This window comes from Haliotis rufescens, unplaced genomic scaffold (genome assembly GCF_023055435.1).
Source record: "Haliotis rufescens isolate VD_foot unplaced genomic scaffold, xgHalRufe1.0.p SCAF_2, whole genome shotgun sequence".
NCBI classification, from domain to species: domain Eukaryota; kingdom Metazoa; phylum Mollusca; class Gastropoda; order Lepetellida; family Haliotidae; genus Haliotis; species Haliotis rufescens.
Window position 1 is genome coordinate 63,142,619 of NW_025963890.1, and position 288,358 is coordinate 63,430,976.

At 40.3% G+C, this 288,358-nt stretch overlaps 15 protein-coding genes and 1 long non-coding RNA gene across 20 annotated transcripts; 11 read left to right on the forward strand and 5 right to left on the reverse strand.

The window, feature by feature from the left end:
• The first annotated feature begins 798 nt into the window (after positions 1-798).
• LOC124142839 (E3 ubiquitin-protein ligase RNF14-like) lies at positions 799-20,585 on the forward strand. Its single transcript, XM_048400304.1, has 11 exons — positions 799-1,086; positions 2,639-2,737; positions 3,319-3,460; positions 4,182-4,416; positions 5,447-5,566; positions 7,779-7,961; positions 9,397-9,496; positions 13,608-13,754; positions 16,478-16,671; positions 17,914-18,061; positions 19,608-20,585. Exons 1-11 carry the CDS (start codon positions 1,012-1,014, stop codon positions 19,824-19,826), a joined length of 1,662 nt encoding a protein of 553 aa, XP_048256261.1. The 5' UTR covers positions 799-1,011; the 3' UTR covers positions 19,827-20,585.
• Positions 20,586-22,933: 2,348 nt separating this feature from the next.
• LOC124142864 (deoxyhypusine hydroxylase-like) lies at positions 22,934-27,979 on the reverse strand. Its single transcript, XM_046511552.2, has 4 exons — positions 27,584-27,979; positions 25,905-25,981; positions 24,310-24,550; positions 22,934-23,319 (listed from the first exon to the last, which is right to left on the reverse strand). Exons 1-4 carry the CDS (start codon positions 27,855-27,857, stop codon positions 22,982-22,984), a joined length of 930 nt encoding a protein of 309 aa, XP_046367508.1. The 5' UTR covers positions 27,858-27,979; the 3' UTR covers positions 22,934-22,981.
• A 148-nt stretch (positions 27,980-28,127) lies between these two features.
• On the forward strand, positions 28,128-61,007 carry LOC124142854 (nardilysin-like). Of its 2 annotated transcripts, none has more exons than XM_048400305.1 (33): positions 28,128-28,475; positions 29,597-29,680; positions 30,391-30,592; positions 31,879-31,960; positions 33,387-33,487; positions 35,240-35,366; positions 35,998-36,093; positions 37,178-37,300; positions 38,164-38,221; positions 38,692-38,725; positions 39,723-39,762; positions 40,409-40,478; positions 40,730-40,807; positions 41,502-41,622; positions 42,974-43,087; positions 43,896-44,000; positions 44,341-44,470; positions 45,041-45,073; positions 45,265-45,315; positions 46,266-46,309; positions 47,212-47,287; positions 49,696-49,747; positions 50,990-51,073; positions 51,640-51,706; positions 51,894-52,021; positions 52,508-52,667; positions 53,343-53,417; positions 54,687-54,830; positions 55,604-55,740; positions 56,413-56,503; positions 56,932-57,048; positions 58,301-58,390; positions 60,200-61,007. In XM_048400305.1, the coding sequence occupies exons 2-33, from the start codon at positions 29,625-29,627 to the stop codon at positions 60,398-60,400; spliced, it is 3,087 nt and encodes a 1,028-aa protein (XP_048256262.1). In that variant the 5' UTR covers positions 28,128-28,475; positions 29,597-29,624; the 3' UTR covers positions 60,401-61,007. The 2 variants fall into 2 exon arrangements, with proteins under 2 accessions (XP_048256262.1, XP_048256264.1); XM_048400307.1 differs by lacking the exon at positions 28,128-28,475 and adding an exon at positions 28,799-28,896.
• Positions 61,008-64,278: 3,271 nt separating this feature from the next.
• On the reverse strand, positions 64,279-72,436 carry LOC124142874 (RNA 3'-terminal phosphate cyclase-like protein). The gene is made up of 9 exons (XM_046511564.2): positions 72,254-72,436; positions 71,918-71,989; positions 71,184-71,359; positions 70,043-70,117; positions 68,873-68,997; positions 68,109-68,234; positions 66,987-67,146; positions 65,710-65,813; positions 64,279-64,465 (listed from the first exon to the last, which is right to left on the reverse strand). Exons 1-9 carry the CDS (start codon positions 72,381-72,383, stop codon positions 64,294-64,296), a joined length of 1,140 nt encoding a protein of 379 aa, XP_046367520.2. The 5' UTR covers positions 72,384-72,436; the 3' UTR covers positions 64,279-64,293.
• Positions 72,437-72,788: 352 nt separating this feature from the next.
• LOC124142883 (DNA excision repair protein ERCC-8-like) lies at positions 72,789-78,994 on the forward strand. Its single transcript, XM_046511576.2, has 5 exons — positions 72,789-73,067; positions 73,515-73,740; positions 75,260-75,477; positions 76,812-76,912; positions 78,306-78,994. The coding sequence occupies exons 1-5, from the start codon at positions 72,895-72,897 to the stop codon at positions 78,794-78,796; spliced, it is 1,209 nt and encodes a 402-aa protein (XP_046367532.1). The 5' UTR covers positions 72,789-72,894; the 3' UTR covers positions 78,797-78,994.
• Positions 78,995-82,686: 3,692 nt separating this feature from the next.
• Positions 82,687-87,064, reverse strand: LOC125382120. The gene is made up of 2 exons (XR_007222334.1): positions 86,167-87,064; positions 82,687-86,133 (listed from the first exon to the last, which is right to left on the reverse strand). It is a non-coding gene; the product is annotated as an uncharacterized LOC125382120 (long non-coding RNA).
• Positions 87,065-87,447: 383 nt separating this feature from the next.
• On the reverse strand, positions 87,448-102,020 carry LOC124142891 (histone deacetylase 3-like). Its single transcript, XM_048400308.1, has 14 exons — positions 101,860-102,020; positions 101,218-101,300; positions 100,393-100,535; positions 99,799-99,880; positions 99,086-99,142; positions 98,576-98,631; positions 96,591-96,724; positions 95,685-95,765; positions 94,689-94,762; positions 93,836-93,900; positions 92,113-92,261; positions 91,653-91,732; positions 90,085-90,245; positions 87,448-89,473 (listed from the first exon to the last, which is right to left on the reverse strand). The coding sequence occupies exons 1-14, from the start codon at positions 101,915-101,917 to the stop codon at positions 89,398-89,400; spliced, it is 1,299 nt and encodes a 432-aa protein (XP_048256265.1). The 5' UTR covers positions 101,918-102,020; the 3' UTR covers positions 87,448-89,397.
• Positions 102,021-102,072: 52 nt separating this feature from the next.
• On the forward strand, positions 102,073-110,660 carry LOC124142901 (F-box only protein 4-like). The gene is made up of 6 exons (XM_046511599.2): positions 102,073-102,648; positions 103,799-104,010; positions 104,802-105,025; positions 105,978-106,238; positions 107,374-107,540; positions 109,792-110,660. Exons 1-6 carry the CDS (start codon positions 102,283-102,285, stop codon positions 109,885-109,887), a joined length of 1,326 nt encoding a protein of 441 aa, XP_046367555.2. The 5' UTR covers positions 102,073-102,282; the 3' UTR covers positions 109,888-110,660.
• Positions 110,661-136,286: 25,626 nt separating this feature from the next.
• On the reverse strand, positions 136,287-138,271 carry LOC124143473. Its single transcript, XM_046512471.2, has 2 exons — positions 137,714-138,271; positions 136,287-136,922 (listed from the first exon to the last, which is right to left on the reverse strand). The coding sequence occupies exons 1-2, from the start codon at positions 138,189-138,191 to the stop codon at positions 136,366-136,368; spliced, it is 1,035 nt and encodes a 344-aa protein (XP_046368427.2). The 5' UTR covers positions 138,192-138,271; the 3' UTR covers positions 136,287-136,365.
• Positions 138,272-142,320: 4,049 nt separating this feature from the next.
• On the forward strand, positions 142,321-151,991 carry LOC124142904 (neuroligin-2-like). The gene is made up of 10 exons (XM_046511613.2): positions 142,321-142,521; positions 144,096-144,247; positions 144,658-144,808; positions 145,661-145,846; positions 146,539-146,738; positions 147,335-147,485; positions 148,011-148,189; positions 149,285-149,417; positions 150,845-150,974; positions 151,771-151,991. The coding sequence occupies exons 1-10, from the start codon at positions 142,359-142,361 to the stop codon at positions 151,940-151,942; spliced, it is 1,617 nt and encodes a 538-aa protein (XP_046367569.2). The 5' UTR covers positions 142,321-142,358; the 3' UTR covers positions 151,943-151,991.
• A 9,827-nt stretch (positions 151,992-161,818) lies between these two features.
• Positions 161,819-178,708, forward strand: LOC124142909. 3 transcript variants are annotated; one of them, XM_046511682.2, is made up of 3 exons: positions 161,819-161,962; positions 176,730-177,629; positions 178,014-178,708. In XM_046511682.2, exons 2-3 carry the CDS (start codon positions 176,954-176,956, stop codon positions 178,565-178,567), a joined length of 1,230 nt encoding a protein of 409 aa, XP_046367638.2. In that variant the 5' UTR covers positions 161,819-161,962; positions 176,730-176,953; the 3' UTR covers positions 178,568-178,708. The 3 variants fall into 3 exon arrangements, with proteins under 3 accessions (XP_046367638.2, XP_046367649.2, XP_046367627.2); XM_046511693.2 differs by lacking the exon at positions 161,819-161,962 and adding an exon at positions 162,436-162,457; XM_046511671.2 differs by lacking the exon at positions 161,819-161,962 and adding an exon at positions 163,626-163,751.
• LOC124142940 lies at positions 168,567-192,309 on the forward strand. The gene is made up of 4 exons (XM_048400309.1): positions 168,567-169,440; positions 183,129-184,046; positions 184,946-190,771; positions 191,026-192,309. Exons 3-4 carry the CDS (start codon positions 190,084-190,086, stop codon positions 191,577-191,579), a joined length of 1,242 nt encoding a protein of 413 aa, XP_048256266.1. The 5' UTR covers positions 168,567-169,440; positions 183,129-184,046; positions 184,946-190,083; the 3' UTR covers positions 191,580-192,309.
• A 12,641-nt stretch (positions 192,310-204,950) lies between these two features.
• LOC124142946 lies at positions 204,951-207,938 on the forward strand. The gene is made up of 2 exons (XM_046511717.2): positions 204,951-206,459; positions 207,213-207,938. The coding sequence occupies exons 1-2, from the start codon at positions 205,727-205,729 to the stop codon at positions 207,482-207,484; spliced, it is 1,005 nt and encodes a 334-aa protein (XP_046367673.2). The 5' UTR covers positions 204,951-205,726; the 3' UTR covers positions 207,485-207,938.
• A 9,585-nt stretch (positions 207,939-217,523) lies between these two features.
• Positions 217,524-220,329, forward strand: LOC125381900. Its single transcript, XM_048399258.1, has 2 exons — positions 217,524-218,725; positions 219,567-220,329. Exons 1-2 carry the CDS (start codon positions 218,038-218,040, stop codon positions 220,118-220,120), a joined length of 1,242 nt encoding a protein of 413 aa, XP_048255215.1. The 5' UTR covers positions 217,524-218,037; the 3' UTR covers positions 220,121-220,329.
• Positions 220,330-224,439: 4,110 nt separating this feature from the next.
• Positions 224,440-237,792, forward strand: LOC124142956. 2 transcript variants are annotated; one of them, XM_046511738.2, is made up of 4 exons: positions 224,448-224,567; positions 227,283-227,299; positions 231,463-232,320; positions 236,308-237,792. In XM_046511738.2, exons 3-4 carry the CDS (start codon positions 231,606-231,608, stop codon positions 236,856-236,858), a joined length of 1,266 nt encoding a protein of 421 aa, XP_046367694.2. In that variant the 5' UTR covers positions 224,448-224,567; positions 227,283-227,299; positions 231,463-231,605; the 3' UTR covers positions 236,859-237,792. The 2 variants fall into 2 exon arrangements, with proteins under 2 accessions (XP_046367685.2, XP_046367694.2); XM_046511729.2 differs by lacking the exon at positions 227,283-227,299 and having other exon boundaries at positions 224,440-224,567.
• Positions 237,793-249,206: 11,414 nt separating this feature from the next.
• LOC124142968 (ctenidin-3-like) lies at positions 249,207-253,637 on the forward strand. The gene is made up of 4 exons (XM_046511748.2): positions 249,207-249,582; positions 251,659-251,714; positions 252,863-252,983; positions 253,206-253,637. The coding sequence occupies exons 1-4, from the start codon at positions 249,303-249,305 to the stop codon at positions 253,286-253,288; spliced, it is 540 nt and encodes a 179-aa protein (XP_046367704.1). The 5' UTR covers positions 249,207-249,302; the 3' UTR covers positions 253,289-253,637.
• Positions 253,638-288,358: the final 34,721 nt, after the last annotated feature.

A 288,358-nucleotide genomic window follows, 5' to 3' on the forward strand; every position in this document is an offset into this window, starting at 1 on the left:
CATACAGTATGGAATAGATTAGTGTCAATAAGTTAAACTGAACCAATGCAACAGTAATCGTTTGAAGGTGTTTTATATTCCACTACTTTAAATTAGACTGTTTATTGCAGACAATATGGCAAAATTGTTTAGATTTGAAATTTACGTCAGGGTACTGTTTGAACGACTGTCTAAATGCGAGAACCAAGTGTATTTTCATATTACTACCTTGTTTGACTTCCCAGTGACATTTATCAAAATATTTTTATGTATAAAGACTTGCCTTCACGGGATCCGTAATGAGGCTTATATGTTGTCCTAAGGTTTAATTTCTTGCATATGCAAATAAAGGAGAAAAACTATTAGTATAAAGTAGACATCTTCAAAAGTTATTGTGCGTGAAATATCTAGTTTTCTTTCAGTATTTAAAATATGCTGCATTGTCCATCAAAGGATCTTTAGGAATTGCGGTAGAATCTGTAATGTTTAACCAGGTTTTGTTATATAAATTACACTGTAATATCAGAGTAGGTCACTTTGTATTACTTAGGTCACGACACTATTTGTACTTCAGTGCTGAAATTTTGGTTATAGTATTGTTGAAGTTTCTACTTTATGAAAAAAAACACGTTTTCATGAAAAATCACAACTTATTTTTTCTATAATTTGCTCAGCTAATTGTTCGAATGACTGAAAATCAGTATGACCCACATACTCCTATAATAATCTCTATCGCTTTTGAGGGTGTATTATTACCCTTTTGGTGAGGTACATGTTTTTTTATAGTACGATTTTAACACGAGTTGGGTTTTACATACAACCATCACAACACACCTTCACCGAACTGTCAAACGAGAAAGCTGCTTGCACGCCGTTGTGCAAGACCTGGTTCGATGTTGCTTAAGATAGCATTGTCTAATATAATAAGATAATCAGAACCGCCATCTATTATGATACACTTTTACGAAACTATTTAGAGTAGTGATAGAGCATCTGATCGACAAATCAACAGTTGCTTCCGTGTTGAAAGCGATGGCCGAGGGGGGTGCCACGCCCACGTTTAAGGAGGAGTGTTTCAACAGCAATTTGGAGGAACAGAATGACGAGGTTTGTTAACGTGAAGATTTAATATGATCTGTCAAAGGTCTCTACGAAAACTAGGAATTACAATGACACATGCATGTGTAAACAAGTGATAAAGGGAGGTAACTCGTCGACGCTTGCCAACCGTGCAGTTTGCAAATAATTAGTAATTTTATATCAAATAGCACCGTCATGTCATGAGTATATGGCGGAAAGACTTCCGCCCGTATGCCCCTCCAAAAGTTGTATATGTATGCATTGCCGCTCAATTCATTTAGTTATATAGTTATTTAGTGCCTATATATATAGAGAATCCACTTGTATCATGGAGATCTTGACAGATACAACTGTTGATGTTTGTACTCATACCTTAGACAGATATATTTTTATATCCCGTATCATTGATCTAACTAAATGTTGAGGCCATTACATTTCCGAGTCCCGTGATGGGATTCGAACCACGGACCTTCTGATCCGAGGTCAGACGCCTTGTCCACATGACCAAAGGGGTTAACCCCGTCAGCAAGCTGACAAGGTAAGGATGTCATCTGTGGGATGACTCCACGTCCTGCTACATAAACATGATCATATTCGCCTTAAGGCGGTTAGAAATTTGACAGATGTGTATTTGGGGGAGAGACTGTTAAAACTGTATGCTAAAGGTGACATTTGTTTTCAGTGATCTAGTGAATACTGTTAGTCTGAATGTCCATGAAACTAAAACCTTATCGGTAAGAGTTACTGGGCAATATATAATATTGTAGTGTCTCTCTGTGCTCCTGTTTTCTGTCAAACAACTCGGTAGTATACACAAGGTGTGTGTCAGAGTGGGGTATCCATGTTAAACTGCAGCATGGTATCTCAGTGGGATAGTATTATAAAACTGGCATTAGTCCGGACTAGTATAAGCAGCCAATCACACACACACACATGTGTGCATGCATGTCGCTATATAAGTCAAAAAGTCTTGAATGTGACATTAAAACCTATTAAAACCTATTTTACCTCCCCTCACCTTAAATTATTGAATCTGGACCAGGGAAACCAGTGGTTGACAGCATGAGCATCAACCTATGTCACAGGGGCACGACGCAATCAGGTCACACAATTTAGCCACGAGCTGGAGGTATAATACCTAATGAGGGATGCATAAAACCCCATGTATCCCTCGTGATCCTGGTACAATGAATTTATCTTTTGGACATGTTTTAATGTGACATTGTAAAAGAATTAACACAAATTCAAAAATGATAGAAAACAGCTGTTTGATTGAGCTGAGGTTAGCTTGTGCTATGTCATGTGACTTCCACTGACTGGAAAAAGCGTGAATCTTTTAACTTTGAAGCGGGGTATAAGGGATATATTCTGCCTCTTAGAACCCATGTGCAGCCTGTATTGCTCGTAGTGGGGTAGAAGAGATTTATTCCCCCGCTGAGAAATTTATTACCCTCCAAGGTGGGTTACACAGTATTTTATCAAGATCAGGTGGACCAGTCAGATCTGGTCATTCTGACATGGAGGTATGATAATGTGTGTTTGTATGTCGTGAATAATACTTACCTTATTATATACACAGGTGCTTGCTCTCCAGTCTATCTATGAAGGAGGAGAATTTGAAAGACTTAAAGTTTTAAGTTCACCATCCGAAGAGAAAGAAGGTTTCTACACCCTGCATGTGAGGCATATCTACATAATCAGCAAGAAATATCTTAGGGACCTACCATTTGATATTCTGGGGTGGTGGGCTGGGATTTTGTATCAAGACTAGATATTATTTCAGCTACAAATACAAAACAAGAGCATGAATTTTTTCCTGACTACCTGAAGTATAATTATTTTTATCAAGAATTTTCAGGGACAATTTATTTTTCCATATATTACAAAATATAAAATATATATGTCATTATTAAAAAGACTCATTAATGTGTTTTTATGATTGTATAAATATTTATTCATTGGGATGCTACGAAAGGCCCTGTGTTTTAATGCATCTTCTTCCTCCAGATTTATAGGGCGGTCGGGTAGCCTAGTGGTTAAAGCGTTCGCTCGTCACGCCGACGACCCGGGTTCGATTCCCGACATGGGTACAATGTGTGAAGCCCTTTTCCGGTGTCCCCCGCCGTGATATTGCTGGAATATTGCTAAAAGCGGCGTAAAACCATACTCACTCACTCACTCACTCCAGATTTATAGAATTATGAAATCATATGACAACTGAGTCAACATTTGTAACTCCTACAATGCTTATTGTTCCAGGTTTCGATTCCCATCGCGACAGATGGCCAGAAACTTAAAGTAGACATTCTCATGCCTGTCAAGCTCAAGGAAACAGCAAGTTCGGGACAAGCTTCTCCTCCTGAAGTGGGAAAATGTGTTAATTTCATGCGCTCAGATTCCGGTAAACAGAATTAATCAATCTCCCGGTTAATGGTAAAAAAATAGCTTTTTAACAATTTTGTTTATCTGAGTTTTTTGGCAATGGAAAAAAACATTCCCCAAACAACATTCGTGACCAAGCACTGTGCACTAGTTTCAGGCTTAGGTATCAGTTGAGATTGATCCATAAGAATAATATGAGAAAAACGTATCTGTCCTTACATACAAGATCACTTTACAGTATTTCACAGGACACACTTTGGGAAGTAAATGATTGAACTGACTTTCTGATTGTTGGCTTGAATAGAATCATTCATAATGCTGGATGAGTTGTGTCTCAAATAGTACATGCCATGCTGTTTGAAAACAATCTTACCAAAAATATAGAATAAACAAAGCATATTTTCATCAGCGTCTCAAAAAAGAACACGTACCTCAAATAGTGTAGTGCTAAACCAGAAGATTGTGTCTCATGAAGGCCAGGGGTTCGTTCCACAAAGCAATCTTAGCGTGAAGGTGATTGTAACTCCCATACCTTAACATTGACTTATGACAGTCATAGCGATAAGGTTGTTTTGTACAATGGTGCAGGAGGACAAAAGTTTGAGATTATGTATTTATGCGTTTATTTTAGTTTCCCTATGGGAATGAACAAGAAAAAAGGTCAGAAAGCTGTTTAATCATGTTATTATTACGTTGATGTTATTTGATGATTAATGACGATGAAATCCCTCTGACTGCAGGTCAGAGATGGGCTGGATCCTTCAACGTGAAGTACTTACCTCCCCTTAGTCTGCAAGTGGTACTTCCTGCTACCTACCCTTCCCAGAGTTCCCCTGTGTTCACTCTGTCATGTGTGTGGCTGACAGCCAATCAGCTTGCAGCTCTGTGTGGCCAGCTGGATGTGTTGTGGCAGGAGACTGAGAATCTCCCTGTCATCTTCACCTGGGTTGACTGGCTGGAGAATAACATCTTCAGGTACTATTTTGTCTCCCTTGGGGAGTTTGTTGCAAACTAGGTCCCAGTCATTGTCCCGAGGCAAGCGTGTCCACTAGCCTATATCAAAGCCTAGGTTCTACCCTTGCCACATCAAGGCCACTTTTCATGGCTTGACCCTGGTGCCACCTCGCGTAGAGTTGTTCCCCTTGTAATGAAAATTTGCTTCACAAAGATGGCGACTACCATAGGCAACGACCAAGTCGATCAAACAACAAAAACATTCATCCCCGACACAAAAACATAGGCAATTGTTCGGATGGGGTTTAATAGATGAAAAAGACATATTCCAGTAGTAATCACTTTCATACGGAGGTAAACCAGTTGTAGATGTTGATTTTATGAAATTGTCTCTGATTGGAATATCGATATGTGCGATAGTCCAATCGTATTTAGCACAGTGATGTGGCAAGGGTGGAAACAAGACTTTGATAAAAAGGCCAGTGGATGCTCTTGCCCCTGAAAGATGGGTTCCAGTACACTGATGAAGATTGGGTGGTTGCAATGTGGGACCTGGCTGATGTAGTGTGTTGTCGTGACCTGATATGGACTGCAGATTTGTAAAGCCCTGACTCAATGATTTACAGCATATGATTCATAATTTTTCTGTCAGTGCCTTTTCCCTGCTTGTGGAATCTCATTCAATCCACATGGAAGAGCCAGTGTTATAACTGGTGGGTGAAACCTGCCTGCTTTACTTCCTCCAACATTAAGCTGACATGCCATGATATAAATTGAATGCTGTTCAAAGTGGCATTAAACCCAACTCACTCACCCATTATAACAAGTGGAAGCGATGTCTACAACAGTTTTTTCAAAACATGCCACTATCTGCAGAACATGTCAGCTTTAATGATGAAGTAATGGAATACCCAGTAATTGTATGGTCAGCAGATTGATCTGAACAGGGAGTGACTGACAGGTCACGCTTATCTGCATGCCTTAGAAATGCTCATATTATCAGTCTAAATAAACTGACCGACGGCAGGTAATTGCTTACAAACATTTGCAGCCATCTGGGTATCCATGACACTGTGCTGCTGATGCCTGTGGGAGAGGAGGAGGATCAACAGGACCACAGAGCACTGCCTGATTGTACAGACCTGGGACAGGCAGTGTCCACATTGTTACAGTGAGTATAACACAGAGCACTGCCTGATTGTACAGACCTGGGACAGGCAGTGTCCACATTGTTACAGTGAGTATAACAGTGTCCAGATTGTTACAGGGAGTATAACCCAGAGCACTGCCTATTTTTACAGACCTGGGACAGGCAGTGTCCACATTATTACAGTGAGTATAACAGTGTCCACATTGTTACAGTGAGTATAACACAGAGCACTGCCTGATTGTACAGACCTGGGACAGGCAGTGTCCACATTGTTACAGTGAGTATAACAGTGTCCACATTGTTACAGTGAGTATAACACAGAGCACTGCCTGATTGTACAGACCTGGGACAGGCAGTGTCCACATTGTTACAGTGAGTATAACAGTGTCCACATTGTTACAGTGAGTATAACACAGAGCACTGCCTGATTGTACAGACCTGGGACAGGCAGTGTCCACATTGTTACAGTGAGTATAACAGTGTCAACATTGTTACAGTGAGTATAACACAGAGCACTGCCTGATTGTACAGACCTGGGACAGGCAGTGTCCACATTGTTACAGTGAGTATAACAGTGTCCACATTGTTACAGTGAGTATAACACAGAGCACTGCCTGATTGTACAGACCTGGGACAGGCAGTGTCCACATTGTTACAGTGAGTATAACAGTGTCCACATTGTTACAGTGAGTATAACACAGAGCACTGCCTGATTGTACAGACCTGGGACAGGCAGTGTCCACATTGTTACAGTGAGTATAACAGTGTCCACATTGTTACAGTGAGTATAACACAGAGCACTGCCTGATTGTACAGACCTGGGACAGGCAGTGTCCACATTGTTACAGTGAGTATAACAGTGTCCACATTGTTACAGTGAGTATAACACAGAACACTGCCTGATTGTACAGACCTGGGACAGGCAGTGTCCACATTGTTACAGTGAGTATAACAGTGTCCACATTGTTACAGTGAGTATAACACAGAGCACTGCCTGATTGTACAGACCTGGGACAGGCAGTGTCCACATTGTTACAGTGAGTATAACAGTGTCCACATTGTTACAGTGAGTATAACACAGAGCACTGCCTGATTGTACAGACCTGGGACAGGCAGTGTCCACATTGTTACAGTGAGTATAACAGTGTCCACATTGTTACAGTGAGTATAACACAGAGCACTGCCTGATTGTACAGACCTGGGACAGGCAGTGTCCACATTGTTACAGTGAGTATAACAGTGTCCACATTGTTACAGTGAGTATAACACAGAACACTGCCTGATTGTACAGACCTGGGACAGGCAGTGTCCACATTGTTACAGTGAGTACAACAGTGTCCACATTGTTCCAGTGAGTATAACACAGAGCACTGCCTGATTGTACAGACCTGGGACAGGCAGTGTCCACATTGTTACAGTGAGTATAACAGTGTCCACATTGTTACAGTGAGTATAACCCAGAGCACTGCCTGTTTTTACAGACCTGGGACAGGCAGTGTCCACATTATTACAGTGAGTATAACAGTGTCCAGATTGTTACAGTGAGTATAACACACAGCACTGCCTGTTTGTACAGACCTGGGACAGGCAGTGTCCACATTGTTACGGTGACTATAACAGACAGTGTCCACATTGTTACAGTGACTATAATAGACAATGTCCACATCGTTACAGTGACTATAACAGACAATGTCCACATTGTTACAGTGAATCTTTTGAACAGAACTCCTGCTGTTTTGCTGTGTTGTAGTGAGACTAGTGGTAGTTCAAAACAAATTAGGCCTTGTATACCCAGTCTGAACTAAAGGGTTTTACCAAAGTGGTAAAAGTCACAGACCTGCATCACCTCGGTGTCTCCTTCCACATCAAGCTGACATACTGGGATAATCCTGAAATCCACTGACTCACACATGAACCCGTGGGTTTCACCGAAGTGGTAAACGTCTGAGACCTGCATCACTTCAGGCTTTCCTCCAACATTAAGTTGACATGCCGTGATATTACTGGAATACTGTTAAAAGCGAAGTCTCACTCACTCACTCACTCACTCACTCACTCACTCACTCACTCACTCACTCACTCACTCACTCTCACTCACTCACTCACTCTCACTCTCACTCACTCACTCACTCACTCACTCACTCACTCACTCACTCACTCACTCACTCACTCACTCACTCACTCACTCACATATGACCCATTATTACCTAAGGTATATATTGTATATTTTCAGATTCAGTCAAGTTCAGACAGACGTAGAGTTTTACCGTTCCAACCACGAGTGCCATGTTTGTTATGAAGAACTACCGGGTAATCAGTTCTACCGAATGAAGGACTGTGAGCATCACTACTGCCGCGAGTGCATCACAGCCTACTGTGAACATCACGTTACCATGGGAACCGTAGAGAATCTCAGGTCAGAGCAGACATGACATAAACGAGGTTCATGGCTCCCTCTTTCCATTGTATGTCCCCAGCAACCTATGCTGGTCGTAAGAGGCAACCAAATGGACTGGGTGGTCAGGTTTGGTGACTTAGTTAAATGTGTGTCACCGTACCACAACAGCATGACACCCATGGGGATTCTTTGTAGGAATATAGGTCCCCATCCACCTATTGTGATCGTAAAAGGCGAATAAATACATCTGGCAGTCAAGCTTGGTGACTTGGTGGATGTCGTGTCATTATACTCCGATGACGTGGATCTTTGTTGACAATATAGATCACTGGATTGTCTGGTCTGGACTCTATTAACAGGATGCTGTCATATAGCTGGAATATTGCTGAGTGCAGCGTCAAACAAACAAACAAACAAACAAACAAACATTGCATGTTGTCGCTCACATATCAATAATGATCTAGCTAAAGATGGCAATGCACATTGAACCTATACTGTACGCCTTTCCATGAATAAAGTAATGTTGAGCAGGAAATTGATACGTACATAATTAAATTATGAAATCAGTAAATGACCACACAAGATCAATAAATAATTTGCAAATTATATTAAAACACACACTGTTAGATTTACGATCACAAAAGGCATTACAATGGGCCAAGTAAGAGTCTGTTCACTCACAAATGTCCAGAATTTGTCTCTGTCGATCGACTTAGAAGAGGCGTGTGCTGTTCTCGAATCCCAAATAGTGTTGGAATCTGTATCCCATCTACAATTACTGTCCATCCCGAAGTCCTGGTGAGTGGGCGTCCTGTTTGTCAACAACCCCAGTACTCAACAACTAGGGGCCATAACTCAAATTGACTTGCTGACGATGATGCCACTTAAATCTGGCCATGCCAGCATTTGACATTTTATTGGTTTGTCAGTCATTTCCTGTCAGTGACAGTCACTACAGATGAGCTCTCTACAGAACAGTCTCTACTGCCACATAACACTAACACCAGGGCCCCATTCCACAAAATGATCTTTAGTGTAACTCCCATACTTTAACATTGGCTAAAGACAATCGCACCACTAAGATCACTTTGTGGAACAGACCCGTGAAGATCCGGTGTAGAATAGGTCTTCAGCAACCCATGCTTGCTGTAAAAAGCGACTACCTGGTATGCTTTGTGAAGAGGCGACTAATGGGATTGGATGGTCAGGCTCGCTGACTTGGTTGATGCATGTCAATTGCGTGGATCGATGCTCGTGATATCAATCACTGGATTGTCTGGTCCAGACTTGATTATTTACAGACCGCCATCATATAGCTGGAATATTGCTGAGTGTAGCGTTAAACAAACAAACAAACAAAACTTTGTGGAACAGGGTGCAGGTACTCCCACACACCGCCAGGTAGTTCCCTGTGCGAGGGCAGTCATTATCAGGCCCACTTCTCTAATTACAGGTGTCCTGACACAGACTGTGATGCTTTTGTTCCTCCCAACATTGTACAGAGTGTCCTACCTGCTGACGAGTTTGACAGGTGGGAGAGACTGATGCTGCAGGTACGTCCGATCAAACTACACCTATCATATCATCAATTCCATCATATGGTATTCAGGTTGCTTCTTTGCTGCAACTGGCTGTGAAATTGCTGATAAGGCAAAAGCATTTGTCACCCACTGGTGTAATCTAAAGCATTTTTTAATCACTGCGCAAATTGTCGTGTTTGGAATGTTCTTATGGTATAATGTATGTCAGTCTATCCCGATATACATAAATTGCAGTGATTCCATGGTGTTTGATTGGTTAACCAAGAAAACTATTTTGCATTAATATTTCAATACATCCCAAAAAATTAGGCCATGTCCACTAATGGACATCTGTTTCCTGATTGGCTGATAATTATACCCCCGTTTACGAAGTAAATCGTGGGTATAAAGCGTTTCGTCTGTCCGTCCTTCTGTCCCTCCTTCCGTCCGAGCTTTTGTACGGCCCATAACTTTTTAACCATGCACCCTAGCTTCACCAAACTTGCTACACACATTAACCACAATGAGTACTTGTGCCTTTTGCTAGTTTGAAGATTCTGAATTTTTTTATTTTTTTCCGTTTCCATGGACACATTAAGAAACATCAAGAATGTATGTTGTGCTAAGCATTGATTATCCCACACTAGATTGAAATATATTTGCAAAAACATGTGTTCATTTCAAACATAATGCATCCTCATGTGGTTACAAAGGAAAGGGCAGTTCCTCTGACTTAGAGCAACAGGTATAGTTCATTAATTAACAAACTATTTACTATTTGTTGTTGACCAGCGATAAGGGGGGTATGTGAGCTTTGCTCACTTCTGTCTTGTTATTTCACTGCACTGAACGATGGCACTGATTTCGTACTGTTGTCTAATAGTATGTGTGTTAGTGAATAAATAAGAAGTCTGTGAAGTTATCATCATTGACATATTTATTCAGATTTACACTGTATGCACACGGTTTGTTTTACGTTTATTCCTCTGTAAACGTAAAACATATTGAAGTCAATTCTTAACTGAAGTGTTGAAGCTGAGAATTAGATTTAAAGTCAAATCATCGAAGATGTTAGGCTGAGAAAAATAATAGTCTTGGTTCTCAGGCGCCGCCCGCATCATCATATAGTCCGCCTCACATTTCGTTTTTATTTCCATTTTAAAATTTAAAAAAAATATCCTAATACTTGAAAACAATCCAATCCAATATAGCACGCAGTTACTTCCCTTTACATGTGCACTGCTTTACTGCACATCTTGTGTTATGGTCATGGCGGCAATATGAGTTTGTATTCATCTTTATGTAGGGAGGTTCTTTCCCAGGTTGATGGTACACAAATGTTTATTTGGTTACATACTAGTTTGAGTTAGCAAAAAACAAAACAACAATGAAGGCCCGCCCGCCTGCACTATATTTTCAAAAGTCTTTGCCTGAGAACCAATTCTTTTATTTTTTTAAGCCTTATATGTCAGACAAAAAGGGAATTAATTCTCATGTTGATATTAGGGGATTTCCAAGTTGAAATTGATACGTACATTACTAAAATGTGAATGAATCAATGGTCACACAAGATCAATGAATGATCAATGAATAACATAAAAACAGTTTTAGGTTTACAATCAATACAGGCAATACAGTGGTTCAAATAAGTAGCAGTGACAGTAAGTAAGAGGCCCTGTAATTATTGTAACGGCACTCACGAACATCAAGGATTTTGTCACTGTTGAAATCTAGATTAGTGTTGAAAGCTGGCGGTATTTTCAACTGGGCCTCGAGTTGCCCTCTTCTCACTTTTCAGGAAACTGTTTTTCAACGACAATCAGGTTGAGATAACTCTAATCACTCACTGTTAAATAATGCTATGACAGCATTCGATAGTTTACTAGCGTTTTAGTTATCTGCTGCCTCTGACAGTTACAATGAACACATCTACAGCAGTCTCTACTGCATAATAACAGTGTCACACATTGCTAGTGATCAAGGCGAATGGCAGTAGTGTCGAACAGAAACAGAGGAAATTTACGTAAATTATTTTGTTATCTCTACTGCATAATAACAGTGTCACACATTGCTAGTGATCAAGGCGAATGGCAGTAGTGTCGAACAGAAACAGAGGAAATTACGTAAATTATTTTGTTATCTCTACTGCATAATAACTATGTCACACATTGCTAATGATCAAGGCGAATGGCAGTAGTGTCGAACAGAAACAGAGGAAATTTACGTAAATTATTTTGTTATCTCTACTGCATAATAACAGTGTCACACATTGCTAATGATCAAGGCGAATGGCAGTAGTGTCGAACAGAAACAGAGGAAATTTACGTAAATTATTTTGTTATCTCTACTGCATAATAACAGTGTCACACATTGCTAATGATCAAGGCGAATGGCAGTAGTGTCGAACAGAAACAGAGGAAATTTAGGTAAATTATTTTGTTATCTCTACTGCATAATAACAGTGTCACACATTGCTAATGATCAAGGCGAATGGCAGTAGTGTCGAACAGAAACAGAGGAAATTTACGTAAATTATTTTGTTATCTCTACTGCATAATAACTATGTCACACATTGCTAATGATCAAGGCGAATGGCAGTAGTGTCGAACAGAAACAGAGGAAATTTAGGTAAATTATTTTGTTATCTCTACTGCATAATAACTATGTCACACATTGCTAGTGATCAAGGCGAATGGGAGTAGTGTCGAACAGAAACGGAGGAAATTTAGGTAAATTATTTTGTTATCTCTACTGCATAATAACTATGTCACACATTGCTAGTGATCAAGGCGAATGGGAGTAGTGTCGAACAGAAACAGAGGAAATTTAGGTAAATTATTTTGTTATCTCTACTGCATAATAACTATGTCACACATTGCTAATGATCAAGGCGAATGGCAGTAGTGTCGAACAGAAACAGAGGAAATTTACGTAAATTATTTTGTTATCTCTACTGCATAATAACTATGTCACACATTGCTAGTGATCAAGGCGAATGGGAGTAGTGTCGAACAGAAACGGAGGAAATTTACGTAAATTATTTTGTTATCTCTACTGCATAATAACTATGTCACACATTGCTAGTGATCAAGGCGAATGGGAGTAGTGTCGAACAGAAACAGAGGAAATTTAGGTAAATTATTTTGTTATCTCTACTGCATAATAACTATGTCACACATTGCTAATGATCAAGGCGAATGGGAGTAGTGTCGAACAGAAACAGAGGAAATTTAGGTAAATTATTTTGTTATCTCTACTGCATAATAACTATGTCACACATTGCTATCGACCAAGGCGAATGGGAGTAGTGTCGAACAGAAACAGGAAATTTAGGTAAATTATTTTGTTATCTCTACTGCATAATAACTACGTCACACATTGCTAGTGATCAAGGCGAATGGGAGTAGTGTCGAACAGAAACAGAGGAAATTTAGGTAAATTATTTTGTTATCTCTACTGCATAATAACAATGTCACACATTGCTAATGATCAAGGCGAATGGGAGTAGTGTCGAACAGAAACAGAGGAAATTACGTAAATTATTTTGTTATTTTGTATTACCGTATATTTTTTTGCAAATACTAACCAGGACTTTTCACAAAGCACTTGATCAAAAAGCCTGGCCTTGCATTATTTGTTTCTCACTTGTGCATTGGAGAAGACTGTATCTTTCCCAAGCTAAAAAGAGAATGACCTGTTCCAATATGATTGTGATCTGGTGGTAACCATTTAAACAAGTAACAGCTCTCCTTTAGAAATGACTCAAACATTCTGGGTTTCGTATCTATGCCAGATTTGTAAAATAAAAATAATGGGTATGCTTATTGATTAAAAGATAATCATCATAATAATTTCGGTTTGTGGGTTGGAATCCTGATTCAATTTCGAGGTTTGTCAGCTCTGTACCCATGTACTCATATTTTATTGTAAACAGTTATTTTTTCAGGAGTGTTGAGGTCACTACCTAAATAAAGTTTAGTTCTCAGCATCTGAATAACTTTAAAATTGTTACTAAAGATGCTATTTACACATGAAGTAACACATACCTTACGAGAATGGACGATGGTATCGGGTGTGCTAGTCTTGTCCAAATATCATCATCTTCAAGCACAGTATGAGTTGACTGTCAACGTTATATTTTCAGAAAACTTTGGAAAGGATGAGTGATGTGGAATGGTGCCCTCGCTGCAACAACCCCGTGATTCGGGAAGAGGAGGACCACTTGAATCTAGGTCACTGCACCACCTGTTTCTTCTCCTTCTGTACTCTGTGCAGGGACCCCTGGCATCAGGTGAGTGGGTGTGGCTGTGTGTGGGTGTGGCATCAGGTGAGAGGGTGTGGCTGTGTGTGGGTGTGGCATCAGGTGAGTGGGTGTGGCTGTGTGTGGGTGTGGCATCAGGTGAGTGGGTGTGGCTGTGTGTGGCTGTGGCCTCAGGTGAGTGGGTGTGGCTGTGTGTGGGTGTGGCATCAGGTGAGTGGGTGTGGCTGTGACTGGATGTGGCATCAGGTGAGTGGGTGTGGCTGTGTGTGGGTGTGGCATCAGGTGAGTGGGTGTGGCTGTGACTGGGTGTGGCATCAGGTGAGTGGGTGTGGCTGTGTGTGTGTGTGGCATCAGGTGAGTGGGTGTGGCTGTGTGTGGGTGTGGCATCAGGTGAGTGGGTGTGGCTGTGTGTTGGTGTGGCATCAGGTGAGTGGGTGTGGCTGTGTGTGGGTGTGGCATCAGGTGAGTTGGTGTGACTGTGTGTTGGTGTGGCATCAGGTGAGTGTGGCTGTGTGTGGCATCAGGTGAGTGTGGCTGTGTGTGGCATCAGGTGAGTGGGTGTGGCTGTGTGTGTGTGTGGCATCAGGTGAGTGGGTGTGGCTGTGTGTGGGTGTGGCATCAGGTGAGTGGGTGTGGCTGTGTGTGGGTGTGGCATCAGGTGAATGGGTGTGGCTGTGTGTTGGTGTGGCATCAGGTGAGTGTGGCTGTGTGTGGCATCAGGTGAGTGTGGCTGTGTGTGGCATCAGGTGAGTGGGTGTGGCTGTGTGTGTGTGTGGCATCAGGTGAGTGGGTGTGGCTGTGTGTGTGTGTGGCATCAGGTGAGTGGGTGTGGCTGTGTGTTGGTGTGGCATCAGGTGAGTGTGGCTGTGTGTGGCATCAGGTGAGTGTGGCTGTGTGTTGCATCAGGTGAGTGGGTGTGGCTGTGTGTGTGTGTGGCATCAGGTGAGTGGGTGTGGCTGTGTGTGGGTGTGGCATCAGGTGAGTGTGGCTGTGTGTGGCATCAGGTGAGTGTGTGTGGCTGTGTGTGTGTGTGGCATCAGGTGAGTGTGGCTGTGTGTGGGTGTGGCATCAGGTGAGTGGGTGTGGCTGTGTGTGTGTGTGGCATCAGGTGAGTGTGGCTGTGTGTGGCATCAGATGAGTTGGTGTGGCTGTGACTGGGTGTTGCTGTGTGTGTGTGTGTGTGGCATCAGGTGAGTGGATGTGGCTGTGTGTGGGTGTGGCATCAGGTGAGTGGGTGTGGCTGTGTGTGTGTGTGGCATCAGGTGAGTGTGGCTGTGTGTGGCATCAGATGAGTTGGTGTGGCTGTGACTGGGTGTTGCTGTGTGTGTGTGTGTGGCATCAGGTGAGTGGGTGTGGCTGTGTGTGGGTGTGGCATCAGGTGAGTGGGTGAGAGTAACTGTGGGTGTGACTTGTGTGTGGGTGTAGCATCAGGTGAGTTGGTGTCCCTGTGTGTGGGTGTGGTATCAGGTGTGGATAGGTGTGGGTGTGGCATCATGTGATTGGGTGTGGGTGTGGCATCAAGTGTGGGTGTGGCATCACGTGAATGGGTGTGGGTAGGTGTGGGTGTGACATCAGGTGAGTGGTTGTGGGTAGGTGTGGGCACGTGTGAGTGTGACTGTGTGTAGGCGTGGCATCAGGTGAGAGGGTGTGGGTGTCACTGTGTGTGGGTGTGGGTGTCACTGTGTGTGGGTGTGGTATCAGGTTAGGATAGGTGTGGGTGTGGTATCACGTGAGTGGGTGTGGGCGTGTGGTGAGTGGGTGTGGCTGAGTCTGTGTGTGGCATCAGGTGAGTGGGTGTGACTGTGTGGGGGTAGGTGTGGGTGTGGCATCAGGTGAGTGGGTGTGGGTTGGTGTGGTTGTGTGGTAAGTTGGTGTGGCTGTGTGTGGATGTGGTATTAGGTGAGTGGGTGTGACTGTGTGTGGGTAGGTGTGGGTGTGGCATCAGGTGAGTGGGTGTGGGTTGGTGTGGTTGTGTGGTAAGTTGGTGTGGCTGTGTGTGGATGTGGTATTAGGTGAGTGGGTGTGACTGTGTGTGGGAGTGGCATCAGGTGAGTGGGTGTGACTGTGTGTGGGTAGGTGTGGGTGTGGCATCAGGTGAGTGGGTGTGGGTTGGTGTGGTTGTGTGGTAAGTTGGTGTGGCTGTGTGTGGATGTGGTATTAGGTGAGTGGGTGTGACTGTGTGTGGGAGTGGCATCAGGTGAGTGGGTGTGACTGTGTGTGGGTGTGGATAGGTATGGGTCTGGCATCAGGTGAGTGGGTGTGGCATCAGGTGAGTAGGTGTGACTGTGTCTTGGTGTGGCATCAGGTGGGTGGATGTGACTGTGTGGGCGTGTGGGTGGATGTGGTATCAGGTGACTGGGTGTGGGTAGGTGTGGGTCTGGCATCAGGTGAGTTGGTGTGACTGTGGCATCAGGTGTATGAATGTGGCTGTGTATGGGTGTGGCATCAGGTGAGTGGGTGTCACTACTATGGCATGGGTGGGTGTAGCATCAGGTGTGTGTATGTGTGTGGCATCAGGTGAGTTGGTGTGACTGAGCATGGATGAGTGAAGCATCAGATGAGTGGCTGTGAGTGGGCATGGGTGGGTGTAGCATCAGGGAGACAGTTAATGTGTGAGAGAGTGTTTGTCATAATTCCATTCAACAGCTGACATTTCTGACCATACTGGGTAAGAGATAACCTAAGGTATAGAATGTGGAATGGTTTTCAGGAATCAACATTTCAATGTGAATCTATCATGTTGATTATTCTAGGGGGAACCCTGTCAAACTGCAGAGGACAAGCTTAATGCAGCAGAGAAAAAGGCCCCGAACGCTAGTGAAGCTGATCGCAAGAGGCTGGAGGCAATCAAAAAGAAGCTGGCCGAAGAAATGAAGACGAAATTAGAGATGAGCAAAAAATCAAGACAATGTCCAGTATGCAAGGTGCCCATTGAGAAGATAGCTGGGTGAGAACATTTATTGTTAATCCAAATTTGTAACTTAAGACACGTTAGGGACAATTAATTGTTGGTAGATGTACAAACTTTGTTAGCCCTGAAATAGTCCAGATTGATGACTTCCTGGATAAGTGCATCTTCCCCAGGCAAGAGTTAACTGACTTTAAAAGTCCAGTTTCCACCCTTGCCGAAATAGGCTGGAATTACTGGGCTCGATCGTAGCGCCACCAGTGGCTATTACCAGTTATGTCCCTTCTAAGCCTCTCCTACGGACCAATCAGATACCACCTCGCATATCACTTGCGTTTGCTTCACACAAAATGGTGGCGCCCAGTCAGGACAATCTGATCGATAATCAGTATCTATATTGTGATAAAACGCGTCTTACATCGCGAAATGCATCAAATCACGTGAGCACCTTGATTAAAAACATGAGAAGATTTGGAGTTGGTGGTGCACATGCTTTGAAAATCCTGCAATCGATCGAAATCTGCACGAAGTTTACTAGCCGGATTTCAATTTCGGTGCGCGATTTTGATTAGACTATGCATAGACCCATTAGTTCAGCCAAAATGTAACTCCATAATACCAGCCTAGTTTGGCAAGGGTGGAAACTGGACTTTTATAGTCAGTTAACTCTCTTGCCGCGTGAAGATGGGATTAGTGCATCATGGGTATGGAGTTATGTCCCTTGGATTATTAATAGACTTTTTGACAAAATAGTCATTTGGAAGAGTGTTGTGGACTAACAGGACTCACACACGTAACTCGATTGCCTTCATGCAGTTTTACATCACAACCCACACCACCACACCAGTTCTATACAGGAGCTGAATTTGTATGCTTTTGATATCCTAAGTCTATGCAAAATTTAATTAAAAATGCTATGTAGAGGTGACCTCCACCACGGTCCAGTAGATAGAGCGTCTGCCAGGAGACCAGACGGTTGGTGGTTTGATCCCTGTCCGTGTCATACCAAACAACTTATAGAAATAGTACTTGTTTCTACCCTGCCTGGCACTCAGCATTAAGGGGATATATCAAGGACTGGTCGGCTCGGAGTCGGTAAACTGTATCTGAGTTTGGTCTCCCTTTTAAACTGCGGCATGGGCTAGCACTATAAAACTGGCATTAGTCCTGACAAGTACAAGCAGCCACACACATACACATGCATGCATGTCTGAATGCTTGTTTGTATTGTTAATTCAAGTGGTTTCCTATCCTACAATGATGAATCTTTCCCTGTTGAAGATGTAACAAGATGACGTGTCGCTGTGGGAAGTCATTCTGCTGGTTGTGTGGGAAATTAATAGCAGGATACGACCACTTCTACAGTGGCAGGTGTGGACTGTCTGACACACAGATGATGCCCCTAGCGCCAGCGAGGGAACTACCAGATGTGAGTTCCACAGGTTCTAGCTTCTTGATTGTCTGCGTGCCCCTATCCCATGACATGGATGTTGTTTCCCATAAAGATCCGGGGAAGAATAGGTCTTCAGCAACCCATGCTGGCTGTAAAAGGCGACTATGCTTGTCGTAAGAGGTGACTATGCCTGTCGTAGGAGGGGACTAACGGGATCGGGTTGTCCGGCTCGCTGACTTGGTTGATGCGTGTCATCGTATTCCAATTGCGTGGATCTATGCTCATGGTGTCAATCACTCGACTGTCCGGTCCAGACTCAATTATTTATAGACCGCTGTTATATACCTGGAATATTGCTGAGTGTGGCATTAAACAACAAACAAACAAACAACATGGATGTTGTCTCTGCTCCTGTATACTCTAAACCTCAAAATTGCAAAAGGGTTAACAGTAACCTATCCAGGGCTTACCTTGGTTAAAACAGGGATGTTTATTACCCCCCGTTAAGAAGGGTTAGAATTGTTTTTCAGAAACCCATTCTTTAGAGGCGACTAATGGGATCAGGTTGTCAGGCCTGCTGACTTGGTTTATGCATGTCATTGTATCCCCCTTGAGTAAATTGCTGCTCACTGGATTGTCTGTCCAGACTAATTACTGACCACCATCATGAGCCTGGAGGGGGCACGGCTGTTCAGAGTTGTGTCCCTTGGGTATGTCAGAAACTATGATCGAGGGTTCAAATCCTGGTTCGCCCTGATTATATTTTTAGGTTTGTCAGCACCATAGCTTATTGGTTTCACCATCTGAGACCAGCATCACTTTGGGCTTTTCTCCCACATTGAGCTGATGCCTAGATATAACTGGAATACTGTTCAAAGCGGTGTTAAACCTAACTCACTCACTCACTCATACATACAGCTGGTATTTGGCTGAGTGCATTATTAAACAACAAACAAAATAAAGGAATAATGCAGCAAATGGATTGCCTGCTTTGTACTAGATTACCTTATTGTCAGGCTATAGCAACGATGACTCTTGTGTGTAATTCCTTCCATTTATTTGTCATGAAAAGTGAGTGAGACTTGAACTGTCTATTTTCGTATTCTATAGACCTCAACAAAAAGTTACATCTTAATTTTTTTGTGAAAGACATTAAAACATACAAATATCACGAAAGGTTGAAACATTTTATTCACACGTAAATAAGTAACTTTTATAGAAATAAATACAGGATACAGATTAAGAAGCATTGTTGAAATGTTATATTTTATCAGCGAGTCCCAATAACTAACGCAGAAGATACTGTTGACAGCATGTTTTGTTAAGTGTGTTTTTTCACAATTTCAACTGTTGACTACACACCCAGGTGAGCTACAATGGCACTATGTTTGAAAGGGGTACTGAACTCTATACACTAAATATATATATATATATATGTTTATTGCCATGGTTATGATTAACATGAATAATTAGTTTGATGTATCATGAATAAAGAAATAATATCCCTATCCAAAAGTTAAGTAATATATCTATATTTATGAGCAAAAACTTGAAACGAAATGTTATTTTCTTATACTTCCAGGCTGTCTTGCTGATAGAGGCAACATTGCAAGTAGATCCAGATGCCCGGAAACGTGTCTGCGCTTGTCCAACTTGTGGTCAAAGGAATTTGAAAAACAACAGAAATAATCACATCAAATGTTGGGGTTGTAAATCAAATTTCTGCTTTCTGTGCAGGAAAAGAATTGTGGGGTCAGTAACCTCCCACTTTACCTCCAGTGTGTGTGAGCAACACTCCTAGCAGAACGTCCTCCCCCAGCTGGGCTGTGAGAGTGAGTGGCAGCTTAATGTGGGAGGCAAGTCCAAAGTGATGAAGGTCATGGACATTCACCATCTTAATGAAACCCGCGAGCACAGGTATTGGGATAAATAGAATCGTAAGGAATCTTCGATGAAACCCACGAGCACAGGAATGGTGATAAACAGAATCATAATGAATCGTTTGATGAAACCCACGAGCACAGGTATGGATAAACAGAATCGTAATGAATCTTTTGATGAAACCCACGAGCGCAGGAATGGTGATAAACAGAATCGTAATGAATCTTTTGATGAAACCCACGAGCACAGGTATGGATAAACAGAATCGTAATGAATCTTTTGATGAAACCGACGAGCATAGGAATGCTGATAAACAGAATCGTAATGAATCTTTTGATGAAACCCACGAGCACAGGAATGGTGCTGACAGACTAACCGAACAGAGTTTATTCAGCCTATCCTGGTCTCATTGAGGGATACTACTCTGCACAGCGAATGCCACTGGGATTTGAGAGTGGGTTATGAAAATACAATGTTGCTGAAAACAGGAACATTTTCAAAACTATCAATGATAGGCAGAAACGTGTACTATTATCAGTATGCTGTCTTTTATTATTAGAAAGTATTCAAAACCATGTGGACAAACATAGGATCTTCATTGTGCCGGACAGTTTCCTCAGGAGGACACTGAAGTGTATGAATCATGTAACCTGTTACTAATAAATGTTTTACACAGAAATGGGTTGTTTGGAAACTTTTATTGCACTTATTCTACTGTATATTCCTGATATATTGATTCCTCATAACTGTGATAATTAAACATTGATGACTTGTACATGTTGATAAGGGGTGATAGGGTAGCCTAGTGGTTAAAGTGTTCCCTCATCACAACAAAAACCCTGGTTCGATTCCCCACATGGGTACAATGTGTGAAGCCCATTTCTGGTGACCCGGTCATGATTTTGCTTGAACATAGCTGAAAGTGACGTTAAACATCACTCACTCACTCACAGTTGATCACTAAGAGACTTCTAAGATTGGCCAAAGAAAATAAACAAATGTTGCTCCATCGTTGGATGAAAATTATACTGTATGTAATTAATTAATGTTTGAACATCCTGGAGGTTATTGTCACATGATTTGGATTGGTTTGTTGTTTTACGCCGCGCTCAGCAATATTCCAGCTATATGACGGCGGTCTGTAAATAAACGAGTCTGGACCAGACAATCCAGTGATTGACATCAAGAGCATCGATCTACGGAATTGGGATGCAATAACATTCATCAACCAATTCAGTGAGCCTGACCACCCGATCCTTTTAGCCGCCTCTTATGACAGCATAGTCGCCTTTTACAGCAAGCATGGGTTGCTGAAGATCTATTCTACCCCGGGTCAAATATCCTTATGCCTATACCATGTATACAAGGAGTACAGGTAGCCAGGTTGTATAAAGTGTTGCAATTTCCTTTGCAGAGTTGCTTCCGTAACAATGTGAACCACGCCAGAATCCCAGATTCGCTTTGATAATGATTCTGATTCTTTGATTATGACATGTATCAACCAAGTCAGCGAGCCTGACCGCCCGATCCCGTTGGTCGCCTTTCACGACAAGCATAGGTCACATGAGGTTTACTGCACCTTCTTGAGAGATACGTCTCATTACTAAGTCTCAAATAAACGTGTTTCTCACTGGGTTCCATGTCAAATCTGGTCATGATTTGTTTATGCAAATTCATCGAGCATTTACGACAGCCGCCAACCTTGTATGACTATATCATTGTTCTTGACAATCTTGTCAAATACTGCTCTCCCTAAAGGCAAACACTACTCATCCATGTGGTTCAACATTCAGAACAGGAACAGATGTTGTGATGCTTAGTGAATACTTAACACTGATTATTTACATTCAGAAGAGATTTGTGGTGACCCTCGCCATGACATAGCAGGAATATTGATGAAAGTGGCGTAAAACCATAGTCACTCTCTATCGTGTCACTAATTGCTACATTAACATACATAATAATGTTTGAGTTAATTTTGAGAGCTTAGAATTAAACATGCTGGTATTAGCTGGAGCTTAGTAACTCTTTAAGCATGAAACATGTAATATGTAACACGTTGTCACATTCTTGTTCGACATACTGAACAGTTTGTTATGCACGTCTTCATATGTATCTACTTGTGATATTTATAAATACATTGTTGTGATATCATTATCATGAATACAATCACTGGACTATCTGGCCCAGGTTCGATTATTTACAGGCCGCTGTGCTATGGCTAGAATATTGATGAGATGTTTATTACTTGAAATAGTTTGTTGGCAATTGTGGAAATAATGAATAGTTTGTTTTGTGAAATTGGATACATTGTTTGATGGTGCTCAGTAAATATATAGTTCGTTGGATACAGCTGGGAAAACAATAGATTCTTCTCAAAAATAATTCCCACCCACCCCTACACGGATGCTCCCTAAATGAAACACTGCTGATTTGCTCTTGCCATCCATATTTAACTGAACTGATATGATATCTAATTGTATACATGTAGATAATTTATAAAAAATAAATTGCCAGTGATTTCGTGACATTTCGTTGTCTAACCAAGCATTTTAATTTGTTTATGTTTAAAAAAATAAAAAAATAATGAGGCCCCACCAACTAACAGAGTGTTTCCTGATTGGCTAATAATAGAATTGGCAGGGCTTGTGTCATCACAGTTCATTTTCCTGATGCAGGTGTGGTCTGAGTGTGTCAGTTGTGTGTATTGCCGCTTTAAACTGTATTCCAGTTACTGGTACATGTATATCATGGCGTATCAGCTTAATGTAGTAGGAAAACCTGCAGTGATGCACGTCCCAGACAGTTACCACATTGGTGAAACCTACAAGCACTGGTATGGTGCATAATCGGGAAAAAAAGGGATTTGAACCAATTATCATAGGTTTCTGGCATGCCCAAGGGATGCAACTCTGCACAGCAAATTTAGGCGCCTTAAATGACTAGGCCACCCATTCCTCCACGTGTGGTCAGAAAGCAAGACTATTTTTCCTGTTAGCAGAAGGAAAATAAACAATAATACCCAAAAAGATTTACAGTTTTATTTACAGTTGATGTATTAAAATCAATGAAAGTTCATTTGTTCAAAGGTTTAGCTGTGTTGGCCATTTGAAGTTTAGTTAGACCATCAGCATACTGAAACTGGTCACTGTTCTCGTACTCGCTCATATCAAGAGCAACTACACAGCTCTCTTTCACAACCCGCTCTTCATCCTGTAGGTACTTCTTTAAGATATCCATACACTCCTCCGTTGCTATGGCACCCAAAGCCTCAGCACACTCATGTCTCACCATGGGGTTCTCATCAGTATCCTCCAAGTTCTCAACCAGTTGTTGAGTGCATGCAGCATTCTGCATTTGTCCCAGAACATAGGCAATCTCATGGCGAAAAAGTGCACTCTTGCACTTCAAACCTGCAATAATATGTGTATCATAAAAAAAGTACAAAATGTGTTTTCCTTTCCTAGACATGTTACAAGTACCATTACATGAAACAGAAAACAAAAACATGTTATTTATTGAAAATGCACATTTTCAGGATCACCATGATTTTTATTGTGTTTAGGTTAGTGGAAATGAAATGATCATTAAACTAAGGGTGGTGGCGTAGCCTAGTGATTAATGCGTTTGCTTGTCACTCCAAAAGCTTGTGTTCGATTCCCCAGAAGGGCACAATGTGTGAAGCCCGTGTCTGATGTTCCCCGCCTTGATATTGCTGGAATATTGCTAAAAGCGGTTTCACATCATACTCACTCATAAAACTAAAACCTAAAGGGTGATCATGATGAACTGACAACACAGTGAACTATGTTTAACATGAACACGCTTATAACAAACTAAAACAAGAGTTTGACACTAACGTGGCTATATCCCCCGCCCCTGTTGCAGGATTTATGACATAATTAAATCTAAACAAACCCTAACCTTTTTTAACCGAGGTGGAACTTGTCATGGAAATTGTAAAAAAAAGAGAGAGTTTGGAACCTAAGTTCATCTTGTCGCCATGAAAACGTAAAAAAATAAGAATTTCTAAAATTTCTAAATAGCAAAAGGCACCAGTTCAGCATGTACCTGACAAACCTGCAAAGTTACATGAAAAAATATTGAACGGTTTCTGAGTTATGCTCCGGAAACGAAATGTGACAGACAGACGTAAGGACAGAGTCCGTTTCTATATCCCCCGCCAACTTTGTTGGGCGGGGGATATTTAGTGGTCCCTTTGTGTTTGTAGACTGTAGTCTACTGCAGTCAATCACAAGATGATGTGATGCCAATTTGTCTGTCCTCTCTTCAATTTTCTAAAGAAAATATTTGAATCTATTCAGAGATAAATCTGAGATATCAAAAAACTAATTTAGAACAAAAGTCCTCCCTAAAAAGTACAAATCTCTATAAATATCTACCTTCAGCGAGTGCAAGCACAGATTGGTTACTTCCATCATTGCGGAGTGAGAACATAGCTCGGTATCTGTCAAACAGAGGCCTGGTCTCGTCCAGCAAGACTGTCCGTAAACTGGGGACATCGCTGTCAGGGTTGGGAGGTGCTGGGTCGACAGATGCATAGGGGTTGTTGGAGAGCTTCTCTCTGTCTGTGCTGAGGAGCCACTCAATCCTCTGAACTGCCAGCTGACACGTTTCAGCAACCTGGGGGATATCATGTTTGTATGCATGTTTGTTTGTTTAACACTGCACTCAGCAATATTCAAGCTATAGGATGGTGATCTGTAAATAATCGAGTCTGGACCAGACAATGCAGTGACATCATGAGCATCGATCCACGCAATTGGGATACGAGTGAGTGAGTGAGTGAGTGAGTGAGTGAGTATGGTTTTACGCCTCTTTTAGCAATATTCCAGCAATATCACGGCGGGGGACACCAGAAATGGGCTTCACACATTGTACCCATGTCGGGAATCAACCCGGGTCTTCGGCGTGACGAGCAAAAATTGGGATACGATGACAATCAGACATGCATCAACCAAGTCAGCGAGCCTGACCACCCAATCCCATTAGTTGCCTCTTACGACAAGCATAGTCGCCTTTAATGGCAAGCATGGGTTGGTGAAGACCTATTTTACCCTGGATCTTCAAGGGTCGGGGGATATCATGATTAAGCAGGGATTTATCTAGGATTCCAAGCTAAGTACCCTTGAGAAGTAACTTGAAAAAAACCCTGGTATTTTGTTAAAAAATTGGATCTGTTTTCTCAAGTCCTTACTTTCTTAAATTCAAAGGTATTTTGATATTGCCTTCAAAGCAATAATGTAAATCTACATGATCTAAGCAGTAAAGTTTCTCTATTGGTCTTCTTATCAATGAAATATATGTCACCTCTGCAAAGCCATAATGTTACTTATAACATTAACAACATCAATTGGGAAATCATTAAATCCAATTTGTACGGATATTAGCTGCCTCTGAGCAGATCTAGATAAAGCCCTGTTAAGTTTGAGAACATGCGGGCAACTGGATATGTCTGCATAGATGTGATTTAGGTAGGACTACCCTTCCATGACTTTTGTTTCCCAGTACATTTTATGGCAGATGTAAAACATCCTTGGCTAACTTGACGCAAACTGGTCCTTAATTGATGTGCATGTCTTCAGAAATTATCCTGTGCTTTTTGCACATTAACTAAAATGAGAATCACATGGATGCACTGTGTGACCTGATCGACTTTGTGTCATCAGATCCTAACAGTAGTTCTATCCTGGATTGTTGTTCATGCTGTCGACCATTGGTTTGCCAGCCCAGATTTTATTATTTACAAGCATCATGATATAGACGCAATAATGCGGACAATAAATACCATGCTCTCACTAATTATAAATATTGATCATTGGATTGTCTGGTCCACACTTGTTTACAGACTGCCATCATATAGCTGGAATACTGCTAAGTGGTGTTAAACAAGAAAGAAACACTAATCATAATGTCTAGAGCATGACTGGAAGTGGAAATGCTGACTTGACCTAGCTCACCCATTAAATGTACACACCTCTATCACAGGATCTTCAGCATACTGTTTCAGAAGAGGCAGGACACTCTCACATCCAATAGCTCCCAGTGCTTCACCTGATGAAAACAAGCATTTGTCCTCAAGGTTTACCACGATTACCCAGAAACATAATTGTTGTTGGACATGCTGGATGTCTTGAAAAAAGATGTGTTATGAACAACATTAAATTGATCAGCTACTTCTTTCACACAAAAGGATAGCATATTTTTAAGCAGTTGTCAAAAATATGTTCTGTCTCAAACAAAAATACTAAGCCCCTCCCCTACAATAATAAAGCTGGATCCCTAAGCCCAATGAAAAAATAGAGCCACAAGGTTGTGAAGCTTAGCTGAATTTTGAAGCATTAATGGAATCAATCTATAAAATCAGATTGGAAATGTAGAAGCATTTTTTAAAGATGCCATTACTGGAATGATTCATACAATGTTTCAACTCCATAGGCTTTCTAGAGATGTCAAAAATGCAGTAACACTTGTAAAACAGGGAATGTGAAGGTCGAAGGCTGTAATTGATCAGAAATGAAATATATGCGCCCACCCCCACCCAATTATTATATGTTATACCACATACTGCATGCATGCTTGCTGCATATCAAATTTGCATGTCGAAATGGAATCAGTATTACGTGAGCACTGTTTTTAAGACACCAGGGCTGGGATCATTCATACAAAGTTTCTGCATCACAGATGTAAAAAAATACAAAAGTTAAAGAAAAAACCCCCCCCGGATGTATAACCAGCTGGATCATGTGGATGGTGGACAATACGCCACAACTTAAGCTCACTTTGTTTTAGTCGGATGAATTATAAATGGACCAGCATAAGAAGCATTTGGAAATGTTGCTGGTGTAATATCAGCGCTCCTATGTCTGAGCACTCACTGGTTTCCCATTCACTGGAGCCAGGCACGCTTGAATAGTTGGCTAAAAATAGTGACAACACAGCAAACCAGATATATGTGTTCATGGTGATGGAGGATCATTGTATACAAACCCATTAAGTAATGACAATAATCCATCATCAACTTATTTTTCAACATGGTTAATGGAAATTGCTGCATGTTGTGTCATTGTCATTGATTTGGGGTTATCAACTGGTCGTATCTAAACCATGTTATGATGTAATAGCACCATGCCAAACATTGGTAGCAGCATGTTGTGACATTGTCATAGATGTATTGATGTTGGATTGGCAAGCATAACATTAGGAGTTTATCTGTTGGATGATGCTAATCTTTAAGAATACGCTGGGTCAATAAACAATACTTGATAGGTGTTTATTGAGTTGTAAAGTGTAACAAAAGACGCGCATCTAAACGAGCTGTGTACATTACAATAATCCCAGGTGTTGTTGTGAAGGAATGGTTGATATTATGAATGTGAATGCAATGGTTGCATGGTTAAAAGATAAAAATATAATATAAAATCTCAGCGTGTTTTGTACCGTCATCCCTACATGCCAAGTGGACTGGTCCACAAGCGCCAACTACTCGACTGACACTTTTATATTCATGTCTTATGAACGAACTGTTAGAATAAAGAAATAGGACAACGGAGCTTCTTATTAAGGGGGTTATGAAACTACCCGGGGAACGAACTCGTTTGGGTTACGAAATTGCAACGGCCTTAGCCACTACCATGATTACCTAACCAACCTTACCAGCTTCATGTCTGACCATTGGCTCTTGACTTTCATCTTCTAGTACTCTTTTCAGAGTTGGAATCGCATATTTGTCCTGCATCTGTCCTAGACAATACGCCAACTCATGCTTCAGTAAAGCTGATGGGTCGGTAAAACACCGGGCTATACTGTCAATCGCATCCTTACCACCAAGATTTCTTAACGTAAACAGTGCTCGAAATCTGTCATTTAGTGGCTTCCCGCTGTTTTCTAGGATTGATCCGATTTCTGTAACGGATTTGGAATCAACCATTGTATCGCTGATCTTTAAAAAACACAACTGCAACCTCTCGGATAAATTTAACCAGCAGTATTTCACAATTCACATGTGAAAGTCGGCCATGTTAGGGATCAATCATTGTACATGTTCGCCGTTCTAAAATGTTATTTAAAATTCATTGATATTCTATCAAACAACATTTCATAACGTTTAAAGAGATCTATTCACTACATACCAAGCTAATAAAAGGCACGTGTAGTTTGTTCCGCGAGCAGAAATATTTTATATACAACACACATAAACAGTGCCTCCCCCTAAGCTCCTTGCACTGTTAAAAAAACCCAGACGATATCACAAAGTTTATGCTGAACGCTCCGTAGCTGAAAGTACAGTGCTACAACACTGAAAAGAGAATTGCAGTTTCATTTAATTTGTCATTGAAGCGTTCATGTAAATACTAAAGAGTCAGGACACCATCACAATGAGAAAACCCTGCTTATGATATTGGATTGCTAGCTCCCTATATCCGGTTGACCTACACAGTTCATTTCCGCAACGAGCACACGTGTAATATGTGCTGGTGTCATTAGTGCACAACAGAGACTTAGTCACTAGTTTTCACAAAACTAGAGTTAAAGAAGGTGCTGAAAAGTATGTATAATCAAAATGAAAAAGACACCACGGGCTTTGATAATGGCCTGAGAAGCTGTCACCCTGTCTATTCTGTCAGTTGACTCGGCTGATACATTGTAACCCCTGTCACCATGTCATCAACCCATCTCCATAAACACAACTGCGCTATTGTTTCAGTCATAGTGAGAGACCATAATGTCTCTGATAATGATAATGATAAAAATCCAAACAATTTACGAAACACACTTATAGTGTGATCAGAATCAATATTCCAACAGAGTGGCTACATATATTGATATGTGTTAAGCCGAGTGCAACATCCTGTTACACTAGTTCTCCAGCTGTGTCCACAGGGAAGTGTGTCTTGGTCCATGTTCGGAATAACTCGATGAATATGTTTCAGTATCAAATAGTCCTATTTATTTGAGGTGTTTCTGAGGTAGGTTGTTATACAATCAGTTCTAGATCTAATGTTTTAGTTTTAATGATGGATAATAATATTATGATCCCATACTTTGAATAATACATTATTATTATCTAATGAGTGGTATGTAATGTGGATTGCTAACAATATGTTACATTACAATTTCTCAAAGGAAACATGCACATAAGTATGTTCTTGCCAACTTGTTCCAGAGGTTTTATATTATTTGTATGTGACATATATTTGGTATGCATGTGGCCTCTGTTCAAATAATTCTGATCACAGGTTGTTGCCAAATTCTGAAATAATATGCACAGGCCCTCTTCCCATGATATTTGATATGATTCGTTTATAAAGAACGACTCAAACAGACCACTACAAGCCATTGCTGAATTGATTCATGATACATCATGTGGGATGTAACTTCATATAACATTTAGCGATCTATCCATGAATTGATTTGTTGTGTCCATACTAACCAGGGTGGTGGGATAGCTTAGTGGTTAATGCGTTTGATCGTCATGCTGAAAACTCAGGTTTGATTTCCCACATGGGTAGAATGTGTGAAACCCATTTCTGGTGTCCCCCACCGTGGTATTCACGGAATATATGCTAAAAGCGGTGTGAAACCATACTCACTCACCATATTGACCACTGTCTACACAGCTACGATTTCATGCATGTGTTATTCATTTTCACCTCTTTTTTGATGCAGTTGCTATTTCTTGGAGGATCTGGGCATCATGGAAGTGCTGAACGTGGATCCGGTCAAGTCAGCAAATGACAAGAAGAACTACAGGTAGTCACGTGTTCATCTTTTGCCTGATCAACATTTGGCATAGGTTACCATATGAAATTGTTGTCACACTCTCAAGTGTTTGTTTATGTTCATGTTGTACAAGGTTTAACTTGTGGCCCAGTTAACTAAGGCGTTGCAAGTCCCCATGCAGAGTTGAGTCTGTTATACATGCATGGGTTTGAATCCCAGATTCACCATGATTATATTTTTACATTTGTCAGCACCACACCTGTGTATGTGGGTTTCACCGAGGTGGTAAACATACCAGTGCTTGTGGTTTTCACTGAGGTGGTGAACATACATGATGTGGTTGTGGGTTTCATTATCAAAGCGAGTCTGGGATTCTGGTGTGCCTTGCATTGTTACGGAAGCAACTCGGCAAAGGAAATTGACCCATGCTTGCTGTAAAAGGTGACTATGCTGTCATAAGAGGCCACTAACAGGATCTGGTGGTCAGGCTCACTGATTTGGTTGAGGCATGTCATCATATCCCAATTGCGTAGATCGATGCTCATGATGTCAATCACTGGATTGTCTGTTCCAGACTTGATTATTTACAGACCACCGTTATGTAGCTGGAATAATGCTGAGGACAGTGTTAAACAACAAACAAACAAACGTAGGGATATTTGTTATAAATTGCGTATTAACCTGATCATTGGTTCATTTAAATTCTCGTCCCAGGATCTGACTTGAATGTTCTTTTTCAGAATAATCCGTCTCAAGAATGGCTTAAGAGTGTTGTTGGTGTCCCACCCTACACCAGAGGGGTTTTCGATGGACATGGGAGAGTCTAGCAGTGAGAGCGAGAGTGAAGGGGACAGTAGTGACGGCAGTGACGGCAGTGGTGAGGAGGAGGAGATGGAGATTGACATGCCGGACACGAAGAGGAAAGAGGGAAATGAGAAAAAGGTGCATCAATCATGTGTTTTCCTGCATTCACCATTCTCACCCATGTCAAAAAATACTTTTTTCATTTCTGCTTTATATGCTAATCAATTATCTTATGTAGGCCAGAAAAAAGGCTGGTTAGTTTATAAAAGAAGTGAATGCTAATTCTGTTTAAATTATAGTGTAGGATTTACAACATCTTGTACAATGTATATGGTTTACATTTGTTTTAGTTTAAACATATTTTATTCTCATGAAAAGGATTGGGCACAAGTTATCACAACTTAGCACACCCTCTCCCATAGATTTACATGATTGCTTATTTACAGTTAATAAATCAAATGACAGAAAGGAAAGGAAAGAGATAGAGAATGTATGTACATTCACACTGCTCACTCAAACCTTTTTGTTTTCTTTATATACGTATGTACATTCCTAAAAATGCTTTCGTTCACATGATTAGGTAAACTTACATTTGTTATCTATTTACATCTGTCAATTTAGGCTTGTTTGTATTTATAAGGTGTTAGCAGTGGACAGAGACCTTTCACAGAGTGCATTTGATTGCTTAAAACATTATGGGTTACTTGTTAGATTTTGTAGTTGTTATCTAGTCATTTTCCAATCCAACAGACATACCATATACTTAAGTATTTTCCTTATGTTTTCTTGTCACTTTGATTCCCGTCAGTTTAATCCACAAATCAAAAACATATGACAGTGTCGCCGAATAGTTCTGTGATGATTTCTAACTATATAAATGATTGCATTGTCAGATAAGGAATTGTCAAGCTAAGAGTTACAGTGATCACATTTCTGTGTGCAGATAATGAGAATGAATACTAAAGATTTCTGATTGCCTAGCAATGACAACTGACAGACAAATAATGAATGTTGGTTATGTATGTGGTATAATAAACTTGTACATTGAATCTGACTACTTGTCAGAGTGGGTGAGTGTGGTTTTACGCCGCTTTTAGCAATATTCCAGCAATATCACGGCGGGGGGCACCAGTAATGGGCTTCACACATTGTACCCATGTCGGGAATCGACCCGGGTTTTCGGCGTGACGAGGGAACGCTTTAACCACTAGGCTACCCGACCGCCCCCTTGTCAGAGTGGTTCATTGAGAGTGATGCAGTGTTCAAAATGAAGGGAGTCCTTGAGGCCTTCTATGTTATTTGAATCTAGGGGTTCCCTAAATCATGTCTCTTCACATAAGGGTTATGACAAGGACCCATTTTGTTAAAAAACTAGTGATGTCATGTTTTGTGGCACTAAAGTGGTCTGTCTCTCCTGTTCCCAGTCAGCAGCGGCGCTGTGTGTTGGTGCAGGCAGCTTCTGTGATCCTGATGACATTCCAGGCTTTGCTCACTTCCTGGAACACAGTGAGTTAAACCTGATGCATTGTTACACTATGAAATTACAGTGAAACTGACCTGAGCACATTGCTGCTGTTATACTACAGCCTGGAAAGAATGTATATTATTATCCACGGGGGGATATAGCGATCAGCCAGTCTGTCTGTCCGTCTGTCTGTCTGTCTGTCCGTAATCATTTCCTTTTCCGGGGCAGAATTTGAAAACCATTCAGTGTATTTGATCGAAACTGGGCAAATCTATCAGGCACATACTGAAGTGGTGCCTTTTGATATTTTGGGATTTTTCTAATTTTAATTTTTTTAAATTTTTATGGAATGAAGTTGGACATAGACTCAATTGGGGATGGGGGTTCGTTTCTGGGGCAGAATTCGAAAACCATTCAGTGTATTTGATCGAAACTTGGCAAAGCTATCAGGCACATACTGAAGTGGTGCCTTTTGATATTTTGGGATTTTTCTAATTTTTATTTTTTTAAATTTTTATGGAATGAAGTTGGACATAGACTCCATTGGGGAACGGGTTCATTTCCGGGCCAGAATTTGAAAACCATTCAGTAGGTTAAACAATGTATGCTTCTAAAAGAACATTCAACTGTTGACTCATTACATAGAGAATTGCACATTTACTAGTGGTTACTTTACAGACAGCTGCCGGGGGGATATGTCATCTTTCTGATGACTCTTGTTCAAGTGTGTGACAGGGCACTCATTTAGGTGTTTAGGTGTGCCATTTGGAATTTAAGTGAACAAGAACAATACTTTCATTATGAGCTAGCAAATATGCAGGTTTAATTTTGAAAGTTGCAACCTTCCTTTCAATTGAGATTGTTAATTCCCTTTTAAATATCAAAATCCTAAGGTTTGCTTGTGAATCATACAGTGCAATAAGCACATCGACACCAGTTTTCATGTGATTGTCAAGTTTTCTTGGTGACATCTCCTTAGCACTGGCTTTTATGATAAACAGCACTGCAAAGTATTTGATGTAACCACATCATTAAAGTGTTAACTGTGCCATTGGTACTGGTAATACTCACACAAAGAATTTTAGACCATGAAGGCTGTTTACAAGCTGTTTACAAGCTTGATTGACCCGTGAAGATCCGGGGTAGAATAGGTCTTCAGCAACCCATGCTTGCCATAAAAGTCGAATATGCTTGTCGTAAAAGGCGACTAACGGGATCGGGTGGTCAGGCTCGCTGACTTGGTTGATGCATGTCATCGATCCCAATTGCGTGGGTCGATGCTCATGATATCAATCACTGGATTGTCTGGTCCAGACTCCATTATTTTACAGACCGCCGTCATATAGCTGGAATATTGCTGAGTGCGGCGTAAAACAACAAGCCAAACCAAACCAAAATACAAGCTTGACTGCAAATTCATACTGCAGTTTCCTGCAATGTCAAGACAATTTTCTTTACTCATTTCAGTGGTGTTTATGGGCAGCAGTGTCTACCCAGAAGAGAATGATTTTGACGATTACCTCGGCAAACATGGTGGAGACTCGAACGCTTGTACCGACTGTGAAATGGTAACTCTCACTTTTTCAAGTGCCAGGTTCACTGCCAGTCAGGTTCTTACACTGACCCGTGTTTTCTGTAACATTGAACATATTAGGTATGGGATACAGGTTGGGAGTGTCATTAAACCAAATGTTTATACTAGTCTTATAACACTTATGCATGATTTGTTTTAATAATTGTTAACTGAGATGATGAAAGTAATGGATGCCTTGGACTTGTCTGTTTGGCAAACCCATCTCCATTCTCATTAAAATCAGATCTTAGTTCTCCCTGCCCCAAAACAAAGATCTGAGAACACCCCATTACGGATCACGTCAGACGGACCTTGCGCGAACTTTGACCGTCCAATGGAATGACTGACGAAAAGTTGACATTAGCCAATCAGAGGGTAGCTTTCTCATGCTTTATGGCACTAATTTCAAATTGGCAACTACGCTTCGAAATATTTTGAGAAATTCTTGATTATAAATTTGAAACCTGAACAAAAGAACATTCTGGAATGGCTAAAAGATGTTCTGGATTATATGGATTCAGTTGTTAAAACCGTAGCTATTGTTTGGAATACCCCGTTTTTAAGTTTTTGAGGTTGCATGATTAGAAATCACATTCCGACTATCACTTTCATGATCTGGTAAGCGATGCTCTGATTGGTCAGATGAAAGGTTGTTCTGACGTGACTGCTAATGGGATGTCCTCAGATCTTTTTTAGCGCTAGCGAGAACTAAGATCTGATTATAATGAGATTAACCCATCTCAGAATGGGTCTTATTTTTCATGGGAGATTACCCTTCATACTTTGTCAACATTGGCACATAATCCTAACTAAACTACATGAAGCATCATAAAATCCCTTGCCTTGCCCCTGCCATACTTCAGTCATCTTGGAGGGATGCATGTGGTGAGACGGAGAGATGCAGTAGTGTTAAAAAGTGCATTATATGATACAGACCAAGTAGAATTGGGCAAACAAGTAAAACTGGACATTGCAGAAATACAGTGGTATTTGAACTCACATAATATACTTAAGTGTGAAAGAATGAGATTTCTGAAGTTCAGAAAAGTGATCTTTTCACAGCAGTGACAGAAAAGTGATATGTTCATTGCAGTGAAAATAACACTGGTAACGAAGTTAGCCGCCCATGTGCCTGTCACATGCAGCAGATGTGAGATGAGGTGAAATAGGTTTTAATGTTGCATCCAAGATTATTGCACTTATATAGCATCGTGCATGCACGTTTGTGTGTGGCTGCTTGTACTGTTCCGGACTGATGCCGAATTATAGTGCTAGACCACCAAGATACCATGCCCCAGTTTAACATGAATACCCAACTCAGACACAGTATACTGACTCCGACCTGACCAGTCCTTGTTTTATCCGCCTAATGCGGAGCACCAGACAGGGTACCATCTTTTAAGGTCTTTTGGTATGACATGGCCGGGGATCGAACTCCGGACCTTCCACTCTCCGGGTTTGATTTGGCTGATTGCCTGTCATCGTGCCCTGATAGCATGGATTGTTGCTCATGCTATCAACCACTGGTTTGGGGGGCTCAGATTTGATTATTTCCAGGCTGCTTTAATGTAGCTGGAATATTGCTGACAGAGGCTTTGGTCAAATCCCCACCCTGACCCCTATAACAAGGTTACCGAGTGATACAGCATATGGTACTAGTAGTATCAGAAAAACTGCTTTTTACGTTATGGTAAGGCTCCATTGGACAACGCTCTGAATACATGTGGTTTCTTGGTTTCTCTTTCAGACAACATTCTATTTTGAAATTCAGCGTAAATATTTCCGGAAGTGCCTGGACAAACTTGCCCATTTCTTCATCTCGCCACTGCTGAAGAAGGATTGTGTGGACAGAGAGATAGAGGCAGTTGATAGTGGTATGTGGCAGGAAGTAATGCATGTTTGGGGCACAATGGGATAGTAGTATGCCTAGTCATAAGTATAAGTGGGAAATGGTTTTGAGTCTGTTATGTTGGGATCACTTGTTACCATATCATGTTATTGAATTCAATCATTCAGAACAAAATTCACTCTTTTGTGGCTAAAAATACTCTTTGATCTTATTTTTTTTGTATTGTTACCTTGTTCTTTTGATGTAGGTAAATTCATCCTCAATGTGCAACCAGTCAGATAATTTTTATTTATGACATAACATTGTGAAAACTTTTGAAATGCATTTTTGGAAAATAATGATTAAAAAAAGACAACCAATTTATGATTGATGAATGAATTGTTTTTTTTGTTGTTGTTGTTTTTTTTTTAAATTTTTTTATTCCATCACATTTTACATTTCAATATCATACATAGAGTGTGCATGGATTTATTGTGACATTATTGGCATGTATTTAGCATGGACAGAGTGAATGATCTGTTGAAACAAACTACTTTTGACCAATGATTCACGATGAGATCCTGCCTGTTTCCGAGCACTATGACCACCACGAGTGAGTCTAACCTGTTATATACGATTCATACAATTAACCTACTTTAAAGTGTGTTTATCTTCAGAGTTTCAGATGACAACATCCAGTGATAATGACCGAGTGAATGAAATGATATCCAAGACTGCCAAGAAAGGCCATCCGATGTCAAGGTTCATGGGAGGTGAGAAGGATACTTAATATGGTAACCAATGTACAATTAAAAATTCAATGGATCTATGTTTATGAAAACATTTTTGAAACCATTGCTGTTATTGTTATTCTTTGATTATGATTTGAAAGGAAAACAATTGTATATAATCATATCTGCAGGAATATTTGCTAAAATCAATCAAAGGTTGGAGCACAGGTATATTTATCATCCAAAACTGGCTCCCACAGGAGATATCGCTTGGATTAGATCAAGCGATATCTACACTCTAGATATCGCTGCAATGAAATTATATCACAATGCTTTGCAGACAATTGTGACGTCACTGGTTACCATGACATCACAATCAAATGACATCACTAATGGCTCTGCTACTGAAGCTGTTAGCAGTACTTTTTACACTGAAGTCACTGCTAATTACTGTCTACAAATTGAAAAAGTTGAAAGAATGATGTTGGATGATAAATGAAATCTCACCCGAGTGTCTTTTGATATCAAATATATCAACACTCGTTGATAAAAGTGGCAAATATCCTCGGCAAGCCTCAGAATTTTTCCACTTTTATCAACTCGTGTTGATATATTTGATATCAAAAGACACTCGGGTGAGATTCTCTATTTATCTACTTCATATAATTACTATGGGGATACAAAGTTAGAATAGGTCCCAGCAACATATTCTGGTCGAAAGTGGCGGTTTAATGAATCAGGTGATCAGGGTTGGTGAATCGGTTGATTGCGTTCATCGTACCCTGATGCTTATTATATGAATCAGGGCGATCGAATAGCCTAGTGGTTAAAGCATTTGCTCGTCATGCTGAAGAACCGGGTTTGATTCCTGATATGGGTACAATGTATGAAGCCCATTTCTGGTGTACCCCTGCCGTGATATTGCTGGAATATCGCTTAAAGAGGCGTAAAACCATACTCACTCACTCACTCATTATTTGATTCACCGGATTGCCATGCAACTGAAATAGTGCTGAGTGAGCAACACAAGTGGTAGACTTGCTCCAACTTGCTCAACATACTTCAAAGTTTGTATTCAGATGCTCTGTTCGACCTATATCATATTTCCACATGTATACCTTAACAGGTAATGCCAAGTCTTTGAAGACTGACCCTGAAAAGAATGGCCTGAACATCTACGGTCGACTGAGAGACTTCTATGAGAGCATGTACTGTGCCAACTACATGACCCTTGTGCTTCAGTCAATGGGTAGGTGTCCATTGGGGTGGCCCAGTGGGTGAAGCCAAGACCTATGTTAGATTCCCTTTGTGGGTACAATGTCAGAGGCTTTTTTCATTAACCAGTCTTGATATGCTGGTTTTAAGAGGCGGCCAAATGGATAAGGCAGTGAGACTCCAGTGATGTAGCCCATGGTGTGGATAGTTGTTCACAATATTGATCACTGGATTGTCTGGTCCAGACTCAATTATTTACAGAACGCAATCATATAGCTGGAATATTGTTGAACAACAAATAAATGATACGACTGGAATATTAATACAAGTATAAAACTATGTTCACGTACATGCATAGTAAATCAGAAAAAAAAGACAATGCTGTCAAAATAACACTCGTAAATAAGGATGCAAATTGGGGAAATGAAGCTGACAGTGCAAATTCAGTAATATCTGGTATGAACCCCACAGGACATTGTTTCATGTGATTCTGTGGAATGGATACAATGTACTCCACTGTGAAACTGTTGGTAATACATTCAGGCGTCAACTGTTTACTCTGCTGGTTTGGCGTCCGCCCGGAGAGCGGAAGGTCCGTTGAAAGACGTTAAAAGATGGTACTTGTTGTTACCCTGTCTGGCGCTCGACATTAAGGGGCTAAAACAAGGACTGGTCAGCTCGGAGTCAGTATACTGTGTCTGAGTGGGGTATTCATGTTAAACTGCGGCATGGTATTTCAGTGAGCTAGCACTATAAATTGGCATCAGTCCGGACTAGTACAAGCAGCCACACACACACACGTGCATGCACGTCGCTATATAAGTGCAATAATCTTGGACGCGACGTTAAACCCCATTTCACCTCACCTCACCTCTCCTGGTTTGTTCTTGTTGGCAGACAGCCTTGACACATTACAAGAATGGGCGGTAGACATTTTCTCAGACATTCCTTCCAAGTGAGTATTAAGACTTTGAGATGCTTCATGACTTGTGCATAGTATTTTGATAATGATGAGTAAGTCTTCTGGTTGTCCCATGTTAATTTGACCAATATAATAGGTGTAAAGTGAATCAAACTTGAAGATTAAGAATTGCTCATTGTTGCTGCATCTCATAATCAATGTAATAATGTAAAATCTGAAGGTCCATTGTTTCATGAACATATCCATCAAACAATGACAGGCTGGTCCTATTATTACTGAAATGATTAGAAACTACCGGGTACATTGCATGATCTCTTGAACATGACATATAGTATTTATGAAATTTGATATAGATATAGATTTAGATTGATTAAACTTGTGTTATTTTTAAAGTGTGAGTAATAAAGTAATATTTGATCCTAACTGAAGAGAATAAGGTACAATTGCTGGTTCCAGCAGAAGATACTGTAATTGTTTTACCAGCTGCTGTCTGTCTTCTTCAGCAACATACCCCGACCATCATTCAGCCATTTGAAGGTAAGTTAGGTTTAGGATTTGTTTGGTTTATGGTCAAGATATATTTTGCTAATAAATATGGCGACATGAAGTGTTTACACTGTCTGGGGTCACGGGGCACGGATGCCTAAGTTGTCTAAGGTGCCGCAATTTGGCATACAGTTGCTTCCCTTGGTCATGCTAGAAATCTATGATCGTGGGTTCAAATCCTGGTTTGCTCCAATTCTGTTTGTAGGTTTGTCAGCACAATACCTGTTCTCATGGGTTTCACCAAAGCGGTTAATGTCTGAGATCTGCATCATTTTGGGCTTTCCAACTACATGAAGCTGACACGCCTTGATATAACAGAAGACTGTTCAAAGTGCCGTTAAACCAAACTTACTCACTCACTCATTTAATGTCTGTCCTGTTCTGCCCGAAGCAATTCATGAGGAGAAAAGGTCCCTTGTGCCTCAGGCTTGTCATCAGAGCTGACGAAAAATCGGAATGGCGTACTTAAAACTTATGACCTTGATGATTGTGTTTCATTGTACCCAGATGGTTTGGATGACCTACTAGCTTGCCTGGTCCAATCAGAATAAGTGTCATATAACTAATATGTGGAACTGCAGTGTGAAACACCATTCACGCACCTATTGTTTCCTTCTCTGAAACAACCCGTGAAGATTCCGGGGTAGAATAGGTCTTCAGCAACTCATGCTTGCCGTAAAAGGTGACTATGCTTGTTGTAAAAGGCGACTAACTGGATCAGGTGGTCAGGCTAGCTGACTTGGTTGATGAATGTCATAGATCCCAATTGCATGGATCGATGCTCATGATATAAATCACTGGATTGTCTGCTCCAGACTTGATTATTTACAGACTGCCGTCATATAGCTGGAATATTGCTGAGTGCGGTGTTAAACAACAAACCAACCAGCCAACCTTCTCTGAAACTGAGTGTTTTTAGTCTTGTGTCTACATTGTAGTCAGTCGCGTACAGTTTCCTTTGTAGTAAATTATTCTGTTTTTATTACAGGATCCCTTTGATACTGCTGATTTCAAGAGGTTTTACAGAGGTGAGACTACATGGATATGGTAAATGAGACTCCTGAACAAGACACTGTACAATGTAACTTACCTTTAACTTCTCAAATATACAAATGAGGCTTACTAAAGGAATCTGCCAACTCTCTGTACAAGACTGAATGTGAAGGATATCATGAACCAGACCTTTTTAATTATCAAAACATCTTTTATCATGTTGATATAGACTTGACTTAGAAAACAAACAAAGATCATATTGCCTTCCATGTGTGACAAATTTGTACAAAGAACAATCTTGTTTACAAGTCATCTTCATTGCTGGAAATGGTGTCACAGAGAACACATAGTCGATATTGTTCCTTGTCTTTTCACAGCCCTTCCATTAAGTTTGCAGCTTCCTGGGTTAAGTTATGTGCAACCTTGTGGACATTATGGCGCCAAATAGCTGGTGCTCTGTGCCCCGTGCTCACTAATGAGTTGTCCTGCAGCATGACTCTGGAGTAGCTGCTTTTGTTTTTATCAAACCAATCTGTAGACTTTTTGTGTTTCTTTAGTTAAAACAGACATTCATTGCCATACTTATTTAGTATGTTATATGTTAGTCTGACTGATGAGTACAAATAAGGTATAACATAACCAGTCCTATATTTTGAAAATAACCAATTTTCTTCTTTTAAGTTGTACCTATGGAGAACAATCACAAACTGGAGATTTCTTGGTCTTTGCCATCTTTAGTAGACAAATACAGGTGAGTTGATGTCAATAGTAGGTGTCTATTAGTTACCTTTTCTAATATCATTGTCAGATATCAATACATTTCTGATCATAATTGGATCAGTCTAATTTACCAGGTGGAGTTGTTTTGTTTCTTAGGAACGAAGCAGGTTTCTTTCAAATTCGTTGAGTTATAATTCATGTAGTTTTTGGGTAATTTAATGGTAACCTTGTAAATGAGTTTGTCCTCCTCTTTTATGCTCATATTATTAATTTCTTTTACAGGGAGAAGCCACAAGAATATTTGTCAATGTTGATTTTACACGAAGGAAAGGGAAGCATACTGTCATATCTCAAGAACAAGTAGGTAGCCATGAGAATGGTATTTGAAGTGTGTGATCACGTTTGCTATGTGATGTATTTTGGTAACACACAACACACAACACACAACACACAACACACACACACAGAGTGTAATAACTGCAGTGTCTCTGTAGGCCAAAAAACACATGTATTTCAGCCCAGCCCAGGGTAAGGTTTTGCTTTGTTTTTTTGTTTTTTCTTAAAATGACTAGTCATCTGTAGTGAAGCACAACTTGATACTAGTGGCATTCAGTATATACGATAAAAGCGGTAGTTAACTTAAGAAAAACAAAAAATGTTTAGGGTCAGAGGCTCCAGGTTAGGGACCCATGAAGATCCGGGTGAAAAAAGGTCATCAGCAGCCCATGCTTGCCATAAAAGGCGACGTTGCTTGTTGTGAGAGGCAATGAACGGGATCGGGTAGTGGTCAGGCTTGCTGACTTTGTTGATGCATGCCATCATATCCTAATTGCATGGATCGATGCTCATGATGTTGATCACTGGATTGTCTGGTCAAGACTTGATTGTTTACAGACTGCTGTCATAGATGGAATATTGCTGAGTGTGGTTTTAAACAAACAAACAAACAAACAAACAAACAAACAAACAGAGGGTCAGTCAGGAAACAGAAACACACGTGTTGAAATATGTTGAAGCCAAACACAGTTAGTAATACTGGTACACTGTGCTTCAGGTTGTACGCCCTGGCCATGACGGGGGGCAGTGACAGTGATGGGTTCGGCCACAACTCTACCTGGTCTCTCTTCTATGTCAGCATCACACTCACTGCCAAGGGCCTGCAGAATATACTACAGGTGAGATGCAAGTATTGATTCATCATCAGTTTCATCTCGAAAATGTTTTCCCTTCACATTCTCCTTGGTGTTTCTGGGACAGAAGTCCCCAGTACCTCTTGCTTGTAGAAGGTAAGTGACCCGTGAAGATCCGGGGTGGAATAGGTCTTCAGCAACCCATGCTTGCCGTAAAAGGCGATTATGCTTGTCATAAGAGGTGACTAACGGGATCAGGTGGTCAGCCCCGCTGATTTTGTTGATGCATGTCACTGTATACCAATTGTTGAGTGCGGTGTTAAACAACAAACAAACAAAAGAAAGTAAGTGCAAGGAGAAGCAGTGACTGCTGAGTAGTCATATTGGTGGGGATGCACTCCATGCTTGTGATAAGCTCATCTAAAATATGAGCCGAATGATATGTCACCTGACTCATTGTATATCATCCTGCTCTGACGATGTGGATGCTGCTCATGCTATTGGCCAATGGGATGCTTGACCCAGACTTGATAATGACAGGCTGCCATGATAGAACTTGAATAATGCAGTATAAACTTCCACTCATTCACTCCCTTTGTCAGATTAGTGATCCTACCTTTGACAATTCAGAAAACCATAACATGTTCTCCTCATCTGCTAGTTGGCCACTGGCTGTGTCATACCAAAAGACGTTAAAAGATGGTACTTGCTGGTACCCTCTATGGTATTCAGCATTAAGGGGATACAACAAACACTGGTTGGCTCGGTGTTTGTCTACTGTGTTTGAGTGGGATATCCATGTTAAACTGTGGCATGGTATCTATGGTGGCTAGCACTATAAAACCAGCATAAGTTCGGACAAGTACAAGCAGCCACTTGAAGCCCGTTTCACTTCACTTCCAATACTTTGTCTTGCTGCGACATCGCAGACCTATGTGGCCATTAGAAGCACTTTTTACTTGAAGGAACCCAGCCTTCTGGCCAACCATGGAAGGGAACCAGTTGTTTTGTTTATTAACTAATTTAGTAATCATGTAAATCGAGTAGATGTGTATAAAATAAACACAAACTTCCCAAAACCAGATTCGGCATGCATATCCAGGCAACAGTTGTTGACTACAGACACTCATAGTGGTAAAAGTGACTTTGTAATTCAGGAGATCTGGTTATATCGTCTAGTTCTCCAGTCAACTCCACTCTACTCATCTCCACTCTACACTGACTAGAATACTTCCAGAGAATGTTTTCTGCAGCATTTTATAGTTATGTTTGACCTTAAATATGGCAGTGTAATGAGATTCAGTAGATCTAGTTGTATTGTCTCATTCTCCAGTTATATGGATTCAAGATTTTATAGTCACACAGAGTAGGCTGAAGATACTGTATTTGGTTTCAGGTGTGCAATGCTGTCTTTGAGTACATCCTCATGCTGCAGAACCAAGGCCCCCAGCACAGATTGTTCCTGGAGCTGCAGCAGATTGAGGACTGCAAGTTTAGATGGAAGGAAGAGGTATGTGTTTACTGACCACAGGGCCTGGGGTGTTAGGAGCTGAGGGAGGGGAGGCGTTGATTCAGATTGTTCCTGGAGCTGCAGCAGATTGAGGACTGCAAGTTTAGATGGAAGGAAGAGGTGTGTGTTTACTGACCACAGGGCCTGGGGTGTTAGGAGCTGAGGGAGGGGAGGCGTTGATTCAGATTGTTCCTGAGCTGCAGCAGATTGAGGACTGCAAGTTTAGATGGAAGGAAGAGGTGTGTGTTTACTGACCACAGGGCCTGGGGTGTTAGGGGCAGAGGGAGGGGAGGCGTTGATTCAGATTGTTCCTGGAGCTGCAGCAGATTGAGGACTGCAAGTTTAGATGGAAGGAAGAGGTATGTGTTTACTGACCACAGGGCCTGGGGTGTTAGGAGCAGAGGGAGGGGAGGCGTTGATTCAGATTGTTCCCTGAACTTCAGCAGATTGAGGACTGCAAGTTTAGATGGAAGGAAGAGATGTGTGTTTACTGACCACAGGGCCTGGGGTTACGATAAGATGAAGGAACGGGCAGGAGGGGTAACTGTCAGAAAATACAGCCAGTATCTGTGCAGAAACATGGAGTAAAATGTTGCATCATCAGCAAGATTTACTGCTGACATATACTGCTCAAAATAAGTTTAAGTTCATCGATTCTTTCGTATTACTATGGTAATAGTCATGACACAGGTTTACAAGAATCAGGTGTTCTTTAACTTCTTTTGTGTAGAATAGTTGACTCTTATAAAGGAGATTGTCCAGACAGCTACTTTGTCTTGATGAAACTGATACTGGTGCATGTTTGTAGGGGGAACCCATGGAAGATGTTCAGGAGGTAGCTGAGAACATGCAGACATACACCCCACAACACTACCTCACTGGCAGGGACCTGCTGTTTGAGTACAACCCACAGGTGGGTGACATATGACAGTCAGTCGATGGTAGAGGCAGATTTTGTAGGTTGATTTATTGTTTTATGTGTGAAGAAGTTTTTTGTTTGTTTTGTTTGTTGTTTAACACCGCACTCAGCAATATTTCAGCTATATGATGGCGGTCAGTAAATAATCGAGTATGAACCAGACAATCCAGTGATTGACATCATATGCATCGATCTTCACAGGGCGTGTTAAGAAGTAGATTGCTTCAGATGGTATATGGATACCTTTATGAAATGAAATTTATTGGGTAGATACATCGTGAAATTGAAAATGACTGACAGCATTTTCTTTTACTTAAATATATCTTTGTTTCAGTTGATTAGTGACTGCACAAAATATCTTGGACCAGACAAGGCAAACTTTGTTCTGTTGTCTACAGAAAAGTCTGTCATAGGAGAAACAGACCAAGAGGAGGCTTGGTACAACACCAAGTACAATGTAGCAGGTGTGTGTACAATGTAGAAGGTGTATGTACAATGTAGAAGGTGTGTGTACAATGTAGCAGGTGTGTGTACAATGTAGCAGGTGTGTGTACAATGTAGCAGGTGTCTGTAGCAGGTGTATGTACAAAGGAGCAGGTGTATGTAGCTGGTGTGTGTACAATGTAGCGGTGTGTGTACAATGTAGCAGGTGTGTGTACAATGTTGCAGGTGTGTGTACAATGTAGCTGGTGGGTGTACAATGTTGAATGTGTGTGTACAATGTAGCAGGTGTGTGTACAATGTAGCAAGTGTGTGTACAATGTAGAAGGTGTGTGTACAATGTAGCCAGTGTGTGTACAATGTAGCAGGTGTGTGTACAATGTAGCAGGTGTGTGTACAATGTAGCAGGTGTGTACAATGTAGCAGGTGTGTGTACAATGTAGCAGGTGTGTGTACAATATAGAAGGTGTCTGTACAATGTTGAATGTGTGTGTACAATGTAGCAGGTGTGTGTACAATGTAGCATGTAGGTATACAATGTCTGGTTGTGTTTCAAAGGGTCAACAAGAATCTCATATTTATTGTTTTTCCAGATGTTGATGCTGAATGGAGAAAGACTTGGGAAAGTAAGTATTCTCACGGGTAAAGTAACATCTATTTTTAAGCTAAAGAATTTGATGATGTCTGCTCAACCAAAGTGTATATCTAGCTAATTAACATGTGGAGTAGCAAACAATATTTCACAATCTTAAACAGTATCTAGAGATTGTCACCTGTGTGGTTGTATCTTGTTTAAAGGAGGTCATTATGTTTGCAGATCTGAAAGAAAACCCAGATTTGTTTTTCCCTGAACCAAATATTTACATAGGTATGTATTTCTGTGTTTTATGTTATTTACACCACTCATGCTTTATGTCTCAAGTAACCCACATACAGTTGAACCCTGTTCTTGAACCTAGCGGGACCGTGTTGTAACTTCAAATATTAGAGATAACGATGCATGAACATTATATAGTAAGGTCGAGACCAGAGAATAGGTTCGAGATATTGGTACACTCGAGATAACGGGGTTCGAGATAACAAGGTTTGATTGTACATGTGTATTACTTTCAGTGCATAAGAGGGTACATTTTAGTATGGAAGATAGCTGCACAATAAATCCAGAGAACAATGAAAAATGAAGCGTGATTTATTTCATGATAAAACATTGTTCTATCATGATGTCATTTCTTGAGATTCGAACATTCCCTCGCAACTTGATTGATGTCAAAAATTGGACAACGTTATCTTTGAGAGGGAGTTGTCTTGTGAGTTGTTCCCATTAAATGTAACTGGGCATTGCAGATGAACACAATGGGCGAACAATCGTATTCAAAAGATGGGAGAGATATTACAATCGGTACTGGGATAATCAATTTGAAAATAGTGAGAAAATCTGGAAAATACCAGATGTAACCCCCTTGTTCATAAAATCAATTTGTCCAACATTGCAGAGGTCAGTTTGTAATCAGGGAGTCATCATTATTTAATGGCAGGTAAATAGTTTTGAAAGCTTGTACATTTTATTAACATCCTTAAAGAGACTGTACAAAATGTTGATATCTCATATGAGAAATAAACGACTCGTAGGCGTTGTTTATTGTACAATAAAATACTGCCGGAAGAATAAACTACTCGCTACTGCGCCCCGCATGGTTTGTTGTGCCAGCAGGGTTTCACCCTGCAGTGTTTTATTGTTTGATAAACAACACCCAATTGTTTGTTTCTTAAATACAGTTTTGTTCTGAAGATGTATGTGTGTGTCGTATTTATTTGTAGCCACTGACTTCACCCTGCATCCATCAAGTGAAGATACTCCCAAGGTACAGAGATACTGATGTGTAGGGACTAGATGGAATGTATTGTGTTAACGCTCTAAATTGACACTGGAAAATAAGTCATTTGATAAAATATTTGAACTAATTAAAAATTTGAGTTGCAGACTTAATAAATCAGAATGCATCAATACTTAATATTAATACATGTATTAATCATTGTATACTTGAGCAAATTGGGGGGCACAGGAGGCCCAGTCGTCTAAGAGGCTGCAATTTGCTGTGCAGAGTTGCGTCCTTTAGGTACGCCAGAAACCTATGATTGTGGGTTCGAATCCTGGTCACCCCGATTATGTTTCCAAACCCGTTTGTCAGCACCACCGAAGTGGTAAGAGTCTGAGACCTGTATCACTTTGGGCTTTCCTCCCACATTAAGCTGACACGCCGTGATATAACTGGAATACTGTTGAAAGCGGCGTTAAACCCAACTCACTCACTCACTCACTGTATATTTTTAGAAACACTATTTGGAAGACTTTTATTTAAACTATAGGAATCTTTTTCCATAAATCATGTAAGTGAACATACTTGATTGGTTGAATGTATGTTTAGAATATATTTTGTGTGTAGTTATTTACAGATCAAAGAAGTGATTGACCATTTTGTATAAATACGAAGGGAGATAACTCTGTCAGTGTGGCACTGGCAGCCTATGATCTGACAACATTGAAGATTTGGTAAATTAATGAATCCGAATGCATCAATACTTGATATTAATACATGTGTTAATCATTGTAAACTTGAACAAATTATACATTTAGTGACTTAATGAATCAGAATCCACCAATACTTAGTGTTGATTCCTGAGAAGCAGATAGATAATGCCTATATGAGACTACCAGTAAGTCTGTGTGACGATCGTCTGACCGAGAGTTTCATGTCATATACAGCTACCTTACCCTGTAGTGGACAATGAGTTTTGCAAGATGTGGTTCAAGAAAGACAGCAAGTTCAATGTTCCTAAAGGTAAGAATGTGTTGACTCCTGATCTTGTGCATACAGAAAGTTAGGGCGATGTTTGAGTCATGTGGAAGTAAACTGTAATGTACAATCCTATGTTATACCAGAGGGGACATTACACTAAGGAAGATATTTCCAATACATGTGCTGTAGGGGTGTAGTAGGGAAAGTGGTCTAAAGTGCCATAACTCACTGTGCATTGCGTCCCTTAGCCATGCCAGGATCTGCTGATCAAGTGGTTAAATCAAATGTTAGCGCTGATTATGATTCTGGGTCTGTCAGCACCACACCAGTGCATGTGGACAGCCTGATTTGTTTCTTTTTAAGGCTAGTCCCACTTGCACAAAGCGATCCAAGCGCTATGACTATTGTAAGCCTATGTTAAAGTATGGGAGTTTTGATCATCTTAGCGCTAAGATCACTTTGTGCAAGTGGGCCCAGAGGACCTGACACAAAGTCCTCAGAGTCCTCGCGCTTGAAGAAGACAAAAATGTTTACTATGCTTACATTTTCTGTCAGTTTTATTCAGTTCCAATTTGTAGCAAAATTGATTCATTGAGAACTGGTTCAGAATTATAGTCATCAAATGCTACGAGTCAATGAGGACTACCATCATTGGATGTTTGCTAATCCTCAGAACAATTTAGTAGTCCCAAGGTACAGATACTGATGTGTGGGGACTAGATGGAATGTAGTGTGTCAACACTCTAAATTCACACCAGAAAATAAGTCATCATTTAAAATATTTGACCTAATTAAAGATTTAGCGACTTAATGAATTCAACTTAGTAGTCTCAGTCTTGTCAAGGTAGCAAACATCTGTGACAATGGCCACTTTGGGCTTCTTCCCACGTTAGCTGACAGTGACATGACTGAAAGTGTAATTAAAGGAGCGTTTAAGCCACGTCAGTCTGACTCCATATGATGTTTTGTTATAGGCAACACATATCTCCACCTGATGAGTTATGTTTTGTTATAGGCTACACATATCTCCACCTGATGAGTTATGTTTTGTTATAGGCTACACATATCTCCACCTGATGAGTTATGTTTTGTTATAGGCTACACATATCTCCACCTGATGAGTTATGTTTTGTTATAGGCTACACATATCTCCACCTGATGAGTTATGTTTTGTTATAGGCTACACATATCTCCACCTGATGAGTTATGTTTTGTTATAGGCTACACATATCTCCACCTGATGAGTTATGTTTTGTTATAGGCTACACGTATCTCCACCTGATGAGTTATGTTTTGTTATAGGCTACACATATCTCCCCCTGATGAGTTATGTTTTGTTATAGGCTACACATATCTCCACCTGATGAGTTATGTTTTGTTATAGTCTACACATATCTCCACCTGATGAGTCATGTTTTGTTATAGGCTACACATATATCCACCTGATGAGTTATGTTTTGTTATAGGCTACACGTATCTCCACCTGATGAGTTATGTTTTGTTATAGGCTACACATATCTCCACCTGATGAGTTATGTTTTGTTCTAGGCTACACATATCTCCACCTGATGAGTTATGTTTTGTTATTGGCTACACATATCTCCACCTGATGAGTTATGTTTTGTTATAGGCTACACATATCTCCACCTGATGAGTTATGTTTTGTTATAGGCTACACATATCTCCACCTGATGAGTTATGTTTTGTTATAGGCTACACATATCTCCCCCTGATGAGTTATGTTTAGTTATAGGCTACACATATCTCCACCTGATGAGTTATGTTTTGTTATTGGCTACACATATCTCCACCTGATGAGTTATGTTTTGTTATAGGCTACACATATCTCCACCTGATGAGTTATGTTTTGTTATAGGCTACACATATCTCCACCTGATGAGTTATGTTTTGTTATAGGCTACACATATCTCCCCCTGATGAGTTATGTTTTGTTATAGGCTACACATATCTCCACCTGATGAGTTATGTTTTGTTATAGGCTACACATATCTCCACCTGATGAGTTATGTTTTGTTATAGGCTACACGTATCTCCACCTGATGAGTTATGTTTTGTTATAGTCTACACATATCTCCACCTGATGAGTTATGTTTTGTTCTAGGCTACACATATCTCCACCTGATGAGTTATGTTTTGTTATAGTCTACACATATCTCCACCTGATGAGTTATGTTTTGTTATAGGCTACACATATCTCCACCTGATGAGTTATGTTTTGTTATAGGCTACACATATCTCCACCTGATGAGTTATGTTTTGTTATAGGCTACACATATCTCCACCTGATGAGTTATGTTTTGTTATTGGCTACACATATCTACACCTGATGAGTTATGTTTTGTTATAGGCTACACATATCTCCACCTGATGAGTTATGTTTTGTTATAGGCTACACATATCTCCACCTGATGAGTTATGTTTTGTTATAGGCTACACTTATCTCCACCTGATGAGTCCAGCGGTGTCCGAGTCCCCAGAGAAGTAAGTGGCAAAGTACCTCTGTGCTGTTTCCTGTTTATTACATGACAAGGAATTTAACTTTTGTGAACTTTGTTCCTTTTGTGATGAAGTGAACATTGTTGACTTGTTGTAGTTATATTTGTTTTTGATTCTGTATTCTCACAGTTTGATTATAAGGATAATTATCCCCCAACACAAAGTGGAAGGGAGATATAGGAATGGGTGCTTCCATCTTTCTGTCCTGCCGCCCGTCTGCCCATCCATCACGTTTTGTTTCATGAGCAGAACTCAATAACCATGAGAGATATCTCAATCAAACTTGGCACATAGATATGTCTGGTGGTGAACTGGTGCCTTTTGATAGTTAGGAATTTTTGAAAACTTTATTATTTGAGTTACCAAAGCATGACTTTTACATAGACTAAAAATGGCGGTAGTGCTTGTTTCCGAAGGGCTAATGCCTTGCACACAACCGGACATGTCATTTGGGCGGGGGATATGAGTATTTCATGCTTGTTTCACTAGGAATGATATCCTTGGGATTAAAAAGCATGTTTTCAGACAGTGACTATTTTAGAATTGACTTCAATATATTTTTTCAGGTAAAATGTAAAAACCACTGTATAGCGGATTTACACAAAGTGTGCACACCGTTTTTTACAATTATTCCTCAAAACATAAAGATGTATTGCAGCCAATTCTGATAAATAAATATGTCAACAATATGAACTTCACAGACTACTTAATCTATCATTAACACAAAAAGAGATGTTGCCCACCAATCAGTGACATTGTTCAGCTGCCCCTAATTCAACACAAGCCCCACCCATTCTGTTATCAGCCAATTAGAAAACAGTAGTCCATAAGTGGGCGCGGCCCATTTTTTCACCGGCAAAACAAATTGCTTGGTTAGCCAATCAAATGCCATGGAGTCACTTGCAATTTATTTAATTAAATGCAACATTGTGTTTGACTGCGGTGTACAACTCAGTCACACCTTGTTTATATCTGTGTTATGGGTTTTCGGACGGTTGAGAAACATTCATAGTTTTCTCTCTAATCGTATGAACAACTGTAAAACATCACATTCAACTTATATAACACAACTTTCTTTTAAAAACAAGCCATCATCTGAGTATTTACAATGTCTCTGTGACGCTACACACCCTGTTATGGCATGAGTAATATCGATAGACATGGCCGTCTGAAAATGTATGATTCCGAAAACCAATAACCCGACGATACTTGCATTTACTGTTACAGTGCCACCTTGAATGACCTGTTCATCAACATCCTCCTGAACATCCTCACAGAGGCAGCCTACCCCGCCGTCCTGGCTGGATACGAGTAGGTCACCAGGCTTCTCCCAATTACTGACATTGAACACTCCGCACAGAATGCCTCCCTCTCACACATGTACAGTCCTCTACCTTGATCTCCCTGAAGTCAATTGGGGTGGAAACACATTAAATATTTCTGTGAATCATATTCCATGAGTTACTTCCTATCCTGGAGCGGTCGGGTAGCAAAGTGGTTAAAGCGTTCGCTCGTCACGCCGAAGACCCAGGTTCGATTCCTGACATGGGTACAATGTGTGTCACCAACCGTGATATTGCTGGAATAGTGTTAAAAGCGGCGTAAAACCACCTCACTCACTCACTCACACACTCACTCACTCACTCACTCACTCACTCACTCACTCACTCACTCACTCACTCACTCACTCACTCATCCTATATTGATTAACTTTGGTTGTTTAATAGGTTCAGATGTAGGATTTTCTAAACACAATATGTTTGTATTTTCCTATCATATTGTGATAAGTATTCATGAGTATTTCAGATCATGGTGTATTGGTAATACTGGTCACACACCTCTAGTCAGTGACATGCTTTTGTTCTTATGTATTGCAGATACTGGGTGGAGGGCTTTCCTACTGGCATCGTCATCAGCATGGAAGGATTTAGTCACAAGATGCCTGTAGGTGTTAGTTCTCAGGATCTGCATCTATGAATACATGTCTTGCAGTACTCTAGAGGAACTCAATGATTAACTGGAACAATTGGAAGAGTTACTGATCCCAGGACTAAACGTTAATTATACATTGATAAATTTCCCTATGTTTCTGAATTTGACATTGAAACTAATGCTCATGCTACACTTGCAGCTGTTGTTCCGATGCATGGTCGACCATATAGCGGACTTCATGTGTAGCCCAGAACTGTTTGCGGCCATCAAGACGCAGTTACAAAAGGCATTCTACAATGAGATGATCAAGCCTTTTGAATTGGCAAGGTTTGTCAGTGAATTTGAATACAGCTTTACCCCCATCAGACCCGTGAAGACCCGGGGTAGAATAGGTCTTCAGCAACCCATGCTTGCCGTAAAAGGCGACTATGCTTGTCGTAAGAGGCTTACTGGATTAGGTGGTCAGGCTCGCTGACTTGGTTGAATGCATGTCATCGTATCCCAGTTGCATGGATCGATGCTCATGATGTCAATCACTGGATAGACTCGATTATTTACAGACCACCGTAAAAAAGCTGAAATATTGCTGAGTGCGGCGTTAAACAACAAACAAACATAACAAATATACCTAATACCTCTTGTACTTGTACTCATATTTCTGCAGTGATGATTTAAGATTGTAGTTTCATATGATTTAATGGGCTTGGAAAGACAAACATCTTACCAGTTGATGGAATCACAATCTACCCTACTTAATATTTTGATTTCATGCCCCTGCTTTTGAATATAGCACCAGTCACTGATGAATTTCAGAATGTTGCGGTTTGCGATGTTAGATCCCAGTACCCAGGCGCTACCCGACCGGTACCGTCTGATTTCAGGCCTGACTCTCACCCAGCTCACAGACTTCCTCAGCAAATTCAAGAGTCAACTTTTCATTGAAGGATTTGTCATAGGGAATTTCCAACCTGAGGTATTATGGCTGTTTATTCTGACAATCCATATTGGTGTATTTAGATATGAACTTTTACCTACATGTTATAAATTTTGTTTCAATTTCCTCTGACTGAATAATAATACGTTGATATGTTGATAACCCATTGTAATCTGGCTAGGAAATGCTAGATACAGGGATGTAGACGAAGATAGATTTAGCCAAGGCACTGTTCCATAAAGCAACATTAGCGCTGTAACTACCAATGACTACCATAAGTCTATGTTAGGAATGGGAGTTGCTATTAGTTGCTGCGTGACACAGGTCCCAAGTCATTATTTGCAACAGCATTTAAGCATATCTGCAAGCATCAAGTTATAAGATCTACTAACAGATTTTACCTTGACTTACGAAAGTGGGAGTCATAATTAATTTTAAGGGTCCTTGCAGCAATATGAGGGTCCTGTAAAGAAAATGTCTTACACATTGGTACTGATAACAATTTCTTGTCTTGCTTGTCCATGAGATTACCTACATGACAAACTGCTTGATTTGGATGTTTAATTGAATGTTGCATCATTTGACTTCCTTACTTCAGTTTGAATCCATACAAGTCAGGGTCCATTATTGCTTTCTTCTGAATCATCTGTCCCATCATCGTCACACATGGCTGCACACAGTTATTTCTGTGCTTGTTTTCCTCCCTCTGTGCAGGAGGTGACCGAGATGGCCGACTACATTCAGAAGAGACTCTGCTCGCAACCACTTCCACCAGAACGTATCCCGAAGGTCAGTAGCTTACACATCGGCTACAGCCTGCTTTAACTGACTAAACAACTCAGGGGAATGGCTCAGCTTCTCTGAGTAATGTCTGCCAATTATCTTAAGAAAATTTGTCATATAATGGCTGATATTATTGATGCGATACACCAATACGACAATCTGATAAATATGCAAATGAGGTCATCCAGCAGGAACTACTTTTATGCTCTAAAGATTGATGCAATGTCTGCCTGATGAATACATTATTATACCCCCGACAAAATGTCGAGGATATATTGTTATACCAAGGTTCCGTCAGTCCGTCCGTCCGTCCAAAAACTTTGTCCGTGCGATTTCTCTTAAACTATTCAGTGGATTCATCTCAAAGTTAGTACATATAATCTGTGTCATATGGAGGGGTGCAGTCAAAAGAAAAAAATTGTTTTTATGAATTTTCCATTTTTTTATGAATTTTTCAAACCCTAACCCTATCCTAGCTATTTAAGTTGTAACTACTGACACACTAGGCGGGTCGGGGGTATTAGTGAGCCACGCTCACTTTTGCACTTGTTGTTAGATGTTTCCAATGAATTTAGATAGGTGCTTCCTGGTGTTTATTGTGACAAACATGTAAATCGTTTGGCACTATATGATAAATGCTGTGTTTAACTCACACATTGTGTTCATACGCAGTTTCAAAAGTTACTTCCTTGAGTTAACATATCATATAGTTGGAGTAACATTTGTGTATTATGCTCACCAAAGGCTTGCATAATACAATTATTATTCCTAAAATATTATATTTACGTTGCGGGATTAAATAGCCGCTAATGATCCCTCTTTTTTCAAGCTGAGTCTTATGTACATAAGAAAGTTAAACTTTACTTTGAACAACATCTGTAGGTCAGAGGAAATTGGGGGCGGGCCGTAACAAAAACATGACAGTGTTTGTGTGGGAGGGGGGTGGAGTTGGGATTTGGAGTGTCTTTGGGAAGGGTCATGATAAAACTTTACAGTTATTTCTTTATTGAACCTTCTTTTTTCATGAAAATGAACTTATTCTATATGTACAACTCTACAACTTGAAGGTGAGAGTCATGAAACAATGGAAAAGAATTGCAGGTGGGTCTGCAAGCAATGAACCCACTTTGAAGAGGGTAATTAATTGGTGTACATTTCTTCACAAAATATCTCTGGTCCACCCACCAGTAATAAATTACCGGTCACTTAGTATTGTATGTGCCAGTGGGTCTTGAGTCTTTTGTTATTCCTAACAGTTATGTTTGGATGTTTCAGAAACTGCTGCTACAATTACCTACAAGCCAGCTGACCTGTCGTGTGGAGAGCGTCAACAGGGACGACTGCAACTCCTGCATCACTGACTACTACCAGGCTGGGCCAGGCAACATCAGGATGTCCTGTGTCAATGAACTGCTACTGGTTAGTGCTACAGCTGAATGAACTATATCGCTGACTTTGTGTGCTGGCGATTAGGTGCCTCACTCTGTCGTAAAATGCGACTAACAGGATCGGGTGGTCAGGCTCGCTGACTTGGTTGATGCATGTCATCAATCCCAAATGCGTGGATTGATGCTCATGATATTAATCACTGGATTGTCTGGTCCAGCCTCGATTATTTACAGACCGCCATCATATAGCTGGAATATTGCTGAGTGCGGCGTTAAACAACAAACAAACAAACCAATTAGAACCTGTGCTTTACTAAGAGAGTGTTATCCCAAATATAACATTTGTTACATTCGACCACTTTCTAAATGGCATTGTACTGTCGTCATGTAGCTGCAATATTTGCTGAGTGCAGCAGAAAACAACAAACATAATTGGCATTGTGTGTTCATAGCTTTTGGCCATAGGAGCTGTGCCAATTTATGCTTGTTAGAGGGTTATACAAAGTATGTGATCTAGACTACCAGTTGTCGGACTTTCATTTTTGTGAAAGGCTTGGTGGCTGAGTGGGTTAGATTGCTGACTTTGTGTGCTGGCGATTAGGTGCCTCACTCTGGCGGTGTGGGTTTCAATCCAGATGGGACTCAACTCACAACATACTAGAATCTGTACTTTACTAAGAAAGTGTTATCCCAAATATGACATTTGTTACATGTCTTGATAAAGTCTGAATATTGCCGTCTGCAGTGCTTAACCCACTATCACCATTCTGCTTTAGTGCATTTTCTTGGTGGGGATGATTTCAGACACGGATGAAAGAACCCTGTTTTGACTTCCTACGAACCAAGCACCAACTGGGCTACAGTGTCTTCTGCTACTCGATGATGACCAATGGCATTCTGGGATTGTCTGTTACCGTGGAGAGCCAGACCAGCAAACACAGGTGACCGAGGCAGTGAGACAGACCTAGTGGAGGATATTCATCAACACATGTGTTACTTTTGTGTCAGATTTACACATTTATGACCTACTATAGCAATACTATCATCCAGAGGGATGCCAACTGTATATCACGGAGATGGGTAGCTCAGTCGTCAAAACGCTGGAATTTGCCATGTGGTGTTGCTCAGCTTGCTTGCGTCAGGATCTGCTGATCATGGGTTTGAATCCTAGGTTCATACTGTTTCTAATCTTTGGTTTGTCAGCACCATACTCATGGTTTTGCATTTCAGCAAAGAGGTAAACATGTACAAGTAACTTCCTCAAGCATTAAGCTGACGGGGCAGTGGGTAGCCTGATGGTTAAGGTGTTTGCCTGTCATGCCGAAGACCTGGTATCGATTCCCCACATGGGTATAATGTGTAAAGCCCATTTATGGTGTCCCCCGCCGTGATATTGCTGGAATATTGCTAAAAACGGTGTAAAACCATGCTTACTCACTCACTACTTAGCTCACACGCAGTGATACAACTGGAATGCTCTTTGATTTGAGTAGAGTCAAATCCAGCTCACGCATGTTCTGTGTGGTACTTTAATCCCGAGATAGACTTGGATTCATGTGTTAATAAAAAAAATAGTTCAAGATTTACATCAGTTATTTCTTGATTTATTGCAGCATGAATGATGTGCAGAAGTTGATGGCAGACTTTCTGGGGGAGTTCCGAGGAATTCTTCATGCAATGACTGAGGAGGAATTTGACAGCTTGGTGAGGCTTGACCATATATCAATATTAAAGTGGGGTAACTGCTTATCTGCTGGATCGTGTCATGTTCAATGTGGTGTAAGGGGGCCCAGTCGTCTGAGGCATCATAAATCGCTGTTGTCCCTTAGAAATGCTGGATCCTATTATCTGGGTTGGAATCCTCATTCAAGCTGACAGGCTGTGATGTGAATAAAATACTGTTAAACCAACTAAACCCCCTCAAATTATGTTTTTATATGGAAATGCCTGCATATGAAAGTTGATTCCAAAAGATTCTTATGTTGATCTTGCGATGCTGTTATTGATAACACCTGTCATCATTAAGCTGATTTGTAAACCTGACGGAAATAACTCTGATTTTAAACAAGAAACACATTGGAGTCACTGGATAGTTTGGTGTACCAATCTAAGCAGGTGTTTGTGTGTATCAGGTTGATTCCCTCATCACCAACAAGCAGCTGGAGGACACTCATCTCGGGGAGGAGGCATCTCGACTGTGGAGGGAGATCCATGACAACTCATATGTGTTTGATTTGCTGGAGAAGGAGGTAGGTCTGTCAACATGGAAGGCATGGTCTGTAACTGTCCAAACAGTGATTGACCCGTGAAGATTCCGGGGTAGAATAGGTCTTCAGCAACCCATACTTGCCGTAAAAAGGCGACTATGCTTGTCATAAAAGGCGACTAATGGGATCGGGTGGTCAGGCTCACTGACTTGGTTGATCCATGTCATCGATCCCAATTGCGTGGATCGATTCTCATGATATTAATCACTGGATTGTCTCGTCCAGACTCGATTATTTACAGACCGCAATCATATAGCTGGAATATTGCTGAGTGCAGCGTTAAACAACAAACCAACCAACCAACCAACCAAAGAATGATTCATTGATGGTTGTTCCTGAATAAATAAGTTATCTCCCCTTTGAAATGTGTTTAAGGTTACACACTACCAAATGTTTTCCCATAGGCTTCTGTAGTAATGTTATATGTTTTTTTTTAAATAACTAAGCATTCAACAGCTATTACATGTGCATGTGTGCACAGTCTGGCCTTAAAGCAGCAAGAAAAACAAAAGAATTAGAAGAAGTTTAGCCAGCTCCTCTTTTCCGAGTACAGGAAGCTAAACACACCACCCCCAGTTCCACACCAAATGTCTCTTGCTTGAAAATATCTGAAGTCACATTCAGCACAAGTCATGATGTTAAAAAAGACAGCACTAAATATAGAAAAAAACATTGTCAGTTGTAATTTCTGGATGGATGTACATTTAAAAAACATACATATACCCAGTATTACACATAATCATCCAATCATAGCTGCCTGATGATTTAATCTGCACTGAAGGCTCTCAATGAATACTGCTTGTCGAATGACTGATTCTGATTTGGAATAGCAGAACCTTAAGGCTAAGGCGTCATTGCTATAGAATTTTAAGAGAACATTTTCTTACCTATGAGAATCTCACTTTTATCGGAAAATAAATTGGTCAATTCACTGTCTGAGGACCCTTTTCTGCTAGCTGTTTTCTCATAAATAGAAACAAATATCTTTGATGTTTGCACCATGTGTTTCATAATGTGGCCTTGTCCTAAGATGGAACATGAAACAATATCATACCTGCACCCCATCCTAAAGTCAATGTATATCCTGTGTGGTCAATATCTTGTAAAGAATCAAGAAGCATTTGTGGTAAAGAGTAAGCTTGACCATCAGCATCAGGCATTAATAACGCCTCACTGTATGAGATGACCAGAATGTACGACGTCCTTGAGTTGAGCCATGCCGGTATGTTCACAGATTGCGATACTGCAGACTCTGACTATGGATGAACTGAAGGAGTGGTATAATCAGTACATTGACAAGAGACAGAGGAAACTCAGCTTGCAGGTAGGTCATACAGTTTCTGACCTGCGAAGATCCGACTATGCTTGTCGTAAGAGGCGACTAACGGGATCGGGTTGTCAGGCTCGCTGACTTGGTTGATGCATGTCATTGAATCCGAATTGTGTGGATTGATGCTCATGATGTCAATCACTGGATTGCCTGATCCAGACTTGATTATTTACGGACTGCCATCATATAGCTGGAATATTGCTGAGGACAGCGTAAACAACAAACAAACAAATCATGCAGTTTCTCATTCCAAGGTAATATTCACAAGAAAAGGTTCTGGGAATAGGAGAAGAAACCAAATTGTAATAAATGCCAAATCTAGGGATCATGGGAACAGACCTGTGGGAGAGTTACTTTTGGTTTAGAACCACCCAGTTGCTTTAGTGCTGCCATGTAGTGGTCATCTTCCCAAGGAAAGGAGTTAACTGACTATAAAAGTCCAGTTTCCACTCTTGCCGAACTAGGCTGGAATTCCTGGGCTCGATCGTAGCGCCACCAGTGGCTATTTACCAGTTATGTCCCTTCTAAGCTTCTCCTATGGACCAATCAGATTCCACCTCTCGTATCACTTCCGTTTGCTTCAAACAAAATGGTGGCGCCATGTCAGGGCGATCTGATCGATAATCAAGATCTATATTGTGAAAAAATGGGTCTCACATCGCGAAATGCATCAAATCACGGAGCACCTTGATTCAATCTCATTAAAATCAGACCTTAGTTCTCGCTACCACTAAACAAAGATCTGAAGACATCCCATTATGGGTCACGTCAGAACGACCTTTCATCCGACCAATCAGTGCGTCGCTTACCAGATTATGAAAGTGACAGTCGGAATGTGATTTCTAATCATGCAATCTCAAAAACTTTAACATGGTGTATTCCGAACAATAGTTACGGGTTTAACGACTGAATCCTTACAATCTAGACCATCTATTAGCCATTCCACAATGTTTTTTTGTTAGGTTTCAAATTTGTAATCGAGAATTTGTCAAAATGTTTCGAAGCGTAGTCGCCAATTTGAAATTTGTGCCGTAAAGCATGAGAAAGCTGCCTTCTGATTGGTCATTCCATTGGTCGGTCAAAGTTTGCGCAAGGTCGGTCTGACGTGACCCGTAATGGGATGTCCTCAGATCTTTGTTTAGCGGTAGCGAGAACTAAGATCTGGTTTTAATGAGATTGCACCTTGATTAAAAACATGAAAAGATTTGGAAAATATCTGCTGACGAGTTGGTGGTGCACATGCTTGGCAAATCCTGCAATCGACCGAAATTGCATGACAGTTTACGAACTGGATTTCGATTTTGGTGCACGATTTTGATTGGCCTATGAATAGACTATGTTAGTCGAGTCAAACTGTAACTCCATAATACCAGCCTAGTTCGGCAAGGGTGGAAACTGGACTTTTATAGTCAGTTAACTCTCTTGCCTCGGGAAGATGTGTAGTGGTCCGCTAGGGTACATTTCTGAATGAACATGGATGGACACCATCCCCCAGATGTGACATGTCTGCACTAGATGTGACTACCAGTTGCATGTTTGTCTGTCGGGACCGAATCACACACAGACTCATTTCTGTAACTTCAGCCACTAGTCGAAGCCAGAGTCTAGAAATTTTATGTTCAGTCTAATAAGCTCAGTAATAAGATCTATATGATACCACTCAAATGTTGCAAAGGGCCAAGATCAGGCTAGTAGTCTAGAGTGTTGTCAGTACAGCCAGTACTTTGATGCCTTACATTTGCTATAAATGGTTACAAAAGTGCTGATGCAGCAGAAATCACTATTCCTCAATTACTGTTTCAGGTTGAAGGGAAGACGAGCGCAGACAGCAGTGATGTCAACACAGAAAACAAGGGAGGAGAGGGTGAACCGGATGTGCCTGAGAAAGAAGCCCAAGCTCTGGTGTTCCTGCAGCCAGAGGTGAACGGGACCACCTTCATCACAGACATACCTCACGTGAAGCAGGGACTGGCTCAGTTCCCCTACACAACAATCTCTTTGTGACAGAACGTGTCATGTAGGCCGTTTTAAAGCATCTGTGATCCTATTTTACCTTTTAACTGTCAAGAATTATAGAGATCTCTACATTAGGAAGAGGGAATATTTTTCACTTGACATGAAACTGAACAACTGCATGGTCACATGATCGTTATATTTCAAGATGGAAGTAAAGAATATTTGCAGTTTCATCATGCTTCAGTATCACCCACTTGTTGAGATTTACACTTGTTGGAGAGGCTCTGGGGTAGCCCAGTGGTTAAGGTTTTGGCTTTGCATGTCCCAGGGTTCAATTCCCCACTATGTTCATTGCCATTCTTGGTTTCCCAAGTAGTGATATGGGTATAATAGTGCTAAAAGTGGTCCAAATCTCCCACACCGTGCTCACTACATGGGTTGGACCTGGTGCTGGGTTCTTACAACATTCCCCCTTATGATGGTGGTGAAGCAGTGATACGGTGTCACTGTGAGGTGATGTAGTTCTAACCCCCCTCAGACCCCCAACCCCCACCCGTCACTGTTATCCAGTGTATTTTATTTATCTTCATTCTATTATGATAAATGCCAATCTCATTTAAATCAGATCTTAGATCAAAGATCTGAGGACATCCCATTATGGGTCATGTCAGAATAACCTTTCGTGAACTTTGACCTACCAAGGAAATGAGTGACAAGAAATCGACATTAGCCAGCCAGAAGGCAGCTTTCTCGAGCTCTACGACACTAGTTTCAAACGTATCTTGATTAGAAAATTTAAAACTGAACAAAAGAACATTCTGGAATGGCTTATAGATGGCCTAGATTGTATGGATATAATCATAATACCCGTTACTCTCGTTTCGGGCTACCCTCTGTTCTATATTTCGAGGTTGCGTAATTAGAAAACACATTCCGACTGTCACTTTCATGATCTGGTAAGTGACGCTCTGATTGGTTGGATAAAAGGTCGTTCTGTTGTGACCCATAATGGGATGCCCTCAGATCTTTGTTTAGCGGTAGCGAGAACTAAGAGATTTGATTTTAATGAGATTGGATAAATACTGGACTCATTTTCAACCATAGCTTCAGTTTGTGTGTGGTTTGAATGACACAATGCTGAGAATAAACATTGAATAGAATTACACTTTTCTTTCATGATTGAACAAATGGCGATACGGAAAGTACGGGCCTCGCCTTACTGTGTGTAAGTACAGCTGGAACGATCCAGTGGCATGAAACTGTTGTCCCTGTGTCTCACCATCATATACAGGAAAACATCATCTGTTTGTCAGTCTTTTGGATTTGACTAAATGTGTCGGGGGTTGGCTCACCTTTTAATGTAGTTCTCTGCCAGAAGAATCATTTTGATTGGTTGCTGATTTCGTATTGATAAGCAAGAGATTCTGTTTTGGGTTCGTGATAATATATGTGGAGGTCATGCAAAATGCAGTTATGGTGGCAAATGGGTTCAGGGTATTTATCGTAACTGAATTAAACACACTTTATAATGTGGGACAGATTTTACTTTGTCTGTCAACCATTAATGCAGGATGCTTGTTTTGATTTTTCAATATTTAGGAATAAGTTCAGAATGAAAATTCAGAAGGCTTACTACAAGAAACATTAATGTGTACTGAAGAGAAAATATTTGTTTCCATCAACATGTGTCCATCCTCAGGGTGAGATCTGCAGCTGTAACTAGGCATTGATCTCTGTCAGGCACTCCTCAGGGTGCGATCTGCAGCTGTAACTAGGCATTGATCTCTGTCAGGCACTCATCAGGGTGAGACCTGCAGCTGTAACTAGGCATTGATCTCTGTCAGGCACTCCTCAGGTCGAGATCTGCAGCTGTACACTAGGCATTGATCTCTGTCAGGCACTCCTCAGGGTGCGATCTGCAGCTGTAACTAGGCATTGATCTCTGTCAGGCACTCATCAGGGTGCGATCTGCAGCTGTAACTAGGCATTGATCTCTGTCAAGCACTCCTCAGGGTGCGATCTGCAGCTGTAACTAGGCATTGATCTCTGTCAGGCACTCATCAGGGTGAGACCTGCAGCTGTAACTAGGCATTGATCTCTGTCAGGCACTCCTCAGGGTGAGATCTGCAGCTGTAACTAGGCATTGATCTCTGTCAGGCACTCCTCAGGGTGAGATCTCCAGCTGTAACCAGACATTGATCTCCATCTTCTTTATACAAACTGAACAAAGTTTATGTTGTTGACCACAAAAGGGAAGTCAGTTGCAGAAAATAAACACCCATTTTATGATAAAACATACAAAAGAAGAAATGAAATGAAGTAGTTTTACATTAAAGCTCTCCTCCACACCATGTTTGTGGCAACATTATTTCATTTTCTTAAATTAAAACAAAGTAAGAGCTCACTTAATTCAACTTTCAGAGTGTCAGTGTTTGACATGACAGTTGATGAGTAGTGCCACTGTGGTAAGGCAACTGCTTGGGTCTAGTCAAGCAACACCAGATCAAATATGGGGTCTACAGTTCCATGAGTTGGCATCTGAAGTTGGTCAGGATCTATTAAAACCAGTCAGTTTTCAAGCAGTGAATTAATCTCTTTATGTAATGAAATGAATACTCAAATTATTGGTGCCTTCTGTTGAGACTTATCTTGCTTCATCTTGGAAGGAAAGAATGCTTACATGTGAAACACTATTTTATTTTGTTATTGTTCAATCCATACACATGATGAATTAAAGCAATAAATACTTACCTTGTTTTGTAGTTCTTCACACCGTGCAAGACACTCTCCTTGTTGCACACATACAGTGCATCGCAGTGAATTAGGTCAACGTCGTTTCTCACACTTTTTTAGTGGACACATAGGGTGCACTTTGTCATCACTGATCCATTACCCACCTTGCATGGTCGTAGGTCAATAGTAGGGCATTACACACCTTGCATAATTGCCATACTAACGAGCACCTCAATTTGATTGAGAAACAAAATCTGATTCAAAGCCTGGAAATCTTGACTTTCCACTGCAACCAAACACCTGTCTGGGGATGCATCGTGTCACAAATGAAATAACCTGGCATTCAACATGGCAACACGAATATTGCATTATATTGCATTTGATAATTTATAGAGTATTTATCAGAAACATTCGTTGTTTTTTCTCTGCATTTTTTCACCAGGCAGCATCCATTGTACCATGACATCACATCATTCAAGAGCGACGTCATGTATGTCTCGCACGTAGAAAGCAAGTGTTCCTGTAAATTACTGACAACCTTTTTGTCGATATACAAAGTGATGTACAATGCATGGAAATTATTGACGTTTGAAGCCTCTAGATGAGGCAATCTGTACCCAATGTCTGGCCACCAGATACCCAACAACTTCCCCAAATCAGAACACTACCTCACAATATGTTTATCTCCCATACAGGAATGTGTTTGTTGTTTAACGCTGCAGCTATATGACAGCGGTCTGTAAATAATCGAGACTGGACCCTGACAATCCAATGATTGATTGTTGTTTGACGCCGCACTGTGCATTATTCCAGCTATATGACGGCGGTCTGTAAATAATCGAGGCTGGAACAGACAATACAGTGATTGACATCATGAGCATCAATCCACACAATTGGGACACAATGACATGCATCAACCAATTCAGCGAGTCTGACCACCTGATCCCGTTAATCGCCGTAAAACGACAAGCATAGTCCCCTTTTACAGCAAGCATGTGTTGCTGAAGACCTATTCTAACCCGACAATCCCTGGGTTCGATTGAATGTTGATCCACACAATCGGGGTATTATGATACACCATCAACTTAGTAGCCAAGCCTGACCATCAGGTTCATTAAGTCACCTCTTACGACCAGCAGAGGGCCTCATCTGACCCGGAATCCCCTCAGGGAATATCCATGAAGCAAAACACAAGCCAGGTTTGTATGTTATAAAACAGGTTTACTGACATTTGTAAAACCAACCCCTACACAGGTCAAGAGAAGCTTGTCGGCCCCCTCCTGCAGCCCCTCCCCCTCCCCCTCCTCCACGCCATGCTTCTGAACATCTACCTTGAACTGAACCTGGAAGAAGTCACGGATGTCTCGCAGAAACTGGATCCTGAAACACGCATAACTACTTGTTAATCCTCGGTTATCATATGGTATCTCCATTCAGTACTACTCAAAGAAGTTAAAGATCACCAAGTTCTTTCAAATTACTATAGTTAATCTGTCATGGAATGACATTTGTAGTAACATGAAAGAATCGGTGATCCTTAATTTTTTTAAAGTGATATTACGATAAAAATCGTGGCTCTGATGGCGAACATACATCTTCTAAGCTTTTGTAGCGACTCCATCTCCCTGTCTCGCACACAAGGGTAATTTATCTGGAGGACTATTTTTGGTGTTGTGTCATTCAAATCAGATTCCTAATGAATTCCTTAAGCTATGGTAGTAAGGTCACATCCAATACACTTGATGTAGTCTTTGATAGGCATTAGAAATTGAACATGAAGTTGGTTGGTTGGTTGTTGTTTAACGCCGCACTCAGCAATATTCCAGCTGTATGACGGCGGTCTGTAAATAATCGAGTCTGGACCAGACAATCCAGTGATTGACATCATGCGCATCAATCCACGCAATTGGGACCAAAGACATGCATCAACCAAGTCAGTGAGCCTGACCACCTGATCCCGTTAGTCACCTTTTACGACAAGCATAGTCGCCTTTTACGGCAAGCATGGGTTGCTGAAGACCTATTCTACCCCGGATCTTCATGGGTCCTGACATGAAGACATGAAAGGATAACGTCCTTGTAACAACTTGTCAGACTACTTTCCCCTTCATCAGGTGAATACTAAGTAGATGAGTGTAACAATGATTAACATTAATCAACATAATTACAGTAAGGAAGAGAATTTATGGAAGTCGACTTCTTTATCATGAGGAACACAATGTGTTCCTCATAATAAGGAAGTTGACATCCATAAAGTTTTAATCTGACTTCCATAAATTCTCTTCCTCATGGGTATCACTTCTAAATGCCTTTCAAAGACAATAATTACATTGTTTATAAAGAATAAAGAAGTTATCCACAAAATGTATCTTGTCTTAATATCCTGGGTATCTGTGAATGCATAAAGCTATGCCGTTAGTGGAAAAACGAGTTTAAGCATATGGAAGACTGCAAATGTATAAATGCTCCCCAGTCTGGACATAATCTCCATAAAGCCCTAGATGAATACATATTCTTGAGTTTATTACAATCATGATGCAATCAGTTAAAGTACAGGGCTGCAAAGATGTAACTGTAACAGAATGTAGCTGTATCTTGGTAATGTTGACGAAGTGTTTACATACGTGTAAGACGAGAGGGTTCCGGTCTGTATCTTGGAGACATCCTGCTGTCCCAGCACCATGAAGAGGGCCGCCATACTCTGATTACTGGAGTCAACACAGCCGCCCTGAAACAGTCAGGAGTAGCAGAACACTGCACAGGTGTTGTGTGACGCCACACTCAGCAATATTCCACCTACATGATGGATGTCTGTAAATAATTGAGTCTGAACCAGACAATGATTGATATTGTGTACAACTATCCAATGAGTGAGTGGTTTAATGCCGTTTTTAGCAATATTCCAGCAATATCACGAGTGAGCGCTTTAGAACCACTAGGCCACCAACTATCCTACTAGGCCCTACAACTATCCAAGTCATCAGGGTATGATGACATGATGACATGTCATCAACCAAGTCCCCAAACCTGACCACCCAACCCATTAAGTCGCCTCTTACGACCAGCACAGGTTGCTAGGAACCAATTCTAATCCCCGTGGGGATAGAGTGGATGTCACCACATTAATGGTAGGCTGATGACAGGGAAGAAAGTACAGACTTGGAGCAGACAAACCACATTTAAAGGCCCTCCCTGGTAAAGTGGATAGAGCACCTGCCTAGTGAGTGGGAGGTCTGCGGTTCCATCCCTGGATGTGTCATACCAATAGATGTTAAAAGATGGTAATGCACTTGGCATTAAGAGGAGAAAACAAGGACTGGTTAGCTTGGAGTCAGTATACTGTGTCTGAGTGGGGTATCCATGCAAAACTGTGGCATGATATCTTTGTGGGCTAGCACTATAAACCAACATTAGTTTGTGCTATTATCAGTATTACCGTATTCGACGTAATAAGTGCCCCGCTCTAATAAGCGCCCACGGCGATATTTGTTAATATATTGGCTCGTGAACAATCCCAATTAGCACCCCTTCCGATTGATCAATGTACACAATACTTATTTATTCGTGTATAATACGCACTCGTGTGTTATATGCACCCTTAATTATTGGCAATTAAATTCTGGAAAAATATATCTGTCGTATAGTAACATTTCAGGCTGTCAGCATAAACCACAAAATTTATCTTTCAACTCTGTTTTTTCTCACCAAAATACCATTCTAATAAGAGCCCCCTATGTCTAATTTTGAGAGAGCCCTGGGCGCTTATTATGTCGAATACGGTACATCCATTGGGTTACCCCTTAGGACCAGCATTGCTGGGACTTCTATGTCGGCAACCCCGCAGGGTGAGGGAGGGTCCCTGTCACAACACCATCAACAACAGAGAGATCTATCAGCTTACCCTGTATATTTCTTCCAGGAGAAGTTTAGCTGTGTCTCTACCAAGGTCCTCGGACACTGTTGGACCATCTGCTGAACCTTTCTCATTGGACGCCGACTCTGCACACAGGAACGCCCCATTCAGAGTCTCTGCTACTAGAGTCAATCCAAAGCCTGGCGATCTGGAAGTGTGTGAGTGAGTGAAACGGGATTAACACTGAGTTGAGTATGATTTTGTGCCACGTAGCAATATTCTAGCAATATCACTGCAAGAGACACACGAAATAGGCTTCACACATTGTACTCATGAGAGGAATCAACACGGGTCTTCGGCGTGACAAGTGAATGTTTTAGCCGCTAGGCTACCCACCGCCCTAACACCGCTTTGAGCAGTATTTAAGATTTTCTCAGTGGACTCATTGCAATCTGGCACACGGCACTACGTCTGGTCATCCGTAAACAGGGCTACTCCCCAGTTTCCTCAGGTAGAATGGTGAAATACATATGGTATATGGTACCGTATATCATTCTTCAACTGAACTTAGTTCATTTGAAATCTGCAGATTTTCATAGTTATCCTTCTTCAATGCGTCGTCAGACCATGATACATAGTCTGATATATACTGTTCATTTCTACTGAGCAGGAAAGACCTAAATAGTACAATGATGGCACAGGTACATGATGTGTCTGTCTGTCGCTTAATAACACTTAGTAATAGTCCAGCAGCCTGTAACTAATAATCAATTCTAAACCAGACAATCCAGTGATTGATATTGTGAACAACGACTATCGAGTCTGACGACCTGTTCCATTGTTTTACTGCTTACGACTAGCATAACCTGCTGGAGACCAATTCTAACCAGGAATACCCAAGGGGTCAGTGTTACATGCTGGGGATGTAATTGTATGTTGATGCATTGTTCATGTACCCAACACAAAACACGCTGCTTGTAGTGAAAATATGTGAGATTACGTAAAGAAGACCTAATGATTACCAGTGATTGCCAGGTGTGACCTAATTTCACAGTAATGATTCCCAGCAATTGCCAGGTGTGACCTACTTTCCTGATGATTCCCAGTGATTTCTAGGTGTGACCTATTTTTCCCAATAATGACTACCAGCGATTGCCAGGTGTGACCTACTTTCCTGATTGTCCGCCCTTCCTGTGGTCTGTGTAGATGTAGATGTCTGGCAGGAACTGGTTGAGCACCCCACGTGTCGCCTCCACTATTCTGTTGGTGATGGACGGTGACACCCTCGTCGCCCACCTGATGGTAGTTAAGTACCTCAAACTTGTATCTTAGCAATACTGGCCACTAACAATGACCTGGTAAGCACAGTTTTTCAACTTTGAAAAATCTTTACCTCAAGAGATACTACTGATTGAAAGAGAAATTATATATATGTTCTCAGTGTTTTTTCAATGATTATCCCTCTGCTATAGGTTTACTGGCCATCTTCCCAAGGCAAGGAAGTTAACTGACTACTAAAGTCCAGTTTCCACCCTTGTCGAACTAGGCTGGAATTCTGGAGTTACAGTTTGGCTGGACTAATGAGTCTATGACATCCGGTTCATAACATGGATTTCAATGTGCAGAAATCGTTCGACTACAGGATTTCCAAAGCATGTGTACCATGACATTATTGATTATTGATCAGATCGTGTTGAATGGGTGGCGCCAAGCAAACGCAAGTGATATGAGAGATGGCATCTGATTGGTCAATAAGAGAGACATACAAGGGGCATAACTCCACTGGTCGCGACGTTCGAGCCACGAAATTCCAGCCTAGTTCAGCAAGGGTGGAAACTGGACATTTGTAGTCAGTTAACGCCTTTGCCCGTGAAAATACGAGACAACAGACCAGCAGCTATTGGCAACGATGTTATTCTCCATGTCAAGGATACGCAACGCCTCTGATCCGCTTGACCTTGCCTGCCTCAGTGAACTGTATGGGACGGAGCTTCTGTCGGCATGGACAGCAGAACACAACCTCCCCTCCACCATCAGGGGCGGCACCGCGCCGAGTCACCTGGCAACAATGTGAACATGTTACAATATCTCCATCATTGGGGGTGCACAGTGACAGGTCGCCTGGCAACAATGTGAACATGTTACAATATCTCCATCATTGAGGGTGCACTGTGACAGGTTGCCTGGCAACAATGTGAACATGTTACAATATCTCCATCATTGAGGGTGCACTGTGACAGGTTGCCTGGCAACAATGTGAACATGTTACAATATCTCCATCATTGAGGATGCACTGTGACAGGTTGCCTGGCAACAATGTGAACATGTTACAATATCTCCATCATTGAGGGTGCACAGTGACAGGTTGCCTGGCAACAATGTGAACATGTTACAATATCTCCATCATTGAGGGTGCACTGTGACAGGTCGCCTGGCAACAATGTGAACATGTTACAATATCTCCATCATTGAGGGTGCACAGTGACAGGTCGCCTGGCAACAATGTGAACATGTTACAATATCTCCATCATTGAGGGTGCACTGTGACAGGTTGCCTGGCAACAATGTGAACATGTTACAATATCTCCATCATTGAGGGTGCACTGTGACAGGTTGCCTGGCAACAATGTGAACATGTTACAATATCTCAATCATTGAGGGTGCACTGTGACAGGTCGCCTGGCAACAATGTGAACATGTTACAATATCTCCATCATTGAGGGTGCACTGTGACAGGTCGCCTGGCAACAATGTGAACATGTTACAATATCTCGATGATCAGCGGCAGCTCCACTATGGGTCACTTATTTGTATCGTTGTCTACAGAATTTTATGCTAATGATCACATAAGCATTCTGTGAAGCTATTATTCTTGATTTTATTTATTCATAAGAATATTATTTTGCATTTATGTATATATAAACATAAAAATCGGTTTCACACTGCGTAAAACCTCCATAAACACAAAACATATTGAAGTCAACTTTCTAATATCTCCACCATCAAGGGTTCAACATAACAAGCCAACACTTTAAGCACCAGGCTTGACTGCCACTTAAATCAAGCAACACTATGCCACATCCACAGAGATGTCACTGACCTACCTTCAGTTCAAGGCCCTCATCTGTACCTAGAAACCTCTTCAACACAGGAAATGTTGACAGTTTGATTGAATCAACCTGAAATATGAAACAAACTCTCCATACTGATATCCTGTGTATAGTCTTACTGATGCATCTGTGTACAGAATGTTTTCACATATACCGGGTATACTTATTCTTACTCATGGATCAGTACAACAGGGATTTACCTGGACCTGACTTTGCCCGAAGACTGCAGCAAATGTCATTAATATTCCCAAATTGGAATTAAAACTATCCCCATTCATTATGTTCATGTAAATAATTAATTACTAATGTTTTACCTTTGTAGCGGTTAACCTGTTTTTCACTGATAGCAGGACCAATGAAGAACCTAAGGTTTCAATGCTTAGTTTCATATTATTTCATTGAATGCAATCTCAAAATACAATGTTAATACCTCTGGGTATAGGAAAATAAAAACCATTATAAAAAGCCCAATTTTGAACATAATAATAATTTTTTTCCCAATTTCCTGACTGGGGCACTAAGGTTAGAATCATAGATCAATACCTGCATACTGATTGTTTCTGTGTATATGTAATCTTACTACATCTTCCCGAGCCAAGGGCGTGACTGACTATAAAAGTCCAGTTTCCACCCTTGCCGAACTAGGCTGGAATTATGGAGTTATATTATGGCTGGACTATCGAGTCTATGCATAGTCTAATCAAAATCGCGTATCGAACTAGACATCCCATTCGTAAGCAACATGGATTTCAACTTGCAGATTTCAATTGACTGCAGGTTTTGCAAAACGTGTATTGTCAACTGGGTATCGTCATATAATTTAAAAATGTTTTCATGTTTTTATTCAAGGTGATCAAGGGATGTGATGCACTTAGTGGGGTAAGACCCACTTTATTACATATAGATCTTGATTAACGATCAAGTGATATGAGAATCTGATTGGTCAATAGAAGGGACATGGAAGGGACATAACTCGAACAGCCACTGGAGGCATTACGATCGAGCCCCGAAATTCCAGCCTAGTGTGGCAAGGGTGGAAACTGGACTTTTATAGTCAGTTAACTCTCTTGCCACGGGAAGATGATCTTACTGAAGCATCTGTATGCTGAATGTTCCTGTGTATGCTAAATCTTACCGATGGATCTATCTTGTCATTGGTGACACCGCGGAGGATGGCTTTGATTGGTCGTTTTGTGAAGGGAGCTAGCAGGAGCAGCCCCTCGATGTAGTATCCCAGGGATCTCTGTGTGCTGCAGTCATGCTCGATACTCCCCCCTGTCAGCAACCCAGGCTGATACAACACACTGGTTCCTGAATAAACCCACAGGTTTCCATCTGGTTAATATACATCCTAGTGCTAGTTCAGTCCCATGAGATTGAGAGAGGGTGTTGGGACTAATGCCACTTATACAGTATTCCAGTTATACTACGGCGTGTCAGCTTGATGGAGTAGGAAAATCCGAAGTGATGCAGGTCTCAGACGTTTACCACTGTGGTGAAACCCACGATTATGGGTACGGTACTGATATCTTAAGTGGTTTGTTCAGATGATTAATTCAAGTATGTACTAATTGTTTATAAGTTAATAATCATTTGAACGTTAATAATATGGTAGGCTATATAGTGTACGTAATAACAAACAGACGTTTTGACTTTTTGGTTATATATTCTTTTGTCCTTTGTTTACTTGCATTTCAACGACCATTTTCACATGTGGCTATTTTTTCTTGCTCCTTCAACAAAAAGCTTTCATAATCTCATGTGAGGGTCAGAAACTAGCAATTCAACTAATTTTCAGTTATTATATCAACCTATCAATACAATATATAGCTATATGATAAAGTCCAAGTGTAAGACAAAATGACGTACCTGTTTCACTCACAATAATCTTCGATCCGTTGGTAAGTTTATCAAGAAGCCTGATGAAACTGGCTTCAAAATCTGTAGGAAAAAAAAAGAGGAAAAATAATGGAATTCATAATATCAGTATGTCAGTTTCATTATGAAAAGCTATCCCCAGAGTCAGAGGATACAGGCACAAGATGACCTGACATACTTGGCCTATATGTCTCAGTACGATCATTGGCACCCTAATCTGATGTGGATTATAAAACCTAATATGTGTGTCTATGACTAAAACAGGATTGATTTCATGACAGCATAATCATGTCCACATCTTTTCCATATTCGATCACCATCAAATACCTCTAAGACCAGGGTTGTCATCTGTAGATCTTATTTTTCTTATTTTAACAGTCTTTCCACTCAATGTTGACAAAACAAGCCGTTGGCGAAAGAAATTACACCCTTCGAATGTAAGTGTGTTTGTTGACATGATTCTCGATGGTCTCGATCCTCGTGGCCAGCACTGTGTTCCGTCTAATGGGAACAGATAGCGCAGAGTTCCAAATTGACAATACTGGTTTAAAGTGAATTGCCTTAGCCGGATAAAGCCAGCGCATGGTATTATTGTGATGATTTAGATTTTGACATTTATACACCTTAATTTAATTTATATAAAATAATAAACAATGCAACAATATATATTACACATACTCTTATATTTTATTGTAATTTAAATTAAACATATACGATTTGGTAAGATGGTCGTTTTGTTTACATCTTCCGGATTATATCATTTCGTGAGCTCCTTGCACGCACTAAAGTGCTAGTAAATCACTTGAAAGGGTCTGTACTCGTGCTGTTGCGAGCTTCAAAACAAAGAGTAACCTCCCTTCAATATTGAAATTTACAATGCATATTGCAATGTTTGCAACTTCGTGATGATGTTATGAACCTCAATGACAGTCCGACGTTTCCTGTTTGTATTTTAATACTGGATTAAAATGCTGAGACTTTTTACGGACAGAGAATACGGCATTGATAGCCCGATGATATTGTCCAGAGCGGAGACAACCAGGAGAATATTTAGTTTAGAACTTAGTAAACACAGAGATGTTGACCGAGTCCATGATGGTGGCATCAATAGCTTGGACATAGATCTGATAGAATCGAGATAGTATGCATTATTTTTACAAAAGTTAATGATTTTATGTTTCATGTCACAGAAAGCTGACTTTAGATCATGAATAGGTTATTATCATACATGTTCTAGTTTCAGAGAAATTTTTTAACACCCTGTGTTTATAGGGCCTATTGCTATTGCCTGGATCAGATTCTATTATCTACAGGCTGCCATAGATATCTGGATCTTGACACTGTGGCGTTGAACTACATTAACTTACTCATTCATCTCATCCTTCACTTTCCATCGCCAACATTTGCATGGTCAAATGATTGAAATCTTTCTGAACGATTTCATCTGAAATATTTCCGAAACGTCAGAGAAATTGAGGATTTATATCCATAAGAGTCTTTTGCTTCTTTTTCTGTTTTGTGTTATCTTGTATCGATGCATACGATTGTAATTATTACTCTTGACGTGACGTGTTACATTTGTTTTCAGTTTGTTATCGGGAGGGTCGACTGGAGGAATATCTATTCATGATCTGGAGAATTTCAGTGGGAATGTGAAGCACTCCTATAAGCATGTCTGTGGAGTGGACCGATCCAACAGATACATGCACAAACACAGCATCCAGACTGTTCAGTGGTACCCGTTAGACACGGGCATATTCACCTCCAGTGGAACTGATAAACTATTGAAAGTGTGGGACACCAACAGGCTTGTGGTGAGCAGTTTCATTGTGGAGTGGTGATTACTATGACATGCATCTGGAATACTCAAATCATTTGTCATGTTTGTTGAATGCATTTTGTCTGATACTACAATCTACCCGATAAGATGAGATGGCAATGTGGTTGTTAACCTTCTAGAACCTAGCAGGCAGTTTGGGTTGTATACTCCCCAGGGAGTTGAGAATGATTCTTGACTGCACATTGATCCAGTGACTGGGGTAATAATAGCGCTTTGAGTGGTTTGAAAATATGCACGATATGAATAGCCTATTGTTATTAATATTATTATGATCTTGCTGAATTTATTTCAAATCGACCGCCTCCATGGTCTAGTGGTAGAGCGTCTGCCTGGAGAGCGGAAGGTCCGGGGTTCAATTGTTGTTATCCTGTCTGGCGCTCGGCATTGAGGGGCTAAAACAAGAACTGGTCGGCTCGGAGTCAGTATACTGTGTCTGAGTGGGGTATTCATGTTAAACTGCGGCATGGTATCTCAGTGAGCTAGCACTATAAATCGGCATCAGTCCGGACTAGTACAAGCAGCCACACAAACACACACACCTACATGCACGTCGCTATATAAGTGCAATAATCTTGGATGCGACGTTAAACCCCATTTCACCTCACCTCACCTCATTTCAAATCAAATTTTTTTTAAATATCATACATGCCATAACAATGTTTCAACATGTTTGATGGATCATGATGATGATGATGCATAGAATGTAGACTACAAAGAAGGTAAGAAAAGGTAATACTAACACATCACAAAAAACACAACAGTACTGAGTATGTCACCTGATAAGATCAGTCAAAACAAATAATACTGGTAGTACTAGCTTTGGTTATATTTACGTAACTAAAATATTGAAACATATTCTCTGAATTACATCCCTTTCTAAGATCTGTTGTCATGTTTCCTGTATGTATCATGTGTATTGACACACATCACAGAAAAACCCTCCTTGTAAAAATGGATCTTGATACAATTTTAAATGGCAACACTCATCACAAATTGATAACAATTTTCGTTATTAGAATACTATGATTTCGCAGAATGATTCCTGGAAGTTCCGAATCTGCATTCCAAAGTTGTTATGTCAAATGACCATTGCATCTAATGAAAAAGGGGGCACGGGTGGCCCAGTCGTCTAGGGCGCTGCGATTCACTGTGCAGAGTTGCGTCCCTTGGGCACGCCAGGAACCTATGATTGTGGGTTCGAATCCCGGTTCGCCCCGATTATGTTTCTAGGTTCGTCAGCACCATACCCGTGCTCGTGGGTTTCACCGAAGTGGTAAACATCTGAGACCTGCATCACTCAGGGCTTTCCTCCCACATTAAGCTGACACGCCGCGATATAACTGGCATACTGTTAAAAGTGGCGTTAAACCCAACTCACTCACTCACTCTAATGAAAAAAGAAAACACCACACAATAAAAAAAAAATGGCTGACAACCCAGAACAGAAAATGTGTCAAAATGATGGTATTCATGTTTTTGTTTTCTATCCGCAGCCTGCAGATACCTTCGAGTTCAGCACCATTGTATACAGTCATCACATGTCTCCCATCGCCACCAAACACAACCTGCTTGCTGTCGGATGTCAAGGATCAACTGTGAAGCTGGTAGATCTGAAAGCTGGGTCAGCGACCCACATGCTGAAGGGACACAAGTCTTGTGTCATGTCAGTCAAGTGGTCTACAAGGGATGAGTTTATTTTGGCAACTGGCAGGTTAGTATTTGAAATAAATTTTGAAAGTAAAAAGTCATTGTCATGCTTGATTATCCTTTGCATTAAAGCAGATGGGTCTATGATAACACCAGAGGACCCAGTGAAGATTCGGGGTAGAACAGGTCTCCAGCAACCCATGTTTGCCATCAAAGGCGACTGTGCTTGGTGTAAGAGGCAACTAATGGGATCGTATGGTCAGGCTCACTGACTTGAATGATACTTGTCATTGTATCTCAGTTGTATGGATCAATGTTCATGTCACTCACAGGATTGTCTGGTCCAGACTTGATTATTTACAGACTGTCGTCATATAGCTGAAATGTTGCTGAGTGCATTAAACAACAAACAAACAAATCTTGCCAGAGGTGCATCGGGATTGTGAAAAAGTGGGAATGCGAACGATATCCAAGTCACAAAGTGTTCCTAAAGAAAATATTGGATGATGTGTTCAGCGTCTTGAAAAGAGGGTGTGTGTGCACCCCGTTCACTCCCCACCGGATCTGCCAGTGATAGCTTTATGATGTTGGAGATTTCAGTTGAACAGATCTCCATGGGGATTCCCATCTTCCCGAGGCAAGGGAGTTAACTGACTATAAAAGTCCAGTTTCCACCCTTGCCGAACTAGGCTGGTATTATGGAGTTACATTTTGGCTGTTACAAAATCGCGCTACGAAATCGAAATCCGGTTTGTAAACTGTCGTGCTGATTTCGGTCGATTGGAGGATTTGCAAAGCATGTGCACTGCCAACTACTTGTCAACAGATATTTTCCAAATCTTTTCATGATTTTAATCAAGGTGCTCACGTGATTTGATGCACTTTGCGATGTAGGACCCGTTATAACACAATATAGATCTTGATTATCGTCTCGACTGGGCGCCGCAAATTTGTTTCAAGCAAATGCCAGTGATACGAGAGTAGGAATCTGATTGGTCCATAGGAGAGGTTTAAAAGGGACATAACTCGTAGTAACCACTGGTGGCGCTACGATCGAGCCCAGGAATTCCAGCCTAGTTTGGCAAGGGTGGAAACTGGACTTTTAAAGTCATTTAACTCCCTTGCCTCGAGAAGATGGGGGATTCCAGGTTAGAATACGTCCCCAGCTAACTATGCTGGTCGTAAGAAGCAACCAAGTAGATCGGATGGTCAGGCTCGGTGACTTGTTTGATAGCATGTCCTCGTACCCTGATGGGGTGGAATGCTGCGGACAAAATCGATCACTGAATTGTCTGGCCCAGTCACAATTATCTGCACGCCACCGTCATGTAGCTGAAATACAGCTGAGTGCAATGTTAACCACCTAGCAATCATAGCAATACACACCACTGTTTTTAGCACTGACAATCGGGTCCTGCTGTGGGATGTTCGTGCTGCCAAGGGGCATCTGATGTCGCTAGATCAACATAATGGAGAAGCAGCATCCTCGGTCGCCAATTGTAAGTCTTGAGCCAATTCTTGAAATATCACTGAGTGAGTTGGGTTTAACACCGCTTTTAACAGTATTCCAGTTACATCACGGCGTGTCAGCTTAATGTGGGAGGAAAGCCCGAAGTGATGCAGGTCTCAGACGTTTACCACTTTGGTGAAACCCACGAGCACGGGTATGGTGCTGACAAACCTAGAAACATAATCGGGGCAAACCTGGATTCGAACCCACAATCATAGGTTTCTGGCGTGCCCAGAGGATGCAACTCTGCACAGCGAATCACGGCGCCTGAGGCGACTTGGCCACCCGTGCCCCCGCAAAATATCACCGAAGAAAACATTGTCATGAAATTGTTAAATAACTAGCAAGGTTTTAAAATTCGCCATAACCTGCAAGTTTTTGTTATATCCTATTGTAATGTCAATCATTTTGGGTTTTAAAACTATTCAGGTAGTAAACTAGTTCATTAGTAAACTAGTTCATTAGTAAACTAACTCTTCTTTTGTATAAAGGATCTTTTGGGCAAAATACTTCTGAAAATCTTTAAGAATATCAGTGAATAAAATGCTGTATATATGTAATTATCCTTATAATGTTACTGGTGTATGTAGGATTGAATTATGCAACTGAATTTAATAGAAGAAATTAGAAATTTCATTGTTTCCACACATGTTTCCATGTGAGGTGTGATCTCCGTGAAGCCATTAGAGATTAAATGATGGACAAATACCATAATTTCAGGCTAAGTTCATTTGTTTATGAGTCTACTAGAATCTGGAATTGCCTCTGGAATGGCTTTTGAAAGGCTAAATCACATTGAGATTGATGCATTCTTCTTTAAAACTGATAAGGCCCCATATGAAAGTGCTCAATGTAAATATGATACATGATTCTTGCCCATGATCATTGTAAATATGTTTTAGCTTTCCATGTACATTTTATAACCTGATTTGAATATATTTTTATCTAACCTGTTCGCGTCCAAGATTATTGCACTTATATAGCGACGTGCATGCACGTGTATGTGTGTGGCTGCTTGTACTAGTCAAGACTGATGCCAATTTATAGTGCTAGCACACTGAGATACCATGCCGCAGTTTAACATGAATACCCCACTCAGACACAGTATACTTATTCCGAGCCGACCAGTCCTTGTTTAAGCCCCTTAATGCCGAGCGCCAGACAGGGTAACAACAAGTACTATCTTTTAAGGTCTTTTGGAATGATGTAGCTGGGGATCGAACCCCGGGCCTTCCGCTCTCCGGGCGGACGCTCTACCATTAGACCACAGAGGCGGTCACAATGTTAGGTGTAAAGATCTAATATTATAATTGTTACGTGTCATAACCAGCATAAATAATGAAATAATTTTAAAAATTGTATCTTGTACACCTTTTCTTCAGCCACAACTGCCCATGGTGGACGAGTGAATGGTTTGAGTTTTACCCACGATGGCTTGTTCCTGGTGACATTTGGAACAGACAACAGGCTACGTTTGTGGAACACGTATACTGGAAAAAACTGTATGGTGAATTACGGCTCTATAGAAAATGACAGTAAGAAAAACATCCAGATTGGTCTCTCCCAAGGTGGCTGCCCGGATGTGATCTTTGTGCCAAATGATGGTAACATTGACATTTTAGATCTCCATAAAGGCGGCTACATCAACACATTACGAGGGCATTATAACGTTGTCAACTGCTGTCTGTTTAACACAAACAGTCATGAACTGTTCAGCGGAGGAAGTGATCGCAACATTCTGGTCTGGGTTCCCCACACAGACAGTGCTTATGATGAGCATCTCAAGGATGACTCTAAGAGCATACAAAATCCGAGTTTTGTGAAGAGAATAGCCGCGACGGCTGACACCTGGAGCAGTGATGAAGATGAATGATGAACGTGCGTACACAGCTTGTCTTGTTATATATTGTGAAGATATTTGGACTTCTTCCATGTCAATGCTTACGCCCCATTTCTCGTGTCCGCCGCCGTGATATTGCTGGAATATTGCTAATAGTGGCATAAAACAACACTCACTCATGAGTGCTAACATACAAAGTCGGTTGGTTGGTTGGTTTGTTATTTAACGTTGCACTCAGCAATATTCCAGTTATACAGTCGGTCTGTAAAATAATCGAGTCTGGACCAGACAGTCCAGTGATTGATATCATGAGCATCGATCCACGCAATTGGGATTGATGATATGCACCAACCAAGTCAGCGAGCCTGACCACCCGATCCCGTTAGTTGCCTCTTACGACAAGCACAGTAGCCTTTTGCGGCAAGCATGGGTTGGTGAAGACCTACTCTACCCCGGATCTTCACAGGTCCTTACACACAAAGATCCCAAGGTCAGCAATATGATCAAATACAGTGACAGAGTCATTTTGTTATATACATCTAAAAAACACTTACAGATACTTTACCTTTTGACATTTTATGGTCATATCCTGTATTATTTTCTGACGAAGCACTTGTGTTTTTGTTTTGTTTACAAAGTGGCACACTTATCAAAAATAAAGAAACCAAAATTGATTACCTAAGGATTGACATGATTTGTAGCTGTTCCATGACAGTTATATTTGACTGCAGCCGTCTCATGTACACTTTAAGTCTGTGACTGTTTGACTATTCTTTCAGTTGCATCCGTTTCTTTGTGTTATATGACCATGATGACTCGGTTCTTGCGACCATCTGCGGAAACATAGTGTTCTTGAACAAACCTTTCAGCAGATACTGGTCATTTCAAAGACAATGTATCAAATGAGATCAATATCATTTGTAGATATTTCTGAAAGATACATGAACTATATATACTACTCCACTTTTGATAAGGATGTTTTTTATATCTTTCCATGGTACACAAAAATGATATGTCAAATGTATATTTAAATAGAAAGACATGTCTGATTATTCCTATCAAAAGTTGAGTAGCATATGGGGCTTATCCTTTTCCCAGGTGCTCATGCTATCGAAGGTCTACTGATGGATACAGGACATTGGATCAAAGTGGCAAAATCAGATTCCATTTTAAATTTTATTTGTTTATTTTTTAAGGAAGAGAATATATGGATGTCAACTTCTTTATAATAAAGAAGTTGACATCCATTTTTTCTCTTCTTTATGTGAATCACTTCTAAATGCCTTTCAAAGACCTGATATTTATTTTTTATTATATTTATTCTAAATATATTTATTTTACTGCCCTTTTCAAAGGACAAAAGGGAAATCTCAATGAGTCAAGTTTGCGATTGAGAGTAGATTGCAACAATTGTGTCTTTGTACGAGATGCTCAGCAAGTACAGCCTGTAACCAGTATTCTGGTAAAAATCTTTATTGCAGTATGGCACATTCATTACCTGGTGTACACCTCTGAAGTTGTTCAGTGATCTTTTGTACACACATATTGATGATGTCATGATTGATCGAGCACATCAGTGAGCTAATGGTGAATGAGGCTGGATATTATAAGTGTTAAGAAAGTTCATAAAAAAGCTTTAGTGTGTAGAATGAAACACATGTATTTCACCTTCGGAGTACCTGTAATTAAAAGATGAAGGTCAAAGACACACAATGCAAAATCTGATTATCTTTCCTTTTACCATTTTCATCATTTTTAGTGGATCTGGTTCTTGATAATTCTGAATATATTCATACATGTGAACATTTACCCGGTATATCACTTTGCCATGGCAATCGTAACTTAAAAAACAAAAGGAAGATAGGGTTACCATGGCAACTGCTACTTAATAGGTAATCTTCAGTTATGGTTATTGAAGGTATGAAAATTATTAAGTAACCATGGAAACTGTTTGATGCAAAGTGTATAAGAAAACTGACAATACCGAAAACTGTTGCGAAGAATGGCAAATATCATGATTATTGTGAGAAAGGTAATCAGATCCGTGAATGATTGGTAAGTACCGGGGGGCACGGGTGTCCCAGTCGTCTAAGGCGCCGCGATTCGCTACGCAGAGTTGCGTCCCTAGGGCATGCCAGAAATCTATGATTGTGGGTTTCTAGGTTTGTCAGCACCATACCCGTGCTCTAGGGTTTCACCGAAGTGGTAAACGTCTGAGGCCTGCATCACTTCAGGCTTTCCTCCCACATTAAGCTGACACGCCGAATATAACTGGAATACTGTTAAAAGCGGCGTTAAACCCAACTCACTCACTCACTCACTGGTAAGTACCGAACATTTTCTATGAAACTGGCATTTGATACATCTCAGGATATTTTTCTATGTTAAAGGTATGAGTGTTTCTCTGGGTGCCCATGTTGGGGGTTGTTGTATAGTATGTATGTTCACGTGTATGTACAGGCATTCCAGTCCGCTGTATTTATTTGTACTCTGGATTAAGAAACAGTATTGTGAATAAATATGATTTTGAAGAAGATATTTTGAATTTTGTCGTTTGTGTAAGCATTTTACGTTAATACCTGTCTCGAATGAAGATGGTCCTTTCTTTATTGTTAAAATCATCAAAGAACCCCATCTATTCACTCACTCGCTCTTTTACACACTCCAAACTCCCGAACTTAATTATATCTGCATGTCTTCTACTTAGGGAAAAAACCTAAAACCCAACGTGTGTAAACCTCAAGGTACTTGCAGACTGTTGTATAATGTGTATTTGTAGAAGTACGTTATTGGGGGATGCTATTGTACTCCATATGATCAAAGCCGCCAATAATGCTCCAAGTATTACCATTTGTGTTGCCATGGATACGTGACTCTGTAGTGATTCCAGGGTAGAACTGACTCCTTGCATGTGATGTTTTTGGTTTGTTTTACCATGTGGAAAATATCCAGTACACCTGCGTGAAAGTGTGCTTTGCCTTTACATAATGCTGTCATGCAGTAATATACATAAAAACTGAAATACTGCTTCAATCCAACTCTTAGATCCGGGTGGTCCCAACCTCGCTTGCAGGTTGTCACTGCTCCATCAAACTATCAACTGCTAACCCCATGTCGATTCTGGGTTAGAGAAGGTCCACAGCAACCTATGCTGGTCATAAAAGGCAGCCAAAAATCATGAGGTGGTCCGTTTTTTGTTTGTTGTTTAACGCCACACACAGCAATATTCCAGTCATATGATGGCAGTCTGTATTCGAGCCTGAGCCAAACAATCCAGTGATTGATATCATGAGCATCGACCCACCAAATTGGGATACAATGACATGCATGAACCAAGTCAGCGAGCCTGACGACCCAACCCCATTAATCGCCTCTTATGACAAATGTGGGTTGCTGTGGACCTGTTCTAACCAAGGTCAGGCTCGGTGACTTGGTTGAGAGCGTGTCATCGTACTCTGATGATGTGGATTGCTTTTCACAATGTTGATCACTGGATTGTCTAGTCCAGACGATTACAGGCTGCTATCATATAGCTAGAATGTTGCTGAGTATCTCAGTAAACAACAAACAAACATCCACTGCTAAACCTGCATGGATTCCAAGCTAGAGCATGTATGCATGTCACTGTATGTTCCTGATCAAGCTAACTTGTCCCCTGTAGCATTATGTAAAAGGCGACTATACTTCTTGTGAGAGGCAACTAACGGGATCGGGTGGTCAGGCTCACTGACTTTGTTGATGCATGTCATCGATCCCAATTGCATTGATCGATGCTCATGATATCAATCCCTGGATTGTCCCGTCATGACTTGATAATTTACAGACCGCCGTCATATACCTGGAATATTGCTGAGTGCGGCGTTAAACAACAAACCAACCAACCAACCAATCACGTACAAAGTTCAAGAGAAAAACAACTGAAATATATTACAACATTTTATTGAAAACAACATGATTAACATTAATGTTATGAATGAGTGCTGTAAACCATGACATTTCCATTTCAAAAACCTATCCCCCAAAAGCTCTCATAAGTATTACATACACTGCTGAATCTCTGTCATCAACAAGCAGATACGACCATGGTGACTATGGCAACAAATTTAATTTTTTAAATGCAATATTTTTCTAATAGTTGGTTAATTAAGAATAACATACAGTGGTATAGAAGGCAGAAATAATTCTATTGATGAATCAGAATAATTAATAAAAGCTAAAAGAAACATGGTAAAAGAGCATGGTTTACAGTTGTGAAGTGAGGTGTCATGAGTATGATGATGATGATGATGATGATGATGATTTGTGAATCATGTGGTAACTAAACAATGGGAACAAATGCGATATACACATGAACATAAATATGATTTGTGGGAATATGTCCAAACAACAATACAAGAGTCATAAAAAAGATACACAACTTGGATTTTGTAAAAACAAGTAACTTAAGAGTAATTCCAATACGAATTGTCCTGATGTACACAAATTGTAATCCAGGTATAACTTCATAATCAAGGCATGACAAGACCCAAGAGTAGAGAAGTGGCTTCCTTTCAAACATGTACTTTATAATACATAGAAGGAAATGTTCATAAACTCATGACATACAGGAATTAGTAATTCTTGTTAAAGTCTGATCTAGTTAAAGGTTAGCAGTAATGTAACAGGTAAATTATATGATCATAATCCTTTTTTCCCCCAACTGAAATTCCAGGATGACCGACAGAATATTATTAATCAGCCTTTTCAAAGCCGGCTGTTTTACAAATTCCCGAATTTGCCCTCCGCCGCCATGTGCTCCTGTTCGGTTTCTAGCATGTGATAAACTGACACTGAACGTCAAAATCAGTGAATACCTAATACAACATGTAATAGACAGGAAAAGTTTGTGACCACAGCGACTCAAGTCTTGACAGGATTCTGACCAAACTTTACTCCCTTCATCTCTAAGTTTGGCTTTCAAATTGAGAGATATCAGTTTACAGCAGTCGAAGGTCAAGTTCAGGAAAGGCACAGCAATCTGTGCGAAAGCGTTTTGAGATTACTAGCCGAGCATGGATCTTAGCATCACGTTAAGTACATTTTAATGTTATCACATGGACTATTATTAGCTGACCTTAAACCGAATTTTATTGGACTTTGGACAAGTGGCGTAAGTCACAGACTGGCAAACACCACACAAACCTTAGTGTATCCAAAAAACATTGTTTGTTATCAGATAGAAAGAATCCCTGATGTCTTTGTCTAAACCATGTCAAGGTCACGGTCAAGGTCATTCACTCAATGATTCCAAATGTATTTTCAGGTAAGAGATTTAATATCTGATACAAATGTTGATATGTTATTCAAATTTGTGCAACATCATTGGTTTACCTGAAGGTCAAGGTCACTCAACATGAACAAAGCTAGAAGAATGCCTGGCATGGCTTCACAAAATAAAACAAGGAGTAGCATAGTAATTTTGATTTATCTGATTATGAGGTAATTTCTGATTTTTTATCTTAATATATCAATGTTCTGTTTGCATAGGTATTGGAAATATATTGAAACTAATGAGGTCAGGTGTCGTCTGAATGCCTGAAAAGCTGTAGTTCATGAAACTTATATACATGCTGGCAGGGAGTGATTGAGGAGGTGATTACTTCATCAAAAACAGTTTTATTCAGGTTTGGGGGCAGTCAGGTGAAGGTGCTGACAGGACGCCTTTCGTTTACACATGTGAGAATGGTTTTATGCCGCTTTTAGCAATATTTCAGCAATATCACGTCAACACCAGAAATGGGCTTCACAGATTGTTACCATGTGGGGACCGAACTCAGGCCTTTGGCTTGATGAGCAAATGCTTTAACCACTAGGCTACCCCACTGCCCATTTTTACATGTCATGTGAACACCTTTTACAATGTAATAAGATACAAGATGATAAATGGTCGTCACAATGGTCTGCAAAGCATTGTGATTCAATTTCATTGCAGCGATATCTACAGTGTAGATATCGCTTGATCTCACCCAAGTGATATCTCCTGTGGGAGCCAGTTTTGGATGATAAAAGTGTGGTTTATTGCCACTTTGAACATTACTCAGTCACATCATGGCATGTCAGCTTGACATGGGAGGAATAGTTGATGCAGGTCTAGACATGTACCACTTGAAACGTGAAACCCATGTGCTCGAGTATGCTGCTGACAAACCGAGTGAGTGAGTATTGTTTTACGCCGCTTTAGGCAATATTCAAGCAATATCCCAGTGGGAGACACCAGAAATGGGCTTCACACATTGTACCAATGTCGGGAATCGAACCCAGGGCCTTCGGCGTGACGAACGCTTTAATCACGAGGCTACCCCGCCTGACAAATCAAGATACATTATCAGGGTGAACATGGGATTCAACCAGCGATCACAGGTTTCTGTCATGCCTAAGGTGGTCTAAGGCCTCCATGGTCTAGTGGTAGAGTGTCCGCCTGGAGAGCGGAAGGTCCGGGGTTCAATCCCCAGCCACATCATACCAAAAGACGTTAAAAGATGGTACTTGTTGTTACCCTGTGTGGCGCTCGGCATTAAGGGGCTAAAACAAGGACTGGTCGGCTCGGAGTCAGTATACTGTGTCTGAGTGGGGTATTCATGTTAAACTGCGGCATGGTATCTCAGTGAGCTAGCACTATAAATCGGCATCAGTCCGGACTAGTACAAGCAGCCACACAAACACACACACGTACATGCACGTCGCGATATAAGTGCAACAATCTTGGATGCGATGTTAAACCCCATTTCACCTCACCTTAGGCGACTCGGCCACCCATACCACCACATTGTATAAATAAGGGAGGTGGTGTATTTCCAGTGTTCATCAACATATCAGTGGAGACATGTACCTTGTTGTCATTTCAATTCATTTACAGATGTGGTTGAAAGAAAAATGAAGACATTCGTAAATTCTTAATTTGAAAAATTTGGGTCCCTTCATCCTAAATTAAGTTAAACGCATGGATATTAAATGACAAACATATATCTCTGCCAAGGCTCAAAGAATCCACTGATTTAAGAATTTCGGGGGCACAGTGCCACTACCTTCTAGACCTGGACCAGGCACAGTGCCACTACCTTCTAGACCTGGACCAGGCACAGTGCCACTACCTTCTAGACCTGGACCAGGCACAGTGCCACTACCTTCTAGACCTGGACCAGGCACAGTGCCACTACCTTCTAGACCTGGACCAGGCACAGTGCCACTACCTTCTAGACCTGGACCAGGCACAGTGCCACTACCTTCTAGACCTGGACCAGGCACAGTGCCACTACCTTCTAGACCTGGACCAGGCACAGTGCCACTACCTTCTAGACCTGGACCAGGCACAGTGCCACTACCTTCTAGACCTGGACCAGGCACAGTGCCACTACCTTCTAGACCTGGACCAGGCACTGCCCACATGGGAGCATCTTCAGGGCCTGGACCTGGTCCAGGAAGGGCGTGTTGACCTGCCCCCATTCCCTAAGCTACTTCAGTGCATTTAGACAGAGAATTGCAATGTACATTCCACTTATTATTCGTGTCTATATCCTGAGATGGAAAATCGATGTCGACTCTTGTTTGGGTAAGATGAATAAAGGTGATAATCACTACTTGGGTTACTATGCAAGCCTTGTTAGCCAATCAGACTGTGGTGTACCATATATTGAATACCTGTTATTCTCTCTAACAAAAAACACATTTACCCACAAGAAAACGACTCTACTGTGAGATTAAAACAGTGAAAATTATAAGTTCTTGCTGACAGATGCAATACACCGTTGAAAAAGAAGCATCCAATTGATTTAATGACATAATTGGTAGTGGTGGGACGATACACTGATGCATTGGTGGATCGTGATATTTTACTTCCCGATACAAGTATCGATCACAGCTGCACACTAAATATAGAATACTAAACGAGCTTCCGTGTAATACCAATTTTATGAAACGAGTGAATAGTTGTGGTATCTGACGAGCGAAAGCGAGTCAGATACCACAACTATTCACGAGTTTCATAAAATTGGTTTTACACAGGAGCGAGTTTAGTATTTTATTTATTACTTGCCATTTATAACGTTTTTAGAATTATCCTCTCGAGTGTGAATAAGCTGACACCTACACAATCCACGGCATAATCCAATTGAGTTGGATTGAGTTGAGTAGTACTTCAGACACGTCAAAAGTTGAAACGTATGAATTTAATACCACACAACGGTCCACCTTTAGAATTCAGGCGTCCGTTCCACGGAATTATCGTTGCGTTAAGGTTATCGCAACTCACATACTTTAACTTAGACCAACGACTGTCGTTGCGCTACAGTACGACTGCCTTGTGGAACGGGGCCTTGCACCTCAAAGTTTACAATCACGTCACAATACCCGATGACGTAATTTGTGGAATTTTGTTGCAAGATCCTTCGGCGAAACAATGCCATGTGACGTCAGCCTAGCAACAAGGTTGCTGGGGTCATCGAGTGTGCATAAGCTCCTCTCAGAGATCTATTATCTCCACACATAATGTTGAATAAGCCAAGGGATGTTGAGAGCTTTTAATATTTGTTCGTGAAACGTGTTCCGAGAGTACATAAGCACGTGTTTTGGTATTACACAATGTATAATACAGCTGTATGTTTATTAAACGGCAGATCTCTTCACAGTCAAGTAATAAATAAAAAAATATCTATTCATGCCTTAAATGTTTACTTTAATGGCTGTGACACCAAACACTAATTAGTAGTGAAAAAGTAAATATTTTCATCCATTGCGCCATACTTGTCACTGCCAACTGTAAATCATCAGTGTGACAGGTATCTGACTATCCTGTCTATGAACAATATGGGTTATGTTCCACAGCTAAGAGCACATACAAGTATCGTGATACGTATTGGATCGTGAGCAAGGTATCGTGATACGTATCGGATCGCACAATTGGTGTATCGTCCCAGCCCTAACAATTGGTGGGACTTATAGCACCTTTGAATTAACTTCATAATCAGGTGTGAAGGAATCGTCTCCCTCTCACAATATTTACACATTCTATCATGACTATATGAACGTTGAACAAGCCTGTCTGATGTTGATGATGACCTGTTTCAACTAATGACTGTTAAGCTGCCAATGTTATTCCTCAGATTGAAAAAGTCTTAAAATATGAACACAGAATGTTGCAGAGGATGGTGAGGGAGATCTGTCACAGTGGGAGGGACCGCTCTTCAAACTCATATTCAGTCATGATGATGTTAATTATTAAATGTTATTTAATAAATCTTTGATGTTTCTTCCATGTTGAGCTTAAAATATAACTAACCAGTGACAATATGAATATTCCTTTCAATATCTTGTAAGTGTTACCATGAACAGTTCATAGACAATAACCGCCAGAGATGAGTTTGTACCTGCAATATTAAAAGTATACACACATGGTATAGCACGATCTAGTATAACAAATATCCACTGGAATAATCCAGTTTCCTATATTCCTTTCTCCGACAAACATTTGTCAGATCAAGTTTTTTTCTCTTAATTTGGGTGACTTTAACAGAATTCTTTTAGTTTTATCATTACTTATTGACAAACATAGCTAGAAATATTTAACTGATTTTCAGTAGTCAAACATAACTTTTTTTGGTCTTATAGCATCATTGATACAAACATAAGACCTCCATGGGATTATTTGAAGGTCGTGGACCTTGTTTAGGGCGGGGAGGTCCAGAGCCCCCTAAAGATGGCATACATGGGAGATTCTGACTGGAAGTACTGGTTATCAAACAGCATGAACACCATCACATGCCTTCATAAAATGAAAGAATGGTAATTCACATAATTTGGTGTTTACAAATTTTGGCTCATGTGATCTGGCCTTTCTAAGTTTAATCATAAGCCTCCTTAGCCCTTAGCGTGTCGTGTTATATACTGACATTATTTACCTGAAATTATAGGACAACATCTATACAACTCTGCATACAACATACAATTGGGTCAGAATTTACAGGTACCGACAAACACTTGCTTAAAAAACATGATACATGTTCAATAATTGCTCAAAGTGGGACTACACTCAACAGTCCAGTGCCCTCTACTGGTCTTAGTCTAGACACTGTAATTTTTTGTTGTAATTATCTGCATGTGAACATGGTGATTGGGGTAATCAGTTTGTTTGTTTGTTGTTAAAGCAGCACTCGGCAATACTCCAGCTTTATATCAGTAACTGCAAGATTGATAAAATTTGAATTTAGTAAAAGGTGTCTTTCAACAACTTCAATCCAACTTGCTGGGCCTGGCCATTAGCTTGAGTCTAGTCCCCTTTTGAGTAAACAGGTTCTTGCCTTGCCATTTTATAATAAGATGAAGATGAAGTTAGGGAGAAATGGTTCTCACCATCGTTGTGTGTGATTGCCCTCTGTGTTACAAGAATGACGCCAAAACAATGACGTGGCCACGAATTTACCAAGCTGCCATGTTCTGGCAGTGATGTTTTAAATGGCAGCCTGTTTTATGAGAAATTCTCCCTTCATTTGGTATGCCGTCACTATGAAATGAGAGTGATCTCCCTTAGATGAACATGAATGGATGGGACGGTAGCCTGCTACTGTCTGCTGGCAATGTCATTGGTGCCACAAGTGCCTGGGTCACACATCCAGGAAGCCGTCGTTCTCTTTGTCATTGTCTTTGTCACCATCATAGAACTCATTGGCTGGCTCAACCCTGGAGGAGAGAAACACATTCCTGTTTGATTGTGTGGATTAAACATATTCAGGAAGACATGTGAAAAAATGAAACACATGAACAGGTTTACAGCAGTAACACCAGGAAGCAGAATGTGAGATTTAACAGAGCATCCTACAGGGACCTCACAGCAACAAGCAAGGGGTAGTCTCAGTATATTATATCACCTCCAGATGTCGGGGTCATCCCCCTTGTCAACACTACAAGTATCACAGGTAACACTGCCTCACCTCTTGTCTACATTGTCCTGGTGGTTCCTGATGTCGGGGTCATCCCCCTTCCTACCCCCACTACAAGTATCACAGGTAACACTGCCTCACCTCTTGTCGACGTCATCCTGGTGGTTCCTGATGTCGGGGTCATCCCCCATCCTACCCCCACTACAAGTATCACAGGTAACACTGCCTCACCTCTTGTCGACGTCGTCTTGGTGGTTCCTGATGTCGGGGTCATCCCCCTTCCTACCCCCACTACAAGTATCACAGGTAACACTGCCTCACCTCTTGTCGACGTCGTCTTGGTGGTTCCTGATGTCGGGGTCATCCCCCTTCCTACCCCCACTACAAGTATCACAGGTAACACTGCCTCACCTCTTGTCGACGTCGTCTTGGTGGTTTCTTATGTCGGGGTCCTGTTCCTCGATGTTCTCCAGGTTGAGAAGGTCTGGGGGGATGTCCTGCATCTGGACACTGGGGGCGTGAATCAGGTTCTTCAGGTTCTCATGAATTGTCTGGCGTATGTGGTCCAGGTACTGAAAACAAAACATCATGACATAATGCTGCTCCAAAAGCACAGTTAGTTGGTGTACCAAAGGAAGTGTAAAGTTTGAAATACACCAAAAAATCACAGCAAACCATTTACAATGAACATTTTATGAAGTAATTTGAAGACTGTAGTTCAAAGACAAGGAAAAGTCCACACTGCTCAATGCCTTAAATATTATACAACACTCCCTTATGTTCTTGATAGAGTGAGGAACTATCTCACTGCTCAATGCCTCAAATAATATACTACTACACTCGCCTATGTTCTTGATAGAGTGAGGAACTGTCTGACAGCTCAATGCCTCAAATAATATACTACTACACTCGCCTATGTTCTTGATAGAGTGAGGAACTGTCTGACAGCTCAATGCCTCAAATAATATACTACTACACTCGCATATGTTCTTGATAGAGTGAGGAACTATCTCACTGCTCAATGCCTCAAATATTATAATACTACACTCGCCTATGTTCTTGATAGATTGAGGAACTGTCTGACTGCTCAATGCCTCAAATAATATACTACTACACTCGCCTATGTTCTTGATAGAGTGAGGAACTATCTCACTGCTCAATGCCTCAAATAATATACTACTACACTCGCCTATGTTCTTGATAGAGTGAGGAACTGTCTGACAGCTCAATGCCTCAAATAATATACTACTACACTCGCATATGTTCTTGATAGAGTGAGGAACTATCTCACTGCTCAATGCCTCAAATATTATACTACTACACTCGGCTATGTTCTTGATAGATTGAGGAACTGTCTGACTGCTCAATGCCTCAAATAATATACTACTACACTCGCCTATGTTCTTGATAGAGTGAGGAACTATCTCACTGCTCAATGCCTCAAATAATATACTACTACACTCGCCTATGTTCTTGATAGAGTGAGGAACTGTCTGACAGCTCAATGCCTCAAATAATATACTACTACACTCGCATACGTTCTTGATAGAGTGAGGAACTATCTCACTGCTCAATGCCTCAAATATTATACTACTACACTCGGCTATGTTCTTGATAGATTGAGGAACTGTCTGACTGCTCAATGCCTCAAATAATATACTACTACACTCGCCTATGTTCTTGATAGAGTGAGGAACTATCTCACTGCTCAATGCCTCAAATAATATACTACTACACTCGCCTATGTTCTTGATAGAGTGAGGAACTATCTCACTGCTCAATGCCTCAAATAATATACTACTACACTCGCCTATGTTCTTGATAGAGTGAGGAACTGTCTGACTGCTCAATGCCTCAAATAATATACTACTACACTCGCCTATGTTCTTGATAGAGTGAGGAACTGTCTGACTGGACTTCGCTCCAGACAATGCTGTTAAACATAGTACAGATACTGTTGTAGAGACACTCTACACTACCTGTTTTGTGTTGAGGTTTTCCTGTTTTGTAGAAATGTCTGGATGGAGTGAGAAATCTGGAGCAAAGTATTCCAGGTATTCTGTAAGGCAAGATCATACAGTCATTATTACATGACATACATTCTATATTCAGTTTAAACCTACATGGTAATATCATCTCAAGGCATCCACTTGGACACATGATGATGAAATGGTGCCAAAAATGTTTGTTTTTGGTACATTCAGCAATATTCCATCTATATGAAAGTGGTCTGTAAATAATCGAATCTCAACCAGACAGCTGTGCAATCCATATGAGTCACAAGCCTTCCTGATGATATGCAATAAACCAAGTCACTGAGTCTGGCCATGTGATCCATTCAGTCGCCTCTTACAACAAGCATAGGTTGCTGGGGACCTATTTTTACCAGGAATACCCACAAATTTGGTGTGCAAAAGATAATCATCCTTTAATTCTTACCATTGTAAGGCAGTTCATTAGAAATCTGGTCGTCCAGTAAGACAGCTGTTTCGTGAGTCCAGCATCGGGCCACGTTCCTCTTTGTGTAGCCCCCTCCTCCCAGGACCATCATGGGCAGCCCATACTCCTTCACCACCTTCACACACTCACTGAAACATGTACAGTGTCACACACTCACTGAAACATATACAGTGTCACACACTCACTGAAACATGTACCGTGTCACACACTCACTGAAACATGTACAGTGTCACACACTCACTGAAATAGACAGTGTCACACACTCACTGAAACATATACAGTGTCACAAACTCACTGAAACATATACAGTGTCACACACTCACTGAAACATATACAGTGTCACACACTCACTGAAATAGACAGTGTCACACACTCACTGAAACATATACAGTGTCACAAACTCACTGAAACATATAGTGTCACACACTCACTGAAACATATAGTGTCCCACACTCACTGAAACATATACAGTGTCCCACACTCACTGAAACATGTACAGTGTCACACACTCACTGAAACATGTACCGTGTCACACACTCACTGAAACATATAGTGTCACACACTCACTGAAACATATACAGTGTCACACAATCACTGAGACATGTACAGTGTCACACACTCACTGAAACATATACAGTGTCACACACTCACTGAAACATATACAGTGTCCCACACTCACTGAAACATGTACCGTGTCACACACTCACTGAAACATATACAGTGTCACACACTCACTGAAATAGACAGTGTCCCACACTCACTGAAACATGTACAGTGTCACACACTCACTGAAACATGTACCGTGTCACACACTCACTGAAACATATAGTGTCACAAACTCACTGAAACATATACAGTGTCACACAATCACTGAAACATATACAGTGTCACACACTCACTGAAACATATACAGTGTCACACACTCACTGAAACATATACAGTGTCACACAATCACTGAAACATATACAGTGTCACACACTCACTGAAACATATACAGTGTCACACACTCACTGAAACATATACAGTGTCACACACTCACTGAAACATGTACAGTGTCATACACTCACTGAAACATGTACCGTGTCACACACTCACTGAAACATATAGTGTCACAAACTCACTGAAACATATACAGTTTCACACAATCACTGAAACATATACAGTGTCACACACTCACTGAAACATATACAGTGTCACACACTCACTGAAACATATACAGTGTCCCACACTCACTGAAACATGTACAGTGTCACACACTCACTGAAACATGTACCGTGTCACAAACTCACTGAAACATATGCAGTGTCACACAATCACTGAAACATATACAGTGTCACACACTCACTGAAACATATACAGTGTCCCACACTCACTGAAACATGTACAGTGTCACACACTCACTGAAACATGTACATAGGTTCACACACTCACTGAAACATCAACATAGTGTCACACTCTCACCGAAACATGTTCATAGTGTCACACACACTGAAACATGTACATAATGTCCCACACTGATTGAAACATATACAGTGTCACACACCTACTGAAACAGGTACAAAGAGCCACACACTCACTGAAACATAGACACACTGAAACATGTATATAGTTGTACACACAGTGTCACATTATCACATTCTCAAAGCATCCAGTGGAACCAATCAGATAGTTCTGTCACACTGAATAATGAGCTGCATCTCACCCATGTCCCTTGATACTGAGGTTGAAGCATCCAAGTCTGTCACTACCGAGGGAGTCAGCTCCACACTGAAACAGTCCACAATGATAAATACACCAAAACGGCAAATCATGGAGACTAAACTGAACAGATACTTGAAAGAACAGTATGAAAATATTCAAACAGCAGATAACACATTACCAAGTTGCAGCTAGGCATGGCTCTCACTTTAACTACAGGTGAGGTGAAATGGGGTTTAACGTCGCATCCAAGATTATTGCACTTATATAGCGGTGTGTGTGTGCTGTGCGGCTGCATGTACAAGACCGAACTGATGTCGATTTATAATGCTAGCCCACTGAGATACCATGCCGCAATTTAACATGAATACCCCCCTCAGAAACAGTATACTGACTCCAAGCCGACCAGTCCTTGTTTTAACCCCTTAATGCCGAGCACCAGACAGGGTAACAACAAGTACCATCTTATAACGTCTTTTGGTATGGTGCGACCAGGGATCGAACCCCAGACCTTCAGCTCTCCGGGCAGACGCGCTACCACTAGACCACGTGGGGCGTTCACATCAACTACAGGACTAGATGTAGGCCATTCTGTCCCAGTGATGTACCCTGACATGGGGCACCTGTTGTGGTTGCAGTGATTTAACTGACAATCCTCTTAGTAACTAACATAACAGGCTTTGGACAGTAACAGGCACATATCTCCAATCCCTACTAATTTGAAGGACAGAAGTGTGCAGTAACCTAATTTGTATCAAACAGTAACATACTGCATCAGCACCTACAGAGCCATTATTCTTTATGTCTATTCACTGCACAACAGTGCTGTCTGACTATGGAGTCTTGCATTAACTAACCTGTAAGACAACACACGTTGGTTGATAAAACTCCATCACAGATGCAATGACAGGCTTGAACACCTGCATGTAGGCTGAAATTGGAAGCAAGAAAACTCATTACCAATGAACAATCAGTGTTGATATGTTTTGCTCACATGCATGAAATCTCCATCTGATAACAGAAACCTCATTATGTTTATACCTCACATGATGCGTTTTTCAATCTGATGCCAAAACCTCATAATGTTGGACTGGCATGTATTTTGCATTCGATACAAACACCTCATTATTATTTCACATGTGGTTTTATAATTTGGAACAGAAAACAAATATACAACACTTGTGGGTGGTATCTGTAATATAACATGTCAATATACAACACTCATGGGTGGTATCTGTAATATAACATGTCAATATACAACACTCGTGGGTGGTATCTGTAATATAACATGTCAATATACAACACTCATGGGTGTTATCTGTAATATAACATGTCAATATACAACACTCGTGGGTGTTATCTGTAATATAACATGTCAATATACAACACTCGTGGGTGGTATCTGTAATATAACACGTCAATATACAACACTCGTGGGTGGTATCTGTAATTAACACATGTCAATATACAACACTCGTGGGTGTTATCTGTAATATAACATGTCAATATACAACACTCGTGGGTGGTATCTGTAATATAACATGTCAATATAAAACACTCATGGGTGGTATCTGTAATTAACACATGTTTGACCAACATACATTTATTTTATAATCTGATATATTTCCAAGCGTACAATTTATAATTACAAATGACTAACGTATCCATTAGTTCGGTTTGTTTGTTGTTTAGCGCTGTACTCAGCAATATTCCAGCTATATGACGGCCTATCCACTTGTGAATGTAGTGGCATTGGTCCATTATAATGGAAACTTAAAGTGTAGATACCTCCATGGAAATATATACTCCTTCAACCTGTTTGTGTAAAGGCAACCACATAGAGCAGAACTTACTTGCATCATCTATTCCTTCTTTGAGAGGAACATTGACCGAGTACTGCCTCCCACTCTCCGCACCAAGCTCGTACATATCACCTGAAGTCCACAAATAATCATGACGATCGCGACAACTGATGAAAATATGTCTCGTTTGAAATCAGTAACTATCAGTGTACATGTTGCATGAAAAACTAGTCCTACTTTCCATAGTGTAATCATACGATCGCTTTGCACTGCAAACAAATAAAACATTCAAACATATTCCTTTAAATCAGAACAGTGTTTCCAGTATGCAATGTGTTGCTGGTACATGATAAACAACAGTTATTTCCTCTGTAGTCATGGTAGTATGCTCTACACTACCTACACACGTTTCATAGATATTAGTAAAATCAAATTTCTTTTACATTTGTATACTTATCCTGCATTACTCCTTAATGCATTCACTGCTTACCTTACGACAACTAGAAGGACAGCGCAACAGCGATGTTCCCGGGTGAAGAAATAAAGTTGTTGTTGTTCTGAAGTCAAAACTGTAAAAACTGACCCTCGCCTCTGTCCTGTGACCTTGATGACACTTAAGGTCACCTTCAACGCCTTCTAGTTGGCATAAGGTAATCAGTGAATGCATTAGGGAGTAATGCAGGATAAGTAAAAAATCTTACTTGGTCTCGACGCCAATCCCTATCATGAGGTTTACCTTAACCTACAAAATGATGTGATACTTTGGACAGCCAATCCCTATCATGAGGTTTACCTTAACCTACAAAATGATGTGATACTTTGGACAGCCAATCCCTATCTTGAGGTTTACCTTAACCTACAAAATGATGTGATACTTTGGACAGTTAATTTGACACCAGAAGGAACCAGTTGAATTCCATTGATGTGAACAGTTAAATCTTGAAGTGCTGTACTGACCTGTTCCTGGGAAGAAGAAGTTGCCATATTTATGGAAGGAAACTGTCATCACTCTGTCTGTGAGGTAGAATGCTTCTTGGACTCCATCACCATGATGGATGTCAATGTCAATATACAACACTCGTGGGTGGTATCTGTAATATAACATGTCAATATACAACACTCGTGGGTGGTATCTGTAGTATAACATGTCAATATACAACACTCCTGGGTGGTATCTGTAGTATAACATGTCAATATACAACACTCGTGTGTGGTATCTGTAATATAACATGTCAATATACAACACTTGTGGGTGGTATCTGTAGTATAACATGTCAATATACAACACTCGTGGGTGGTATCTGTAATATAACATGTCAATATACAACACTCGTGGGTGGCATCTGTAGTATAACATGTCAATATACAACACTCGTGAGTGGTATCTGTAATTAACACATGTCAATATACAACACTCATGGGTGGTATCTGTAATTAACACATGTCAATATACAACACTCATGGATGGTATCTGTAATTAACACATGTCAATATACAACACTCGTGGGTGGTATCTATAATTAACACATGTCAATATACAACACTCGTGGGTGGTATCTGTAGTATAACACATGTCAATATACAACACTCATGGGTGGTATCTGTAGTATAACACATGTCAATATACAACACCCATGGGTGGTATCTGTAATATAACATGTCAATATACAACACTTGTGGGTAGTCTATAATTAACACATGTCAATATACAACACTCATGGGTGGTATCTGTAGTATAACACATGTCAATATACAACACTCATGGGTGGTATCTGTAGTATAACACATGTCAATATACAACACTCATGGGTGGTATCTGTAATATAACATGTCAATATACAACACTCATGGGTGGTATCTGTAATATAACATGTCAATATACAACACTCATGGGTGGTATCTATAATTAACACATGTCAATATACAACACTCGTGGGTGGTATCTGTAGTATAACATGTCAATATACAACACTCGTGAGTGGTATCTGTAATTAACACATGTCAATATACAACACTCGTGGGTGGTATCTGTAGTATAACACATGTCAATATACAACACTCATGGGTGGTATCTGTAATTAACACATGTCAATATACAACACTTGTGAGTGGTATCTGTAATTAACACATGTCAATATACAACACTCATGGGTGGTATCTATAATGAACACATGTCAATATACAACACTTGTGGGTGGTATCTGTAATATAACACATGCCAATATACAACATTCGTGGGTGGTATCTGTAATATAACACATGTCAATATACAACACTTGTGGGTGGTATCTGTACTATAACATGTCAATATACAACACTCATGGGTGGTATCTGTAATTAACACATGTCAATATACAACACCTGTGAGTAGTATCTGTAATTATTATCCATAGGGTTATAAATAACAGAGTTCATAAGAATTTATGTGCACAAGTGCAAAAATCACTTCATGTGGACCAGTGTTTTTTTACATTGAGTGGACGGCATTGTTGACGTTATACAAATCTCATTGTGACGGATGGAATGATGTCACACAAGAATTGCTGTCATAGCTGAAGATTGTTGACATCATTGGGCAACATGGTCTTTGAGGACGGCAGTCTTGATCAGTGTATTTTTCTAAAGGGGGAGCTCAAATAGATCAAGACATAATATGTGATAAAGGTAATTATTACAACCGTGCGTGGTCTTACTGATTTTACAAAATTTGTCTAAGACTTCATGTATGATACAAGAAATACAAGAATTTTGACACTCATCTCGTAAAATCAGTATGACAACTGTGCTCACATAATAATCTCTATTCAACACATGTCACTTGTGGAATGTCACTTGTGGAATGTCACTGCTGACTTTTTCTAATAACCAATAACCGTGATGACAAAAGTGTTACACTAACAGTGTTAGTATTATTCAAATCAAGGTGCACAGATAGTACTTACTTCAACAGTTCGAGGATTGCAATGACAATGTCATTCACGTAACAGAAGCCAGATGCCTAGAAAAGACATAAAACTGTTAGCCACATGTTATATATCCGATACTACAATCACTGCTTATTATCAACATTATTATTAAACAAGGAATAGAACGTGCAACATATTGCATGATTATCTGGGCATGCTACACGGCGGATTCACAGCTATGTACCGCCCGGCTTTCACTATCCGACCTCTACTGGTCGCTAACACACAGATACAACTCCCTCATTTAGTAAGATACTTATAGACTGATACTGATCCTGCAATACCTGTCAGATATGCCCAGTAAACATCTTGAAGAATATCACGCAAATTTGTATACCAACTAGTTTCCAAACCATTTTCTAAGTATACCATATAGTTTCATTGACGTTTTTATTTGAACTGGAAATTATGACCAAGTTGAGTCTTTCCTCCAATTAACATCATGCGTTATAGGGAGCAGGTATATCCTGGATATGGTCAGTTTACCTCATACTTCTTGGCATGATGCAGACCCCCAGACCAGTTGACAGCAATATCACAGTGCTGCAGGAGGAGAGGAGAAACTATCAGGGTATAAAGTCAGTTCTTCCAATTCATCATGATACATGTCAACAACATTTATTTGTTTGTTTGTTGTTTAATGTCACACTCAGCAATATTCGAGATATATGACTGTGGTTGGTAAATAATCAAGTCTGGAACATCAATCCAGTGATCGACATCACGAGCATCGATCTACTGAATTGGGATATGATGACATGCATCAACCAAGTCAGCGAGCCTGGCCAGTTGATCCTGTTAGTCGCCTCTTACGACAAGCATAGTCGCCTTTTACGGAAAGCTTGGGTTGATGAAGACCTATTCTACCCTGGACCTTCGCCGGTCACGACATGGCAGATCGGGCAGTTTGATTGGCTTCCCAGAGGTCTCGGTGATTGTCAGTTGACTCAACTCATTTTACATGCTTCTTCATATGGTCATAAACTTTCCAGGTTTGGGCTACTAGAATCAAACATTTTTGGTACAGACTGTGTATGCCCATGACGTATGGGATCTCCTTGACTTCCTTTATAACTTCTAACACTGTCTAACATGCATAAACATGCTAAGTTGCAATAAGGTTAACCATTTAGCATAATCTACTCTTGTGATCTTACAACTACTTAAAAAATACCCCATCTTATCCTGTTTGTACTTACATTGTTGTTTAGTTTGACTGCCCCTTCTAATGAGGCTCCAGTGTACATTGCACAGAAGTCAAACAATCCATCAAACACAGGACTGAAAAGAGACATTCACATACATGTCATCACAGATTCTTAACATGTTTAAAAATAATCAGGATGTGCTCAGTATCTGCATCACAGGACCATTATGGTTGCAACATTTTTCAGAATGATTTCCATCAATTCATAACAGTAAAACATTTATCAAATACTGGATAAGACATACATAATATATGGTCAAAATTTGGTGTTTTTAACGAAACACACTCATTGCAAATCAAGGAATTTATCTGCTTAAGCATAATAAGGGAACTTATGAGAACAGTATGAAAAATCACTTCACATGTTTAAGACTATTTATGCCATTCTAGATCTTTGACACATAAGAAAGTAACAAAGCATCATTTATCATATTTATTGTGTCTGTCCTCGTGAAAATTGATCCACAGACCTTCAGCATATTTAACACATTCAAGAGGTTAATACTGACATCTTTAAAACATGTCTATATCGAACACCATGTACAGAATTGACATGCTCTGTAGTAAACCTAGCACACAATCTCACCAGTCTTCCCCCACGTTGAACATACTAAGTGACTTTGTGAAGCTCTGGACATTGTTTGGTGTCACTCTTCGGAGGAAATCAATGTAATCTTCAGAGTGAAATCTACACATGTCATGGAAGGTAGCTCTGTACGGTCTGTACACCTGTAGCGAAAAAATATAGAGTATGCATCTGATTATGTCATAACAATGAAAAAGACCATAGGCATGATGAACAGTGATATGTGTCATCATTTATCGTAACTGATGGGATATATTGTCATGATTAAATGGAGTTTTAATCATGTTAATATGAAGTCCATAAGGCACACCAATGGCTTTCTACAACATACTCCACATCAACCATAAGCATGCATAGCAGACATACTGGCTTAAATATGATAAAGGTAGCATCAAACACTCAGTCCATGAATTGCCCAAATTGCAAAACCAGCCTTATATTAAATTGTGAAGTTATATTACGTAAGTTTAAGGTGCTTCTTTCTACACTTGTGCTGGTAATGGTAGATGACAAATCTTTGAGGTGTATTTGCAGAAAGGACATTTTTCATGTTTTTTAGGTCAAATGTTTCTTTCCATCTTCCAGCCTTTGGATATCGCTCAATAGCTTCCTTAAGTTGCTGCTGAATCACCATCAACATGATAAGGATGTTCTAATTTGGGAGTCGACCAGTCTAGTAACCATGGTAATACAATGATAATTATCACATTCAAGGGTCCCAGACAGGTAAATCATTTCAATATAAAAACATATTTAAGGCCAGATTTGAACTGTTAACTACAAGTGACAGTGGTGAATGTATCTGCACCCTGCTGCTCTCTTTACCTTCATTTTCTTGTAGAGTCCATAATGTAACACAAGGCAGTGTGTCAGTGATATTCTGTGTGGTTTCATAGGATGACCTGGCCCTAGAGAACATAACAAAATATCAGGCTTGGTGATCCTGGCTTTATTCACGACCATGATGATACTATGCACTCATGGTACATTGATACAGGCAGAAACATAATAACAGGTACTTGAAACATTAATATCTGTTAGACATACATGTACCTACAGCATGTTCAGAGGGGCTTCACTTCAAGGGTTATTCCGCACAATGTTTCCATGATAATCGATGAGTGCAGTACTGACAGCAGTCAGTATGAGCTTTCCCACAAATACACAATCCATGACAGTGAAAGTCAAATTTTTACAAATTCTTATTTCCTTTTTTGATCATTCTTTTTACACGGGTAACCTATTGCAAACTTTGTCATGTTTGAACAAAAAACAAAAGTTCAAAGCATATAACAATGACACCATACATATCATATATCATAAAAACAAAACATTAACACGGGGCTGATAAGGTTACTTTCATTATTTGTGTAAATGAAAACAATGGCTGTCCTCCTTTGGCTTTTTCATAGGTATTTCCCCTGTTTGTATGCGATGTTTAGTGCGCTACGTGCTTGTCATACAAACCATAATGAAAGTTGCCAACATCCTGGTCATAGAAGTAAGCAACTGTTGGAGTAGGCATTGTTAATTAGGTTTTATTGGCGCAAATTATGGATCACATAACTCAGAATATGAGGAAATCCCAAGGCTGTAGCCTTTCTGTACCGGAAGCTGCTCTGCGGCGCCCTCTGCAGCCAAGGGAGTTAATTCGACACAGTCGAAAATCATGTGACGTCATATAGCAACGTGACAGCATGTAAACATTGACGTGGACTTCCGCGTTTAGTCATCTGTCAGTACGTGACACGTGGAGGTTTTCTATATCACGCCCGTGACGTAAATAATTTAAACCTATATATAAAATGAAGCCTCTTACAATTGTATCAGAATTTCAACTGACGTTGACAGATAAAGTGAGTTTAATAGCCAGTGAGCAAAACTACCACGATGATGTCAGTCGCACACATGCCATGTACCGTTACCTCTCAGCCAAGTCAGGAACCGATTTTTAGCCACCAGTATCAAGACGAAACAGTTCTTGATGCTGAAATAAGTAATGTGTTAAACTCAGTGAAGGATTTACTGAAGAAATACAGAATGTACAGCAAGGCGGCGGAGTCCAGTGTTGTTTCGGGCGGACTGCAACAGTATCTAATCAGACAATTAAAGCGGAAAAATGTTACCCCGGACAAGTCAACACTAGAGCGTCTACAAGCTCTTTACCTCAAAGATTCGTCAACTGTTCACATGCTGCCAGATAGTGTGTACAACAATGAAAATGAAAACAATACTCCGCGATTTAACCGTCTTCCAGTAAGTATATTATGCGAAACGTCATATATCGTTTGTTTGTTGTTTAACGCTGCACTCAGCAATATTCCAGCTATATGACGATGGTCTCTTAATATTCGAGCCTGGACCAGGCAATCCAGTGATTGACATTATGAGCATCGATCCACACAAGTAGAATACAATGACATGCATCAACCAAGTCGGAGAACCAGATCACCCGATCCGTTAGTCGCCTCTTATGACAAGCACAATTACCTTTTAAGGCAAGCATGGGTTGCTGAAGACCTATTATTCAGATCTTCGCAGGTTTGTTAAATATCGATAACGAACAGCTATTTATTGTTGATATCAACAAATTTTGACGAAAGTGATGATATTATTATCAAATTTTATAGCTAAAATGGATAGAACTATCATTAAACCGCCCGCATGTTATCAGAAATGAGCATGCCACTATAACTTGATAATGCCCTCATACTGCTTGACGACGGGCCATTATCATGCCTGTTTTGGGGTGAGGTCATATTGATGTTCAATAGTGACGTCATCTGGTTTGTTCTATGATGTTCCCATATTTGTAAAAGTGGGTCAGTGACATTTGTTGTGTGTTGATTGGAGTAAATGTTTCAAAACCGATATTTTTTTATATTATTATTTGATTATAAATTCGATCCATTTGAGCTATAATAATGGTAATGCTATTTTTCAGGGCATTATCATTTGCAGAAGCCCTTGGTCTTTTCAACTGCACTTCTTTGTCGGGCAGTAATGGAAGACCTTTGGCTTCTGCAAATGATGATGCCCTGAAAAATAGTGTTACCCTTTTGATGAAGTCATAATTTCTGTATACTGTCTTTAGACAATAAAAGGTGCAATTTCAGATCTCTGTTTCTTTCACATTATAAAAAATTTTTAAAAATTGTTAATTACATCTGAGTAGATGTAATTAAGATATATATTTTTTATCAACACAAAATATTTCTAAAACATCCATGCTCATTCACTGTCACACAGCAATGCCCAATGAGCAAGGTTAGCACGTACAGATCTGACAGGGTGAAATATTACCATTTTTATTTAATTAGATATGATTATGTCTGGTTTATGTCATTATTATCATCAACCATTGATTATTTATTAGTCCATATTAATCATGTCTTTAAAATTTCAGGTAAATTTGAAGCTGCACATTTTTTCCTTTCTGGATGCACAAGGATTGTGTCAAGCCAGTCGAGTGTGCCGTGGCTGGTGTCAGCTGACCTCTGATGCATTGTTATGGCAAAGGAGACTCAAGGCAGATTTACCGAGATGGGATGTTCTGTCTCACACAGCCAATCCTAAACTGTATCAGGAAACAGAGTCAGAACTGACGGATAAGGAAGTGTAAGTATTTCTTTGTACTAGTAGTAATTGTAACAAATCATGATTCTTTTTTTTGAGTTTCTTTACTTTACACCATTTCAGTTATTTCTGATGGAATATGATTTAATTATCATTGTCACTGTCTGGTTATTATTATCTGATTATATTTATTAATAATTTCAACTTGTTCGGCATTAATTTTTATATGGTAAATATCAGACAGCAACAGCAAGTTAAGACATGGACAAGGTTGTAGGGCTGGGATGGGTAACTCAGGTCCTTGTGCCAGGTAGGTACTGAGTAGGACCCCTGTACCCACATGACTACCCGAAGCCTTGGTTAGTCACGTGATATATTGTTAAATGATGAAAATTATCTTGAATTCCATAGTTACACAACAAATCGCTTATATTGGCATTTCTTTCTGACAATGCATGCAAACCTTGTGACCTTTATATGTTTTACGGGGTGGTCGGGTAGTCTCGTGGTTAACCCGTTCGCTCGTCACGCCAAAGACCCTGGTTTGATTCCTGACATGGGTTCAATGTGTGAAGCCCATTTCTGGTGTCCCCCGCCGTGATATTGCTGGAATATTGCTAAAAGCGGCGTAAAACATCCCTCAGTCAGTCAATCAGTCAGTTAGGAAAGGCTCGGTAATAGGGAGTTGGGTACCGGGGTAGTAAATTTGGACTCGTCCCAGCCCTACAAGGTTGCATTAGTATTTAAGGCATAGGTACAACTCTTTATCAATGATAATAATTCATATGTTTTAAAAAAAAATGATGATGCTTAATCAATCCTTTTATTTTCAGTTACTTTAAATGTTCCCCTGAAGTTCAGCAGTGTCAGAGGCAGGAGTTGTCCACATTCCACCAAGTATCACAAGTGCTCAAGTCATTCCTCCCAAAGAAAGCCCCTCGAGTAGCCATGTTTGGACCAGGCCTTGAAACCAACACCAGCGGCATTGTCAGGAAGATGCTGTATGAAGACAATGAAACATTCCAAAGAATAGCGATGTTTCCTGGACAGTTTGAAGGTGGGTCACATATACCTGGAAATAGAAAATAAGTACTGAGGAAATAAGGTGGGGTGAGGTAAAATGGGGTTTAATGTTTTGTCCAAGATTATTGCACTTATTTAGCGACGTGCATGCACGTTAGTGGGTGGCTGCTTGTACTAGTCTGGACTGTTGCCGAATTATAGTGCTATCCCACTGAGATACCATGCCGCAGTTTAACATTAATACCCCACTCAGACACAGTATACTGAGCCGACCAATCCTTCTTTTACCCCCTTAATGTCGAACGCCAGACAGGATAACAACAAGTACCATCTTTTAATGCCTTCGGTATGACACAGCCGGGGATTGAATGGTGAACGGCGGACGCTCTACCACTAGACCACGGAGGTGGTCCCTGAGGAAATAATGACCCATCCCTATGTTGTTTATGATTCCTTTGAATATCCTACCTCTATTACGCCATCAATTCCTGCTTTGGCTGTCATCACACAGAAAAGAAGTATGGCATTTATGGCTGTGATGTAATTGCGGTGGTAATGTTAGAATTATACTCAATGATAACTGTTGTTTGATTTTGTTTGACAACTCTCAAAACCCCCTCTCACTCACTCTTGAGATCCGGAGTAGAATAGGTCTTCAGCAAACGATTGGCCGTAAAAGGCGACTATGCTTTTCGTAAGGGGCAATAAATGGGATCGGGTCGTCAGGCTCACTGACTTGGTTGATGCATGTCATCGTATCCCATTTGCGTGAATCGATGCTCATGACATCAATCACCAGACTCGATTATTTACAGACCACCGTCATGTGTCAGGAATATTGCTGAGTACAGCGTTAAACAACAAACAAACAAACAAACAAACACTCTTGAGTCAGCATTAGAGCCTGTTTATTTGTACAGGTGACACAGTCAGTGGGTTGATTCAGTGACAGTGTATTCATGTTGTAATTTCTCTCTGCTCTACAGGAATGGGGGCTGGTATGACGATGAAGCTGCCCAAAGGGAACAGCTTCCACCTGACTGTTCTGTACACAGCGACAAAGAGGGAGCGAGAGATGACACAAAACCGAGATAGACTGGCTACAAATAAACTGCTGAGTAAGCAGAAACAGAGTCAGGATGGCAGTGATAGTGAAACCTACGAGCTCCAGCAGTCAATCAAAGATCTGTGTCACACTCTAGATGCCTTTGTGTTTGTAGTGGATGCTTCCTGCTCAGTGGAAACAGGTGAGTCTGCCTTTCATGTTAATCTAGGGGCGGTCGGGTAGCCTAGTGGTTAAAGCGTTCGCTCGTCACACCAAAGACCCGGGTTTGATACCCGACATGGGTACAATGTGTGAAGCCCATTTCTGGTGTCCCCCACCGTGATATTGCTGGGATATTGCTAACAGTGGCGTAAAACCATACTCACTCACTCACTCACTCGTAATCTTGTCGGTCCTGCCCCGACAAGGAGTTTCATTGTCACTTTGGTCTGCCTCTGATCATGTCATACATAGATTGTCGATATTTTAAGAGTGAGTGAGTGAGTATGGTTTTACGACGCTTTTAGCAATATTCCAGCAATATCACGGCAGGGGACACCAGAAATGGGCTTCACACATTGTACCCATGTCGGGAATCGAACCCGGGTCTTCGGCGTTAAGAGCCAACGCTTTAACCACTAGGCTACCCGACCGCCCCGATATTTCAAGAGGAATGGATGGTGTGGTGTCTGGTTTCTGGGCAGACTCTCAACACAGACATCATGTTTCATTCAATAGAGGCACACCTCGACATGGAAATGAAGTCCTAACAAATCTGATACAGTTCATTCAAACACCCCTTTTGTGCGAACTCAAATTTTATGAAGTATTTAAGTCTCACAGTTAAAGCTTGTTGTACTTACACAGCGACATTGTCTCACACAAGTCACGATTATAAAGTCTAGACATACAGACCACCCATAACATTGATACAAACCCATTCCACGAATATCTCTATTCTCATTTACGGCTAGTTCAATGACAGATAAGGCGACTATGCTTGTCGTAAGAGGTGACTAACGGGATCGGGTGGTCAGGCTCACCGACTTGTTTGATGGATGTCATCATATCCCAGTTGTTTAGATCGATGCTCATGATGTCAATCACTGGATTGTCTGGTCCAGACTCGATTATTTACAGACCGCCGTCATATAGCTGGAATATTGCTGAGTGCAGCGTTAAACAACGAACAAACAATCTCAGATATCAATTTCTCTAATTCCTCACTCACATATGTTATCTTTTATTTCTTTATTAACATTCTCGTTTATCATGATTACATGTATTGACTTGCAAATATTGCAAATAAACATTATTTTTCACTATTTTTATTTCAGTGGAGAGCGGTAAAAGAGAGCTATTTGCCATGATCAATGAGAGATGGTTAGCTCCGTATGTTCCAGTTCTGGTGCTCTCGTGTATCCCAGAATCCTCTTCTCACAGACTTTCTGCTAGCGATGTTGTGCTGGCACTAGATCTCTGTGAGCTGAACAGGCCGTGGCTGGTAGGTAGCCCTATTGGGGACAACTGTCACGCCAGTGTCCACCCTCGATAGTCCTTTCCTTTATTATTATTACCCTGGACTTATTCATCACCTTAGCTTTGTTTAGCAAGTGACATCACCATCTCTCAGATCCCTAACTTGGTGTAGCGGCCATGAAATGTACGAGTCCCGTGATAGGATTCAAAGCACGGACCTTCTGATCCGAGGTCGGACGCCTTGTCCACATGACCAAAGAGGTTAACCCCGTCAGCAAGCTGACAAGGTAAGGATGTCATCTGTGGGATGACTCCACGCCCTGCTACATACTTCCTCGTCAACAGAAGGCACATCCCGGGCTGCATAGTAGGGTACCGAGGCTTATTTTGCTCAAATTTAATATGAACATGCTCCGCCCCACGTTGGGTGCCAATGTAGCGGGCATAAAATTTCCGAGTCCCGTGATGGGATTCGAACCACTGACCTTCTGACCCGAGGTCGGACGCCTTGTCCACATGACCATAGGGTTAACCCCGTCAGCAAGCTGACAAGGTAAGGATGTCATCTGTGGGATGACTCCATGACCTGCTACATAGGCAAAGAATTTATCCCCCTTATCATGCTCATGAGCTGGAAATATAACAACCAATCCCAACGACTCTTTGCGATAAGAGTTTTGCATCAATTGACATTCAAAATTGATGGCATTGTATGAGCAAGCCCTCAATATATTTTATAGAATCAGAAGATTGTTATGGATAAACTTTCATCTGTAAAAGATGATTTCGTGACTATTAAAACAGAACAAGGGGGGGTCATAATGTGTCCAGGCATGTTTAGATCTATCTGAGACAGTATTGAACAAGATTTTGTTTGTTTGTTGTTTAACGCCACACTCAGCAATATTCCAGCTATATGATGGCGGTCTGTAAAAAATCGAGTCTGGAGCAGACAATCCAGTGGTTAATATCATGAGCATCGATCCACGCAATTGGGATCGATGACTTGCATCAACCAAGTCAACGAGCCTGACCACCCAATTCTGTTAGTCGCCTTTTACAACAAGCATAGTCACCTTTTACGGCAAGCATGGGTTGCTGAAGGCCTATTCTACCCCGGAATCTTCACGGGTCGTATTGAACAAGAGAAACGTCTCCGTGGTCTGGGGGTAGAGCATCTGCCAGGAGAACGGAAGGTTTGGACTAAGATCCCCGGCCGCGTCATACTAAAAGATGGTTCTTTTTGTTGCTTTGCCTGGCGCTAGGCATTAAGGGGCTAAAACAAGGACTGGTAGGCTCGGAGTCAGTATACTGTGTCTGAATGGGGTATTCATGTGCATGCACGTTGCTATATAAGTGCAATAAACTTTGACGTAACATTAAACCTCACCTCACCATTGAACAAGAAAAATCAAACATCACTACTTGATTTAATCATGAAGTGTAATTTGATTGGACAGCTGTTTTAGCAACTTGTTGTTTGAACCGGAGTCAAAGAGAACGTATGGTGGCGAAGAGGTCCAGGGTATATATCAGAATAGAATGGAATATGAATACACTGGATAATCGAGCATGGTTCATGTCATGTGATTATGTCTGTCAATCCATACTCTAAAGCAACTTAACATGTTTTTTTAGATTGTGAGAGGCGCTTAAACAGTTCTGACATATAATGAAGAAGTGCATCATTTTTGTAGTTTTCACAATGGTTGACGTAGCTGAATTAAAACACAAAAACCCACTACAAATATTGAATGAAGCATACATAATATATTTGAACATCTAAAGTTCTCCTTATTAAAAGCTCTATGTCTTAAATTCTTAAAAATATGAAAACATTTTTTAAAATATTTTGTTTACTAATTACATGTTCCAAAATTGTCACACAAGAGTTAAAAATCTTTCAATTAAAGTCTGTTTCCACCTGTGGCAGAGGTAGAAAGTATTATGGTCACTAGTCTTTATGAGGATCTGGGGTAGAAAAGGTCTTCAGCAACCCATGCTTGCTGTAAAAGGCGACTGTGCTTGTCGTAAGAGGTGACTTACGGGATCAGGTGGTCAGGCTCGCTGACTTGGTTGAAGCATCTCATCGTATCCCAATTGCGTGGATCGATCTCATGAAGTCCATCACTGGATTGTCTGGCCCGGACTTCATTATGTACAGACCACTGTCATTAGCTGGAATATTGCTGACTGCACGTTAAACAACAAACAAACAAACAAACAAAAGTCCTTATGATGACATACTCATAGATGTATTTCATTGTGGTTTGCAGGTGAGAGATGCTGTGGTTGACAGTTTGTCAGGTGTGGAGAAAGGAATACAATGGATTGTTGATCAGTCTCAGCACAAGTACACAACAACAAACTGACAAGGAAGATTAGCAAGGGATGTTCTGGTGCAGCAGCATAATTGCAGGAGGCTGCATGCTGACTGCACACTGACTGCACACTGACTGCACACTGACTGCATGCTAACTGCACTCTGACATGAAAGTCTCTGCAAACTGATTTGGAATCAAGCAATATTTCATCACCGACTTACATGCAGACATGGGTCATTGTGATGTAGACAATTATGTGGACAATTGCATCATAGTGTACATCACTGAGTATCTGAGAGGGCCATATGTGATATTGTCATATATACTCTGGTTCATGTTTGATATTTGTTTTTTTATCTATTTTCATATTGTTAAAATATTGTTTTTGAAATCAATCAAATAAAAATGACACTTTTGAAATCAATAAGTGTGTATTGTTCATGTATGTGTGATCTCGACCATGACAAGCACCAATTATAAAATGGCGATACTGTTTTGAAATCAATTAGTGTGTAATATTCAAGTACTGGTATGTGTGATCTCATTTTGTTTGTTTGTAGTTTAACGCCGCATTCAGCAAAAGACCACCTATATGACAGCGGTCTGTAAATAATTGAGTCTGGACCAGATTATCCAGTGATTGACATCATGAGCATCGATCCACGCAATTGGGATACGATGACATGCATCAACATGTGTCTGTATCTATCTATATATCCTGGACCATAGTCCTCTCTAGTCCTTCAGAGTTCATATATGCAATATGTATTATACTGACGTGTTGTAGTCAGCAGAGTCGTGAAAGAGTGAGTGAGTGAGTAAGTTGGGTTGAACGCTGCTGTTAACAGTATTCCAGTTATATCACGGCATGTCAGCTTAATGTGGGAGGAAAGCCCGAAGTGATGCAGGTCTCAGACGTTTACCACTTCGGTGAAACCCAGGAGCACGGGTATGGTGCTGAGAAACCTTATAACATAATCAGGGCGAACCGGGATTCAAACTCACAAGCATAGGTTTCTGGCGTGCCCAAGGGACGCAACTCTGCACAGCGAATCGCATACGACTCGTGGTGAAAGAAGCCAACTCTACTCTAGTCCTGGAAATTACACCGAGTGAGGAAGGTGATCAAGACTACTTCAGGCCTGAGTTCCCATACCTCCACGAGGAAGGAAGTTCATAACAACGACTCCAATATGGTCGTTGCGAGTTCGTATACATACATTTAGGGAGGTAGGGAACATGGCCTTGAAACTTGGAGAAAATGGGTTTTCGACCAATTATCCTTTATATGAAATCAGATGAAGAATGCTTGAAAATACTTATCGAGACCAGATATTTTTCACCCACAACTGCAAAACCAGATATTCTTTAGTTTAAAACTAAGAGCCAAAAATCTTATAGTTTGTGTCTATTCATTTGTAAGCAGATCTTATTTCATATCCACCAGGAACATTCATTAAGAACAGAATAGCATAGATCAAAGGAATGTTCTGGAAAAGAAAATACAGTTAGTGCCCTGTATCTACGAATAGACAGTAGATACTACTATAACAATGCGAAAATCATTATATTTTTCTTCAAGTTTTATCAAAATCAAATATATTCTACCACTTTAAGTTTCACATTCCCGAGCCAGTAAACGCTACATAGTTTACAGGACGTCTATCATAATACGTAACGCTTGGAGCTTATGGACGCTTATGTCCATATTTTAACTGAATTTATGAATGATGTACACTATGAACATGATTGACATTCACTGAGCACAATGTTGTAAGAGACCATGGCGTTTATACTATGGTACCTTAATGAGTCCACTTTTATGTAACTCATTATCATTTCTTAACTATTGATTTCAATATCTTAATGTTTTACTAGTTAATTGCTCATCGTGATGTCTTAACTATGAAATAGAATACTGAGATGCTGTTGAATGTATGTTGTTGCCTTTTGACGTCACATAATAAACATTCCTGCATTTCGCCTGAGAACCTCTCTGTCTGTTTTTGAAGGCGTGGAGATCCCGGAGTTAATTCCCCGTAACAATTCTAGGCATAAACGGTCCCTTAAAACGGACTGTTTCAATTGGTGGAGCTTATCCTAGATGACCGGTGCCACGCCTACCAACTACAAACAGAAGTTTCGACGGCCTGAGCCAAGGTTGAACTTAACCAGTTTGCTCAAGACGCAGGAATCATCCCTTCCAGTCCCCCCTCCCTAACAATCCCCGCAACAACGTCATCAACGGCATCAACATCAAAAGCATCAACGTCCAGGACAAGATCATTACCAGCGCCATCTCCATCCTCCTCATCTGTATCAACAGCCTCTTCATCAGCAGCTGAACCTCCATCTCATACAATGGACACACCAAATGTCAGGCTGAGGCCATACACGGGACAAGAGAAATCATCAAGAAATCAACAAAGAGTGCACTGGCCTCAAAAGCTAAAGATCCCAAATTCTCAGTAGGTGATCTAGTCCTGATGCAAAATTCCCATGTTCTCCCTGGTAGGTCCCCGGAACTGTCAGTTAAATGGGTAGGTCCCTACACCATACTTGAGCTTGGTCCCAATCATACGTTCAAGCTACAACATGTTCAAACGAACAAGACCCACAAGGCACTTATCCATGCCAATCGCCTCAAGCCCCACAATGTTCGCACTTCCAACGAACGCCTTCCAGATCACACTCCCAACCATGGTCGTCATTCTCCTCTTCCCAGCACGTCTGCTGATGCTGACACATCCTCAGACACACAGGTGGTTCTTCCAGAGCCACACATCAGTGATACAGGCTCTGCACCACCCATTGCCCGCCAACAGGTTGACAAATCTCAAGATAATCAAACGTATCCTGTTGACAAAATTATCAGATGTAAAATGGCAAACGGTACCAAACAGTACCAAATCAAGTGGTTAGGCTACTCAGAAACGACCTGGGAGCCCGCCTCCAATCTTGATCCATCACTGATCAAGCACTTCCATAGGTCTAGAACAATGTCTGGTAAGAAGCGCAAACACGGACATAAGTACTTCCAATGATTCATTTGCATAGGTGTTATCAAGCTACCCCCTATCTTTTGTGACGTGAATTGCATGACCATAAGATATGAGTGACCACCCCTTTGCAGTTACCAAGTGTTCTGTGTCCCATAGTGCTAGGTTGTTTATTACGTTTGCTTGTTTGTTGTTTAACACACACACACACACACACACACACACACACACACACACACACACACACACACACACACACACACACATTATATACTCGTACCCGTTGTTGTTCTGTTGACATGTTGGTTTTACTTACAGAGCTGTTCGCCAAAACGCACAAGATGCATTATAGATCGCGTAAACGCACCATCGAATAGCTATGACTGCACGTGAATTGAGAGGGTTTGGTCAGGCTTGCTGAGTTGGTTGATACAGTCATCGTATCCTAATTGCGTGGATCGATGCTCATGATATCTATCTGGTCCAGAATCGATTATTTACAGCCCGCCGTCATATAGCTGTAATATTGCTGAGTGCGGCGTTAAATCAATCAAACAAGTTCCGAGAACGGATTCCAAAACATCTGGTGGCTACAGTAACAGTCTCAAAATAGCGGTTGAAGACGTCGTTACATCCTGGTACTGACAGGATATGTATCCCCGTCGCTGTATCCACGACTTGTGCCTACGACCAAGGTGACGCTATACCTAAAACTCATTCACTGTTTGACTTACATTTCCTTTCAGTCGCAGGGTCGGTCGGGTAGCCTAGTGGTTAAAGCGTTCGCTCGTCACGCCGAAGACACGGGTTCGATTCCCGACATGGGTACAATGTGTGAAGCCCATTTCTGGTGTCCCCCGCCGTGATATTGCTGGAATATTGCTAAAAGCGGCGTAAAACCATACTCACTCACTCACTCCTTTCAGTCGCCTGTTTTCTTCTTTAAGTGCCCTGTTTTCCTTTCGTAATTGCCGGTTTTTCTCTCGGAGTGCCAACAATTCCGCCGATTCAGAAACTTGTCAAACAAATGAATGTCCGATATTGCAACAATAATTAACCCGCACATACTGCCCGGGAAAAGAAAGTAGACAACCATTCGTGATGGTGGCTAAAATGTCGGCGGTTTTCGTCACGTAATAGACCGCCTCCGTGGTCTAGTGGTAGCGCGTCCACCCGGAGAGCGGAAGGTCCGGGGTTCGAACCTCGGCCGCGTCATACCAAAAGACGTTAAAAGATGGTACTTGTTGTTACCCTGTCTGGCGCTAAAAGGCCTAAAACAAGGACTGGTCGGCTCGGAGTCATACTATACTATACTGTGTCTGTGTGGGGTATTCATGTTACACTGTGGCATGGTATCTCAGTGGGCTAGCACTATAAAATCGGCATCAGTCCGCGCGCACACACGCACACACACACACACACACGTACGTGTGCATGCACGTGGCTATGTAAGTGCAATAATTTTGAACGCGACGTTAAACCCCATTTCACCCCACCTCGTCACGTAATCTCAACAGTTCGGCCGCATCAGACGTCTATCGCATATAAATAAATGTCAAATATTGCAATGTTTATAATGATTTACAGCAAAATATAACATAATAAATAATTCACTTTCATTTACTGATTTATTTTCCCAATACTCTATGTAGGAAGGTAGTGTCATCTCATCCCGTATCAATGAACGTCAGTCTCGTTATTTGGTCAGAAATCCCCGTGCTGAGACAGTACATCAAACTTCCATTTCAGTGTCAATGAGACGTTTTGGTTTAGATTTTTTACAAGCAGGTTAAAATATAACTGGGTAATACGCCATGGCGGATGCCGTGGCCTTGTCTGTGTGTGGCCAGGGGCCTTGACTGCTGAGACCGAAGAGCCTGCGCTGAATACTGTACAAAAGTACGGAGAAAGTTGAACATTATGACAAACTATGAAATCTGGTGAAGGGAACGATGCGATGAACGACGACCGTGATATATCTGGAGCCTGGAGAGTTTGCTGTGGAGCCTTGAGAGTTTGCTGTGGAGCCTGGAGTATTGGTTGTGGAGCCTGGAGACTTGGCTGTGGAGCCTGGAGACTTGGCTGTGGAGGCTGGAGACTTGGCTGTGGAGCCTGAGGACTTGGCTGTGGAGCCTGGAGAGTTGGCTGCGGAGCCTGGAGACTTGGCTGTGGAGCCTGAGGACTTGGCTGTGGAGCCTGGAGTGTTGGCTGTGGAGCCTGGAGACTTGGCTGTGGAGCCTGGAGTGTTGGCTGTGGAGCCTGGAGTGTTGGCTGTGGAGCCTGGAGAGTTGGCTGTGGAGCCTGGAGACTTGGCTGTGGAGCCTGGAGAGTTGGCTGTGGAGCCTGGAGAGTTGGCTGTGGAGCCTGGAGTGTTGGCTGTGGAGCCTGGAGTGTTGGCTGTGGAGCCTGGAGTGTTGGCTGTGGAGCCTGGAGACTTGGCTGTGGAGCCTGAGGACTTGGCTGTGGAGCCTGGAGTGTTGGCTGTGGAGCCTGGAGTGTTGGCTGTGGAGCCTGGAGTGTTGGCTGTGGAGCCTGGAGTGTTGGCTGTGTGCGGAATGATTGTGAGGAATGATGGCGATATGTGACGGAAAACCGTGATGCACACGTGGAAGTGTCCGTGTTTTATACCGCGAGTTACCGCCGATCACACCAACAGGCCTCCTTTGGTATTCAGGAACAGAGTAAATACATTGGTTACATCCTTTTGAACATCCTTGAAAATCCTTGAAAATGGAGTCTGCTTGAGATGTGTTGTGTGAGAAAAGGCTGTGAATGAACTTGTCAGTCCCGGACTTTTCATGGAACACGCCATGCTCTTTATATGAAACACCCTCAGACACATTTCTAGTCACTGGAAATCAACATCGTGTCTGAAATTAAACACCAGCGCAAAACAATAACGAAGGGTCCTATTTCGAGCATATGTTCCTTAATTTGATGATGTCTTCTTTTCTATAAACATTCATTGTCCACACGGTGATCCTTCAATATTTACTGAAGCCATTATCTCGCTGTTCGTGTGGTATGATTGCCCTTCCTTTACGTACATTATGGGACCCGTGAAGATCCGGGGTGGAATAGGTCTTCAGCAACCCATGCTTGCGGTCTGAAGCGACTATGCTTGTCGTAAGAGGCTACTAAAGGGATCGGGTGGTCAGACTCGCTGACTTGGTTGATGCATGTCATCGTATCCCAATTGCGTGGATCGATGCCCGTGATGTCGATCACTGGCGACAAGGGTGACACTTAATTCAACAAGGATTTTTCTAGAGATGAATTCTTTTCCACTCTAATTGATAATCTTGATGTTCAAATGTATGTTAAAATAGAGATGATGCAAGATCATATGCTAGCATTCGTTCTTGGTGCAGATAACAACATTGATGAAATAACGTGGCATGTAGAGCGGAATGTCCGAGTAACTCTCCATTCCTTTAAAATAATGGAGCAGAGGCCCATTATTTTTAAGGAATGGAGAATAACGAGGAGATTCCCATACTTAAAACTCATCCATGCTTTAACACTTTGACAAAATATTATGTTGTGCAAAATATTTTTACTTTATTGTTTGTATTTTTACTGCGCGAGTCGCCATTGCGTGATGCACGAGGAATGCGTTCTCTGCAGCTTTGCACGTGCCCCAAGCTCCGTCGGGAGATGACATTTACAATGCATGGTTCACGGCTCTTCAGTTTCGTTGGGTCCTAAACTATACTGAACCACAAAAGTTCCTGTGACATTGAATAAGATTTAATGCAAAGTTATGTTTTTTACCAAATCTGAAACAATTTCGGTTTGCAACAGATAAAGGACTCCTGTAAGTGTTCAAATGGTTTAATTTGCCATACTGACTTCAGAAAATGCGTGATTTCATTAAAAAAACAAACCATGAAAATGCCAAAATGTCAATTTACAAATCAATAGCGTGTGTCCACCTCTGGTTGCGATGCAAGCAACACATCTTCGTCTCATGGAATGGACCAGGCGTCGCGCAAAGTCCTGTGTGATATCTGTCCATATCTGCTGAAGCATGTTTCGAAGTTCATGGAGTGTCTGTGGAACACGTGGTTGACGTCGAAGGCGCCGATCCATCTCATCCCTCATGTGCTCGATTGGTGAGAGATGAGGGGAGCGAGCCGGCCAGGGGATGACATTTACGTGGTTTTGTTGAAGGGAATCCTGAACATGTCGAGTAATGGGAGGCCGGGCGTTGTCATGTTGAAAGGTAATGCCTGGGTCATGACGACGCAAAAACGGTAGAACAGGGCCGATGATCTCGTCGCGGTAGCGCTGTCCATTGAGATTTCCCCCTGCCACCATCAAACGGGTCCTCGGTCTTGCTGTAATCCCACCCATTCCATAACGCTGCCGCCCCCGAACCGATCTTCTTCCATGATTGACACAATGATTGACGTAACGTTCACCTCGACGTCGGTACCCTCGAATCCGTCCATCGCTGTGGCTGAGGTGAAAACGACTCGTCAGTGAATAGAACTTGTCCCCACTGCATGGCCGTCCAACGTAGACGCTGTCTGCACGACTGTAGACGTGCTTGACGGTGGTTTCCAAAATGGGACGTAAGCGGGTCTTCTGGCGACAATCCCTGCACAGCTGAGGCGACGACATACGGTTTGTGAAGATATTCGTCGAAGGCCAGGGATGCTTCTTGCAGTCACTGTTGCTGGCTGGAATCGATTTCGTAGGTGTGTTGTTCGAATCCAGTTGTCTTGTCGATTATTGGTTACGCGTGGCCTGCCACTCCGAGGATGGTCTCTGGCCGCATTCGTCTGTTGCCAACGTTGCCATAAACACCAAATGGTGTTTCTGTGGACGTTAAATTGTCTTGCAACATCACATTGACTCGATCCTGCTTCAAGCATACTGTTATAAGGTTTAAAATGCATCTCAGAAACTAATGATAATAAATAGAACCCATTAGATATAGTTCGTGACAGAACTTGTAATTGGAAAGGAATCAATAGAGAAAAGACATTTCACATTTATCATTGGATTGGTCTCTGGCTATTATCAATGAGTTAATGAAACAAATGGGGAATTACAAGGTATAATTCATTTGGAGCTTCTGAGCGAGTCACAAAATCAATAGAGAGATGAGCAAGCTGGCACGTAGGCTTTAGTATTTTTCCGATGGCGACACACATGAGTTCATGGTCAGATCTAAACTTGTAACGAATCAAATGGAGGTATTGAGACATGTGACAAGGACAGGCCAGGCTCGAACACTATAAAATGATACCCTCAACATTAGGAGAGGAGAGCGCGGTTTGCAATCGATCGAGTCGTATCCCGATCGTTCTAAGTTTCCCCCAGCTAGTGACGAGCCTGGCCAGTCTGATCCTGTCCTGTATTGATAGATGGGCTGAGAGTAAGTAAAACTATGTGAGTATAGACTGGTGTTGCGTTTCTTTATTATGCGTGTGTGAATGCTGATAGAGACAACTTGGAGTAAGGGTCATTAGACCAATCACTCCTTGACGGAGCCGAGCCGTGGTGGACAAGGCGAGGGCAATGTCCTGGCTTAATTGACCACAAGGACCAGGAACGGCAATACATTTAGTAACTGTAGCAGGGTCGCACTGGACGCCCGAAAGCAGTTACGACATGGTGGAGTATGCGGGTTTTCTCTTGAACAAAATGTTTAAGACGATCCCATTCTTTGTTTTTCCTATTGTCGTTCCGTGAGTAAAGTCCATGTGTCGGACTTCCCTTCTACCGAGGACAACTTTCTCCGCCCCTCATCCCCTCCCCCGCCCTCATCACCACCGCTCTCACAGAGATTACGGACGTCCATATGGCAATCGATACTCTGAGCGAACAGTTGGCTATCCTTTTGGCGACACTTGTTTTTTTCGCCGTCCGAGATCAATAATTTTCACGAGAGTCAGAATCAGTATCCCCAATCCCTCGGACCATATCCTCCCTACCTAACTCGGCCGTGTAAACAGACAGGACAAAAGTTTCAGCACCAGCAGGACCAACAGCATCTTTGACGACGGCAATCAACTTCGCAACGGGCTAACCTCACCAGTGGTGGTAAGTATGCTTTTCTTTTACTCTGATAGGTGTCCCCCGTGTAATGCAAAATCTCATTTTTGTCTGCCAATTTGACATGTCACAGGAGTATGTAGAACTAGGTACATGTATCACTCCGTTCCCCACCCAGCCATGAACAATTATAGTCACTATCCTTCAGGTAACTTTCCCACTGTGCTGAGCAAACCATACTTATTGACTTTTGACAATACTTATTTGACGTCACGTGACCCACCGGTTTCTAATTTTCCATGTTGTAAGCAGCCTTAATCTCCTCACTGGCAAGTCACTTTAAACAAAATGACAACAGGCATAGGATTCATGTTATTTAGGGAGAAAGTTAGTTTCTACAATTGTGGATTCAGGAGATGCTACTAGATTTTTAAGTCTTGAAGTTTTCAATGACTCATGTCTGTGGAATGACATCATTTTGCAAAAGTCAGGTATTTTACCTCAAATTATTGGTGATCTTTAAATAGACCGACGCTTTCAAGTTGTAGCCAATTTACCTTCTATGATTTTAGGCTCAGATTTTCTGATACAACGCTGTCATGAATTTTCAATATCATACTTTGACCGTTCAAAATGGTTCAACAAATGTTCCTATCTGGGTAAATTGTATTTTGTTACCACCTGTTGCTGGTCAACAAACAGTGACCACAGAACGAGAACAAATTACTGTTCTCTAGCTCTCAAATATTATAACCCCCCCCCCCCCCCCCCCCAATAAAAAAAACCCAATAAGTTACTTCACTTTCGCAGTTCAGTATCGATCGGGCAAAAACATGTTACTGATAAGAACGGTGCAGGCAATGATTTCGCCAAGTCAGCTGACGACGACAAGATATCTATTTTGACTGTACCAGACATAGTATCAGATTTGTATGATAGACAGTACAGTTCCTTTACCTCTTAGTGTAATCTCAGACCCCATAGAGATTAGTCGATAGCATAAAGGCAATATGACGGTTCAAGTGAAATGTAATATTGTACTTACAACCTATCTTGGTATAATGATCACAGAGTATTTAAGTTTTGTCCACGCGAACCGGCTTAAACGGTTTGTCAACCCGAAAAATAGACCAACTAACCCAATTCCAGTTGTTGCTACGGACAACCAAACGATTCTGTCTTAGTCTGACAACAATCATACGGAGATGACCGCCCCGACGCCTCAGACATTAACTCCCAAGCAGGCACAGAATCCAGACTTTGATTTACAGGAGGATGACGTTTTCATAGTAAAACGAATCTTGGCGCATAAAATAGTGAATGGAGAAAAGTACTACAAGATTCACTGGGAAAACGTCACGTTACAGGAGGCTACATGGGAACCCGAATCTAATATCCCTCAAGGATTGATTCGTGATTACATGATCCAGAAGTCATTAACAAAGAAGCGAAAACGTTAGGGTATATCTGAATATATTTGTCGAATAGTGTTTCAGATTAATTGTTATATTTCGTTTCCTTTTTAGTTCAGACACTGCAGACTTCGTGTTGGAGACGGGCCCCTCTGATATTGATTTTTGCATGTGTTTTATTTCAGGTTTAGAATTACATGATGCTATATGCATGGAGCTAGCACATGCTATATATCGTTATTACATTGTTAGATGATTCAATTGTCACAAGGTTATAGGAAAATACAAGCGTGCATATATGTTGAGAATGTGTATTGTTATCGTTAGATATTGTGTTTTGAATACTCCGAATACTCGGATTATTTACAGTGATGTGTTGGTTGACATTGAAGAAAACAAATCATGTTCATGGGTTATGGCCGCACATGTATTTCGCGGGCCAAGAGAATACAAATGAGTTACAAAATATGAGAAATGACGACTACGGGTCGCATGGTTATATACTACTTCTACGAGATGATTCTGGCTGCACATGTATTTCGCAGGCCACTATAAAGCGAGTTCGCTTTGTGTGTATATACGAGAAAACAAATGAGTTACAATATACGTGAAATGACGACTACGGGTCGCATGGTTATACACTACGGTTACAATTACAGTGAAGTGATATACGATGATGAGAATTGAGATACAGTCATGTGAACTGAATACCGTCATATGACGTGGAATACAAAAACGAGACAATAAATAATGTTGTGATGATATATGTTGATACTGTAAAAGAAGTTCACTATTGTTGGATGTTGCTTACTCGCACGGTTCCCAGTGTGAGATTATATATTACCTACTTGTGACAATTGTTATCATACTTCTAAGATACAGTCAGCGAGGTGTAGATTCGAGATGAATACAGTCAGACAGTTACTAGGTTTCACAAGACATGGAAACCTTTTTCTTACGAAACATGAGTGATATATGATATTTAGTTTGAAGTTAATAATTATTTTGATGCACTTATTTCTTTGAATTTTAGAATCCAGAGGCCTCCTCCGACCAGTATGGGTCTTATTGATTGTCATCGCGTTGGTTAGCATCCAGAATCGGGTTAATTCCGTGCATACGGAACTCCGACTTCCATGGGGAGTTGTCTTCGTACATATGTCACGAATCGACATTTCCCAGAATAAATGGATTCATATCTTTCAATATAATTGCCTGATTTAGATGGAATGGGCAATAGATCAAGATATCGAGACTTTTGTTCCACATATACTTTGGCCTGTTATACCGTTTCGGCGATGGATGGATATATAGAAAAGGCCGAACGAGAGTTGTTCGCGTATTGGACAAATGTCCATAAAGACATTAACCTGTTAATTCCCCATATTAACATTTTTCACAAGGATTCCCGCACTAAACGAGCGATACTTCCTTTTATTGGATCAATAAGTCGTTCGCTGTTTGGTACTGCTACAGTCGAGGATGTTGAACGACTGGCGCGTTATGTTAAACAATTGTCGTTGCATGCTGCTAATACTTCTCGTGCTTTTCAAGTCCAAGTTCGTCAGATGTCGTCATTTATAACTAAAACAAATGAACGCATTTCATCCGCTCTCGCGGGTATTGAAACGAACCATAAAGATATTATACTTGTCACTAAACAAATACAAGATGTGGAGAGATTTATTTTTATCACAATGAAAATCTTGTTAGATCGCCTCACGTTCCTAACTACTATTAGACAAGAAATTGATGAAATGTATTTAGGCATTCAACAGTTAGTTAATCAACGATTGAGTCCATCTTTACTCCCAGTTTCGGAAGTAAAGAGAGCGTTAAAAATGATTCAAAAACGTCTCAATGCAGAATACCCGTTGTTTCACGTTGCACATAAGGATCCAGGTTATTATTATCGGGAACGCACTGTTCACTGTTCCGGGAATTCAGATTCAATTTTAATTTCGCTTATTGTTCCTATCCAGACTCATTCTACCCTCCTTGTATATCGAATAAATTCTTTTGGCTTACCATTTAATCAATCAAGTACACATGTCACTCAGGTTATGAATTTACCAGATTATCTTGCTGTTTCGGAAGCTAAAGATCAGTATATTGAATTTTAGGCTAGGTGAACACGAAAAACACTGTCCAATTTTTCACAGTCCGAAACCACAAACATCGCTCACATGCGCACTTGCTTTGTTTACTAAAGACACACAAGAAATTAAATCCTTGTGTGATACAAAATTCCGATTAAATGGGCTACGTTCAATGGCTCTCGAAATTGAACCAGGCACAATTCTTTTAACTGGCATAAAAACCATAATACTAACGTGCAAGGGTCGCATTGAGAAGCGTCCAGCTTGTCAGATTTGTATATTTAAAATTCCTTGTTACTGTGCGTTGAAACTGGATGAATTCGACATAGACATGAGAATTCATAAATGTGTGAAAAAATCAACTGCTTCAAAATTATACCCACCTAATCTTTTACTTTTATCGGAATTTTTTAATGCATCCATCTTAAAAAACATTGATAGTTTACAGCCCCTTCTGAAAGATTCCGCTTTTAAGATCCCACATTTATTAATTGATGATAAAGTTTTCGATGAAATTCGTAGAAAGGACACAGAATTTCAAGTTGATTTACGCCTTATTTCTCAACGTATGAAAAAGGCACAGGTCATTTCGGATAATTTAATTGATGGTAATTGGATGGATTCCCTCCCACCTTACGCTTTAGATGGGGATTTAACCAACCCATATCACTTAACGGCAAGCATAGCCGCGGGTTTATCCCTATTTCTCTTAATAATCGTTCTTTTCTTATGGCTTAAAGTTCGACGCTTATTTTTTACATTGACCTTACTTACAGTAGACTCCCAAACTGACGGTTTGACAATTTGGAAACCACATCAAACTACAACCTTTCAAAATGACCCCCCTCCTTCATTTATGTCGTTGATTAGATCCACTATTTCAATGGATGTTTTTCTGATCACATCGACAGTATTTCTGGTATTCATTTTGCTTTTTCGAAGAATAAAAAAAAAAGTCAATCGACCGGTTACGTCACTGGTTTTACATTTGACTTGCTTGTCATGAAATTATGGTCTCACAGTTCTATCTTTGACCCCGAGACCTCACGTTAACGGCTGGAAATACTTTAACTTATTTTCGTATTCAGCGGGTATTCCTTACTTATTATTTCCTGTTTGAATGTCACAATTTGCAAATTCAAACCCCGACACAATCTCTATATATATTTCGGGGAAAATTTATGTAAGTTGGCTAATGGCGTTTCGTTTAAAACGATTCCTTCCTTCCACGACAGGTGTTTTTATGGTACTTCAACATTGTGGAGTCGCTTTTCCGTTACCTCTGACATGATTAACATCGAGATCAGTTCCTCTGAGGTTTCTTTAAGCCCTGTTGACCTCTCCACTTTGGCCAGCTGCCTTGAAATAATGATAATGGTTTTCGTTGCCCAAATAGGATATTATGGCACGTATTACTTCATAATTTATTGTCTTTGTTATATCCCAGCCTTTTTAACGACAGGCCACTCGTTACCCTCAGCATCATAGTCAGTAGGGTACAGTGAGAATATCAGAATATAAAATGGTTACGAATTTGAAATATTTGATCATATTAGTTATTCCCCTTTACAGATACTGATTTACAAGGAGAAAAGTTTATTTCTACTTATTGCATCTCTTTATTGTGACAATATTGAATGAATTACTTTTCTGTAGAGACAAGACCTGTATTTGGAATTGGTTTCTCTCATATGATGGTCATCTGATAGTCACTTGGTGACATTACGTTACATTATTCTCCTATTGTGTATCTTCTATATTACTGTCTAGGTTCAATTACTATCGGTATTTCAATGTGTGCTCTCAGTCCATCCCTTAATAATTATATATGTTGTTCGTTTTGGTGTTATTAGCTACAAAGCATTTGCTGAATGTTGTTGGTTAGAATTTTATGATAGTTTATCCGACTGTAATGTTCAAGCAGTCCATGGGATTTGTTCGTGCTTATTAATGTCTTTTATGATTGTATTTGTCTACGCAAGTGAACCTGTAACGAATAATCCAGAAATTCGATTCCTGCCGGAATGTTCCTCATATGCAAATATGCATATGCCAGAAGACTATTATTGTTTATATAGTCTTATGTTTACAGGCAGAAGTCTGAGCTGCTGCTGTCACATCTTTATATGTATTCATATTCCTATAGTTGGTATGGTATTATTCACTTGTTGTTCGTGAATTACCAGTATTTTTAAGTGTTGTAGAGGATGGCCGTACCCCATTCTAAAGGGCGGAGAGTCAAGCACTTCCCCTGCTGTCGTCTGGTCCACGCCAAATCCTTATTCTGGCTCCTTGCTATACGCTTGCTGTCGAGGATGCACGCTGTCCTATCACCTCTGCCGCTAAACACAGACCGCTAGCCACAGAGAGTTATCTATATCTGTCAGCACCCCGACGTCTACATCTACAGGTGCTCACGACGACCGCATATACACTGTAACTCTATCGGCATACAACATCTTTAGAGAGCGACCAGTCAACACTCAAGCAGTGTCAAGAAAAGTCAACCTCTCGCTTTGTCACCCCAGCCGAGGACCTGACTGTGTGCATAGACCGCGTGTTTTCAAGGATTCCAGGACATTGGACAGCATTCCGCCAGTTGACTTTTCGAAACAAGAAAGGAGCCAGTGAATTCGATTGGGACCAGCGACAAATGAACTTTCGTGAATGGTGGTGCCTTATTGTGGCCAGGTGCAGTGACATTTGACTTTTATGCATCGCTATTAATTAATTCTACATGGTATTTGAATAATATTTCATGGTGTTTATGCTTTGTTGTTATACGAAATAACACAGGATCATTAACTTATTCTTTACCCGGTAAATACATTTTTAACTGTAAAAGTATTCGTTGTTTTCGAAATCGTTATAACATTTGAAAATTGATTACAATTTTATATATATAATGATCGATCCTGTTTTACTTCCATTATGTTTATTGTGATTGTATTTTATATCTCAGACCGGAACTCATGCTTAGATCTTCCGAGCTGTGGGCAGCTCTTGTCCACAGGCGGAGGATGTTATAAGGTTTAAAATGCATCTCAGAAACTAATGATAATAAATAGAACCCATTAGATATAGTTCGTGACAGAACTTGTAATTGGAAAGGAATCAATAGAGAAAAGACATTTCACATTTATCATTGGATTGGTCTCTGGCTATTATCCATGAGTTAATGAAACAAATGGGGAATTACAAGGTATAATTCATTTGGAGCTTCGGAGCGAGTCACAAAATCAATAGAGAGATGAGCAAGCTGGCACGTGACTTTAGTATTTTTCCGATGGCGACACACATGAGTTCATGGTCAGATCTAAACTTGAAACGAATCAAATGGAGGTATTGAGACATGTGACAAGGACAGGCCAGGCTCGAACACTATAAAATGATACCCTCAACATTAGGAGAGGAGAGCGCGGTTTGCAATCGATCGAGTCGTATCCCGATCGTTCTAAGTTTCCCCCAGCTAGTGACGAGCCTGGCCAGTCTGATCCTGTCCTGTATTGATAGATGGGCTGAGAGTAAGTAAAACTATGTGAGTATAGACTGGTGTTGCGTTTCTTTATTATGCGTGTGTGAATGCTGATAGAGACAACTTGGAGTAAGGGTCATTAGACCAATCACTCCTTGACGGAGCCGAGCCGTGGTGGACAAGGCGAGGGCAATGTCCTGGCTTAATTGACCACAAGGACCAGGAACGGCAATACATTTAGTAACTGTAGCAGGGTCACACTGGACGCCCGAAAGCAGTTACGACAATACCAATGGCTCACAGACGCTCATTTTCGGACAGGCGTGGCATTTCGTAATGTTGAATAATTGCGTAATTATGTTGTTTTTCTGAGTGGTTGTTGTCAGCATGATGCTAAACATTGCACATGAAATCCCGTTTCGGGATCGATGCTCATGATATTAATCACTCGATTGTCTGGTCCAGACTCTATTATTTACAGACCGCCGTCATATAGCTGGAATATTGCTGAGTGCGGCGTTAAACAACCAACCAACAAACCGTTAACCCACATGTTTTTATACCCATTCTTGGGTAGTGAAATGCATGGGGCTTGCATAAAAGTCAACGTTTTCATGGAATGCATGCTTTTCTGTAGCAGTTGCGTTTTTGTAACTTGATTCCATACATGTACTAAGCCTGTAAAACCCAACTATACTTGTTTGAAAAATACACCTAAATATTGGTGTCACAGGAACTTTTGTTGAACCTCCAAATCTATTATATATTAGATTATATATATATATATATATATATATATATATATATATATATATATATATATATATATATATATATATATATAAAGTAATAATTAAATAAGTGGAGTAAGATTGGACTCAGTTTTAATTGGCTTATAAATAGAGGTTATCACGCGAGTGTGTTTGGGGATGGTAAATATCCTGCATTAGGAATAAACATTGTATTTAGCGAGCCTTGGCGAGCTAAATACATAGTGTTTATTCCTAATACAGGATATTTACCATCCCCAAACACACAAGCGTGATAACCTCTTTATCATATAATGTCATTCTTTAATTCTGTGCTTCAAAATCGCTTTCCCTCACTCACAAACATTACCGAAACATTGCGAGTATCCTGGAATGCGCGCATTAATATTTATTACGTCACAGGGTAAGTGATGTGTCAGTCGGACAGTGACAGTAGCCAATATAGTTCCAACTGAAATATGTTTCTTATACAGTGGCCTAGCAACATATACGCAAAACAACAATTGTTTTTAATTGTCTTTCGCGGCAATCCATCGGTCTGTCCGCGAGAGTAACTGCCCTTTGTCAAAGGGAAACTACTCTAACCCTAGTCTATGAGACGTCACGGCCACGGTCAGATGTTGTTGACAGTCGGTCTGTCCTGTCATAACGATAAGAAGTGTTGTCAGATGTACACACAGCGACAAAACGAAACAAGGTAACAATACAAACATATTTCCGCCAAATCCAACTATTTTAATTTGTGGAGGAGGTTTCAAGCCGCAGAGGTCTACAAGCACAGATATGGCTACTGATCCCGCTTGGCTAGATCTCGTGCCCTCGCCAAATTGCTTCGAAATGTATATCTCGAAAGTTGCCAAAACTTATAAAATGCCTTAGCTACGTCACAGTTAGACACAGATTTTCAGTATATTAGACTGTTCTTTTGATAATGATAGCAATTATCCCTGTAGTTTATCCAGATTCCCGATGGTTAATTCTGACTCGATCGCCGAATGACGAGTGCGACGCCGTGTTTGTTTATAAACAGTGAAAGTAGTCCTTACGTGACCTTTGATATTTGCATCTTTATCCGCATATGACCCCAACGGATATCGTTTTTATCCGTTGGCTTTATCCTGCCGAGAAACCTACCCATTATATGATAAATTTAATTATCATATAATGGGTAGGTTTCTCGGCAGGATAAAGCCAACGGATAAAAACGATATCCGTTGGGGTCATATGCGGATAGAGATGCAAATATCAAAGGTCAAGTTGGGACTACTTTCAGTGTTTATAAACAAACATGGCGTCGCTCTTGTCATTCGGCTATCGAGTCAGAATTAACCATCGGGAATATGGATAAACTACAGAGATAATTGCTATAATTATCAAAAGAACAGTCTAATATACTTAAAATCAGTGTCTAGCTGTGACGTAGCTAAGGCATTCTATAAGTTTTGGCAACTTTGGAGATAGAAATTTCGAAACAATTTTGCGAGGGCACTAGGCCTAGCCAAGCGGGATCAGTAGCCATATCTATGCTTGTAGACCTCTGCGGCTTGAAACCTTTTCCACAAATTAAAATAGTTGGATTTGGCCGAAATATGTTTGAATTGTTACCTTGTTTCGTTTTGTCGCTGTGTGTACATCTGATTGCACTTTTTAACGTTATGACAGGACAGGCCGAATGTCAACAGCGTCTGATCGTGGCCGTGACGTCTCATAGACTAGGGTTAGAGTAGCTTCCCTTTGACAAAGGGCAGTTACTCTAGCGGAAAGACCGATGGATTGCCGCGCAATGCAAGTAAAAACAGTTGTTGTTTTGCGTATATGTGCTTCGCCAGTGTATAAGAAACAGATTTCAGTTGGAACTATATTGGCTACTGTCACTGTCCGACTGACTCATCACTTACCCTGTGACGTAATAAATATTAATGCGCGCATTCCAGGAAAACTCGCAATGTTTCGGTAATGTTTGTGAGAGAGGGAAAGCGATTTTGAAGCACAGAATTAAAGAATGACATTATATGATAAAGAGGTTATCACGCTTGTGTGTTTGGAGATGGTAAATATCCTGTATTAGGAATAAACACTATGTATTAAGCTCGCCAAGGCTCGCTAAATACAATGTTTATTCCTAATGCAGGATATTTACCATCCCCAAACACACTCGCGCGATAACCTCTATTTATTACTATATTGTGCCTGAGAGTTAGAACTTTACTGTGCGTTTTATATATACTAGTATATATATATCTCATCGTTGTAGGTTACGTGACGCATGGTGTGTTTAGTGTCAAGGTACAACATTTCTGATCAGTGTGGGTTACTGGGCTTTGCCGACCGTACAACTCAGTAGGCCTTGTATCCAGGGCAACTTCAGGGCCGGTTAACAACCTTCCAGTGATAAACACATCACAAAATGGATCCACGGGTCTACATTTCCTTGCTTTGTGGCCTATATTCCGTGGCTTGTCAGGATATGTTTGTGACCGTGAATCGGGGTACTTTGCGTGGACGTCTAACTCGTGTTGAAGACAGAGATTTGGAGGTTTATCTGGGTGTCTACATTTCCTTGCTTTGTGGCCTATATTCCGTGGCATGTCAGGATATGTTTGTGACCGTGAATCGGGGTACTTTGCGTGGACGTCTAACTCGTGTTGAAGACAGAGATTTGGAGGTTTATCTGGGTGTTCCATTTGCCGAGCCTCCTGTAGGTAGGTCACGGGGCCATATACAACGTCCCACCACCCTTTACCTGTGTGAGGAATTCGGGGTGGAACATCTCGGATAGGTTGGCTATGGGTTCTGTTTCAGAAAGGAAATTTATCTTTTAATCTCTTTTTAACACCTGCATTATTTTAACTCATTACAGCACATGTAGAGGTAAGGCTAACTGTGTCTATAAGACGGAAGTTAGAGGTTTTTGGGGCACGTTTTATTAATATTTGTAATAGCAATGTTTTGGCCGCAGCTGATTTTCTAAGGAGGTTGGTTGGTTTGTTGTTTAACGCCGCACTCCAGCTATATGACGTCGGTCTGTAAATAAACGAGTCTGGACCAGACAATCCAGTGATTAATATCATGAGCATCGATCCACGCAATTGGGATACGATGACATGCATCAACCAAGTCAGCGAGCCTGACCACCCGATCCCGTTAGTCGCCTTTTACGACAAGCACAGTCACCTTTTACGGCAAGCATGGGTTGCTGAAGACCTATTCTACCCCGGAATCTTCACGGGTCTTTGAGGATGTGAAAGTGAGGGCAGGACAAACCTGGTAAAAAGGTAAGGTCGCGGTCTTGCTCACAGACAAACCAGTGGTGAAGCGGGTAAACAATAACCAACACCGGGATACGGGATATAGCAGGTCACAACACTGCGACCACCCGAAATCTCCTTGGTTACAGTGTGACAAGCCCTCATATACTATCGATCTATTCAACCGGGAAATTCGACGGATGAATGAGTGAGTATGGTTGTACGCCGCTTTTAGCAATATTCCAGCAATATCACGGCGGGGGACACCAGAAATGGGCTTCACACATGTGGGGAAACGAACCTGGATCTTCGGTGTGACGAGCGAACGCTTTAACCACTAGGCTACCCGTCCCCTCGACGGATGAAGGGGGAAGTTCCTCGGACGTGTGTACGGATAAATACCATCATTAAATAAAAGCGACAAAATCTTTCCATATTCATATTAATCAATCTCTGCTAAACGGTACGTGATTCTTAATAAACCTAGGCCCATCACCTTTTTTGTATTGCTATCTAGTCACAGTGAACCCCTGTTTACCTAGGTGAACGGAGGTTCCGACGCCCCGTCCCCCCGAGCAGCGGGGAGGGGCAACGAGACGCTTCCTCGTACGGACCAGTGTGTCCTTACAATGGGACGTCAAACCACAGTTCAACGTGACGATGGATGAAGATTGCCTGTACTTGAATGTTTACACAACGGCGGTATGTCTAATGGAATACTGACATTGGTATCAATTTCAATTCAACTGTTTGTTATAAGAAAGGCAAAAGGTGGAGATGACTGACCTGAAAATTGTGAGAATACCAAACTGAACCCCCCTGTACATAAAATACGTGAAAAATTTGTTTTGAAATCAGTGATTAATTAATTACTTTAATACTGCGACCTGACGTGTTTTATGTTACAGTACGATAAACAACTCCCACTCGTCTTTTATTTCTTAAATAAATAGTGAAATTCAAACTACAAAACAAATATCAATGGACAACCATTACATGTAGGTAGCCGTATTTGTTTTGCATTCGGAGTTTCGATGTTCATATGCAAATAATGACCTGTATTAGTAACATTTATTTCCTTATTCGTAACATTTGACTATTATTGTTTACTGTGAAGTAGTGTATGGTTCGAATGAATGAGCGCCTATTGTCAAGGACGCGCACGCGCGCACGCACGCACTCAAAAACGCCAGGCTCGCTGACTTGGTTGATGATGCATGCCGTTTCTCAATTGCGTGGCTTGATGCTCGTGATGTCAATCACTGGATTGTCTGGTCCAGACTCGATTATTTACAGATCGGCGTCATATAGCTGGCATATAGCTGAGTGCAGCGTTGAACAACAAACAAAAACATTTTCAAATACTCTTCTTTTCTTTGTTGTTTAACGCCTCACTCAGCAATATTCCAGCTACATGTATATGACGGCTGTCTGTAAATAATCGAGTCTGGACCAGACAATTTAGTGATTGACATCATGAGCATCGATCCACGCATTTGGGACACGATGACCCGATCCCATTTTCAAATATCAAATTGGGTAATTAAGTAATGTTGAAAATATAACAACATAATTTGGTAACATAAGCAAATTCCTGTACGTTTTTGCGAGTTAATTTCGTTTCCGAACCCCTTTTTTTGAATTTAATTGGCGCATAGAAATAAGTAGTTCACAATAGCGATTGTAAATATATCTTTGACCACGTGTTAATCTATAAATCCCTTGACAGGACACATCCGTTACAATATTGTCCTTTTTAATGATCTATAAATGTCCCACGTGTTACATGCAGCTCGGTCGCCAAGTTGAACACACCTGGCTGTGGGGTTGTGACCGTTTTATTCAGATAGAATAAGTCCCCATATGTTGGGATTCATGTATTTATGGCCTTACATGTGTATTTATGGCCTTACATGTGTATTTATGGCCTTACATATAGACATTCGCCATATGAGAACATGGTGAGTCACTAGAACTTGGTGTGCCTGTTCAATGATGATGCCACGCTACATTGAGTAATCTCCAGTTTGTTAGACAGCTTTAAGCAACACCATTTTTAGACGGATGCACAGCAAAGTACCCCCTGCTACCTCAGATATGTACTGTAAACTACGGTTATAACGAACTCAAAGGGACTACTAATTTTAGTTCGTTATAACCGTAGTTCGTTATAAGTACATATGCAGAATGACTACAGCAAGTAGTCGGGACCAAAAAGTAAGTTCGTTATATCCGTCAGTTCGTTATAAGCGTGTTCGTTATAACCGTAGTTTACTGTAATGGCAACCCAGGTAGAGAATAACATAATACCATATTAGTCTGTGTCTTATTTATTGGGATCTCATTTCTATACTTTGAGAATCTATAGACACAATGGAAATAAATAAAATGATGATAACATCGATTAGGTTATCTTTTGTTTTGTAGAGACATCACAAATCATTGGGGGGGGGGGGGGGGGGGGCACGGGTGGCCCAGTCGTCTAAGGCGCCGCGATTCGCTGTGCAGAGTTGCGTCCCTTGGGCACGCCAGGAACCTATGATTGTGGGTTCGAATCCCGGTTCACCCCGATTATGTTTCTAGGTTTGTCAGCACCATACCCGTGCTCGTGGGTTTCACCGAAGTGGTAAACGTCTGAGACCTGCATCACTTCGGGCTTTCCTCCCACTTTAAGCTGACACGCCGCGATATAACTGGAATACTGTGAAAAGCGGCGTTAAAACCAACTCACTCACTCACTAGAATATCTGGCCTTAAGGTAAATACTGACAAAACAAAAGCTATATGGATAAGTTCAGATAGGTTAGCATCAAACTGTGTGAGGACTCTAGACTGGTATCAGGGAAAAGTCTTGGGAATAATATTTAATCTCACATTACATGATCTATGGGTAATAAATACAAGAAAAAGACTCGACCATATTAGTAGGGTATTGGGAAGCTGCAAAAAAGACAACTATACATTATTTAGACTCTGGCTCTATCAACATAAATTCATATTTTTTCACCACTTCCAAACCTACCCGATAGTTTTATTGGAAAATTGAATAAACTATTTTATACATTCATTTGGAATAACAAACCAGAAAAAATAAAAGAATCTACTTGGATAAGGAAATGTGAAAAAACTTGGCCTGAGAATGACTGATACCCGAAAATTTATTGATTTCATTGAAGTTATTTTTTTAAGGAGAAGATTACAAAAAACGACTTTGTCAGCATTAAAGAACTTTCAATCTTCCTTTTGGGTGCAAATATTGATAAGTTTATTACTTTGAAAAATCCATTTTGGAGGGATATATTGAATATTTTGGGTAATTATTTAAGGAAACATAAAGTTAACAAACAAGTACTGAAGAGATTTTATCACAGCCAATCTGGTTCAGTCACCAATTTAAATATAATTTCATTTTAAAACATTGGTTTGATAAGGGTATTCATAGTTTAAAAGATTCATATAGCAACAACAGATTTTAACATTTGAAGAATTGCTAGACAAATTTCAAATTAAAGGTACTTTACTTGATTACAACAGAGTAATGCTAAATATCCCTTAATCACGGAAAAAAGTAATAAATGGCAGATTTTTTGTATCACAGCTAATTTATACATAAATAACATTTTGAGAGACTTGTTGAACAAAGGGCTCCTGAATATTTTATGATAAACTCATAGCTACAACTAACTTTACTCTAATGTGTGATAAATGGGAAAATGAACTTAACCAAGGCATATTATTGAATAATCTTTTCATTAACTGCATTATGTGTACCAATGATGGTAAACAAATAGATTTCCAGTACAGATTCCTAAATGGAGCTATATATATGCCAAAAAGGAAAATTGAAAATAAAGTTCATTGATGATGTATGCTCTCTTTGTGTCTCTGAATCTGAATACTTACACCATGTACATGTATATGTAGACCGCGTTTTTGTAAAGGAATTACAAGGGTACCTACACTCGAAACTTGCATATGTTATTCATATTACCAGTCTAGATTAATTATTTTACTACAACAAATAGAACTCCCTTTTCAACCATATATACTGAGTCAAATTAAAAACTTCACAGTTTTAAAAGTAATCCCATATATGATATACAACGGACAAATGTATCAGAGAAGGTAATTTTCAATCATTAATGTCCAAAGAAAGATTTTAATTAACGGTGGTAACCATAATTTGTTCCAAGCACCTACGGTATTCGGTAATAACATCAACAGTTAAAATCATCATTTAAGTCCAAAGCACGAGAATCTGATGGCACACAAGTTCAGTAGCGTGTATGGCCACCATGTGCGTTGACAACTGCCACACAACGCCTCCGCATGGACCTTGTGATGCTTGTGAACACATGATTGGGAAGACGACGCCATTGTTGCTGCAAAATGGTGCAAAGATCTTGCAAATTCTGTGGTTGGTTCTGGAGAGTGCGCAGACTTCTGCCAAGAGCACCCCAGACGTGTTCGATGGGATTGAAGTCGGGAGACCTTGACGGCCAGTCCATGACGTTGACTCCCGCATTCTGAAGGAAATTCCTTGTCAGAATTGCTTTGTGGGGTCTTGCATTGTCGTGTTGGAAGATCAAACCGGGTCCATGTGCTGCCATAAATGGCAGAAGTTCTGGTGCCAGTACCTGGTTGCGGTAAGCAGCAGCGTTGAGGTTGCCACGGATGACAAGAAGCCTGGAACGTGCATTGCCACAGAAAGCACCCAACACCATGACACTTCCGCCTCGAAATCTGTCAACTTCCTGTACACAACACTGGGCGTAACGTTCATGACGGCGCCTCCACACCCTCGCCCTACCATCAGCAAATCGAAGATTAAATCGGGATTCATCACTGAAGACGACTTGATTCCAATTCCTCTGAGTCCATCGTAAGTGTCGCTGTGCCCACAATTGACGTTGACGTATGTGTAATTGAGTCAGAATCGGCCCGCAGTATGGCCGTCGTGCTTGAAGGTGAGCAGTTCTCAGACGGTTTCGAACAGTTTGCGCACTCAGTCTACCCCTAAACAAATCATTTCTGGTTGATGTAGCCGTCAAAAATCGGTTACGGGGGTGACGTAAGACAATCTGACGATCCTCTGCATGTGACGTCACACGTGGTCGACCTGGCCGAGGGCGATCAGCGGTGGTACCCGTTTGCTGTAGACGCGTCTGTAAATCATAAACAGTCCGTCGACTACAACCCATCGTCCTTGCGACTTCAGCTACGGACGTTCCCGTCTGCAACATGCCGATGGCACGTTCACGTTGCACATTTGAAAGGCGTGGCATGACAAATGGCCGTAAATGGCCGTTTTCTTGTGTTTTTCTTTTTTGGTTAATGACTGCTAACAAGTATGGCTGAAAACACGTGCGGTATTATGGCCACGTGACCAGTTGCACGTGAAAAACCACTCTTGCCACTATACTGCTGTGCACATGATTTTGATCGATTCACCTGCACAAAAACGGGTGTTATCTGAAGACAATACGTGGTCATTACTGTTTAAATACACAATAAGGGCCCACAATGATAACTGGTCAAAATGTTAAAATTTTAGGATTGTGAAGTTTTTAATTTGGTTCAGTATATTTCTTCTTGCAAAAAACACATTCACCAGTCAAGCACTTAAAAACCGCATATTATACTTTCATTTCTTCATAAAAATATTGAAAGATGTATGGAAAATAGAAAAAATATTGCAATGAAAAACAGTAGTATTAATAAATTTGACAGAAAATGGAAAGAATTATCAGCGCTTTTTATTATAATACATCAGTTAATTCAATATACGTATATTACCCAAATCTTCATCATGTTTTAAGATTCTATGAACTACTACATGTATATACCTCATGTACCTATGTTACACAAACATGTCTTCTGAATTGAAAGAAAAATATTTTTTTAAAAGGGTGACGTGGCTTATTGTGTGTAATCGTGTCTCGGTTGCGTGGGTCGTTGCTCAAGCTATCAACCACTCGTATACATGACTTATTTTTTACAGACCGACTTTACAATTCTGTATACCTTTCACAAACCTTCAGAAAACCTCGTGATGTACAGTCAACACAGCATAACGAATATACATCAACTGGATATTCGGATAAAAGGAACTCATTTTTTTGGGGGGTGCGTTCTTTTGACTTTCAAGAGTTGACTGTAGCTGGTATAACTATATATTCTCCACTAACCCACCCGCCCACTCACTCACAGGAGCTGCGACGATTTCGCATATGTTCTATTGTCGACTTTAACTGCCGTTGATGTCGAAATCAAATTTGAATAAGTTTTCCGTGAATGTTTGTATCTTCTTAAAGTTGTTCTAATAATATTTGCATAGATTAACTTTGACCTAGACTTAGCTGTGAAAACAGGGTTGGCACAACGTAACAGAAATCCTTGTTCTGTTCCTTTGCCTACCATTATTTCACAGCTAACTCTTGGTCATTAATTAATGCAAGTATTATCAGAACAATTTAAAGAACTGTATGTTAAGTCGAAATGCAGTCATCACCTTTTTTTACCACAGACCCTTCCGTTTCAATTCAGCTATGTAGTGAAGCAGTATGTTTGCTTTGACAACATTTATACCTCTCCCATAATGTTCTCCGTCAAAACTGGACATCCCGTCTGTCAAGTTGAATGTTTCAAACACGGGAACGTCATTTTCCGCCATCAGATCCACCATTTCAGAATTGAACTTTTCCATAATCGGCCGGGTCTGATGATATAAAGATGGCGACTTGAATAAACCTGGCGCATGCGTATTCGCCCAAATTAGGAACGGCCATTTTGAAGTCCGTGGCTTAAGGTCTTGAATAACCGGTCCGATGAAACGAGGGAGAATTTGAGTTATATTAAAACCATTATGAATACCAATACCTGTAAGAATAAGAGATTTTGTCTGGTTTGTGATGGTTTTCACATGGGTAAGGAATGCACGGCCGGCTTGAGTGTGTGCATAATATTTCATTACAAGACTGGCCTGACCTCCACAGAGTTTGGTAGCGTGTGACAGGTTAATGCGGCAAACCTTCTCCGTAAACATATACAGGCCTCGACAGGAGCTTCTGGTTTCTGTACAAAGGAAAAAGAAAGTCATGAAGTTCCAGTGAGCTAAGGTGAGGTGAATTAGGATTTAACGTCGCCTCCAAGATTATTGACGCTACATATAGCGACATTCATGTACGAGTGTGTATGTGTGGGTGCTTGTACTAGTCCGGACTCATGCTATACTGCTAGCACTCTGAGATATCATGCCGCAGTTTAACATGAATACCCCACTCAGACACTGTATACAGCCGACCAGGCCGAGCATCAGACAGGGTAACAACAAGTACAATCTTTTAGCGCCTTATGGTATGACGCTCTCCGGGCGGACGCTCTACCGTTAGACCACGGAGACGGTCTGAAGTTCTGGTGATGACACGAAAGGTTTGTAATACATTACTTCCCATACGTGTTTATATTTAAGATGTACATAACAAACGAATTCTAAAACGAAATAGAAAATATTATTCTCAACGCGATCAGTAAGGTAGAAACATTGTATAAATGATAGCACCTATATCTAGCATCTCCGTGAGAGAGTGAGTAGACTTTTACGCCCCTTTTATCAATACTCCAGCCATATCACATTAATGGCTTATTTCGAGTTTGCTTTAAATATTATGGGGGCGGTCGGGTAGCCTAGTCGTTAAAGCGTTCGCTCGTCACGCCGAAAACCCGGGTTCGATTCCCGACATGGGTACAATGTGTGAAGCCCATTTCTGGTGTCCCCCCGCCGTGATATTGCTGGAATATTGCTAAAAGCGGCGTAAAACCATACTCAATCACTCAAATATTATGAATTGCCACGGCTCTCCTACCATGCGATGCACTGCTTTTCAAGGCCCCATAGTCCATGTCGCCAGTCAGAACGAGGAGTAGTGCTGTATAAATATGACGAACTAACGAATCCCCTACAAAGTGGATGGAACTCCCCTTCAGCAGAGCACAAGCTTCCTCCCTTGAAAACGCGCGATATGGACACCGACTGTCTGCCGGGATCCAATTTGAATAATCAGCGTATCTTTCCTGTCTCAGGTCGTAACAGTCAGAGCAGGTACACTCACTCTCTACCCTGCGCACGCACCGGTCCCGGAAGCAGCATGGCGTGGGCCCCTTGGGATTACAGAGAGCCCGGAAGTAGTTAGTTTCCAAATAGGTGACGTTTCCACATTTCGCATCCTTGCGCTGGAAGTGCTTTGGGAACCTGTACCTCGTTTGGAAACTAAATAAAAAATCATCCATAGTTTTCCTTTCCTGGTGTGTCAGTCGTCTGCTGCTCCAATGACCTTTGGTCATAAGGGTCAACACATTTGGACATTCAGCGGACCCGTTGCTTATCGACTGTTTGGTGGTAGATATCCTGGGTGAATATACTTTGTGTCCATTTTCATTTTTTACATCTGCACAAATAATAATATTTTGCATGAAGTAAAAAACACACCCCAAAAGTGCGATGAAAATTAAACACATTTTACAAAGTCTTGACATGACGGAACACCTCTGATATATGCAACGGACAGTCAACGAATAAATCTCTCACGGTTGTGTCGATGTGGTCGATTCTGTCATTATGAGTTGTGATGTTTATATAGGACATGTGTTCCTTCATTCTGACATTTATTGATGTCAACGTGTTGCAAAAATGTGAAAATGATCTCGTCACAGGTTGGAAATGAATCGTCTGAATCAATGTCATAAACACTAAAATCGTCTGTCGCCATTAGCATGACATGGAGTCGAACTTTGAACTTGGTGCAAGCTTGAGATATTTTGAATGTACCTTTTCAAAAACTTTATATTTACAAATCCCCAAATTGCAGAAACATACAACATGATAGGGGCAACCATTAAAGCAAATGCTGATAAAGTACAATCTGATAATGAATTGATGTTCCGTGCTTTCTTCAGTAAATGGGGCGGTCGGGTAGCCTAGTGGTAAAAGCGTTCGCTCGTCACGCCGAAGACCCGGGTTCGATTCCCGACATGGGTACAATGTGTGAAGCCAAATTCTGGTGTCACCCGACGTGATATTGCTGGAATATTGCTAAAAGTGGCGTAAAACCATACTCACTCACTCACCCTTCAGTAAAAACATATTGCCTTCGTTGCACTTTCTACTAACATTTTAGTTTCTGGTATAAATGTACCGTTTCTATGGACTTCGATGCCAAGATAAGAGTAGATATAAACTATTTCTGTTTAATGTTTGCCGAATGTGAATGATAAGTTAGAAGTTTTGGAGGAGCCACTTACGAAAACAACAATTTTACTCGGAGAAAGGTACATATTACGTTACATTTTGAACAATATGCATTAAATACATTTAGTGACCTTTGTAATTCGAGTGAGTGATCGAGTATGGTTGTTGGCTACCACTTGTGAGGATGTCACTTTAGTTCTTTTATGGGTGCTTCATTTAATTTCTCTACTTTCTTTGGTTTGTCCTGGTTAATCGTCAGTTAATTCAATATCGTTAATAAAGATTGAGAATAGAAAAGGGAAGATATTGTAACCTCGTTTGACACCAGTATTGCATGGGGCGTATGCGAATATTAGATTATTTGATCAAGAACCTTTCCCTAATCCCACAATTAAACAATTTATGCCTAAGAATACACGATGTCGTTAAGAAAGTGGTCAAATGTAACAAATGTTAACTTTTTTGGGTTGAGTCCCTGTACTTTACCCAGAAAGTTTAATCCCAAATATAACATTTGTTAAATTTATGCCTAAGCCTAGCTCTCAAGACAGTTTCGAATGTGTTTTGAAAATCTATAAATACACAATAGAATTATCGTTTTCCTAATTTTAATATTGCTGTAATTATGTGCATAATAAATAAATTATTGCTTTCCGAGAATACCTTTCTAAAAGCTGCTTAAGCAGGAGTTAATATGTTGATAATTTCTATGAATTGCGCGAGTCTTCTATTTAGAACACAGTTAGATAGTTTACCACATCAGCTCGAAATAGTAATTGGTCGACACGACTGGGTTTGGGTATACCGTATTCGACATAATAAGCGCCCAGGGCGCTCTCAAAATTAGACATAGGGGGCTCTTATGAAAATATTATTTTGGTGGGAAAAAAACAGAGCTGAAAGACGTAAATTTCGTGGTTTATGCTGACAGCCTGAAATGTTGACATACGCCAGATATATTTTTCCAGAAATTAATTGCCCATAATTAAGGGTACATACACAAGGGTACATACACAAGTGCGTATTATACACAAATAAATAAGTCTTGTGTACTTTGATCAATCGGAAGGGGTGCTTCTATATTTGACCGCCTAGTGGTAGAGCGTCCGCCCGGAAAGCGGAAGGTCCGGGGTTAGATCCCCGGCTGCGTCATACCAAAAGACGTTAAAAGATGGTACTTGTTGTTACCCTGTCTGGCGCTCGGAACTAAAACAAGGACTGGTCGGCTCGGAGTCTGTATACTGTGTCTGAGTTGGATATTCATGTTAAACTGCGGCATGATACTCAGTGTGCTAGCTCTATAAATCGGCATCAGTCCGGACAAGTACAAGCAGCTTCACACACACGTGCATGCACTACCTTAATATGAGACTCTATAAAGTGGTATATAGGTAGATACACTACCAGTCTTTAGATGTAAACACATTTGATGATACAACTGTGAGGTTTAAGTTGATTATGACAGCTCGGGCCAAGTCGGACCGAACATAGACCAAACACTTCTCATAGAGACGATGTTGGGAATGTAGAGGGCAAAGGGCTTCACTTTGAGCACCGTGTTTTCGTTAACTACCACGATATGAGACACTATCAAGTGGTATACAGGTATATATAATACAAATCTGTAGATGTAATGTATTTTTAGTAGCTTAGAGGTGCTTTAACAGTTATTAACACCTGTTGTGTCAGCCCTTTGACTTTCGCGAATATCTATCCGTGGTTTAACAAGAATGAGTATAGGTTAATTAGGCAGGCCCAACATTTTAATTAATGGAAGAAAAGTTAACTCAGGATAAGATTTTTGAATGAACAACTTCTTTATTACAATTAGGAGCGACATTTCGGTGTAGGTTCTGGGGGTGGTGGTGGTGTGTGTGTGTGTGTGTGTGTGTGTGTGTGTGTGTGTGTGTGTGTGAGTGAGTGAGTGAGTGTGTGTGTGTGTGTGTGTGTGTGTGTGTGTGTGTGTGTGGAATATGTATTTAGCTCATAGTTTTAAATAAAAAGTACTTGGTTTTCCAGCTGTAGCTGAAAAAATATCTGGTCTCAATACAAAATTCAAGCGCCCCATTCTGAAATACTTCTGCTTGGGCCTTCCTTTTGCAACAAGCTGACACGACGCGGTATATCTGAAATACTATTCAAAGCGGCGTTAAATCAGACTGCAATCCTCTTCTTCATGGAGATCAACGACCAGTCTCAGACTGAAGTTGCCTCCGTAAAAACATGACTGTGTACTGGTTTTGAATCATACAGCGAGTTTAAAGTACTGTCCTCATAGTTAAGGTTCTGCATGGACGTACACAGAGTTCCTCGCTTATCTTCTTGAACAACACAGACCCGCTAGATCTATAACTGTTACATCAAATGAGCAACATCTGCTGGCAGTGAGGAATCACGGACCGAAAATTATGGCGATCCTTTTACCGCATCTCATACCCACACCACGTACTGGAATAAAAAAAATAAAGTGGAATTGTCTTCCAGCTCAAATCACGCCATCACAGAAGCTACATCCAAGGCATGCTGAAGATCCGCCTATTCGGCAGAGGTCTTATTGTAAGATTAAATGCTAGTTTTAAAAACAAATTAAATCTGTGATACTCTAGTTTTTTTACCGCCCATTGTCGACAGGTTTTTATTAACTCTACGTGTATTTAGTATCAATATATAAATTTGTCTCGTCACGATATGGCCGAAAAGACAACTCTGTGTGTGTGAATCCAGCTAGGTTACTAGGTCACCGAGGTCACTACAGGAAGTTCGATGGGAGTGGTCTCCCCTTGAATAATACTGTCTAACAACTATTCAACTCATATTGTAAGATTAATTGCTAGTTTTTAATATAAATCGGTGATACTCTAGTTGTGTTACCGTCCATTGTCGACGGGTTTTTATTAACTCTACATGTATTTACTCTTAATAAATAAATTGGTCTCGTCGCGATATGGCTGAAATATTGCCGATGTGACGTTACATTTTTACTCACTCACTCATATCTAAACGTTATAACATATTTAAACCGTGACTGATTGCTGTGAGTGATCATATCGGGTTAACCAAGAGTGGGCTTCATTACATTATACCATGTGGTTGGCTCGAACCCATGCCTTCGACATGACGAGCGAACGTTTTACCATTAGGCTAGTCTACCGACCCTGACCTTTATAGGTAACTGAGACGCGAAAGAACTGGTTTATCTATACGCGTGTCTTATCTAACCTTAACTTGAAGTGCGATGCCCTGTCTCATTTTTCATTGAAACAATGTTTGGCTATGTTGTGTTGTCATGTTTGGCAACGTTGTGTGTCGGGACAGACGTCGTTTTGCAGACAAGGCAGGGTCAGCTACGAGGGACTAGGACCGAGTACTTTAGTGACGAATATGTAGACGTGTACACTGGAATTCCGTACGCCCTTCCACCTGTCGGTCAGTGTGAGCTATATTACGGCAGGTATAGGATGAATATGTTCTGATGTGAACACGTGAAGTCACTTTTCAGTCCACACTATGTACATTTGTACCAACGTTTTTAAACAACTACACTATGACTATACGTTGTTCTGACGTGACCTGTAATCTGATGTCCCCAGCGGTAGAGAGAACTTGTATCTGATTTTAATGAGATTGAGGTAATTTAAGCATGTGATTAATCCTGTTTTCTTTATTTAAAGCATTGATTGTTTATTGTTAAACGAGTTTATCTCTGTCGCGCTGTAATATGCAGCTACCAGCCGAACGGTCTCGCATCAAAACACCGGCTGTGTACTAGCGGGCAAATGACCAGTCGGATTAACCGGACTGATTATTGAGTGATTTCGGTAATTCGTTGCAAATTAGGTGTGTCGGATCGGAGAGCGAGACTGTCGGATTAACGGGTCTTAATAGCACTGATTTAATCAGTTCCCATCATTAGTGTCGGATTAAGGGTTAAGGGTTCGATAACTATACCAAATGTCGCCAAACACAAGGTCCCATCCCAGTCTTCCACAAGTTCCCATCTGAAGTTTACGCAAAACGTGTACAGATGTTCAGATGTCCAAATGTCCGAGGACTTCTCCTAACATGCTATCCTATCTAAGTGTTAGATGAAGTCCGCGGTCTCAACACGATGTACCTGGTTCCACTCACTCACACGGTTCCAACTGCAACTGCAACTGCAACTGCAACTGCAACTACCAAAACATACAAAACACTTCTGCCAAAGAATAAAATACAAATCTCATCTTGCACCATTCAGGATCATTTTTCAAATAAAACTACGTCCAGCATAATACACTGCTGGGCAAAGGAAAGTGTACACCCATTATTTACATGTTTCCGAGGCAAGGGAGTATGCCGAACTACCTCGGAAAGATGATGTTTGATGGTGACTAAATATAAAACAAACAAGAACTGATACTTAGAATGTGATGTATTTGACACGGGTATCATAGTTGTAGGGAGCACGGGTGGCCCAGTCGTCTAAGGCGCCGCGATTCGCTGTGCAGAGTTGCGTCCCTTGGGCACGCCAGAAACCTATGATTGTGGGTTCTAATCCCGGTTCGCCCCGACTATGTTTCTAGGTTTGTCAGCACCATACCCGTGCTCGTGGGTTTCACCGAAGTGGTAAACGTCTGAGACCTGCATCACTTCGGGCTTTCCTCCCACATTTAGGTGACACGCCGCGATATAACTGGAATATTGTTAAAAGCGGCGTTAAACCCAACTCACTCACTCATAGTTGTATTTTGGACCTTAGGTTTGCAGTGTTTTAGCGACTCTTTTCAGCAATGGCATCATATGGGCCTGGTAACGTTTTGATGACGTGTGTAATATTTTGGTCAAATGCAATTTTCAAGTGTATAATCTCTTTTGCCGGGCAATATATGTTCGTAATTATATCTCACTGCTGAAGGAGGTAATTCATAGTTGAAATGAAAACTCTCATGTATTTGCTATAAAAATTATGATAAGTATATCATGTAACAAATTCAAGACCATGCCGTGTGCGTCTTTTGCAGGTGTCAAGAGATTTAGGCCCCCCTCCCCTGCCGGGGCGTGGTCAGGCGTGAGGGACGCCCGGTCAGCCCGACCCATCTGCCCCCAGGCGCACAGCAAGCCTCACTCCACCCAGAACGAGGACTGTCTCTTCCTCAATGTTTTCGCCTGGAAGGTCATTATGAATTGAGTTTTTCTAATCTACTATTGTTATTTTGTCAAAACCTGCTTCCTTCTACAATAAGCTGTCGCTTTTTGATATGACACAACTCATATTAAAGTATCAACTCGGTATCGGTAATGCAGACGTCAGGCATGTGCACCTATGATGAGACATGGTACATACATGTATTAGTACCATTGTGGAGGGTCGCTAAAGCGCTAAGCTTTCGGCGCGTACCAACAGTGAAACCCTTTTGAAATGTAGCTCAAACGTGTGCTTAATCAGTTATACTTGAAGCACTCGTAAACAAATATAAATCCATCCATATATCACGAAAACTACTTGTCTAAAAACAGTCAAATAAAAGTTTGCTTTTGATGTCAGTCTCATATTAGCCTCACTGAATCATGCGTTAATTTTAGTCCAAGGCCAGCACAACCCCACCGCTACCAGTTATGGTGTTCATCCACGGGGGTGCGTTCAATGAAGGGGGCGGCTCTCTGTTCCGGTGTTACGCTCTAGCCCTCCATTCCGTGGTCGTTGTCACCTTCAACTACAGACTAGGAGCATTAGGTGAGACCCGCGTCATATCGACAATTACATTCCCAGTATTATCCCTGCATGAAGCAGCCACACAGATGTTGATCGGATGGCCACAGTGTGTTCGTATGCGTGAGTGAGTGAGTATGGTTTTACGCCGATGTTAGCAATATTCCAGCAATATCACGACAGGGGACACCAGAAGTGGGCTTCACGCAATGTACCCATGTGGGGAACCGAAGCCGGGTCTTCGGCGTGACGAGCGAACGCTTTAACCACTAGGCTACCCGACCGCTCCATGTGTTCGTATGGACACTACAGATTGTGGTGTTGGTGGATAACAAGGACGGCGTAGGACGTTGTTCATACTAAACAGTAGAACGATATATCATCAATGAAATAAATAAATGTTTGTTGAACATTTTTTTTTTTTTATATTGATGACGAGGAATGCCGGCCATTATTCTTAAATCTATTTTAACGAGGAAAAAAGAAGCGAAGGAGATCAAGATTTTTGTCTGATTTGAAAGGAAGAAGGCAGGTCGGGCTTTTAAGCCTTATGAGCATTGGTAGTCACTTGGACACTAATTGCTCACTTCATATCATCCCTGCTTCTATGTTTTTCTTGCTAAGAAGCCTAGACGCTTATCGCATCTTGTAACTCATTACACTGGACTCAAGAATTTGCTTTTGCGAACGTAGGACAGAAGAAGTGACTATATGATGCGGAAAAACACTACCTACTTAAAATAATTGAAATAATAAAGCATGATGAATTATTTTTACTGTGATTACTGATGCCAGATGACTTTCTGTGTTTTTGCACCATGATTTTTTCTAAGATCAATAACAAATACAGATTGCATAGCATATGATATATTTCAGGTTTCCTAGCAACCGACGACGCAGCATCTCCTGGTAATTATGGGATGTTGGACCAAGTGATGGCTTTGAAATGGGTGAGAGACAATATCGCAGATTTTGGCGGGGATCCTAAGCATGTGACGGTGTTTGGAGAAAGCGCGGGTGCAGTCAGCACGTCGTTGCATCTCATATCCCCTCTCTCTAAAGGTAGGAACGGAGTGTTGTCATCTGATTCTTGTTTTGAATGTTAAAGGGGGCTATACAGACGCGGATACGTATATTCGCATGTTCTACACATGTTACTCTGGACCCGGGAGGATCCATGGTACAACAGGTCTTCAGCAACCCATGCTTGTCGTAAAAGGCGACTTACGGAATCGGGTGGTCAGGCTCGCTGACTTGGTTGATGCATGTCACCGTATTCCAATTGCGTGGATCGATGCTCATGAAATTTAACACTGGATTATTTACACACCGCCGTCATATAGGTGGAATATTTCTGAATGCAGCGTTTTTACAACAAACAGTTTACCAATGCATCTCGAAGTAATGTTCTGATGCCGATGAAAGTCACGTCCCCACAGCTCCTTTTAATCACTATGGCAATACAAGCCCGTAGGTGCAGGGGGTGGGTTTGGATGAGTGTGGGTGTGGGTGTGGGTGTGGGTGTGGGTGTTGGTGGTACTTATTCCCCATCGGGCTTTATCAACAAAATTTCCCAATATTGCTCTCATTGTGATAAATGCCTAGATACCTGGTGAACGTGTGGTGGACGAATGTTCTGTATATTCTTTCAAAAAGTTGCAAGTACCAGTTCATATGGAAAGATGTACTTGGAAGTTTGTCCAGATTAAGTACTTCAACCATCACGAATGTGACATCGTTGTCAACTGCTTCAGGTTTATTTGACGCCGCCATCACCGAGAGCGGAGTGTCCTTGTCAGAGTGGGGTTTCAGAACCATGCATGACAAACCATCTCCCCTTGACCAAGCAAGGGTTCTGGGGAAAAGGGTTGGATGCTCAGAAACAAACACGACCCTCTTGGTTGACTGTCTCCGCAAGGTGGATGTTAAGAGACTCACAGTCAATGATCTAACGGTGAGAATAGTTCGAGCAATGGCAGAGTGGGTGAATGAGTATGGTTGTACGACGCTTTTACCTTTATTCCATCCATATTCCGACGTGGGACACAAAATATTGGCTTCACACATTATAACCATATAGGGCCTCGAACCCGGGTGTGAGGCGTGACGAGCCAACTCTCCAGCCACACAGCCACAACACCGACCCATTAATCCAACTGGACACCTGTCACTGAAAGGAAGGTCTTAACTGTTTGTATCTACACTGCTGGGCAAAAGAAAGTATACTCTTGAAAATTGGATTTGACCAAAACAATATATGGTTAAATATCTCTTGAAAACCCGGGTTCGATTTCCGACGTGGATACATTGTGTGAAGCCCGTTTCTGTTGTTCCCCGCCGTGATATTGCTGGAATATTGCTAAAAGCGGCGTAAAACCATACTCACTCACTCACTCAGCCTGATAACGCGTTGATAACGTTTGTAAGTTTTGGGTCAAATCCAATTTTTCGTTGCCCACTTATTAAAAATTATGTACATCACGTAATTCTATTTGGATGTTCTGAAAGTTCTGAAAACTCTACAGTGTTGATGAACATTTCTCGTTACAGAAGGCTGAAAATCGCCTCGTATGGTCGCCCGTGGTGGAGGCGGTTTTCGGGTTCCTCCCCGATACTCCCCAGACTCTCATCGACAGGGGGGATGCAGCTGACATACCCGTCATGAGGGGGGTGAACAAGGACGAACTTGCCGCGCAGCTAGGTAGGTACGAGGAAAACCCCATACCGGCTAGCATTGAATATACAGGGATAAGGAAAGTACATGTTTGATGGTGGCTGAGGGGCGGTCGGGTAGCCTAGTGGTTAAAGCGTTCGCTCGTCACGCCGAAGACCCGGGTTCGATTCCCGACATGGGTACAATGTGTGAAGCCCATTTCTGGTGATCCCCGCCGTATTATTTGCTGAAATATTGCTAAAAGCGGCGTAAAACCATACTCACTCATTCCTGTTGGTGGCTAAAAATGAAACAAACAATAAATGGTTATTCGATGGTAATGAATTTGATACGGTTTCATAGTTGTGAAATGAACCTTAAGTTTGTAGTGCTTCGGAGACTGTTTTCAGCCTCGTAACGTTATGAAGAAATCTTTGATATCTCAAATGCTATTTTCAAGCGTATATTTTTCATGCAGTTGACTGTGTGATGTCTTTTTTTATACAAATATTTGCATTTATTTTGCCTCCTCTTCATCATTCACTCACTCACTCTCCCCGACGTTGATTCCAGCCTGGATCCATGGAATATCGGGCGGAATGTCACTGAGCTCAGCCACTGCGTTCGTGCGTCAGAGTATACAGCGTGCCTTCACGTCCAACCAACAAGCCTTGCAAGCAGCCATCGAGAAGGTGTACCTCAGTGACGTCCAAACGTCCGACCACGGCGCAATACGTTCACGCATCATCCAGGTAACAGTGGCCAAGCGTCACGCAACTCCTGTCCTCGCATCATGCTTGTAATAGATGCCTTCCGAGGCGTCGGCTCAGGCAACATACGTTTATGCATTATTCGGGCAACAGTGGCCAAGCGTCACGCAACTCCTGTCCACGCATCATGCTTGTACTAGATGCCATCCGAGGCGTCGGCTCACGCAACATACGTTCACGCATCATTCGGGTAACAGTGGCCAAGCGTCACGCAACTCCTGTCCACGCATCATGCTTTTAATAGATGCCATCCGAGGCGTCGGCTCACGCAACATACGTTCACGCATCATCCGGGTAACAGTGGTCAAGCGTCACGCAACACCTGTCTACGCTTCATGCTTGTACTAGACGCCATCCGAGGCGTCGGCTCACGCAACATACGTTCACGCACCATCCAGGTAATGAAACCCGGCGTCAGTGGACACAATATCCGTTCACACATCATCGAGTAAATGTATTCTTCTTCTTCTTCTGTAAACATGCGTCAGTGAACGCGACATACTCTCACAGATCACTCCGGGGGAGAATAATTTATAGGTCTTCAGCAACCCATACTTGCCGTAAAAGGCAACTATGCTTGTCGTAAAAGGCGACTAACGGGATCGGATGGTCAGACCGGCTGACTTGGTTGATACATGTCATCGATCCCAATTGCGTGGATCGATGCTCATGATATTATTCACTGGATTGTCTGGTCCAGGCTCGATTATTTACAGACCGCCGTCATATAGCAGGAATATTGCTGAGTGCGGCGTTAAACAACAAACCAACCAACCGTAATGGAAGCAGAGATACCTTGAGTAGGAGTTCCCGAGAGTCGTGCGCTACTAAACGTGTAGGAATTGGCCTGGAACATGAACTTTGGACAATCGCCACTCTCCAATACATAATACAGATATTCTTTGACATGCGCACAATCATTTACACACGCAAACACATGCACACGCACGTACGCAAACGCACGCACGCAAACGCACGTATCACGTATCAAGGTATGACCCCATGCTGTATACTCTGACATTCTGGATGAAATATAGGTATTATTAACCGAATAACGCCTATGTCCTTTATGACCAGTTGCTGTCTGACCGCGCCTTCTATGTGCCGACCGTGGTTGAGACGGAGAAACAGGCGGGGCGGGGCAGGAGCCCAGTCTACTTGTACGAGTTTGACTACCGCTCTCCTCGAGACAACAAGCCAGTCTGGGAAGGTGGGTCATTGCTGAACTGGTTTTCTGTGTTCAGTTCGTATTCATCTTAACCACAATTGTAAATGAGTGAGTGAGTATGGTTTTACACCGCTTTTAGCAATATTCCAGCAATACCACGCCGGGGAACACAAGCAATGGGCTTCAAACGTTGTACCCATGTCGGGAATCGAACCCGGGTCTTCAGCGTGACGAGCGAACGCTTTAACCACTAGGCTACCTGACCGCCCTCACTTGTTAATGGGTTTACGTTATCACCAATACATTGATTGTAAAATCAGGGCATATATACAAGGGCAATATACTCTATGGTTTTATTTACTCAATAAAAACTAATTGTGAAGACTGCATGATTTTATAGATCATCATTAAACACAGGGGGCACGGGTGGCCCAGTCGTCTAAGGCGCCGCGATTCGCTGTGCAGAGTTGCGTCCCTTGGGCACGCCAGAAACCTATGATTGTGGGTTCGAATCCCGGTTCTCCCCGATAATGTTTCTAGGTTTGTCAGCACCATACCCGTGCTCTGAGACCTGCATCACTTCGAAGCTTTCCTCCCACATTAAGCTGACACGCCGCGATACAACTGGAATACTGTTAAAGCGGCGTTAAACCCAACTCACTCACCATTTAACACAACTTGTCTGGACAGACCAGCTTAGTTGTGTTCTTAATGCTATTGACGTTAAACAGTAAGTCACACATCAAATTCTAATCGGGAACTAAAATTGACAAACATTTTACTATAACGTGTTTAAAGAACAATCAAATGTCTCCGAAGAATTTGAACAAGTAAATTTGAAAAGAAATCCTTAGAAATATTAACCGTACAAATCTTATCATTTAGATATGACAGTGTACATGTGCCTACCATCGGCCGAAACAAATTCCATTAGGCGCAAAATAAAAAATACCAGTTATAATTATATTATACTGAAAATTTATACTGGAATGTTTGCCATGTTGTTTCTGACTGCATGAGTGTGGAGTCGGGAAGAGAAAGTTGGATATCCACAGTTCTAGTCCACGTGACCGCCTCCGTGGTCTAGTGGCAGAGCGTCCGCCCGGAGAGCGGAAGGTCCGGGGTTCGATCCCCGGCCGCGTCATTCCAAAAGACGTTAAATGACGTTAAAACGTGGTACTTGTTGTTACCCAGTCTGGCGCCCGGCATTAAGGGGCTAAAACAAGGCTTGGAGTCAGTATACTGCGTCTGAGTGGGGTATTCATGTTAAACTGCGGGCTAAAGTAGTTTAGCACTATAAATCGGCATCAGTCCGGACTAGCACGCACGCACACACACACACGCAAGCACGCACGCACGCACACACACACACGTACGTGTACGTGTGCATGCACGTCGCTATAAAAGTGCAATAATCTTGCACGCGACGTTAAACCCCATTCCATCTCATCTGGTGAATGTGATTGCAGGTGTCCCCCACGCGGCTGAGCTACCCTATGTGTTTGGAGCCCCGCTTCTGGGGGGATCTCACTGGACGGACACTGATAAGGCTGTTTCCAGTAGGGTGATGGGGTACTGGACGAACTTTGCAAAGCACGGGTATGTATAGATATGTGATATATGTCATTTACATCACCTGTCGTAAACCATTTGACTTTTGCTGGTTGATTTAAAGAAGTCATCAAGAGATGACATATCCCCGGTCTGGTGCAACTAAGAAATGGAATTTGGCTACTCATACCCCACTTTTGGTTCATTGGCATTGGATACCTTCAGTTAAGTGACGACAAAAATAATGCTGTTCAGTATTTTTCAAAAATCATCAAAAGGCACCAGTTCACAACTAGACTGATCTGTATAGCAAATTTCATCCAGAAATATTCATTGGTTTTGGAGTTCTGCTCCGGGAACAAGAACTACCCTCATTTTCAGTAAAGTCCAACTTGTCGTCATGATAAAAAACAAACAAAATTACGGACATTGTTTACATTTGTCTTTCGTGGAAATTAGTGGGTTGATAATTATTGTTGTGTCACCCTCAGAGCAGCCATTATCGCCTAATATGGCCATAGGTGTTGTCATGGTAAGACAAACCTTTGAAATAATGAGGCATTTTCCTTGAGATGATTACTCCCATTGCTATTAATATAGAGTGAACGAGTATGGTTTTACGCCGTGTATGTACCTACGTGGGCGGCCCAAGTTATTATTGAGAGCAGTGTGGTGAAGTGTCGACGCGTCTAATCGATGACCTGATTTCAATTCCCAACATGTGTACAGTGTGCAAACACCCACACACACTTACCTGCTGGAACACTGTAACTATTAGGATTGTAATTAATAGTTTAATTAATAGTATACGTTGTAGTTTCGCATGATTATTGGCATATTACAGGGACCCATCTTATGGTCACGTGACCTGGAAACCTTTCACTTCGAAGGAGAAGGGGTACCTGTCTGTTGGTAATGCTTCAGTCATGAAGTATGACCCGAGGTCACAGGAAGTGAAACTCTGGACGGAAGTTATCCCCAAACTCGTGCAGTCACAGAATGTTATCATTGGATGAATGAATATTCAGATGTAAAACTATCAATGAATAAACATCAACCATGTTATGAGGGGTTTCGGGTTATACTTTTGAATGGGATTGGGTACAAATTCTCCAACGTAGGACACCTTCTCTAAGATGTTTACACATTTGATTTACAGCTTGTACTAAACATGAACGGAACAGGAGGAAAGAATACGGGTGAGGTGAGGTGAGGTGAGGTGAGGTGAGGTGAAACTGGGTTTAACGTCGCGTCCAAGATTATTGCACTTATATAGCGACGTGCATGCACGTGTATGTGTGTGTGTGTGTGTGTGTGTGTGTGTGTGACCCAACACATAGGCCCAACATTTTAATTAATGGAAGAAAAGTTAAGTAAGGATAACATTTTTGAATGAACAACTTCTTTATTACAATTAGGAGCGACATTTCGGTGTAGGTTCTCTGTGTGTGTGTGTGTGTGTGTGTGTGTGTGTGTGTGTGTGTGTGTGTGTGTGTGTGTGTGTGTGTGTGTGTGTGTGTGTGTGTGTGTGTGTGTGTGTGTGTGTGTGTTCTGGTCAGGACTTATGTATAGGATATAAAACCTATAGGCCTCCGCGGCCTATCCGTGAAAATAATGCAGTCCGGCAAAGGAAAAGCCCGCGGGCCGTAGGCTTTTCACGGATAGCCATAGGAGTGAGTGAGTGAGTTGGGTTTAACGCCGCTTTTAACAGTATTACAGTTATATCACGGCGTGTCAGCTTAATGTGGGAGGAAAGCCCGAAGTGATGCAGGTCTCAGACGTTTACTACTTCGGTGAAACCCACGAGCACGGGCATGGTGCTGACAAACCTAGAAACATAATCGGGGCGAACCGGGATTCGAACCCACAATCATAGGTTTCTGGCGTGCCCAAGGGACGCAACTCTGCACAGCGAATCGCGGCGCCTTAGACGACTGGGCCACCCGCGTCCCCGATAGCCATAGGAGAAGGTTATATATCTGACTTATAAACCGACAGATATGAAGATGCTTTTTGTTTACATGACATAACTTTAATTCTTAAAATGTGAATTGTAGCACTCGAAAGTTCTCAGTCAAAACCACACAGCTCGAGAATCCCGTGGGCAGAGGGATTTTCGGAGAAAAGAACAACCTGTTGTAACGATGGTAATGCATCACTGGAGGTTTATAAGCCGATATGTAGTGCTAGCACACTGAGATACCATGCCGCAGTTTAACATGGGCACCCCACTCAGACATACTATACTGACTCCGAAGCGGCCAGTCCTCGTTTTAGCCCCTGACCACCCGATCCCGTTAGTCGCCTTTTACAGCAAAGGAACACGTAGTATGATAATAATTCGCTTTTTGTGATTTTCTCAATAACCTTTCACAGGAAGATCGAGCTATAATACAACGTACAGCACCACTCAGATTGTTCAACAGCTGGAAGGAGTCACGAACCCCAGATTGGACCCGATTATGTTTCTAGGTTTAGCAGCACCATACCCGTGCTCGTTGGTTTCACCAAAGTGGTAAAAGTGGTAAACGTCTGAGAATTGCATCACGCCGTGAAATAACTGGAATACTATCTTAAATGAGCCTCCGTGAAGATCACTCAGCAACCCATACTTGGCGTACGAGGCGACTAACGGCGTCAGTACCAGTGGCTCTAAAGCCCAAAGTGACAGAATTTGAATGTTAACCAATGATCACCCACAGGTCTATTATAGGACTCGAACTCATGACATGCACATTCTGGCGCCTTAAACCACTTGACCACATGTTTCCCCCTTAATCGAAACTACTGAGGAACAGAAAAGGCAAAGGAGGTAGCATAACCAGTACCTGATGTCTATTTCTGAAAAGCATTACATAGAATCTGATTAGTTGTTGGTATTCTTAATAGTCATGACTGGAAGGAAGTTTTGGAGTTATGTTCAAGGCTTCCGAAACTATATAAATATATTTACACAGTGTATATCAACATTCCTTCAAGGATCAATACTAATGTTTACATCGTGCATACAGAACGACTAAGACCTAGCCACGAACACGGGTAATTCTTCATTGAAACAAACACAGGCACGGAACGTTCAAACATTGAATAACAACACCTCCATCAGTAGCATCAGTATGTCAATATAGGTAATGGACAAACGTGCCCATTGTCAGTAGATGTTTGCTCACCTGTGCTTGTGTTTAACAGAGTATAGAGTCAACTAAATGCAAACCAAGCACATAGAGCACCTGCTTGGTGCTATTTACTTGAATAGATATTCGAGGGAGCACTGCTCTTGTCAGATCCTACTTGTCAGAGGCGTAGCAATTTCACATTGGGGAACAATGAAGATATAATCAATTAAGCGAGGCTGCTCAGCCCTCAAGAACGCTTGGGGGAACACCTCTGTGACGTTTTCTTAAAGAGTTTTGTCTTTTATTGTGGAGCTTGGCAGTGTTACTGGTTGGCATGGTGTCATCTTGAAAACTACGTCGTCTGAATGGCACTAAGTGTGACAGTCATACAATCCGCGTTACGATCTAAAGGGTTGTGTGTTGTTTGACGCCGAGGTCAGCAGTTCTCCAGCTTTATCGCGGCGGACTATAAATAAGCAATGGCCACACATCCGTGTCCCGTGTGCGAAATACGCTGCAGTCGGAAAGCGCACGTTAAATCGTCTATTTATCAGTCAGTCACATCAGTTAAGTCAGACAAGCCACCAGTATGTCGGGGAGGGACGGCGGGGCACTAAATCACAGAGCCTGATGTAGGATGTCGGGGACAAATTCTACCTCGAACTAAGTTACAAAGCTTACTCTGATTGTATAAAAATGTCTTCTTCATTTGGCCAATAAATATACCGAAGATGGGTGTCAATTTAACATGGACTTTCCGACGAAAACTTAAACCGACCTGTCAAACAGTTTGTGTCATTCTGGGACGCATCCAGGGATCATAACCCATTTGTCAGACATCCCATTTCTGACAAAGTGAAGTAGATATTTATTGTCAAAACATATGGGATTTACCTGTTGTGGTTAGAGGACCGGTCCTTATAGACTTTATCCTCTATAGAATTAAGATAATTAAAAAAAATCCTTTGAAGTTATTGGTAATAATTGATCTACTCGGATGCAGTATTAATACACTGTTTTTTCCAACGGTATAGATTTAACTAATGATCCATTTGATCATGAAAACAACTTAAATTTGTAAGTTCTCCACAGTTTTCTGCTTTCACTAAATGTGCATATATTAGCAGAGGTATCTGAATTTGTCACAAACGTGGCAGGTTTGCAGAAAGTTGACTTAGTAACAGCGCAGAGAGGTACGCCCCAAGTACTCTTTCAACGACAGTCGGTGATATTGACACGACCCCTGCGAAGTTCATCCAGCCGCACCATTACTACTTATAGTCGTCTCCAGAGGCACTTCAAGCCGCACGTTCAGCGCATTGTAGACCAACCTTTCTCTCGAGCTACAATCTGGGTTGCCAAACTGAGAAAGGTCCATAGCATTGGACTAGTGGAGGACCACCGGGATGGGCAAGAGGTTGGGGATAGGGTTCGTCGTGCCCCGGCCTTGCCCTTTCTTCCCTTCCCTCAAGTGCAAAATACATAGAGGCTATGGAAACCTGCCCAGAAGTGCCGAGCGTTTCAATGCTGAACGCTTCAATTTTGTATGCCGACGATACTGTTTTAATGGCCGAAAGCCCAGAAGATTTAAGAAAGTGTCTCACTATATTTGAAGAATATTGTACTATCTGGAAACTTAAAGTCAATGTTGACAAAACGAAAGTTGTTATTTTCGCCAAGCGCTCCACAAATAGAGTCTTCAAGTTTATGTTAAATGGCCCGTTTCTTCATGTTGTTAAAGAATATGTTTACCTTGGTATTTTATTTACAAACACTGGTAGATTTTGTAAGGCACTAAAGAGACTGACAGATCAGGCATCTAGAGCAATGTACGCCGTATTTCGTAAAATTAGAATATTAGAAATTCCTATTGACTGTCAACTGAAATTATTTGATCAACTTGTTCAGCCAGTATTGTTATATGGATCTGAGGTGTGGGGTTTTGAAAATGCTGTTGTCATTGAACGTGTACATCTTAAATTTTGTAAATATATTCTCAAGTTAAAACAGTCAACACCCGATTACATGGTATATGGTGAACTAGGGAGGTATCCTCTCAGCATTTTCATTAAGATAAGAATGATTTCATATTGGTGCAAGCTAACATCATCACAAACTAGCCTTTCTAGTATAGTATATAAACTTATGTTTCAAATGTCCATTGCAAATCCAGATTACCATTTCCCACTATTAAAAGAAATAAAATGCATTCTTCAAAATATAGGCTTTAATTACATTTGGCTGTCTCAAACCTTTATTAGTGCCGCATGGTTGAAACAAAATGTGAAACATGTTCTCATTGATAATTTTCTGCAAAGATGGCGAGAATCAAAGGAAAATTCATCTAAAGGTTACTATTATAACATGTTTAAAGAGTTACCATCTCTAGAACCTTATTTACTAGAACTACCAATCACCTTACGCATCTCTCTTGCTCGTTCTAGAACAGCAAATCATAGATTACCCATTGAAACAGGAAGATGGTATAATATTGTGAGAGAGGAAAGAAAATGTACATTGTGTAAAAAATTTATATGTGATGAAATGCACTTTTTATTAGAATGTCCAAAACTCTCAGAAATTAGAAACAAGTGTTTGCCTCAATACTACTGTATGTATCCTTCTGCCGTAAAATTCTCTCATTTGATGTCCATTACTTATAAGCCAACTCTATTAAAACTGGCAAGTTATATAAGATCATGTATGGAAATGTTCAACTGACATGTTTTCTTCATTGTATCTTATTCCTGTGTCCAATTACATATCTGTATCACTGCCGTGATTTACGAGAATAAACATCATTCATTCTCATTCTCACCATATTCCTGGGGCAAGGGAGTAAAGTGACTGTTAAAGACTAACTAACTCGGTCTGTGACTTTACCAAAAGCTCAATACGTTTAACCTGCGATCGAAACACGACCAGTTATGACTATTAACATGTTTGCACTGTTTTGACCTTGCAAGAATTGATTTAGTAGAACACTAACAAGGCAATAAATACGATGGCGTAAGCAGCAAAGGCATTCGAGGCGGGCATGAAATCAAATGTTCTTAACCGTCAAGATATATATTCCAACGTAAAATGTATAAGGCTGCAGGTGCCAAACGGAACTAACAACCCAACAAGTGAGTGAGTATGGTTTTACGCTGCTTTTAGCCATATTTCAGCAATAACACGGCGGGGGACACCAGAAATGGGCTTCAAACATTGTACCCATGTCGGGAATCGAACCCGGGTCTTCGGCGTGACGAGCGAACGCTTTAACCACTAGGCTACCCGACCGCCCCTACAACCCAACAAAACACATAATGCCCATCGTTAGTTATGTGAAGGACAAGGTATCATAAAGGCAACCTTTGGCCAACCAGAAATGTCAAATTTCAGAGTTGCTTAAATATTGTTATGAAGATTAAAGGACATTGTCATACTCCAGCAGCTAGCCGGTATACCTTTCATCGCGTGAACTGTTTTGAACTTATTTGACAATGGTGTATAGAAGTATAGCTAACAAACCAATCATTTCCCATATCCATTATCATTTCTCACATCACTAATCATTTCTTACATCCATTATCATTTCTCACATCACTAATCATTTCTTACATCCATTATCATTTATCACATCCATTATCATTCTCACACCCATTATCATTTCTCACACCAATTATCATTCTAACATCCATTATCATTTCTCACAACCATTATCATTTCTCACATCCATTATCATTCTAACATCATTATCATTTCTCACACCCATTATCATTTCTCACATCCATTATCATTTCAAACGCCCATTATCATTTCTAACACCCATTATCATTTCTCACATCACTAATCATTTCTCACATCCATTATCATTTCTCACACCCATTATCATTTCTCACATCCATTATCATTCTAACATCATTATCATTTCTCACACCCATTATCATTTCTCACATCCATTATCATTCTAACATCATTATCATTTCTCACACCCATTATCATTTCTCACATCCATTATCATTTCTCACATCACTAATCATATCTCACATCACTAATCATTTCTCACATCCATTATCATTTCTCACGCCCATTATCATTTCTAACACCCATTATCATTTCTCACACCCATTATCATTTCTCACACCCATTATCATTTCTCACATCCATTATCATTTCTCACATCACTAATCATATCTCACATCACTAATCATTTCTCACATCCATTATCATTTCTCACACCCATTATCATTTCTCACATCACTAATCATATCTCACATCCATTATCATTTCTCACATCCATTATCATTTCTTACACCAATTATCATTTCTCACATCACTAATCATTTCTCACAACCATTATATTTTCTCACATCCATTATCATTTCTCACGTCCATCATAATTTCTCACATCCATTATCATTTCTCACATCCATTATCATTTCTCACATCCATTATAATTTCACACATCCATTATCATTTCTCAAACGGGGCGGTCGGGTAGCCTAGTGGTTAAAGCGTTCGCTCGTCACGCCGAAGACCCGGGTTCAATTCCCGACATGGGTACAATGTGTGAAGCCCATTTCTGGTGTTCCCCGCCGTGATATTGCTGGAATATTGCTAAAAGCGGCGTAAAACTATACTCACTCACTCACTCATTTCTCAAACCCATGATTTCTCACATCTGTGATCATTTCTCACATCCATTATCCTTTCCCACACCCTTTATCCTTTCTCACATCACTAATCATTTCTCACATCACTAATCATTTCTCACATCACTAATCATTTCTCACACCCATTTTCATTTCTAACACCCATATCTTTTCTCACACCCATTATCATTTCTCACACCCAATATGATTTCTCACATCTGTGATCATTTCTCACTTCCATTATCATTTCTCACACCCATTATCATTCTCACACCCATTATCATTTCTCATATCATTATTATTTCTCACATCCATTATCATTTCTCACATCATTATCATTTCTCACATCTGTGATCATTTCTCACTTCCATTATCATTTCTAACACCCATTATTATTTCTCACATCTTTGATCATTTCTCACACCCATTATCATTTCTCACATCTGTGATCATTTCTCACTTCCATTATCATTTCTAACACCCATTATTATTTCTCACATCTTTGATCATGTCTCACATCCATTATTATTTCTCACATATGTGATCATGTCTCACATCCATTATTATTTCTCACATCTGGGATCATGTCTCACATCCATTATTATTTCTCACATCTGGGATCATGTCTCACATCTGTGATCATGTCTCACACCCATTATGATTTCTCACTTCCATTATCATTGTCACAACCAATACCATTTCTCACATCCATTATAATGTCTCACACCCATTATCATTCTAACAAACATTATCATTTCTCACACCCATTATAATTTCTCACAACCAATACCATTTCTCACATCCATTATAATGTCTCACACCCATTATCATTCTAACAAACATTATCATTTCTCACACCCATTATAATTTCTCACATCCATTATCATTTCTCACACCCATTATCATGTTTTACACCATTATCATTTCTCACACCCATTGTCATTTCTCACACCCATTATGATTTCTCACATCTGTGATCATTTCTCACATCCATTATCATTTCTCACACCCATTATCATTTCTCACACCCATTATCATTTCTCACACCCATTATCATTTCTCACATCTGTGATCATTTCTCACATCCATTATCATTTCTCACATCCATTATCATTCTCACACCCATTATCATTCTCACACCCATTATCATTTCTCATATCATTATTATTTCTCACATCCATTATCATTTCTCACATCATTATCATTTCTCACACCCATTATCATTTCTCACATCTGTGATCATTTCTCACTTCCATTATCATTTCTCACACCCATTATCATTTCTCACATCTGTGATCATTTCTCACATCCATTATTATTTCTCACATCCATTATCATTTCTCACACCCATTATCATTCTCACACCCATTATCATTCTCACACCCATTATCATTTCTCATATCATTATTATTTCTCACATCCATTATCAGTTCTCACATCATTATCATTTCTCACACCCATTATCATTTCTCACATCTGTGATCATTTCTCACTTCCATTATCATTTCTCACACCCATTATCATTTCTCACATCTGTGATCATTTCTCACATCCATTATTATTTCTCACATCCATTATCATTTCTCACACCCATTATCATTTCTCACATCTGTGATCATTTCTCACTTCCATTATCATTTCTCACACCCATTATCATTTCTCACATCTGTGATCATTTCTCACATCCATTATTATTTCTCACATCCATTATCATTTCTCACACCCATTATCATTTCTCACATCTGTGATCATTTCTCACTTCCATTATCATTTCTCACACCCATTATTATTTCTCACATCATTGATCATTTCTCACATCCATTATCAATTCTCACATCCATTATTTCTTACATCTGTGATCATGTCTCACACCCATTATGATTTCTCACGTCCATTATCATTGTCACATATGTCATCATTTCCCACATGCTAATCATTATCCACATCTGTGATCATTTTTCACATCCGTGATCATTATTATGAGTTAGGAACCTTCTATGTCCCTTCTGTTGACCAATCAGATTCCATCTCTCATATCACTTTCGTTCAAACACAATGGCGGCGTCCAGTCAAGACGATCTGATCGATAATCAAGATCTGTGTTGTAATAAAATGGGTAGTGCATCACATCACTTTATCCTTGATAAAAAACATGAAAAGATGTGTAAATTATTTGTCGACGCCCAGTTGACAGTACACATGTTTTTCATTACCAGCAGTCAATCGAAATCTGCACGTTGAAATCCATGTTGTTCACGAACGGGAAGTCTAGTTCGTTACGCGATTTTGATTGGACTATGCATTGGCTCGTTAGGCCAGCCAAAATATAACTCCATAATTTCTAGCATACTTCGGCAAGGTTGAAACTGGAGTCAGTTAACGCCCTTGGTTAGGGAAGATGTTATTGTGTAAGATATTCCCTTTTCCCCATGCTCTGTGGTCGTATATTTCGATGTTGGTAGGTGATTTCCCCAATGAAATCGTCTTTAGACGAAAATAGTTTTATCAGTTGTTTTCGTTAAAAGAAGAGATAATAAAATTTTCAAGAAAGACAGGTTAGCATTATATATAAAAATAACCAAAAAGTCCCGTGTGTTGGACATCAAATATCGCCACAACGTGTCATCAAAAGCTATTCATGTGCTACATTTCCAGCATCAAATGAGCTGTCATGGGAAAAGACGGGGTCATCAGATAATCTTTTCAATCAGACAAGCAATTGTGATTTGAAACCTGTTGCAAAAATCAGTCAGAATAAAGTATTCCCCAGCCACGGTACAGTCAGAGGTTGTCTTTGAACAGAACCAAAGCGGCGATAAACTGATAACTGCAGGACATTCTATCTATGGAACACAAATCATTCGTCATGCAATCATCAATAACTCTCTCGTACAGGCTAGAAGGGCATGTGATTAAATGTTGTATGTTTTAGCCTTACTGTCTTTGTCTCTGCTTGATTTGGGTAAAATGAACGAATGTTTTACAACAAAGTTTTGCATTAAACGCATGCATATGATATAGCCGAAATCGTACAATGGACTCCGCTTTTAGCAGGGTTTGTTACTAATATATTTGCTTTCAATTGCTTAGGGTAAACAACAACTTTACTTAAAAGAATCCACGTGTATCTAATTAAAGTCGTGCCTCGTTTAAACGGACACTTGCGTCATTTCACAATTCGTCCGAATAAACGAATTTCCGTATAACTGAAACCAGCTTCTTACTGGAAGAGTTACTTCCCTTCAATTATGCAACTCATGGCAGATGACAGAGCAAACAGGTACATCCTTTCTCTATCAGCTTTTCATCATTAACGGGCACATTACGACTTGTCATGTCACACAACCAAAGATATAATGCATCTTCCAGCTTCTGGTGTTTTTCTACACCGGATCGTGATTGGTCATTTGAATTTTCCGGGAGATTAAGCCACTTCTGTTAGTCTTTTAAAATGTCACCAATTGTCGATTTTCCTATGGTATGTCCAAATTCAGTGCCATAATGCTTACTGATGGTTTCCATACTTGCTGACGGGAGTTTCTGATACACAGACAAATTTCCCTTTTTTCGCGTGCTGTAACTGCGTGTCACTTACGTTTCGCTGGTTGACAGGCCATACTCAGTTTGAAGTCACAACTTTGACCTTTGACCTCCACAGACGCCATATTTATCGAATGGGATTACATGTACAGTAAACAAGCTCGTCTCAAATGAAACTTAGTGTCACTTGGTTAATTGACTTCTCACGAATCAAAGGATTACCACCAGCGGAAGTGTAAGTGAGACAATTTTGTGTGCATTTCAGTGTTTTGTGTATGAAAATGACCATCCGGTTCCGGAAACTGAATTTCCGTATATACGGGTAAATTTATATAGTAATTATTTCGTTTTGAATGAAAATCGTCCGGAAAGTCCGTATAAGCGGGGCATGTACAGTGTTATATACTGGTTTCGAATTTATATAATGTTTTTTGCTTTTTTTAGATCGAAATAAAAACAAGAGGCACACAGGGCCTTATCGCTCACCTGGATATTTACGCTATCATGACAAAATATACATTTGTACATGTTTATAATACTTCAAATATTTCGTAATTTTGACTCTGTCAGCATTTAAAATGGGTGGATGGCAATTCTAACAGCTTGAACGTGTGTTTCCCTAGATACAAATGTAGCATAAAGATCTTAACCGTTTCCATGTTATGATCCAGGATATATCATATTAAAGGTATATATTCTCTTCATAAAAAACAAATGTATACAATGTATCTGTTTATTATAGGGTGGGGATAACATCGGTTTGCATTTTATGGTTAAGGTTCTAACTCCTTTGGGATTGCCGGACAGATGAACAGAAGGGCCAGTCCTGGTAGCATATGTGCATTCCTCTCATTATAGTCTCAATTGTGCATATGGTTATACGGTGGGGATCTTAAACATGTCCAAGTTATAAACTCTTTTAGCCCCAACCCTTAGTCCCCGGGGCCCCTCAATTTCTCCCATTTGAATCCCCACGTGCGTTCTGTCTCTCTATATATTTTATTTCCGGGCCATTCCTACGGACTTAGACTAACATTTAGTCTCTGAAATCTGATATTACACAATATCCTTCTTGACTCTAAAAAAAAAAAAAAATTCCCTATGCTGATTTCCTGTGGAATAGAGCTAGCTTGAGCTGGCTAGACTTGCTTTTGTATGCATTTCTTGATTATTATTTTTTCATAAAATAAATATATTCCACGGTCATGGTGCAGGACGACTACGGACTCTGTAATTAGAGATAATTGGTGAAGCTTCGTGACTTGTGTCCTAAAGCTTCTCTAAGGCATCCGATGCAGTGAAGGCCTTGGCTGTGTCTGAATGGACGTTGCACGCATGACCTATTTAGACGGAAAGCCGGGTCCCTGTGAAGAAAGTGGGAGTTTGATAACAACAGCGGCTTTTATTAACTGATAGAACTCGTACAGTCGTAAAGGATGTACTGAGTGGACACATCATTGCTTGCAGAGGGAACTAGTCTTAGCTTGCAGTAAGCTACGGTTTCTTTTACGGCTTCAAGTATTTTCCAGGTAACTATCTATATATATTTATTACTGTGTGTGGTCAGTTTTACTTGATCCGAGTTTAAAATAAGGGGTCACCGTATTGGTTCCATTCAGGATGATTTTAAAAAGTGGGCATTTTTTTGCCACTTTTTATCAATAGCCCGGTCCTATCACAGCGTAAGAACACAGCCAGCTTCACAGTTGTTTTTTTGTGGTTGGAAATGGGATCTGCAAAAGGGTTAACAATTAACCCAACCGCCCTTAAATTACTGAGTTGAGACGACACTCATACCCAAAGAAAGTAGGTCACAAAACTGTCACCCGGTTGTAAGAAGAATATACCTGATAGAATCATATTATTGATAAAGTGGTAACTACTGATAACATAGAGTTTCCATTATTGAAATTTTATGTTTTCCTTCACTTTGAGGTCGCGCCTCTGACCTTTCCCGAGAGGATATGAAGTAAGTGGGTATGGATTTACGCTGCTTTAAGCAATATTCCAGCAAAATCAGGGCGGGGGACACTGGAAAATGGGCTTCACACATTGTACCCATGTGGGGAATCGAACACGGGTCTTCGGCGTGACGAGCCAACGCTTTAACCACTAGGCTACTCTACCAACCCGGGAGGCTATACAATCTGTCACGCTACATATTTCTGTGACAAGTGCGTATGTTACATATTATGTAAATACAGCGATAAAACACGCAACCGATAAGTAATCTCTAACACAAAACATCGTTTATAGGTTAAAACTATTTATACTCTCTGTCTCAACTTTATTTAACATTTATGACATAAATGATTTCATGACTCTATTGGTGGACCGACATTGATAACAGTGGGAAATAAGAAAACGTTTTTGAAAATGCATTTTCATTACCTGGGGAGAAAATGTACGAAAATAGATATACATCGTCAACGCTAGAGAATAGCCAGTCTCGAATATCCACTGAAAGACATTCTATAAAAGGCAATAAAGCGGTGAAAATGATACGCATGGATCACTGAACATCATTGATGATACCCGATATTCGCGAAAAGTTTAAGCATGACCGGTCCTACCGGAAGCACCCGCCACTTAATGTGCATAAAACAGTAGGTGGTCTTTACGTACTACTTTTGAGAGACCACTCTTTATTACCATATGGCTGACATTAATTATTTATATTTTCAAATTTAACTGAACTCATTAATAAATCCCATTTAAAAAAAGTAATTTATTAAACTATGTGGTCGTTATTCAAGGTAAAAAAATAAATTAAAAAAATTATGTTGGGTTTAATTTTTTATAGATCTTACCTTTTGGTTTAAATATATTATTTTCAACTAAGAATTATGTTACAGCATGTTGTCAGAACATTAAAAACCGAAGAAGGGAAAATTATTTATGCAACGCTGAAAAAACGTGGAAACCGACGGCGATACATGAACAGTGAAATACATTTCAGCACTTTCTATCTGTCTGTCTGTTGTTTAACGTCGCACTAAGCAATATTCCAGCTATATGACGGCGGTCTGTACATATTCGAGTCTGGGCCAGACAATCCAGTGATTGATATCATGAGCATCGATCCACGCACTTGGGATACGATGACATGCATCAACCAAGTCAGCGAGCCTGACTACCCGATCCCGTTAGTCGCCTCTTACGACAAGCATAGTCGGCACTTATTGTATTCACTTTGGGATAAATGATGACCAATCAACCAAGTCACCGACCCACCACCTGATCCATTTCGCTCAGCTTTAAAGATACGCTCAGGTGACTGGGGACCTTAACAATCCACGGGGCGGGTATTTACGACGGGTAATAGTATATTTCCCTCTTGGCAGAGCATTTATAAGAGAGCTCATGCATTGTGCTGAGCTGTGTCACCCATTGGAGCGTCTGTTAAAGGTGAGGATTCAGTGACAAAAGAATCTCCACGATCTGTATGAAAAGAGGGATGACTTCAACTTTTCAATAGTCAACTTTCCCTTTGTGTCGATCAATATCACAGCAACTACAGTCCACTCCCCCAAATGGCCCGGTTTCGATTCCCCACATGGGTACAATGAGTGCAGGTCATATCTGGTGTCCCCGACGTTCGGTTACCCCATCGCCTCCCCGACACATGATCTAATGCTGGGTCTGTTCAGACGTTCACAGCAAACAAGCTCGGAGGTTCGCTGGACCGTGGAATGTCAATACAAATCCAATGTCCATGTGTATACATTCTGTTACCCGGGAGTTTACTTCATGGTTCGCTCATCAACGTTGAATTGTACCTGCCCAGGGTTTCCCTTGTGTTTTGGACCATATATTATGTGTATTGCTCAATTCTCTGGCAGTCGCTCTACACTACAAACCAACTGATTAAAAATATGATTTTAACTGTGGGACAGCCGTGTCCAATCTAAATTTGCGTGTTCCTTGATACAACCAGCTCGCTTCTGAAGACTCCGTTCTGAATAGAATATATCTTTAGATTTGCCCCATCCCCACAAACAAGAACAATGTCAGCGTTCATTGTACCAACCTTTCATGAAATCGAGTGAACAGATAAACCATGTCTCCATGGGTGTAGAAGCTGTTGTCTCTAACTGCCCAGTGCATGTATCACGTGTGGAGTACACCCCGAGTGCGAGGAACTTGGCGGAGTTCTAAATCTTTGTTATCCAACACAATAATGGTAGCATCTATTTCGACGCCCCGCTGGTTATTTGAAAAAAAATGGTCCATGAAAGTATATTTACCTTCCTACAAACATTGACGTCTCTGTAAGTCCGTTTGGGCGACTTATGCTGTTCACTAAAATGTATGAATACTTGTTTGTGTTCGTGCACGTGGCAGACTCTTTGTGTAATGTAAGCATGATAGTGTAGGTTTCGTGTGACTTTAGTAACATCTTACTAGTGAATTGTTTGATAGGTATTACTTAGAAGTTGACGGATGGCAAAGTAAACACAATTTATGGATAACAACTTCTTAATTCTGTAAAAAAGGAAAATTAACAGAAACCGTCCACATTCGCCGCCACAAGCATCCGCCTTGTGAACTAATTAAGCAATAATCACCACACCTATGTGGACTTGGCTTTATGTCTCTTCCCCCTATGTGTTTTCTGTTCATCATGTTGTGACAGAATTATCCTTCTGGTGCCGTTACCTCCTCATGTTATTCCACTCATGTATGATAATTGTTGTTACTGTTAATCCTCCACCTACTATATATATTCTGTACAATGGTCCTCATTCATCCTTCCTATACTCACCTACATAGGCAGCCCACCGCAATTAGAGGAACAGCCCAATCCTCAGTCCACATGGGACTATGCAAAGGCTGATTGGCCTAAATTCAGGAAGGAATGTATATCATTCAAATCCCCAGGAATTGCCTCGGATAATCCTGAAATCTCACCTTATCAATTATTGCCGCAGCTGAAAAATCAATTCCAAAAAAGACCACAAAACTGGCAAAACACCGGTACCATGGTGGAGCAGGGAAATAGCAAGAGCTAGGAGAGTGAGAAAGAAAGCCCTAAATAGGTCAAAAAGGGATAAATCAGCCTTCGCCCAAGTCCGAGCGGCCAGGACAAAAGTTAGACAGCTCATAGACGATTCTAGAAAAGAGACCTTCTGCAAATCTCAAAATGAAAAAACCTAATGCTAAAACAGTCTGGAGCAAAATACACGCAATCAGTGGTAAGCGTAAACCCACAAACATTCCCAAGTTAGCCAACGCCCATACAGTCAAAGAAAAGGCCAACATTCTAGCCGAGCACATCTCATCTGTGAGCAGTAACACAAACTGCAGCAAAGAATTCAAACAGAAAAAAATGCTTATGCTTAAGATATCAAATTAGCCTCAAAGCAGGCATCTGGTGTACAATATACCATTTACTGTGGCAGAGTTTGATGATGCAATACAACATAGAAAAGGCACAACACCTCGTCTTGACACAACCAGTTACGAGATACTGGTATAACATTGATACTGGTATAACATTGATACTGGTATAACATTGATACTGGTATAACATTGATACTGGTATAACATTGGGATTAACAGTATACATTAATAAGAGTAAAGGTATGGTATTTAAAATGAAGGACCTCTTTCATAAGATGAAGAATAGTTTATTAATGCTGAAGATGTTGAAGTGGTGTTATTCTGTACATATCTTATTTTTCAGCATGTGTTTCTTTAGCTAAACAGACAAACAAGGTCTTAGTACATATCAAATATCCCGATGTAAACGTTGATACGTATTTTAACATGTTTGGTTGTTTATCTATTTGCTATATGGTGCGGAAATATGGTATACAGAAGTATGAAAAGGAATTGAAATTATACATACTAGATATTGTAAATATACTTTGAAAATAGGATACATATCTTCAAATACTGCTGTATTAGGTGAGAATGATAATGTATGAACATGGTGTTGTGATATTAATTCAGTATTGGATTAAGCTATTAAGAATGCCTTCGGGCAAATATCCAAAGCACTGTAATTTCATGTTAGGTAAATATGATGAATTAGGTTATAATAATTTGGACCCATCTGCAATATATACAGATGTGTTTATGGATTTGGTGATGCATGGTAGATGCAAGATGTCGGAGACTAATGCTTTTGTTTATACATTTTAGCAAGAAAAGACAGATTTGTTTATGCTAGAAGGATCAGACTATATCTAATTCACCAAGGCTAGAATTATTTTGCACCCACAAATCCATATTACAAACTAAGCAATATCTGTCATCAATTAGAACTGTAAATTTTAGAATTTGCACTAACAAAATTAACTGACTTTACAATAAACAAAATAGAATGTCCAGTGATCATAATTTTACTGACAGTTGATGCAATTTCTAGGGAGATGACCCAGGGGATGACCAGGCTACACAAACATAAGTACAAGATATTTGCCCATGTATTATTATGTATATCCCAAGATGCATACGTTAACTGACAACAAAACTAGTGTCACATTGCCACATTGTTCTCACACTATACGGTGGAGTCTACTGAAGTCTACAGTCAAAAGGCCTACAATGTTACAAAACAAATTTATGGATCAGCGATTTTCTCCATCACTACCTTCAAACTATAAATAAAGCGGTGTAGTTCCGCTTGATGAGAAGCTCATGTGATACCATCATGCAATAACACAAAGGACATCATTTGCTATTGAGGTCAAATGACTTCCTTGTAGACGACATGGTGTAATTTGACTGCATAAATGACAGGCGTGTCGCGTACATGCATCACACTATGGAGTCCCAGAAGGGACACTGTCGTTTTGTCACCCTTACAAAAAACAATGAAAACCGAGTCAAAATTAACCAAAAGCGATAGTGTGTCAACGCACATGTTAACCATTTGTCGTATTGTCGCGGTTTGAATAATAGTTTTGATTTTTACCAAAAGGGCCACAACGTGACAATATCCCTTCTGGGATACCATATTCACACAGCACACAAAGCCGTACATGTGACATTGAAACTGTGCACGAAGGTGTAATCGAGGAAATACCAGACAAAACAAAAGTGCTGTTTGATTTGGGCAGGTATTCTATGGATTAAACCTTCCTAGAGGATTTATCTGATTTCGCCACACTGGATACCCTGTCCTCCGGACACTGACTAATATAACCCGCTGGGGAAATAGAAAGGTTTCTGTTCTACAGACCATTATCCGAACACCGCCTCCAGATCCAGGTAAAATTCATTTTGTTTTTGATGTTTGCGTATTCCATTACACCTGGTCTTCAATACATAAACATGTATTAAATGTTCATCACTCTACTAATGATACACATAAAATATATGTTGTGTTTATATTTAGGCACACCTGGACTTCATGACATATACATGCTTCAAATGAATACCTGTTTTTAGTAGTGTTTGTATGTGTGTGTGAGAGAGAGAGAGAGGGGTGGGGGGGTGGGGGGGGGGGGGGGGGAAAGAGGCGGAGGGAAGGGGGAGAGAGAGGGGGGAGAGGGAAAGGGGGAGGGAGGGAGGGAGATGTGACAAAGGGGGAGAGAGGGAGGGAAGGAGAGGGGGGAGGGGAGAGAGATGAGGCAAAGGGGGAGGGAGAGAGAGAGAAAGAGGGGAGGGGAGTGAAGGAGAGGAAGGGAAGGGAGAGAGAGGGGGGAGAGAGAGAGGGAGGGTGATAGGTGAGAGAGAGGGAGGGAGGGAGATGTGACAAAGGGGGAGAGAGAGGGGGGAGAGAGAGAGGGAGGGTGGTAGGTGAGAGAGAGGGAGGGAGGGAGATGTGACAAAGGGGGGAGAGAGAGGGGGAGAGAGAGAGGGAGGGTGGTAGGTGAGAGAGAGGGAGGGAGGGAGATGTGACAAAGGGGGAGAGAGAGAGGGAGGGAGGGAGAGGGAGGGAGGGCGAGAGAGATGAGGCAAAGGGGGAGGGAGAGAGAAAGAGGGGAGAGGAGGGAAGGAGAGGGAGGGAAGGGGGGAGAGAGGGAGGGTGGTAGGTGAGAGAGAGGGAGGGAGATGTGACAAAGGGAGAGAGAGAGGGAGGGAGGCGAGAGAGATAAGGCATAGGGGGAGAGAGAGAGAAAGGGGAGGGGGAGGGAAGGGGAGAGAGAGAGGGAGGGTGGTAGGTGAGAGGGGGAGGGAGGGAGATCAGACAAAGGGGGGAGAGAGAGAGGGAGGGAAGGAGAGGGGGGAAGGGGGAGGGAGGGGAGAGAGATGAGACAAAGGGAGGGAGAGAGAGAGAGAAAGAGGGCAGGGGAGGGAAGGAGACGGAGGGAAGGGGAGAGAGAGAGGGAGGGCGGTAGGTGAGAGGGGGGAGGGAGGGAGATCAGACAAAGGGGGGGAGAGAGAGAGGGAGGGAAGGAGAGGGGGAGGGGGAGGGAGGGGAGAGAGATGAGACAAAGGGAGGGAGAGAGAGAAAGAGGGCAGGGGAGGGAAGGAGAGGGAGGGAAGGAGGGGGAGAGAGGAGAGAGAGGGGGAGGGAAGGAGAGGAGGGAAGGGGAGAGAGAGAGGGAGGGAGATGGGACAAAGGGGGAGAGAGAGGGAGGGAGGGAGAGGGAGGGAGAGGGAGGGAGGGCGAGAGAGATGAGGCAAAGGGGGAGGGAGAGAGAAAGAGGGGAGAGGAGGGAAGGAGAGGGAGGGAAGGGGGGAGAGAGGGAGGGTGGTAGGTGAGAGAGAGGGAGGGAGATGTGACAAAGGGAGAGAGAGAGGGAGGGAGGCGAGAGAGATGAGGCAAAGGGGAGAGAGAGAGAAAGAGGGGAGGGGGAGGGAAGGGGAGAGAGAGAGGGAGGGTGGTAGGTGAGAGGGGAGGGAGGGAGATCAGACAAAGGGGGAGAGAGAGAGGGAGGGAAGGAGAGGGGGTAGGGGGAGGGAGGGGAAAGAGATGAGACAAATGGAGGGAGAGAGAAAAAGAGGGCAGGGGAGGGAAGGAGAGGGAGGGAAGGAGGGGGAGAGAGGAGAGAGAGGGGATGGAAGGAGGGGGTGGTGGTGGTGGTGGAGGTGGAGGGGAGACAGGTAACCTATGTGTAATTGTACAACAGGTAATAGCCCCGTATTAGTCAATTAAGTTATGTTATGTAGATTTCGGTATCTATTTTACCCGTGCTTAATGCAACACACTGGCGGAAGACTTGCCTCCACTTCATGATAAGCTCCCTCCAATTTTTTTTCCGACCAAAAAACTATAGATATTTTATTTCATCATTATCGCACCCTACCAAGGTAGGTGGCGACACGGGTGGCCCAGTCGTCTAAGGCGCCGCGATTCGCTGTGCAGAGTTGCGTCCCTTGGGCACACCAGAAACCTATGATTGTAGGTTTCTAGGTTTGTCAGCACCATACCCGTGCTCATGGGTTTCACCGAAGTGGTAAACGTCTGAGACCTGCATCACTTCGGGTTTTCCTCCCACATTAAGCTGACACGCCGTGATATAACTGGAATACTGTTGAAAGCGTAGCTTCTCTTTCAATTACATATTGTCTGAAAGGTCGTTGTCGTTAAATGTCGTTAGCGCACTGAGAGCACTGCCAAATATTTTTATTAGAAACATACCATGCATTATAATAACAGGGGACAGGGATATCTGTGCATTTTGTTTATGCAGGGAGTATGTATTTGTATAGCCACTCAACTTCAGAACACGCCTGGGGATTGATGGTACAAGGTTGCATTGTTTACTCTCTGTCAAGGTCATTGTTCCCCTCAGGGGTTATCACATCCTCGTATATTACATGATATATATGTCAACATCACAGGCAAACATGAATCTCAGGTACAAGTTAATCTTAACATGCACATTTAGGGAGTAGTTTTAGCTCCAGTATAATATTTTGAATGCATTCGGTTTTCCAGATTGATATTTGTGAATGTGAACATAACACAGCTTGTCAAGACAGGCAAGGGTCAAACTTCATTCTGACTATCGGGGAAAACGTTATAAATCAGATTTGATCTGAGTATTAATGCTGTTAAAAATCAAGACATACACTTGATCCCCAGTGGAAGGATACATATCCTTACTTTAATCCCACCTTACCTAGCGATCCTTAGTTCTTATGGTGACAATTTCAACACGTGAACTTTGTAATATTGCATAAATATTATTCAATTATTTGTGATTCTAGTAGGTTTATTGATAATCTGTTTTAACGCAATTTCATGTTTTAGATATTTAGACTATCTGTCCAATTCGCTACTAACATCAATCTTAAAATCGCCCGCACATACCTAACACCTATACACCGTCTTTTACATACATGTACAGTCAACTTTATAACGAACACGCATATAACGAACTGACGGATATAACGAACTTACTTTTTAGTCCCGACCATTTGTTGCATGTATGCTTATAACGAACTACGGTTATTACGAACTAAACTTACTGGTCCCCTCGAGTTCGTTATAACCGTAGTCTACTGAGGTTGATTAAATAGACCCGTACATGTGCATGCATCTTCTGGTGCAAAATTGATCGTAAGACATGGACATACATGCACATGCATATGCGTATATATGATTGATTTAAAGACACGTTCATAAATATATAACATTGAAATTCGGTGAAATGATCACAACGATTTAATTCTAAAACCAAGTTTTAATATTACATTTACAGTATTCATTACAGATTTAAATCAAATGAGTTTCAATGGCTGTTTACATGTCATCTAATAATTTACTATAGATATATCCCTTGTATGTTAAACTGCTCACTTTGAATTTGTAATTAATAAGTCATTCAAAACAAAGGTTTGTGATTTTGACGTGTACTCTGCACTATTCCCCAAGGAAAGTATGTATAAATCAAATACTCTTCTTTACAATACGTAATGGTCTTTTATAGGAGGAAAATAAAATATTGATAAAATCTTCTCACAGTATTTGTTACATGTAACGATTTTAGTCTTTTAGTAAAATTGAGACACAATTAATTTGTTACAGCAGTATTTCTAAGAAATTTTTTGTTGTTGCAAAAAGAACCCCAACGTCGATAATTAAAAATAAATCAATAAAAGTATATGTCCAAATAGTTGAGCAGGTATGATTAACGATGCTCAACTGTGTGAAGCCTATATTCAAAGAGAAAGAGACTCATAGTCTATCGTAGTACAGAGGAAGGCCGTTCTGTCTGCGTGTTTGGGTGTGGAAATATTATGACTGGTGTCTCGTCTAATATCACAGTTGAGTTTAAAGGTCTTTGATAAGGGGTATAAATGCAGGTACGCCACCACTGTGAAAGGCCACGGTGGGAAAGCAAACACAATCCCATTTTTATGGATCTGGATTTTATAAACGTATAAACAGAAGTTGAGGACCACTCCCTAACTCCACGTTTTGTTTGTTTGCTGTTTAACGCCACACCCAGAAATATCCCAGCTACGTAATAGGGAGTGGTGGTGCAACGTACTGCTGGACCGGAATAAGTCATGTTATAGCATCAACGTGATGCAAAATTGTCCAGAAGAGCAAATTTAAAATATACAGAAAACAACGAGGCTTAGTTCTGTAATGGCTATTTTGAACAATATTGATATGACAATTTCTTGTTCCTTATGTACAGCATAACAATTGATGCAAACCACGACGACAGGCACAAGACACAGAATCAAATTGATGTTCCATCAATAATGTCGGAATCAATTTTATTTAAAAAAACTACCTACAATAACATAAAAAATGCAATGTGTATAAATATAAAACGTTAAGGCCAGAGTGAGTGAGTGAATATGGTTTTACGCCGCTTTTAGCAATATTCCAGCAATATCACGGCGGGGGACACCAGAAATGCGCTTCACACATTGTACCCATGTCGGGTTAAGGCCAGAGAGTAACCAGTCTCTATTATATGCCGAAACAGATTCCATTGGGCGTTCAAGGCACAATAGCAGTGCTGCAACACTGTTCAATAAGTGTTTGTTTGTTACCTGACAAAGCAGTGCTCCTGCCATAAAACGTTGGCCTGTAAACAATCGAATCTTAATCTTAAGTGATTGACTAGAAATAAACAGTGATACGGTATCTATGTATTGACTTTGTTGAAAAGAAGAAGATTTTTCTTGTCCTTATGAACAGCAATTGTGACAATAATATTGGTGTACATGGTACAAAATATAATGTCACTGTATTGCTTGGAATGTATTGATGTATTCTTATTCCTTACGCACTACCTAACCTTTCAGTGCAAAGCAAGATGAGAATAATGCTTAGCAAGCATGTTGACGGAATAACATTCCTATATTTCCCTACAAGAACAGTGACCGTAATATGTTACATTTAAAAAATAAATTCTTGCTACATTTAAAAATAGTGATAAAAATATTCTACATGAATATACAATATATCCCCCGATATAAACAATGGCTGTTTCAGTTATGTTACTCAATGGACAAAGTTGTCATGACAGTTTCTATGCACATAACTGACATCATCATTACTTTATATGAATGTTAGCTTGAATATATCAAGATATTAATCATCAAACCGTTTGAGATATTTAAATTCTTAATCATCAATTTTAAGGCTGTGTGAAGCGTCCTACACGGCTATGTCGACGTCAAATCGTCTGTTTGTTGTTTAACACATCACAAGCAATTTTTATACTTATATAACCAATGACTACCAATATATATATGACTAGTTATAGAGGCATGTTATTTATTCTTATTCAAATCGTTTTACTATTCAGATTTGCGCTTTATGGACGCCGGTTTGTACGTTTATTGTGGAGGTTTAAACGAAAAATCCGATGTGCATACTAAATAAGTAGAGATGGTATGTGCATGTATATGTGTCTAGACTTAGAAGCATGCTATTTCTACCTCCATAAACGGAAATAATATTGAAGTCAATAATTTATTAATAAATTGGTCATTGGTGGCCCAGTCGTCTTAGGGGCGAAATTCGCTGTGCCAGATGTGCCATGAACACATGATCGTGGGTTCAAATCCCAGTTTGCCCAGATTTCTTGGTTTTTCAGTACCATACCCATGCTCTTGGATATCACCAAAGTGGGAAACGTCTCTTCGGGCTCACATCAAGCAGACACTCTATGAAATACTGTTCACTGATGAACTCATTCACTCATACCCAGAGACCAATAATACACGTGGTAATCGGATTTCATAAACGTTCGTGAATATTCAGGGATAGTTTAGCTTTACTCTGTATACTTGTGTGTATGCTTCTTTTCAAAGTTTTTATTTATGTATGACCAGCTTTAATTCACTAAGCAAGGGCGATATAGAATATGAAAACAAGATAAAAAGAAGAGAACGTGGTACATATGATATTTGCCAGAAATATTTTGAAATTTTGTTGGTTTGTTGTTTAACTCAGCAATATTTCAGCTACATGACGGCGGTTTGTTAATAATCGAGTCTGGACCAGACAATCCAGTGATAGACATCATGATCATCAATCCACGCAATTGGCATGCGATGACATGCATTAACCAAGTCAGCGAGCCTGACCACCCGATCCCCCACGACTTCTTACGACCAGCATGTCGCCTATTATGAAGTTGTAAGTGGTAGGACAGTCAAAGATAGTATCTGTCGTTTTAGAAATGTTTCCATCTTCTGACATAATGTAATGGGCACAAGTGAAACAGAGGTATACTTTATCTCTTGAAATATGAAATGTCAATGCAAGAGAAGAAATAACAAGTATTATCCACCGAAACAGATTCGGCAAACTAGCTTATATGAATGGACCACTGAAAATCAGTGATGTCACCAGGTGTGACAGGGCACCCGCAATTTGCATAACAAGTAAGTATCTGTCGCATGAGGCCGACAGCAGTATTCCTGCCATGCGACGACCTCCTGTATACAAACAATACAATCAAGTAATCGATGAACCAGAAAATCCAGCGACACGATAGTGCATTTACTGATTTTGTTGAGACTAGTAAAAACGAAATGCTAATTATGAGTTACGTCTGCTGTGTTCAAGTGCAGAGATTCTGCTGCTTATAAGTAAACAAACACGTTAAAAAAATTAATGTATCTGTTTTTGCAAGTTTTTTTTTACACAGGGGCCAGTTTTAATGTCAAGGCCCAAACATTGCTTTTGTAGTTGAAAGCGCAGACAAATGCTACTGAGCTTCTAATGGAAACTGGAGCTTCAGCAGAAACATCGACCCAGTTTCAGTAAATATATACTGTCAATGAAAGAGAATAAATAACAATATTAGACTATTCACCGAAACAGATTCATTTGGCATGAAAGGCAAAAGTTATATGAATGGACCACTGGAAATCATAGATGACACCAGGTGTTCGCAAAATGGTAAGCATGTCCCGAAAGTAATGAACTTATCTTGATCAGAGATGCACGCTTAAAAATAAACCTGCCATAACAACTGCTAAATTCCTAAGTTAATAACTCTCAATACACTTATTATGAACATTTGAGACACGAGACAGACTGTCAATACACATGTACTTGCGAAAGCTGACATGTCCGTTTCTTAAGTCTGTCCATTTCATTCAAGGAAATTTCAACTGTTTGTTTTCAGTTTTCGTCGTGTCGGCTTAATATATGAGGAGAAATTGGGTCAGAGAGGTTAAGTGCGCCGAATGAAATCCCAGTTTTGCGCTGACAAACAACAACTAATAGTCAAGATGCGAAGAGGGAGACAAATCAAGAAGAAATGAATTATTCATAATTTGCAAGACAACGCCAGCACCACGTCTTCCTTCTTCAGAACTTCAAGGTGAAAACTATCTTCGCATTGAAACCATGACAAAGACATTCCGGGTCATGGTGGTAGTTGTGTTTGGCACAGCGCTGTTTGTAATGGGTTATATCAGCTCCCATTTTAAACCAATGAGTGACTTGGAGGTAACATTGGACTCCAAAAATACAGTATTCCAACCCCCTAATCCCATAAGAATGGACAATTATGAATCCCGATGTCCAAACGTTCTTCAAAACATGACCCAAGGTCATTGGAGTACGAGAAAGCTTACCAGGGCTGAAAGTGGATCCTCAGAACGGTTTTATCAGATGGCCTTGAACCGCAAAGGGGTACCCAAATCTCTCCAGAGACATGACAGTCGATGTGGTAACATAGGCTACACAAACGTAACGACTTTTCTTCGAGCAATTTGCAATCCTACAGGACCGACCCCTTGCTGCTACAACTTCAAGTGTGTCAACAAAACAGAAGCCCAGTGTCGGTGTAAAAACTGTTGGGATATTCGACAGCAGATTCAAGCAGAATATTCTACCTGGATACCATCCGATCCCCGGTGTCAACCACGAGAATATAGTCCCAGACAAATCTGTAAGTTGTTGGACGGCGGAACCATCCGCTTTCTTGGGGATTCCTTCGTGCAACATCTCTACACAGGCTTGCTGATGACGGTCCGAGGAAATTTCAAAGACGGCGGTGTTAGAACCACAGAATCCCGAGGTCAGTATTTGCGTAACGACGGTAAGGGACCCGTCATTTAGTATTTTCATGCCCCTCCCTGAGAAGGCAAAATGCAAAAAAACCCTCTTATGTTTATGTTATTATACTCGTAACATCCACTTTTCATTCCCATCAGCGGTATGTAAGAATTTCCGTAACGGGCGTAATGTGGATTGTTTAAATCCCGCATTTCGTTGAAGATATTCGTTATCCACTGCCTGCTAAAGTACGAGAATATGCACTTAGAATGTCGAATTAATAATACAACAAAAATTGAAATCCATAAGACAATCCTGTCTTCAATTTCACATCTTCTAAATGCCACATGAATATTTAGTCGTACGTACCGATCAAAATTGTAAGTGGCCTTCTTACCATTTTCAGCGTGGAAATCCAGATGCTCTGGGATGAATATTTTCGATGACGGAAAATGTAGGAGGTTTCTTGATTCAAGGCCATCGAATATATGCGGAGGCAGAGTGACGCTCAGTTGGATGGAACATAACTTCGGCAAAAGTTGGAGAGAACTAATCAATGACGTCATTGTAGGCTTAGCTTACCGGAAGACGCTGTTTGTAATTGGCATAGGTATGAATGAGCATTATAACTCAACTAAAGTGAAGATGGAATATCTGAAGCCAACGTTCGATAGGTTACGAAAAATTGGTATTCTCTGGCCCAAGGTATTGTTTGTTGATATGAATGCTCCAGGAATTATGAAACGTTCAGATACACAGTCAAAGCCTCACGTCCTTCGATTCAATCGCGATATGGAGAAGTTTCTGAAGGTATATAAAGTACCCGTTTTAAAGACATTTAATATGACAGACGGCGTGCGTAGCTTTGATGGAACACATTATGCGTTAGGAGTGAATGTCGTGAAAGCGAACATTTTCCTGAACTACATACAGGAACTCAGTGATAGTGGGCATTGGTAGCTAAATATGGAAATACGATTGACAGTATGTATCTTATATAGTCATGTGAAATAAACATTTTGTGGTGTTGTAAAATATTAGATGATATGCGCTTTGAATATTTATATATATTTTTAAAATAAATACATGGAACACCTTTTTGGTTGATTTTTATCTGTCTGTTGACCCCGTAATTCCGAGTACGAGGATCGGTTGGTAACATAGTGTGATGTGTCTAGTAGGAGCATTGGTCCCACGGTAACTTCGAGTGCCGAGTATACTTGGTGATATGGGCTTTGAATATTTATAGATAGTCTCAAAATAAACACATGAAACAGTATCCATGGTGGTTCGGTCTGTTCCTATTGGTTGTTCCAGATGCTTGACGAGAGAGTCGATTCGGGGGAAGAACAGACCCCCATTACTCTCGTGCTTTGTCTGGTTCCTCGTGTATGGTCGGGTGGTTGTGATAAAGCTGGAATATGTGGTATTATAGTATGACTCTTTACTATCGCGGGCTCTATATTATCGAGAAATCACGTAATCCACTCCCCCCTATCGACTGTTTACTTATGAAATCTAAGCACGATATTTCTTCGCTTGATCGAATACATGACTCGTTGCGATATGTCACGGCAAAGACCATATATATTATATGGTCGCTGGTCACGGCTACACGTTAGTATACACGTTAACTTTATTATGATAGTTTCTGGAATGGCTTTGAAGTGGAATTACCCCTACCTTCATTCGAAATTGATTACAAAAGAACCCATTTAGTTTAGACGAAGTCCCCTGACCCAAACTAGGTCGTATGAATACTGATGATGCATAATCAAAAACCGAAAGTGATGTAAACCACTTAATCCACACGTATCACACCACAAAATAGCCATACCACGATACTATGGAGTTGCCCGCCTTTAAGTCGCTAATGACAGGTACTTTGTTTACCGAACACATTAAAGAAAATCAGCATCGATCAATCCTGATACATGTGTCATAAAAGATGAACAAAGAACAAGAAACACTTTGCGTATGACATATTTAATAGGTCTGTAAGCGTGCGCCATTACGAACCATTATAAATTAACTACCGCGATAATATAGGGTTCCATCCTAAACAGCATTCGCTCGCTCACTTGTGATGTGTACATCATTCCAGGGTCGGATGGTCAGGCTCGCTGACTTGGTTGATGCATGTCATCGATCTCAATTCCGTGGATCGATGCTCATGACATCAATCACTGGATTGTCTGGTACAGATTCGATTATTTACAGACAGCCGTCATATAGATGGAATATTGCTGAGTGCGGCTTTAAAGAGAAGGAAACAAACATTCCAATCAAATGAAACATAACTGATACCAAAACCTGACACAAAGCTAGCCTTATATAACCATTGAAATGATTCAATTCTTATAAGCAAAAAGCTGAAACTTCGTACAAAACAATAAGGAAGTTGTTATCCATTAACGATTCATGTCTTCGTTATTCGGTGTTGGTAATGAGACGCGCAAGACATTAAAAAAATAGAATTAAAGCACTGCTGTATGTTGAGCAGTATCATAGGCGTAGGAACAAAGGGGCGAGAGGGGGCAAATGACCCCATGCCGTGTGCAGTATACAAACAAAATGGGCCATCATCCGACTGAAACATGCGGAATGTGTCTCAAACTATTCAGATAAAGATTCATAAAGGTTTAAAACGTCATTTTAAGAAGACATTTCAAATTGAAAATGTATTTATTTTATGAAATATAAATGCAAAAATGTGATACCAGGATCTTCAAAGGACTGAAATTGGTATTACAAACTAACAACGTTTACAAATCAATGCAATTTGCCGAAAGCAATTACAATGGCAGTACACAATAGAGTGGAAGTACAATATTCAATTTCACTATATAATATGATACTAGTGGTCAGTAACAAATACACAAACAGTGGTGATATCTAAACTCAGTGATCATAAATATATTCACCTAGCAGCGATAGTGGTCAAACTTTCGAGATTTGTCTATGCTGTGAATCTGGGGTGAAAAGAGATTTTCACACGAAAGCTTGTCTTGATGTAATGTCACATGAAATGTGAGATGAAATGTGAGATGAGACAGACACACGCCCTCTCCACTTATATAGTCAAACTAAATTAATTTAACACCCTTCATTAAAGGATTTTGAAGTCGCCAAAAACAGTCTGGATGCAATTATTACTGAAGTCACTTGTTTAAATTTGAACAACCATGACCTGTCTACATATTCACCAGATATATTACTGATATATGACCTGTATGGTATTGAATATACTCATATAACATAAACTTACAAATATGAATATGACTAGTTATAAAGGTATGTGTTCGCTCCTAACCAGTATTCAAATCGTTTGTTTGTGTGTTTAACTTTAAGTGCTGGGATAGTGGATATGCTACGTGTATGGTGTATGTTTATTTCCTACTTTGAAAAAGTCCTCACGATGGAATACGATGGAATTCCTCAGCTAAGACCTAAGACCTGATTACAAATTGTAAACATGAGCAAGTCTTCAACTGTAAGTTAGGGTGTCTACACCAGAATAAACATGTTAGCAGTTCAGTCAGCAGAATGCATATAAAACTTTTAAAAAGCCAACTAAAACCCCTTTGACCTTTAAGAATGCTATGACTATAAGAACAGAAATGAACTCCACTCCAGTACACACAGGCCGCAGTCTTCCACATTTCACGTGTATCCTACACAGAGATACATTTATACTTATAGACACAGTATTTCAATATTCTTACAGTTCATAAATGCTGACAAAATGGTGTAACATAAGATGTTTTGATTCGTGTTCCATTTATATCAATTTCACCACTATTTTGCCTTTTGTGCTCTATGGAGTCTGTTTGGGCGGATAACCGAGGATGGTTAATCTCATTTCATATTTACATTCAGACACAATGTTTCTTGGGCTAAGTTTCAAAATGACCGTTTGCTATATAAAGAAAATATTTCAGTTTTGTTTCCTCGAAAGAAATGGTCGTGAATAAGCGTTCTGTGTAAAAGGTGAAGACACAAACACATTGTGAAGCATCACCAACATCTTTAACGGAATTTAGGCTGCTTTCTTTTCCTAGCTGAAGTATGTTTCAATCAACTCGTCTCCAAAGGAAAACTGTTTTTATTTATTGTCATGAATCCAGTGTCTACGTCTGCACATAAAAACCTTTGCATACAAATCAGTGTTGCTGGGGTCATCGAATGGGCATAAATGAGTGAGTGAGTTAGTATGGTTTTACGCCGCTTTTAGCAATATTCCAGCAATATCACGGTGGGGGGACACCAGAAATGGGCTTCACCCAATGTACCCATGTCGGGAATCGAACCCGGGTTTTCGGCGCGACAAGCGAACGCTTTAACCACAAGGCTACCCAACCGACCCTCGAATGGGCATAAGCTCCTCTCAGTGACACATCATCTCCACACGCAATGTAATTGAATAAGACCAGGGATGTTGAGAGTTTTCAATATTTTTGTTAGTGAAACAAGTTCCCGTGGTTTATTAGTACAAGCTTTGGTATTAAACAATGTGCAATACAAGCTCGTCGTATTAAACATTGGTATCTTCAACGGGCGAGTAATAACATTTTCTTTGTCATTTTAGGAGAGCCTTTATCTTTCGGCAGTGTAGTGTGTGCGTGTAAAACACCATTATCTCTTATCTCGATTCTGAGGATGTGTAAAGTTCACGTGATTGGCATTCTTTATAAGAGATGTTACATATTATCATGGTAGGGAGTCGATTCTACCATTCATTGTGCACTGTTGCGTCCCGTAGACACGCCAGAAACCTATGATTGTGGGTTCGAATATCGGTTTGGCCCGATTATGTTTCTTGGTTTGTGAGCACCACACTCGTGGGTTTCACCAAAGGGGTAAACTTGTGAGACCTTCTTTACTTTGGGCTTTCCTCCCAATGTAAGCTGATACGCCGTGATATAACTGGAATACTGTCCACAGTGGCGTTAAACCAAACTCACTCACTCATGTCATGTTCTGTAAAATACCATTACATACAAACTGCTTGGGATAATAGTCTGCTGGTCCGTTTTAAAAAAAATGAAATTAAACATACGTAAACCATCATAATATCTTTTTAAAACTTTTCATGTGCAACCAGTATCTGGCCAACGCCGATGGAATAGGTTTTCAAGTCTCCCTGTAAGTTAAGGGTAAACCAGATGGTATACTATTTATATTTTAGTGTCTCTCAACCCGACGAAGTTATCCATCTTCATGAATTAAAAAAGATGGATAATTTTCTTTCTTGTGATTTCAAAGAATGTTCACATGCTACTGGACAAGTCATTACAACATGATTGCATTTCGGGGCATGTTTGCAAAAGAAGATGATATGATTATGCTAATCCCTGTAGATAACCCCAGTTTCATTGATGACTTGTCTTGTATGTTAAATGATTGAATTGGTGAATGATGAAATGCATGGGAATGTGTGTATGGGTAGGTTTATCTTGCAGATGAGTTTATGCAGATGACGAAATCAGTTTTATTACAGAAAACTTTAATCTGTTTTCAGTTTGGTCGTATAAACACATTGTGTGTGGGAAAGTGAATCATTTCGAAGAGATTTACTTTGGTGAAAAACTGCTTTGGTGCTGACACAACCTTAGATCACAGATTAAGTTGAGAAGAAAAGGATTTATAGAGCCCTAACAAGAATTGAACCTTACATAACTTGCAAGAAAGCAATAGCACCAGGCTCTCTTCAGGTTTACGTCGTGGGAATGCTCTTTTTTCTTTGAAGCCATGACAAATGGACACATGGCTTCATTCCGAGGCACGCTAGTAGCAGTATTTGGTATCACTCTATTCATAATGGGTTATATCAGCTCTCATTTTGAACCAGTCAGAAACCTGGAGGTAACTTTGGAGTCCCAAAATAAGGCATTTTATCCCCCTAATCCTATAAGCGGTGACAATTATGGATCCAGATGCCCAAGCGTTCTGCAGAACATGACCGAAGGTCATTGGAGTACGAGAAAGCTTACCGAAGCCCAACGTAGACAATCAGAACGGTTTTATCACATGGCCTTGAACCACAAAGGAGTACCCAATTCCCTCCAGAGACATGACAGTCGATGTGGTGACATAGGCTACACAAACGTAACGACTTTTCTTCGAGCAATTTGCAATCCTACAGGACCGACCCCTTGCTGCTACAACTTCAAGTGTGTTAAAAAGACAGAAGCCCAGTGTCGGTGTAAAAACTGTTGGGATATTCGACAGCAGATTCACGCAGAATATTCTACCTGGATACCATCCGATCCCCGGTGCCAACTACGACAATACAGTGCCAAACAAAGCTGTCAGTTGTTGGACGGCGGAACCATCCGCTTCCTTGGGGATTCCCTCGTGCGACACATCTACACAGGCTTGCTGATGACGGTTCGAGGCAATTTCAAAGACGGCGGTGTTAAACCCACAGAATCCCCACGTAAGTATTTGCGTAATGAGGTTAATTGTCTCAGTTAACCTTTGTCAGGAAATATAAATATAACTATATTGATAGGGGACATCTTTGTGTAAACATAAATACATATATGTCAATGGAATACCTTTTGGGTAAATGAATAAAAGTTTGGGCCTTTGGGCCTTTTCCTCAACAATTCAAAGTTGTCATGTAAAAAGAATGCTAATTAGAAAGTTTGTTGTAATGAAACGTTATTCTTCTTGACAATGTGACTCGATGGCTTTGCGACAGCATCGTGTAAGATCTGTGGTAGTTAATTCGTTAAACACGCTATGAAATGTAATGATACATTAAAAACAAACATCTATTTAGAAACACATCCAGTCGTAAATGGTGCACCTTTCATATCTAGATGTAGACATGTTATGAGTACAATCTGTGAAATGAGACATTGAGCATACTCATTAATGCCTGGGTTGAAATACATCCTAAACCATTGAGCTGACACACGATGTGCAGCGATGTTCCAGGGAAATATTGCTTTCTTGTGAAGCAATAGCTTAGTGGCGTCGTTCCTGATCTGCCAGTGTAAACATTTCATCTAGCTTCATGATAAACACCATAAAACATTGAATATGTTTTGAGAGACTTGCCTGATGAAGTACGAGTATCTGCACTCTGTTTTCACTGGGGCGGTCGGGTAGCCTAGTGGTTAAAGCGTTCGCTCGTCACGCCGAAGACTCGGGTTCGATTCCCGACATGGGTACAATGTGTGAAGCCCACCGTGATATTGCTGGAATATTGCTAAAAACGGCGTACAACCAAACTCACTCACTCACTGTTTTCACTGACACCTCTTGTAATTGTCACTTGACTATTTAGTCATAGCTACCAATCAAGTGGCCTCTTTACATTTTTTTCAGAGTGGAAATCCAAATGCTCAGGGATGAACATGTTCGAAGAGAGAAACTGTAGGAGGCGTTTGGACGCGCAGCCAAAGAATATATGTAGAGGCAGAGTGACGCTCAGTTGGAAGAAACATTACGTTAGCAGAAGATGGGCAGAGCTTATAAATGAAGTCACAGAAGGCTTAGCTGACCGGCGGAAGTTGTTTGTTGTTGGTATAGGTATTCATGAGGATTATAACTCAACTAAAGTGAAGATAAAATATCTGAAGCCAACGTTCGATAGGTTACGAAAAATTGGTATTCTCTGGCCCAAGGTATTGTTTGTTGATATGAATGCTCCAGGAATTATGAAACGTTCAGATACACAGTCAAAGCCTCACGTCCTTCGATTCAATCGCCATATGGAGAAGTTTCTGAAGGTATATAAAGTACCCGTTTTTAAGACATTTAATATGACAGACGGCGTGCGTAGCTTTGATGGAACACATTATGCGTTAGGAGTGAATGTCGTGAAAGCGAACATTCTCCTGAACTATATACAGGAACTCAGTGATAGTGGGGTTTGGTAGTTGATTATGGAATTTATGAATGACAATATGCATCAAATATTGTCGTGTTAGATACTCGCATGTACATGTTGTAAGATACATGAAGATTATCATACGGGCATGCGTGTCATATGCGTTTTACGAAACGAGTGTCAGAATTCTTGCAGTTCCCGAGCAAGTCCGAGGGTAATACATGAAATCTTACACGATCTTCGTAAAACCAGTTGACTCCCATGCGAGTGTAATAATTTCTTTATCACCCATTATTTCTTAATCCTTTTGAAATTTGCTGATCTCGATCACTGTCTTAAAGAAAGCTCCAGCGTCGAATGACGTCAACAATCTTCAGGTATGACGTTTCTAGTGTGACGTCATTCCGACATTATGTCACAAAAGATTCGAATGGCATCAACAATACACGTAAACAATACACTGGTGCGCTTGAAAAGATATTTGCCCCAGTCAACGTACGTTTTTTTATGAACTCGTCTATTTCGATCGCTATTGGTTAAAAAAGATGAAATGCGATTTTAATATTGAAATATAGTTTCAAAATAAAAACATGGTAAACATGGTCGTTTGATTTCTAGCTGCCTCTTGGTCCCATGCTAATTCCGAGTACCGACGAATACTAAATGCTATGTGCTTTGAATATTAATGCATAGTTTAAAAAGGTAACACACGAATCTGGACTCTTGGTCGTTCGGTCTGTCCATATTGGTTGTTCCAGGTGCTTGTCGTAAGAGTCGAGTCCGAGGCAGAACAGACCCCCCAGTACCCTTGTGATTTGTATGGTTCCGAACGTATAGTCAAGCGGCTGTGATATAGATTAAATATGCAACGTTACACAACATTCACTCACTCGCTTATGATGATAAGTTCATCATTGAAATATTTTTTAAACCCAAACATAAAAAAAACCAACTTTAAAGAATCATTTAAATTTAAAAGACTCAATTCCTCAAAACACTACATTCATTCGGCTGAAACGTCGTTATAAACAATAGGGAAGTTATTATCCATACAAATTCCATCGTTATTGTTGGGTGTACGACATATATGATCAATGAGACACTCATTACATTTAAAATAACAACAGCAAAGCAGTGATATATCTACTGCAATATAAAGAAATAATTCTTACAAAATTAAACATTTAAGAAAGAAATAGGCAGCCCCATGGGCGCCAAAGGTGCTCCCCTTCTTGCCGATCTGTTTCTTTATGCTAAACGAGGGAGCAAAAGGTTTAACTCCAGCTCTGCTTTTAGCAGAGATTTTTTGTAGCTATAGAAGGGTTTCACGCTTGTATTTAACCCTACCCGGACAATTAGTCAAGAGAGTTACCAATGTTTAATGTCGTAGTCTAGCTGTATCTAGCGTCCTGTCAATGATAATAGAGTACAGACATGATTGTCTGATTTGGGGTTTTGATTTGCAAATGTGCGCCATCACTTTTTGAAGCAAAGACAACTTTCCATTTGGAAGTGTTTGGGGCAATTCCTGGTTGCAAACGCATTATAACAATACAACCAGCTGGCACTAGGTGCTATGTCTTTTAACAAATAACGCAACTATGACGCGCAAACTGTATATTAACATGCAATCACAAAATGCAAACTCTCCTTTCCTAAAACTGCGCTTGACATAAAACATGCACACACTGTCACGAATGCCCTCACTTTTCTGTTGTAAACTTTGTCGTTGTACCCATGCCCTTACTTCCTCAAAGTAAACTATGTCGTTATACCCACGCCCTAATTTCCTCACAGTACACTATGTCGGTGTTTCCATGCCCTTATGTCCCTGTGTTAAACTATGTCGTTACATCCATGCCCTTATGTCCCTGTGTTAAACTATGTCGCTACATCCATGTCCTTATGTCCCTGTGTTAAACTATGTCGTTACATCCATGCCCTTATGTCCCTGTGTTGAACTATGTCGCTACATCCATGCCCTTATGTCCCTGTGTTAAACTATGTCGTTACATCCATGCCCTTATGTCCCTGTGTTGAACTATGTCGCTACATCCATGCCCTTATGTCCCTGTGTTAAACTATGTCGTTACATCCATGCCCTTATGTCCCTGTGTTAAACTATGTCGTTACATCCATGCCCTTATGTCCCTGTGTTAAACTATGTCGTTACATCCATGCCCTTATGTCCCTGTGTTAAACTATGTCGTTATACCCACGCCCTTATGTCGCTGTGTTAAACTATGTCGTTACATCCATGCCCTAATGTCCCTGTGTTAAACTATGTCGGTGTTTCTATGCCCTTATGTCTTTTTTGTTAAACTATGTCATAACATCCATGCCCTTATGTTCCTGTGTTAAACTATGTCGTTATACCCACGCCCTTATGTCGCTGTGTTAAACTATGTCGTTACAACCATGCCCTTATGTCCCTGTGTTAAACTATGTCGGGGTTTCTATGCCCTTATGTCCGTGTGTTAAACTATGTCGTTACATCCATGCCCTAATGTCCCTGTGTTAAACTATGTCGTTACATCCATGCCCTTGTGTCCCTGTGTTAAACTATGTCGTTACATCCATGCTCTTATGTCCCTGTGTTAAACTATGTCGGTGTTTCCATGCCCTTATGTCCCTGTGTTAAACTATGTCGTTATACCCATGCCCTAATGTCCCTGTGTTAAACTATGTCGTTACATCCATGCTCTTATGTCCCTGTGTTAAACTATGTCGGTGTTTCCATGCCCTTATGTCCCTGTGTTAAACTATGTCGTTACATCCATGCCCTTATGTCCCTGTGTTAAACTATGTCGGTGTTTCCATGCCCTTATGTCCCTGTGTTAAACGATGTCGTTATATCCACCACCTAACATTCCCAAAGTAAACTATGTCGGCGTTTCCATGCCCTTATTTCCAGCTTTGTCGGTGTGCCCATGCCCTTGTTTCACCAAAGTAAACTATGTCGTTATATCCAGGCCCTTATTTCCCTATAATAAACTATGTCGTTATATCAATACCCTTATTTTCCAACAGTAAATTATGTCGCCAAATCCATACCCTTATTTCCCCATGTTAAATTATGTCGTTGTATCCATGCCCTATAATGCCCTATGTCATTGTACCCTTCAAGAGGTCAACTTCTTTGGGATTTCATCGAATATTGTCTCCGAATATTCTTTAAAAAAATATTTGAGCTTCAGTCTTTGGAAAAATGGAGAAATTGCCTGCTACAAAAAATGACATTGTTTCAAGGTGTTTTCCAAAAAAGATATCTGATCTCGATACAAAATCCTAGCCACCCCTGTTAGACCTCTCAGCATTGAGTGTGGAATTGAGAATGCAGGACAACCTTAAGGACGACCTTCTAAAAAAACGTAAAGGGAAACCAATAGGGTCAGTGTGAAGAAACCTTGTTAAATTGGAACACGGCGGCTTGTACTCAAACATGAAACAACTATTCTAAACAAACGTTCGAGGCGTAAGTATTGGGCGTAAGTGGATTGTGTCAAATATTAAATGTCAACGCTAGAGAACAATCAGTATCGATTATCTGCAGAATCAGATTCCACTGAGCGAAAAAGGAAAAATAGTGGTTACAATTCTATAAATGGATCACTGAAAATCGATGACGCCGGGTGTTCGCGTGTTCAAAGCCATACAGAAGTGAAGAGGTTGTTATTAAACTCAGGTAAATTTTAAGCATATAACCATGAGCATATTTGTAAAACACATTGACACGTTTATCTCTCATCTTCATTTTGAAGATGTGTAAAATGCACGTGATGAACACGGGAGTACTCCACCATGATAATCATTCTACATTCGAGACTGTACATTTACTATCATTATTAGTGAGTGAGTATGGTTTTACGCCGAGTTTATCAATATCCCAGCAATTTCAGGCTAGGTTTACCAGATACGGGCTTCACACATTAAATCGAAGCGGATCTTCTGCGTGACGAGAGAAAGTTTCAAAAACAAGGCCACCACACCCCTCCATCATGTTCAGCAATTTAAAAATAAACAAATACAGACAAACAAATAAAACATTAAACTATGATTTTAATTATATTTCATCTTCTGAAAAATACTTTGTCATTCAAAACGCTTGGGATAATAGTTTCCATTTTCAACAAAAGAAATGCAACATACTTAACCATCTAATCAATTATTTAATTTGTTGAGACACACACGTGCAACCTTTCGTGACTCATGTTTGGCGGGTTCGTCGACAGACAGATGGATTAATGGCGCACGTTATTGTAGCCGGATTAAACAGATTAGCACAAATTGTCTTGTCGACAGTAATCCCCATTCAGTGTCCTTCTGAAGTAATACTAGTTTGAGGTATTATTGTTGGCAGGGCATTATTGTGTTTCTAGCAATGTTTTGACAACTACACATATCTGCCTTGACAGAGAGACGGACATAATACGGTTTTTATTTCCCACCAAATTAGTTCACCAACCTTTGAAAACAATGAGGATTAAGTCACAACTTAATTAATGACACATGCAGCAATGGTTTTCTAGTCATTGTTGAAGCTAAGACTTAATATGTACGTTTGTGTATAAATGCAGCTGAGGTACAATGCCCAACCAGTATTTGTGGGAAAGCCTATTTTAGCATTGCAACCATGGCAAAAGGAAACGCTGCTTCATTTCGGGGCATGATAGTGGCAGTATTTGGCACAACTCTGTTTGTAATGGGTTATATCAGCTCTCATTTTAAACCAGTCAGAAACCTGGAGATATCTTTGGACTCCAAAAATAAGGCATTTCATCCCCCTAATCCTATAAGAGTGGACAGTTATAACTCCAGATGTCCAAGCGTTCTGCAAAACATGACCAAAGGTCATTGGAGGACGGGAAAGCTTACCGAAGCTCAACGTAGACAATCAGAACGGTTTTATCACATGGCCTTGAACCACAAAGGAGTACCCAATTCCCTCCAGAGATATGACAGTCGATGTGGTAACATAGGCTACACAAACGTAACGACTTTTCTTCGAGCAATTTGCAATCCTACAGGACCGACCCCTTGCTGCTACAACTTCAAGTGTGTTAAAAAGACAGAAGCCCAGTGTCGGTGTAAAAACTGTTGGGATATTCGACAGCAGATTCACGCAGAATATTCTACCTGGATACCATCCGATCCCCGGTGCCAACAACGACGATACAGTGCCAAACAAATCTGTCAGTTGTTGGACGGCGGAACCATCCGCTTCCTTGGGGATTCCCTCGTGCGACACATCTACACAGGCTTGCTGATGACGGTTCGAGGCAATTTCAAAGACGGCGGTGTTAGACCCACAGAATCCCGAGGTCAGTATTTGCGTAACGACGGTAACGTCATATATTATTGTCATGACCCTCCCTAAGAAGGCAATATGCAAAAAAACTCTTATATTTATCTTATTACAACATCTACTTTTCATTCCCATCAGCGGTATGTAAGAATTTCCGTAACGGGCGTAAAGTGGATTGTCTGTCTTCAATTTCACATCTTCTAAATGCCACATGAATATTTAGTCGTACGTACCGATCAAAATTGTAAGTGGCCTTCTTACCATTTTCAGCATGGAAATCCAGATGCTCTGGGATGAATATGTTCGATGACGGAAACTGTAGGAGGTTTCTTGATTCAAGGCCATCGAATATATGCGGAGGCAGAGTGACGCTCAGTTGGATGGAACATAACTTCGGCAAAAGTTGGACAGAACTAATCAATGACGTCATTGTAGGCTTAGCTTACCGGAAGACACTGTTTGTAATTGGCATAGGTATGAATGAGCATTATAACTCAACTAAAGTGAAGATGGAATATCTGAAGCCAACGTTCGATAGGTTACGAAAAATTGGAATACTCTCGCCCAAGGTATTGTTTGTTGATATGAATGCTGCAGGAATTATGAAACGTTCAGATACACAGTCAAAGCCTCACGTCCTTCGATTCAATCGCGACATGGAGAAGTTTCTGAAGGTATATAAAGTACCCGTTTTAAAGACATTTAATATGACAGACGGCGTGCGTAGCTTTGATGGAACACATTACGCTTTGGGAGTGAATGCCGTGAAAGCGTACATTTTCCTGAACTATGTACAGGAACTCAGTGATAGTGGGGTTTGGTAGTTGATTATGGAATTTATGAATGACAATATGCATAATAAATTGTCGTGTTAGATACTCGCATGTACATGTTGTAAGATACATGAAGATTATCATACGGGCATGTGTGTCATATGCGTTTTACGAAACGAGTGTCAGAATTCTTGCAGTTCCCGAGCAAGTCCGAGGGTAATACATGAAATCTTACACGATCTTCGTAAAACCAGTTGACTCCCATGCGAGTGTAATAATTTCTTTATCACCCATTATTTCTTAATCCTTTTGAAATTTGCTGATCTCGATCACCGTCTTAAAAAAAGCTCGAGCGTCGAATGACGTCAACAATCTTCAGGTATGACGTTTCTAGTGTGACGTCATTCCGACATTATGTCACAAAAGATTCGAATGGCATCAACAATACACGTAAACAATACACTGGTGCGCTTGAAGAGATATTTGCCCCAGTCAACGTACGTTTTTTATGAACTCGTCTATTTCTATCGCTATTGGTTAAAAAAGATTAAATGCGATTTTAATATTGAAATATAGTTTCAAAATAAAAAAACATGGTAAACATGGTCGTTTGATTTCTTTTTTTGGTTTTTTTTGGACATTTTTTATTCCTTTCGAAGGGTTGTACATCAGGTTCAGAGGTTACACAGTAGGTTTAGTCAATTGTAGTGAAAATACGTTACATGGATGTACATTTCATGTGATATAAATATAGCATGCATAATTGAAACACACACACACACACACACACACACACACACACACAGACACACACACACACACGATATGCCTCAAGAAGAGCATGAAAGGTTGCATCGATAGTCAGATATAACTAAAACAATTATGATAGTATTGCTATTTGAGGCATAACTGATCTATAGCCTTATTGTACAGGGCATGATTATTATATTTGTTTGTGTAGGATTTTTCCCCATTTTCGTTCAAATTGTAATAGGCCATTGTTTTTTGTGGCAATGAATTTTTCATTCATCGCTGACTCTTTTAGTATTTTCTTAGAATTATCAAAAATTGGTTTCTCACCCTTAATACTTGATACATATATATATATATATATATATATCTTTTACTGGATATTATAATATGATTAAGTAAAAGTTTGTGTTTGTCGAATCCAAAAATAACTGAGTATTTGGTAAGTGAGATCCTAGTATTTGTGTCAAGGCTTAAAAAGGTTTCCAGTTTGCTCCAAAAGTGTTTAACATATTCACATTCCCAATATACATGTATAAGGTTTTCGCCATTTAAGTCACAAAAGGAGCAAATATCATTATCAACTAGTTTCATTTTTAACAATTCTTTTTTGGTGTAAATTATTCTATGGATAAACTTAAACTGAAAGTCAATCAATTTAGTATCTTTAGATTTGAATAAACTTCTTTCCATTGAATATCATTATCAAAAAGAGATTGCCATTTTCCATTTACTAAGGGTGGTTTTGTTATTGTAATTAGTCTATCACAAAAGTACCTAGATCCTTGAACGGGTATAAATATATACCTCAATTGTGGACTAAGATTTAAGTCATATATTGGTATTTTGATATAATGATTGACAGTGTCTCTCCATTCTTTAGGTATACTAAGTTTAACCTTATTATAATCTAATATTGTACCATGTATATCATAACGTACTTTTATATTTCAAATGGCAAAAATCCATTCTCATTACATAAGTCCTTAATTGTCATTATACCCTTTTTAAACCAATTTTTAATTATGTAGTTTTCATGTTTAAATTGGTGATTTAGCCATAGGGGCTGTGATAGAATTTCGGAGATCCTTTCTGAATTTGTTGTAAATTTTCTGCCATAATTTCCCCAAACATTTAGAACATCTCTCCAAAAAGGGGTTTTCACACATAAATATTTATCAGCATTGACTCCTAAATTTATCATATCAGTGAAAGAAAAAACTGAGGGATTATCACATGTACTCTTTTTTAAATACTTTCTTAAAGTAGATAATTTTAGTGATTCTATAAATATTTTAATGTCCACCATTCTAAGCCCACCATCAGCATAATTTTTTTCAGATTTTGCCTTTTAATTTTATCTGGTTTATTATTCCATAAAAAAACTAAACAAAATTTTATTTAAGTTTGTAATAAAATCTTCTGGGGGGTTTGGCAGTGCCATAAAAATATGGACAAGAGTTGAGAGAGACAGTGACTTGATAACAGTAATTTTACCTATAAGAGTCAAGTTTATTCTCCAGTTTGCCAATAACCTATTTATTGTTTCAAGTCTTTTTCGGGTATTGATAACCCATAGATCTTGCAAATGGGGGTTGAGAATAATTCCTAACACTTCAAAATTGCCTATATGCCAGTCTAACTTTAAGTCTTCACAAATATTTGTTGAGCTCCCTGCTTTCGACCCGATCCATATGGCTTTTGTTTTATCAATATTTATTTTAAGTCCAGACATTTTAAAGAAACAATCAAGTATATTTATTGCTGCATACAGGCAGTCAGCCTCTCCGTTTAAGAATAATTGTGTGTCGCCTGCCGACTGACCTAATTTGTACTCTTTCTCATTCAATACAATTCCTATAATGTTTTTATTGTCATTTATCATACAGCCTAAGATTTCCACAGCAAAAAGAAAGTGATATGGTGATATTGGGTCTCCTTGTCTGCACCCTCTTTCGGTAATAAAGAAAGAAGACATATGACCGTTTTGTATTACACAAGAGGATGCATTATTAGTTAGTAGGTGTATCCATTTTATCATATAAGGCCCCAAACCATACTTTTCTAATGCCCTGGAAATAAACTGTCTTGATATTGTGTCAAAAGCTTTCTCAAAATCAATCAGCAGCAACATTCCTGGTCTATTTAGTCTTTTCCATTCAAACATAAAGCCAGTTTGATTATCATGAATTAGGTGATCTAAAGTTGTTTTCATTCTATTTGCAATACATGTACTAATTATTTTATAAAGTGCATTCAGCAATGATATTGGACGCCAGTTTTTTAGAAATCTTCTGTCTTTGTTTCCCTTGGGTATACACGTAATGACTCCCCTTTTCATTGTATATGTCATTTCCTTATTTTCAAAAGTTTCGTTTATGTATCTAAAAACCCATATTTTTAAGTCTTTCAAAAAAAACTTAAAGAATTCTATTGGAAAGCCATCTACTCCTGGGCTTTTGTTATTTTTCAATTGTTTTACTGCCATTGATAATTTATCTAAAGTGATTTTTTCACTTTAGTCTTCTTTTAGACTAGGTGTTTTTTACATTTTTAAGTGTCTCAGCATTTTCAGTATCATTTTCTTTTGGTAATGAGTAAAGCTTCTCATAAAATTTTCTTTGTTCATTTATTATTAAGTCCCCGTCAGTAATTTCTTCCCCTTTATTATCAATCAAAGTGTTTATGAGTTTACTTGTATAATTTCTAGATTCCAAAGTACAAAAGTAGCTTGTTGGTTTTTCCCCTTCATCATACCATTTTATCCTTTTTCTAGTATGTATTCCCCTTGTTACTTCTTCATTTATTTTTTCTAATTCTATTTTATATTTGGATAGTTCAGCCAATTTATTTTCACTAATCTGTTGAAAGTTATTCCTAATGTCTTCCTCTACTTCTTCTATTATATCTTCCAGTTCCTTAGTCTGGTTTTGCCTCTTTTTTTTAACATATGTTGCAAATGATATGGTTTTACCTCTGATTTTCATTAATAAAGTTTCCAGAAATAAACAGTCACCAATGGTTAATTCTCAGTTTTTATCCCCATCACCAATCTTACCTCCTGGCTCTTTACAAGAATATTCTGTTATAGTTTCTTCCATAATGTCCTTCACCATTTTAACATAATCAACATTACACAATAATGAGGTATTAAGCTTCCAATAACCTCGTCCTTTTTCCTGACTTAAACTGTTTGAGAATTCAAGAGTTATTACTGAATGATCAGATTTATAGCCTGGTAATATTGAACTCTTTAAAGTCATATCATAAATATCTTAAGAGATCATGAAAAAATCAAGCCTTGCCTGTTGTCTTGGATTTCTTTTCCACCAAGTGTAATTTCTTAAGTCCTGATTCTGGTCGTTTGATTTCTAGCTGCCCCTTGGTCCCATGCTAATTCCGAGTACCGACGAATACTAAATGCTATGTGCTTTGAATATTAATGCATAGTTTAAAAAGGTAACACACGAATCTGGACTCTTGGTCGTTCGGTCTGTCCATATTGGTTGTTCCAGGTGCTTGTCGTAAGAGTCGAGTCCGAGGCAGAACAGACCCCCAGTACCCTTGTGATTTGTCTGGTTCCGAACGTATAGTCAAGCGGCTGTGATATAGATTAAATATGCAACGTTACACAACATTCACTCACTCGCTTATGATGATAAGTTCATCATTGAAATATTTTTTAAACCCAAACATCAAATAAACCAACTTTAAAGAATCATTTAAATTTAAAAGACTCAATTCCTCAAAACACTACATTCATTCGGCTGAAACGTCGTTATAAACAATAGGGAAGTTATTATCCATACAAATTCCATCGTTATTGTTGGGTGTACGACATATATTTAAAATAACAACAGCAAAGCAGTGATATATCTACTGCAATATAAAGAAATAATTCTTACAAAATTCTTTATAAAAGACATTTATACTAAGGGTGTAAGACATGAAGAAATAGGCAGCCCCATGGGCGCCAAAGGTGCTCCCCTTCTTGCCGATCTGTTTCTTTATGCTAAACGAGGGAGCAAAAGGTTTAACTCCAGCTCTGCTTTTAGCAGAGATTTCTTGTAGCTATAGAAGGGTTTTACGCTTGTATTTAACCCTACCCGGACAATTAGTCAAGAGAGTTACCAATGTTTAATGTCGTAGTCTAGCTGTATCTAGCGTCCTGTCAATGATAATAGAGTACAGACATGATTGTCTGATTTGGGGTTTTGATTTGCAAATGTGCGCCATCACTTTTTGAAGCAAAGACAACTTTCCATTTGGAAGTGTTTGGGGTTGCAAACGCATTATAACAATACAACCAGCTGGCACTAGGTGCTATGTCTTTTAACAAATAACGCAACTATGACGCGCAAACTGTATATTAACATGCAATCACAAAATGCAAACTCTCCTTTCCTAAAACTGCGCTTGACTTAAAACATGCACACACTGTCACGAATGCCCTAACATTTCTGTTGTAAACTTTGTCGTTGTACCCATGCCCTTACTTCCCCAAAGTAAACTATGTCGTTATACCCACGCCCTAATTTCCTCACAGTACACTATGTCGTTACATCCATGCCCTTATGTCCCTGTGTTAAACTATGTCGTTACATCCATGCCCTTATGTCCCTGTGTTAAACTATGTCGTTGTTTCCATGCCCTTAAGTCACTGTGTTAAACTATGTCGTTACATCCATGCCCTTATGTCCCTGTGTTAAACTATGTCGTTACACCCACGCCCTTATGTCCCTGTGTTAAACTATGTCGTTATACCCACGCCCTTATGTCGCTGTGTTAAACTATGTCGTTGTTTCCATGCCCTTGTGTCCCTGTGTTAAACTATGTCGTTGTTTTCATGCCCTTATGTCCCTGTGTTAAACTATGTCGTAACATCCATGCCCTTATGACCCTGTGTTAAACTATGTCGTTACATCCATGCCCTTATGTCCCTGTGTTAAACTATGTCGTTACATCCACGCCCTTATGTCCCTGTGTTAAACTATGTCGTAACATCCATGCCTTTATGTCCCTGTGTTAAACTACGTCGTTAAATCCATGCCCTTATGTCCCTGTGTTAAACTATGTCGTTACATCCTTGCCCTTATGTCCCTATGTTAAACTATGTCGTTACATCCAATCCCTTATGTCCCTGTGTTAAAGTATGTCGTTACATCCATGCCCTTATGTCCCTGTGTTAAACTTTGGCGTTATACCCACGCCCTTATGTCCCTGTGTTAAACTATGTCGTTACATCAATGCCCTTATGTCCCTGTGTTAAACTATGCCGTTGTTTCCATGCCCTTATGTCCCTGTGTTAAACTATGTCGTTACATCCATGCCCTAATGTCCCTGTGTTAAACTATGTCGTTGTTTCCATGCCCTTATGTCCCTGTGTTAAACTATGTCGGTACATCCATGCCTTTATATCCCTGTGTTAAACTATGTCGTTACATCCTTGCCCTTATGTCCCTGTGTTAAACTATGTCGTTACATCCATGCCCTTATGTCCCTGTGTTAAACTATGTCGGTGTTTCTATGCCCTTATGTCATTTTGTTAAACTATGTCATAACATCCATGCCCTTATGTCCCTGTGTTAAACTATGTCGTTATATCCATGCTCTTATGTCCCTGTGTTAAACTATATCGTTACATCCATGCTCTTATGTCCCTGTGTTAAACTTTGTCGTTACACCCATGCCCTTATGTCCCTGTGTTAAACTATGTCGTTGTTTCCATGCCCTTATGTCCCTGTGTTAAACTATGTCTTTACATCCATGCCCTTAAGTCCCTGTGTTAAACTATGTCGTTACACCCATGCCCTTATGTCCCTGTGTTAAACTATGTCGTTACATCCATGCCCTTATGTCCCTGTGTTAAACTATGTCGTTACATCCAATCCCTTATGTCCCTGTGTTAAACTATGTCGTTACACCCATGCCCTTATGTCCCTGTGTTAAACTTTGGCGTTATACCCACGCCCTTACGTCCCTGTGTTAAACTATGTCGTTACATCAATGCCCTTATGTCCCTGTGTTAAACTATGTCGTTACATCCATGCCCTTATGTCCCTGTGTTAAACTATGTCTTTACATCCATGCCCTTATGTCCCTGTGTTAAGCCACATTATACAATCACGCAACCATAACCATTGCCGGGAGCGCCACATCAATTTGGGCTATCTATTTTCGAAACGTGGCTTTGCCGGCCTGTAACCACAACTACACATATCTGCCTTTACAGAGCGACCGACATAATACGGTTTTTATTTCCCACCGAAATAATTCACCAACCTTTGAAAACAATGGGGATTAAGTCACAACTTAATTAATGACACATGCAGCAATGGTTTACGGGCCATTGTTAGAAGTTAAGGGATATAGGTACGTTTGTGTATAAATGCAGCTGAGGTACAATGCCCGGCTGAGGTACAATGTCCAACAAAAATTTAAAGCAGAAGCCAAACCTACTAAAGAACCAAATAATGATAACCTCGAAATAAACCAACCTTACTCAATGGAAGAACTCCAGTACGTACTCCAAAATAGGAAAAAGGGAACTGCCCCAGGACTAGACCTAACATCCTATCAAATAATCAACCCCCCCCCCCCCCCCCCCCCCGCCCAACCTACTCCAGGCACTACTTAAACTATATAACCTAATCTATCAAAACGGACAGGTACCAACTCCCTGGAAACAGGCACTAGTCATCCCTATCCCTAAACCCGATAAACCAACTAACCAGGCAAATTCTTATAGACCAATATCCCTAACCTCAAACCTATGTAAAGTAATGGAATCTATGGCCAAAAATAGACTACAACACTACTTAACTCAAAATAACATCATAAACACAGATCAAAGCGGTTTCACTCCTGGCCACTCAACCTTAGATAATCTCGCCCGACTAGAACAGGACATCAAGACAGGACACCTCAACAAACAATACACAACAGGCATCTTTCTGGATTTCTCCAAAGCATTCGACATGGTTTGGCACAACGGGCTAATACAAAAACTTTAAAAAATAGGACTAAAAGGACAAATAATAAACTACATTCAGGGCTTTCTAAACGAACGTACAATAACAGTGGGGATAGACCATACTCTATCGGACCAGTGTCCCCTAGCAAATGGCACTCCCCAGGGCAGTATCCTCAGCCCCACACTCTTTAATATAATGATAAACGATCTCTTCGAGGGCCTATCCCCTAAAATAAACACATCCAAATTCGCGGATGATGGAGCCCTCTGGATCCGCACTAAAAGCATTAAAATGGCCCAAAATTTACTCCAAAAATCTCTTAATAAAATACAACTATGGGCTGACAAATGGGGCTTCTCCCTTAACTCAGAAAAAACAACAGGAATAGTATTCAAACATAAAAACATGAAACCCGCCTCCCCAATCCTCCAGCTAAACAACCAAACAATCAAATTTCAAAAACAAACCAAATTCTTAGGACTTATTTTCGATGAACATCTCACCTGGGATGCTCACATCCAAAACCTAACAACTAAATGCAGTAAAGACCTAAACACCCTAAGATGCCTAACTGGCTCAAACTGGGGAGCCTCCAAAGATACCCTCCTCTCACTCTACATATCACTAATTAGATCAAAACACTAGACAACGGCTGCGCCATATACAACACCCTAAACAACTCTCTATCTAAAAAACTTGACTCAATACAATATCAGGCTCTCAAACTAATTACACGCACCCAACATGGCACCTCCCACATGGCCGCGTCCCAATCAAACCCTCTAATCCAAAACTTAATAAACCAAAATATCAGCCCCAAAAACCAAGCGCTAGCTCGTAAACACCCCTTACTTACCCCAATATCCCAAAGAATAACAAACTACCTAAATGAACACCAAATTAAAAATCTTAAACAAAACTGCAAACAATCAAATATCTTCACCCCTAAACTTAAATACCCAAAATAGACACAACACTAGCTAGCCAAATAAATAAACAAACCGACCCAAACATAGCTAAAACCACCACACTAGCATACATACACGAAAATTGACCAAATTGGTGTCACATTTACACGGACGGATCTTCAGATCCGACCTCCAAACACACAGGTTTCGGAGTCCATACCACACAACCAACTAAAACCACACAATCCTTCCGACTCCCAAACAACCAATCAATATTCACGGCAGAACTAATGGACATGGCCTCAGCCCTCCATAATCAAGAATCCAAAAAACACAAAAAAATCCTAATACTTACCGACTCCCTAAGTGGACTGCAAGCCTTCCAAAACAAAAATACCAAAAACCGACCTAAATTAATAAATCTAATACTTAAAAGCTCCAACGACCTAACTAACGCAGGCAAACAAATAACCTTCTTGTGGATACCCGCCCACGTAGGAATATACGGTAATGAAACGCCGATAAGGCAGCTAAACTATCCCTCAAAATCCCAGAAATAAGCTTAAACTTACCCATCTCAAAATCAGAAATTAAAAGCGTAAATAAGCAAAAAATCCCCCCAAGATGGCATAACCTATATCTAAACTCAAATAGCCAAATCAAAAAAGTACTCAGCAAACCACTAACCAAACCAAAAATTCTCACTCCATCAAAAAAAATCGACAGAGTAATCACTAAACTCCAAACAGGACACACCAACCTAAATAACCACCTTAAGTTAAAAAAACACAACATACTACAGGTAACTGCCCACACTGCAAACAACTAGAAACCCCAGAACACGCACTCATCTACTGCACACACTACCTAACACATCGAACCGCATTAAAAGCGTAAATAAGCAAAAAATCACCAAAAAATGGCATAACCTATATCTAAACTCAAATAGCCAAATCAAAAAAGTACTCAGCAAACCACTAACCAAACCAAAAATGTTCCATCCATCAAAAAAAATCGACAGAGTAATCACTAAACTCCAAACAGGACACACCAACCTAAAAAACCACCTTAAAAAAAAATAAAAAAACATACTACAGGTAACTGCCCACACTGCAAACAACTAGAAACCCCAGAACACGCACTCATCTACTGCACACACTACCTAACACATCGAACCGCATTACAAACCACCCTCAATCTAAACAAGGCTCTCACTCTAGAAGCAATACTAAACCCACAAAATAAACTAGAAAACTTCAAGGCCTTAGGCGTATTCCTAATCAAAACGGAACTAATAAAACGCATCTAAAAACACTATAATCCACCAAATCAAAATTACATAAACACACAAACATCCACCATACCCAGCTCCCTTAGTTCTCCTCCCCTACCCAATCGGCATCTATTCCAAATCTCAAAATTCCAAAATTCAATATAAGCAACCCCTAAAGCCCCCTCTTGGGTTGCACAAACCACTTTCGCCCCTTTCGGAAACACATTAAATGGCCTGGCCGGGCCCGTGTGCGAAATACGCATCAGTCGGAAAGCGCACGTTAAATCTCTAAAGCAAGTAAGTAAGTATGCCCGGATCCTCAGATCCGATCTCAAGACACACAGTTTTCGGAGTCCACATCGCACAACCAACCAAAAACACCCAAACAACCAATCCATATTCACGGCCGAACTCATGGGCATGGCCTCAGCACTACACAATCAGCAATCTAAAACACACCAAAAAATCCCCAGCCTAACCGACTCCCTCAGTGGACTACAAGCCCTCAAAAATAAAAACACTAAAACCGCCCCAAACTAATAAATAAAATGCTCAAAAGCTAAAACAATTTAACTAAGGCAGGTAAACAAATAGAGTTCATTTGGATCCCCGCCCACGTAGGAATCTTTGTAAATGAAAAGGCAGATAAAGCAGCAAAATTATCCCTTAAACTCCCAGAAATAAGCTTAAACTTACCCAGCTCAAAATCAGAAATCAAAAGTGTCACTAAACAAAAAATCCACAAAAAATGGCATAATATATACCAAAACTCAAATAGCCAAATCAGGAAAGTACTAAAAAAAACCTAACTAAACCAAAAATACTACACCCATCAAAAATAATCGACAGAATAATTACTAAACTACATACAGGCCACACCAAACTAAATAATCACCGTAAAATAGCTAATCTACACACAACAGGAAACTGCCCACTTTGCAAACATCAAGAAACACCAGAACACGTACTCATTCACTGCACACACTATCAAACACACCGAACAACACTACAGACCACCCTAAATGTTAAAACCGCACTTACACTAGAATCAATCCTAAATCCACAAAATCAATTAGAAAAATTCAAAGCCTTAGGCATATACCTAATTAAAACAGGACTAATTAGTCGCATTTAAACCCCAAATAAAATATTAAAACCAGAATTACCTTATCTCACAACCACCCAACACACACAGCTCCCTTAGTTCGTCCTCCACCAACTCGTGGCACTCATTCCAAATCTCCAAAATTTCAAAATTACTATATAAGCAACCCCTAAAGCCCCCCTCCTGGGTTGCACAAACTCACTTTTCCCCTTTTGGGAAACACATTAAATGGCCTGGCCGGGCCCGTGTGCGACATACGCTTGCAGTCGGAAAGCGCACGTTAAATCTCATATATATGTTAGTAAGTAATGCCCGATCAAAATACCTGAACGTATTACGGGCAATTTCAGGCACATCTTGGGGCTAATCGAGGAACACTCAGCTGGACCTCTACAAATCTCTTATCAGATCAAAAATTGACTATGGTTGTGAGGCCTTTCATTCAGCATCAAATACTGTCTTGAGACGCCTAGACAGAATACAATACAAAGCCCTAATGCTGGCCACAGGCACCGCAATAGGCACCTCACTAGAAGCACTACAAGTAGAAACGGGAGAACTCCCATTGAAACTAAGAAGAGAGCAGGCAATATTATCGTTCTGGGGACGAACATCAAACCCTTTGGTTAAAAAGATATGGCAAGACAAAATCACTCGAGATGAAGCCCTAGCTCGAAATAATCCCTCACTAAAGCCATCTGGGATATTAGTACGTGAACTCATTCGAAGTCACAATTGTGATGACATTCAGCCTCCAGAAAGTCACTACAAAGGGTTACACCCTCCCTGGACTTTAAAAACTACCAAAGTTGACACTGCTTTAACATCAGAAGTCACTAAAAAAGAAAACCCAACCCTACTACGATCAGTATCTATCACTAAAATTCAAACTACCTGGGACAGCTGGGCCTATATATATGGTTTAAACATATTTTTATTTCGAAAGAAATCTGGATCGGTAAACAAGCAAAACTTGCTTATGTAAATTCCTCTCCAGGTAATAACCTTACAACGTGGCATGTTCATTTGGCTTGGAAACACCTTCTGAACGAATGCCTATTTACGAAAGCAAGCTTGCTTTTTATTGTCAAACACTGCATGCTTTTCCTATAGTCCAAATTGACATGGCAGAAACAGCCTATAGGCATATGCAAATTAGCCTGGAAAAAAAGTTATCAAAACAACAATAAAAATAACAGCTATGTTTACGTACATAATAATAATGACATGTACGTTGTTGTTTGAGAAGGGGAAAATGTTACTTTTACGTTCTAATATTTTGACGATGATTCACTATCCCATAATGCCACTCACAAATCACTAACCACTGACAAATCACATGCACGTAGGTTTCAAGCACCCGTTTCCACCTGTCGTCAAGGTGTCATAGGTCATGGACATTCACCTTGATCTACTAACATCTGGTTATGCTCAGTTTCACAATAGTCTGTTTTGTTCATATTCTTACACACATTTACGTGTAAAAAGACATAAAATCCTTTGATACGCTGTATTTGTGCCAAGGCCCAATTAGTGCTAATTGAGTTGTTTGAATATTTATATATTTTGTATATCAACTGCATTTATTTAAAATCTGAGATCGAAAAAACAATTTTTTTTCATTTCCGTGAGTACTTTAGTTTTCTGTTAACAACGTCTATGAGATAACGGGGTTGTAAAAATATATCGCAATCAAGTCTTGACACGTATTCTACTTCACGCGTGGGAACTATTGATTGCCACCGTTTTCTCGTCCCCGAGTTGCAGCGAGCATTGTCCATATTGAGATCGTCAAATTTGTTGGCTTCGTCCATATGCCATCCTTGACACAACATAAAATTCTGTTTAGATTCTTCGTCGAAGGACAGTAGCGATTCGAGATAACTGTGGTAGGCTACGTAGCGAGACTGGGCGTGACCTCCTGCTGATTTTGACCGAGTTGTACCCTTACATCGCGGAAAAGACTTTGAAGGTAATTATTTATAGGCGCGACGTGGTCCGGAGGTATATTATTATCTGGTCCGGATGCTCTCGGGTTTGTATTGTCGCCATAACTTTTACAAAATCGTCCAACATATGTACGTGAGTGAGTAATGGAGTTAACGCGTTTCCAACAATTTGAAACTCGATAATGTCGCTGTACAGGTACAGGTTATGGAATGTTTGATCTTTAAGGGTATGTAGGGGGGCACGGGTGGCCCAGTCGTCTAAGGCGCCGCGATTCGCTGTGCAGAGTTGCGTCTCTAGGGCACGCCAGAAACCTATGATTGTGGGTTCGAATCCCGGTTCGCCCCGATTATGTTTCTAGGTTTGTCAGCACAATACCCGTGCTCGTGGGTTTCACCGAAGTGGTAAACGTCTAAGACCTGCATCACTTCGGGCTTTCCTCTCACATTAAGCTGACACGCCGCGATATAACTGGAATACTGTTAAAAGCGGCGTTAAACCCAACTCACTCACTCACTAAGGGTATGTAGGGCTTAGGTAGCTGCCTGCTTTTCCTCGTGTAACGTAAACACGTGTTCGCCGGACTTTGTCACAATACCCAATAATCTCGCTTATGGCTGGGTGAAGTTTTATCGATGCTTTGAAAAGCCTTACTCGGGTATATTGTTTTTCTTCTTATTTGGAAACAGGAGGTAATTTGAAATAAACAGTGGGGTTCTTAATAGTTAAAAACTCCCAATCCGTTGAATAGTAATAAAATTCATAAGGATCTACATCCGGCAATTTCTTGGTTTCGGACTTGATACCCATCTGTAACGATTCGTTGATCACGGCAACTAATTGGCTGTCGGTACAATGTCCTTCGGGAATGGTTAGCGAACAGGCATGCGCGAAAGGCAAATCCACGTTGCCACGGGAACCGCTTAAGTTCGTGAGGATCGATACGCTTAGGGTGTTGAGAGGGTTATGTACGTTTCGCCATGTCACGGGTATTTGAACTACTACTTCCAATTTGCGTCAATTGAAATGTAATGGATTAGGTAAACAAGTCGTGTACTCATTGGCTTTGTTTTCAGGCTTGCAACCATAGAGGCGTCACTCGGTAGCGTAACGTAAAAGTTTGTATGGTATTAATCTATCGCGGTATTATAATTACCCCTTTAACCTCTTTATCGAGCCGTATATAAGCTACTCGATTTGTAAAATACTTTCTATCGGTGAACACTTAATGCAACAACAACATGCCCGGTCAGTATTTTAGGAAAGCCTATTTTAGCATTGCAGCCATGGCAAAAGGACACTCTGCTTCATTTCGGGGCATGATAGTGGCAGTATTTGTCACAACTCTGTTTGTAATGGGTTATATCAGCTCTCATTTTAAACCAGTCAGAAACCTGGAGAAATCTTTGGACTCCAAAAATACGGCATTTCATCCCTCTAATCCTATAAGAGTGGACAATATTAACTCCAGATGTCCAAGCGTTCTGCAAAACATGACCCAAGGTCATTGGAGGACGAGAAAGCTTACCGAAGCCCAACGTAGACAAACAGAATTGTTTTATCACATGGCCTTGAACCACATAGGAGTACCCAGTTCCCTCCAGAGACATGACAGTCGATGTGGTGACATAGGCTACCCAAACGTAATAGATTTTCTTCGAGCAATTTGCAGTCCCACAGGACCGACCCCTTGCTGCTATAACTTCAAGTGTGTCAACAAAACAGAAGCCCAGTGTCGGTGTGAAAACTGTTGGGATATTCGACAGCAGATTCACGCAGAATATTCTACCTGGATACCATCCGATCCCCGGTGTCAACCACGAGAATATAGTCCCAGACAAATCTGTCAGTTGTTGGACGGCGGAACCATCCGCTTCCTTGGGGATTCCCTCGTGCGACACATCTACACAGGCTTGCTGATGACGGTTCGAGGCAATTTCAAAGACGGCGGTGTTAGACCCACAGAATCCCGAGGTCAGTATTTGCGTTGAAACAATACGGGCAGGTAATTTATTACTGGTTTGGGTTGGTTGTGGTGTTGATCAGAGATTTTTTTATTCAGTAATATACTGAAAACAATTATTCTCCCCTGATACTTAGTCATATTTTTTTATAACACTCCTTATGTCCATGTACAATTTTAATGACCCTCCATGACAAGGAAAAATGAAAAACTTTATATTTGATTATAAAATGTCATACTTTTCATGATACGCTATCTTTGACGATGTGACTTGAATTTGAAGAAGTCTCGGCAGCATTGGGTCTGTGGTAGTAAGTTGTGTGTACAATGCACATTTCATATCTAGATGTAGACGTTTTACCATCCGTGAAATGAGACATTGAGTATAATCTTTAAGGCCTTGGTTAATATACAGCTTAAACCATTGAGGTAGCACACGACGTGTAGCGGATGTTCCAGCGACATTTGTAAAGCAGTAGTTTAGAGGAGTCATGTTTGACATCCCACTGTAACCATTAACCCCTTGTGCGTTGAACAGCATGAAACACTAGGATCAAACGTGCAAGGACAAATTTAATTTTTTTAAATTCTTTCATCCGACTTCTCGGTGCTGGATATACGCAATCACTTGCCTGATAAAGTTCGAGTATCTGCACATAAATAATAGAAACCCTGTCTTCACTGATACCTCTTGTAAATGCCACTTAATTATTTAGTCACAGCTACCAATCAACGTTTACAAGTGGCGTCTTTATCTTTTTCAGAGTGGAATTCAAAATGCTCAGGGATGAACATGTTCGAAGAGAAAAACTGTAGGAAGCAATTGGACGCGCAGCCAAAGAATATATGTACAGGCAGAGTGACGCTCAGTTGGAAGAAACATGAACTCAGTAGACAATGGACAGAACTTATCAATGACGTCACAGAAAGCTTAGCTGACCGGCGGACGTTGTTTGTTGTTGGTATAGGTATTCATGAGGATTATAATTCAAATAAGGTGAAGCTGGAATATCTGAAGCCAACCTTGGATAGGTAACGAAAAAATGGTAACCTCTGGCCCAAGGTATTGTTTGTTGATATGAGTGCTCCGGGAATTATGAAACGTTCAGATACACAGTCAAAGCCTCGCGTCCTTCAATTCAATCGCGATATGGAGAAGTTTCTGAAGGTATATAAAGTACCCGTTTTTAAGACATTTAATATGACAGACGGCGTGCGTAGCTTTGATGGAACGCATTTCGCTTTGGGAGTGAATGCCGTGAAAGCGAACATTCTCCTGAACTATGTACAGGAACTCAGTGATAGTGGTATTTGGTAGTTGATTATGGAATCTTAGATTGTAATAAGCACCATGTTGTCGTGTGAGACATGTACATTTTGTGGTGTTGTAAAATACAAGATGATATGCGCTTTGAATATTTATATACAGATGGTCAATAAATAAATCGCTCGATCTCTGTCTTTCTGTTCACCCCGTAATTCCTAGTTCCGACGTATGAACGGGATCGGGTGGTCAGGCTCGCTGACTTGGTTGATGCATGTCACCGTATCCCAATTGCGTGGATTGATGCTCATGATGTCAATCACTCGATTGTTTGTTCCAGACTCGATTATTTAAAGACCGCCGTCATATAGCTGGAATATTGCTGCAACAAAAAAAAAAAACCATATGCAGTCATTTTTTTTATAACTTTTTATTTCTGTTGTATTTTTACACATTTTTTGCATTTTTATACAGTGTAATACATAGGCAGTAAACAAAAGCTGAGAACAGAATTATTGTGTGGCAAACAAAAGATGACAAGATGACCAAAATTTGTAGAATTTATCGATTGTGTAATACATAGGCAGTAAACAAAAGTTGAGAACAGAATTATTGTGTGGGAAACAAAAGATGACAAGATGACCAAAATTTGTAGAATTTATCGATTGTGTAATACTAAGGCAGTAAACAAAAGTTGAGAACAGAATTATTGTGTGGGAAACAAAAGATGACAAGATGACCAAAATTTGTAGAATTTATCGATTGTGTAATACATAGGCAGTAAACAAAAGTTGAGAACAGAATTATTGTGTGGGAAACAAAAGATGACAAGATGACCAAAATTTGTAGAATTTATCGATTGTGTAATACATAGGCAGTAAACAAAAGTTGAGAACAGAATTATTGTGTGGGAAACAAAAGATGACAAGATGACCAAAATTTGTAGAATTTATCGATTGTGTAATACATAGGCAGTAAACAAAAGTTGAGAACAGAATTATTGTGTGGGAAACAAAAGATGACAAGATGACCAAAATTTGTAGAATTTATCGATTGTGTAATACATAGGCAGTAAACAAAAGTTGAGAACAGAATTATTGTGTGGGAAACAAAAGATGACAAGATGACCAAAATTTGTAGAATTTATCGATTGTGTAATACATAGGCAGTAAACAAAAGTTGAGAACAGAATTATTGTGTGGGAAACAAAAGATGACAAGATGACCAAAATTTATAGAATTTATCGATTGTGTAATACATAGGCAGTAAACAAAAGTTGAGAACAGAATTATTGTGTGGGAAACAAAAGATGACAAGATGACCAAAATTTGTAGAATTTATCGATTGTGTAATACATAGGCAGTAAACAAAAGTTGAGAACAGAATTATTGTGTGGGAAACAAAAGATGACAAGATGACTAAAATTTGTAGAATTTATCGATACTATTACCTATGAGAGTTGTGTATTTTGTAGGCATGTAACATTTGTAAATCTCCTTTTTTTAAAAAACTGGAAGTTCGGTACCTTTTTTGAATATCTATATTTAAACATTGCGAATTTACAAAGTAAGATAATTACATTTATAGGATCGTTGTGTCGCTGATCAAATCCAAGCAGAATGTTTTTTCTTGTTAATGAGAGCTAAACTTGAATGTCATCTGATAGCCACTCTTCCAGTTTTTGCCATATGCGTTTCACTTTGCTACAGTCTGCCAGTGCATGGGAAATAGATTATATACTAACAAAAACTACATGTCTCCGAATTAACTTGTCCTATTTTAAAAAGTCTTCTGTTTGTTGGTAGTATATGATGTAATACTTTATACTGGAACCATTGCAGTTCAGTATCTTTTGTGCATAGGAATGGTATATGGTTATAAGTATGCCACACGCTTAAATCGAGATCGTTTTCTAAAATATGGTTCCATTTTGCACAATGTTGGTTATTGACATTAAATTTTTTCATCAAGGTTCTGTAGTATGACTGGCTATTGCCATTCAGTAGTTCAGACAGATATGTAGGTATGAATGGCTTTTGAAAGGTCTGTATGTCCTTAAAGTCGACAAAGTGTATTGAGCAATATTGTTTTAGTGCGCTTATTATTCCTCTATAACTTAAAAAGTTGTTCACATTGTATTTGTCGTTAAACTGTTTAGAAGCAAAACGATGGTTTAGTTTTGGAATGATTAGAGATTTTAATACAGTGATCCTTCCAAGAGGTGATAGGTTTCGGACAGACCAGATATGCATGAGTGTCTCACAGTGTCTCAACTTCTCTTTGTAATTAGAATCTATCATGTTTTCCAAGTCTATGTCGAATTTTATCCCAAGGAGTACAAAGTTACCTTGATCCCAATTTAGTTTCCAATATTTTCATTCTACTGCGTTTTTTGGAACCAAAGCAAATAATTCTTGTTTTATCGACATTGACTTTAAGTCCGGAGATGTTGCAAAAAATGTTCGTACTTGTAGCACTGATTGTAGACTGCGTTCTGAACCATCTAAGACGCATGATGTGTCATCAGCAAACTGATTCAGTAGGTATTCAATATTATCTACCTTAATTCCTTTTATATTTGCATTGTTTCTTATCATAATTGCTAATATTTCCGCACAAAGGATAAACAGATAAGGGGATAAATGGTCCCCAAGACGACAACCTCTAGAAATGTTAAAGGTAGCTGAGCCAAAACCATTTACGAGAACACTAGATTTAATATCGCTGAAAAAAATACCTTTACCAATTTTTTTATAGATTGTCCAAAGTTAAAAAACGGTAAAACCTTATGTAGGAAGGGCCATTCAACCGTATCGAAAGCTTTCTCAAAGTCTACTAACAAACGAAGGCCAGGAATTTGGTAAGTATCAGTTTATTCTATTAAGTCATATATTTGTCTTGTAATATCTCCTATGTATCAACCCGACATAAATCCTTTCTGGTCTTCATTATTAATAGGTCAAGAACCGATTTAATACGACGTGATATTGCTAAAGAAGCTATTTTGTAAAATCAAATAGTGACGAAATTGGGCGCCAATTCTTTAAATACTGTTTTGGCTTATTCCCCCTAGGAATAGAGGTAATAAGTCCTATTTTTTTAGAAATGGAAATTCGCCTTTTTCAAAACCACAGTTAAGTGATCCTACAAGAAATTTTCCAATGTCTTTCCAAGAGAATTTTATAAATTCCGCCGTAAATCCGTCAGGACCAGGACTCTTTTCATTCTTAAGATATTTTGAGCAGTAAGTACTTCAGTTTCTGTTAATTTGCCTTCGAGACAGTTGGAAGTGCTTTCGTCTAGTTTTTGAACGTCATATTCACTAAGAATCTGCCCAAGATTAATTTCAGAGACGTCATGTTTACAGTATATTTTCTTATAGAAAAGTTTGACTTCGCTTTGAATATCAGTAGGATTGTCGAGCAAACGCCCATTTGAATCTTCTATTTTAGTGAATGATTTATTCAGAAAGTTTCGCGACTCTAGACTCAGAAAATAGGAGGTTGGTTTTTCACCCTGTTCTATCCAGGTTGCTTTTGCTCTTATCATTTGCCCTTGAGTTTTTACCCTTATAATATCTTCTAGTTCTAGTTGCAATTTCTTGATTTCGTTCAATAAAGTTTGTTTCATATCTTCCTTTTCACATTCGTCCAATTTAATTTCTTTACATTTTAACGTTTCCAATAATTCTTGTTCTTTTTTGTTTCTCTCTTTTTTCTTGTATGAAGAGTACTTTATGGTTTCTCCTCTTATCATTAATAATAGAGTTTCAAAGAAAAGTTGGCCATCGATCGAAAATTCATTTGCAGAATCACTATTATCATTTTTGTATTGTATAGTTTCAGATATGACATTTCTTATTTTTTTCACAGAATCTGGATCTCTCAAAAGCGAATTGTTGAATTTCCAATACCCTCTCCCCCTTTGCATATCTGTGAATGTTATCGATACAGGGGAGTGGTCAGACTTGAAACTGGGTTCAATAGATGTATTAGTTATAGATGATAACATATTGTGGGAAACTAAGAAATAGTCGAGTCGAGCCTGTTTTAGCGGAGTAGGCTGTCGCCAGGTGTACCTTCTGTCTGCATGGTGACTGTATCGCCAAGGGTCAATTAAGTCGAGTTCATCTTTGAACTTCTCAATACGCCCATGGGCATTTTTTATTATTCATCTGGTTGTAATTATATGTATCCATAAAGAAATCATGGACTACGTTCCAATCGCCACAAATTACAATGTGATCGCTGCTTAAAGATTTTGTCATAAAACTTTGGATCATCAATATTTGGTCCATACAAATTTATCAATCCAGGTTTATATTTATCTATCGTGATTTCAATTATAATCATATTGCCCTTATCATCAAAAAAGATAGTGTCAAGATTAAACGCAAGATTATTTGAAAAGAGTATGGCGACACCACGAGCGTTACTTTTATATGAGCTAAAGAAGCAATGTTTGTTACCCCGTTCTTGGCATATTGTCTGTTTCATATCTTCAGTAAAATGTACATCTTGCAAACAGTATATTGTGGACCTTTTACGCTTAAGAAAATTAAATGTCTGCAATCATGGCAAACGCACAAGTCAATGTCGATTACGTTAAAATGTACAAGGTGGTGAAAATTTGAATTCTGATATAACCAGGATGTTGTAAAACATAACAGGTATGTCATCTGTATGTTAATAAACATAATGACACTTATTTCACAATAAGACCCAAGCCTACTATCAAGACCCCTTATGATACAGGGGGGGCACGGATGGCCCAGTCGTCTCAGGCGCTGCGATTCGCTGTGCAGAGTTGCGTCCCTTGGGCACACCAGAAACCTATGATTGTGGGTTCGAATCCCGGTTCACCCCGATTATGTTTCTAGGTTTGTCAGCACCATACCCGTGCTCGTTGGTTTTACCGAAGTGGTAAACGTCCTAGACCTGCATCACTTCGGGCTTAAAATTTCCTCCCACATTAAGCTGACACGCCGCGATATAACTGGAATACTGTTAAAAGCGGCGTTAAACCCAACTCACTCACTCACTCACTCACTCACCTTATGATACAGTGAGCACCAGCCGCCACTTAATCCTCATGTTGTCCCCTATCAGTATTGGGAAAGTTGTGGGACACCCAATTGAGGGTCAATGTTACTTCTTAAAACAGATAAACAGTAGCCATTAGACAACCCAGGTATGGTCAGGGATGAATGACTTTGCCTGTTAGACAAAGTAGGCATGTGGTTCAATCCATTTTACTGTGAACAGGGAAGCACGAAATTAAAACCAAAAAGACAAATTTTCTTGCATCATATATTTGTCTTTGCACATAAAAATAGCCACACGCATAATGTTGTCAACAATTATTCGACACAGACACTTCACTCTTCACAACAAGCATAAGAATCACAATTATCCCACATAGACACTTCTCTGTTCACGACAAGCATACGATTCAACAATTATTCCACATAGACACTTCACTGTTCACAAAACGCATAAGATTCAACTGTAGTTTGAAGTATTTCAAACGACATTTTTTCTATAATTTGCTATTAATCTCTTTGTCAAACTATGTTATTTCACTTACGTTTCTTGATTGAAAAAACCCTTTACTCTTATCCAATTACTAAGAATTTAAATAAATACACTGCTTTATTAATCTCCATCAATGGGCATTGGGGTGTTTAGGTAGGGACAACTCGAGATGGAGATTAATAAAGCAGTGTATTTATTTAAATTCTTAGTAATTGGATAAGAGTAAAGGGTTTTTTCAATAAAGAAACGTAGGTGAAATAACATAGTCACAAACAGAGACAACAAATTCTGTGCATCATGGAGTATGTCTTATTCACAGAGGTGCAAAGAACAAGTTCTTTCACAAAGATCTGTTCGCTGAATTGTTTTCATACATGAATGAATCAACATTAAATCATAAATTACTATGTATATGGTTTGTTAATTGTATTACATTTATACTCTTCGGCTTTCCTCAGGAATTCAAGCTCACACACCGTGACACACCTGAAATACTGTTGAAAGCTTTGTTACACCCCATTCCATTACTCACTCTCATGTGACGATGTATGATGAGTAAATCAGGCACCGATCAGAATTAATTATATCGATTTGGTGGTTGCGAAATAATCCACACATTTAGGATTCTGGAAACAGAAACAAAACAATGTCTTTCGCATTCCTTGACAGACAGATAGATAGATAGTTTATTTGAGTCTAACCTCATGTTTACAAATAAAACGTTATATAATGTGATATAAAATGAAAAAAACAATCTCTTAATAAAATACAGAATAATCCAGAAAATACAATTATGGTTACGTGAAAACTGTCACCATATATGATGTTAATATAGTTATATTTCGACTGGAACTTGGGATCGGTAAACGAAACAATTCTTATTTAAATACCTTTCCCTATATAAGGGCGATCGGGTAGCCTAGTGGTAAAACCGTTCGCTCTTCACGCCGAAGACCCGGGTTCGATTCCCGACATGGTTACAATGTGTGAAGCCCATTTCTGGTGTCCCCCACCTTGATATTGCTGGAATATTGCTTAAAGTACTCACTCACTCACTCCCTATATAAAAAATAAAGTGGCAAGGTAGTCAAGGTTTATATAATTACACAACATAGTCCGGTTTTGAGAATGATGGGATTATACGTAAAATTAGTTGCTACATAATATGCACAAGATACATATACACTCTTCAAAAAAAGAAACGCACAGGCAGATTTTTAGTAAATTTATTGTACCTTATAAAGTCGATATATTTAATTTAGTATATTAGATACAAATATGAAGTTTTGGAGCCCGATAGTCACATGTTGCCGTTGTACAAAGGCATTGAAAACTGTTTATTGTCATGTCGCATAAGGCCACAAGGTGGCGCTGATCTCAGTTTCTCGTGTGACCGCCCAGGGCAGCAATCACGGCTCTGCATCTCCTCGACACTGAGTGGATAAGTGTACGAATTCTGTCCTATTCTACTTGTAACGCGCTGGCCAGTTGTGGGAGTGCCTGCGGCGTGTTCTGACGTTGACGTACACGTTCATCGAGTTCATCCCAGTGGTGTTCGATTGGGTTTAGATCTTGAGATCTCGACGTCCAGGGCAAATCGTTGGTGTTGACATTATGAAGGTAGTCTACCGTGACACGCTGTAAGGTATGGTACCAACGCAAGCGTCGCTGTCGATGGATCTGTTGTAAAACATGGACTATAACTTGTCTTCTGGGTCGGATTCCAGCCTCGCGAAGATGGTTCCTGGCAGTCTGGTCCGATATCCTCCTCAAACCAGGGATGCGTCCTGCAGTCTCCGTAGCTGTGGCATTGCGATGACGTAGGTGGAACCGTCGAATGTGGCGATCCTGTGCATAGGTGGTAACTGTCGGTTCTCGGACGGTCTGCAGTGGAATTCAACTGTGTGTATCGGTCCCAAAGGCGACAAATGGTGCTGTGGTGGACGTTGAAGTGGCATGCAACAGAAGACTGCGATTCCCACTTTGGATTCCGTCCTATGGCGATGTTCCGATCGGCAGTGCTGAGTCTCAGCGTCTTCGAACTTGAAAAATGTTGACAATTGAATGACAAATTAACGGCTTATGCTTGCCTTTTTATAGTCACTACCACGAGTTACGAATGCCAGAACTTGCACATGCATTTTGCTTTACTGTTTTCCTCCATGACATTTTTTAACAAGTGTGAAAACAATGCCGTATAAGACATTTCAAATCGACAATGGCTGCGTTTTGACGCACCGTTTGTCGAATATCAGGCCTTTTTTTGCATAGTCAGGTTCAATGAACTACCTGTGCGTTTCTATTTTTTAAGAGTGTATATTTGATGTGTTTGTTTAGAGTATTAACTTAGTTTATATCCAGAATTTGTGATGATACGGTATTACGTCAACTACCTGTACACAATACCGTTGGGGATTCGCCTGTGAACAACGCTACAATTTGATAATAACTGGAAAGGTGCCGCTAGTGTAGTGGCCATTTTATTTATGATTCATTTCGACCTGCTCTCTTGTCTAGAAAATAATGGAACTCATGTAGACCTAAGTTTGCCCGGATATTCCCTCCTTCCCCATAGCGACCTGTTTGTAATTTTGGTTGGCAGAAGCAAACTTCAATAATTGCTTCTCAGAATTGTGAATTGTGATATTGTCAACAAATATTGTTTAATCAACCAACATGTTAATCGTATTCTCCATTAACCTATTCACTTTAACGCATAAGAAAATATACTTATATTATGTACATATGTTGATTTAAACATATATATATATATATATATATATATATGGTAGTATATATATATATATATATATATATATATATGAAATCCGGATTGTTAAACAAATTGTTTTAAGATAGTTTGGGCCATTTCTTTCGGCAGTGTAATGGGTAAATTTTAAGTATATGACAATAAGCATATTTGTAAAACACATTGACTCTTTTATCTCTCATCTTCATTTTGAAGATGTGTAAAATGCACGTGATGAACACGGGAGTACTCCGCCATGATAATCATTCTATATTCGAGACTGTACATTTACTGTCATTATTAGTGAGTGAGTATGGTTTTACGCCGAGTTTATCAATATCCCAGCAATTTCAGGCAAGGTATACCAGAAATGGGCTTCACACATTGAATCGAAGCGCATCTTCGGCGTGACGAGTGAAAGTTTCAAAACCAAGGCTACCACACCGCTTCATCATGTTCAGCAATTTAAAAATATACAAATACAGACCAACCAATTAAACATTAAACTATGGTTTTAATAATGCACACATAGTAACTGTTAATAAAAGCGACAAAACCCTTTGAATATTTATAAGAAATCTCTGCTAAAAGCAGAGTCGATTGTACGAGTCCGACTATTATCATGAGCATGTGTTTATACATCACTATCAAATAGTGATGATACCAGGTGTTCGTGAAAAGGTGAGCGTATCCCGCCCCACCTTTGGCACCCGTCACAAACTACCCTCCTAAGTTGGGATAACACGTAAAGAATGGAAGAACTCTCCAAAAAAAGAATATCAGGGGAAGTTTGTGTTCAATTTTGATATTTTGGACTACCAAATGAGTTCGAAGCAACCGTGAATTCGACACGTCTAATTTCGACTCAACGAGGTTCGACTGTTTTGTTATTTGAAATGAGAAACAAAGGTGTTCAACTGTGTGTGACATCACTGTCAAACATTTAATGATATTTCATCTTCTGAAAAATACCTTGTCAATTGGGATAATAGTTTCCATTTTCAAAAAAAGAAATGCAATATACTTAACCATCTAATCAATTATTTAATTTGTTGAGACACACTCGTGCACTTGAAGAGAGAGTATGTTTTAATTGTAAAGATGTTGTGGAAAATGAAGCACATGTACTTTTACACTGCCCCCTATATAAAAATGTTACCTAAGAATATGTTAGTTTTATGTTCAACGTTATATGCCAATTTTTATGATATGTCTGATGTTGATCAGTTAGCTTTTATTATGTCATGCCCATATATTTTTAAAGTTACTGCCAAAACCTGCATTGATGCCTTAGATGTTAGAAAATTACGTTTATATACATATTTAATAAATATTTTATGCTATTTACCCTTTTTACTAACGTATATATATATTTATTCCATATGTTATGTCTGTGTATCATTTTACGTTCTATAGTCTCTCATAATCCCATACGGGGTGGCTCATCTCATGTATTTTATTACGTGACCTGTATATATATTTATTTGTATGAGGTGAGACATGAAATAAATTTACCTTACCTTACCTTACCGTGCAACTTTTCGTGACTCATGTTTGGCGGGTTCGTCGACAGACAGATGGATTAATGGCGCACGTTATTGTAGCCGGATTAAACAGATTAGCACAAATTGTCTTGTCGACAGTAATCCCCTTTCAGTGTCCTTCTGAAGTAATACTAGTTTGAGGTATTATTGTTGGCAGGGCCAAATGAAATCAATGGGAGACAGGTGACAGAACGATTCCTCATTTGACAGTTTAACAAAGGAGATAAGTAGTTTGTGTTTCTAGCAATGTTTTGATAACTACACATATCTGCCTTTACAGAGAGACCGACATAATACGGTTTTTATTTCCCACCAAATTAGTTCACCAACCTTTGAAAACAATGGGGATTAAGTCACAACTTAATTAATGACACATGTAGCAATGGTTTTCTAGTCATTGTTGAAGCTAAGACTTAATATGTACGTTTGTGTATAAATGCAGCTGAGGTACAATGCCCACCCAGTATTTGTGGGAAAGCCTATTTTAGCATTGCAACCATGGCAAAAGGAAACGCTGCTTCATTTCGGGGCATGATAGTGGCAGTATTTGGCACAACTCTGTTTGTAATGGGTTATATCAGCTCTCATTTTAAACCAGTCAGAAACCTGGAGATATCTTTGGACTCCAAAAAGACGGCATTTCATCCCCCTAATCCTATAAGAGTGGACAATTATAACTTCAGATGTCCAAGCGTTCTGCAAAACATGACCCAAGGTCATTGGAGGACGAGAAAGCTTACCGAGGCCCAACGCAGACAATCAGAATGGTTTTATCACATGGCCTTGAACCACAAAGGAGTACCCAATTCCCTCCAGAGACATGACAGTCGATGTGGTGACATAGGCTACACAAACGTAACGACTTTTCTTCGAGCAATTTGCAGTCCTACAGGACCGACCCCTTGCTGCTACAACTTCAAGTGTGTTAAAAAGACAGAAGCCCAGTGTCGGTGTAAAAACTGTTGGGATATTCGACAGCAGATTCACGCAGAATATTCTACCTGGATACCATCCGATCCCCGGTGCCAACCACGACAATACAGTGCCAAACAAAGCTGTCAGTTGTTGGACGGCGGAACCATCCGCTTCCTTGGGGATTCCCTCGTGCGACACATCTACACAGGCTTGCTGATGACGGTTCGAGGCAATTTCAAAGACGGCGGAGTTAAACCCACAGAATCCCGAGGTCAGTATTTGCGTTGAAACAATACGGGCAGGTAATTTATTACTGGTTTGGGTTGGTTGTGGTGTTGATCAGAGATTTTTTAATTCAGTAATATACTGAAAACAATTATCCTCCCCTGTTGCTTCGTCATATTTTTGGATAACCCTCTTAATGTCTATGTACAATTTTTCATGACCCTCTATAAAAAAGACAAAATGCAAAAGCGCTTTATTTTTTATGATAAAATGTCATTCTTTTCATGGTACACTATCTTGTACTTGTCTTGACAATGTGTCTTGAATTTCTCGCAGCATCGTATAAGATCTGTGGAACATTCACCAGAGAATTGTCATGACATTTTGTTACTCATTCAGGTATACATTAAAACACGTATCAGGGAACACACCCAGTAGTATACAATGCACCTTTCATATCTAGATTTAGATGTTTTACCATCTGTGAAATGAGACATTGAGTATAATCTTTTAAGGCCTTGGTTGATATACAGCTTAAACCATTGAGGTAGCACACGACGTGTAGCGGATGTTCCAGCGACAAATTGCTTTGTAAAGCAGTAGTTTTGAGGGGTCATACTTCACATGCCACTGTAACCATTAACCCCTTGTGCGTTGAACATCATGAAAAACTAGGATCAAACGTGCAAGGACAAATTTATTTATTTTAAATTCTTTGACCCGACTTCTCGGTGTTGGATATACGCAATATCTTGCCTGATAAAGTTAGAGTATCTGCACATAAATAATAGAAACCCTGTCTTCACTGATACCTATGTAAATGCCACTTAATTATTTAGTCATGGCTACCAATCAACGTTTACAAGTGGCGTCTTTATCTTTTTCAGTGTGGAAATCCAAATGCTCTGGGATGAACATGTTCGAAGAGAGAAACTGTAGGAGGCGATTGGACGCGCAGCCAAAGAATATATGTAGAGGCAGAGTGACGCTCAGTTGGAAGAAACATTACGTTAGCAGAAGATGGGCAGAGCTTATAAATGAAGTCACAGAAGGCTTAGCTGACCGGCGGACGTTGTTTGTTGTTGGTATAGGTATTCATGAGGATTATAACTCAACTAAAGTGAAGATGGAATATCTGAAGCCAACGTTGGATAGGTTACGAAAAATTGGTATACTCTGGCCCAAGGTATTGTTTGTTGATATGAATGCTCCAGGAATTATGAAACGTTCAGATACACAGTCAAAGCCTCACGTCCTTCGATTCAATCGCGACATGGAGAAGTTTCTGAAGGTATATAAAGTACCCGTTTTAAAGACATTTAATATGACAGACGGCGTGCGTAGCTTTGATGGAACGCATTATGCCTTAGGAGTGAATGTCGTGAAAGCGAACATTCTCCTGAACTATATACAGGAACTCAGTGATAGTGGGGTTTGGTAGTTGATTATGGAAATACGATTGACAATAAGCACCATGTTGTCGTGTGAGATATGTACATTTTGTGGTGTTGTAAAATACCAGATGATATGCGCTTTGGATATTTATATACAGATGGTCAATAAATAAATCGCTCGATCTCTGTCTTTCTGTTGACTCGTAATTCCGAGCTCCGACGTATGAACAGGATTGGGTGGTCAGGCTCGCTGACTTGGTTGACGCATGTCACCGTATCCCAATTGTGGATCGATGCTCATGATGTCAATCACTCGATTGTTTGTTCCAGACTCGATTATTTACAGCCGTTATGTAGCTGGAATAATGCTGAGTACGGTTAAACAAAAAACAAAACATCATATGCAATCATAGCAAACGCACAAGTCAATGTCGATTACGTTAAAATGTACATGGTGGTGAAATTTTGAAGTCTGATACAACCATGATGTTGTAAAACATAACAGGTATGTCATCTGTATGTAAATACCATTAATGACACTTATTTCACAATAAGACCCAATCCCACTATCAAGACCCTTTATATTACAATGGGCACCACCCGCGACTTAATCCCCATGTTGTTATACCCCTACCAATGTTGGGAAAGTTGTGGGACACCTAATTGGGGGTCAAGGTTACTTCTTAAAACAGTAGCCATTAAACAACCCAGTTATGGTCAGGGATGGCTGACTTTGCTTGTTAGACAAAGTAGGCATGTGGTTCAATCCATTTTACTGTGTACAGGGAAGCACGAAATTAAAACAAAAAAGACAAATTTTCTTGCATCATTTATTTGTCTATCTTTGCACTTGCCGTGGCCCAGTCGTCTAAGGCGCCGCGATTCGCTATGCAGAGTTGCGTCCCTTTGGCACGCCAGAAACCTATGATTGCGGGTTCGAATCCCGGTTTCTATGTTTGTCAGCACCATACCCGTGCTCGTGGGTCTCACCGAAGTGGTAAACGTCTGAGACCTGCATCACTTCGGGCTTTCCTCCCACATTAAGCTGACATGCCGTGATATAACTGGACTACTGTTAAAAGCTGCGTTAAACCCAACTCACTCACTCACTGTTCACAACGCGCATAAGATCCAACTGTGGTTTGAAGTATTTCAGTTACAAAGAGTTCAAACGAGTTCAAGCTCACACACCGTGACACACCTGAAATACTGTCGAAAGCTTTGTTACACCCCATTCCATTGCTCACTCTCGTGTGACGATGTATGATGAGTAATAACGCAAACCCCGGGACGCACTCAGTGTAGCTGCGTTCGTGATTGCCTCACAAAGACTGTCATATTTCTGTCACATTATAAACAGTTTAGTTGAAGGCGCGGTGAAAAAAGTTTCCGTGGGAAGAGTCTGATCGATTAAATAGAAATCAAAATCTTTGTTGTCATCTACGGTTTTCTCCATCATCCTGAGAGGAGCTTATGCCCCCTCGAGGGTCGGTCGGGTAGACTAGTGGGTAAAGCGTTCGCTCGTCACGCCGAAGTCCCGGGTTCGATTCCCGACATGGGTACAATGTGTGAAGCCCATTTCTGGTGTCCCAGGTCATGATATTGCTGGAATATTGCTAAAAGCGACAAGAAACCATACTCAACCACTCTTGCCTGGAGCGGAGAAGGGGGTGAGAGTGGAATGGGGGTGAACATTATATCTCCAGGTCTGCCCCTTCTGACCTACACAGCCTATATTATATGTAAGAAATGCTGGACATGGGATGATAACATTCAGTCCGCTTAGACTGGCAAAATCTAAACAAGGGAACCTTGCCAAGAAGTAAACTTCAGCTTCAGGTATATCGATGATCTTAATCGTTAAAAATGGTCCAATAGGCAACTCCTTTCCACCGTTTTACACACCTGAACTAGAAATAACCGAGACCAGTGAGACCGTCTTATCTGTTTCATATTTAGATCTATGCATAAAGATTCAGAGTGACTCTCCACAAGACAGTATGACAAGAGAGATGACTTCAACTTTCCAATAGTCAACTTCCCTTAATGGCGACCAATATTCCAGCAGCTCAGCCCTAAATGTCTACATTTCACAACTTTGAAGGTAGACGCTGTGTGTCGGGATCCCTTTACATCGGCAACCATAACATCACCAGATGCGGCCGGACATGTCAGCGATGGGACACCCACACACCCCATCAACAGTTCGGTATGCAAGACTACCCTTCCACCATGCAAACACAAGTCACCAGTATGGCGGAGGCGGGCAACAGGTGCTTGACAGAGTTCAACGACCCCATACCGTGGTGTTATACCACCGATCCCGCACTGCGTTGGGAACACTGCAGCATTCCGAATTGTTAGGATGTTGCAGACGTCACTGGGAATACTGCAGTATACCTCATTGTCAGGGTGTTGCAGATTGTACTGGAAATATCTACCGAACATGCTCCTTCCACCACGATTTCAAAGAACGTCAAAGAACGATTCTTGCTCAAAAGTTGTTTTATTCAAGGTCACAACATGCAAGGCTTCAGTGAAGCTTTCAAAAAAGGTTTACGGTAATCATGTGGAGGACATTTCCAAATTTAAGGCATCAGTGACAAACGTGATGTCTGATGCATTTCCCTATTTTCATAAGCCGCCTCCGTGGCCTCCGGGGTTCGATCCCCGGCCGCGTCATACCAAAAGACGTTAAAAGATGGTACTTGTTGTTACCCTGTCTGGCGCTCGACAATAAGGGGATAAAACAAGGACTGGTCGGCTCGGAGTCAGTATACTGTGTCTGAGTGGGGTATTCATGTTAAACTGCGGCATGGTATCTCAGTGAGCTAGCACTATAAATCGGCATCAGTCCGGACTAGTACAAGCAGCCACACACACACACGTACATGCACGTCGCTATATAAGTGCAATAATCTTGGACGCGACGTTAAACCCAATTTCACCCAACCCTCACTCACCCTATTTTGATAGTGATTCAGAAACACAGGCTCATGATGTAGTCGGAGTTGCATGATGGACTCTGCTTTTAGCACATATTTCTTGTGAGTGTGGTTTTTGGTGGGGATTTCTTGTGATTGTGGAAATTGCCTTTGTACGCTTTTTATTATTAATTGAAACACGTCTGTGACGTCATTCTATTGTTTGAACGCTCCATTATTTTTCAGGAATGGAGAGTTCTTTGTCAATTATACAATATCTTGAATCAACATTTGAATGAATTTCCACTTGGAATAGACGAAACTATTTTTCACATTTATTGACAAGTGAATAATTTCAACTTTTTTTCCGAAAACATGTGTCGCCAGGCGGGGTTCGAACCCGCATCGTTTGATTTGAGGACGTGTAATTGTCAACTTCAGCTACGGCGGTGTAATTGTCAACTTCAGCTACGGCGGTGTAATTGTCAACTTCGACTATGGCGGCCCATGAAGGTATGGTGTGAAATTAAGTAATAAATATTTCATAATTTTGCATACAATGTTTGAGTAGAACAAAAACAAATCAGGTGATATATATATATATATCCTTGTTCGGGGCTCTATATTTCCTATTATTCTCGACAGCTTAAAATGGCAATGTGCAAGCGATTGTTAAATACTAGTTCAGGACATAACGAAATTATGAAGAGCCATGTACCATGCATTGTAAATGTCAGCTCGCGACGGAGCTTGGTGCACGTGCAACAGCGACAGAGAACGTATTCCTCGTGCATCACGCAAGGGCGACTCACGCAGTTTCAAAACAGTTCATTCGTCACGAATGAAAACAGTTTAGAGTTCTGGTTTATTTTTCAAATATTTTCCACAACAGAATATTTTGTCAAAGTGTAAAAATAGGGATGAATTTGAAGTAGGGGAATATCCTCGTAACTCTCCATTCCCCTCCACATATATGTTCTGGTGTCTGAGAGAGAATGCCATCGGCGTTTCTCGTCTCGGGGTTTAAATGGCCTTTTCAACGATTAAACATCGGATCGTCGTGGGCTAACCTGAACATAAATTGGAATGTACTGTACAATGGCCTGTAGCCGACATAGACACACAACCACTTAATACTGGGACCGACATTTTAATGTTCTGTTTCAAGACATACACAAAATAATTCATGAAAGAGGGCGTTGTGTTTATTCACAACAGTATTTTCTGGGACAAATTATTTGGTTTAAAAGGAAACTCCCACCACAATATTATATCTCCAGGTCTACCCCTTCTGACTTACACTGCCTTGTGCATCGCTATCCGCCATTTTCTACAATCTCATCAAAGCAGTCGCCTATTGAGAACTCGTGTATTTCTATACAACGAGCTGGGCGACCAAGCGATTTCAGTTATGCACCAATGCGTTCTTTTAAACAGGTTTTCCTTCATCCAGACCCGTGAAGATCCGATGTAGAATAGGTTTTCAGCAACACATGCTTGCCTTAAAAAGCGACTATGCACCGTAATGGATATATTTATGGATACAGGTCTGTGGCTATATTTGTTTGAGGTAAGATATTCAATTCAATTAATGTCGTACATATCTGTACATTTGGGCATGCAGAGTGTAGCAGGACTACATCTGGGGAAAGGAGTAATTCGTAAGCCTGCAATACTTGTAACAAAGATCGCCTTAGACATGTAAGATGTGGGCTGCCGTTGCCCTTTTTCGTGTAAATAGGTCGAGGTTATAATCCTCATTATACCAACGATGCATAATTATATTTCAAGTTTCGAAGGATATTAATATAACTAATGTTATCTATGTTATATGTATTAATATGCGTTTAACACACGATATAAATACACACATGTATGTATGTATGTATGTATATATATGTGTGTGTGCGTGCGTGCGTGCGTGCGTGCGTGCGTGCATGCGTGCGTGTATGCATGTATGTACTGTCGGACGCACTAATACTATACTTATACTCTACCCACTAAATACCTACTCAATACCTTCTACCTACATCAACAAAACAAAGTCAATACTCCTTGTCATGGTTACGTGCATTTTCTAAATGCCTGAAAAGACTTTTGTGCTGACATATGTGTAGTATTTGGGTGTGGTCCCGTGAGTAATCACCTTCTATGAAGACGTTGCAAGAATAGTGTTCCTGTTCTATTTTTGAAATCCAATGTGTTTAATTGCTGAACCCATTGAAGAATAAATTGTCAATTTACATTTTTCCTACACATGTGACTGTCATAAATAGATACAGGCCTCGATTTAGTTGTAACATTAATGAAATCACCCTAGGGTATTCCGGGTTAGGAAATTGCCCCCAACACTCGTACTTCTTTGTCTATCAGGCAACTGAACTAAATCAGGCTCATGACTTACTATTCATTGTCTGTCGTTCTATTCCCTCAGCGTAGGACGTTGCTCAAAATATTAGTTATATACAGGCTGTCGTGATACAGGGGAATAGTGCTTGATGCGGAGTTAAATTATACTTACTCACTCTCTCAAGGTAAAGGAACGCCAGAGGAACAGAACAGGTATCCTCTCTGGATGACTTGCGTAACATGACATATTACAAAACCTCGAGATGTGCACCAAGTCTGATTATTAAAGCCTCACAATGTTATAGATATATAAACTGAACTGTACTTTTACAGCGATGGTAGATATGGAAGCATAATAGTTCGTCATCTACGAAAACAATACTTTCATCTACGTAGATGATACTTACATCTACGTATTTACCTTCATCTACGTAGATGATACTTATATCTACGTAGATGATACTTACACCTACGTATTTACTTTCATCTACGTAGATGATAGTTACATCTACATATTTATCTTCATCTACGTAGATGATACTTATATCTACGTATTTACCTTCATCTACGTAGATGATACTTATATCTACGTAGATTATACTTATATCTACGTAGATTATACTTATATCTACGTAGATTATACTTACATCTACGCTGATGATACTTACACCTACGTATTTACTTTCACCTACGTAGATGATAATTACGACTACGTATTTACTTTCATCTACGTAGATGATACTCACACTTACGTATTTACCTTCATCTACGTAGATAATACTTTAAGCTAACCTATATAATAACCATAACATGGCCGAATGTGTTGATTCTCATGATTTTTCCACTGCGAAAATTAGGTTTAAGAGGTAAAACGTGAATATGAAGAGTGATAATCACTTAAACCATGACACTATATCAACTGTCATCCAATAAAACACCGAGGGTACATTTCTGCAGTCGGTGTTTATAATTTGGCGCTGATACTTCGCCAGTTTATTGACCTCAGTATGTTGTACAAATGTGGAAAAATCCTAATGAAAATAAACGACCAACATGCTCCCAAACATTTAATTAAATTAACAGAATGAAATATAAATGTTTGTATAAACTAGTTTCCAACTAGGGCCCCTACTTCACAAGACAATATAAGTGTCTGAGTAACGATACGTACGATTATGATATCACATACGTAGATATTGACCAAAAATATTATGCTCCAAACTTTTGCGGAAAAATGGAAATTTGCTGCCACAAAAATTACATTGTTACAACGTGTTCTTCTGTTAAGAAAATTCCGGCTAATAATTTTTCAAATAATAAATGTCTGGTTTTATAACTGTAGCTGCAAAAAAGTTCTCGAGAACTTTTCCAGTCCCCAAGCTCCGAATGTTAAATGGTCGGCCCCTAACTCAACCTGTCAATACATCCGGAATGTACTCTATTCCAGAAACAATGTTACACATGAAATTATACACATCTAGATCGAGAGCAAAATGAAAACAGTCCCTCTTTAATGAGTGTTTACATGATGCATAGTTATATATAATTACATTACAGATGTCGACCCATCCACAAACAAAGGTCTTTGAATTTGAATAAACGAGATATAAAAAAGGGCAAAGGCGCCATAGCCTGAAAATATGTCAGAATAATCAGAAGACTTTGGCCGACGATAACTGACCCAACCACCTTCGTTATATCAGCTCCAACTTTTTACCATTCAAGAGGTTCTCATTGACTCCCTAAAGATAAGATATTATTCCTGTCGTCCAGTGAATAACTCAAAATGTCCAAAGTCGGCAGCTCTCCAAGGCTGAACGTGCAAGCTATTGATGGTTTGCCCAGTGTGTAGATCACTGGAAATAGATGGTAAATGCTATACATTGAATATATGTCATACATTATTAAGGTTTACATGACGGTTTTTTTCTTGCAGACGCAAAGTCCAGTAAGGTAGTTGAATTAATCGAGTTCCAGGGCATATATTTCATAAAACATTATCATGCCATTCTCATCTCTCTCAGTCTACACATTCACATTCTCGCATATACTCATCCCATTCTCGGCTCTCCCAGCCAATACTCATCCCATTCTCGGCTCTCCCAGCCAATACTCATCCCATTCTCAGCTCTCCCAGCCAATACCCATCCCACTCTCAGCTCTCTCAGCCAATACCCATCCCACTCTCAGCTCTCTCAGCCAATACTCAATCCTTCTCTCAGCTCTCTCAGCCAATACTCATCCCATTCTCAGCTCTCCCAGCCAATACTCATCCCATTCTCAGCTCTCCCAGCCAATACTCATCCCATTCTCAGCTCTCCCAGCCAATACTCATCCCATTCTCAGCTCTCCCAGCCAATCCTCATCACATTCTCAGCTCTCCCAGCCAATACCCATCCCACTCTCAGCTCTACCAACCTATACTCATTCCATTATCAGATCTCTCAGACAATACCCATCCCATTCTCAGGTCTCTCAGTCTATACTCGACCCGTGAAGATTCCGGGGTAGAATAGGTCTTCAGCAACCCATGCTTGCCGTAAAAGGTGACTATGCTTGTCGTAAAAGGCGACTAACGGGATCGGGTGGTCAGGCTCGCTGACTTGGTTGATGCATGTCATCGATTTCCAATTGCGTGGATCGATGCTCATGATATCAATCACTGGACTGTCTGGTCCAGACTCAATTATTTACAGACCGCCGTAATATAGCTGGAATATTGCTGAGTGCGGCGTTAAACAACAAACCAACCAACAGTCTAAACTCATCCCGTTTTCGGCTATCTCTTCTAATATACTCGGGGGCACGGGTGGCCCAGTCGTCTAAGGCGCCGCGATTCGCTGTGCAGAGTTGCGTCCCCTGGACACGCCAGAAACCTATCATTGTGGGTTCGAATCCCGGTTCACCCCGATTATGTTTCTAGGTTTGTCAGCACCATACCCGTGCTCGTGGGTTTCACCGAAGTGGTAAACGTCTTAGACCTGCATCACTTCGGGCTTTCCTCCCACATTAAGCTGACATGACGTGATATAACTGGAATAATGTTAAAAGCGGCGTTAAACCCAACTCACTCACTCACTCACTCTAATATACTCATCTCACTCTCGGCTCTCTAAGCCTGTACCCATCCCATTCCCAAATTGTTTTATTCATTGCAAACTGAAAGGCCACATGCCCATAGTTCAACGTATTTTCAAGGTATGGGTTTTTCTTCTAACTAACAATGCATGATGTATGTACAATGCAATATTTTGTAATAAAGTAATATTTGAGGTTGACATGAGTATGCAAATCAAATTAATATTTGGGTAAGATAAAAACTTCTTTTGAATATACTTGTTTCTTAATTGACGATAGAGTTTACACACAAGCTTAAAATGATACTCATTTTCTACAACACTAAGGTTACAAGATGTACAGATATTGTTAGACTTCTAAAATACACCTTTATGGATCTTTCAATCATAATATCCTGCTCTGAACTGCGCTGCGATACTCGAAGTTATTTTTATTGTAACAGATATTAGATATTCTTCGAGTATAAATTGTTGTTTGACGAGAGAATAGGTATATGTAATTTGCTATTTCTTAGTTTTTTTTATCCACATTTGCTGAAAACAATCTTTAGCTCTTTGGAGTAATAATGACATAAACATCTTGACATTTCCAACACCCTGATCCATCCTTGCGTATCCAAGGCCTAAACTAAAAAGGGTGATTTTGATATTTGTTGCCCAATTATTTTTATTGCGTGAGTGACTGGCATTTTGGTCGAGATAGAACAGCATGTTATAGGCTTTTACTGGGTATCGCGTTGATGGAAGAGTCGTTAGTTTTAACCAATAATTTATACAGCGCTTAAGCGAAAATATATACAGTGGATATCTGCCACATTTCCCAAGTACAATACCATTTGGGGTGGAGGATCGAACCTCAATTACACGTTTACAAGCATAAAGATTAACCTTTTCTATATACTCATATTTTCTATAACCCCATATTTCTGACCCATTAAGTAAAATTGGCATTATCTTTGTATCAAAAATTGAAAGTATAAATTACAGGGCAGATTATCATATTTTAACAAACTTGGTAGGAATGACGTCAACGCTTTCTTAGCTTTAACAGATATATATTCTAGATATATATTCCAACTCAAAGTCCTAGTAAACAATATTCCAAGGTAAGTATAAGATGAAACTACTTTTACATGTGCATCTTTGTATATCCATTTCTCTATTTTTGATAATTTCCCCTCGCTTTTAAAAACAAGAACTTTAGTTTTATTTTGATTGACGGACAGTGACCACTTGTCACAATAATTTTCCAAAAGATTGATTAAAGACCAATTACCGAATCAGAAAAAAAGATTTCTAATAGATCTGGATATAACTGGATCCCAGTTTTAGATTTTGAGTTAATTTCAAGAACAAGTTCATTTATAAAGAAAGAGAACAAGAATGGGCTGAATACACAACCCTGACGCACTCCCAAAGGGCAATCAAACATACTTGTACGGTTATTGCCATTGGTTCGTACACAAGCTTTAACTGATTCGTAAATGGCTTTTAATGATTTTTCCATCTTTGATGCCCACCCATGTTTACCAAATAAGTGCCAGAGTTTTTTCTTTGAACGGAATCAAATGCCTTATCGAAATCAACAAAACATGCATGTAATTTACATCCCCTTTTTGAGAGATATTTTGTAAATAAAGCTTGTAGAATGAAAACATTGTCCATTGTGGAATATCCAGCTCTAAATCCTGCCTGTTTTTCATAAATGTTTCCCATTGCATCTGACCAAAACGTTAATCTGCCATTAAGAATCATGGTATATAATTTTCCAAAACAACTCAGTACAGATATTCCCCGATAGTTATCAACATTTTTCCTCTCACCCTTTTTATGCAATGGAACAATGATTGCTTTTGGCCATTCCGAAGGAAAAACACCTTTATTATACAGAGAATTGAACAATACAAGTAAATATGGAACAAGGATATTATCTGAACATTGAAACATTTCACTAATTACATGATCTGTTCCAGCTGCTTTATTACATTTCAACTTACGAATATTCTCTTGTATTTCCTCACTGCTGATAGGGGCTTTAAATATAGCATCAGTGACAGACTTAACCCAATTAGTACCAGTATATTCATCCGTTAGCACACTTTCAATATTCAAGGTGGGTGTATTCCTCGGGCACATTATGCAAGATGACATTATCGCGCCAACTAAACATTTCTAGTCTCACAAACCCTGTTCTCGATGGCACTTATGTCTTCTCTATGTGTTAAACCCTGTTGGTGTTGATGCTCGTGTACATAGTCCACATCCAGTTGTGTAATATGTTGTTGTTCTTTCATTTGTGAAATATCCTCTTTTAGTTCAACAATATTGTCAGTTACTTTCTTTATGTCTCCTTGCACGTGTTTAAGTTCATCTTTCAATTGAGTGGTGTCCTGTTTTATGTCTGTTTTCATGTTTCTAAGTTCCTCAATGATGTCAGCCTTAGTTTTATCAAGATGTAGTTAACTGATTGGTCTAGGGTTTAGTTCAACATCGCAGAACACAGTAACAGTAAATGTACTGACACAGATAGTTGAAACTGTTCACCAGACACGAGGAAATCACTAGACGCGTTGCTACTGCAGTCCGTGCATGACCTATATTGGAACACAGAACTTGCTGTGGCTATTTTATTTCGTCCACAAAGGCTCGGCTCTCTCAGCCAATACATTCACATACTCAGCTCTCTCAGCATATACTAATTCCATACTCGGCTCTCTCGGTCTATACATTCACATTCTCAGCTCTCTCAGCATATCCTCATCCCATTCTCAGCCAATAAACACCCCATACGCAGCTCTCTCAGCCTATCCTCATCCCATTCTCGGCTCTCTCAGCCTATGTTCATGTACTTACACACACGCACATACACATACACACACGCGCGCGGGCGCGCACGTCGTTATATTAGTGCAATAATCATGGACGCGACGTTAAACCTCACCTAACTTTACCTCACCATCCTCAGTTCCGAAATTGTGATACTCGAGGGTTCCCTCATACACCACAACTTGTTTAACCTTATACATACCTCTGCTTCAGGTACTATATGTTAGTCTACTGACAAACCACACATCATATTCAAGATGAGAAGAGCAGTAGGAGGAACTGAATGAGTCCAACTTGCAAGACAACACCATCACCATGCTCTCCTTTTCCAGCATATCCTTTATCAGGTTAAGTTCATGCTGAAAACTCCTCACATGGAAACCATGCTGCAAAGGCAGAGTGCATCATTTCGGGTCATGGTTGCAGCCGTGTTTGGCATAACGCTGTTTGTAATGGGTTATATCAGCTCCGGGTTTAAACCCATCAGAGACTTGGAGGTAATATTGGACTCCAACAATACAGCATTTGATCCCCCTTCTCCTATAAGAGTTGACAATTATGAATTCAGATGTCCAAGCGTTCTACAGTACATGACCCAAGGTCATTGGAGGACGAGAAAGCTTACCAAGGCTGAAAGTGGAGGCGCAGAACATTTTTTTCGCGCTGCTTTGAACCACAAAGGGGCCCCTGCTTCACTCCAGCGACCCGATGGTCGATGTGGTGACACAGGCTACGAAAACGTCACGAAATATATACGAGCAATTTGCAGTCCCACAGGACCGACCCCTTGCTGCTACAACTTCAAGTGTGTCAACAAGACAGAAGCCATGTGTCGGTGTAAAAATTGTTGGGATCTTCGACAGCAGGTTCAAGCAATATATTCGACCTGGATACCATCAGATCCCAGATGCAAACCCATATCTTACAGTTCCAAACAGAGTTGTTCCTTGTTGGATGGTGGATCGATCACCTTCATCGGGGATTCTTTGGTACGTCACATCTACACGGCGTTCTTAATGACTATACGAGGCAATTTTGAAACCGGCGGTCTCCGTCCCGAGGACGTACCAGGTAAGTTTTTGTTTTGTTTGTGTGTTGGTGAACGCCGCACTCTGCAATATTCCAGCTATATGAGAGAGAGTTGGTGTTTTTACGTGCGCTTTGTGAATGAGGAACATTGTACAGAATATATATAGTAGGTGGAGGATTAACAGTATTGCATACATGAGTAAGTAATGACAACAGAAGGATGATACTGTCACAACATGATGTACAGAGAACACATATGTGGAACCCAATAAGAAAAGAAGCCAATTAAATAGGATAAGTTTGCACAGGTGTGGTGATTATTGCTTAATGAGTTCATAGTGTTCATAGTGTGAATTAGTTTTTGGGTCGTGGCGACGTGACAGGTGTCGCCCCTGATTGTGTTGAATGTGTTGAATCAGCTCAGATCGAAACCGATGAAGCCCGGTCCTTCTGTGCGACTTCTGGTAATTTGACCAAGTCCCTTAGTTTTTCTGTTAGGTCGACTGATGATGACCTGTTTGACGAACTCTCTGGCAAACCCCTGTATCTGTACATCTGATCTACGATGGTGACTTGATGTATCAATAACTGTAACGCAGCGAGTCGAGGCGCTTAATGACCATACCCATGATCCACTTCACTTCCCTCGCCTCACGATAATTCCTGATTAGACATGGTTCATTGACCTGGAACTCACGGATAGTGTTGTGGCTTTGCCCGATATGTGAGAAGGAAGTTTGCAAGCTTCTGTTTAACTGGCATTGTCTGTTGACCTGTCCAAGGCTCAATGAAGTGTTTCTTAAGAACTGATTTCACGATCTGAACTGTGCGCTCCGCTGCACCATTAGACGCAGGATGGTAGGGTGGAGTCTAACTCTGTTTAATACCATTATTCTGTAGGAATAGTTTGAATTCCTCCGACGTGAACTGAGGTCCATTATAGGTCACAACCTCTTCCGGAAGACCGTATGATGCAAACAGTTCTCTCAGGAACACTATTGTTCTGATTGCTGTCGTGGTCGATAGTAGGATAGCCTCTTTCCACTTTGTAAGACTTTCCAGAACCACCAAAAACGTCTGAGATCTGTACTCGCTGTAGCCAATGTGGATTCTTTCCCAAGCTCTCCTAGGGTAAGGTCATGATTGTAACGACGGAACTGTTTGATCATGCTGTAGCACCTAACAAATCTCACAGCTGTGAGCAGTATTCTCTATACCAACTATACAGTACCTCAAGTAACTGCGGGTGAGGCTCTTCATTCTGACGATGTCAATGTCCTCCGCATGCAACTATTGCAATACTGCTGCCTGGAATCTGGGTGGTATGATTACCCTCATTCCCCAGAGTAGGCATCCCTGGTCTACTGACAGCTCTAGACGACGCATGAAGTAGGGCTTGAGTTCACTGTCATTCACGTGATTTGGCCAGCCTCTGCCTGTGTTCTCTTGTACACTGTTCTTCTGACTTGCAATATGTGTTTTCGTAGATTTTCGCCATGAGGATAAGCGCCTATCTTTGAAGTCTGGCTGCTGCCAGAGTAGGAATTCCTGCCTTTGGCCAAAGATAGCTGTCAGTGGCTTGTGATCAGTTATCAACGTCAGGCTCCTTCCATATAAATATTTATGAAAATTCTTAACGCCGAACACATTGGACGAGGCTTCCGTTTCTGGTTGGGCATAGTTAATGTTTGAACTTGTCAGTGATCGTGACGCGTAACTGGTGGTTCCGATCCATCTTCCATAATGTGTGATATCACAAACCCTATTCCGTAGACGGAATTCTCCGACAGTTCAAACTGTGGATATGCACCTTACTGAACACCCTCGCTCATGATAGTTTGGAGAAGAGATCCTCTGCTGTTGACATGGGGAATACCTTGGATTTCAGTGAAGAAACGATCTTCACAAATGCGCAACGACTTGTCTGACTTGGGAACAATCACCATTGGAGACGCCCAATCAGAACGTTCAATTTTCTTCACAACCCCTTTTCAAGTCTATCTAGTTCCGCTTCTACATCTTCCTTTAGCCTTGCTTTGGTACTGGCCTTGCTTTGTAGAATTTTGGTACTGTATCTGGTTTTACCCGGATATCAGCCGTGAAATTCTTAAATAGTTTCTTCCCCTTCAAATACACCCTTGTACTTGTCGATAATCTTCTTAATAGACTTCATAGATCTATCATTAGAAATCGGTCCTAAGACTGTGCAGACATAGTTCCATTTCATATTGAAACTTTTCAACCAAACTCGTCAGCGTAATGATGCTTTCCTTCCTTCCGCCACAATAAGAGGTAACTTCTTTGTGACATCTTCATACCGTACAGTCTATGTCACCTAGCATCGGCATCTCATCTCCGGAATAGCTTCTCAGGTTCATGCCAGATTCTTTCAAAGGCAAGTGAGAAAATTTCTTCTTGTACAATGTCTCTCCAGTTATCGACACATTAGATCCAGTAAATATGATGAATTCCGGTTCTGTCCCCTCCAGAGGTACTGTTCTATATTCAGCACCTTTAGCCTCCTCCATGGTTCAGATATTGTGCACAAATATTCGTCGTCATTTTCAACAAGATATGACTCCTTTGCGTTGACCTCAGTGCTGTCCCTTTCCACCTTTTCTGCCCCTATTCCCTTTGAAATATTGGGGTTGTCACCTTTTACATGCTCCAGCTTTATGTCCTTTCTAACCGCACGAATCACATTTCTTTAAGTTATGAAAGCGATTTTCAGCGTCATGTAATCCATTGCATCGAAAGCACTTGCTATTACACTTATACCTGCCTTGTCTATGAATTTTCCTGTCATTCAACCCGTTCATCTGCTCTGTGGACTGTTGTAGTTTGAATGACTGTATCTTATCTTATCTTTCCATTCAAATGGCTATTTTACACGTTTTCTGCCTAGTTAATTCCTTCTCTGTCAACAACCTTTTCTGAATGTGTTCATTTTGTAACCCTGCTATTCGTCTTTCTCGTAAATGTTCATTGAGGGTGTTTGCAAAGTTATGCTTTAGTGCCAGTATATATTCTGTCACACTTTCATTTGATGATTGATTTCCTTTACTGAATGCATACCTTTAACCGATTTCATTTCTATAAGGCTTGTAGTATTCCGTCAAATAGCCTGTCAGCTCTCCGTACTTCAAGCAGGTTGCATCGGCAGGTAAAGGGAGCGACACTGAGGCCTACAAATCCTCTCGCTTCGACCGTAAATAACGAACTGCGAAATAACATGCGTGTGGAACGTTTTTCATTCCACAACTTCGGTAAAAACGTAAAAACGTTCGTTCCGGTTTGGGGACCCAAATACTGCAGTCTACCCGACACTACAACTTTGAAAGCATGTTGACCCAACGGCTGCAAGGAAAGTGTTTATTCTTTCGTCCGGCTCCACCCAATTCGCTGCCATCCATATTTCAAAGCGTTTAATGTAGCTACCCCAGTCCTCCTTCGCTGAATCAAACTCCACAATGAAACCTTTGTTCATCGCGAGATCTCGTTCCGTTGCTAGGCGACACTCTTTCCAACTAGACATGCTATTTTGCGCTCAGTTCCAAAAGTTACTAACTCCCGCTTGTACCACTTTGTACAATAATGTTCCGTGTGCCTTCAGGGTATTTCATGTCAAATATGTCCACACACTCACGTTTCAACATTTAGGGAGCCTGTAAGCTTGCGCCCGGTCTGCTGCCTCCACTCTGCATTCCTGTCGGAACACTCATTCCCTCATTACTGCGAGCGCATCCCGATCTCATCCTCGTCGCGAATGTGTTGTATTTCCTTCAGTTCTCATACTGAACGATCTCCGTACCTATAACACGGAGACTGGGGTTACGATCGTGGGTTTATTCTTCTATCATGGCGGCGGTACATCGGTTGGCGCTGACGTCATCAGCTACGTCATAGCGCGAGCTAACTGGTAGTATTTACTATAGCACTAATCATAATGACAATACACTACAACATTCCATGTAACAGATTATGCAGAAGCCGAATTGGCTGTTTTCACGTGTGACTTGTTATTTTCAGGATGGAAGTTTCGATGTTCTGGCATGATGATGTTTGAGGAGAGATTCTGCCGACTGCAACTTGACGTACGTCCGAATCTATGCGGCGGAAGAGTAATCACGACTTGGTACAGGCACTACAACATTCTGAGGTCGAATGATCTCTTGGGTGTTGTAACAAATAATTTAAATGAAAAGCGAAGCCTATTCGTTGTTGGAATAGGCATTCACGAGGACTACAATTCGACTAGAGTGAAAATGAAATACTTAAAGCCTACACTAGACAGACTACGAAAGTTTGGCCTCGCTTGGCCCAAGGTATTGTTTGTAGATATGAACGCCCCTGGGGTGATGAAGTATTCGGATACACAATCAAAACCTCACGTGATTCGATTCAATCGCGATATGGAGGAATTTTTGAAGGAGTATGACATCCCTGTGTTTAAAACGTTCAACATGACAGAAGGTGTGCGAAGTTTTGATGGAACCCATTATGCACTTGGAACAAATAGGGTAAAAGCAAGTATACTTCTGAACTACATACAGGAGCTTAGCGATGTCGGTGTTTGGTGATTGTCAGTACATGGTAGTTAATGTATGTCAGTCAGTATGTTTGTCGGTGTATGCTTTTCAGTATACCTTTGTCAAGGTATGTTTGTCAGTATGTATGTCAGTTCACGTTTGTTTGGGGCGGTCGGGTAGCCTAGTGGTTAAAGCGTCACACCGAAGACCCGGGTTCGATTCCCGACATGGGTACAATGTGTGAAGCCCATTTCTGGTGTCCCCCGCCGTGATATTGCTGGAATATTGCTAAAAGCGACATAAAACCATTCCCACTCACTCACTCAGTTCACGTTTGGCAATGTAGCTGTGTCAACGTATGTTTGTCAGTACACGTGGGGCGGTTTTAGCCTAGTATTTGAAGCCTTCGTTCGTCGCGCCAAAGACCCGGGTCCAATTTCCCACATTTCTTCAATGTGTGAGGCCCATTTCTGGTGTCTCCCCGCCGTGATATTTCTGGAATACTGCTGAAAGTGGTGTAAAACCAAAGTCATTCAATTTCAGTACATGTCTGTCAGTGTATGTATCTCGGTACACGATTGTCAGTGTATGTTTGTGGGTACTTTTATCAAGGCATAGTTATCAAGGCATGGTTAATAGTGTATATTCGTCAACGCATGTGGTTTAGTAGGTTTGCTGGAATATGTTATTAACGCACTTTTGTCAGTACATATTTGATAGCGCATGTAAGATACGTGTCGCATATTGGATGGTCCGTTTTAAATAGTACGTACGGTAATGCAAGCTTGTCGTTGAATATTTGATATTTCATATATATGTGCGTGTTCGCCGCTGCATTGTTGTAACTGCGTGTTTGACAGTGCATGTTTAATGATGCATGTTTTATATATTCAATGTGGGGAAATGTATTTTCAATAATCTATTATGTTTTTACGTCAACGCTGTTATTGAAACCTAAACTTGAATAAAAAACAAACTTAATTCACGTGCCATGTTTGTCCTCACTGAACTTGATTAGGGGCGGTCGGCCTAGCCTAGTGGTTAAAGCGTTCGCTCGTCACGCCGAAGACCCGGGTTCGATTCCCGACATGGGTACAATGTGTGAAGCCCATTTCTGGTGTCCCCGCCGTGATATTGCTGGAATATTGCTAAAAGCGGCGTAAAACCATACTCACTCACTCACTCACTGAACTTGATGAAGAACATGTTGGTCATGTCATATTCAATTTTCTGTTTCCTTTTTGTGATGAGAGGGACATGCAAACTACACAAAGAATCATTATTATGTGAATAACTTTTTACGGGAAATTCAGTCTTTATTCATTCAGTCTCACTTTGTGATTTTGGGTCGCTGCAAATTGCACAAAGAACAAAATTAAGTAGTTTGTCAGCCGGGCACACAACGCTACTGTTCACAACTCATAACACACCCACAGGATCCAAGGATCCTTTGCATCAGTGAACTTCTACACGAACAGCCCAAGAGAAGGAATTCGAATTGAAGCGGGGGAAACTCACATATTATATAACAGTTACACGTTTATAAACAAGTGTTTTCTGATAGTAAATAAGGGGAAGGCGGGAAATGGATCTTCTGGAGATGTGTCAAAGATTGCTGGTCAACTGTTTCAAACATTAATGACATTGTTTCCAAACTACCTGGCAACCACTACCATGCACTGAATGACGTTAAGGTACGACTATAATGGCAATATAGTTAATAAAGTCTGTAATGTAATGTATATTTATATGTGAGATATATTTATATGCTGGTTGGTTGGTTTGTTGTTTAACGCCGCACTCAGCAAAATTCCAGCTATATGACGGCGGTCTGTAAATAATCGAGTCTGGACCAGACAATCCAGTGATTAATATCATGAGCATCGATCCACGCAGTTGGGATTGATGACATACATCAACCAAGTCAGCGAGCCTGAGCACCCGATCCCGTTAGTCGCGTCTTACGACAAGCATAGTGGCCTTCTACTGGCATGCTGAAGACCTATACTACCCGGAATCTTCACGGATCTTATTTATATGTAATATATATTTATAGGTGATGTGTATTTATATGTGAAGTATATGTATGTGTGCTGCATTTATATGTAATATATATTTATATGTGAAGTATATTTATACGTAATATATATTTATATGTGGTGTATATTTGTACGTAATATATATTTATATGTGATGTACATTTCAGGTCAACAGACGCATCACAGACTGAAGTTGAAGGTCATCACTTCCTTACAGCCTATGCCATCTCCCTTAAATGAGGGGTCGGGTAGCCTAGTGATTAAAGCGTTCGCTCGTCACACCGAAGACCCGGGTTCGATTGCCGACATGGGTACAATGTGTGAAGCACCCCCCCCCCCCCCCCCCCCACACACACACACACACACACACCTTGGCGGAGTCCAAGCCAACCTTCCACGGTGTTAAGGACCAACTATAACGTGCCAGACATTCCACCTCCCCTGTTCTGCCGACACAGTAGACGCGACATAGTCGTTCAAGATGCCTACCATAAGATTGTTCGTTTGTTGTTTGACGTCGCACTCAGCAATATTCCAGCTATATGACGGCGGTCTGTAAATAATTGACAATCCAGTGATTGATATCATGAGCATCGATCCACGCAATTGGGATAAGATGACATGCCTCAACCAAGTCAGCGAGCCTGACCACCCGACCCCTTTAGTCGCTTTTACGGCAAGCATGGGTTGTGAAGGCCTATTCTACCCCGGATCTTCACGGGTCCCTACCATAAGACCAATTCTGGGGGTCAGTTCATGAAGATCAATGATGGTGATGCCGACAGTGTACTTGTGTTGGCAGGCAAACTACAGATATTATATTTAGGTCTAACCTTAGGTACATCTATGTTATATACAAGTGCAACATATACAAATTCTCACGGCCAGAGACAAGTATATTCTGGATGAAAAAAACCTTTCTTCAGATAGCATATGATAGAGGGGTCTTGCTGAAACACAGATTTCAAACATGCTAAATATTCAAGACTAGAGAAGATGACATGCAGAAAGTTTGGTGAACGATAACAATGCTTGAATAAACACCCTTATCTGCGCTATTCAAATAGTGACAATAGGGTGTGTGTGTGCGTGTGTGTGTGTGTGCGCGTGTGTGTGTGTGCGTGTGTGCGTGCGCGCGCGCGTGCTTGTGCGTGTGTGTGGTTTGTGTGTATTGGTGTAAGTAATAGCATTCATTCACGAAAAAATAGAGACTATTGGTCAACGTCTTGGATCCGCATCACTTCCATCTTTCCTCAATCGCCAAGCTGACGCGACGTGATATAACTAAAATCTGTTCAAAGCTGCGTTAACTAAAACTCACTCACTATTGTAAATTCATAACAATGGATGTCTTGGTCACGCAGCCGTTGGGTGGATGACATGTTGTGACATATTTTACGTGCGCAGCATACACTAATAATAATAGTGATTGAGTGAGTGTGTGTTGTTTCACGCCGCTTTCAACAATATTCCAGCAACATCACGGCATGGACACCATTGTGCCCATGTGGGGAAACGAACCCGGTTCTTCGGCATTACGAGCGAAAGCTTTAACCACTGGGCTACCCCACCGCCTTAATAATCGGAAATAGTAATTATCCCCAGTGCTTAAAACACCGTGAGCGTTAATGATCCAGGAGTACACGTCGCTTCAATTCGTTATGCAAAGTTACGTCCCATGTCGCGCCAGGATCCTCTGACTCGTTAGTTTCTTCCAATGTATGTTAACGTCCACGACCTGGGTCACTTCAGTTGTCCTCATATGCGTTTCGTGTGTGATTGGTTGTTTAGTTTATATGGCTAATTACAAAGGCCCCGTGTCTTAACTGACCGTTTTAATTTTTCTCGTGTTGCAAAGTTTTAAAATGTGTGTGTGTCACACACATACACATACACACATACATACACTCACGCACACACACACAGACACACACACAAACAGACAGACAGACATAAACAAGCACACACGTACACAGACACACACATGCAGGCACATTCACGCACGCACACATTCACACATAGACACACACGAGGAGAGATATGCACACACAGAGACACACACGAGGAGAGATATGCACACACAGAGACACGAACACAAACAAATGAACACAGATACATACACACACATACAAATACACACGCACACACGTATACACATACTAGCACGTACAAACACAACACCCTATCTTTACATTACACTAGGACAGAGCCTTAACAACGGAGTCACAGCTACATCTGTTGTCTATGATCTACTAGGCATTACTAAGCAGTACAAGCTCTTCCATTTCATAGAAACGTATCTCACTGAAGGTCATTTCCCGCCAAGGACAACATGGAAAAGAATCGTTAATAACACGGTAGCTCAATTTGAAAGACAGAAATGGATAGAAAAGGTCTACTCGCCAAAATTTATTGTTTGACCTTTACAACATGAAAAAGCATATGCCTTAGTTAAACTAGGTATTTCATCTATAACAACTGGTAAATGTATGATGTGTGATATATATATATATAAAACACACGTGCACACAGACACGTTCACTTACATACACGCTCGCACACACGCACGCACACCGGGGCTTCGTGGAGTTGAAAGCTGTTTTATGAAAATGAATATATGAGTATTTTATGTACGTCTCAGTTACTTTTGTTTGTTGTGAACCTCCATTGTTCGCCAAACAAACTTTGAATTTAAGTGGATCGGTAACACGGAGGGAATATTTTGGCATAACATGCTGTCAGATACTTATACATGCCTTATGCAAAAAGCTATTGATTCTGTTTTCACTAATATTGATGACAGTGTACGTTTCTTCACTCAAGGGGGAGGTGGGGTAGCCTAGTGGTTAAAGTGTTCGCTCGTCATGTCGAAGGCCCGGGTTCGATACCCCACATGGTTACAGTGTCTGAAGCCCATTTGTGGGGTCCTCCGTCGTGATATTGCTAGAATTTTGCTAAATGTTGCCTTAAACTATACTCACTCACTTTACTGAAGCATGTACTTATGGTGAAGAATGCAAGAAAAGTGAAACAATCCCTTGAAAAGAAAGTAAACAACAGTTTGACTGGAGAAAGATGAACTATTTAAAATAAGAAAACACAAAGAAGTGGTCTTGCTCAGTATATTGAAACTGGAAATATGGTAACGTAGGGCTTTTGACCAATGGGGATTTAGGACCGCCTCCGTGGTCTAGTGGTAGAGCGTCCGAGAGCAGAAGGTCCGGGGTTCGATCCCCGGCCGCGTAATACCAAGAGACGTTAAAATATATGGAACTGCTTGGACTGGTCGGCTCGGAGTCAGTATACTGTGTCTGAGTTGGGTATTCATGTTAAACTGCGGCATGGCATCTCGGAGAGCTAGCACTATAAATCGGCATCAGTCCGGACTAGTACAAGCAGCCACACACACAAACACGTGCATGCACGTCGCTATATAAGTGCAATAATCTTGGACGCGACGTTAAACCCAATTTCACCTCACCTGACCTCACGCTATGGGCTTTTTTTTATCCACTTGAGCTTTTGGCTGCCTCGCCTCCCCCCTTAGCAGACAACAGACGCAGTGGAAGAAAAAAGAGAGAAAATTTAGAAAGTACAAGCTCTTCTACAAAGGAAATTCGTCTACTTTTTTAATGAACAGCAATAGTTTGAATACCGGTGGTCGCGATATAAGAATCTTGAACACGACGTTAAACCCCATTTCACATCACCTTGAACACAAGTGCGTATTTCAGAGATATTTTCAGCGGTGAATAAAGTGACGATTTGGATTGGCACTACTCAAGAAAGAACGATATAGTACTATCGCCACGTGTATACTAAATACATGTGTGGAGGGGGTCGGGGTTGGGTGTGGCGGCGATGGATCGGGGTTGACAAAAGAAAATTTGTTCGTTTGACATGAAATAATTGTTCTGCACCTTTCAGTACGCCTGACCGATAAGAATATCCTTTCAAAAATAATAAAAATATATTTCAAGTACAACCAACTGTTATTTGCCTTTTAACGACTTGATTAGAGAAATACGTATGATAATTGTGCCAGTCATGTTAAAATTTATAACGAAACAAACTTTCAGTCCTTAAAAGAACGACGACACCGCTTCAAATTGATTACATTTTACATACACATTTTACAGTATTTCACCTGTATATCTCACCGATCTCATTCCAAGTCCAGTCTCTGATAATAGCAATTATAACCTTAGAAATAGATCTAACATACAAAGAATCAAATGTAGAACCCAGACCTATGCTAAATCATTTCTTCCAGGTACGATTAACCTGTGGAACACTCTATATCCAATTAAGTTACTTATTCTTGCTCATTAAAAGAATTCAAATCCTTAATTAATCGTTCTGATACAATTATTAATAATTTTGACTTAAAATACGGTCATAGATCATGTCAAATTGTCCACTGTCGCCTTAGGCTCGGCTGCAGTGACCTAAATGCTGATAAGTTTAGACGACATGTATCAGACATATCCGACTGCACTTGTGGGTATCACTTTGAAGACGCAATTCACTTTTTCTATACCTGTCAAAAATACGATAATATCAGAAACACTATGTATTTCTACACAGATGGGTATGATTTAAAAACGATATTACATGGCAGTAGTTTAGTTCTACAAACATGACTATTCTTAAATCAGTTCACGATTTCATTGTCAAAAGCAAAAGATTCGAGTAGCTTAATTTTATGCATGTAGTAATGGAAAACTGCTATATCTTATTAAACAGACACCACTTGTATTGGCTTCATATATTTCATTTGTGCATTTAGTATGTTTATGTTTAGCACTATCTTACATATAATCTTATATATAACCAGCTGTTGTAAAGTTATTACCCGGAGAGGTATTTACATAAGCAAGTTTTGCTTGTTTACCGATCCAGATTTCTTTTGAAATAAAAATATGTTTAAACCATAATTGTGCCACCACAGAAATATGTTGGTTTTTATTTCTCTATTTTTCTGCTTCTTTTTTCGTTTCTTTCATCGTGGGGGTTTTGTGTTAACCAATTTAGATTTCACCTTTGTCTTTGGGGATTAAGAGGCGTCTTCGGCACAATGACTTGAGAGGAAACAAGATGACTGGACCCTGCGCTTTGAAATTAAAGTAGATTACTCTATTGTTGGCTGCCGGGTGTATGCAGGCAGATGGCCCTTACAATGTGACTTGCATTCACCTGTTGCGCAATTAAGGCAACCTATTAGTGTCACTTCTAAATACGTTATATGACATGACGCAATTATTGGGATGGTGATTAGTCTTTGAAGTAAATTACAAAAACGTTTTGTGATACCAATGCCTCGAAGCTTCCCTCTTCAATGTGTGATAAAATCCACTGACGAGATACGTGGGGGTCCTCGGAAGAATTACATCTATAGGCACGTTTTCTTACCAATCACAGAAGACACATGAGAAACCATAGTAGGAGTTACTTGTAGCAAAGACGTACATAAATATATACGTCTTCGCTTGTAGACATTATTTTTAAAGACAAAATTACGAATTTGGTTTAGTTTTTGACTCGGCCAGCAATCTGGGCTTCACGCTGAGGGAACACTAATATATTAGACACCGTATATCAGACATAATACTCGTCTGTAAATACAGACCATGAAACCAATTTATCCAATACAGCTATGCACGTCTATTATAGTTTGTGGGTGTCTTGATTACTGCAGTCATGTTCAGGAAAATGAAGATCTTAGGGTCATTTATTAAGAAATTTTAACAACTGTTTTCTTTTCTGTGAATATTTTCATTTCAGAGACTACATGAAAGACTATTATAATACCAATTAAATGTTAACGACAATATCTCCAATTACACGGTATCTCTGATTCTCTGTTACCATGACAATGGGCCTCCTCCTTCACCGCTTGTGGATGTGTTTGAAAAATGTTCAGGCTGATTAACACAAGGCGCTCTGGCAAGCAGTCAAAGCTGAGACGTTTGACTATTTCCGAAGTCAGTGCTGATCGATATTATTTCGGTTGCACGATAGTGAAAATGAATTTAGTCACTATTAATTATTTAGTCACCTTGTAAATGTCATGTAATGCAATTCATTCTAGTTTCAAGTTTCTAAGCGTCGTTATATGTCTGAATCAATGGCCTATATGTTACTCAAATTTCTTATATCCAAGGTGACTAAAATAACACTATGAGGATGTTTTAATAAAAAAAACAGTCGTCTTGGAAACCTCATCAAATACGCGCATAATGCGCAATTGGATACTCATGAAAAAAGGATAAAAGTAGGTCAACCCAATAAGCCTTTGAAAGGCTCATTTCGAAAGAAATATTGGCCTTGGTTGTATTGTGTGAGAGCACAAGAGGGTATAAAGATACAAACGAGATTGGATTCTTATTGTCTTATTTTAAAGATATCCTCTTTCATGCTTAAAGTCTGTACCCATGGTAACTTTCCATAGAATTAACACTGACATTGTTCAAATAAATCACAGTTGAGATCCCTTCCGTTGGCCCATCCCATTACACTTCAACCTTGGCCTTTGTGTAAACTGACACAGCTCCCGCTCTTTCGACTAAAAGGGTACCGCTGCTCGAATGCACAGCCGCAATTGAACAGTTGGACCAAAGTCATCGGGTGACATGAACCCAGTCTATCTACAGCCACAATAGTATCGTGTGCAAAAAGGGAATTCCATTGTGACGTAATCATGTCACGTGGTACGTTTGCTTGCTAATATGGCGGCGATCAAAGACGAGTTTTTATTATGTAACATGCCGACATGTCTAATCCTCAGGATCATTTTCTTCGCCCCCAACCCCCCCTCGCCGATTATGTAACTTCCTTTCTCCTAAGAGCAATCAAGCATGAACTATTTGAAACAGACAAGGGAATTCTACACAACAGAGGGAAGGGCAGTTTTCAAACCTCTCGCACACAAACATGTGGAAACGGTTGTTCATCGATCGCACTTTGAGCGGCTCCTTACAGAGTTACTTCCCTTGGAAATATGACTAACAAAGCGACAAATCCATTCCATATCCAATAGAATTATCTGCATAAAGCAGAGTCGATTGTACGATTCCGACTATATCATGAGCATATGTTTATGAATCACTATCAAATGGTAATCATACCAGGTTGCAGCTACATAGACTGGTACCCTGTCCTTCGTATCCTAGCGGCTGCACAAAGAGTGCAGTGCGGCGAGGAGCGCAAGCGCCATAGGGCAGTAAAACCAGTATAGCTGCAACACGCTTGCAGTGAAAATTGCGAGTTTCTAGCTCATGTTTTGTAACGAACCTTCGCTCCCACAACATGGGTTGCACGTAGAAACACATTTGTATCATTTGAATTTGTACATCACGTTTATATTCGGCTAAGTCATGCAGTATGTGTCATTAACATTTACACCCATGCATTTCAATACTGTTATGTCGCACCATGTGACCACATAATCACTTAATCTATATTTGGTCTATTCACATAAGTCATATGATGATGTCAATACTGAGTCTATATATCGATTTCTTTTCACACTATGACTTCCACACAACTAATCCATAGATCGTTTGGTTTTTTTCAGTTTATGTGACCATGTACTACCTATACCTATATATATGCTATATATATGCTTGCATTTTTATCACATAGGATATGTGGCCATGTGACTACCTAGTCTAGATATTGTTTTATCGTGTCGCGTCCATGGCCACAAGTGACCTTGTCGCTATAACATTTTTTAACACCCAGCTAGGGAAGACTGGCAAGATCCCAGTTAATATGACCTGACTGATTGTCTTCTGTGTACAAGCTATACGTGCGTCATTGCTCACGTTATAGTTACTGCCTTTTGCCACTCAGGTTCCCTCCATGGTGAAATAGTTGTAGTATTGCTTGCTATCGTTCCCGTAGGGATTCCGTGGCCCCTTTGCTTCTGTCACATATTGCTCACTGCCGCCGAAAACTACCTCACTCGCCCACATCAAATGTATATCCAAGTTTCACCGAGATTGTCTCCCGATCTAACACTGGCATGGAGTTTTCAAACTTTTGCAAGACATGTAGAAGTTGGTTTGATGAACAAGGGAGATAGTTCTATGGATATACAAGTTGTATATCTATAAAACTATTTGCATTGTTCATGTAGTAATATTTGTCTGTTCGCTGGCGTTGTCGCAATCTCATGGGGAGGCTGTCGGTATTAATTAATTGCTTTTGTTTTGTATTCGAGCCTCAAGAGTATGCAAACTTCATGACCAATAAAATAATTCTGAAAAAAAAGCATTTCCCATTCCGTGCATGTTTATCAGTGAGGTAGTATTATACGTTTTAAATTGTATTTCTTCACTTCTTACGTATACTGTGGGTACAGGTGCATGTCAAGATGGTTAAACTACATCAGGCAACTTTGGATGTAACTGGAAATATAATGTAATTTGTCAATACCGATCTACCCCAAGCAGCCGAAGATGGGAATGACATTATGTATTCAATGTATATTCTATTCTATCTTATTCAAAATAAAATAAACATGCATATCCTTCTCTTTATGCATAAATGGAACCTATGCAAGGGGTACAAAAAAGGTACCTGTCACCTCGATTTGTTACATTACTTGAAAGAAAGAAAATATTTATTTTACTTAGAATAAAATAGAATAAATTGTTATGGTCCACGGTATCTGCGTTTCGCCTTGTACTTCACTCGGGTCGTGCGCAAAATGCTGTATTTCTTGTTTCACTGCGCAGATTATGCGTCAAGTGGTGGAAGGGAGGTAATTCTGTCAAATAATTCAATGCACCAGTAATATTGATTATGTTAGATAAAACGTTGAACGAGTTTAAACACGTCTACAAATCAACCTCTTTCCTAGTGATCGCATGTATGTTTGCGGGGTGTTGAAACCTGTGGAATTGTTATTAGCTAGTGGTGCTGATGTGATAGCGGATATACTTTCCTGCAAAACATTACATCATGGTATAAAGCCACTTTACCCTTTTCATATCCAATAGAAATCTCTGCATAAAGCTGAGTTGATAGCACGATTCCGACAATATCATGATCAAGTGTTTTTGAATCACTATCAAACGGAATCTTTTTGGGCTAGCTATGTTTTCAATACGACACAAAGAAAGATTCTGTAATAAAATGACTCGAACAAACTTCATTAGAGATTGTCATTTAAAATTCGATCTCTCATCACAGTTAAAAAACAATAACCATTAACATAAATAAACTGTAATGTTACAATATCAATAGCTATGAAAACGGTAAATCACGAACAGTTGCATATTATGTCCCTTTCTTGCTTCCAAATGTTCAGCTTAAAGTTACTCATGAAAGCAAAAGAAACTCCCCCAAAATAAGTTCCATTGTGTAAAAAAACCCACATTTATCCAAGTGGTGATTCACCTGTCATCGAATGTGTTTCACTGACTAGATATTAACTATTACTGAAATCAAAGTGTGTGACATTTCTTTTGTTACATTCCTGAATGTATTTTAAAAATGGCAATATTTGGTTTCAATATATTTCTGATATATCATTTGTTTCTAAATTTGAAAAATTGTGTTTATTTCTACGAGTGAGTGAGTTAAAATTTAACGACGCATCAGCATTATTCAGGCCAGAAATCGACGAGGATTTTGTAAGACGTCGGCCGTGATCAGTGTATTTTTTTTCTAAATGGGAGCTCAAGGGGATAAGGAATAATGGGTAATAAAGACAATATTTCACTTGCACGTGTTATACTGATTGTACGAAACTCGTGTTAGAGTCCATGTATTACCCTCGCTCTAACCCAGGAAATACAAGAGTTCGTTTCGTAAAATGAATATGACATACATGATAATCTCGATTTTGCACACTCGCATGAGTGTCATGTGCCGATTTTACGAATTTCGTGTAAGAAGTCGCTCTCGCTCGGGAAATACAAGAATTCTGTCACCCACTACGTAAAATCAGTTACACGCATGTTCTTATAATAATGTTTATATATAACGTACAAGACGCATGTCTAAAGCAACAACAGTTATTTACTCTTTGCTGGGTATTATTCATTGAATGAATCATCCGGAACTCAAGGCCAACCGCTGTTGGGGCCGGTTTGAACAGTTTCAGTGAGATTGGTTTAGATAGGTCATGATTCAAATAACACCTCAAATTTACGTGAAGTAAGTCAGATATATTTATGTCGCAAGTGTGACTTGACTATCATATTAAATTATCACAATTATTTATGAGTGAAATGAACTTGGTAAGTACGTTTAGTAACGATTTCACTGCGCAGTTGAAATCGATGCGGGATTCTCAAACTGGAAAGCTACTGTACAGATTTCAACTTGTGACGTATAACGCGTTTTGTCGCTGTTCTGTCTTTTCCAGTGAAGGGCATTGTGGGATAGGCAAGCAATTTCGTTTTAAGTTCTTCACGGGCAGACATTTTGACAGTTTACAGACACAATGAGCAGAGGATTCGACCGTCAGGATAGGAGAAGGGGTGGAGGATTTGGCGGTGATGGTCTTGGTGGACAAGATAGTTACGGTGGACGACGAGAAGGAGGTTATGGCGGAGGAAGAGATGGAGGAGGTTATGGCGGAGGACGTGATAATTATGGCGGAGGCCGTGATGGCGGCCGAGGAGGCTACAATGATGGTGGTTCATATCAATCGAACTGGAACAGTCCAAACGCTGGACAAACAGACGTTTACGTACACCAGTCAATTGTCGGCAGAATAATCGGTTAGCATGCTAAATTATTGTTCATTTGTGGGTTTCCTTCTTTGTCTTGAGTTTCAGGGTGTTCTCGACTTGAAAATGTGCGCGTCTCTGGGAACATGTCGGTCAGATTTTGGCGGCCATTGTTACATGGCTCAAATCAAGCCAAAGCAACTGACAAAGCTTCAGATCTCGAGATTTGCTAACAAACTGTTATGAAATTGTGTGGAATCAAATTGTCCGAGAGATTTTGGTTTGTTTTGTGATCATGTATGTTTCCGAACGCCTTTGCCTCGCTTTGAGCATGCAGTGCGAGACGAATCAAATCATGAACATGTGTTCGTGGGCCATGTGCTTTTGCAATGAATGTCCTCGTGCGGGTAAGTAAAGTGAATCCAAAGTTTCTCGTTAAGTTTTCTTTTCATAATCGATCTCATTTATTGTTACCATCATCCAATTTTGGATTTTGTGTCTTTGAATATTTTCGTTAATGAATTTAATCGATGTTAAGATAAATTGCGACTTAACAAACTTGAAACAGTTTTGTCATTAGTTTCCACCGTAATTCATTTTAAATCTCTAGTAATTCATTTTAATTGGCGAATATTTTTACACGAGAATAGTTTTGGGACACTTCAATGAAATTAATATTTATGGTATTTCTTAATTTTTTTTTCTTTTCAGTCACTAGGTCCTACTCCTTTGGACGCCATATATTAGGCAGTACCAAATTTGCTATTATTGGTCGTCATAGTATCTAAGGACCCTTGATGTTTAATTTATCATTGTAGTGTAAATAAGGATCCCTTTGTTCTATTTTCTTGCACTGCTTTTATAACTACCTTGGCAATTATCAATGTTTCAAAATTAAGAAAAATCAAGTCATTACTCAGTGGTAGAAACTAACATTTTTAGTCCACTCTTCCTTATGATAAAATGTAGTAAAAGACTTTGAAATGGCAAATTTCTACTAGTCCTTATGAAACCTTAACTATTGGGCAGTTTGGCAAGGACCACATGACTAGTGTCAGTTTCTAACGCTGTATGCTTTGGGGGGCCATTGTCAGAATTATCATGAATTTTTTCTTGAAACGAGTGCAACTTAACAATGTAGTCTCTTAAAGAGAGGGGTGGGGAGAAATCTATCACTTGCACTTGGGAGTCTTGGGAGTTAAATCTCAGGTAAGTGGAAAGTGGGTTAATCACATTTAGGAACGGTTTCAGTCATAACAGCCATGTCACAATGGCTTCAAAATTCCAAAGTCAAAGACAGCCACAAAGGAAAGTCAGAATGGCCATGATAGGGATGATAATGTTGACATTTTTGGGTATATATATCTTTTATATATCTGCTAAGACATTATTTAATCCATGAGATGTTTTCAATCCTGTTAGCTTGTGACAATGCATGTTACAAAGATTTGCATGCAGAATAGCGATCTAGGTTATCAGCATGTTCTCAAACAATAAGACAGATATAGCAAGCCTACCTTAAACCAGTTTGCGATTATCTTGGAGAAAAATAAGTCTCGCACATGGTTATGATATAGAAGTTAATATATGATGTTACCTCTGTTGGTCCAATATGAGCATGCCAACATTCATCAAACACTGACCTAAACTGATACCAGTTTTTGCTAGAATGTGTAGAGTACACATTAGAGGTTCCTGTTGCAATGTACTCTCTTCCAGTAGAGTTCCCTTGTTTTAACCAATCTCCAACAAATTGCTTGGATCTCCGTACTTGGTGGCCATTTTGACTTTTTTTCTCGTGGCTATTTTGATGAAAGGTTTTGGCAGTTTTGACTTGATCTTTTGAGACCGTTTTAACCTGTTTCCTTTAGAAAGGTGTATTCAAAATAATTGTTGTAATATCTTCCATGAATATCTTATATTGTCATGAACAGGTAAGTTTTGGATTATTTCTTGAATCTTAAAGGTCCCATTAACTTTTGTTAGGGATACCAAGATCATGGAATTCCTAATAATAGGAATATCTATCAAAATTTGTCGAGGTCGAATGGTGGCATTCTCAAAATCATTATATATTTTATTGCAGCATTACTGTTATTATATTGTAAATGTCTCTTACTTTTGCAGGGAAAAAGGGTTCAAAAATTCGTGAACTGCAGGAAGGAAGTGGAGCTTTCATTAAAGTATGTTGAACTACAGGATTTTTGGAGGGCTTTTTTGGGATGCCACTATGAGGTATGCCATGTGTTATACATTAAAGGCACATGACTGGCACAGCGAAAGATGGAATCCCCTTAACTATTCATAGTTAAATGGTTAAATGAGTAACATTTTTATCAGTAAAACCTTAAGTAATTTCTATACAAAATATTGTAAAATGTCTCAATGATTTTAATGTTAATTTATATGAATGCTGGCCCAAAGCCAATTGATTATTTGTTTGCCCTACAGATTTGTTTGAAATGTTTTCTTAATGTTTCTGCACTTCTGGCAATAAAACGTAATGAACAAATAATCAGTTTGTTGAGGCCATATACATGTTTTTATGATATAAAACTGTCTTCTAATAATTGTTTTGACTACCAGAAAATTCAAACATGATAGTGTATTTCCAATATTGAAACCAAACGTTCAACTGACCAAAGACCATAAGAGCTTGTGGAAAGGGAAACACCTCCAGACACCCATTACCTTGTTTTCCTGGAAGGAAATTATTTGTGTTTGAACTAACATGACAGTCGGACGGGATATCAAGCTAAATATAAATTGACAAATGTCACATTAAATTTTATGCTACTTTCAAGTTGTGGAAGCTAAAAGATTAGCTGATAAGACTGAACATGGTTTGACTTGCGTGATGGTATTGGATTAGGACCACTTTTGTCAGGTTGATTAAAGTAAGTGGTTGAAGTAATACTGAATTTATGCTAAATTGCCATTTGATGTAATTTCTCATTTTTTGGGGCAGAATTGTTTTAGGTTTTGGGGGATAACTTATTAAATTTTATTTGTCAAATGTTGACATTTTGAAAACTAATTGTTATTTCTTGACAAATTAACTATGCATGTTGTAAGGCTCTTATCTGCAATCTATTATCATTGAGACACATCTGAAAGGAAAGTTTTAAAGACTGCTTGTTTAGCATTTTCACCTTCATGATAAGGTGCTGTGCTTTGACAGATCCTATTGATGGTGTCATGGATACTTTTGACGGCCTTGGTTGATGATTTGGTTTATAGTGTAGTGTGAACAGGTTATCATTACATGGTTTAGGTGTCATGAAATGCACAAGGAAACCTGTTTCTGATTATATTCGTGCTTTTGTTTCAGGTATACAGTGACCAGGTCGAGGCAGGAAAGGTTCGAATCATGTTGTCTGGAGACAGTGAAGCGAGGCAAATGGCAGCAGCAATGATCAGGGAACTGGAAGAGCCACAAGATGGGAATGGACGTAAGTTATTTTTAATAATCCTATGCCATGACGTTAGGACATGATACATAATTTGGAACTTTTGTGTGCCGATCCAATTCTGTCCCATGTGGCTGGGTTATTGCTAAACTTGGCTAGTTTAACAGTTGGTAGTTTATCAGGGATCTAAACAAGGCACCCACAAAACTTGTAAAATTGCATTGTCTGCCAAACTTCTGATCATATATATTCCATATTTTTCAGCTCAACGTCGACGCAACAATGCTTGCTACCAGTGCGGCCAAGATGGTCACTACGCCCGCGAGTGCACAGAGCAGCAGTATTAATCCATAGTGACATCTGCCTGGCACAGCCAAAGAAAATGCACCGTAAAAGTTATCACATTGAACACCATCCAAATCAAACTTGCTGAGCAACCTGTATTACTCAAGACCCTGTGTTTAATTTTTACGCATTTTATTTGACAAGAGCAATTGCTGCCACTTTGCTAATTATGCTAGGTTTGTAACATCTTTCAAAGCTTTTTAACAAAGTGATATTCATCACAAATTCATTTTGTAATTTTTTTTTCATTTTTTTAATGTTATTTTTTTTTTGTGTCCATTGAAATATGGAATCTCTTGGTATTCATGCGACTGTAAATCCATTCTCAAAAATAAAAAAATGTGATTTTTATTCAATCTTGTTCCTAGCTCATATGGGTCATAGATCCAAATGGGTTTTAAAGCCTAAAGCCTAATTCTGTTGCCTTGTAAATTCGTTTCAACAGCTTCGACATAATTTTGGGGGTGTAGGTAGTTATAATACTTATTTATTTACAGATTACATGGTTGGGAAACTGAACATCGGAGAGATCTTCATCTGTTATTTTTATAGTATTGGTATGCTATCCAGTATGTAAATTATGAAAAGCATAGTACCATACACATCAACTATCTATACAATGACAGATTCCAGATTATTGTCATACTTGTTCACATATTTTACTTGGCTGAACTTAATGTTTAAGGCAGTTGCAAGTAAAGGTTCATGGAATGTCATAAAACTTGAATATTATGTATTTAAATGTTGGTGAAACGTTTGTTAGTTCTAGGCAAGTGAAATTCCTAAATGGGCCAGTTTTTTCAATCTCAGTTTCAGTCTGAAGTGAACTGGATATGGCCAACTATGTTGAACAATCTTTATTCAAAATGTAAGAATCACAAAACAGAAGCTGAGGTTTGTGTAAATTATGAGCACTGCTCCTGAGCATCATGGTACTGCTCAGTTAAGAAAAGGACAAATGCCTTTCCAATCTCATTAAAATCCTATCTTTGAATCTCACTACTGCTGAAAAAAGATCTGAAGGCATCCAATAACGGTTCATGTCGGAACCATCTTTCAGAACCTCTCATAAGATCAGGAAGGTCACCGTTCTGTTTTCTACTGGAGCAACCTTGAACTCCAGGTATTCTGAAATACTGTTTCAGGCTGCTGACTCCCATCAAAATGGTATCTCGCTTCGATATAAATAAATATTTAAAACTAAAGACTTTTTGAAAGTGCCGTAAAGTTAGAGAAAGCTGCTCTCTCATTGGATTATGTCGACCTCTTGTTGGTCATTTCATTGGGTGGTCATAGTTTGAAGGGTCATACTGATGTGACCTGTAATGGGATGTACTTGGATCTATGTAGCAGTAGCGAGCATTAAGATCTTATGTTAATGAGATTTTCACATTTGTGACCCGTGAAGATCTGAGAAACAGGTCTTCAGCAACCATTGCTTGTAAAAGGCGACTGCTTGTCTTAAGAGGCGGCTTGAGGGATCGGGTGGTCAGACTCACTGACTTGGTTGATGCATGTCATCGTATCCTAATTGCACGACTTGGTGCTCATGTCAATCAGTGGATTGTCTGGTCCAGACTTGATTATTTACACACCACAGTGATAAAGCTGGAATGTTGCTGAGTGCGGCATCAAAAACAAAGAAACATCCAGATGAACTTCAAAATCCTCAGACTGGTCCTAGCTTCAGTTGACTTACCAGTCTTCTGAAAGTTGACATTTAGGCATTCTAACATTCGATTAAGGGCCATGCCTGCTATGAGTCTGCATGCACATTCACTGTGATGACCCCGTCTCCATTAAATCCATCACTCAACTTAGACACGTAGCAATATTTGCTGGCAGTGTTCAAAATTTGCTTCAAAGTTTTCAGCTCTATTATGCACAACTCTTTTGAGTAGTGTAGTTCAGAATTGATATTTTTTGGGCGGTCGGGCAGCCTAGTGGTTAAAGTGATCGCTCTTCACGTCAAAGACCTGGGTTCGATTCCCGACATGGGCACAATGTGTGAAGCCCATTTCTGGTGTCCCCCCGCCGTGATATTGCTGGAATATTGCTAAAAGCGGCGTAAAACCAAGCTCACTAACTCACTTGATATTTTTACACATCCCCAATCTCTCACTTTGCATTTTCTTCTTTCGATCCTATGCTTGAAACATGCATGAACAAAGTTCCAGCTTCTAAAAACAACTCATCTCTACACAACCAGCATCAACATGGTTACAACTCAATCAAATGGGTGCTGCAAGTTATCGTTGCATTTCAACCTACCTACTTAGCATAGCTATTCCCCTCTACGTCAAGGGGAATGGGAGAAAAAGATAGTCTCCAGTCTCCCCAGTTGAACTTTGAGGATGCTGGGATCCACGGCATGTCATCGACTGATGCACCTCCCAAACTTATGGTGACCTCGTCACACTCCCTCCAAAGCGTTTCTTTACTACTCAGGGTGGATGAGCTGAAATGAACGCATCTAGGGTCGACAACACTTTCTCTGATTCCCTCTCGTCTTCATTCTCCCAAATTTCCATCTAATGCATTGGTTTGTTGTTCAGTTCTGATCCAAGACATGGTTACAGCGATTCTCGACCACATCTCTTCATGCAGTCCCCCAGGGGAGTTCTCCAGCATTGTACTTGGGATTGTCAGTTTAAAGCCCCCTTGTACAGTAATGTACCACACATATTTACATATTTAATGACCAATTAAAATGTTCCTGATTCATTGATACACATGGTCATTAACCATAAAAGCAATCCAATCTCCATCATTCCAACTTGTACACCAATTGATAGTTTCCTGAAATTTATCAACAGCATTCAAAACACATGGTATTCTCCCCATTAAGGTGGTTCAAGATAAGTTGTCTGTAATGTAATGACATTCACACTATAGTGGAGCTTTAAGGCAATCAGGATGTCCATCACCACTGTACAAGAATGGAAAGTTATAAACTTGCTCAGGTAAAATGGCTATAGTTGACCAGAAAAACATTGATTTTGTTAAGTTAAGCGACCAAGATTTTATGACCTTCAGTGACTTAAGCTAAAGATCAACAACTGATGTCAAAAGACAAATGGTGAGGTCTTTATGTGTTTGGTCTCCAGAACATCAGCAAAAGTCCCTACAGGTAGTTACTTTGAGACCTTAGTTTTTTTTACGAGTGAGTGTGCTGCAAATCAACATTGTGTGTCAGTAAACATGATTGTGGATTCAAATTCCACTTTTACCCTCAATGTTTTTATCCCCCCGGCGTATAATGCGGGGGGATATAGTGATCAGCCAGTCTGTCTGTCTGTCCATCCGTAATCATTTCCTTTTCCGGGGCAGAATTTGAAAACCATTCATTGTAATTGCTCGAAACTTGGCAATTTATCAGGCACATACTGAAGTGGTGCCTTTTGATATTTTGGGATTTTTGTAATTTTTATTTTTTTAAATTTTTATGGAATGAAGTTGGACATAGACTCAATTGGGGATGGGGTTTGTTTCCGGGGCAGAATTCGAAAACCATTCAGTGTATTTGAACGAAACTTGGCAAATTTATCAGGCACATACTGAAGTGGTGCCTTTTGATATTTTGGGATTTTTGTAATTTTTATTTTTTAAAATTTGTATGGAATGAAGTTGGACATAGGCTTAATTGGGGATGGGGTTTGTTTCCGGGACAGATTTCGAAACCATTCAGTGTATTTGTTTGAAACTTGGCAAAGCTATCAGGCCAGACCGAAGTGGTGCCTTTTGATATTTTTTTTACGAATTTTTATTTTTTACAATTCTTATGGAAAGAAGTTGGACCTAGACTCCATTGGGGAACGGGTTCGTTTCCGGGCCAGAATTCGAAAACCATTCAGTGGGTAAACAATGTATGCTTCTCAAAGAACATTCAACTGTTGACTCATTACATACAGAATTGCACATTTACTAGTGGTTACTTTACAGACAGCTGCCGGGGGGATATGTCATCTTTCTGATGACTCTTGTTTTTGTAGTTCTTTAGGCACCATATCTGCTCTTCAAGGTTATACGAAAGGGGAAAATGTGTAAGTAAATCTGCATCACTTACTGCCTTCCTCAAATTTGAGGGGGCAAAGGTGGCCCAGTCGTCTAAGGTGCCGCGATTCGCTGTGCAGAGTTGCGTCCCTTGGGCACGCCAGAAATCTATGATTGTGGGTTCGAATCCTGGTTCGCCCCAATTATGTTTCTAGGTTCGTCAGCACCATACCCATGCTCGTGGGTTTCACCGAAGTGGTAAACGTCTTAGACCTGCATCACTTCGGGCTTTCCTCCCACATTAAGCTGACACGCTGTGATATAACTGGAATAATGTTAAAAGCGGTCAAACCCAACTCACTCCTCCAATTTGAGCCAATGTTCGGGCATGCAACACACACAAATATTGTTCAAAGCTGTAATAACCAAACTCGCTCACTAAAAGGCCTTCTTTTGTTAGTTGTTTTTCGAAATAGTTTGCCTGTAATGCTATGTAGGTGGTCGAAAGTATATATTTATTGAATGCAACTTCCAGAGAAGTACTGCTATTAATGAATGGAAAACAAACTCTTAAGTCACACCATGTCAAAAGTATGAATGCAAACAAGAAAGATTGATTTTATGTTTTGGGTAAGAATAAAGATTTTCTATGTATGAGTCACCATTTCTTATAAACGCCGGTGATAATATCTCACATGTTATTTCACCTAATTTTAAAACCGAGTCCAATTTTTTTGTTTGAAAAGTCATTTGATTATACACAGAACTTCCTTATGGCTGGCTGCACTCACACACGGGTAAGATGGGGGCTTGGAGGCCCTCTACTACTTAACTTGTGACTTTTCTATATGTCCAGTTCAGACAGGAGGCCTATCTTAAAGCATGGACTTTTCTGCCAGCATCCTTATTTTCTGAATTCAAGAAAGGAGCAGGTGCCTCATTCAAGATATTCAAGTGGCCAGTTCTGGACAATCGTGAGTGCACAGACTTGTGTGATCGGCCTGTTATTTAATGTTGCTGCTGCATATTTGACCCATTGTCTTTATGATTGAAAACTTAAAACCCTGTGTTTCAATATAGTTTTTTGATTGTTCATTGATCTATAGTTAGTTAGTTGTGTATGTGTATGTATGGAGTCCTGGTTTTACCTTCACATTTCAACTTGGGAGTATAGTCAGTGTACTCGGGGCACTCATCCAGGATCTGAATCAAATTTGCTGAAAAATAAATTTTGGAAGTAAATTCTTTCAGTGTTCAATTTGCCAGTTTTCAGTCTATCCTCATAGTTTTACACAGTTTTATATTGAAATCAGTACCTAAAACTTGGAGCTTGAAACATTAGTTAAGTTTCCAGGTAAGGAGCACATCAGCAGTTCTAATTTTTCCAATAATTTTATTCATAAGTTTCAACATTCAAGTATTTTTTTCAGTTATTACTGAAACAAAAAGAAACATTACAACAATATGGAATATTATTTAAAACATAAGTTTAAATGTTATTCATAGTTTACCAGGGATGGTTGGGTAGCCTAGTGGTTAAAGCCTTCACTCGTCATGCCGAAGACCTGGGTTCGATTCTCGACATGGGTACAATGTGTGAAGCCATGTTATTGTTTGAATATTGATAAAAGCGGCGTAAAACCTCACTCACTCACTCTCTCACTTATAGTATGCCAAGGGAGATAATGTAAACCAAGTAGAGCAGTGCAGCTTGTACTTTTGGAAGTTGGTCCATCATGGGTAGATTTAATGGTGTTTGTGGTTATATTTAAATCTCTCAGTAAGTCAGGCAGTTTATTCCCCAGAAAGTCAGGCAGTTTATTCCCCAGTAAGTCAGGCAGTTTATTCCCCAGTAAGTCAGGCAGTTTATTCCCCAGTAAGTCAGGCAGTTTATTTCCCAGTAAGTCAGGCAGTTTATTCCCCAGTAAGTCAGGCAGTTAATTCCCAAGTAAGTCAGGCAGTTTATTCCATCGGAGGTCAGGCAGTTTTTTCCGTAGGAATTCAGACACCCTAGATGGTTTGATACAGGATTCAGGTTTGTTGTCAGGTTTTAGATGTAGATATTGTCAGGTCATATGATTTCAGTGTGTCATACACTCAAGGCCAAAAATCAGTCACAAACCACTCCCCATGCTTTTGTGGATGTCAAGTCAAAGCCAGGGTTTCTCTTCACTAAGCATACATCTTTTGCCTTTTACTAAATATTCCTGTGGAGATTCTTTAGTCTTATTTTATCCAAGGGTTTGGCTCATCCATGTGTTAGCATTGACTCACTTGTTGGTACTGACTTAGCGTTATCCAAGGGTTTGGCCCATCCATGTGTGAGCATTAACTCACTTGTCGGTACTGACTTAGCGTTATCCAAGGATTTGGCTCATCCATGTGTTGGCATTGACTCACTTGTTAAAAAATTGGTACTGACTTAGGCGACACTTTTTTTATTTCTTGGTTTACAGATTTCAAACACATTTCAAAAGTGAGGCAGGTCAATTTAAAAAAATAAATAAAAAAGCCTCTCAGATTTTTTTAACTTGAATTTTGTCCTAAAAAGTTAGGTAGGTATGAACAAAAATATCCTGGAGTAACAAAAGTAAAATAACACAATTTTTCAAGAACATTTTATTATATTCCTGGCACTCAGCTTGTGCACAAATAGCAATATAACAATATTCATGTCATGGGTGGAAATGCATGAAAGACTTTGCTATTTTGGCAGCATAGGCAACGTTTAACTCTTTCAAAACCAGCCAACCAGAAGATAACTGCTGTGACACCCAAGTTCCCAGAGACTCTTGTGTGATAAATGAAGCCAACATTTATCAAGAAAACTATCTGCTTGTAAAACATCTTTGCTACTACATGTTTGGCCATACACTATTTGAAAGGTCTTATTAATCCTATTGTTTATAAATATGAAAGTTATATGTGTTGTGTATAACATTATTTAAATAATTCATTCACAACTTAATAAAGTTCGTTTTAAATAAAAATAATGTAAGCTAAAACATTCATAACGTCCAGATGAAGGGCCAATGAAGCGAAAATTTAACGATTTTCAACAAATATAAGATTGCATAAAATAGAGTCTACCTATTTTTATTTTTTTTCATTTGATTACGTAGTCGGAACATTATTTTAAAAAGAATTACAAATAATATCTGTCATCACCCATTTCCCGATGATATCTGCTGTCCGCTCACTAACATGAGGAAATACCTCCGTTTTCAAAGCTTCGTATGAATAACACATGTGTCGAAGGCTGACATGTCAGTATACATTAAAAAACTTATATTGTTTCACCGACATAAACTGTTACAACGTTTGTGACTGGTCAAATTTAAGCACGTGACCTAAGGCAGCCAATCAAATTAAAGCAACAGTAATTTTCAGACTTTGGCGAAAGGTTTGGGTTAAATCATGTTATTCTGAACGTTTTAAGCATGAAATCGCGATCTATATTTAAAATATAGAACTTTATGGATGTATAGTGCTAGGTTACGAGCTGTGACAAAGATTTCTATGCATATATTTTGGCATTAAAGACATTGTGTCCGAGCCGAGAAATCGAGGCGACGAAAGCCGAGATGTCATTTGACTTACGATTACACGCGATCGCACGAAAAGATGGAAATAATAACTAAGATGTCAGTTTGGCAACTTTTAGATATATTTTTGTTGATTTTATTACTTTGTATAATATATGTAAAGATTTGCTTGAAACGTCTTTATTTTACTGTTTGACGTGTTCGATGAGGACCCGTTGTCGAAGTGTGTCTGAGAATTTTATTTTCAATAACAATTAACATTGCGGGTAATAGTGTCTAGGGAATAAATGACAAATGATAAAATCAAATGGAATACGTATTTCAGACATTGTGAAATGTGATAGATTTAATAAATGAATGATATGACAAGTAGGTTAATAAAATTATAAACTACTTCGATGTGACTTGGTCGGTCTACCCTGCGGTGTGACAAGTGGCTTCTTGACCGACCAACAGTTTTGAAAGAGTTAAACTGGTCACCACTGCGCTTTGCGTTGACAAGCTTTGATGGTATAAGAGAAGGATCCCAGCGAGAAATGTCAGCGTGACTTCCCTTTGCTTTACGCTCGACGAGGAAATAATTTTTTATTTTTTTTCAACTTTTTGACGAAAAGATCGGAGGTAATAAGAAAAAGGGTAATTTCCATTTTCATTTTTTTTTAAACATTTGGACTTTGAAAGAGCGGCGCATCCGTAAACCAAGAAATAAAAAACGTGTCACCTTAGCGTTATCCAAGGGTTTTGCTCATCCATGTGTTAGCTTTGACTCGCTTGTTTGTACTGACTTAGTGTTATTGAAGGGTTTAGCTCATCCATGTGGTATTATTGACTCACTTGTCGGTACTGACTTAGCATTATCCAAGGTTGTGGCTCATCCATGTGATACCATTGACTCGCTTGTTGGTACTGACTTAGCGTTATCCAAGGGTTTGGCTCATTATTGTGTTAGCATTGACTCGCTTGTTGGTACTGACATAGTGTTATCCAAGGGTTTTGCTCATCCATGTGTTAGCTTTTGACTCGCTTGTTGGTACTGACCTAGTGTTATTCAAGAGTTTGGCTCATCCATGTGTTAGCGTTGACTTGCTTGTTTGTACTGACTTAGCATTATCCAAGGGTTTGGCTCATCCATGTGTTAGCATTGACCCACTTGATGGTACTGACTCAGTGTTATCCAAGGGTTTGGCTCATCCATGTGTTAGCTTTCACTCGCTTGTTGGTACTGACTTAGTGTTATCCAAGGGTTTGGCTCATCCATGTGTTAGCTTTCACTCGCTTGTTGGTACTGACTCAGTGTTATCCAAGGGTTTGGCTCATCCATGTGTAAGCATTGACTCGCTTGTTGGTACTGACTTAGTGTTATCCAAGGGTTTGGCTCATCCATGTGTTAGCTTTCACTCGCTTGTTGGTACTGACTCAGTGTTATCCAAGGGTTTGGCTCATCCATGTGTAAGCATTGACTCACTTGTTGGTACTGACTTAGTGTTATCCAAGGGTTTGGCTCATCCATGTGTTAGCTTTCACTCGCTTGTTAGTACTGACTTAGCGTTATCCAAGGGTTTGGCTCATCCATGTGTTAGCTTTCACTCGCTTGTTGGTACTGACTCAGTGTTATCCAAGGGTTTGGCTCATCCATGTGTAAGCATTGACTCGCTTGTTGGTACTGACTTAGTGTTATCCAAGGGTTTGGCTCATCCATGTGTTAGCTTTCACTCGCTTGTTGGTACTGACTCAGTGTTATCCAAGGGTTTGGCTCATCCATGTGTAAGCATTGACTCACTTGTTGGTACTGACTCAGTGTTATCCAAGGGTTTGGCTCATCCATGTGTTAGCTTTCACTCGCTTGTTGGTACTGACTTAGTGTTATCCAAGGGTTTGGCTCATCCATGTGTTAGCTTTCACTCGCTTGTTGGTACTGACTCAGTGTTATCCAAGGGTTTGGCTCATCCATGTGTTAGCTTTCACTCGCTTGTTGGTACTGACTCAGTGTTATCCAAGGGTTTGGCTCATCCATGTGTTAGCTTTCACTCGCTTGTTGGTACTGACTCAGTGTTATCCAAGGGTTTGGCTCATCCATGTGTTAGCTTTCACTCGCTTGTTGGTACTGACTCAGTGTTATCCAAGGGTTTGGCTCATCCATGTGTTAGCTTTCACTCGCTTGTTGGTACTGACTCAGTGTTATCCAAGGGTTTGGCTCATCCATGTGTTAGCTTTCACTCGCTTGTTGGTTCTGACTCAGTGTTATCCAAGGGTTTGGCTCATCCATGTGTTAGCTTTCACTCGCTTGTTGGTACTGACTTAGGATTATCCAAGGGTTTTGCTCATCCATGTGTTAGCTTTGACCCGCTTGTTTGTACTGACTTAGCGTTATCCAAGGGTTTGGCTCATCCATATGTTAGCTTTGACCCGCTTGTTGGTACTGACTTAGCGTTATCCAAGGGTTTGGCTCATCCATGTGTAAGCATTGACTCACTTGTGGGTACTGACTTAGCGTTATCCAAGGGTTTGGCTCATCCATGTGTAAGCATTGACTCACTTGTTTGTACTGACTTAGCGTTATCCAAGGGTTTGGCTCATCCATGTGTTAGCATTGACTCACTTGTGGGTACTGACTTAGTGTTATCCAAGGGTTTGGCTCATCCATGTGTTAGCTTTGACTCACTTGTGGGTACTGACTTAGCGTTATCCAAGGGTTTGGCTCATCCATGTGGTAGTATTGACTCACTTGTTGGTTCTGACTTAGTGTTATCCAAGGGTTTGGCCCATCCATGTGTAAGCATTGACTCACTTGTGGGTACTGACTTAGTGTTATCCAAGGGTTTGGCTCATCCATGTGTAAGCATTGACTCACTTGTGGGTACTGACTTAGTGTTATCCAAGGGTTTGGCTCATCCATGTGTTAGCTTTGAGTCTCTTGTTGGTACTGACTTAGCGTTATCCAAGGGTTTGGCTCATCCATGTGTAAGCATTGATGCACTTGTTGGTACTGACTTAGGGTTATCCAAGGGTTTGGCTCATCCATGTGTAAGCATTGACTCACTTGTTTGTACTGACTTAGCGTTATCCAAGGGTTTGGCTCATCCATGTGTAAGCATTGACTCAATTGTTGGTACTGACTTAGCGTTATCCAAGGGTTTGGCTCATCCATGTGTAAGCATTGACTCACTTGTGGGTACTGACTTAGCGTTATCCATGGGTTTTGCTCATCCATGTGTAAGCATTGACTCGCTTGTTGGTACTGACTTAGCGTTATCCATGGGTTTTGCTTATCCATGTGTTAGCTTTGACTCGCTTGTTGGTTCTGACTTAGCGTTATCCATGGGTTTTGCTCATCCATGTGTTAGCTTTGACCCGCTTGTTGGTACTGACTTAGTGTTATCCAAGGGTTTGGCTCATCCATGTGTAAGCATTGACTCGCTTGTTGGTTCTGACTTAGCGTTATCAAAGGGTTTGGCTCATCCATGTGTTAGCTTTGACTCGCTTGTTGGTTCTGACTTAGTGTTATCCAAGGGTTTGGCTCATCCATGTGTAAGCATTGACTCACTTGTGGGTACTGACTTAGCGTTATCCAAGGGTTTGGCTCATCCATGTGTAAGCATTGACTCACTTGTGGGTACTGACTTAGCGTTATCCAAGGGTTTGGCTCATCCATGTGTTAGCTTTGACTCACTTGTTGGTACTGACTTAGCGTTATCCAAGGGTTTGGCTCATCCATGTGTAAGCATTGAGTCGCTTGTGGGTACTGACTTAGCGTTATCCAAGGGTTTGGCTCATCTATGTGTAAGCATTGACTCACTTGTTGGTACTGACTTAGCGTTATCCATGGGTTTTGCTCATCCATGTGTAAGCATTGACTCACTTGTTGGTTCTGACTTAGCGTTATCCAAGGGTTTGGCTCATCCATGTGTAAGCATTGACTCACTTGTGGGTACTGACTTAGCGTTATCCAAGGGTTTGGCTCATCCATGTGTAAGCATTGAGTCGCTTGTGGGTACTGACTTAGCGTTATCCAAGGGTTTGGCTCATCTATGTGTAAGCATTGACTCACTTGTTGGTACTGACTTAGCGTTATCCAAGGGTTTGGCTCATCCAAGTGTTAGCATTGACTCACTTGTTGGTACTGACTTAGCGTTATCCAAGGGTTTGGCTCATCTATGTGTAAGCATTGACTCACTTGTGGGTACTGACTTAGCGTTATCCAAGGGTTTGGCTCATCCATGTGTTAGCATTGACTCGCTTGTTGGTACTGACTTAGCGTTATCCAATTGTTTGGCTCATCCATGTGTTAGCTTTGACTTCCTTGTTTGTACTGACTTAGCGTTATCCAAGAGTTTGGCTCATCCATGTGTTAGCTTTGACTCGCTTGTTGGTACTGACTTAGCGTTATCCAATTGTTTGGCTCATCCATGTGTTAGCTTTGACTTCCTTGTTTGTACTGACTTAGCGTTATCCAATTGTTTGGCTCATCCATGTGTTAGCTTTGACTTCCTTGTTTGTACTGACTTAGCGTTATCCAAGAGTTTGGCTCATCCATGTGTTAACATTGATGCACTTGATGGTATTGACTTAGCATTATCCAAGGGTTTTGCTCATCCATGTGTTAGCTTTGACTCAGTTGTTGGTACTGACTTAGTGTTATTGAAGGGTTTAGCTCATCCATGTGTTAGCTTTGACTCGCTTGTTGGTACTGACCTAGTGTTATCCAAGGGTTTTGCTCATCCATGTGTTAGCATTGACTCGCTTGTTGGTACTGACTTAGCGTTATCCAAGGGTTTGGCTCATCCATGTGTTAGCTTTGACTCGCTTGTTGGTACTGACCTAGTGTTATCCAAGGGTTTGGCTCATCCATGTGTAAGCTTTGACTCGCTTGTTGGTACTGACTTAGCGTTATCCAAGGGTTTGGCTGATCTATGTGTTAGCTTTGACTCGCTTGTTGGTACTGACTTAGCGTTATCCAAGGGCTTGGCTCATCCATGTGTTAGCTTTGACTTCCTTGTTTGTACTGACTTAGCGTTATCCAAGGGTTTGGCTCATCCATGTGTTAACATTGATGCACTTGTTGGTACTGACTTAGCGTTATCCAAGGGTTTGGCTTATCCATGTGTTAGCATTGACTCGCTTGTTGGTACTGACTTAGCATTATCCAAGGGTTTGGCTTATCTATGTGTTAGGATTGACTCAATTGTTTTTACTGACTTAGCGTTATCCATGGGTTTTGCTCATCCATGTGTTAGCTTTGACTGGCTTGTTGGTACTGATTTAGTGTTATTCAAGGGTTTTGCTCATCCATGTGTTAGCTTTGACTCGCTTGTTGGTACTGACTTAGCATTATCCAAGGGTTTGGCTCAACCATGTGTTAGCATTGACTCGCTTGTTAGTACTGACTTAGTGTTATCCAAGGGTTTGGCTGATCTATGTGTTAGCTTTGACTCGCTTGTTCGTACTGACTCAATGTTATCCAAGGGTTTTGCTCATCCATGTGTTAGCCTTGACTCGCTTGTTGGTACTGACTTAGCGTTATCCAAGGGTTTTGCTCATCCATGTGTTAGCTTTGACTCGCTTGTTGGTACTGATTTAGTGTTATTCAAGGGTTTGGATCATCCATGTGTTAGCATTGACTCACTTGTTGGTACTGACTTAGCGTTATCCAAGGGTTTTGCTCATCCATGTGTTAGCTTTGACTCGCTTGTTGGTACTGATTTAGTGTTATCCAAGGGTTTGGCTCATCCATGTGTTAGCTTTGACCCGCTTGTTGGTACTGACTTAGCGTTATCCAAGGGTTTTGCTCATCCATGTGTTAGCATTGACTCACTTGTTGGTACTGACTTAGCGTTATCCAAGGGTTTTGCTCATCCATGTGTTAGCTTTGACTCGCTTGTTGGTACTGATTTAGTGTTATTCAAGGGTTTGGATCATCCATGTGTTAGCTTTGACTCACTTGTTGGTACTGACTTAGCGTTATCCAAGGGTTTGGCTCATCCATGTGTTAGCATTGACTCACTTGTTGGTACTGACTTAGCGTTATCCAAGGGTTTTGCTCATCCATGTGTTAGCTTTGACTCGCTTGTTGGTACTGATTTAGTGTTATTCAAGGGTTTGGATCATCCATGTCTTAGCATTGACTCACTTGTTGATACTGACTAAGCGTTATCCAAGGGTTTGGCTCATCCATGTGTTAGCATTAACTCACTTGTTGGTACTGACTTAGCGTTATCGAAGGGTTTGGCTCATCCATGTCTTAGCATTGACTCACTTGTTGATACTGACTAAGCGTTATCCAAGGGTTTGGCTCATCCATGTGTTAGCATTGACTCACTTGTTGGTACTGACTTAGCGTTATCCAAGGTTTTGGCCCATCCATGTGTTAGCATTAACTCACTTGTTGGTACTGACTTAGCGTTATCCAAGGGTTTGGCTCATCCATGTGTTAGCATTGACGCACTTTTTGGTATTGACTTATCGTTATCCAAGGGTTATGCTCATCCATGTGTTAGCTTTGAGTCTCTTGTTGGTACTGACTTAGTGTTATTGAATGGTTTTGCTCATCCATGTGTTAGCATTGACTCACTTGTTTGTATTGACTTATCGTTATCCAATAGTTTGGGTCATCCATGTGTTAGCTTTGACTCACTTGTTTGTACTGACTTAGCGTTATCGAAGGGTTTGGCTCATCCATGTGTTAGTATTGACTCACTTGTTGGTAGTGACTTGGCGTTATCCAAGGGTTTGGCTCATCCATGTGTTAGCATTGACTCACTTGTTGGTACTGACTTAGCGTTATCCAAGGGTTTTGCTCATCCATGTGTTAGCTTTGACTCGCTTGTTGGTACTGATTTAGTGTTATTCAAGGGTTTGGATCATCCATGTGTTAGCATTGACTCACTTGTTGGTACTGACTTAGCGTTATCCAAGGGTTTTGCTCATCCATGTGTTAGCTTTGACTCGCTTGTTGGTACTGATTTAGTGTTATCCAAGGGTTTGGCTCATCCATGTGTTAGCTTTGACCCGCTTGTTGGTACTGACTTAGCGTTATCCAAGGGTTTTGCTCATCCATGTGTTAGCATTGACTCACTTGTTGGTACTGACTTAGCGTTATCCAAGGGTTTTGCTCATCCATGTGTTAGCTTTGACTCGCTTGTTGGTACTGATTTAGTGTTATTCAAGGGTTTGGATCATCCATGTGTTAGCTTTGACTCACTTGTTGGTACTGACTTAGCGTTATCCAAGGGTTTGGCTCATCCATGTGTTAGCATTGACTCACTTGTTGGTACTGACTTAGCGTTATCCAAGGGTTTTGCTCATCCATGTGTTAGCTTTGACTCGCTTGTTGGTACTGATTTAGTGTTATTCAAGGGTTTGGATCATCCATGTCTTAGCATTGACTCACTTGTTGATACTGACTAAGCGTTATCCAAGGGTTTGGCTCATCCATGTGTTAGCATTAACTCACTTGTTGGTACTGACTTAGCGTTATCGAAGGGTTTGGCTCATCCATGTCTTAGCATTGACTCACTTGTTGATACTGACTAAGCGTTATCCAAGGGTTTGGCTCATCCATGTGTTAGCATTGACTCACTTGTTGGTACTGACTTAGCGTTATCCAAGGGTTTGGCTCATCCATGTGTTAGCATTGACGCACTTTTTGGTATTGACTTATCGTTATCCAAGGGTTATGCTCATCCATGTGTTAGCTTTGAGTCTCTTGTTGGTACTGACTTAGTGTTATTGAATGGTTTTGCTCATCCATGTGTTAGCATTGACTCACTTGTTTGTACTGACTTAGTGTTATCCAATAGTTTGGGTCATCCATGTGTTAGCATTGACTCACTTGTTTGTACTGACTTAGCGTTATCGAAGGGTTTGGCTCATCCATGTGTTAGTATTGACTCACTTGTTGGTAGTGACTTGGCGTTATCCAAGGGTTTGGCTCATCCATGTGTTAGCATTGACTCACTTGTTGGTACTGACTTAGTGTTACCCAAGAGTTTTGCTCATCCATGTGTTAGCTTTGACTCGCTTGTTGGTACTGACTTAGCGTTATCCAAGAGTTTTGCTCATCCATGTGTTAGCTTTGACTCGCTTGTTGGTACTGACTCAGTGTTATCCAAGGGTTTGGCTCATCCATGTGTAAGCATTGACTCGCTTGTTGGTACTGACTTATCGTTATCCATTGGTTTTGCTCATCCATGTGTTAGCATTGACTCACTTGTTGGTACTGACTCAGCGTTATCCAAGGGTTTGGCTCATTATTGTGTTAGCATTGACTCGCTTGTTGGTACTGACTTAGTGTTACCCAAGGGTTTTGCTCATCCATGTGTTAGCTTTGACTCACTTGTTGGTACTGACTTAGCGTTATCCAAGGGTTTGGCTCATCCATGTGTAAGCATTGAGTCGCTTGTTGGTTCTGACTTAGCGTTATCCATTGGTTTTGCTCATCCATGTGTTAGCTTTGACTTGCTTGTTGGTACTGATTTAGTGTTATTCAAGGGTTTGGATCATCCATGTGTTAGCTTTGACTCACTTGTTGGTACTGACTTAGCGTTATCCAAGGGTTTGGCTCATCCATGTGTAAGCATTGAGTCGCTTGTTGGTTCTGACTTAGCGTTATCCATTGGTTTTGCTCATCCATGTGTTAGCTTTGACTCACTTGTTGGTACTGACTTAGCGTTATCGAAGGGTTTGGGTCATCCATGTGTTAGCATTGACTCACTTGTTGGTACTGACTTAGCGTTATCCAAGGGTTTGGCTCATCCATGTGTTAGCATTGACTCACTTGTTGGTACTGACTTAGCGTTATCCAAGGTTTTGGCCCATCCATGTGTTAGCATTAACTCACTTGTTGGTACTGACTTAGCATTATCCAAGGGTTTGGCTCATCCATGTGTTAGTATTGACGCACTTGTTGGTATTGACTTATCGTTATCCAAGGGTTATGCTCATCCATGTGTTAGCTTTGAGTCTCTTGTTGGTACTGACTTAGTGTTATTGAATGGTTTTGCTCATCCATGTGTTAGCATTGACTCACTTGTTGGTACTGACTTAGTGTTATTCAAGAGTTTGGCTCATCCATGTGTTAGCATTGACTCACTTGTTGGTACTGACCTAGTGTTATTCAAGAGTTTGGCTCATCCATGTGTTAGCATTGACTCACTTGTTGGTACTGACCTAGTGTTATTCAAGAGTTTGGCTCATCCATGTGTAAGCGTTGACTTGCTTGTTTGTACTGACTTAGCATTATCCAAGGGTTTGGCTCATCCATGTGTTAGCTTTGACTCACTTGTTGGTACTGACTTAGCGTTATCCAAGGGTTTGGCTCATCCATGTGTTAGTTTTGACTCACTTGTTGGTACTGACTTAGCGTTATCCAAGGGTTTGGCTCATCCATGTGGTAGTATTGACTCGCTTGTTGGTTCTGACTCAGCGTTATCCAAGGGTTTGGCTCATCCATGTGTTAGTTTTGACTCACTTGTTGGTACTGACTTAGCGTTATCCAAGGGTTTGGCTCATCCATGTGGTAGTATTGACTCACTTGTTGGTATTGACTTAGCATTATCCAAGGGTTTGGCTCATCCATGTGTTAGCATTGACTCACTTGTTGGAACTGACTTAACGTCACGAAGGGTTTGGCTTATCCATGTGTTAGCATTGTACAAAGCACTTCAGAAAGCGCTGAATCTCTTAAGAAATATGTCCAGGTTTATTTCCTTCATTTGCTTGGACTTGTTGTATGGCAAACAATATCTGGTTTGAACATTTTAATAACCTGTTGAACTTTAATTCTGACTAGCTATGATTACAGTGACCCAATATGGGAATACACAGATGCAGATGACAGTGTCTATTTATGTGAATTAAATGACCCTTTTACACAAGAGGAAATTAATGCAAGTTTGAAATAGCTCAAAACAAGCAAATCTCCTGGCCCAGATGGCATAGTTAACGAATTCTTTAAAGCAACTAAGAACTATATCTCACCATTATTAACAAAACTATTCAATAAACTTTATGACAGTGGTATATTTCCTAGTAGCTGGGGCAAGAGTATTATTTGTCCCCTACACAAATCAGGCAGCTTCTCGGACCCAAACAATTACAGAGGCATTTCCTTGATAAATTCATTGTGTAAAGTTCTTACAACAGACTTCAACATGGGTGTGATAACAACAATATTATATCTGAATTTCAAGCTGGTTTCAGAAAACATTAGGGCGGTCGGGTAGCCTAGTGGTTAAAGCGTTAGCTCGTCACGCCGAAGACCCGGGTTCGATTCCCGACATGGGTACAATGTGTGAAGCCCATTTCTGGTGTCCCCCACCGTGATATTGCTGGAATATTGCTAAAAGCGGCGTAAAACCTCACTCACTCACTCACTCACTCAGAAAACATTATTCCACTATTGACCAGATATTTACCCTGGAGAAATTCTGTTATGATACTGGCATGAAAGTCAATCTGAATAAGACTAAAATAATAGAATTTCGGAATGGAGGTCCTCTTCGCAGTTATGAAAAGTGGTTTTTGAATGGTCAACAGATAGAAGCTGTCAACATGTACAGATATTTAGGAATTATTTTCTCACCAAAGTTATCTTGGACCAAGGCCCAAGCATGTCTAGCAGCCCAGGCAAGGAAAGCGCTTCTATCAATATATAATTATCAAAAACAATTTGGATACATTAATCACCATGATCTTTTTAATATTTTTGATGCTATGATTTCACAAATCCTATGTTATAGATCAGAGATCTGGGGAACCAGCCACTGTAACATTATTGAGAGTGTCCATAACAGATTCTGCAAATCCTTTTTGGAAGTAAAGTTCACCAATAACAACATGGTTCTAGAAGACTGTCGTAGGATCCCCCTACAGTATAACTACATGTCAAGAGCAGTCAAGTACTGGTGCAGACTAATTCAGATGGAACAACACAGGCTACCCATCCAAGCTTATTATATACTAAAATTACTTGGGCATCACATATTAGAATTATTTGATTCCAGTTTGGATTTGGTTTTGTTTAGCTAAGCCAAGACATTGGTAATATTCAACATTTCATGACAGATTTTAAACGAAGATTTTATGACTGCCTCACTCAAAATTGGCACTTTTCTCTGACATCATCAACGAAATGCAATTACTACTCACAGTTCAAGTCATTACTAAATGTGGAATCATATATTACTTGTGATATGTCTTCTTACCAACGTAGACTTATAGCCATGTTCCGGTGTAAAATAATTTCAGACTTTCTGTTGAACTGGGGCGTCACAACAACATCCCATATAATGAAGGTGTCTGCACTTTCTGCTTTTCAAAGGGACATAACCATGTTGAAGATGAATTCCAATTTCTTATGATTTGTGACCAGTATTCTAGAGCAAGAAGAAACTCTTTTCCCAAGCGTCTCGTTACCCCTCCCTCTATTGAGAATTTTATAATAAGACTTATGTCAGCTCGAAACGAACAAATTATAAAAAGCTTAGGTAAATTTCTCTTCCAAGTCATGAACATTCGAACGGAAACACACTGTTAAATGGTAAATCATTATTAAATCTACTCAGCATGCAAATATATATACAGTATATTTCCATTGTATTATGGGGCGGTGGCCTGAAGTACCGAATAAATTTGTCTGTCTGTCAATATCTCACATGAGATTTCAGTAGAGAATGATGCCACTTATGATCTTGCTGGTACTTTCAGGAATCATACTCTTCAGTATACCTTTTCTTCAAATGAGGTACTTTTGTTTTCAACTTTTGAAAGATACTGTTAATGTAACCGATTAAGTGTGTTTATCACCAACAAGTGATGAGTTTGGCTCACAGGAATCCTATGGCTGGTCATCTTGGTGTTAACAAAACTTGTGATAAGATTTTGGCTATTTTCTTCCTGCCTACTTTGCAACAGGATGTTTCACAGTTCTGTAAGACTTGTCATGCATGTCAGGTGGTAGTTAAACCAAATCAGATTATTGCCCCTGCTCCTTTGAAGCCCATACCAGCATTTGAAGAGCCATTCAGTAGGGCCAATTTTACTGTGTGAGTCCCTTGCCTTAAACTAAGTATGGTAATCAGTAGTGGTTGACAGTTGTGTGAGCTTCAGCGATATTCCCAGAAGCCTATCTGTTATTGTTGAGGCTTTGATCAAGTTTTTCATAATGGTTGGCTTACTTACCCAGAATTGATGCAGAAGTTGCATGCAGGGTTGATGCAGAAGTCCATGTATGAAGTGTGGGAGTTAGGTCAAATATAATGAGGTGGGGTGAGGCGAAGTGAAATGGGGTTTAACATCGCATTCAAGATTATTGCACTAACATAGCAACATGCATGCACATGTATGTGTGTGTGTGTCTGCTTGTACTCGTCCGGACTAATGCCATGCCTGAGTTAAACATGAATACCCCACTCAGACACAGTATTCTGACTCCGAGCCAACCAGTCCTTGTTTTAGCCCCTTAATGCCGAGCGCAAGGCAGGGTAACAACAGGTACCATCTTTTGACATCTTTTGCTATGATGCGGCCAGGGACCGAACCCCCAACCTTCTACTCTCTGGGCAGACACTAGACGACAGAGGCAGTCTCAATCTAGTGTTTTTCACTCAGTGCAATGGAACCAATATTGACATTGTGATCATACCTTCTTCCTTGAGGTGAGTGAGTGAGTGAGTAAGTGAGTATGGTTTTACGCCGCTTTTAGCAATATTCCAGCAATATCACGGCGGGGGACACCAGAAATGGGCTTCACACATGGTACCCATGTCGGGAATCGACCCCGGGTCTTCGGCGTGACGAGCGAACGCTTTAACCACTAGGCTACCCGACAGCCCCTTCCTTGAGGTGGGAGAGTGTTATGTGGCAGTATATGCTGCGCAATTATCCCTTTCGATTAGCTTCAGGAAAACTTTATGGTTGTTTGGCAATGTCTTATCCCAGCCACCATCTTTGTATGTTACGATTGCTGCAGTAAAAACACTGTCTAATATCTGGTGTGTTTTAGTTGTGGTGCCCTCCTCTACTTGCATGGTGGTAGCTGTGGGATGCACACCAGTTGACAGGACGTTGCCAAGTAAGTGTCAGTGTACTTGGGAGTTGTCTCCCTTTGTGATTCTGGGATAGAAAACACTGATTTAGAAGTTTCCAGAAGATGGGCTGTGTGCGATGGGGTCTACTACTGGACGTATCTACTTGCCCAGTGAAGACAGGATACCTCTCTGAAAGCGCTGACTCTTCTGCCTGCTTCCAACACTTGTTTCCAGGATTTAAGAACTTTATTGAAGACATTCAACATTGTCAAATTCTGGACATTTGTGAGAGCACTGACTTGTGTGATAAGGTTTGTTTGTTGTTTAACGCCGCACATAGCAATATTCCAGCTATATGAAGGCGGTCTGTATATATTTGAGTCTGGACCAGACAATCCAGTGACTGACATCATGAGTATCGATCCACGTAATTGGGATACAATAACATGCATCAACCAAGTCAGCGATCCTGACCACCCGTTAGTCGCCTCTTACGACAAGACCTAATATTTATTGTTTCTGGGACATTTTTGAACCGTTGTATTGCCAAAATGATTGTAAACCCAATCCTGTGTGTTTCGGTATTATTTGTTGACTGTTCATTGATCTTCTGCAGTTATTAACTAATTTCACAATTTAGTTCTGTACGTACCAATTTCTGGGTTAACCTTCCCGTACCAATGATAATTAACTAAAATGTAGTATCAGCATTCAAGTACAAATATATCTGCTGATAAATATACTACTCAACTTTTGTAAGGGAAATCTGACACTGTGATCACCTCATGTAGTCATTACTCGTAATGGGGCGGTCGGGTAGCCTAGTGGTTAAAGCGTTCGCTTATCACGCCGAAGACCTGGGTTCGATTCCCGACATGTGTACAATGTGTGAAGCCCATTTCTGGTGTCCCCCGCCGTGATATTGCTGGAATATTGCTAAAAGCGGCGTAAAACCATACTCACTCACTCACCCCATTACTCGTAATATGTAGATGTAGTAGCATGAAGTATCTCAGTGTCCTTATCAAAAGTTGAGCTATAATTGAACGTTAAAGGGGAAGTGTACACACAAAAAACACTTTCTATCTTTTTCTAAACAAAACGCAATTTTAGAATTAGTAAGTATCTGTGTTTGAAAATATACACTCATTTTTTTCACAGTGAAAGTAGGAAGCTCACAATAGTGTTAAAATGATATGCCGTTATGAGGCCTTCGTTTTTCGAGCTAAACAGGCCTGAGTTATCCCCCTTAGATTATGACGTAATTGGTGCCAATTCAACTGGGTCCCTGTCTATTCTCAACGCAAAAGATATCAGGTACCAGTTTGTGGTAAAACAACATGGCCTACGACACACTCCGGCGCAGTGGTGACTCAGCATAACACTATGCTGGCTGGCATCTGAGACGCTAGAATCACACACCTGTACCTACACCACGTGAAGCGGCTCTATCAAAGCATGATGACGTCATAATGTTTATCAATTGGCACCAATGACGTCATATTGTAAGGGGCATAAGCCATGGTGTTTTTGTTATGGAAATAGAACACTTTGTAAATGTGAAAAATATAAATCATTTTAAGGCAAAAAATATGTCAATTATTAGTGATATTTTTATATTTTTGTCTATGACACTTCTAGGTTAACACTTTTAATGTGGAAAAAGTACAATAAAAATAGGTTTATTTCCGTGTGAACTTGCCCTTTAATAAGGTGTTATATATAAGATATCTATAAATATATGTTATAACAAATAAATGCTATTATTTTGAAAACCATTAAGTATTATTAGACAGCCCAGAGCTCCAGATAAGCTGCGTATCTGCGTAAAATACGCATCAGAAATGCAGAAATACCCAGTGAACATTACAGATACGCTACAAAAATAAACCAGTGCGTATCATCAAAATAAAGTGAAGTAACCCTGCGTATTCGATTAGCAAATCAGCAACTTATTTTGAAATTATATACGGACATTGCGTCAACCTTGCCAAATTTCACGATAACAGTAACATCATGATCATTTGCCATCACACTTTCTTGTGGAAGTATCGCGGTATTTTTGAGTCCTATAAAGCTCTTGAACCCACACAACAACAGTTTGCAGGGACTAGATGAATAGTGTTTTTAAATATTTAACTAAACTTCCCACATGTGTAAAAACTAGTGGGTAACAGAAATTTGAATACCCAGATAGAATAACTGATTCCCAATGATTTTAAAATGCATGGGTAAAATACCCACAACACCAAAAGCTTATCTGGAGCTCTGCAGCCGTATCATGAACACACCGCCATCTGTCAAGGCCATCCTCAATTGAAACCAGTATTTATGGTACGCTTCAAATAACACTGTAGACTTGAAGACTATTTATTAAGTCTCCTACCATCTGCAAAGTCTATCAAAGATTACCAGTTGAGAAGGGCAGATGGATTAGATATACTTATGCCAAGTATACAGTAAGACCTGTTAATAAGTTAAATGTCCTCTTGAACATTAATATTGTATTAGAATTACAAATGTTATAACAAATAAAAGCTATTATTCTGCAAACCATGTATAATAGTAATCTATAGATGTGAATCCATTTGATGATACATCTGTGAGGTTTAAGTTGATTTTGACAGCCCGGGCCAAGTCGGACCGAACACTTCTAAAAGGGATTTTCTTAAGAAAATACAGTAATAATGCTTCACTTTGAGCCCCTTGTTTTCTTTAATACGATGTACCGTGACATTATAAAGTGGTATATAGGTAGATTTAATACTAATCTATAGATGTAAACACATTTGAAGATACATCTGTGCGTTTAAAGTAGATTTTGACCGCCCGGGCCAAGTCGGCCCCAACACAAGCCATACACTTCTGATAGAGGCTATGTTGAGAATGTAGAGGGAAAGGGGCTTCACTTTGAGCCCCTTGTTTTCTTTTAATACGATGTACCGTGACATTATAAAGTGGTATAAGGGTAGATTTAATATTAATCTATAGATGTAAACACATTTGAAGATAGATTTTTGTGTTTATAGAAGATTTTGACAGCCCGGACCAAGTCGAACACAAGCCAAACACTTCTGATAGAGACTATGTCTAGGATGTAGAGGGAAAAGGGCTTCACTTTGAGCACCTTGTTTTCTATAAAAACTGCGATCTGTGACATTATAAAGTGGTGTATAGGTAGATATAACACTAGTCTATAGATGTAAATACATTTGAAGATACATCTGTGTGTTTAAGTTGATTTTGACAGCCCGGGCCAAGTTTGACCGTACACTTTTAACAGGGATTTTCTTAATAAAATACAGTAAAAGAGCTTGACTTTAACGGCCCAGTTGTCTTTAAATGCGATATACCGTGACATTATAAAGTTGTGTATAGGTAGAAATAACACTAATCTATAGATGTAAAGACATTTGATGATACATATGTGTGTTTAAAGTAGATTTTGACCGCCCGGGCCAAGTCCGTCCCAACACAAGCCAAACACTTCTGATAGAGACTATGTTGAGAATGTAGAGGGAAAAGGGCTTCACTTTGAGACCCTTGTTTTCTTTAAATACGATGTACCGTGACATTATAAAGTGGTATATAGGTAGATTTAATATTAATCTATAGATGTAAACACATTTGAAGATAGATTTTTGTGTTTATAGAAGATTTTGACAGCCCGGACCAAGTCGGACCTAACACAAGCCAAACACTTCTGATAGAGACTATGTTGAGAATGTAGAGGGAAAAGGGCTTCACTTTGAGCCCCTTGTTTTCTTTAAGAACAGCGATCTGAGACACTATGAAGTGGTATTTTGGTAGATATAATAGTAGTCTATAGATGTGAATCCATTTGATGATACATCTGTGAGGTTTAAGTTGATTTTGACAGCCCGGGCCAAGTCGGACCGAACACTTCTAACAGGGATTTTCTTAAGGAAATACAGTAAAAATGCTTCACTTTGAGCCCCTTGTTTTCTTTAAATACGATGTACCGTGACATTATAAAGTGGTATATAGGTAGATTTAATACTAATCTATAGATGTAAACACATTTGAAGATACATCTGTGCGTTTAAAGTAGATTTTGACCGCCCGGGCCAAGTCGGCCCCAACACAAGCCAAACACTTCTGATAGAGGCTATGTTGAGAATGTAGAGGGAAAGGGGCTTCACTTTGAGCCCCTTATTTTCTATAAATACTGCGATCTGTGACATTATATAAAGTGGTATTTAGGTAGATGTAACACTTATCTATAGATGTAAACACATTTGATGATAAATATGTGTGTTTAAAGTAGATTTTGACCGCCCGGGCCAAGTCCGTCCCAACACAAGCCAAAAACTTCTGATAGAGACTATGTTGAGAATGTAGAGGGAAAAGGGCTTCACTTTGAGCCCCTTGTTTTCTTTAAATACGATGTACCGTGACATTATAAAGAGGTATATAGGTAGATTTAATATTAATCTATAGATGTAAACACATTTGAAGATAGATTTTTGTGTTTATAGAAGATTTTGACAGCCCGGACCAAGTCGGACCTAACACAAGCCAAACACTTCTGATAGAGACTATGTCTAGGATGTAGAGGGAAAAGGGCTTCACTTTGAGCCCCTTGTTTTCTTTAAATACGATGTACCGTGACATTATAAAGTGGTATATAGGTAGATTTAATATTAATCTATAGATGTAAACACATTTGAAGATAGATTTTTGTGTTTATAGAAGATTTTGACAGCCCGGACCAAGTCGGACCTAACACAAGCCAAACACTTCTGATAGAGACTATGTCTAGGATGTAGAGGGAAAAGGGCTTCACTTTGAGCCCCTTGTTTTCTTTAAATTTAGCGAACTGAGACACTATAAAGTGGTTTATAGGTATGTATAATGCTAGTCCATAGATGTAACCACATTTGATGAAACATTTGTGTGTTTAAAATTGGTTTTGACATCCCGGGCCATGTCGGACCCAACACAAGCCAAACACTTATAGAGACTATGCTGAGAATGTAGAGGGGAAAGAGCTTCACTTTGACCACCTTGTTTTCTTTAAATACAGCAAACTGAGACACTATAAAGTTGTATATAGGTAGATATAATGCTAGTCTATAGATTTAAAGACATTTGATGATACATTTGTGTGTTTAAAGTGCATTTTGACAGCCCGGGCCAAGTCGGACCCAACACAAGCCAAACACTTCTGATAGAGACTATGTTGAGAATGTAGAGTGAAAAAGGCTTCATTGTGAGCTCTGTGTTTTCTTTAACTACTGAAATATGAGACAATAAAGTGGTATATAATTAGATTTAATACTAATCTTTAGATATAAAGAATGTTAGGAACTTTAGAAGTGCTTGGACAGTTATTAACACGTGTCGTGTCAGTCCTTTGACATTCGCGAATATCCACTTCCAGAATCCTTTGTTGGTTTAACACGAATTAGTAAAGGTTAATTAGGGATGCCCAACACGTTAATTAATGAAAGAAGAGTATAGTCAAAACACAGCTAAGCTTAAATTTCTGGGCCGCGTCCCAATCAAACCCTCTCATCCAAAACTTAATAAACCAAAACATCAGCCCCAAAAACCAAGCTCTAGCTCGTAAACACCCCTTACTTACCCCAATATCCCAAAGAATAACAAACTACCTAAATGAACACCAAATTAAAATCTTAAACAAAACTGCAAACAATCAAATATCTTCACCCCTAAACTTAAAATACCCAAAATAGACACAACACTAGCTATCCAAATAAATAAACAAACCGACCCAAACATAGCTAAAACTACCACACTAGCATACATACACAAAAATTAGCCAAATTGGTGTCACATTTACATGGATGGATCCTCAGATCCGACCTCCAAACACACAGGTTTCGGAGTCCATACCACACAACCAACTAAAACCACACAATCCTTCCGACTCCCAAACAACCAATCAATATTCACGGCAGAACTAATGGGCATGGCCTCAGCCCTCCATAATCAAGAATCCAAAAAACACAAAAAAATCCTAATACTTACCGACTCCCTAAGTGGACTGCAAGCCCTCCAAAACAAAAATACCAAAAACCGACCTAAATTAATAAATCAAATACTTAAAAGCTCCAACGACCTAACTAAGGCAGGCAAACAAATAACCTTCTTGTGGATACCCGCCCACGTAGGAATATACGGTAATGAAAACGCCGATAAAGCAGCTAAACTATCCCTCAAAATCCCAGAAATAAGCTTAAACTTACCCATCTCAAAATCAGAAATTAAAAGTGTAAACAAGCAAAAAAATCACAAAAATGGCATAAACTATATCTAAACTCAAATAGCCAAATCAAAAAAATGCTCAGCAAACCACTAACCAAACCAAAAATTCTCCATCCATCCCAAAAAATCGACAGAGTAATCACTAAACTCCAAACAGGACACACCAACCTAAATAACCACCTAAATTAAAAAGAAAAACACACTACAGGTAACTGCCCACACTGCAAACAACCAGAAACCCCAGAACACGCACTCATCCACTGCACACACTACCTAACACATCGAACCGCATTACAAACCACCCTCAATCTAAACAAGGCTCTAACTCTAGAAGCAATACTAAACCCACAAAATAAACTAGAAAACTTCAAGGCCTTAGGCGTATTCTTAATAAAAACGGAACTAATAAAACGCATCTAAAAACACAATAACCTACCAAATCAAAATCACATAAACAAACAAACATCCACCATACCCAGCTCCCTTAGTTCGCCTCCCCAATCCCATCGGCATCTATTCCAAATCTCAAAATTCCCAAATTCTATATAAGCAACCCCTAAAACCCCCCTCTTGGGTTGCACAAACCACTTTCGCCCCTTTCGGAAACACATTAAAAGGCCTGGCCGGGCCCGTGTGCGAAATACGCATCAGTCGGAAAGCGCACGTTAAATCTCCAAAGTAAGTAAGTAAGTAAGTAAGTAAGTCAAAACACTGTCGTTTCCTGCCCAGGACATCACACCCCGACACGCCAAGGTCGGTGAGAAGCATTCTAATCAAAGAATACACACAGTCAAGACACTGACTTTTCTACGAGACTCACGGTATGTAGTCATAATCATCAGTTTATTACATTGTTGAAGGTGCATTTTTATTCAAACTCAATTAAATGAGCAAAACTATACGTTTGTTGACATTTGAGATCTGTCTAGATATGCGCGTTTCGTTTTATTATTCTGCAATCCATTTTTAGTATTACCCGCTGGCCCGGCCCGGCCCGACTTTTCTTGGCCCGACTTTTAGGCAATCCCACATTCAGCCTCCAGATAGTCACTACAAAGGGTTACACCCTCCCTGGACTTTAAAAACTCCCAAAGTTGACACTGATTTAACATCAGAAGTCACTAAAAAAGAAAACCCAACCCTACTACGATCAGTAGCTGTCACTAAAATTCAAACTACCTGGGACAGCTGGGCCCATATATACACTGATGGATCCAAGAATCCTATCAACAACAGTGCTGGTTACAGGATCCATATCCACAGCTCCAAACCCCAAGCACATTCAGTTTGCTGGCCTGATGGTCAGTCAGTATTCACGGCTGAATTGGAGGCACCTCCGGAAGCAAAGGCAGTCGTCCTATCAGACTCGCTAAGTGCACTTCAGGCCATCAGTGGCAGAAACTCAAACTCAAGGCCAAACACAGTCAACAATATTCTATACGAATATTAAAAAAAATTGGACCAAGGGCAACAGGTGGAGCTGTGTTGGATCCCCTCTCACATAGATATTCATGGAAATGAAAAAGCAGACTCACTGGCGAAGCTAGATCTAGACAAAGCGGATATACAGCCTATTCCCTTTAGTAAACTAGCGATAAAAAGCAAAATCAAAGCCTCCATAGCCGAAAGATGGCAAGCCCAATGGGACGCAAGTAAGATCGGCAGATGGCTATACAAAATTCAACCAAAAGCCAAACTCATACTCAAATGAAAGGAAAATTGAAATTGCTATCTCACGCCTCAGACTCGGTCACAAAAAGCACTATGACAAGGTTTGTTCATCTTGCAATCGGGCTGAAACCATTGATCACGTGTTACTAGAATGTCAAGACAATGCCCCAGCCCAGGCTAGGTTAAAACAAGAATTGCAGTTAGATCGGCTATCTGTCATAGATCTAAAGCCGAGAGATGCAATAGCGAAGGCCAAACTAACTCTATTTCTGAGAGATGGACATCTACTCGAACGTATATAAACAGAGCAGCCAAGGATAAAAATGAAATCATATAAATATAAGAAAATAGAAATCATATCAATACAAAAACAGAAATTATGTGAACACCAAACTCACAATAGATGTGTACCCTACTCACACACAAGAGTCCCAAAGAGGGACAGGTCAGCCGAAATTTGCCTAGGCAGTAGGCAACCTCTTAAACACTTAATGCAACAACAACATCAGTCAGGGAGACAGCCAGAAGGTAAGTGACAGAGCTAGTCTCCACCCGGGAAGATTGGCCACTCGGTCCCGGTGTGCGTTCTGTCACGCTAATATCAACATGTACCTTTTCGACTTATTCCAAACCATCAACAATAAACATGGCTGCTGTCGTCTTAAACTTCACCCCTGAGTTTTGTCTTCCGTCATCACCCTGAGCAACCATCCGAGGGCCGAAACTTACGCCCTTGGACAGATGATGGAGAATTATCCGGGTAGCGTGAGTTTGCTGTGACTCTCGCACGATCCACCTACCCTAACTCGCAGCAAAGTAAATGGTAGTTCAGAGGTGATGGGAGACAAAAGCAGCGTCAAGCCAGCCAGCATCTTGACGGGAAACCGAAGATGACGACAGCCAGCAGCCCAGCCAACCCGATCGTCAGCAACGAACAGCAGCCCAGCCTACCCGAACGTCAGCAACAACTACATCCAGACAATATTCATGTAATCATGTGAGTACGCCAACGTTCAGCCATGCTACCAACATTCAAGATCAAGTCGACCATCGTCAAGATTTTTCAGCAAGTGCCTACCGATATATGTGCGTGTGACAATATATTTGAACTTTCGTTTCAACTCTCAACGTGTATTATGCGCCCATGCTATACATCAACAACGATATTATTTTTTAAGAAATATACAACGACAACGAGTCGTTGACTTTCACTTTGTGTGAGTTCATTGGCGTATGGACCTTCATAGAGTGAGGGCCAAACGGGATTGCCTAAAAATCAGGCCAAGAAAAGTCGGGCCAGCGGGTAATACTAAAAATGGATTGCAGAATAATAAAACGAAACGTGCATATCTAGGCAGATCTAAAATGTCCTCAAACGTATAGTTTTTCGCATTTCATTGAGTTTGAATCAAAGTGCATTTTCAACAATGTAATAAACTGATGATTATGACTACATACCGTGAGTCTCGTAGAAAAGTCAGTGTCTTGACTGTGTGTATTCTTTGATGAGAATGTTTCTCACCGACCTTAGCATGTAGGGGTGTGATGTCCTGGGCAGGAAACGACAGTGTTTTGACTACTCTTCTTGCATTAATTAACGTGTTGGGCATCCCTAATTAACCTTTACTAATTCGTGTTAAACCAACAGAGGATGTTTTCTTGAAGTGGATATTCGCGAATGTCATAGGGCTGACACGAAACGTGTTAATAACTGTCCTAGTACTTCTAAAGTTACTAAACATTCTTTATATCTAAAGACTAGTATTATATTTAATTTTATACCACTTCATTGTCTCATATTGCGGTAGTTAAAGAAAACAAGGTGATCAAAGTGAAGCCCTTTTCCCTCTACATTCTCAACATAGTCTCTATCAGAAGTGTTTTGTCTGTGTTGGGTCCGACTTGGTCCGGGCTGTCAAAATCAACTTTAAACACACAAATGTACCATCAAATGCGTTTACATCTATAGATTAGCATTATATCTACCTGTATACCACTTTATAATGTCACAGTACATCGTATTTGAAGAAAACAAGGTGCTCAAAGTGAAGCCCCTTTCCCTCTACATTCTCAACATAGTCTCTATAAAAAGTGTTTGGCTTGTGTTGGGTCCGACATGGCCCGGGATGTCAAAACCAATTTTAAACACACAAATGTTTCATCAAATGTGGTTACATCTATGGACTAGCATTATACCTACCTATAAACCACTTTATAGTGTCACAGTACATCGCATTGAAAGAAAACTGATCCGTTAAAGTCAAACACCTAAGAAAATCTCTGTCAGAAGTGTTGGGTCCGACTTGGCCCGGGCTGTCAAAATCAACTTAAACCTCACAGATGTATATTCAAATGTATTCACATCTATAAACGAGTATAATATCTATCTATATACCACTAAAGTGTCTCAGTTCGCTGTATTTAAAGAAAACAAGGTGCTCAAAGTGAAGCCCTTTTCCCTCTACATTCTCAACATAGTCTCTATCAAAAGTGTTTGGCTTGTGGTGGGTCCGACTTGGCCCGGGCTGTCAAAATCAATTTTAAACACATAGATGTATCATCAAATGTGTTTATACCTATAGATTAGTATTAAATCTACCTATATACCACTTTATAATGTCACGGTACATCGTATTTAAAGCAAACTGAACCGTTAAAGTCAAACACTTTACCTGTATTTTGTATAGATATAAACACATTTGATGATACATCTGTGAGTTTAAAGTTGATTTTGACAGCCCGGGCCAAGTCGGACCCAACACAAGCCAAACACTTTTGATGGAGACTATGTTGAGAATGTAGAGGGAAAAGGGCTTCACTTTGAGCACCTTGTTTTCTTTAAATACAGCGATTTGTGACACTACGAAGTGATATATAGGTAGATATTATACTAGTTGATAGATGTGAAACCATTTGATGTTACATCTGTGAGGTTTAGTTGATTTTGACAGCCCGGGCCAAGTCAGAACGAACACTTCTAACAAAGATTTTCTTAAGAAAATACAGTAAAAGTGTTTGACTTTAACGGATCAGTCTTCTTTCAATGCGATGTACTGTGACATTATTAAGTGGTATTTAGGTAGATATAATACCAGTCTATAGATGTAAACACACTTGATGATACATCCGTGTGTCAAAAGTTGATTTTGACAAAGTTTGGCAAAGTCGGACCCAAGACAAGCCAAACACTTCTTATAGAGACTATGTTGAGAATGTAGAGGGAAAAGGGCTTCACTTTGAGCACCTTGTTTCCTTTAAATACCGCGACCTGAGACATAAGAAAGTGGATATAGGTAGATTTAATACTAATCTAGAGATGTAAACACATTTGATGATACATCTGTGTGTTTAAAGTTGATTTTGACAGCCCGGGCCAAGTCGGACCCGCAACAAGCCCAACACTTTTGATAGAGACTATGTTGAGAATGTAGAGGGAAAAGGGGCTTCACTTTGAGCACCTTGTTTTCTTTAAATACGGTGTACTGTGACATTAAAAAGTGGTTTATAGGTAGATAAAATACTAAGCTACAGATTTAAACACATTTGATTATACATCTGTGTGTTTAAAGTTGATTTTGACAGCCCGGGCCAAATCGGACCCAACACAAGCCAAACACTTCTGATAGAGACTATGTTGAGAATGTAGAGGGATAAGGGCTTCACTTTGAGCACCTTGTTTTCTTTAAATACATCGATCTGAGACACTATAAAGTCGTATAAAGGTAGATAAAATACTAATCGATAGATGTGAACCCATTTCATGTTACATCTGTGAGGTTTAAGTTGATTTTGATAGCTCGGGCCATGTCGGACCCAACACTTCTGACAGAGATTTTCTTAAGAAAATACAGTAAAAGTGTATTACTTTAACGGTTCAGTTTTCTTTAAACGCGGTACACTATGGCATTATAAAGTGGTATATAGGTAGATATAACACTGATCTATAGATGTTAATACATTTGATGATACATCTGTGTGTTTAAAGTTGATTTTGACAGCCCGGGCCAAGTCGGACCGAGCACAAGCCAAACACTTCTGATAGAGACTATGTTGAGAATGTAGAGGGAAAAGGGCTTCACTTTGAGCACCTTGTTTCCTTTAAATACCGCGACCTGAGACATAAGAAAGTGGATATAGGTAGGTTTAATACTAATCTAGAGATGTAAACACATTTGATGATACATCTGTGTGTTTAAAGTTGATTTTGACAGCCCGGGCCAAGTCGGACCCACAATAAGCCAAACACTTTTGATAGAGACTATGTTGAGAATGTAGAGGGAAAAGGGCTTCACTTTGAGCACCTTGTTTTCTTTAAATACAGCGAACTGAGACACTTTAATGGTATATAGGTAGATATTATACTCGTTTATAGATGTGAATACATTTGAATATACATCTGTGAGGTTTAAGTTGATTTTGACAGCCCGGGCCAAGTCGGACCCAACACTTCTGACAGAGATTTTCTTAAGAAAATACAGGAAAAGTGTTTGACTTTAACGTACCAGTTTTCTTTAAATACGATGTACTGAGACACTATAAAGTGGTACATAGGCAGATATTAAACTCGTTTATAGATGTGAATACATTTGAATATACATCTGTGAGGTTTAAGTTGATTTTGACAGCCCGGGCCAAGTCGGACCCAACACTTCTGACAGAGATTTTCTTAAGAAAATACAGGAAAAGTGTTTGACTTTAACGGTTCAGTTTTCTTTAAATGCGGTACACTATGACATTATAAAGTGGTATATAGGTAGATATAACACTAATCTATAGATGTAAAGACATTTGATGATACATCTGTGTGTTTAAAGTTGATTTTGACCGCCCGGGCCAAGTCCGTCCCAACACAAGCCAAACACTTCTGATAGAGACTATGTTGAGAATGTAGAGGGGAAAGGGCTTCACTTTGAGCACCTTGTTTTTTTTTAAAACCGCGATCTGAGACACTATAAAGAGATATTTAGGTAGATATAATACTAATCTATAGGTGTGAATCCATTTCATGTTACATCTGTGAGGTTTAAGTTGATTTTGACGGCCAAGTCGGACCGAACACTTGTGAGACTGTTGAGAGTATTGGGAGAAGAGGTCTACTTTAACCAACGTGTCTGCTTTATATACGATGAACAGTGACATTATTAAGTGGTATTTACATAGATATAGTACTATCCTATAAATATAAACGCTATGCCGACAGAAGGAAATTTGTATCGCGATAGCTAGAAGTATTTGATACGTTTCAAATCTTATTTCGTTTAACGATTGCTCTTTTACATGTTACCTAGATCAGCGACGCTTACACACAGCTCCACTTTCTAGTTTTCAAACGATTTACTCCGAAATACCTAATTATGTTTCACGTTTTGGTTGGCGATTGTTCAGTAATGTCATGTGTGTATGTTGCAACAATAATATGTAGGTATGATCGCCGATAATGAAGTAATTAGCCAATAACACTTTGGCCCGTCTTGGCCCGGCCCGGCCCGACTTTTAGGCAATGCCGGGCCAAACTATATGAACGTCGGAGCTTGCGCTCTTGGTCCAGTGTTTGAGCGTACGATAATTAATGCACTAAAAGTGCGCCCGGTAAAGTGCACTGCTATCTAAGATGAATTCATAGATTGGTGAAACATTAATTGTCAGTCCAGACACGGTTAGAGTCGATAGTAGATAGTAGATGTGCATTTCTTCGTTTTGTTCACTGGGATGGGTCGTAGCGATGATGTTCGTGAACGATCATGCAGTCAAACTCTCTGACGGTCTCAGTATGCTAAAAGAGTTCAAGATTAAAGGGTCTAAATGATCGGAGACAACGCTTTTGTATGTATTCGTGAAAGTGAATTCCCAGGTGTTTCCCGAGGAATGTGGAAGAAGTCCGTTGGTGTTTATGTCATTTCAAGAATACAGTCTCGTGAAAAACATATGAACGTCAAATTGTGCCGTACGCTTATGAACGCCTGTTTCGCGGTCATGCTACGACCTCTCTTTCAATGGAAAAGCAGTATATCGTGTAAACTTCAAATGTAAAAAATATATAATGATGACTCCCTGAATACAATCCGACCTCGGCAATGTCGGACCGGCGTCATATTGCTGGAGTGAGTGAGTGAGTTAAATTTTAAGTCACATCGGCAATATTTCAGCCATATCGTGACTATCAATAGTTAAATATAATACATATATTGAAACTTGTATAAAAACCTGTCAACAAAGGACAGTAAAATTACTAGATTCATCACAGAAAAAGATATAAAACTAGTACGGAAGTATAAAAGAGAATAGCACTATACATAACGATACAAGATAAAAACAGGCTATAGATCGCCAGCAGCTGAAGGTAGACCACCATGCTGGGGTCCATGGGGACTTACAGTGCTTTTGCTACCTGCATGGACCCCAGCCAGATTTACATCATCCCTTCAGCTGTTGGCGCTTATGACAAATTTAGCCAAAGTTAAACGAACATATATACTACTATTAAAAACGCGGTAGAAATAAATATACTTTGAAAGACGTGGTCTTACATACCCTCTCAGGGGGACAATAATTTTACACTACTTCAACCCCCTTCGACGATACAGCC

Bases quoted from the DNA above. Each gene is read 5' to 3' on its own strand.
- LOC124142883 (XM_046511576.2), top strand. From the start codon at position 72,895: ATGCTGAGACTTTTTACGGACAGAGAATACGGCATTGATAGCCCGATG. The intron at 73,741-75,259 runs GTGAGCAGTTTC...TTCTATCCGCAG, and splicing joins GGGACACCAACAGGCTTGTG to CCTGCAGATACCTTCGAGTT. The intron at 75,478-76,811 runs GTTAGTATTTGA...CACTGTTTTTAG, and splicing joins TTTATTTTGGCAACTGGCAG to CACTGACAATCGGGTCCTGC.
- LOC124142891 (XM_048400308.1), bottom strand. From the start codon at position 101,917: ATGCCTACTCCAACAGTTGCTTACTTCTATGACCAGGATGTTGGCAAC. The intron at 99,881-100,392 runs GTGAGATTGTGT...GTCTCTTTTCAG, and splicing joins TTCAACGTGGGGGAAGACTG to TCCTGTGTTTGATGGATTGT. The intron at 99,143-99,798 runs GTAAGTACAAAC...CTCCTCCTGCAG, and splicing joins CAGTCAAACTAAACAACAAT to CACTGTGATATTGCTGTCAA.
- LOC125381900 (XM_048399258.1), top strand. From the start codon at position 218,038: ATGGCAAAAGGAAACGCTGCTTCATTTCGGGGCATGATAGTGGCAGTA. The intron at 218,726-219,566 runs GTCAGTATTTGC...TATCTTTTTCAG, and splicing joins TAAACCCACAGAATCCCGAG to TGTGGAAATCCAAATGCTCT.
- LOC124142839 (XM_048400304.1), top strand. From the start codon at position 1,012: ATGGCCGAGGGGGGTGCCACGCCCACGTTTAAGGAGGAGTGTTTCAAC. The intron at 1,087-2,638 runs GTTTGTTAACGT...TTATATACACAG, and splicing joins TGGAGGAACAGAATGACGAG to GTGCTTGCTCTCCAGTCTAT. The intron at 7,962-9,396 runs GTCAGAGCAGAC...CTCTAATTACAG, and splicing joins GGAACCGTAGAGAATCTCAG to GTGTCCTGACACAGACTGTG.
- LOC124142909 (XM_046511682.2), top strand. From the start codon at position 176,954: ATGACAAAGACATTCCGGGTCATGGTGGTAGTTGTGTTTGGCACAGCG. The intron at 177,630-178,013 runs GTCAGTATTTGC...TACCATTTTCAG, and splicing joins TAGAACCACAGAATCCCGAG to CGTGGAAATCCAGATGCTCT.
- LOC124142946 (XM_046511717.2), top strand. From the start codon at position 205,727: ATGCCCGGTCAGTATTTTAGGAAAGCCTATTTTAGCATTGCAGCCATG. The intron at 206,460-207,212 runs GTCAGTATTTGC...TATCTTTTTCAG, and splicing joins TAGACCCACAGAATCCCGAG to AGTGGAATTCAAAATGCTCA.
- LOC124143473 (XM_046512471.2), bottom strand. From the start codon at position 138,191: ATGACCAAAGGTCATTGGAGCAGCAGACGACTGACACACCAGGAAAGG. The intron at 136,923-137,713 runs GTAGGAGAGCCG...TCCTTTGTACAG, and splicing joins GAAAAGCAGTGCATCGCATG to AAACCAGAAGCTCCTGTCGA.
- LOC124142968 (XM_046511748.2), top strand. From the start codon at position 249,303: ATGAGCAGAGGATTCGACCGTCAGGATAGGAGAAGGGGTGGAGGATTT. The intron at 249,583-251,658 runs GTTAGCATGCTA...TTACTTTTGCAG, and splicing joins AATTGTCGGCAGAATAATCG to GGAAAAAGGGTTCAAAAATT. The intron at 252,984-253,205 runs GTAAGTTATTTT...CATATTTTTCAG, and splicing joins GCCACAAGATGGGAATGGAC to CTCAACGTCGACGCAACAAT.
- LOC124142901 (XM_046511599.2), top strand. From the start codon at position 102,283: ATGATGTCAGTCGCACACATGCCATGTACCGTTACCTCTCAGCCAAGT. The intron at 102,649-103,798 runs GTAAGTATATTA...TTAAAATTTCAG, and splicing joins CGCGATTTAACCGTCTTCCA to GTAAATTTGAAGCTGCACAT. The intron at 106,239-107,373 runs GTGAGTCTGCCT...TTTTTATTTCAG, and splicing joins TTCCTGCTCAGTGGAAACAG to TGGAGAGCGGTAAAAGAGAG.
- LOC124142874 (XM_046511564.2), bottom strand. From the start codon at position 72,383: ATGTCAACAAACACACTTACATTCGAAGGGTGTAATTTCTTTCGCCAA. The intron at 71,990-72,253 runs GTATTTGATGGT...TTTTTCCTACAG, and splicing joins TGACAACCCTGGTCTTAGAG to ATTTTGAAGCCAGTTTCATC. The intron at 68,235-68,872 runs GTATCCTTGACA...AACTACCATCAG, and splicing joins AAGCGGATCAGAGGCGTTGC to GTGGGCGACGAGGGTGTCAC.
- LOC124142940 (XM_048400309.1), top strand. From the start codon at position 190,084: ATGGCAAAAGGAAACGCTGCTTCATTTCGGGGCATGATAGTGGCAGTA. The intron at 190,772-191,025 runs GTCAGTATTTGC...TACCATTTTCAG, and splicing joins TAGACCCACAGAATCCCGAG to CATGGAAATCCAGATGCTCT.
- LOC124142956 (XM_046511729.2), top strand. From the start codon at position 231,606: ATGCTGAAAACTCCTCACATGGAAACCATGCTGCAAAGGCAGAGTGCA. The intron at 232,321-236,307 runs GTAAGTTTTTGT...TGTTATTTTCAG, and splicing joins CCGTCCCGAGGACGTACCAG to GATGGAAGTTTCGATGTTCT.
- LOC124142904 (XM_046511613.2), top strand. From the start codon at position 142,359: ATGTTTGGCTATGTTGTGTTGTCATGTTTGGCAACGTTGTGTGTCGGG. The intron at 144,248-144,657 runs GTCATTATGAAT...CGTTAATTTTAG, and splicing joins TCAATGTTTTCGCCTGGAAG to TCCAAGGCCAGCACAACCCC. The intron at 144,809-145,660 runs GTGAGACCCGCG...GATATATTTCAG, and splicing joins CTACAGACTAGGAGCATTAG to GTTTCCTAGCAACCGACGAC.
- LOC124142854 (XM_048400305.1), top strand. From the start codon at position 29,625: ATGGAAGTGCTGAACGTGGATCCGGTCAAGTCAGCAAATGACAAGAAG. The intron at 45,074-45,264 runs GTAAGTATTCTC...TTATGTTTGCAG, and splicing joins ATGGAGAAAGACTTGGGAAA to ATCTGAAAGAAAACCCAGAT. The intron at 47,288-49,695 runs GTAAGAATGTGT...GTTTTGTTATAG, and splicing joins CAAGTTCAATGTTCCTAAAG to GCTACACTTATCTCCACCTG.
- LOC124142864 (XM_046511552.2), bottom strand. From the start codon at position 27,857: ATGGTTGATTCCAAATCCGTTACAGAAATCGGATCAATCCTAGAAAAC. The intron at 25,982-27,583 runs GTAAGGTTGGTT...TGTTTTCATCAG, and splicing joins AATGGTCAGACATGAAGCTG to GTGAAGCACTGGGAGCTATT. The intron at 24,551-25,904 runs GTGTGTACATTT...GATATCCCCCAG, and splicing joins CTGAAGATCCTGTGATAGAG to GTTGCTGAAACGTGTCAGCT.